Here is a 287,424-nt window from a genome sequence, read left to right on the forward strand (position 1 = left end):
GCCAAGTGGTTTGTTTTAAGTTCTGACCTTGTACACACGGGTGTGTGTTTTCTCCTGCTGTTTTCATCTGCTCTCTGGGGCCCAACCAAACCCTGATGGAAAAAATTCTGGTGGAAAGGAAGGCAGGTCCGTTGTGCCCTCTGGTGGCCAGCGTCGCGAGGTGGCCCGGTCAGCACTCTAGGCCAAGGTCAGAAAGGGTTTCCCAGGACAGGCCGTGCCCTACTAGCCCTTGGGGGGCGGGGGCTCATCTTCCAAGTGCTTGAGTCTGGAGCAAAGCTGATAGTGCCTTGGCCCCACGCTCTTGTGGGAAGCTGAGGCTTCTCATTCTCAGCCAGGACCCGGGAACTCAATACCTGGCTTTTGAGGTCCTGTGTACACCCCTTCCTTGCTGGCAAGTGACCACACCCCCTAGAGTCTAAGCTTCCTGGTTAAATTCTCCTCCAGTGGGGTATTGTGCTTCTTGGAGGGATTGTTGCAGGACTGAATGAGATGAATGGAAGCAAAGCACTGAGCCCGTGTTGACCAGCGTGCCAAGGGAAGCGTGGTCATCGCGAACCATCGCCCACTTTTCCTGGTCTTGTCGCTCTCTGGCTACCTGCCTGTCTCTACCCGGCCCCCTTGGTCTGTGGTCTTCTTTTTTTTTTTTTTTTTTTTTTATGATAGTCACAGAGAGAGAGAGAGAGAGAGGCAGAGACACAGGCAGAGGGAGAAGCGGGCTCCATGCACCGGGAGCCCGATGTGGGATTCGATCCCGGGTCTCCAGGATCGTGCCCTGGGCCAAAGGCAGGCGCCAAACCGCTGCGCCACCCAGGGATCCCCGGTCTGTGGTCTTCTGATGGCAGAGAACTTGTCTGGCCAAGCCCCAGCCTCCGGGGGCCCTTGGCGAGTATTTATCAAATGAAATGTATGTAAGCCTAAAGTATATTGGTTTTGCCCACTATCCCATGAGGCGGACCAGTTAGGAATCGTTTTCCACTTTGCAGAGAAGCTCCATGTCTGGATCCAGGTCTAGGACTCTCAGGGCATGTGGGGGACCGTGATCCAACCCAGCCTTCTTCATGGGGGCGCCTCCAGTGGGGAGAAAGCTTCCAGCCATCTGCAGGTCTACACCCACCAGGCAGAGCGCTCTGTTTTGGATAAAGGTTCAGCAAAGCCAGTCCAAAGGTTAGAAAACATGGAGAGGGAGGAGTTCTCAGGTGTCATGAGTAGCCACAGGAAGGGGGACCTGGACCTGGGTGGCTCTGCAGACGCCCTCAGGGCACTCTGCTTTCTGCAGCAATAGTTCATACAACCAGTAGGCACCCCTTCTGGAAGGCCTGAGAAAAGATGTTCTCAGGTGATAGCACTCACAGCCCCTGGCTTTGGTCTTCTGTGCTCCAGGAAGCGTACCAGGCACAGGCGGGGAGCTCCCCGGCCCTGTCAAGAGGGAGGCTCACTGCCCTGACACGGGAGGCATGCCTGAGGGTCCTGAGGACACTGTGAGCATCCCAGCCTCTGGTTGCTTTTCTCTGGCTCCCAGCAGCAGCATCCAGGGTGAGGACCATGCCCTTAGGGGTCCACACTGATGTTTCTGGACTTTATTCCCTACCCCCTCATTGTCGCCAGACCTTTCTCTAGCTGCACCTGCCATTGGGCTACCCCATTGCCCTTTTGTCTGTGCCCTGGCACCTGCCATCTTGCTGCCTACTTTCCCTCATTCCTGGTGGACTTCGCAAATTCGTTGTGTGTTTCTACCCAATTTGTGCCTCTACTCCAGTGACTTTAGTGTCCCTGTAGAGCTCATATATAGAACCTGCCCCCATGGGCCTGGACCTCTACTCTCCCCCCACTTCCTCCCTCCACCTTCAGCCTCTCCATCACCTGGTACTGCTCCATCCTGAAGGCCACCTCATGCCTCATTTCTCCCTAAAGTCATCTTGGCCTCGGGGGCACTACACCTCCCCGGGGAACTGTGGCCTCTCTGCTCACTGTTTCTAACCCTCCTTGTGCTGTCCCCCCTCCTAAGACTGTGCCTGCTCACTTCCTGCAATTTCTCATCCAGACCCGCAGCCCCCATGGTCTCTAACCTGGCAGGGTCCATGTCTCTGTGTCCAAGTGGTGGGAGTCTTAGGGCCACAATCCTGCCTTTCTGTAACAAGCTCTGAGCTAACAGAGAGATTGATTTGAGAGCCTGTTGTCACTTGTAGTTTGGGTCAGGCTGAATCTGAGGATGTGACTTAGAATTGCAGCAAAAGATCCAGTTGGCTTTTGCTTATCTCACCCAGTTGAATCGACTTTTCTATCCCTGGATGTGGCCTCCTGTCTGCAACAGGCAGGCCAGTCTGGAATAAGCCCCTTAGAGGCCCAGAAACTAGAGATGTTGGGGACCACTGTACTTTCCAGAGCCAACAGGGTGTGGCATCCTGAGCTCCTTTGTTGCTGTGTTCACATGGTGGTGGTGGTGATGGTGATGGTGGTGGTGATGGTGATGGTGGTGATGGTGGTTGTGGTAGTGGTGGTGATGAAGGTGGTGGTTGTGATGAAGGTGGTGGTGATGATGAAGGTGGTGGTTGTGATGAAGGTGATAGTTGTGATGATGGTGGTGATGGTGGTGATGGTGGTGGTGATGAAGGTGGTGGTTGTGATGATGGTGGTGGTTGTGATGATGGTGGTGGTTGTGATGATGGTGGTGATGGTGGTGGTGGTGGTGATGAAGGTGGTGGTGGTGGAGATGAAGGTGGTGGTTGTGATGATGCTGCTGGTGGTGGTGGTGATGGAGAAGGACAGTTTCTGTTGTCTCTTCTTACAAGGCCACTGATCTCTTCATGGGCCTCTATCCTCATGACCTGCTCTAAACCGGATCACCTCCCAAAGGCCCCCTTCCAAGTAGAATCACACTGGGGGGTTAGGGTTTCAATATATGACTCCAGGGAACACAATTCAGTCCACAGCAGTGGGTCGGAGTTGAACACAGACAGTCTCTGAATCATTCCGTGTGTTCATAGCACGTTAGGTGTGGTGGGTGGCCAGCATTTCTGAGAAGCAGTTTCCTGGGATTCACCCATCCTGTGAGAACCCAGTGTTTCAGCTGAAGGTGACCAAGAGGGCTTTACCTTGTTCTATGGGGCTCCAGGGCTTGGGCATGTCCAGGGTGGGCCTTAGAGGGAGCAGAGCCACAAGAGCACTTGAACACATTGGCATCATCCTACAGATGGATATTGTGACGTAGGGGTGTCAGGACCTGCGCCCCGGAGGTGCCTCTACTTGGTAGGTTTTGAGTCAGTGAACAAAGTAGAAGCAGAGGGACACCTGGGTGGCTCAGTGGTTGAGCATCTGCCTTCGGCTCAGGGTGTGATTCCCAGGGTCCTGGGATCGAGTCCCACATTGGGTTTCCTGCAGGGAGCCTGCTTCTCTCTCTGCCTGTGTCTCTGCCTCTCTCTTTGTGTCTCTCATGAATAAATTAAAAAAAAAAAAAAAGTAGAGGCAGAGAGGCAGGTCCTTCCCCAGCAGCACAGAGGGACCCTTGACTCAGTCTAGGTTTCCACCAGGGTACAGGGGTCCCGGGCCTCATACAACCTCTTCTCTTGGGAGGGGATGTGATCTAACATACGGAAGGTTTCTTTAGTGACAGAAGAAGAAGGTTAAAGAAGGTTTTCTTTAGGGGGGATGCATAGCATGGAGGGGGCTCCAGCTCTTGCCTCTGTGTCTGGGCAGGTGCCAGGGGGGTCCTCAAGAAATGTCCTTAGGTCCTCAGGGCTCTCTGTGGAGGGTTTTGACTAATTCCATTCCCTTCCCTGGCCTCCTTCCCGCCTGGAAAGCGGGTGGGGAATGAGCTCCCCGCTGGTTGAGCAATACGGATGGGTCCTGCCTGCATGTGTCACCACCTGGTGGCTGCTTTCCCACATTGCAGCTGGAACCTGAGCTCTCCCAGGAAGGAACTTGTTAGAAGCTGGGTCTCTAAATGGGGAAGGGGGGGGGGCCGTGTTAACAATACTCCCCGCCCCAGAGAGCACAGCAGCCCTGATGGGGTGAGGATAACAGAGTGATGGGGGAATAAGGAAGGGGAATGCTAAGAGTTGGAGAAGCCACTTGGAAAGGAATCAAGGGTGATCAGAGCCCCCAGCAGTGGCTGCAGGAGCCTGGGAAGAGGTGCAAGAAGGAAGGGGAGGGGGCAAATCAGCCTGGGTGCCCAGGGAGGGGGGCTCACAGTCTGGCTGGCATGTCCTTCTCCACGCACGACCTTGATTTCATAACAGGAAGCATCTATCGGAGGCTTCAGGGGCACGTGTTTCTTAGCCTTCGGTGTGTAACTCATTGAATCCTCAAGCAGGTTTCTAAGGTAGGTACCCCGGCACCCCGGCTTTACCCACAAGGAGCTCAGGCACAGAGAGGTTAAGGACCTTGTTCGAACTCACACAGCTAATAAGAAGGCCCTGGAGTCAGGCCGCCTGCGTTCCTCTCTGTGCCCTTCTGCTCCGACGCTGCCTTCAGAGGGTCTCCGCAAACTTCCCAAATGAACCTGGGAGACGTCCTTGTGGGGGGCTACAGAGTGACAGACAGGGAGCCCTCGGTCTGCTTGCTTTGAAGCCCACCTCTAATCCCATCTGGCTTTGCCCACGTGGAAACCCGGCAACCGCTCACCAGCCCCACAGGGCTGCTTGGAGAACTCAGGATCGTGCCCAGGGAGGCCTTGTGCCAACTGTGACGTGCCACGCAGATTGGGAGCTACTACGGCTGACGCCAGTTTTGCATTACAGAACCCCAATCCTGGATTTCTGGATCTGTTCACAACAAGACTTGGGCCGACTCTGGATCAAACTTGGATGCATCCGCAGATGTACCCATTCATCGGGAAAAGAATGAACCCTCATTAGGCCCGCATGGGGCCCTGGCCAAGGCTGTGTCACTCAGCAGATGCTTGGAGCAGCTGGCACAGAGGTCACACCCCCTCTGACGGCCAGTATGGTCATGTCCATTCAACAGAGGGGGCAGCTGAGATTCAGAGAGGCTAGGTGACTCATCACTGTCACACAGCAGCGAGAGGCACAGTGGCATTTGAGAGGCTCATGCTCTGAACCCCTGGGCACTTGGTCGGGGACGACCCTAGACCAAGGAGCCGCTGGGCCTCTTGCAGGACGGAGAACAACCCCTGACCGGATGACGCAGAAACAGGACGACCATCCCCGAACGATAAAATAGCTTTGTTTTAATTCACTTTGATTTGGATCATTGGAAATATTCAACAATAAATAAAACAGAGCAGAGGCCGAGGAAGGCAGGCTCTTGCAAAGGTCATTCAAAAAAGCATCCAGGTTAGCGCTCGGCTACAAAACACACACAGGAGCGAGGCCAGAGGGAGAGGGAAGCAAAATTTTAAAACACCAACAATGAACCCAACATGATTGCAAAGAACAAAAAAGTGCTCGAGAAACTTTGGCTTGGACGCGAAGCCGGTGAGGGGCCGGCCCCGTGGGGCAGCCGCGTTCGTCCTGGGGGCGGCCCCTCCAGACCCGGGCCCCGGGGTGAAGCGGGCGTCGGGCGCAGGGCTGTCCGCAGGTGGCCACCAAGGCCAGGCCCGTCCTTGAGGGAAGCGCAGCAATGGGGTCAAGGGCAAGGGCAGGGCAGATGTCTGCTGGGCGGAGAGGAAAAGTAGGGGCCAAGAGGATGCGAATGCTGAGGCTGGGACGCGGGGACTGTCGCTTCACCTGTCTCTGCTCTTCCTCCCTGGTCCCCTGCTCTTCCCTGCATGGAGGCATCACGGGGCACCCCACAGGCCGGGGCGCTGGTGTCTTCAGGACAGGCCGGAGCAAGGCAGCGGACTTGGTCTCAAACCGGTCAGCCCAGACCACAGGGGACGATGACCAGCCAGTGGCCTGTGGGAACGTTTGCTTCCGACCAGATGCCCGTGGTGGACACGATGACGACCCCGAGCTCTCCGGAGGGGCATGGGCGGTGGCCGGTTCCCGATGGCACGAGGCCGGCTTTGGCCAGACGGCGGCCACTCAGGGCTTGCGCCTCCCTGGAGAAAGCTGTTTTGGTCCTACCCACGCAAGGGATGGTGAGTTCTTTTCTGTTTCCGATTTTGCTTTGTGTCCAGGCTGCCTTGAAGAGGACCATTACTGCAAACATCACAGTCCTAAATATTCCCCGTTGACTCCACTCTACTCTGGACCTGGAGAGGGTCCGTCCTTCTGGCCTCAGCACTTGTAAGAATCACACCCGGACACCCCCCCCCCCCACCTTCTCGTCTGGCTTCCCCGTTTTAAGTCCCATTTTCTTGAATCTGGCTTCTCCCACTAAGCACAGGCCCCTAAAAGCATCTCTTTAAGAACTTTCTTTTTTGCCTGATGGCTCTGGGAGCCAGACGCTACAAACCCACCCTAACAAGGGGGTGAGGACAGGGGCGGAGGGGGGCACGTGGAACCAGGCCTTGCATTTGCGGCAGGTGACTCCAGCTCCTGGCTCCCCAGGGCCGGGGAGGGTGTTAAAATCTCTCTCTCCCTCCTCGGCCCTGGTCTTCCTGGCTTCGGGCTCAGCACTGAGAGAGGCAGGGATGCCTCTGCTCCCTGCCCAGGGGTCCAGGACTGGCCTCCAAGGGAGCTCTGTGCTTGAGGAGCAAGCAGGGCCCTAGGCTGGGAGCCCAACACTGGGGTGGGCATTCAGGAGCCTCCTCCGAGTGGGGGGGCGGGTGGTTCTCGTTAACCTGCCCACAGCCACGAGCTCTGGGGGAAATACTCTGGTTGGATTCTCAGCCACCCTTACCCCAGGTACAGATGCCAGGGGGCTGAAGCCCGTTGGTGCATTCGGGTCAGACCCCTTTGCTAAGCCAACGAACACAAAGACAAGTTTGCTGGGGCTGAGGGAAGAGCAAGGGTGTCTCCCTCACTGGAGGGATGGGGGGAAAAGGCAGACACCGGAGCTTGTGGGGGCCACCACGTGCAGCCTGAGGAGCCCACCTGTGCCTGGTCACAGTCCTTGGGGAGGCTGGATGGAAGCCGGCTGGGAAAGCCCACCTCGAGGTGTGTTCAACATGCAGCGATCGTGCTCTATCTTTGCTCAAAGGGTCTGACTTGCGTTGTCCAGCACCACGGGTTCACTTTGCAAGCCACTTCCCTTCTCCAGGCCTCGCTTTTCTCAAGTGTTACATGGGAAGGCAGGTGGGAAGTCCTCTCAACAGCCTGGACGGCCCAGTGGGGTGGGGAGGGAGAGAGACCCCCCCCCTCCTTACTCTGGGGACCTGTCCTGACTCAGCACAGCCCCAACGCAGGCTGAGCGCTCTGGATCCATCAGCTCTGACTGGACTCGGCTCTTCCAGGACTCGGGGAGGAGCTCGGAGGCCGCTCCGCACCCACTTCTCTCAGCGGATTCATCAGCCAACCCACAGATGCCTGCTATATAGTCTTTGGGATTTATGATCAGCTTGCTGACCTCGTAGTGATTTATGAGCCTTTAGGGGTCAAGAGAGTCTAAGTGTTGGAGGATTTTAAAGCTCGAACGGGTTTTTGTTTGCTTGCTGTCGTTTCGTGTTTTTGTAAACCATTGTCTGGGTTCTGAACCTCTGACAATTGAATGAACGCTACGGCACCGCTCCCCAGGAATATATGCTCATACACACAGGCTTGGGGTAAAACACGGGCGTGGCGTGCTCTCTCTGGGGACACTTGTGAACCCCCTGAAACCACCTGTGGCCCCCTGAGCTCCCCAAATGCCTCCCTCTCCGTTTGCAGAGGCAGAGACTGAAGCCAGGAGAGCAGAACTTGCCGGAGTGCTGCTGCAAGGAGCACAGGAGACGGGCCCCCGTGACAGCCGGGACGCTGTCACACCTCCTCGAAGTAGCAGTGGCCTGTTAGGAAATGCTCTCAATAGGAAACGTGGATTTTCTGATTCAGTGTCAGCAACCGGAGCCAACCATCGCTGCCCTGCCTGTGTGACTCCACTCCCCACCTGGCCCCAAGGCCGTCTCACTGGGTTTTGCAGATTCTTAGCCTGAGAATGATCCCAACCCGCAATGATGGAGAAGGGAGGCAGAGCTGAGGGGAAGGAGGTACAGAGCACTCGGAGAACCTACCAACCTGAAACCCTGGCATTTGCCCACCGACGAGCCCCCAAGCCCTAGATATGCATCCCCCTCCCAAGTCTGAGGACTCCTGCAAACCTTGACTTAAGCCCCCCATGCCCCGGCTGCCAGGTGAAGCGAGAGCAAGCTTAATTAAAACATCAGGACCAGCCACGGAGCCACAAAGTGCACGCAATGTCAGCTGAATTAAAAAAAAATCAATAAATAATCATGAGGAGGAATCAGAGCAGCCCAGAAGTGAGAGGATGAGGTATGTCTTCTCCCGCTCCGAGGGTCATGTTCCTGGGATGGCCCCACAAACCCCAGGACACTGTGCAGGTGGCCCGGAGGGACTTGGCCTGGAGGGTGGGCTCCTGGGGCAAAGTGCTGGCTGGTGGAGGTTCTGTGTGTGGCCTTGGAAGGTCACGGGCCCCAAATCCATCAGTCTGTGAACCTAAGAATGACGTGCCGCGGCTGACGCACCTCTGGACGCCGTTGAGCATCATCCTAGCTTCATTCCAGCTCCGGCACCGCCTCAGGAAACTAGTAAAGATGTTACCCAGCTCCAGAGCAAGGGGGTGGCATTGCTGGGGGCGGGGAGAGGGGGGAGCTCCCCACTCCCGAGTTAAGGCTTTTGCCTTATTTCAGCCAATGCGCACAGCTCTCCCCCAGACACAAAGGCACGTGGAAGTAGTCAGATCTGCTCTCAGCCATCATTTATGGCCACAAAGATCGATCACTCAAGGGAGCCTCAGCTTGCGAAGAAGACACCTGCTGGAGTCTGAAACACTTGGCCAAGCGTCTGTGAGGACCCTCGGCGCAGGGCGCCTCTCCTGGCCGCCACGGAGGAGCTTCGGGAAGACCGCAGAGGCGGTGAGGGAGGGGCCGGGCATCGTGCAGAGGAAGGTGCCTTCTCACCCCCAGCGTCCACGTGGCCCGATGTGGCTCTGTCCCGAGGTCGTCCTCACCCAGCAAGCATCAGAGTCAGAGAGTCAGCCCGGGACCCCTCTGCCCAGGGCCAGTGTCCTTCACTTTAGAACACAGAGTCTTCGATATCTCCCCCTCTGCCCCCCAAAGCCGAAATGACTTGAGCGTTTGGAGACCGGACCTCCTCCCGCGTCTCCCCACCTGCCCCCTGCTCCAGGACAGCAGTGGCGGTGCAGGGAGGTGGAGGGGGGGTGTCCCCATCCAAGACCAGTTCTGACACTCGCTCTGCAGACCCAGCGGGGCTCTGGGGCCTTGCTGAGTCGATGCTGCCAAATGTCGGGGTGCGAGGGGGCACGAGGGGCACCTGAACACGCCCCCGAGGCTGGCCCTCAAAGCCCCCAGCACAGATCGGCTCCAGCAGAGGCTGGGGCTGGCCAAAGAGGCGGGCTCCGGTGCTCCTCGGCAGCGTCATCTCCCCTTAAATATCCGGATCTTATTGATGGACGCCAAGGTGGCCGTCACGTTGGACTCAAAGTCTCCGTCGTGCACCCCGGTCTTGCGGAAAGCCCCCGCCGATGGATTGTTCTCCCAGTAGTGATGCCAGTTCCCCTTACTGTCTGCCCCGAAGCCGTACAAGTCCACCTGTGTGTGTGTGGGGGGGGCAAAGCAAAGGTCAGAACCAGACAGCAGGGCTACAGGAAGAAGCTCGAAGGACGGGCGCCCACAGGGAACCCCCAACTCCGTCAACACCACCTCCGAAGAGCCGCATGAAGCCTTCTCCCCATGAACCCTTCCAGCTCCTTGCTGGGTCTCCCAGGGGCTGAGAGGAGCAAAAGCACGAGAGGTCAAAGTCAAGTCTCCGGCCCAGGGGTGGCCCACAGGGTGCTGGGCAGGAGGGCCCCTTCCCCAGGGCCTGCGGGGAGAGCGGGGTTGAGGGCAGGGCCACCTGCTGCTGGAGCCTGCGAGTGCCAAGCCCACTGCTCTGAGCCTCACGTCCCCCAGCTGGAAACTGGGGCCAAGAGGGAATGAGCACATGGAGGCAGGTGGTAGGTGCTGTTCTTTTCCTTCCCTTAGGCTAATGTCCAAGTGGTCCGGGGGCCTCCAGGGACCAGGACCCTTGCCCACATGTGACAAGCATTTACTGAGCATTTCCTTGATGTCGGGCACTGCGCTACATACGTCAGACTTCAGGGAGGCCTTCGTCAGGGCCCCCTGGGTGGGCGCTGGGGAAATCAGGGACGCGGGAGCCTCAGGGTCTCAGACCTGGAGCTTGTGACTGGCCAAGGGCACCAGTGAGGGACAGGAGCTAACCTCAGGCCTCCCATAGCACGGAGGGCAGGGCCCAGAAGGAATCTAGGGATCTGCGGGCACAGGTGACATCTGAACTGGGTCTCGGGACAGGAGTGGAAGACGTCCGGGAGGGAATAATCGAGGGCCTTCCAGGGAGAGGAAGCGCTGTCTGGGCAGATCTGGGGATGGGGCCCCACCCAGGGCCAGGGACAGGAATGCCAGCAGGGCCACAGCAGGAGGGAAGAGGAGGGAGTAGCACTTCTGAGGGAGCCAGCTGGAGAGAAGGAGGAGATGCAGCTTCTGGGAGAGACACCCAGGGTCTTGATGGCACAGCGGGGCTGGGGTGGGGGTGGGGGTGACGAAACCACCCCTGCCCCCTCCCTGCCTGGGATTCCACCCAGGAGCCAGGTGGGGCAGGGGCGGGGATGGCTGCATGGGACCAGAAGGCACGTCTGATCGCGCTGCCGGACGCAGGGTCCAGGAGGAAGTGGGGGGTGGGTGCTGTGGTCCCTCCCGCTCCTCTGGCCAGGGCTGCAGCAAGTACCCCACAGCGTCGATGGAGATGCGGGCAGGGCCTGGTGGACGGTCAGGACAGTCCACGAAGGAAAACACAAAGCACGCTTGGCAATCACGGGTTCTCCACCTCGGGGAAGAGCGGAACCCCTGGGTGCCTGGTCCCCACTTTCGGACATTCTGGTGAACATGGGCCTGGGCACGGTCTGGGTGCTGGGATTTAGCTCCAGGGACGATTCATTCTCTTTCTTTCTTTCTTTTTTTTCTTTCTTTCTTTCTTTCTTTCTTTCTTTCTTTCTTTCTTTCTTTCTTTCTTTCTTTATTTCTTTCTTCTTTTCTCTTTGATTTTATTTACTTATTCATGACACACACAGAGAGAGAGGCAGAGACACAGGCAGAGGGAGAAGCAAGCTCCATGCAGGGAGCCTGCTGCAAGACTCAATCCCAGGACCCCAGGATCACGCCCTGAGCCAAAGGCAGACGCTCAACCACTGAGCCACCCAGGTGTCCTCCAGGGACAATTCTAATAAGAGGCCGAGATTCAAACCACAGGTCTCCCTATTACGATCGGCTCCGTTACTCTGCCCTCCACGTCTGAGCTTCCACCCACAGGCTCTGCCTCTGCCTCGGGAGCCCGCACAGAGGGAGCCAGGACCCTTGCTCCTGAGAACGTGCTCCTCCGAGAACAGCGCTACTCCCTGAAACCCACTGTGACAGCAGCGCTGCAAGCTCCAGCGGGGAGAGAAGGAATCAGAGCTTCTGGAAGAAGAACTACATTGGAACCTGCGGCGAGAAAGGAGGAGAGCCTGAAGGCAGGTGCTCTCAGTGACGCTCCTGGAAAGGTGGGAGGGGGAGCCCTCGTTCCCCAGGGGGTGGGGCGTACCTCGTCGCAGATGTGCAGCGAGAAGATGACGGAGAGGATGCCGGTGGACGGGTACCGCCCGTGGCCCTGCAGCCAGCTGTCGAAGACGTACTTGATGAAGGCCGGGTGGTAGATGAGGATCTGCGAGGGGAGGACAGAGGCCTTCGTGAGCCACTGCACAGGACGCCAAGCACCCGTCAGGTGCCCCCCGCTGCTGGGGCCTCGGGGGACAGAGCCGTGAACGGAACCGGGAGCCCTGCACTCGTGGGCCTTACGTCTAGTGGGAAGGACGGGCAGTAGCCTGACCCCGGGGCCAAAGGGTGCTAAGACCCAACTACAGAAATGTGGAGAGAAATTAAGCAGAGGAGACAAGAAAGCACTGGAGGGGAGGAGGCTCCCTGAGAAGGAGACTTCCGAGGAACATCCAAAATCAGGCCAGCGAGGTTCCGGGAAACAGCATGAGGTGGGGACGGGATCGCTCCGGTCACACTGCAGGAAACACATGCACCGAGACACTTGTCCTGCCGGCGATGGGCCTGAACAGTCTCCACGCCCTGACATGGCCCCATGTGCTCGCCTTCCCTCTGCTCGTGTGACAGATGAGGAAACGGAGCTCAGAGAGGCTAAGCCGTGGGCCCGGCGTCACACAGCTAGGCTGGCCATGTCGGGAGGTGTCTGCTATCAGACCTGCCCTTGCCTCCACCTTCACAGCTGCCATGAGGACAGCGAAGGGGACTTCTCAGGCAAGAGAGGGTGAGCATGCACGTCTAGGAAGCCTGACGCCAGCCCCCAGGAAGAGACTGGAGCTGAGGACCACGCGGGTGTTTGGTGAACGGTTCATTGCTCAACCCAGCCTCAAGCGACTGCCGTCTGGGAGGCTCCCCCTTCCACCCACTCAGCCCTACAGGGATTCCCATGTGGCTTCTCCCCCAGGCGGTGCACTCCAGTGTGAACAGCAGGTGCTGGGGGCACAGGGAGCGCTCCAGTTCCAGCCACACCATGAACTGCCTGTGGGGTCCTGAGCACGTTACTTGACCTCTCTGACCCTCATCTCGACATCTAAAAAAGCACAGTGTGTGCAACGGACACGTGTGGTGGACACGTCGTGACTTTCATCCTCCGGCCCCTTGCCCAGGTCTTGGCCTACCCCCTTCTGGGGAGGAGGAGCCAGGGAGGCAGGAGGTGAGGTCTGGCTTTGAAAAGCTCACCCCTGTGCAGCTCTGATTCTAAATGCAGCCACATCAGCACCCCTGGAGGGCCAGTTAAAGCCCAGGTCACTGGGCCGTCCCCTCCCTGTAGAGTTTCTGATGCAGTTGGTTTGGGGTAGGTCTGAGTATGTGCATTTGCAACAGTATATCCCGGTGACACCGCTGGTCGGGGGCCCCCACTTGGGAGAGGCTTTGTCAGGGTTTGTCTGTCGAGCCGGGAAGCTGCGTGGAGGCCTCCGCCCGCCCAGGGGCCCAAGGGCTCTCTGCAGCCAGGTGCTGGCAGAGGGGAGAGGTGGTGCTCTCTGTCACCAAACTGAGCCTGAGCTCACAGGACGAGGGACCTCAGCCTCAACTTACCTTATCCTTTTTCACTTTGATCTTTGCAGGAACAGGAACATAGGTGCTGCAGGCAGAGAAAGAGCAGGTGGTTAATGTGGGAGGGGGTGGAGGGGGCTGAGGGGGCCAGGCCGCAGCGCTTGGGGCTGACCCTGGAGAGGGAGGCAGAGACGCCACTTCCCGCCCCGGCCTGTCCTCCTGCAGCAGTGGCCCATTAAGGACACCAGAGGGCGCTCGTGGCTCACTCAAGAATTTTCTATATATATAAAAAATATGTATATATACATAAAATGTATATACAATATACATATGTATATTGTACATATATGTATATATAATATATATGCTTTTTTTATTGAAGTTCGACTTGCCAACACATAGTATAACACCCAGTGCTCATCCCAAGAATTTTTTTTTTAAATGCCATATTTTCCCCCAGAAAGGTGAAGACCAGGGGACTGGCTCCAAGCAAGCCTGAAGGAGCCTGATGGAGCACAGCTCAAAGGATGAAGGATGAGCCTCACAAAGGCCCCCTCCCATCTGCAACGTTACGTGTGCCCCAAGGTGCAGATGTAAACGCCTCACGTGGGATCTACTGGGGCAATTCATGCTCCTGACCTCATGGGACGGGGTGGGAGGAGAGGGCAGCTGAGCTCAGGCTTGGCCCGCTCCTCCCCTGCCTGAGCCTGCGTCCCTCACTGCCCTCCTGAGGGGGTGGCCCCAGACTCCTGCACCCCAGGCCATCAGGCTTGGCCGGGCCCCGGACCAGGAGGCTGCTGGCCATCTGGACAGGGAAGCTGCTTCTTTTCAGGAAGAGTAAGGGACCTAGGGCTCAGACCGAGGCCCAGCCTGGCTCTCAAGCTTGGGCAGCATGGTTGGGCAGGCCTCCATGGGGGGTCCTCCCCGGGAGGAGGGAGGCGAGAGGCACAAACCGCGGAGGAATGCAAGGAGACGGCAAGTGCCCAGTACCCAGTGGGGTGCCTGGAACAGAAGAACCGCTCAGGTGAGCCCCCCACTCTCGGGACAGCTCACGACGACTCAGGCTGCAGCTGCCAGCGGGCGCTGGGCCTCCCTGCCTGCCCCCAGTGCTCTCTGGGGCTATTTTTAGAGCTCCCAAGGTGGGGGGCTGTCAGCCTCGGGATGCATGGCAGAAACAAAGCAGATCTGTCATGTGCAGAGTCCTTTCTGGGGGGGGAGGTCCCTCCTCCCGAGGAGTTTCCAGTAAGCCCTAGAGCCTATTCTGGAGTCGTGAGGAGGGGGGAAGGTCAAAGCTTGCAGGGTGTTAGCAGCAGAGGAAGGGACCAGGAGTCGCTGCAGGCTGGGTGGCAGCCTGCAGACTGCGGGGCTGGTGCATTCCAGAAGGAAGTCCAGCGGGGGAGGCATCCTGGTGCGAGCACCACATGGTGGGGGCACGGAGGACCAGTGAGGGCGTGGGGGCTCTCCACCCCGGGGACTCACTGAGAGATGGTGCCTGTGGTGGTGGCACTGACCACCCACTCCAGGTCGGTGGTCTTGAAGGGCACCAGGACCATGCTGACATTCTCCGCCAGCTCCCTGAAGCTCTCGGGGTACACCAGGTGGTGGGTGGTCTTGCTCCCCACATCCATCTCGAAGCCCGCCGTGGGGGCCTTGTTCATCCTGGGAGGGAAGGGACAGCGGGACACGCATCGCATCACGTCGCAAGGGGGCGGCTTCGATGGAGACGATCAGGACACAGCTCAAATGCTCTTGCTGCTTTCCATCTCTTACGCGCTCTGGAGCGAGCCTGACCGTGGCCACTCCTGCTGACCTACTGTGCGCAAGGCCCCGTCCTGGCCAAGAGGCGCGCCTCATTACATCCGAATGATGACTGCACCCGGGAGGTATTCTCTGGTCCTATTCTATGATGGGAGAAATCTGAACGCCAAGAATTAGTCCCAGGACACGGAGCTGGCAAGTGTGCAGCCTTGAACTCAGGTCTGTCTGACCTGGGACCCGATGCTTTCCCTCCCCCACGGATGTTCCTGCCGCACGCCGGGCACACGGAGGCTCCGAGAAGCCGGGTGAGAGCAGTCTAAGGACATAAACGCAGAGATCGCAGAGACAGGAGACTATTCTAGAAGGTGCCTGGGGAGCAGCGGCCTCACTGCCGAGTGAACAACGTGGAGATTATAAGAAACCCAGAATACATCTCTTCCCAGGGAAACTATTCTCCTTGGTGACAGGTAAATGCATTTACATTAAAAGCACATAGTTTTATTACAGCCTAGGTTGCAAAATGGGGCTGAATTTTAAAGATCAGACAAGGGTCTGCAACTGCCTCTTGCCCTCCCTCCAGGCCTCTCTGTGCAAAGCTCCCGACCTGCTGGCTTCCTCCCGTTTATGGTCTCCCATCGGGGTCCAGAGAGGCACTGCTGGTCTACCTCCTTCCTATAATGCACAGATGGGGAAACTGAGGCCCACAGGGAGCCCCCAAGGTCCGAAGGGGAGTCTAGGCCTGCTAGGACTGGGTCTTGCCCTCCTGGCCCTGAGCCCAGGCGCCTCCCGCGGCTCCGAGGGGCTCCAGGCGCTCACCTGAGCACGAAGTCGTGGCTGTCGATCTGAGGCCCGTACCAGGACTCTCGGAGGTTGCCAGAGTTGCCCACGACTGCGCAGCGCCGGCAGCCCACCGACCTCTTCTCCAGCAGGGGGTCCACGTTCCCGGGCACCACCTGGAACAGCTCCCTGATGGTATCGTTCAAGTTGTTGGGTTGCTTCTCCCGCTGGAGCCTCTGCGGGCGGAGGGTGGAAGGAGAAAGGTCAGCCGGGCTGTGCTGCCTCTGGCCGGGGCCCCTGAGCCCCCTCCCTGGGCCCCCTTCTCCGGTACCTTCCCTTCTGCAAGGCGCCGGAGGCCCCAGGAGGCTCAGCCAGCCACCTCCCCACTGGTCCAGAAGCCCAGGGCCCACTCCAGGAGACGGGAGAGAGCTCCCTCACTCATTCTGCAAAGGCTTATTGAGCACCTACTATGTGCTAGCTCCTCCATCAGCCGGAGGCAATGACATCGGGTGATAGGAGAAGGGTCAGGTGACCTCTGAGCCCACCTCCCTGCTTCTGCTCCCTCCATCCTCCTGCCCCCGCCACTCCTCCCAGGGGACCACTGGGCTCCAGCAAGACCAAAAAACCAGCCCTTTGCTGGATGCACAAGGCCTCCGATGTCTGCCTGGCAAACTGTTTTCATCCTTGAAGACCTAGCTCCAGACTTCCCACCTCCTCACTCACGGTAAAACCTGGAGACATTTCCTAAGCAGTTATCACCTCTGACCCCGTCGCCGTGCCGCAACATCTATACCACACCACATCTGAACTGTGGACGAGGAGGATGCTCTGGGGCCCGGGCTGGCTGAACCACAGGTCCCAAATCCCAAACCAGGATTTGAACCCAGGCTTTTAGAAACCCACCTCAAAGTCTCTCCCACAATACTGCCCCCATCTCAGACCCTTGGAACCTTGACCTTTCAGAAAGCCCAGTCCATGGGGTTGTAGGGGCCGGGGTGGGGGGTCACGGGTGGGGAGGGTGGCTGTGGGGTGAGTCTCACTAGCCTCTCCCAGCCCCCTGGCCCAGGGCTGAGTGGCTGAGAAAAGAAAGGAGAGCCTAGGGCCTGCTTTGACCACCGTCCAGGAGATTCGTGATGGGGTCTATGGGGAGATCCAGAGGCAGGCAGCACCCCCGGCCCCGAGATGGAAGGAATCAGGTCTCCGAGGGAGAGGCCCACCAGGAGTTCCAGGTGGCTCCTCTAGTTAAAACCTCCAGCATCTCCTCCGTACATGTCATGAGAGAGCCACAGGCGACAAGAGCTGGACCTCTCACCACCACCCCCAGGAGGCTTATCATAAATTAAAAAGAGAGAGAGAGAGAGAGAAATAACGAGTGTTGGGGGAGGATGTAGAGATCCTGGAACCTCATGCATTGCTGGTGGGCACATCAGATGGTGTGGCCGCCGTGGAAAACACACACAAGTACATCCTCGGAAGGACGGAAAACAGGGTTCTCGTACGCCCGTGTTCACAGCAGCAGGGTCCGCCGCAGCCAAGAGGCGGAAGCGACCCAGTACCTGTCTACTGGCAGGTGAACAGATAAGACAAGTGCGGAACATCATTCCATCTTAAAAAAGGGAATTTCAGGGGCCCCTGTATTGGCTCCATTGGTAAAGCGTCTGCCTTCGGCTCAGGACACGACCCCCCGAGTCCTGGGATGGGGCCCTGTCGGGCTCCCTGCTCAGCAGGGAGTCTGCTTCTCCCTCTTCCTCTGCGCCTCCCCATCCCCACCCCCAAGCTCCTGATTTCTCTCTCTAATAAATAAATGAATAAAATCCTTAAAAAAAGGAGGGGGGGAATTCTGATCCATGCTACAGCATGGATGGGCCTTGGAAACATGTTTAGTGACAGCAGCCAGACACAGGAGGACAAATGTTGTAGGATTCCACTATATGGGGTCCCCTAGAGGAGTCGAATCCACAGAGGGTAGGCGGCTGCCAGGGCCCGAGGGAGGGCTAAGGGGAGGGAGTTAGGGTTTAACAGGGCAGGGTTTGGGGCACCCGATGCTGGCTCTAGAGGGTGGTGTTGGTTACACAACCCTGTGAATATCCTTCCTGCCACCGAATTGTACACTTAACAAATGGTCAAGATGGTAAATATTAGGTTATGTACATTTTAACACAATAAAACAGAACAATCCCCAGATTAAACACCTGCTTCCGATAAGATCTCCTGGGCCGGCTCCAAGCTCCTGGGTGGGCAGTCACCCAGGAACTCGTCTACTCAAAGAGCCTGACCCCGGAGCGCTGGGCTGAGCCCAAGATCCTGCGCTTCCAACGGGCTCCCCGGGGGCGATGCTGCTGCTGGTGTGGGTAGGGAGGGGGCCGCGGCCACGGTCCTGCAGGAACCCAGGACGGGGCCCTGTGCGCCCAGCACCGTGAGGACACGCTCAGGGCTGGGGTCCTCACCCCTGCGTCTTTACCTCATGGGAGTCTGGCACTGTCCCTGGGATTAAGGAGGGACACGGCATCCTCTGGCCGGTGCTCAGCAGTATTTACTGAGCACCTAGTACATCGCCGAGGCCCCGGGGTCTGAAGTCTTGAGGGGCGCCCAGGGGACGTGACTGGGGAGCACAAGCACAGCGGTGTCTTCGCCCGGCTATTACTGACTCACTCATCTTTAATGGCTCATTTCAGAAAAAAAAAAAATCAGTTCATTTTACTAGGAAATCTCCCATCCTGACCACAAGTGGAAAGTGAGGATTACTTGGCAGAAGCAAAAAAAAAAAAAAAAAGTAATCGCACGAAACAATGAGAACAAGACGACGTTGCTGGATTCCCGCTCGCGCTGTTGCTCGCCGAGCAAGCTGCCCACTCTTTGCTGGAAGGAAGACCGGCAGGTGCGGGAGGGGCGCGGAACGAAACGTCGGGTCGAATTAACGTCCTTGCGACTGCAAACACAGCAAGAGAATGGAGAGCGGACTCCCTTTCACGCCCTGGGACGCGAGCGTCTTCTCAACGCCCGGCCCTGGCCTCGCCGAGCATCACGCTGCCGGCCACACCCGCGGCTTCGGCTCTGCGGTCTGCGGTCGTGCCTCGCCGGCAGGGGTGGACACGGGGCTCAGCGAGTCTGGGAAGGGCTGGGCCGCCGGGCGCGTTTGCATCCACACAGGAACTGGGGTGGGAAAGCCCAGCTGAGGTTCTGCAGCTCTGAATCCTCAACCCCCCACCTGCTCACTGCTGCGTCCCCGGCCCTGTGCCCGGGGAAGGGGCGTTCCCATTGCCCTGACTTTTGCAAGTGACGGTAAAAGCATCACCAGGCTGCTAACTCCCGCACGCCAGAGGATGCTGAGAAGTTCAAAAACACCGTCCCCCTCCCTCCCCCTGTCACTCTTGCAGGGGAGTGTCCAAGTATCCCCCTTTGTATACAGTCGGCGCTCCATAAGTGCCTGCCAACTGGGGGCTGGGGGCTCCTTGAGGCTGTCCTGTGACTTAGGGCAGGGCGGGGAAGCAGGTGCGGGGTCTGCTCCACCGGGCTGGGGCCAGGGGGGTGCACATCGCGGGCACCCTCACTCGGGGCACAGACACCGAATGCTTCGCTCACGCTCACCGCCCCTGCACTTCGCCTGACGGCACGGGGGAGCCGGCGGGTGTGAACTGCGGCACAGACCACCCAGCCTGGAGGCACGACGTCCGGCCTCCTGACACCCCTGGAAAGAGGTACCCTCTCCCGCCTCCTACCCTTCCTCTCTTCTTCGCCCAGGGAACCTTGCTCCTCCTTCCAAATCCAGCTTGCCCTGCGGCTCCCGTCTCCGGAGGCTTCGCAACTCCCAAGGCATCTCAGTCCCTTAGACTCCAGCTCCCCACAGCTCCGGCTCTGACCCGCACCCCCTCCCGGCCTCCCTTCTGGGGTCCAGGGGAAGGGAGGCCAGTGTGCTGGGTCCCAGGCCCGGCTCCTCACAGGTGGCTGAGTGGCCTGTCTTCCCTGGGCTGGGTGTCCCCTTGCACAGATGGCAGGAGCACCCGACTCTAGTCGTCTGGGGCAGAGTGAGTCCAGGGAGTCGGGGCCTCCCTCCCCTGTCACGAGGCACCAGCCACCTTCAGCTGGTTCTCCTCCAGCTGAGCCCCCGGCAGCCGCCCCCACCCCCCAGCCTCTGAGCATCTGAAAGGCAAGGGCTCCACGTTTGGGGTCTGGGGTCCTGGGTCCAGATCTGTCTACGAGATGGTCCCGGCTGCGAGGGGGCCTGCACCCAGCGCTGTGATGCATCCTGGAGTGCACAGGGTGGTGTTGACCTCAAATACCCTGTGCTCCAACCAGAGAACAGGAATACTTGTCCAATACGGGGTCCTGATTCTTTCCTCAAGACACGTGGGCAGGGGGCGCCTGGGTGGCTCAGTCGGTGAAGCCTCTGCCTTCAGCTCGGGCCATGATCCCACACTCCCCAGGATCGAGCCCCACATCGGGCTCCCGTTCAGCAAGGAGTCTGCTTCTCCCTCTCCCTCTGCCCCTCCCCCTGCTCCTTCTCTCTCTCTCTTTCTCAAATAAATAAATAAAATAAAAAAAAAAAAACAAAAAACCTGTGGCCTCTGTGTTGTCCAGGAACCTAAGAAGCCGCCGTACAGCCCTGCTCCTTTCTATTGATTTCTACTGGTGAGGGCTCTCTCCCCGCCACCACCCATCCCTTCCAAGTGGCCACGAAGGGCTGAGCTGCAGGGAAGAAGGGGTGCAGCTAAGGGCTGCAGGTGGGGACACGGGAGGGCAATTTGATAACATCCCAACAGTCGCTTAGAAAAATGTTCAGGGGCAGCCCGGGTGGCTCAGCAGTTTAGCACCACCTTCCGCCCAGGGCGTGATCCTGGAGACCAGGGATGGAGTCCCACGTCGGGCTCCCTGCATGGAGCCTGTGTCTCTGCCTCTGTGTGTGTGTGTGTGTGTGTGTGTGTGTGTGTGTGTGTGTGTCTCCCATGAATAAATAAATAAAATCTTTAAAAAAAAAAAAAAGAAAAGAAGAACGTTCAGCCTTGGATAAGCGCTGTTTGGGGGGCGGGGCGCGGGGGAAAGAAATTCATTCAGACTTGCCCATTCAGCCGGCAAATATAAATACAAGTGTTAAAAACTAACGCTTGCAAACAAACAAACAAACAAACAAAAACTAACGCTTGCAGGGGTGCAGAGAAGCGGGTGGCTGGCGGGCAGCTGTGATGGCCTCAATCTGAGACTCAGCCAGATGAAGAGGTTCCTCAAAAGCAAGACCTAGAAAGTCAGGAGCAAAACCCAGGCACCGTGATGCACGGTGATGCCAAGTCCTAATTCCTGAGCCTAGAAGGCACAGAGCGTGTCCTATGAAGACGCAGGTATAGCAAGAAACGGAATTTTTTTTTTTTTTCTTAGACCTTTTTATCCATCCTGGGCCAAGCCAGCCTGAGAGGTTTAGGAACTGCCCTCCCCGAAGACCTTTGGGAAGGAAGCCGGTGAGTACTGTCCTGCTACCCATTCTAGAAGTTTCTCATCATCACTTCTAGGTACTGAGGGCGAGATCGGGTGTGCTGCTAAGAGCAAATCACTTTTCTTAACCGAGTTTTCGCTCCTCTATCCCAGTGGTTATGGAGGCAATTCCGCGACCCCTCGTCCCCCTGCCAGGGTCACCTGGCATTATCTGGAGACATTCTGGTTCTCACAGCTGGGGGGTGAGGAGAGGGTGCCGGCATTTGAGGGGTAGAGACCAGGGATGCTGCTAATACACATCCTACAACGTGCAGGACGGTCCCAGACACAGAAGATGACTCCGAGGGTCAAGAGCACGAGGTTGAAACCCTGCCCTAATCCTGGTCAAGCATGGGCCACTTCAGCAGACACTGGAATCTTCCAGGGGGTGAAGGCCTGGCCTGTTGTGGCCCGTCACCCCAGGAATCGCACGCTGAGGTGCTCAGCACGGCCCTAGTGAACCAAGACTCAGCCCGGGCATTCCGATTCACTTCTCCTGAGTCGCTGTAGACTCTTCTCAGCTGTTCCAAGAGACCGTAAGCTCCCAGAGCGCAAGAGATGCTTAGAGAATCGTGGACTGGGAAAGCCGGCCTCTTGCAGGAAGGCCTCCCTGGTTTTCTCAGCCTACGGGCAACTCTCTGTACTTCTTAACATGATATATGAAGAACTTCATGAGCCACGACAACGGCCTCATGGCTCGCACCCCGCTCCTCGCTCCCATTCGGAGGTTAGCCGGGACGCCCTACCTCTCCAGCAACCACGCAGGCCTTTCTCACGCCTCCAGGCCGATACACAAACTGGCCCCTCCACCTGGAGACCCCCCGTCTGCTCCCCACCTGGACCACCTCTCTGAGTCCCTTATGATGAGCTGCGCCACTATCTCCCCCGGGAAGCCCTCTCCGAGAGCCCCGGCCCCAGCCCCAGGGTTGGGTCCTGGGCCTCTGCACCTGCTGTGCCGCTTCCCGAGCAGCACCTATCACCCTGGCGTGTGGCTGGCTGTCTCCTCCCCTCTCACCGCCCCCTGCAACCCCTAAGAAAGGGAAGGAAGATTGCCTTTTCGGTCTCAGTCTATTGGTGTTTGGCATATAGTAGGTGCTCAATAAATCTGAGAGGCATAAATTATGTCCTACTCCCCTCCGCTCCCTTTTGGGGTTCAGCAACCAGAATAACCTCTCAAACCACTAGATCAGATCACAGGACTCCCTTCAGACTCACAGTGGCTTGCTGTCGCACACAGAACAGACCCAATGCCCCACCGTGGGTGCTGCCCACTGCCAGGTCCCCTGCTCCTCCAATACACCCCAGCAGGGGCCACCCCGGGCCTCCTAGGCTGGATGCCACCATGACCTGTAGCACATTCTCCGGATCCTCCCACGGCCGATGCCTCCTCTACCTCTGGGTTTTAGTTCAAGTCTTGTCTCCTCAGAGACCTTCCCTGATGGCCCCATGTTCAGAGGTCCCCAACCCCAGCTTCTCTCTATCACAAACCTCATCTGACCTTCCCCAAGGCATTTCCACCTGAGCCTGTCTTCTTGGTTTCTTAACTCTCTCTCTCAGCCAGTTCCATGAGGGTAAGGACCTTGTTTCTTTTTTGCATCTCAACATCTGCAGCGAGTGGAGCCAGTAGCCTCCACAAAGGTAGGTCCAAGCCCCAACTCCCGGAACCTGTGAATGGGACCTTGTGGGAAAGGCACTTTACAGAGATTGTTGAGTTAAGGATCTGAAGATGGGGGCACCTCGGTGACTCAGTAGTTGAGCATCTGTCGGCCTTTGGCTCAAGGAGTGATCTTGGGGTCCTGGGATCCCCCGCAGGGAGCCTGCTTCTCCCTCTGCCTGTGTCTCTGCCTCTCTCTCCTTCTGTGTCTCTCATGGATAAATAAATAAAATCTTTAAAAAAAATAAAAGGATCTCGAGATGAGATCACCTGGAATTTAGGGCGCCCTGAACGGAGTAACCGGTGGCCTTGCACAGAAAGGCAGAGAGAGACCAGAGATGCAGAGAGACCCAGAAGAGAGGGTCAGGTGGAGATGGAGGCAGGCAGATGCGTCTGTTGTTTCAAGGCACCCAGTTTGCGGCAGTCGGCTCCAGCAGACCCCACAAACGAATACGGAGCGCTCTGCACTGATTTACATGTAGCAGATCCTCGATAAATCATTGTTGAACGAATGAATGCACTCCAATATCCCAAATCTGGCTAAGCGCCCGGCAGGGCCCCAGGTGCACCCCTCCCCGCACTCGGCACGCCCGCCCCGCTGGGCCCCAGCCCCACACCCAGCCCCGGCTCTCACCAGCCACCAGCTGTAGGTGTCCTCCTCCAAGAGGGCGTTCTGGGCGGTCAGCAGCGGCTGCATGGACCGGTTGAACCTCTCATCGAACCAGGCCGAGACCCTCTGCTGCCCGATGCAGCGGGCACAGGTGCAAGGCCTGTGAGTGTATTTCATGAACTTCTTAAAGTTCTCTGAGAGCTCGACAACCATCTGCTTGGGAAACCAGGTGGTGGTCACCATGGTGTGGGAGTAATTCAGGAAGAAGGAGGTGAGGAAGATGAAGAGGACGAGGAGGGTGAGCACTTTGAGAGTCCTCTTTCTCATGGTCACCATCTCTGCTCTCTGGATGGGCGCCTCCCAGGGCTGGTGGGGCTGGAGGAAATCACACCTGGTAGACGGGGAATTTGGAACAAAATTCCCAGAGACGAGAGGCTCAGTCACAGGGTGAGGCAGGGACTTGCAGGGGGGCCTCCAGACCTGCTACGGCCGACCTCACTCCCGCCAGGTGATGGCCACACCGGTGCGCTGGACATCACCCTGTGGTGGTCGGAGGCTAAGTGGACCCCTCGGGGAGTGGGGCTGACGCTTCTTGCATATAATTGGTCTTTTCAGGAAACAAGCAGGCTGCTTTGTCAGCAGTCCTGAAACATCCGGCAATGTCTCTTGAAGCTTTAATCAAACTTAATAAAATGACTGCCTTTGCCATCCAAAGGGGTTGAGGGGTAATTAATCTTGGTGACAGGGCAAGGACTCTCGGGGGTGAGGGGAGGACCTCGGAGGAAGGTTCACAGTGCAGGATAGAGGGGAGCTGTCTTTGCCTCTCTTCCTCCGGAAAAGGGTGATGTGTGATGACGCTTAATTAGAAGCGGTCTTTCCCATGCTGTCACCAGGGATGTGCAGGTAAGCAGCCCGCCCGATGAAGGCACTGAGGGTTGTCTGTCATCTGTACAGAAAAGGAGGAAGAAAACAGGATGAAATTCTATTAGTTTGCTCTAAAACACCATTTCCCTCTCACCACCTCCTCCAGGATGAGCTCTGTCAGCTTGTTCTGGGGTCAGGCCAATGCGGTGGGTGGCAATGGACCATCTCTTTACCCTCTTGGGCCTTGGTGTGTGCGTGTCTATACTGGGATGTCTACGCCCATTCTGCAAGGTTGCTAAGGGACACAGGAGTCGCCCCACCATCTTTCCCCCAACCAGAACCAGGTACATTTAAGCATTCAAACGAAGTCTGTGGAATGAGTCAAGCGTGCACGTAGGGTGCAATGCACACAGCGATGGCTCAGCACAGGCCAAGGACATGCTACTTTCTTTCTCCGTCACTCCCTTTTGGGGTTTGAATTCCATCAAGGACTGTACGCTTCTGCCCACCTCAGCCCTCAAACTCTGCCAATTAGCCTCGGGCCTCCAGAGTAGGCTTGAGATGGCGCAGGTGCAGGTTCCGGTTTACCAGATGTATGGTCTTGGGAAGTCAGGTCAATCTTCCTCTGTAAAATGGGAAAACAACACCTCCACTTACAAATGGTTATAAAGATAAGATAAGATGCTACATGCCGAGCTTCTGGGATCTATTGGGCAATTGCTAAGCTTTTCCTCTATCAATGCATGGATAAATATTCTTGGGTGATCCACTAAAAACCAGATGCGATGGTAAAAACCATTCATATACAGCAACTTCCTGCAACCGTCCTCCTTGCATACTGCCAGCCTGATTGGGGTTCCCCATTTTGTGCTCAGAATAAACTGACATTCAAGGAGGTGAAATGACTTGCCCAAGGTCATGGGGAAAGGGGGAAGCAGGACCTGAATCCCAATTCACGGGCCTCTGATTCCCCGTGCCTGGAGGGGCTCTGCTCTGGAAGCGACACCCTGTCTGTCACGGGTCTACAGTAGGAAGAAGATACAGAAGTGGGGGTGGGAGGGTATATTTTCATCAAAGAAAGCAAACAGGGACTCTTCAGATGCCCGCCACACAAGCCCCCCACCCCCTAGACTGCACTGGCTTTGTGGTGGTCACATCTCTTCACATGAGCATGACGACTCTGGTCTTTGCTCAGAATGTGTCCCTCGTCCCCGACCTAATCACCGCCCTGTCAATTTGTTCCCATCCTTGATATGTAGATGTCCACGAGCAGGATCCATTTTTTTTTTCTAGGAAAGTGACAGTTGAAGGGTTATTGATTGCCTTTTGGTAGGAAAGTGGGGGGGGGGCAGGGCGTGGGGAGGGGATGCTTAAAAATCAGGTTAAATCCATTGTGCCCTCTGGAGACATCCAATATGTAGCAACATGCTACAGCCTCTCCCAGCTTCCTCAACTCTTCAGCTCAGTTGGCAAGGGCATCTTGATTCGCCTACTGCTCCATTTCACTGTTCAAGACAACCTGACTCGTGTTTATAACCTAACGTGTTCAGAGTTGTCCCTTCCAGCCACCCCCTGCTCCTCCAGGAAGAAGCAGCTCTGGCTCCGGAGTGAGATCAACCTGCTGATCCTCAAGGGCGGGCTCTGATTTAACGTGGCTGGCAGAGATTCCCCGCCCTCTCGGACCTGGGATGGGTATGTGCGCTAATTCATCCAATCACACTTCTGAAACCCCTGACTTGCAGGGAGGGCAGAGACTTTATTCGCTCAGGCTGTTTGGTCTGGTATACAAAAGTCAGGCCATTTCAGCAGCTCATGTGGAAGAGGGTACAGCTGAACAGAGCTGAGACAAGTGGTGCTGAATCCCTGATCTAGCCATACCTGCAGCCCACGCGACACCTCAACTTTTCAATAACATGAGATAGTAATACATCTCTTTTATTGTGTAAAGCAGATTACTCATAACTTAAAGCAATGTGACTGACCCCAGGCTGACCCCACTGTGCAGAAAGCCCATCCCACCCTGCTTGACTCTTGCTCATTCTTCAGGGATCAGCGGGTGCTCACGTCTGGAGGAAGGCCTGCCCACTCCTGGCAGGAGCAGAGTCCCTTCCTGGCTTCCACAGTATCGTGGTTCTGCTCCACCTGCACTGTTTACACTTATCTATCTCCTCCCTGGGCTGGGAGCTCCGTGAGGATAGGAACTCCATCTCAGTTATGTTTGGGCCCCTGTCCCCTGGCGCATGGGTGGCATGAAGGAATGAGGAAAGGCAAGGACCAACAGGTCAGAGGAGCAATCCGAGCAGAAAAGCAAAGCCCAAGAGTCAGAAGACTCTGATTCTCAGGCTGTCCCACCCATTCTCTGTGTGACTGTGAACAAGTCACCTGCTCTCTTTGAACCATTTCTTCACCTGGAAAATGGGGGTGATAACACAGGTTTTGTCCACTTTTCTGGGCCATCAACCAGGCAAAGTCTGTCGGATCATCTGATTCACTCACTACGTTATTTCCTAGGGCCCGGTGATGTGCCAGGCTCTGGGACAGGGGGTTGGGACACATTGTGAAAGAGTCTAAGGTGGGAGCTTCCTAGGCACCTGCAACGCCCTGGTGGCTTTGGGAGAAAGGAGGCTGGTACCCCTGGATCGACGTGAAGGAGAGAAGCAGGCATGTGTGGGGTGGAGTGGAAGCCATTGGCAAGACTAAGTTTGCTCTGAATGACATGGGGACCCGCTGCAGGGTCTGAGCAGAGGAGCGACACATTCTCACTGCATTTGTCTTGGTGACGAGCACGGCCCAGGACGCTCACTGACTCTGTACCCGGTGCCAAGGGCAGAGCCAAGGTCGCTTAAATAGAGCTGTTGAACCACGCGGACCAAATAAAATCCTGAATGAGAGGTCAGGTGCCCGGCGACGGCCTGGCTCCATGAGGGAGGTCCTCGTGGTCTACGCTGATGCTGGGGTGGGCTGAGAGGGCAAGGCTGGGCTGCAGAAGCAGGGGAACCCCGACACCCTCCTCCCGTCCATGCAGCGCGTCCCGGCAGGCACGTCTCGGAGGCCAGAGCACGTGTTTGGATCCCACCTCCCGGCAGAGGCTTCCGTGCTGGTATCAATTAGTGCTTTCCGAAGCCCTGGCATAAGCTGCAGTGGAAAAGCGAGAACACCCTTCCACCCCCTTCCCTGGCCCCAGGGAAGAAACAAGGAATGCATGACTTTGCTGTGCTCCAGTAAGCGAAGCAGCCTGCGACACATGGGGGCGTGCCAGCCCGGCTCCCGGACATGGGACCTAAAGCCAAGATGCCAAGTGTGCAGTGAGGGAGGCCGGCCAACCCCCTCCTGGAAAAAAAAAAAAAAAACAGGGTGTGGGGAGGACGCAGCTCCCCGTCCCACCTGCAGAGTGGCTGTCCTCTGCAGCCACACACTAGGGACAAGCCATTCCCTGTTTCTCGTGCTCTGCGGACACTGCACTTGTTACAGATGGAAGGTTCCACGGCCAGCCTGCATCGTGCAAGTCTATGGGTGCCAGCCTGCCAACAGCACTTGCTCACTTCGCATCTCCGTGCGACACTTTGGTAATTCTCCTGATACTTTTGACTTTTTCATTACTACATTTGCTAAGTAGTTTGCTAAGATGATCTGTGACCGGTGATTATGATGGGCTGAAAGCTCAGATGATGGTTAGCACTCTTCCGCAAAGAGGTATTTTCAAATTAAGGTATCTATCTTGATTCTTTTTTTTTTTTTTTAAGATTTCATTCATTTATTCATGAGAGACACAGAGAGAGAGGCAGAGACACAGGCAGAGGGAGGAGCAGGCTCCTTGCAGGAAGCCCGATGTGGGACTCGATCCCGGGACCCCGGGGTCATGCCCTGAGCCGAAGGCAGATGCTCAACCGCTGAGCCACCCAGGCATCCCTCCATCATGATTCTTAAAGATATAAAATGCTATTGCACATTGAATAGACTCCTATGGTATACATGCAACTCAGCACTGGGAAACCAGGAAATTCATTTGACTCACTGCGTTACCACCGCCACCTTCACCGCGGCGGTCTGGGACCCGGCCCACGCTATCTCCAAGGTACGCCTCTCCTGGAGGAGGCACCAGAGAATGCCAGTGACACACTAGCGGGGTGACCCACACGGTGTCGAAGCACGTTCGTGCCCTTTCAAGGACCCAGAACGTCAAGATTTCTCTAAAAGTGGGTCCCTAACAAAGATAAACCCACCTGGCAATGGGGAGACGCTGCTAATGACCAGCCACTGACAGATGAGGCGTTTGAAATGCTTGGAACACCAGGTGGGTGAACAGTACGGGTTTCTGAAAGTGTAGTTCATGCCTGTCCAAGTGCACGCTTCTCCCCAGGCTGGGATGCCCTCCTCGGCCTCTGCACGAGGGTTGCTGGTAACATCAGCACGTCTAATGAAGAGGGGCTGCAACCGTCCTCCGTGTGATCCTCACACCGACGGGGCAAAATGGATAATTATGCTTATTTCTCTGACGTAGGAAACTGCGGCTCAGAGAAGGCAAGTGACTTCTCTAAGGTCACACAGCAAGATGGTGACAGAGCCAGCACTCTGACCCAGGCTTCTGATTCCCTCTTCCAGATCTTTTTTTTTTTTTTAAGGATTTTATTTATTTGAGACAGAGAGCAAGAGAGAGAGAGCACAGCAACAGAGGGAGGGGCACAGGGAGAGGGAGAAGCAGACTCCCCACTGAGCAGGGAGCCCAATGTGTGATCCCGGGACCATGACCTGAGTCAAAGACAGACACCCAACCGACTGAGCCACCCAGGCTGTCTCTCCTGGATCTTTCTAGGTGCCGACACCCAACATGCTATTTCATTAATATCTGCTCTCATCTTCATTATCTTGTCATTTTCCTGTCATTCCTTTGGGCTTGAAATCTGTCATCTTAACAATTTCTTGAGGTGGATACTGCCCTGTTCACATCCTCCTTCGCTGTGTGAATTAAGGTATTACATTCATTTGAATTATTGTATTTTTCAGTTCTAGAATTTCCATATGAGCAAAATTTTTATAAGCGCTAGGTCATTGCAGCTGACATTCCCCATCTTGTCCATCTTCCTGCAAGTATTCATCACAGTTAAAGACGATGTCTGCACCTTGTGACGTTTGGATAACCTGTGGGTCTATTTCTATTGTCTATTTTCTCTCTTTATCTCTCTTGGATCACTTGGTTCTGTCTCCTGGCACGCCTGGTAATGGTGCATACTGTGTGTGCCAAAAGCACAGAGGCTCTGGAGCGAGCCGTCCTTACTCAGAGGGGAACGCGTGCCTCCTGGTGGGCAGGTAGGGCACAGGCACGTTACTTTGATCCAGGTGGTGACCGGGATTGACTGGGGCCACGCTTCAGTGTTCACAGTGACTGGTTCTTTCTGGCTTGCCCCCACTTACAGCCCTTCTCAAAGGGTAGCTGGGATGCCCACCAAGGCGCCTCCTCCTTGCATGCTCTCAGCTCCCGATTCCTGCCTCCCCTGCACCGTGAGGTTATCAAAAGCTGGGTCTGGCCTCTTCATCTCTCAGCTGCTATTCGCAGCTCGGTTTCTCAGGCTCTGCTCCCAAGCACCTGGAATACTGGCGAATGCTTCAGAAGGAAGAAGGGGTGCAGAATCATCCCTGTTTTCTCTGTGGTTCCCTTTGCTCTAGGTTCTTGGTTGCTTAGATTTGGGCTGACCTGGAGATCTTGAGTTCTATTTTTTTTTAAAGATTTTACCTATTTATTTGAGAGAGAGAGAGAGAGAGAGCACAAGCATGGAGAGGAGGAGAAGGAAAGGGAGAAGCAGACTCTTCGCTGAGCAGAGAGCTGGACACAGGGCTCAATCCCAGGACCCTGAGATCATGACATGAGCTGAAGGCAGATGCTTAACCACCTGAGCCACCTAGCTGCCCCCTGAGTTCTATTTTTAATTTTTATTTAATTTGCTTTATTCCCAGCCATGTGAGATGGCCCCACACCAAGCTGCTGTTCTCTGCTTGCTTCTGGAGCCTCCTACGAGTCAGCACATCCTTCAAGCAGGAAGGCAGCAGGAGTACCGGGGTCAGCCCATCCATCTCCCTCCTCCCAGGGATCTTCACCTCTCAAGTGCTAGCTGCCTTGGCTGTTCTCTTAATGCCTCCAAAGAGCTGGATTTCTAGCTCATTCAGCTTTAATAGTCCTTGCTAGGAGAAATGGTCCACAAGCCTCTGCCACTGCTGGAAGTGGAGGCCACAGTGCATTTCCTCTGCCTCTCTAGATGCCTGGTGCCTGGCACAGAGTCCTGGGTGTGTTAGGAGCTTGGAAAAATCTGGAGAAGAGGGCGGGGCCCAGAGAAGCCCCAGAGGTGCCATGCAAATCAAATCTCTTCACACCAAGCCAAGCGAGCAGATGGTGGGAGGGAAGGCAGCAAATCAACAGGCAGAGGGCCGCAGCTGCAGCCCTTGGTCTGCCACCAGCTCCCCGCCCCCGGCTCCATCTGCTTTCACTTTGCCTCAACACACACACCAGCTTCAGGACACACAGCGAGGACGACTTCCCAGCTCAACGTACCCCGAGAACATGATGAGTAGTTACGGGGATTTAGCATCCATGAGCCTTCCTTCCGATCATTGAAAACCGGGTCCCACGATGTCCTGGCTGCTTCACATGGTGGCCCAGGGTGGCACGGAATCAGAACGGACTGGTCAAGGGCTCCAGGCTTTCTAGCAAAGAAGATCCATTCTTCCCTGAACTGCTCTCCAGCCCTGGCCTGTTCACCGGACACCTGGAACCCACCTAATCTGCTTCTATGAGGCACCTGCTAGTGGGTCACGGTCAACAGTTGTCAGAAGACCCGGGTTCAAGTCCCAATTCCTCCCATTTCTGGCTCTGTGCTCATGGGAAAGGTGCTTCATTGCTCTGATACTGGCTCCTGAATCCAAGAAGTGGGACTACTAGGGTCCACACGGAGGGTTGTGGTGGGTTAAAAAGATCTGCACAGAAGCGACCGGCCAATCTTTGGCACAGAGTTGGCCCATTATAAATGTCAATTCTCTGTCCTCTCCAAGGTCCAGGCCCTCATTAAAAAAAAAAATCCAGCAGAACCCCTGACTTGCCTTCCTAGTAATTATTTAAAAGAACAAATGAGGGGCATCTAGGTGGCTCCGTCGGTTGAGGGTCTGCCTTCAACTTGGGTCACCATCCCACAGTCCTTGGATGGAGTCCCACATCGGGCTCCCTGCTCAGCGGGGAGTCTGCTTCTCCCTCTGCCTCTGTCCCCCCACCCCCTACCACCTGTGCTCTCCCTCTAGCTCTGCTTTCTCTCAAATACATAAATAAAATCTTAAAAAAAAAAGAACACATGAAATCAGACATGAAAGAACCACCGAGGGGTGTTATGAAAATGATGATCCCAACTTGTTCCATTACCTGCTTCCATCCCTTGAGGGACTGGACTGCTTCTGGTACTACTGGCCATGACCTCTGAGAGCCTGCAGGTCAAGTGGCCCAAATTCTCTGTGCAAAGGTTAGTGCTCAGAGTATCAACCTTGCCTGCACATGAGCGCAGTAGGGCATCCTCCTGTTTCTTGCTGCTTCCAAGGCCTCCTGGGCTGGATAGTCTACTGGAGCGAGGACTCTTCCCTCCCTCTTCTGTGACTTCTCCTCTACGTTAGGGTCTAAAAGTCTGGAATCCACATGTCCCAGCTTCCCCTGCCCTTAGGGCTCTGGAGCCAATAATCGATGGACAGCCAAAAGGGAGGCAGGGCTGTCCTTCCCACGGCGGTGGAGGCGGTGGCATGGTCAGAGCATCAGACCCAGAACCACCCGCCTCCCTCACCTTTGGGCTGGCTTTTGCACTTGGCTTCCTGTAATTTCCTGGCCTCTGGACCTCGGCCTCCAGCAGTAGGATAAGGACTCCCCTCCTGCCACCTTTCCAACAACTTTGCAAGCACCAGATGCCCTGAATCCAATCCTGCTGCTTAAAGTTTCTGCCTCAGTTTCTTTGTCCACAGCATGTGGATAAGAAGGGGACCTACCTCCCTGGGTTGGAGCAAGAAAAACATGAGGCCATGGAAGTCAAGTGTGTGGAGCAGAACTTGGCACATCCCAAGTGCTCCCTAAGCATTATTACTGCAGTGGGTTCTGTTTTCTCACATGGAGCCCAACACCTTCACCCTTACCTTTCAGCCCTATTTCTTTTTCTTTCTTTCTTTCTTTTTTTTTTTTTTTTTTTTTTTTTTAGAATTTATTTATTTATTCATGAGAGACCCAGAGAGAGAAGCAGAGACATAGGCAGAGGGAGAAGCAGGCTCCATGCTGGGAGCCTGATGTGGGACCCAGGACCCCAGAATCACAACCTGAGCCAAAGGTGGACACTCAATCCCTGAGCCACCCAGGGGCCCCTCAGCCCCATTTCTTCTGGCAGATGTAGAGGTTGAGCTCAGAGAGGGGAAATGACTTGTTCATTGACAAGAGATGGGGCGCCAGCGTTGAGAGGAGGCCCAGGCCTCAGATTCCAAGACGTGCCTGGCTCTGTTCACGCAGCTGCCCCTGGCGTGGCTATTTGCACGCTCGCTTCCCATGGAAGGAGCTCAGGAGGCGTCTGAGCCTACACAGAGCAAGAGCCAGCAGAGGCCGAGGTGGAGAGGTCTGGGAGCTGGTCCAGCTGCTGCAGCCAGGGGTGAGGCCCTGCAGAACAATCCGAGGGCCGGGAGCCCCTGGCAGTGTGATCCCGGGGATGGTACGTGGGCCGCCTGAGCCTCGAGTCCCTGGTCTGTATAAATATGGGGTCGAAACCACCCTTGCCCCTGAGGTGGCTGTAAGGCTGTAGTTACTCCATTAACAGTAAGTAGTAGGGTGTTCTCTCTGGCAGGCCCTATTCTAAGCAGTCGATCCAGTTGCCAGAGCCCCACGACAGGTACCGGGGATCACCTCCATCTTTCAGAGGCAGGAACAGAGGCCCCATCGAGTTCCCTGTCCGAGACCCTCTGCTGGCAGGTTATGAAGAGGGGTTGCAGGTGAGACAGAGGCCAGAGAGTGGTGTCCAGGGGCCCGCCCTGCCCTGAGCCTGGCATCTGAACTGCAGGAGAGGTGAGGAGCCCCACTGGCCAGTACTGATGGGATCAGCAGGGGCCCCAGCTCAGGCCCTCCCTGCTTGTCTGGCTCGGTCCCCGGTGGGCTCCCTCCAGCTCAGCTCCACCCACTCTGAGTCAGCCACAAAGCTGGCAGCCGTATCCCCATGGCCCAGCCCAGACCTGGACGCCCTCAGTGCCTCACTGCTCCCCAGGAGTGGGGGTGGGGAGACAGGCCAGCCATGCTGCAATTGGACCCTGTTCCCAGACCAAAACATCACCCAAGAGAAACCCAGCCACGGTGAGGTGAGGCCTGAGAGGAGGTCCCCAGGCCGTAGGGTAAATAGGGGTGACAGGCTCCCCTGACACTGCAGAGTGGGGAGCAGCAGCTTCTCTCCTCCCAGAGTAAATATTGGGTTTCTGATTAACCCAGCCAGCAGGTGTGCTGACCCTGGGGCCTCGCTCCTTCCTGAGCCTCCCAGGGGACAGGGGACGAAGGACACAGCCCCCACGCGGGGGCGGCAACGCCGCGATTGGCAGTGACACGGAGCCACCTCAGGACTTTAGGTCAGTCCGCATCTCTGGGCCTCCTCTACAATGAGACGACAATGCCAGCCTGTGCTCACCCTAGACTCAGTTACGAGGAAAAAATTTGGGACGCCTGGGTGGCCCAGCAGCTGAGCGTCTGCCTTTGGTTCAGGGCGTGACCCCAGGGTCCTGGGATTGAGTCCTACATCGGGCTCCCTGCAAGAAGCGTTTCTCCCTCTGCCTGTGTCTCTGCCTCTCTGTGTGTGTCTCTTGTTAATAAATAAATAAAAACTTAAAAAAAGAGAGAGAGAGAGAGAAAAAAAATTAATGCATACGTGGTTAGCACGGACGGTCACTTTCCAAACAGACTATAACATGTAGCCTCCACGTTATAAAAATGTCACCTAGAATACTGAATATATATAATATGCATGAGAATCAGTGCTGAGGGTTTGTGGATATAGAAAGTGTCCAGAACGATCCTGACCTTCAGGAAATGAGAGCTGTTATCGACATTAATATTGGGGAAATTTCACCTCGCCCCGGCCTCAGCGTACATCTGAGAAACTAGGAAGCATGTGTATGCATTGGGGGGTAGGGGCAGGGTTCAGAATGAAGGCGAGGCCTGTGCGAAGCAGAACACTTGTCAGGCACAGTTACCGTGCACCAGATGGACACCTCACTCTGATTTGCACCCCGCCACTCCCGCCACGGATTCTCTCTCCCTTTGATTCTCTTACACAACGATTACGGGGCACCTGCTGTGCAGCAGCCGCTCTGTCAAGCGCTGCACAAAACAACAGTTAGAGAAAGTAGATGACCTTCACCCTTGCCCTCAGGAAACTTAACCTAACAGAGTGGGGGCAGAGGCTGAGATGATTCAGGAATCACACGAAGAATTAAGAAAGGCTGAGATGGATCACATCCATGAGTCGACTCAGCTCGGCCATGGCACCCGGATGCTTGGTCAAACGCTAGTCTAGGTGTGGCCGTGAAGGCATTTTTATAGATGTGGTTGCCATGAAGTAAAGGAGATTATCCTCCAAAATGTGGGTGGGCCTCATCTAATCAGTTGAAGGCCCTAGGTGCGAAGGAAACAGAGGCTTCCAGGAGAGGGAATTTCATCTCAGCACCGTAACAGAGAAATCTAATCCTGCCTGAGTTTACAGCCTGCCATCCAGCCCTATGGATTTTGAAGTTGCCAGTCCCACAACACTTAAGCCAATTCCTGAATATGTGTACGCCTATTCTGTAGGGTCTGTTTCCCTCAAGAACCCTGACTGATAACGGCCACCTGCAGTGCCACAGGGAAGTGGGCATGGGCTGCAGCTGGCAAGTGTCCCCAGGAAGTGGTAATGGCCTGAGGTCTGCACGACAGATGGGTCACGGGGCAGAAAAGATGAGCCTCCGGGCCAGCTGCTGGTGCAAAAAAGGTCTGTGGGGGAAGAGTGGGTGAGTCCGAAGGAACTGAAAGAGAGAAGGCCAAGCCCAGCAGAACCCCAGAGAGAAAGATGCAAAATGGAGCTGGAGGGCGGGCTGGGCCACACCCTGGGGGCCACAGCAAGCCCCTGGCAGGGTATGACATGGTGAGGTTTCCAAGTCAGGCTAAGGGAGGTCATGGCCTGCCTGGGCCACGCTGCTGGGATGCATAGTCAGGGCCCCCAGAAGGGCACCTCCCACGGCGCCACCTCTCCTGGCCCTGCTGTCGAGGAGCCCTGAACGTGTGCACCCGAGCCTTCCTGGGGGGGCGGGGGTGTTCAGGCGGGGAGCTGGGCATCTGGGCTTTCCCTCTGTCTTTCCCGCCTTGCTCCGTGTCCCGGGCTGACCCTAGGGCCTGCATCAATGGGCTCCCACCCCGGGGGGCTTGCGGTGGGTGTGGCCCATGGGAACGCAGGTGGGAGACTGGAGAGAAAGGGGACAGAGGCTGGGGGCTCCCACCTGTCCCTGCATACACTGGTCAGTCCCAGGGTCTTAGTGACATCTCTGACCTCATCCTCTCACCTAATTAGCCCTAGGGCTAGAGACACTCACGATTTCCATCCCCAGGGATGGGCTGGTCCCCACAGTTTCTCTACCCCACCCTCAGGCCCACCTGGAGCACACCACCTGCATCCTGCCGAGGGGCATAGGTGGCCTGTGGGCCCCTCCTGTTGCAGGCAGCAGGCCTGGAGGTGTGCCCTGTACCTCTAGGAACAGCCCTGGCAGGCTCCTGCGATTCCCATGAAGAGCTGGTCCGGGCCAGCTGGATGCCCAGAGCCCTGGCTCCCCTCCCACCTCGGGGAGCTGATCTTTCTGGAATCTTCCCAACTGCTGCCCAGGAACTCACCCCTCAGGAGGTCTTCCACTGGGATGGTCTATGGCAGGGACAGAGCCAGAGGCTCCCCCCCTGGGCTCCCCTGGGGGTCCGGGCTCACCACCTTCCAGGTCCCAATAGGAGGCACTCTAATGAGCCCGAGCCCCGGACTCCCCGGGTGACAACCTCCAGCCGCCTCCCTGGCGCTGCCTCCTACAGGCCGTGCAGCTGATGCAGGCGAGCCACCGGGCAAGGCCCCTGCAGCCCGTGGCTGCTCCAGGGGGTGACTGGGGCTGGCCCCCCACCCACTCCGGAGCCCCTCTCTGCCGCGGTTTCACCTGCCTCTCCCGTTACCGGCCCTCTGACTCCTGCTAGGCTTCGATATCAAGCTGTCAGAGACAATCCTTGTGGTTTTGCCAGCAGACAAAGGCGCATAGAGTATCTCTAACCAGCTCTGTGGCCACAGGTGGGGGCACTTCCGTATCTGGGGATGGCTTTGCAGCCTCAACCGCCTCCCCATCTTATCCGTGCGGAGTCGGCCCATCCGGCAGTGTCAGTATCTGGGACGTTCTTGCGCAAGGTGCCCAGGGGATCTTCGGGGCAGGTACCCTTCATTCTGCTCTGAGGGGGGCGAGGTAGCTGGGCTCTGAGAGGAGGCTACACGGCTTCTTAGGGACTAGCCAGGGCGTGCAAGAGACGGTTCCAGGTCCTATGGGGAAGGTAATACTACCCATCCCATTCTATAGATGAGGCCCTAGGATACCCTCTCTAGGTCCCCACACCCAGGTTGTACTGAGAGATCGAGAGCCCCCTCCTTGCGCTCGACAATCTTCCTCTCCTTACCCTGGTACCTCTTGCCTGCTTGCTTGCTTGCTGGAGGAGAAAGCAAAGATCCCCTGCAGCACCAGTAGTGAGGTTCAGACCAGGCGGCTTGGAGAAGCGCCCCCAACAAACATGATTAACCAGGATTAGGGTCATATGAGAAGCAGTGGATATATTTTCATATTTTGAGCTGCACAAAAGGAATTTTAATCCGCAAATCTTCTTATGTGTGTAGATTGAGCGGTGCTAGATTCAGAGTCTGAAGACAACCACCCGACACTCAAGGCGTGCAATGTGGTCAGGACTACATATGCACGTCTAGGCTGACACCTGCCCCCACCAGAAAATAAAGGGGGACATTTCCCCAATTTGGGTGGTGCCGACGTCCTGGCAAAGGAAAGACCGTTCAGAGATCTGAGGCCCCACCCCAGCCCTGCCTTAGGGGTCTGTGGCTGGTTCTAAAGAGCTCCCGGGGAAGTGACAGGCTGGAGTCCTGGCTGGTCTGGAGTGAAGGTTTAGAAAGTTGGGGTAAGGTCTTCCCAGTCCCCCGACTTCCAAGGAGAGACTTTTTTTTTAACCCTAACCATTTATAGGGGCATCCAGAAGGCTCCTGAAGGCTCCCTGGTGACATCCAGCATGGGAATTCAGATTGCAGGATAAATGCAGAGGCTGACCCAGCTGCAGGAGCCCGGCAACCCCCAGAGTTTGGAGATGGGCAGGAGCCCCAGGCGACAAGCACGAGTCTGGCACAAATGATCCCAGAAACCAAGGGTTGAAGGGGTGTCGTGATGTCCAGTGGGGTCACTGGGGTACAGCTGTCCTGGCCTCGCCCCCCGGGAGCCCCTTCTCGGGAGAAGCAGAGGGCAGCTATCATCAGAAAGAGCCACCTGTTTACCTCCCAGCACACCTGAGCTCACCCTGGGGAGAGGAGGGACATCATGCCTCATTGACAAGGGACTTCCGAGCAGCTCTCTAGGAGGACCGGGAATGTAGGTGCCTGAAGCAGATGGGCAAGACTCATGTCACAGGCCAGGCTGCTTCAGAGCAGTCAAAACGGGGCAGCCCTGTGTGGCTCAGGGCAGGAAACACAAAAGCCCAGGGCAACTCGGGATAGTGGGGGGCCCAGCGAGGAGGGGCCAGAGGCCAGTGGTGACCCAACACGTGGGGCGAGGGTGTGGGAGGTGTCCCCAGAGCTGGGAGCAGCCAAGGGGACAGAATGAGATTCTAGTCTTGGCATCCAGAGCTGGGGAGTCCTGGAGAAATCCATGCCCAAGCGTGTGGGGAGAGGGCAGGGACATCTGTCCCCTAACATCCACAGCTGTGTGCCAGCACCCGGAGGGATGCTGCTTCTCCTGGGGGCTCATTCAATCATCACATCAGCTTTGCGAGGGGATGACACTTCATCTTGCATAGCGGCAGCCAAGGGCACACGCTCAAGGGCGCACAGCGAGGGATCCGGATCCCACCTCGGGTCAAAGCCTGTGCTGCGTGTGCTGTACCTTAAGTGGCGCCTATCCCCTGCGCCGTCGGTATTTGAAAGCAAATAGGGAGATGCTGGGACCTGGGAACGGCCAGCCAGCTCTGTCCCCTCGGCATCACTTCCTGCCCCATGTCGTTAGCCATCATGAAGACAGGCTCATCGTCTAGCACCTACTGGCCACATGGGCTCAGACAGGTTAGAGGACCTGCTCAGGGTCACTCGCCTGGTTAACAGCAGACAAATGCAGTCACCTCAGGCCTAGAGGCCATATGGTAAAGTGCAGAGCCACCGGGGGGGGGGGGCAGCTCCAAAGGCTCATCAGCTCTGTGACCCTGGACTGCCCCCTGACCACACTGAGCCATCCCGGCCCCTTGCGCAAAACCGGAAAAGTCACAGCACGTGCCTTAGGAGTTCCGAGAGGGCAGCAGCAGGGAAGAGCTCTGGCCTCTGCAGGGGTCATCAGCCCATCCGATCCCTCCTCTGTATTTCTTTTTTAAGATTTTATTTATTTATTCATGAGAGACACAGAGAGAGAGAGAGAGAGGCAGAGACACAGGCAGAGGAAGAAGCAGGCTCCATGCAGGGAGCCTGATGTGGGACTCGAACCCGGGTCCCCAGGATCAGGCCCTGGGCTGAAGGCTGCGCTAAACCGCTGAGCCACCCGGGATGTCCCTTCTCTAGCAGGCATTTCCCGTCACTGGCTTCACGCCCAGTCAGCTCTATTCCTGTTAACTCGTTGAATCCATTAATCTGCCCATTTTACGGATGGGAAAATGGAGGTCCGGGGAGGTTAAGCCACTTGGCCCAGGGTCTTACATTTTACAAGTGTAAAGCTCAAAGGTGATCCATGCAAGCGTACCCACAAAACCAGAGCATTTCATGCCAAGTATCTGCCCTTCAGGTGGTGGAGCCCATGGTCTCCCCTGGGGGTACGTCCACACCGGCAGGGGGACTGTCCCCACTCAACCCCACTCCCCCTGACCCCTGCAAGGTGCACACAATGGCTACTCACCCTCTATCCATGGAGAGGGCAGGGAGAGCTGGAGAGAGCAAAGGAGTGAGCCTTGCTGACCTGCAGGACAGGTGAATGCTCTGGAGGCTGGGGTGCCCCTGCTCCAGCAGAGCTGGTCCCCCAGTCGACAGTCAACACTGGGAGGCTTCCGCCCACCCCACGTGCGTCTCTGCTGAGCCCTGGGGGCAGGGGACTGCACGGCTTGTCCCTTGTCCCCGGCTCCCCATCAAAGGGCCTCCCACGTGGGGCCCACAGCGCCTTTAGGGCACTTTCTTGTTCTGCCCACTTTGCTTTAAAACAGGTGGCCTCTTACCTCCTACAGCATGGCATGGCGGGGAGGGGTGGGCTTTGGAGAGGCTGGCTGCTATCCCTGGGGTCACAGAGAGACCAAGGCTAGACCAGGTGGCCTCGGGATGATGCTGGGTGGAGCACAGCATACTCAGGGACCGCGATCCGAGTGCCTGCCCTTACATTTTGCCAGCTGGGGGACCTCACCGGGGCTTCCCTGTCTCTGAGAGTTGTGGGCTGACGCCGGGACCTCCCGAGCATGTGTGTGAGGGATGCTGAGAGGAGCCACTGCTCCCACCAGCTGTATGGCCCCGGGTGGGACGAGGGACCAGATCTGGAGAGGGGATGTCCCACATGCTTCCTTTCACTGTTTTCTTGAGCCTTCTGGGGTCCTGACCCTTTGTGCCTTCTCCTCCCCTGCCCTAGTGAGTGACCAACAGCGTCCTTTACCAGGGGAGACGCTGGCGGGTAAATTCTGCATCGGTGGCTGTGCGTGTGCATTGTGCACCAGAGCTACGTATCAAACATTGCTATGTTCTGCAAGGAAAAGGAATAATCAAAAACCTAGAACGATGACCCATCGGGATGAGTTCGCCTCCTCTTGGCTGTGCATTGCTTTGTTACGATTTCAACTGCACTTCTTTAGGATTTTGGCAGAGTTGTTTTGACCTCGGGGTGAGCTGGCTTCCCTCGAGGAGGCTGTGTCGGGATGGGTCAGGATGTCGCCATCGACATCTGTCGTCCAGAAGCACTCGGACCCCAGCGGCTGGTGGGGGTCCCGAGTGCTGGGGACTTGGCAGTAAGAGCCTAAGGAGCAGCAGCTACGACACTGGACATTTGAACTTTAAATACCAAGAATGGTGAGGAGTTACTGGATGTTTTGTCCGGGCAGGTCTCCCCTTTGCTGACCTAAATCACTCTCCAGAGATCTTGAGACCCTCGCTCCGGCCTTGGCCAGGCCGTTCCCAGGTGGCAGTGGCATTAAACCCCTCAGCAGTCTCCGGTGGAGAAGGACACCGGTTTCGGCCTTGGCGAGGCTCGACCCTGTGGGCAGTGGTGCAGGCCGCGTGACAGTCCCCAGGGCACTAACCTTCGGAGCAGCCCGCCTCACTTGGCAAAGCCCGCTGGCTAGGCAGGTGCCCCAGCATCCAGGGACCTAAGCCGGCAGCTTCTACTTAGAAAGGACCAACTAAAAAAAAAAAAAAAAAAAGACCAAATCTGCAGATAAGCAGCTCATAGAAAGGTACACAGACCTTGACTACATTTGGGCTTTCCTCCTTTCATCACCCTTCTACCTGGAAGCGTAATCGATCATCGGCTCGGAGCACGTTATTCCTTTACTGGCTTATTAAAAGACATTATTCTATAGACTACTGGGTTGCGAAATATTACTATTATAAATTATCATTCCCGCCGTGAACCTGTGCTAAATTATTGGCAAAGACCATCTCAGTCTCTGAGCGTAATTTGCCTCGAATAAAATGTTCTTGCTAATGCAGATAAGAAGCACACGGTCTTCAGATTCAACTTCCATTCACGAGGCTCACAGAGTACGCCCGGCTGCTCATTTTCTCCCCATCTGACAGGTAGGCCGAGAGAGAGATGAGGCCTTCAGATAAGCCGTGACCTGACCCGGCCCCAGGAACCTTCCCTCCTTGCTGTTTCCAGAGCTCAGGATCTGCAACTGTCGTCTTGCCCCAAATTTACATTTTACAAGTGTAAAGCTCAAAGGTGATCCACGCAAGCGCACCCACAACAGTCCCTTGTCTACACCCAGGAGCCTCACCGAGTCAGCCGGGATCCTCAAAACAGGCTAGCTTCTCAGTTAGCAAGAGGGGGACTGGATAAACTCAAAGCCCGGACCGTACATGCCCTCCAGACCCTCCACGCCCCTCTCTGCTCATGCCTCTCACTGCCCAAAAGTCTCCACCGAGCATAAAATCCAAGGCTCTTGCCACAGCCTGCAGGATCCTACTAGAGCTGGTCCTTGCCTACTTTCCGACTCCACTCTCCACGCCTTTTGTTTGCTCACTTGACCTACCAGCCCGTGCCCTCCCGCAAGATGGCAAGCACGGGACCTGTGCCCAGGCTGTGTGCCCTGCCCAGTGCTCCTCCCAGATAGGAGGCTATCCATCACTTAAGTCAGGATGCTGGGTCCCACGTCAGCTCCCGGGAGAGACTATCCCTCCACCCTCTGCATCCCTGAATCATGATGTCTATCACACTAAGCATTTCACCTGCCTTTTCCCAAGGTTATATCCTTATAGACAGCTGAAAAGATTCTCCATGCACCTAGGTCCCTTGAGCTCAGACTCTATTTTGTTCCCTACCGTGTTTCTAGAACAGTGATCTTACATAATCTCGAATAATCGCCTGAAAGGTGGGTACTAACCCACCTTACAGGTAGTAAAACTGAGGCTAAATGCCGTTGAGCAATTGCAATTTGCCTGATCTCACGATTCACAGGTGATAGACCTAGGATTCAAATCTAGACATTTTTAGTGCCTCCCTATTGTCGAGAGACACCATTCCATGGGTCTCTTGCATTCCTACGTGTCTTATTTGGCACTAAGAAATCTAAGACCTTGACTGTCTTTTATCTGGATCATTCTTTTTTTTTTTAAGATTTTATTTATTTATTCATGAGACACACACACACACACACACACACACACACACACAGAGAGAGAGGCAGAGACACAGGCAGAGGGAGAAGCAGGCTCCATGCAGGGAGCCTGATGTGGGACTCGATCCCGGGACTCCAGGATCACTCCCCAGGCCGAAGGCAGGCGCAAACCACTGAGCAACCCAGGGATCCCAATCTGGATCATTCTTCAGAGCTGCATCTACAGCCACCGGTCGCAAGGCACGAGGTCACGTCTTCCTCTGGGACTAAAAGAGGGCTCGTTTACTGTTTGCTACCAAAGGCTGAATTTTATCATCAGCAAAATGTCCTTGGGGATGGAGTGACGTTCTGGCTCCCATGTCCCCCAGCTGATGAAGTCCAAGTCTCCAGTGCCACCTGCCCAGGAACACTTCCCTGGTTCCCTCCCCTTCCTGCTCCCCCACTCCTCCACCCCCCACCACCCAAATTCATGTGAGACAAGGATGTACTAGAAGGAAGGCAGTAAAAGAAAATTCGATTGGATCAAAGAAGGCCAAGCCAATGACCCTGGGGCAGACATCACAGAAAGGAGAAAACACGAGAGAGGCGAAATGTCGGAACGTCTACATTTTGGCAACCTTGAGAGTCCACTGGGCCGTGAACTCTCTGGAGTTCGAGCCAATGAAGCAAGTGGTCAGACTGAACCTGACCTGCCACTGGGAGCACAGACCGCGTCTCGTTTAGTTCAAGGTCTCTGGGACTGTGCCCGCATGGGGACCCGCCTCGTGGGGAGACGGACGGAGGCTGAGCCGATGATGCTGACTCACGGTGGGCCTGCTGGTCGACCCCCACGCTACTCACTCGGGGGGTGGCAGGAGGGCCCGGGCTGCCTCCTCCAGGGGGGCTCTTCGGAGTGTTCCTTTTGGGAAACATTCAAGGGGTTCACAGGCCAGTGACCAAGCAGAACTGCTTTCTGATTATTCTTTTTCCAGCTGAATGAGATTCAGTTCATGGAACCCTTCTGGGCCCCAAGGAAAGGGGGACATTCCTCCGCTCCTGGAAATGAATTGCTGGCTCCACCGCCACAAGAACCCAGATCAGGGAGGAGAGGCTGAGAGAGGAGGACTGCTGGAGGCTCTTAACTGAGAGCCTGAGGCAGGACCGCAGAGGTCGCGCCCCCCCCTATCCCTCTGCTGAGAGACCCCCGGGCCTACAAAATCAAAGGGGAGCTGCCTGAAGGCTCTGTCCCAGCACCTGGCTGCTGCCTGCCTCCGAGGCAGAGGCTGGTGGCATTTCAGGATCACAGAGGAACGCGGGGAGGACCATACGTCTCTGCTTCCTCTTCCAGGCAGGGAAATCAAGGCTCAGGGAGGGGATGCGACCTGCCCAAGGTTGTGCATGAGTCTGTGGGGGCGCGCAAGCCTAGAACCTGGGGTCCAGAACTCTCCAGACACGTCCCTTCCAGCACACCTGGCCCATGAACGGCCCCAGCAGGTGCCAGACAGGCATCAGTATCAACACAGACGGCACAAGTGGCCCCCCGCCCCCGCCTGCCCCCTCAGGGCAGGACATGTGACTACCTCTGCCCCTCCCCCACCCTCACCTCCCCACCTCCACCCCTACCTCCAGCAGGTGCTACTTGCTGGACTTCCCCCTCCCGAGGTCAGTGCAAGGTCAGTGGTACAGCGCCAGCCCCAGTTCTTGCTCTATTTCTGTAGTTCTGGAATCCAGGCTCTGCCCGGCTTGGAAGGACAAGCCTGAAGTAATGGACCAGAGTCCTGGTTTGAGAAAAAATACATAGCAATAGGGAACTACTTCAAATGCAGAGGATTAAGGAACAAGACAAGTAGCTTCCTATTCGACACACACCTGCCTTCTGCCCCATTCAGTTCTGTTCCATTTTCCTTGCCACACAGCCAAGACCACCTGTCTCACCCCTGCAGACACTGGGAGGGTGACAGATGGAGGAGGCAGCAGAGACTGGTAGCTATGCCGGCCCCAGGCCTTTGCACACGCCGTGCCCCCTGCCTAGAATGTTCTTACCCTAGAATCCACACGGCGTGTTCCCTGGCTGTATTCAGGGCTCTGCCCAAATGCCCTCTTTGGAGGGGCCTTCCCCGATCACCCTAAAATAGCATCACTGCCCCCTTTGCCCAGCTGCATTTCCCACAACAGACTTAATCGTGAAATGACACTTCACCATGCACAGAACTCCTTTGTTTGTCTGTCTCCCCGCACCAGGTGAGCAGGGACTTTTCACCCGGGTCCCTTACTGCCATGTCCCCCGTGCTGGGAACAACAGTGGTTCTCAACAACATGTGCGGGCCGGAGGCAGGGTGAAAAGTGCTCAGAGCTCAGAAAGCAGAGGTTCGTCTGGGTTTGTGCCTTGTGTGTCTGTCGGGGCGGAGGGAGGTCCTTGGTCGTTCCTGGGCCTCAATGTCCTCATATGGAAAATGGGAGGGGGCAGCCCTGGTGGCGCAGCGGTTTAGCGCCGCCTGCAGCCAAGGGCGTGATCCTGGAGACCCTGGATCGAGTCCCACATCAGGCTCTCTGCGTGGAGCCTCCTTCTCCCTCTGCCTGTGTTTCTGCCCCTCTCTCTCTCTGCATCTCTATAAAAAAATAAAGTTTAAAAAAAAAAAAGAAAATGGGAGGGTGACAGTGACCACCTCAAAGCAGCCCTGTCCACGGGCGACCCAGGGCAGTGTCCAGCTCCGGGCAGGTGCCCTCCCAACCCGGGGCCGTGTGCTGGAGGCCTGCCTGCCCCTGAGCGAGCACACCCTCTGGAGGGGAAGATAGGGCTCGGCCTACAGACTTCCTTTGGCTTTTGCAAAAACGACAAAACCAAAAATACTACAAAACCACACGGTGCATTTGTGCAGCCACGGAGGGCGGTGGCAAGGAAGCAGAGTCCTGCCTCCTGGGGTCCTCTGTGGCTGAGGCAGGATGTGGGGCCTACAGCACATGACGGGGGCACCTGGCTCTGCTGTGGGGCCCGCAGGCCTGCTTCCCAGAGGACCGGGAGCCTCGGAGTGACCTCTAGGGAATCGTGGAATGTCAGCCATGGGGGCGGAGGGGCTCATCCCTCACTCCCCATCCCCCCCAGCCCCCCAGAGGTGTGTGTGTGCAGCTCTGGGTTTGTCCCGACCAGACCAGCGTGGGATCGTTTATCAAATACCACCCTTCTCGGTTCCCCACCCTGATGCCTTTTCTTTGTCAACTCAGGAGCAGGAGCAACTGTATGACATTCATCAAATCATCAAAATCTCACTGCTGCTCTGGCCTGGAAACCACAGCTGAGGATCCCACTGTATGTATGGACGGACAAACTGAGGCTCAGCAAGGGAAGGCACTTACCTCCCCCCACCAAAAAAAAAAAATTCACACACTAGCTAGAAACTAGCTAGTTAAACAGCTTTTCCGGGTGAGTGGGGGTGGGAACCCCCTAGTCCAGCTGCTGGATCCCCTCACTCCCTCAAAGAGGGTTTGCAAATCAAAGTCACGCCCACTTCCACCCCCACTCCAGAGTTTTCTCTGAGGACTCAGGAGACCAAATCAGGCAGTTCATCTGCGGTCATGTTACTAAGTGGGGCTTGTTCATTCTCAAAGCTTTTTCAGAAACAGGTTCTAGGAAATCTTCTAAAAACAAGAGAGTGGGTTTCAAGGAAGAGAGGAGGAGACGGGCACCCCTAGTGATGGGAGGGAGGGGACGTGAGAAGCAGCGGGACCAGGAGAGAACAGATCCGGTCAGAGCCACAGTGAGGACCTGGAAAAGGCTTGGAGGGGGAGAGGGTGAGCCCCTGGCGGGGCCCTAACAGGATGTGGGACATCGGGGGCCCTAACAGGATGTGGGCATCGGGGGCCTGCTTGGTGTCAGCCCAGGCTGGACGCCCCCTCCACCCCCCACCCCCCGCGCCCTCCTTCCCACCACGAAGTCCAGTGTCCTACTTTCTGAATCACAAAGACACAACCACCGTCGAAATAATCTATCTGGATGGTCTGCACAGAAGCGGAATGTTAGACATGCTTTAGGGTCAGGCACGGAACGCACTCCCTGTGCTGTCTGTGCCAGTGACCTGTTGATGCCCTTGAATATAGCAAAAAGGGAAAACACTGGGTTAACCAGAACTTTCTGATGATTAGAGGAACCTCTCATTTCCTGAACACTGCCCGGCAGCATGGGGTTTAGAAAGGACAGCTCTCAGGACACCTGGGTGGCTCAGTAGGTTAAGCGTCTGCATTTGGCTCAGGTCATGATGGCAGGGTCCTGGGATGGAGTTCCGAGTCGGGCCCCCTGCTCCGTGAGGAGTCTGCTTCTCCCTCTGTCCCTCCCTCCACTCATGCTCTCTCTCTCTCTCAAATAAATAGATAAAATCTAAAAAAAAAAAAAAAAAAAAAAGAAAGGACCACCTTGGAAACATCCTGTATGTCTGGAAAGCCTACTGTGTCCTGAGTCCTGCAGGAGGCACAGCGAGAGACACAATAACCGGGTCACAGGCCTCCCACACTGGGGCGGTGGAGGAACAACCATTCCGATACAGCTGAAGGCAGAGAAAGGCAAGCAATTAAAAGCACAGGTTCCGGAGCCACAGAGAGCAGGGTTCAAATCCCAGCTTTGCCACTTACCAGTGGTGCAACCTCGGGGGAGTTCCTTAACCTCTCTGAGACTCAGTTTCTTCATCTGAAAAATTAAAAAAATAATAATAATTCAGACTCACCGCAGGGAAAAGGCATGAGGGTCTCTCCAGAGAGTGCTGGCGACATCCTCAGCTCACAGGCACAGAGTGAATGTGAAGTGCTATTTTGATGGCAGGGCCCTGTTGGGCCCCCGGCGTCGGGAGAGGACAGCGGTCGCCTTCAGAGCGCGGGGCCGGCGGCAGGGGAACACAGTGGCAGGGCTCAGTGCTCCAAACCGTTAAGTGAAAGCATGCACCATCCTGCCTCCTCTCCGAGACCACTTCCTGCCTTAGATCAAGGCCCAGGGGTTGGCGTGCACTCATCCGGTGACCTCTTGGGCACCTGGCAGGGTTAGTCACTCTACACATACACCGTTGACGGCTGCCCCAGCCTCCCATCGCAACAGGAAGGAAACTGAGGCTCATGCAGGGTGGCCTGGTGGGGCCACAGGAGTGGTGGGCACAGAGCAGAGCTGGAAACCATCCTTCCCCCACAACAGAGGACAGAGGACTTTTCGGGTGCTCCTGCAATGGACCTGGTGGCAAGTCCCAGATCACATGGAGGTGGGGGGGGGTCTGATTCTGGAATATTCTAACTGGCAGGAATCTGACAGCTGGGCATTTTGGGAAGGGAGAGGTGACTTGAATCTGAGATTTAGGGAGGTGTTATTATTGTTTGAGCTTTTTTTTTCTAGATGCTGACACAGGGGCGGGCCCTTCCTAAACAGTCATAAGGACGGAAGAAAACACCCCCACTCTGCTGTGGGATGAATAATAATCCCCCGCTTGCAGCCGATGCAGCCACATGCCTGTTGTCTTGGCTCTTGTCACCTGTGAGGCATGCAAAATGCTTTCCCTCTGGGAGTGGGGATGAAGAGAACTTTCTGTAGCGTTCCAATTTTAGTTATGTGCACTGCCAAGGCAAGCAAGAAGAGAACTTTCTGAATAGTCGAGACCACCTGGGCTCCTTTCTCTCCCCCTCACCTGAGCACACCTGCTCCCATGGACCTGAGCCCGCTGACCTCTGCACGTCAATAATGGATGACCCAGAGGCCCATGGATGTTAATATTACATAGCGGCCGCCCCAGCCAGCAGGAGGGAGTGGGTGCCTAGGACAGGCTGGCTTGCCTCTTACTCTCCATGGAAGTAACACAAAAGGAGAAATTTTTTAAAAGTATAAGAAGGTTTAATTAAAAGTAATTACTTTCCAGAATAAGCGGCATGTGTTGCTGGCACCCTCTGTCCCACCACATGCAGGGGAGCTTTGAGGGGAATGTGGTCCTGTGTAACTAACACTGGGTGAGCCTCAAGGCCGTTGAGGCAATGGCTGGAGACCACCAGCCTGTCACTCCTGGCTGTGTATCCTTCAGTGAGCCACTTACTGCACCCTGCCTCAGTTTCCTCATCTGTAAAGTAGGGAGAATGATAGTGCCTAGCTCCCCAGTTGCTGAGAAGATTAAGAAGGCCAACATATATAAAGTGTTTAAGGCATGCCTGGCAGGTACTATTGCTCTCTAAGGGGTAAGGTGCCACCATCACCATCACTACCACCACCACCAGCAGCTTCAGAATCATCTCCATCTCCATCAACACTATCACCATAGCCATTATCATCATCTCCATCACCAACCTCACCATCCTCACCATCCCCATCATCATTATATCATCATCATCACCATCATCATCTCTTATCACCATCACCACCACCACCATCATATCATCATCTCCATCAATATCATCTCCATTACCATCATCATCACATCACCATCACAATCATTACCATCATCATTGTCATTATCATTATCATCACGTCTTCATCATCATCATCATCATCCCATCATCACCTTCTTCACCACCATCATCATCTCCATCACCATCACCATCATCATCTCCATCTCCATCAACATTATCATCATATTATCACCATCATTATCATCTATCATCATCATCACCATCACTGTCATCATCACCATCATCATTGTCTGCTCTGGGCCAAGTACCACACATCTTATGGAAAGTCTCATTGCTCCCATTTCCCGGAGGAGGAAATCGAGCCTGTGAGAGTCAAAATGCACTAAATTATTCATCATGCCAATAATTAATTATCAGTGACCTGGGAAGAGGCTCAGAACTTGCACATGGTGCCATCTACCCTGACGCTGCTGAGCTGAGCTGAGTTGAACCACATTAGACTTTGAAAGAAGGGCTGTCCCCATGTCCCTTGATCTTTTTCTCCTTAGCTAGTAGATCCTAAGCAAGGCCAGATGCAAATTAGGAAGAAGAAACGTAGAGTTTGGGTTGTCACCACTGAATCCCAAGAGGTAGCTCTGAGCCTGGTGGTTCTGTCTCTGGCTACTCGAGATAAATACCCAGACTCATGAATAAGTCCCAAAAACGTTCCTGGATATAGGGCAGTAAGAGCGAGTTCTCCTAATGTCCTTCCACACCCAGCCCTGTCATGCAGGGTCATTGTGGTGCTTTATTGGTGGGAGACAGTATTTCTGGGAGGGGTTCGGAGAATTACAACTGCCACTTTGAAGTTTACAACAGCATCTTTGTAAAAAAGAATCCGAGTCTATTTTGGTCCTGAAGATTGCCCAGTTACCCTGGTGTAGCCACAAAAGGCTGTACGAAAATGCAATCTGATGAGATTTTGCTGGCAAAATCTTTGGCCTTTTTCTTTAAAAAAAAAAAAAATTCAGTGTAGTTAATATACAGTGTTACATTAGTTTCAGGTGCACAATGTAGTAATTCAAGAATTCTATAGGTTACCTAGTGTAGCATTATTGACAATAGCCAAATTATGGAAGCAGTCCAAATTTTCCATCAATAAATGAATGGAGAAAGATGTGGTTGTAGAAATACAATGGAATACTATTCAGCCATAAAAAGAATGAAATCTTGCCATTTGCAAAACCCTTGTCTTGCAAGGTGGAGCCTGGAGACAGTGACATGCCTTAAGTCTTGGCAGGTTAGCAATGCTCAGGGCTCCCCAAATCTGGTTGGCTGCCATTAACTGCCTCCTGGTTCACTGTAGGATTCCAAAAATGTGTTTTCTGAGCACCTGGTCTGTGCCAAGGGATAAGTGCCAAGGACATAAAGATAGATGGAATTGAGGAATCACTGCTGCAGGGAAATGCCCAATCAGTATAATGTGGGACAAGCCCCAGCCAAGCACTAATAGAGACCTAGCTTTTGTTCAGCACCTCAATGTGACTGTATTTTGGAGATCGGGCCTATGGGGAGGTAACTGAGGTTCGATGAGGTCATAAGAGTACGGCCCTAATCATCCTTATAAGAAAAGGAAGAGACACCGAAGAGCCCTCGCAGTGCACCCAGACAAGAAGGGCCCATGAGGATGCAGCAGAATGGTGCCAGTCTGCAGGCCAGGAAGAGAAGTCTCACGAGACACCAATTTTGATGGCACCCTGATCTTGATTCTAGAATTACAAAAAAATACGCTTCTGTTGTTTAAGTCACCCAGTTGTAGAACTTTGTGGTGGCAGCCCCAGGAGACTCACACAGGGCTGTAATCATCATCCCCATTTTACAGATGAAGAAGCTGAGCCTAAGGAGGAGAAGTACCTTCTGGAAGGCCACACAAATAGTAATAGTTGAGCCCAGTGGTCAGACATAGGAATCTGGCTGCAGGGCCCAGCATTTGATGGCCAATTGTATATGCAAATATTTATTCCCCCACCCACCCCCTCCCCTGTCACTGTGAGAGGGTGATTCTTCCCCACTCCATTGATGTTGGGCTTGGCCACGTCTCTTGCTTTTGCCCAGTGAGATGTGAACAGTTAACATGTGTACCATCTCCAAGCAGGAGATGTAATTTGGATAATGTGTTTTTTACTTTTATTTATTTATTTATTTATTTATTTATTTATTTATTTATTTATTTATTGTTGTGGAGTCTTCAGTTCTGGCATGAGCATGGCATGTCCTAGATAATGACTACCTGTAGCCCAGGCCTTAGAAAGACCTCAAGGAACATCGCTGGGTTGCAATTGATCCTCAGTCAACTTGTAATGTGAACAAGAAAGAAACATTTGTTGTAAGTCACTGAGATTTGGGGATTGTTTGTTATGCAGCAAAGCTGACATATGTAGGGCTCCTTTTGTAATTATCCTACTTCCAACCAATCGTCAATGTGTAAGGATGGAGTAGGTGCTCGGGACATCTGATGTCCAGCACAAGCCCTGTTATGCACCAGCTCTGTGGCTTTCACTTATCTGTGCCTCAGTTTCTTCTCTGCAAAATAAGGGTAAAATGACACCTGTACCTTGGAGTTCTTGCAAGGATTCTGCAAGAGATGATATGAAGTTCTCAGCATCGTGCCTAACATAGTAAAGACCCACTGGGACTGGGGTTGCCAAATGGGATGATGGGGTGATGTGTCAAAGTCAAATAAACATGCCTGGGTCAAATCAAGTGCTCCCTTTTCAGCACATCTAACAGCCAGTGCTCCCCTGGCCAGCCAGTGTGCAGGTCTACGTCCCTACAGGAGGAAGGCCAGAGGCTGGTCCTGCTCAGGGAAGCAGCAGGGAGTAGATGAGGGAGGAGGAGCCGGGAGGCACTTGGTTCTGGTGACGTAGAAGATGGGCTCTCCCAGGCCCAGAGATGGTAAAGAAGGGTGGGAAGGTACTGTTAGGGGCTGGTTCCTCTTCCATTCCAGTCCCACTTCATAGATGAGACACTGAGGCCCAGGAAGGGGAGTGTCTTCCCCAAGGTCACACAGCTGGTGAACATCAGAACTTGGACCAAAACTTTGGTCTCCAGAGACCTGCCCAGGCATCATTCAGCTGCCTCCTGCTCAGTTAGGAAGAAATGAGACTCATGCTTCATGTTGGCTTGGAAGGCAAATGTCAAGTTTCTCTATCCTCGTGGGCGGATTTACCAAAACTCCACAATTCTACAAGCTTTCCTTTGAGTCACTTCAAAACACTCCCTCCCTTTCCGGGAAACTCAGTCCTATTCACACACACTGGCTCCTGGACTGGGCAGTGGGCTAATCCGCTGTGAATACAGTTCAGAGCATAAAATAGGAGTTGGCAGTTGCTAGATGTTTGGTTTTTCTTTTTGGGGGGGGGTCCCCGCTTGTTGGTCTGCTTCCCCCCAAGCCTTGGAGCAGGCACTACGCAGGGAAAGTTTGCACAGGAAGGAAGGCACTGCTCTCCAGAGCTGCCAGTCAAGAGAATGAGACTGGATGCCTTATGTTAGAGAAGAAACAGACCAGTGCTGGACAGGGAGGGCTTCATGGAGGAGGCAAGCCTGGCCCTGGATCTAGAAAAGATGGGAAGAACTCGACAAGACAGAAGAGAAAAAGAATTCCAGGGGGACGCCTGGGTGGCTCCGCGGTGGAGCATCTGCCTTCAGCCCAGGGCATGATCCTGGAGTCCAGGGATCGAGTTCCACATCGGGCTCCCTGTGTGGAGTCTGCTTCTCCCTCTGCCTGTGTCTCTGCCTCTCTCTGTGTCTCTCATGAATAAATAAAAATAAAACCTTAAAAAAATAAGAAAAAGGAATTCCAGAGTCTTGTAGGGTAAAGCTTTGAAAGGGAGCAAGGAGGACAGAGGCCTAGAGCTTTTGTGTTCGTTTTTATCTTGCAGGGAGCGGGGCGGAGTTGACAATGAGTCATAGGTAGAGGAGTCCACGGTTTCAACTTTCAGGGAGCGTAACTGAAGCGAGCTTCATGTTTATTCATCTGAAAACTGGGGGAAACTGAGGCCCACCCCACAGACTCCTGGAGGGTAGCAAATGGTGGAAGACACGTGGAGCATCTCTGAGTGGACACCATAGATGGCCCAGAGCTGCCACGGCCCAACATAGCAGCCACCATTGAGAGACAACTCCTTCTGGTCTCTTGCACGTCCAGGTGTCTTACGAGCAGAAGCACTGGAAGCTTCTGTTCTGGGCTATCTCTTCAAGGATGTCTGGAGAATGGCAGGAAGAGGTAACGGGTCCCTCTGGAGCAGAGCTCAGATTTGCTTACTATCCAGTACCATTATAATGTCTCCCTCCAGGGGGCAAGTTGGGGAGGTTTGCTTGCAGCCCATTATAAAAGCTCAAGCATGGTCCCTCATCTGTGAAGCAAAGCCACTGGACTTGGGGAACAAGTGGAAATGATGCAAACATGAAGCTCAGGCTGCCCTGCTGTGCTGTGAGCAAGAAAGTCCTTTGTCTCGGATCCGGGGAACTCGTGTCTTCCTCCAGCATCTGCCATCAGGCTCATGTCTTAGCAAGCGAGTAGAGCAACACCTCAAGATTTCCACAGGTTTCGGACACCTGGATGGCTCAGTGGTTGAGCATCTGCCCTTGGCTCAGGTCATGATCCCAGGATCCTGGGATCGAGTCCCACATCGGGCTCCCTGCATGGAGCCTGCTTCTCCCGCTGCCTATGTCTCTGCCTCTCTCTCTCTCTACTAAATAAATAAAATCTTAAAAAGTCTTAAATAAATAAAAAATAAATAAAATCTTAAAAAAAATGGATTTTCACAGGTCTGCACAGCCACTGGTCACACACGGCAACTTTTAATTAACGTTCAATAAAATGTAAAATCTAGTTCCTCCACTACATTAACAAAATTTCTAGTACTTAATGGCCGTATGTGGTTGGTAGCTCCTGGACTGGAAGGATGGGAACATGGACCATTCCCATCACTGGGAAAGTCATCTTGGTGAGCCCTGGACTGGTAGGTAAGGGCACAGGGGTTGGGGTTCGATCCTTCCTCCTCCTACTTACTGGCTGTGAGAATGTGAGCATGTTACTTCCCCTCTTTGAATCCCTCTTTCTCATCTCAAAGGCCAGAAAAATAGGGCTAGCCATGTGGGTTCTTGTGAGGATTCCCCAAGAAAACACACACAAAGTATACCTCGCCTGGACCTAGGGTGAGGGCTCCCCACGCAAGAGCTGATGTTCTGAGGCATTGAGCAAATGCTAGTTCCCCCTTCGCACCACAGGGAGGGTGGCGGCAGGCAACACGAAGGATGCAACAGAGCAGGAAGGAAGGTGGCATAACACAGAGGGGCCTGGGAAGCCAGGCCCAGAGCTTTGGCCTTATCCCAAAGGAAAGTAGTAGCCCTCGAAGACTGTAGGCAGAGGGAGGCCTCTGCTCCCCCCACCTGAGCTCAGTGTGGTGAGAAGATCGATCACAGCCTTCGGCCCAGAGGACGTGGATGAGATTTTCCCACTGTCGCCCTCGAGCTGTGAGGCCCTGAGCCAGAGGTGTAGGACCTCAAAGGCCAGGGCTTATGCCTGGCAGACCGTCTGGCATCCATCAGAGCTGCCTCGCGGGGTTATGGAGAGGGTTAAAGTGTGGCAACACATGCAAAGCTCCCAGAATAGTTGCTGGCACATAGTAGGGACACTATGAAAAGAAAATTTGCTACTTTTTTCCTCTCCGGAAAGGAAGGCTGGCCTACGGGACAAGCAGGAAACCTGAGTGGCCCAGTAGGGCAAGGGGTTGGTAACCAAGAGCGCCGGGCTTTCCTGAGGTAGCAGATTACTCCCTGTGACCTCTGCAGTCCCTTCACCTGGCAAAGCAGGTTTCAGGTTTTCATTTTCTTAGCTGGGGTCAGGCTACTTGGAAGGCTCCAGGTCCCCGCGGAGCAGATGCTGTGGGCGCCCAGCCTGAACGGCCATCCCCCCTTAGCTGCTGTGGCCGGTGGCTCCAGAGGATCGCCCCGGCTGGACAGGAGTGCCCTGCCTGGGAGGTGCCCTTGGCCTGGCCCCCTTCACCCTGGGCAGCCCCCAGGATGACTGAGGTGCCTGGGATTACACGACGCTGGCATCCTTGGCCTGGGTGTGGAGCCAACCCTGTTGTGGGCATGCTTTGTTCTCAGGGTTCCCTTGGGCTCAGCTGAGGCTTGTCCCTGCTCGGCATCTCTCCCCCTGCCCTCCCCTGTCTCCCTCACCCCCTCGCCCCCGGTCCTGGAGCACCTCATTAGTAATCCCCATACACCCGAATGCCTGCCTCAGGCTCTGCTAGGAGGGAACTCAGATCCCTGCAGGAGGCTGGTCTGAGCAGTGACTGCCAGTAAGAGGGAGCCTTGGGCCCAAAATGCTTTCAAGTTCAGAGAATATTTCGAGAGCAAGGAATCTCCCCAGCAACCATCTGGTCCAAACCCTTGGCTTTATAATGAGCAACTGGGAGTCGTCGGTCAGTTAGCAAGGACTCGTCGGGGCCCAGAACGTGCCAGGCCCCAGTCTGGATACTGCTGATACACTGGTGAACGAGGCAAAGCCCCTGTCCTCTTGGAGCTTATGCATCAAATCAAACAGCAGACCCCAGTGAATGCTTCTGCGGAGAATGAAAGCGGGAGGCATGACGGTGGACGACAGGAGCCCTGCAGTGAATACTCGGCTGGGCCTCCGAATGAGTCGGCCTGTCAAGGCAGGGGTGAAGGAAGCAGAGCCCAGGCAGAGGGGAGAGGGGGAGGGAGATCACAGGGCAGAAACAAGCTGGTCGTCCTCAGTGTGGAGGCCAGTGCGGCACGAGCGTGCCCGGGGTGGGGGTGGGGACAGGTGATTCTATAGGACAAGCTTGGATGGGGAAGCGGGACCCGATCACATCAGCCCAGGAGCACAGTGACCTGTCACCCAACAGATGGGCCAAGGTGACTCCTCCTAGTTCCCCTTCCCAGGCACTTCCTCTGGGTTGGCTCTGTCCTTGGGAAACCAGGCGATGCACCTGTTCCCACCGGACCTCTCAGGCCAGGACCATCTCTCACAATGAGTGTTTCGATACCAGAGGTTAAGCCTCGTGGATAAACCAATTAGAGGCCTTTGAGCACCAGCTCCACTTTCCAAACTGCTTCTCTCCATGCCAAGGCGCCCGTCAGTCGCGAGGCCGATCAATATTTCATCGTCCCTCGTTTCATCCCACATCAAATGAGACCCGGCTGCAGGAGGCGCAGGGGAGACCTGCCGCAGGTAACCAGAGACGGGCTGAGGCCGAGCGTGGGCTTTCGGAGGGGCTCGCTGCTCTCAGAAGGCAGCTGCACGTCCTGCCGCTTGCTTGCCAGGCAACCTGAAACCACTGCCTGGGAAGCATCAGAGCCTCAGTCTCCTCATCTGGAAAACGGGCACAGCAGTAGCCGTGACACAGTGGAGTGAAGGTGGCTCATGGACCCGGCACGCAGGGCACAGGTGTCTGGCCTTGTCACCGCTGACGGCGTCACATGCCTGGGCCTGGCTGTCCTCCTCTGCCCAGGGACGCCCACCGTGACTGGGAGCAGCCTGGGGACCCAAGGCGAAATCCCTCGTGAGGGAGGAGCGGGGAGTCTGAGGAGGCCTGCCCCCAGCTCTCCCCTCCTAGGTCCTTACACTCCACAATTCTCAATAATAACCGGTGACCTCTTCAAGGAGGATTTTAAGTGATCAACAGAGGTGCTCGTGGCCACAGCAGAGAGAGGGCAGAGGGGGAAGTTCTTGCCATCCTCCCTCCTCTGGTCTCCAGCATTACTGTCCTTTGCCCGGATTAAATCCTTTTGAGAGACTTGTACCTTTTGGCAGTAAATACTCATCTCGGGTTTTTGTTTTTTTTTAAGATGTTATTTATTTATGAAAGACACAGTGAGAGAGGCAGAGACACAGGCAAGGGAGAAGCAGGCTCCATGCAGGGAGCCCGACGTGGGACTCGATCCTGGCACTCCGGGATCACTCCCTGAGTCAAAGACAGACGCTCAACCGCTGAGCCACCCAGGCGTCCCGATCTCGGGGGTTTTAAAAGATCAGCAAACGCACTGTGGAAATTCTCATCAAGCCAAAGCCGGCTAAGGACGGGGAAGCAAGGTTATCCAGGCTCGGGGCTGTCATTAGTGGTACAAGGGGAGGTTAGATAAGCCGGGGATCTCTAAGTCCTGGGGGAAGTGGGGGAGATGCATATAATGGAAACATTGTGGTGCATCGAACAAGGGAGAAGGGTGTCTTAGTGAACAGCTACTACGTGCCCAGCACTTCAGCTGACCTCACACCAGCAGGTTACAAACACTTCATGCAGATTAAGCCACTTCATCTTCCAAACAACCCAGGGGCACTAGCGGCCCAGGGACCACTCGTTTTAGGGACCTAGTGGCACTCCTTATTTAGGCAAGCACAGAGAGGTGAGGTCACCGGTCCAAAGTCACACGGCCAGTAGGTGGCAGTGTCAGTAGCTTGAATCCAGATCCCCAAGCCCTGGGGCTGCTGCTGCTGTGACATGAGGTCAGGGAGTCTCCCTCCCCCTTGGCTACAGACCTGGAGAGTTCCACAGGATCACTTCCATTCATAAGGAGCGCACCCACTGAGGTGCAGAAAGGTGAGGGGTCCCTCTGCGAGTGGACTCGGAGACTGGACCCCAAGCCTCAGGTCTGCAGGGGACCCTGAGGCTGACCAAGCCAAGGAGGGGGTGGGAGTGGAAGAGAAGGAGGGAGAAAAGCCCGCAAAACCAGAGAAGCAGATCCATCTCCCCATTCGCCCTTTGCAAAACCAGGTGGGGTATTTGCGTTTTTAATTAAAATTTTGACGGGCAGGCCGCATCCTACATGCAGCACTGGGTGTAAGAACACCTGCTAAAAAGGATCAGAAGAGAAGGCTGGAGGAGTGTCTTCTGGCTTGGTGTGAAGTTCATGTGCGATTCTTGAGTATCGGACTGACGACCAGTGCATAGAAGGGTCCCGATTTGGGGGGAAGAGAAGGGTACAGGGGACTGGTGGCTTCTGTGGAAGTTGGGGGTCCTCACTTGGGGTCCCATTGGAGCTGCTCAGGACGAGCTGATTGGCTGGACAGGGCTCGCAAATCTCCCCTGAGAGCACACTTCCCAGGGTCAGTGGCAAGAGCAAAGGTCAGAGGGGAGGGCACAGGGCAGAGGACTCCCCTCTGGAGGGCCATGCTCCACTCTGGGCCATCCTGCTCGGGGTCCCAATGCCTCTGGCCTTGACCCAGTCCTGGGCTTCTCCCTGCAGCAGCGCCCTCGCCCTCCCTTTCCCCCCCAGCAGCAGCAGCCCTCCCCTCCCCGACCTGCAGCAGCACCTCCTCCACCCCCACCCCCCACCCCCACAGTGGGGGCCCCACCCCTCCCTCCCTTCTCCTGCTGGGGACTTACACAAAGGAAGAGACAGAATGGGCACTGAGGGGGGCACTTGACACTTGGGATGAGCACCAGGTGTTATACTATATGTAGGCAAATCGAACTTCAATAAAAACAAAATATTTATAAAATACAAAATATAAAAACTTATATAAAATATAAATATAAAAAATATATTTATAAAATATAAAATATTTATAAAATATATAAAATATTTTATATAAAATATAAAATATATAAAAATATTATATATAAATATATATGTTTATATATAAAATATAAAAATATTTGTATATAAAAATATAAATATTTTATTTTATATAAAATAAAAACGAGGACACCTGGGTGGCTCAGCGGTTGAGCGTCTGCCCTTGGCTCAGGGCATGACCCCGGGTCCCAGGATCGAGTCCCACATCGGACTCCTTGTGGGGAGCCTGCTTCTCTCTCTGCCTGTGTCTCTGCCTCTCTCTGTGTCTCTCATGAATAAATAAATTAGAAATAAATAAAGAAAGAAAGAAAGAAAGAAAGTAAAATCAGGTCCTTGATGACTGCAGCTAAAAAAAAGAAAATGTTAACTTTTCCAAGGTAGGAGCTGGGAAACCACAGTCTGGCCCTCTATTTTTTTTTTTTTTAAGTATAGTTTTATTGGAACACAGTGACGCACATTTCTTTCTGTATTGCTTGTGGTGGCTTCTGTGCTACGAGGACAGGCAAGTAGCACTGACAGAAAGGTATGGCTCTCGAAGCCTAAACTACCTACAGTCTGGCCCTCTAAAGGAAAAGGTGTCTGGCTCCCGCTCTAGGGGATCAAATGCCCGGAGCCACAGTGGAAAATAAGGGCGAAGTAGGAAGCGCATGCCAGCTCCCCCCCACCCGGGCTAATGTTCATAATATGTAAAGAGCGCTCACAAAATAAGGACACACACACCCACATGCTTCATTTCTAAATATGAGGAAAAGCCAAAAAAAGGCAAGCCGACTCAGGAGAAATGCAAGTGACTGATAGACTATAGTGGATCCACTTCACTAATAGTCCAAGTGATACACACGACAGAGTGATGTCGTTTCTCATCTACTGGAATCTCCAGGATTCCAGAACGAACCGCAGGACTGAGTAATCGCTGCTTCTGCGTCTCTCCCAGTGACAACATGCTCCCAGGCAATGGGGGGGGGGGGGGCGCTTCGCGGTGGTTTCAGGGTCACCAAGCAGCACGGAGTGCCCCAGAGCCACACATGCCGCCTCTCCGTCGAGTTGCCAGCATGGTGCACAGAGGGGACACCCCTGCCACGCTGTGGAAGGGAGGCAAATGGCCTGGGGTCAGCAAAGGGGGGCTGCCTGTGGCTGCCCTGCGCCTTCTGGCGAGCTCTCCCTTCCCCTGCGTGTCCCTCCCCTCCCACCCCTGCGTCCCCACTCTGTGGGACGGTCACTACACGGGCAGAAAGGGTGGGGGAGAGTGTCCCAGGAGGCTCCTCAGAAGTCTGCGTTCTCAGGCTGTGACCTTGCAGCAAATGCTGTGACCTTGCAGCAAATGAGTGAGGCTGGAAGGGATGGGGCGGTGGGGGAGTCCTGCATTCTCGGGGCGCAGGTAGACAAGTGGGGTCCAGGCGTGACACGTGTGTGCCTGTTAAGATCCTTGAGGTCCCCTGGGTTCCTGGTCGCTGTCCTTTCCATCCTGGCGCCGCAGCTAACCCCAGGCCCTGCCTGGGAAGCCCATCTACCTCTCACCATCCAGCCAAACCTTGCTCACGCCTCACAGCCCAGGTGATCCACCTCCCTTCCTCTTCCTCAATGTCTTTTGGGGTGACCCCCCTTCCTCACCCTACCATCTTCTCCAATTTTTGGACCTCTCTATTCTCCTGTCCCACCCTCAGAACAAAAGGTGGGCCTCAGAAGGTGAGCTCCTCACTGCCGTCTTGAAGGGACAACAGCATCCCATGAGATGCGGGCCAGCCAGCCGGCCCTCCCTCCAGAGACTGCACCCTGCACCCTGCCACCTCTTTCCGCTTTTGCATCTCACATTCTCCATTGTCCTCTCTCTTCCAGTCCTTTTTTTTTTTTTATTTTATTTTTTATTGGTGTTCAATTTACTAACATACAGAATAACACCCAGTGCCCATCACCCACTCACTCCCACCCCCCGCCCTCCTCCCCTTCTACCACCCCTAGTTCGTTTCCCAGAGTTAGCAGTCTTTACGTTCTGTCTCCCTTTCTGATATTTCCCACACATTTCTTCTCCCTTCCCTTATTTTCCCTTTCACTATTATTTATATTCCCCAAATGAATGAGAACATATAATGTTTGTCCTTCTCCGACTGACTTACTTCACTCAGCATAATACCCTCCAGTTCCATCCACGTTGAAGCAAATGGTGGGTATTTGTCATTTCTAATAGCTGAGTAATATTCCATTGTATACATAAACCACATCTTCTTTATCCATTCATCTTTCGTTGGACACCGAGGCTCCTTCCACAGTTTGGCTATAGTGGCCATTGCTGCTAGAAACATCGGGGTGCAGGTGTCCCGGCGTTTCATTGCATTTGTATCTTTGGGGTAAATCCCCAACAGTGCAATTGCTGGGTCGTAGGGCAGGTATAAGAAGCAAAGGATACAGTCAACAAAACTCAAAGACAACCTACAGAATGGGAGAAGATATTTGCAAATGACATATCAGATAAAGGGCTAGTTTCCAAGATCTATAAAGAACTTCTTAAACTCAACACCAAAGAAACAAACAATCCAATCATGAAATGGGCAAAAGACATGAACAGAAATCTCACAGAGGAAGACATAGACATGGCCAACATGCATATGAGAAAATGCTCTGCATCACTTGCCATCAGGGAAATACAAATGAAAACTACAATGAGATACCACCTCACACCAGTGAGAATGGGGAAAATTAACAAGGCAGGAAACAACAAATGTTGGAGAGGATGCGGAGAAAAGGGAACCCTCTTACACTGTTGGTGGGAATGTGAACTGGTGCAGCCACTCTCTTCCAGTCCTGCTCATTCTCTGTCCATTCTTAAATTCTCCACGCTCATTCCTGCCCTGGGGCCTTTGTACCTGCTGAATGCTCAGACTCTTCCCTGTCATTCCCACCCCAGTTCAGAAGGAACCTAAGGTCAAAAATAACCTCCGTTTCTCTAGCATGTTCTTTGGCAATCTGGATCCACCCGCCAGACCACAGTCTCACAATAAATAGCTCTGTGATGTCAGCAGGGCAACAATTACTGAAACGGCCAGCCAGTGTCACAGCTAGGACATCCTGAACTGGCACTGCCTCATAACTCTCGTAATTCCAGGCCCAGGTTCATGTTCCTAGGCCATGAGGCTGACCACAAAGAAGTATGAACATCCCCCACTCAGTCTGGGATGTCCCTGGCAGGCTCTTTTAAGAATGCCAGCTCAAGGGCAAGGACACGTCCTTTCATCAGACTTGAGGCACTGGGTTGGAGGGACCCTGCAGAAAGAGGCCACAAGTGATCTCTGTACTGTCAGGGCTGACACGGTGAGCTCAGCGAGCCTACAAGCTGCCCACCAACTGCTCTCCCGGCGGCAGCAGGGCCTGGCCAGGACTGCCCACTGGTGGGCCGGCCGCTTCCTGTTGACGGGCAGCCGCTCAGAATGTGCCCTGTGCTAGGCTCTCGGCCAGGCGTTTGCTGAAACCCTTCCAGGGCCATTTCTGGCAGCACGGTGGCTGGCCGGTCCCACGCAGGAGGCTCCGAAGCCCCAGCCCGACTCCGGACCCTGCCATCCCAAAGCCGTGCGACTTAGAGAGACAGTCCTTACCCCTCTCTGGGGACCCCCCCCATCCCTTCAGCTCCGGCCTTGGAGAAAGGTAGCACTGAGGGCCCATCAGGCTGGTGGGCAACAGGCCTCCACGAAGCCACAGAAGACTGTGATCTACATCCCTTGGGTCACCCCTCACCGGGGTGGGGGGTAGGGGGACCTTTGGCAAGTTCCCAAACTCCGAGCCTCCGTTTCCCAATCTGCCAAATCTTGTGCTACGTCAGAGGGTATTGAGACTGCTGCCTCAGGGGCATGTTTTATCTGTGCCATATGGCAACAGACAAAACTTTAAATTAGCTAAAGCTTTTAAAATATCAGAAAACTGGGATGCCTGGGTGGTTCAGCGATCGAGACCTCCCTTCAGCCCAGGGCATGATCCCGGGGTCCCGGGAGCCCCATAGGGAGCCTGCTTCTCCTTCTGCCTGTGTCTCTGCCTCTCTCTGTGTCTCTCAGGAATAAATAAATAAAATTTTAAAAAAAATCAGGAAACTTCCAATTAAAAAAAAAAAAAGTAAGCCTTTGACTTCCTTGGCTAAAGGAAGAGAAGATCTGGGAGCTCGGGGGCTCACATTCCCCCAAGGGCTAAGCAAGAGCCATCTCCTTTGGTGGGAACCTGGTCCGTCGGCCAGTCCGTCACAGACCCCACTACTCCCTACCGCTCACCCAGGCCTCCTTACCGGTCTGTACTCCCCACACGGCCCCTGTGGGCCCAGGAGACTGGGGACCCCTGAACCCCTGTGCTCTGGCTTCCCATGACTTTTCTGACATCCACCCGCCACTAGATGCTGCCCTGCCATCCCCTGGGGTAGCGAGTCGAGCGGAGGGCTGGCAGCTTGAGAAGGGCTCTGTGAAGGGAGAGGCCCTGTGTGTGCCAGGATCCCGATCCCCGGGGCCGCAGAAAGATGAGAGCTCCTGAAATGTAGGGAGCAGCCGCCGGGCCATGCGGAGCTCCTGCCGCCGCCGCCGCGGCCTCTGTAATGACCTGCAGCCTGTAATCAAGCCCCATGAGAAACCTTAGGAAGGAGGGGTTTTTTTTCCCCCGGGGCAATTTCCTGATCATAGAATTTGAGGGTTGGAAGGGACTTTAAAATGGCATCTAGACCAACCCATCATTACTGTCTTGCTGTCTGCCCAGCACTGCTGGGAGCTGAAAAATATAAGATGCAGCAAAAGCAGCCCCACCCCGGAGTCCTCCCCAGCTGCAGAGGCCCGGAAAGTAAACAGGTAATGACAACGCAGGATTACCAGGGCTCCGGTCCCCAACAGCTATTGGGTACTCGGCTCTGGGGGGCGGCGGGGGGGCAAACTGCACGTCAGTAATCCCTCCTAATTCTCAAGAAAACTCTCCCAGGAGGTGCTGGTTTGCAAGTGAGGACTCACAGGCTCAGAGAGGCTGAGGCCCTTGGGGGAGGTTGCACAGCCCACAGGGTGCTCGAGCAGACTTTGATCCCAGCGATGTCAGACTCCAGAACCTGATTTGTAAGCGGTACCTTATCCTGCTCTTCTGGAAGGGCAGCGTGGGGAGCAGAAAGGGGAGGCTTGGGACCAGAGCCTGCGGAAGGGGCAAATGTCTACACTTCTCTTGAAAGACAAGCAGAAGAGAGAGCAAGCCTGGGGTGAGTGAGCAGCCAGGTTGAAGGCAGCGCAGGCACAGAAGTCCAGGCCCTCGTTAGCAATCCAAGAAATGCAAATACAAACAGGATGAAGCATCACTTGATACCTATTAGCCCGGCAAAAATTAGCAGGCCGCTGTGATGCCAAGTGTCTGTGGGGCGTGTGTAGACACAGAACCTCCTGCTGGGCTAATGGGAAGGTAGTCTTGTCTGCCGTTCTAGGGACCAGTGGCAGTACCGGGGCAAGTTACACATAGGCACCCTCTGTGCCTCAGCAGGAATAGTCCAGGGTGAACATCAGAGCTGCCCAAAGTATCCAGGAGAGTATGAAGCACATTCCAGAATGTTCTTATCTACGTGAGAGGAAGAAAAATTCTGGTTCACAGATATTAAAAAAAAATTGAGGGAAATGTTTCTGTTATAATGTCAAGGTGGCAGGAGCCAGGATACACCTAGGATGATCACAGAGCCACCTTGTAGGATGGCCTGAGGGGTGTCCGGGATTGGATGCTGGGCACACATTACGAACTCGACAGATGATGACAGGCAGGGACTGTTATGTCTAACAATCATGCTTTGGGACCTGCGAGGAGGTCCCCCATTCACCACCCCCCCATTCAATACACATCACCTGCTATGTGCCAGGGAAGGAACGAGCCGGGTGTTAGGGCTGCAGCAGGGAGCGAAGGGATGAAGCAGCTTACATCTCCTAGGGGCTGCAGAGAGTCAGCAAGGAAGGAAATGCATTCCTGGTCAGACGTGCAGAGGTCAGCACCAAGAAGAGGAGGGCCCAGCAGGGGCACCGGGCACAGGGCTGGGGGCAGGGGGAGGTGTCATTCTGTGCATTATTCTTTGGCACACTCCATCTCGCTGGAGGCAGACCTCTTCCAGCATCACAGAACCTTCAGTATCCTGACCCTTTTGTCTTCCCAGTGCTGGCGGTCGTCCCAGCTTCAAGGGGGCACTGACCCTAGACCACTAGGGTGCCTTCCCTGGGAATCGGGAGCTCACAGATTCAGATCCCACTTCACAGACAACACGAACCCCCCTCCCCAAGGACGAGGCCTTGCTCCCGTCGGCTCTGCTGGACCACAGTCTTTCTGTCTAGAACCAAAGTGCCTTCGTGTGGGGCATGGAAGACCTCAAACATTCTCTTGCTTCCCATCTTCCCCTCCGAAATCCCCCACCCCCCAGGGATCTCTATTCCAGGAAACAGTTTGACCTGCAGGCCTGTGCCCAAAGGGGTCGATCACCATGTTATTGTTAAGAGCCAGAGAGCTCCTAGGAGCCCCATCTTAAGGAGAGCATTAAGAGCAGCCTGGTAGGTTCAAATACCCTTTCTGTGATGGAAAAGTCTCCATCATTAACAATGCTCATGAAGAATTCAAAACGACAGGAGGAAACATCTGCTATACTGCTGAATTGGGGAGGAGGGGCGGGGAAACACAAAAGAAACAATACCAGAACCAGAATCACAGTCTTAACAAAACAGGGTACAAAGGTGCAGAGAGAGGAAATACCCTAAAAAACGCTAAAACGGGTATATTCTGGGACGGTTTTGTTTTGTTTTGTTTTGTTTTGTTTCTTCCTCCAGGGCCGTTAAACTTTTCCCCAAGTCCAAGGTTTTCTTCAGGGGTCATGGCTACTCTCCCTGGTTGTAAAACAAGACTACCGAAACCCAAAACAGAACAAACCCACCCCTAGACAAATAATAGCACGTTTAAAATCGTCTCTAGCGACCCCAGTGCTGGGCTGGTGTCTCCCCAGGACCTTGCCCTAGCCAGCTCCCAAGGGAAAGCCTCCCAGGATTTGGGATTTCATTTCCAGAGGCTCAGGCCCAGAGCAAAGAAGGAAAAAGAGGCAGCAATAAAGAATACCTGCCAGGGCAGGAGGTAAGGGATGTGTGACCAGGCAGATCCAGCAACATTTTACAAATTAAAAAAACAGAAACAACCAATGGCTCCCAGGAATGAGGGCTTGGAAGGAACGCCCTGGACCCCAGGCTCCCGGGGGGGCCCCCTCAGCCCCAGACTCGCCGACTGTGAAGTCTGTGGGGTGGAAGCACTGTCGGGAACGCAGACAGGCTCTCCCTAGACTTTGAAAGCTCACTGTGGTTGCATCTCCTCCCACCCTCCCGCTGGGGACGTATCACAATGTCATGGATTGTAGGTCACAGCTCAGATAGGTCATCCCACCTGCCAGGGCCACACAGCTGGTCAGGGAAAGAGCAGGAAATGGGACTCCGGCATCCTGATGCGACCCTGCAGTGCTCCACCCCCTGGCACAGCCGGCCCAGGAGCCACGCGCTGGCATCCCGAAGCCTGGGTTCAAGTCCGCCCCGGAGGCCGTGGGTCTTGCCAGTTAGCCCCTCAGGAGATCAGGTTTGCTTTGCAAATTGGGGGCTCCCCAGGACCAGCGTAGACGGGGTGCCGGGGAAAATGGGCCTTAGAGCATAGACACCAGGATGGAATCTCAGGAGGAGAGCTGGCCCTGCTGAGACACTTGGCAAAATGTTTCCACGCTGCTTTTGGCCTAATAGAGCCGGTTTCTGGCCAACTGTGCTCAATGCCTAATTCCAAACAGATGGGTCTGTGCCCTGCCCCCACTCGTCTCCCGTGGCCTCCTTGCTCCAGGGGCCTCGGGCGAGACGGGGGTGTGGGGGAGCAGCTTTCTGAGGACCTGCTGGGTCTTCCCAACCCCACGGAGGCAGAGACTGGGAGTCTAGACCTGCATTAGCCAAGGGATTAACAAACTCCATCCTCCTCTGTCACAGCACTAGGTAGGGCCAAGGTGCTGGAGTCTGATTCTGGCTCCACCAAATCTTTGCTGGGACCACTGGGCAAGTATCTTCCCATCTCTGTGCCTTTCCCTCCTCTGAGAAGCAGGCACGGTTGTGCTGAAATAAAGCTGCGTTTGCAGGGCACTTGACGGGATGAGCACTGGGTGTTATGCTAAATGTTGGCAAATTGAACTCCAATAATGAATAAATAAATACATACATACATAAATATAAAAGCAAAAAATAAAATAAAATAAAATGAAATGAAATGAAATAAAATGAAATAAAATAAAATAATAAAATAAAATAATAAAATAAAATAAAATAAAATAAAATAAAATAAAATAAAATAAAATAATAAATAAAGCTGCGTTTCAATCAGCCAGAGAGTGTATGCCAAGCGCTCAGAAGAGGCATCCCATAGGGCCGGGGGGATCGGCCCAGCCAGTCACGTCTCCTGCCCTGTGTCCGAAGTGCAGGCCACTCTCATGGGATTCCCACGACCCCCCTGCCCCAGGCCTGCAGTGGGGTCAGCACTCTCCCCACGTAATGGATTTCGGACCGCTTGCTCGCAAAATACCTGTGTTTAACGAGGGTTGGAAAGTTGTCATCATCCCAGTTGCTGAGGTGAAAATCGGAAACACAAAGAAATTAAGACCTGGTCCAAGGTCACCCAGCCTGGAAGCGGTGCAGCCAGGACACAAACCCCGGCGGATCCCCCTGGCACAGAGCTCCTAACCACCACGCAACACCACCGCCTGCAGCGGACATCACCTTCTGCAGGGGAGTGCATCCTGCTGCTTCTCCCAAAGGTAGTGCTGAGCCAAAGGCCGGCCTGTCTGCACTCTGGCAAAGCCCCTGAGCTGAGAATCTTTTCTTGCTGAAGACAGAACAACTCTCCCCAGCCCTGGAGTCTCCCAGACCCTGAACACCCTCACCCCTGCTGCTCACTGTCCCATCATCCACTCGCCAGCCAGCACCCCAGGGTCTGGGCTCCTGCGGATTATTCTCTTTCAGGAGGAAGAAGACAGGGGCACCTGGGTGGCTCAGTGGTTGAGCTTCTGCCTTCAGCTCAGGGCGTGATCCCAGGGTCCTGGGATTGAGTCCTGCATCGGGCTTCCCACAGGGAGCCTGCTTCTCCCTCTCCCTGTGTCTCTCATGAATAAATAAATAAATAAAATCTTAAAAAAAAAAAAAAGGAGGAAGAAGACAGAGACGATGAAGACTTTAAGGGTTCCCACACCCAGAGCCAGCTAATCCATGTGGCCTTCTTTTTTTTTTTTTTTTTTTGATTCATCTATTTATTCATGAGAGACACACAGAGAGGGAGGCAGAGACACAGGCAGAGGGAGAAGCAGGCTCCATGCACGGAGCCGGATGTGGGACTCGATCCCGGATCCTGGGATCACGCCCTGAGCCAAAGGCAGATGCTCAACCACTGAGCCACCCAAGTGCCCCTCCACATGGCCTTCTCATTCAAGGGTCATCTCTAATCATAGTTTGCTTCAACCAGCTAATCTCTTCCCTTTTTACCCAGACATCTGTCTCCATAGAAAAATGCCTCCACGGAGGGGCCAGGGCCTCACTGCTGTGGGTTCCCGAGATAGGATTACATGGCAGAGAGAAATGGAGAGAGAGCACCGGGACTTTGGGGCAACAGGGAAACCACTGTAAAACCCTGCCAATTATAGGGCTGAACAATAAAACGGAGCTGCCGCGGCCTCCAGGGTGGAAAGCCCGACGTGGTGTCTTGGACTTGCACCACTGCCCGGGATGAGGTCAGAGTGGTGGCTCACGGCGGGGGGCGGGGGTGTCACTCTGCAGCTGAGTGTCCTGGGTGGGACGTGCTGCAGCTGCCTGGTGCAGAGCAGGGGAGGCAACTTCAGGAAGCAGGGACAAGAGGCCACATTTGCTGAGAACCAAGGGCGGGGTGACAGCTGGACACTCAGGTACATCGCTGTACTCGATTCTCAGGACACCTCAGGCAAGGCGGGCCTTGCAGCCCCAGGAGCCAGATGAGAAAACAGAGGGTCAGAGAGGCAAGTGGACCTGCCCCAGCCCCCTGAGTACTGATTCTTGAACCCAGATGGGGCTGATCCCAGGACACCCCCCAGCCATGCTGACTAAGTGCATGTGTGCACCGTCACCCTGAGAAGACGGGGCTGTTTATTTTTTTAGCAAAGGAGGAGGTGAGAGGTTGTTTTACTCTAGATGGAAGGAGGGACCTGGCTTCTGTTTATTGACAGGTCAAAAGTCAAAGAAAGGATTTGAGTCTGTAGGTAAAGCACTGGATGAGGAAGTCAATCACCCTGCTTTTTTTTTTTTTAAGATTTTTATTTATTTATTCATGAGAGACACAGAGAGAGAGGCAGAGACACAGGCAGAGGGAGAAGCAGGCTACACGCAGGGAGCCCAATGTGGGACTTGATCCCAGGACCCCAGGATCACGGCCTGAGCCAAAGGCAGACGCTCAACCACTGACCCACCCAGGTGTCCCATATCTTGCCTCTACTACGAGGGGCGCCTGGGTGGCTCAGTTGGTTAATAAAAGCATCCGCCTTCGGCTCAGGTCATGATCTCAGGGTCCTGGGATCGAGCCCCAGGTCAGACTCCCTGCTCAGCTGGGGGCCTGCTTCTCCCTCTGCCTCTGCCCCTCACTCGTGCGTGCTCTCTTTCTTGCTCCCCTCTCTTAAATGAATAAAATCTTTAAGAAAAAATCTTGCCTCTACTGCAAATGCTGTGTGATCTCGAGCGGATGACTCCGGTTCTCTGTGCAGTGACGTCCTCACCTGGAGAAGAGGGGGTTGGAGTGGTAGCTTGCTTGATCCACATGCTTCCCTCCAGCTCCGGATCCTATCTATTGCACATCAGCTTGGTGCGGAGGGGTGTGGGGGGTTACGAGCAAAGACCCCGGCGTCGGATTGCTAGGTTCAAGTCCTGACTCTGCCTCCCCACCCCCACACCCCTGCATTATGTGAGCTCAGGCAAGTCACTTTTCTGTGACTCAGTCTGCCCTGTATCAAATGAGGGTAATGACACCCAGGGCAGAGGCTGCTATGACAATTAGGTAAGATAATGTGTGCGGAGCACAGGGGGCTGTGCCTCTGTGTGTGTCAGGACTCAAGCCAGGGCCACACAGAGCTCAGCACAATCTGATGTAGGAAGGAAACCGCTAGCCTACTGCGAGGGCGGGGGGGGCGGCGGTGTCTCATATTGTAATGCCTTCTTCTGGGGGACCCACAGCAAACAGGACCCTCACCCCAGCTCCGCAGACAGGTCAATCCAGGTCGGCCCTGGTCAAGGCTGGGTGCTTAGAAATCTGGGTTTGTCCACTGGCTTCCAGAAGGGAGGCATTCCCAGGATGTCAGCGTCTAGAGGGCCGAGCCGAAACCCTCCCAGGGTGACCTCCAGGGGACTGTACTCATCCCCACTCAGAGCTCTTTAAATTCATTCCAGAAATGGTGTACCTGAATGAAGCGATTTAGTCTCTTACCCCGGGGTGGGGGTGGCCCAGCTTAGGTGTCTGCAAGGAAGGGACGGGTCTAGCCCAGATGACCAGGCTCAGGAGCTGTGGAAAGGTCATTCCCAGGTCCCCTGACCCATTCCCATACCCTGGCTGCCTGCCTGTGCCCTATGCCCCATGCCAGGCACCGTGCCGGTCACCCCGGGCTCAAAGCTGAGTGCAGCACTACCTGTAGTCCCCAGGAGGCCCTGCCTAGTGAGGGGTCATGTGAATTAGCAGATGGTGCACAAAAGGGCTAATCCAGCTCTTTCCCTCTACACCTACATAGAGTCAAGACCAAAGGTCAGGAAAGCACAGCCCATGGCTCAGACCTGGCCTGCCTCCTATTTTTGTAAACAAAGATTTAGGGGAACACACCTCCGCCAATTCACTTAAGCATTGCTCGTGGTTGTGTGTGCATCTGGCCTGCCAGGACCAAAAATGTTTAGGCTCAAGTTTGCGGCCCTGCAAGCATGCAGCCACCCGAGTCTGGCTACTACATAAGGCCTTCTCAGTCCGCTGTAGTGAGATGAGAACATTCCACTGGGACAGGGGAAGTGGCGGGGGCCAGGACAGCAGATGGGGTATCAGCGACAGCTGCCCAAGGAGGTGGCCCTACTGCTGAGGTGGTAAGGGCTGGGCAGACGCACCTGCTGGGTGAAGAATTAGGGGTGGGCCCTCTGGGCAGAGGGATGGCACGCATCAGGACACAAGGAGTGTGCAAGTGCTGAGCTGGTCCTTCCTACGGTGCAGGCGGGCAGGCAGTGCAGGACAGCTGATGCTCAGGAACCAGGTGCCAAGGCCTGTGGGGCAAACCCGGTCCCCATCCTAACAGCAGAGCAGCCACAGAAGGACCTGCTGGCCCTGTAGCCGTAATGCAGGTGACACACACAGAGTTCAGGCCACTGTTTCAGAGGTATACCCAGTGCTTGCACCTTGGAATTTAGCATCTAGCAGAGGAATCTGACAGGCCAATGCCAGGCAGGATGTGCTGAGGGCCTGGGAGGGGTACAGAGAGAATGTGAGCGAGGGTCTGAGGGAGAAGGACACGGGGTCCATTGGGAAGAGGACGAAAAGGATCCCAGAGGAGAGTCAGCATTTGCGGAGGGACCTAGGAGCTCAGATGTGGGGGGTGGGGGTTGTTTAGAAAAAAGGTAAGAGGTCATGAAACTGGACCAGCAGGCTGTCCCACTTGGCGGGTAGAAAACCGAAAGGCCAAGCTAACAGGGAGACAGAGGGGCAGGCCGATTAACTTGCATCTGAAGTTGGGGACAGGAGGCTTGAGAGGCCTATGAGGGATGTCATGGGGCACCCATAGGAGGGGGCCAGGCCCAGTGATGGGTGCAGGCATGGTTTCCTAGAGGAGGTGATGTTATGATTTGAGGAGCTTTAGGGAATTAGCTGTAGGATGTCACTGGGGTCCATTGAGAGGCACAGTGTCACTCTTGGTGATGCCGGTCACCCAAAGGCCAAGGAGGCCACTGCAGTGCCGGGCCTTTCTCCTTCCTCCCTGACCATCTGCCAGCCCCTCACTTGCTCTGCAGGGGCCCCCGGGGGTCTGGGGCTCAGATTTCCCAGGAACGCTCCTGCTCCCTTAGGGTTTGGTGACGGCCGTTCCCCAGGTACCACGTGGACAGGGCTCTCACCTCCTCCATGCCTCCTGAGAGTTGCCAGCCCTAGCCACCCTCCACTGGCAGCTCTGACCCTCTCCCAGCATGTCTCACTCTCCTAATGCTAGACTCTATTTGCTAACTTTGGAGTTTATCAGAAGACCCCCCCACAGGATGTACATTTCACAAGGGATTGCTTGTTAGTTTGCTGAGGCATCCCCAGCTCTCCGAAGCCCTCCTGGCATGAAGAAGTATTCCGTCAATACTTGTTAACTGAATTAATGAATAAGCCAGAGTGGGGAGCCATAGTCTGCACCAGACGCAGGTGGAAGAGGAGCCAGCACTTGAGTGTGAAATCTCCCAGATTCCTTCACGCAGGCCCCATGCTATGATGACATAATCTGAGCCAAACTTTTATCTTTTTTTTTTTTTTAACTTCTGTGTATTTTCAAAGGCTGAGAGGATGCATGTGCCTCTGTTAAGCTCAGACTACGAGCTTCCAGACAAAAGTATTTTAGGACAAGACTCCCAGCATGAGATGTGCCCCTGATGGAGCACAGCACTGCCCATCGGGTGCAGCCGGGAGTTTAAGGAAATCCCTGGGACCAGGCACTGTGGGCTCCTTCTTTGATTTTGGCCCTGCCCAATGGCCAGATGTTCTCAATCGGGTGGCTAAATGAAGATGGTCACGTCACCAGCAAACAGAGGAAGAGAAAAGGAGGAGCGGAGTCAAAAGTTGGGACCAAGCCCTTGATTTGGTTTCTAGGGAAGCAAAGAGGAGGGAAGCAGTCCGCTGGCCCCCCGGGACCTGCACAGCTGACCTCTTATCTGGGTCTCGCACTTTTGGTTCTACTCTATAAGCCACTCCCTGCACATGACCTTGGTTGTATTCAGAGGGTCCCTTACCCTGGTAAGGGGACAGAAACACAACCTTAAGAAATGGCTGTGTTGGAAATTCAGATTGTTAGAAATGATGTGAAATGGGTGACTTTTACTGTCATGACCTTAAAAAATACCTTATTGGCATTAGTCTATGTATAGTATGTTATATATAGGACATAAACACATAATTGTATGCATATTCGCATGTAATATATACATATATACACATATAGAGCATGCATACGCACACGTGTGCATAGATATATAGCACGCATAGCATTTAATATGTGCCCAGCACTGTTCTACTAAGTGTGCTATATGTATCCACTCTTTTAATTCCCACAGTAATCCTATGATGTGGATCCTATTATCCCATTTTACAGATGATGGAAGGGAGGCACAGAACAGTTAAATACCTTGTCTCAGGTCCCTCAATCGGTTGCAGGTGGACCTGGGACGTGAGCCCCTGTCCCCCCAGGCAGCCTGCTCGAAAAGCCATATTCTCAACCACTGCACCTACACTTCTGAAATTATGTTCCCGGGACCCCTGAGGGTCACGGAGGCCCTTCCAAGGAGTTCATGATGCAAACCATTTTCATACTAATACTAAGACATCATTTCCTTTGCCCCTGTCTTACAAATGTACAGGGGAGCCTCCCAGAGGCAAGCGACAAGGGATTTCAGCACAGATTGAATGCAGAAGCAGACAGGAAAACCCAGCTGTCTTCGTTTAAGCCAGACATTGGAGAGATTTGTAAAACGGTACCAGTCTTCTCACTAATGTTCTCTTTAGGCATGAAGTTGTTTCTCGTTATACGTATGTTACCATGTGATTGGTTTATTATTATTATTTTCCAAGGAAGGAACAAATCTGAAAAGCACTTCTCAATTTTAATAATTGACAGGACACATGTTAACAGGAGAGGGCCCCCATAAGGAAAAGCTACTTGGGATCATCAGTAATGTTTAAGACTGAACATAAGCAGCTCGAGAACCACTGCAGGACACCAGCTATGCTGTTCCACGCCACGTCCTGCAGGGTCTTGGGAAGGGCACACTTGGCAATTTGGACAGGACTCCATCTCCTGCCCGTGCAGGACTGACCATACTGCAGTATGCAGAGCATCCCAGGCCCCTGCCTGCAAAATGCCCGAAGACTCCCCAGGTGCATGACAGCGGATAGGATTCTCCCCAGTGTGTGTGTGTGTGTGTGTGTGTGTGTGTGTGCGTGCGTGTGTGTGTGTGTGTGTGTGGCTGAGAAGCACAGCTCTGAAAGGGTATTTTCCCTCACTCCCTCCCTCATTCCCCTATCCATTCACCCAAACCACCTAGGAACTAATTAGGAGCTGGGTAAGAGCTGGCGCAGCCGCTGTAAATTAATTTGTCGTTCTTGACTATTTTTATTTCAGAGGAATGACTTCAGAGCCCTAGCTCTCTGGGTTCCCACGGGATGTTGGAATTCTGGGAGCTCCCGAGTTTCCACGGAAGGCGGGCATTCTGTGCCTCTCATGGTCCAATGGCACCCTGAGTTCCAAGGAGACCCATGGAGCCTTCGAACTCCAGACTTCCGCAAAGTCCCTGAAGCTTATCGGGTCCAGGACCCAGAGCAAAGGATCCCCAGATGTTGCAGACACCCAGCATGTCAGCATCCCTGTTCATGCTGCAGGAGTGTATTTTTCCCTGGTAATTACCAACAGTGCAGTTTTACAGATGAACATGAGGGGCACCTCTGGCTCCAGTTCCACCTGCACAATCCCAGAGAATCCTCCCTCCCCCATCACGGCACACGCTGCTCCCAAGAAAGGAAGGGCCTGAGGACCAACTCCCTCTCCCAACAGAAGCAGGTTTCTCTGTGCCAACTTCCCGTCCCTTCACGAGCATCCCTATCTCTCCCCCATTCCTCGTGGACCTGGACGCAGGGCCCAGCTGAACGCAGACCCCCTTGTCAACACCAGACCCCACTGTCTCTCCCCCAGTCCCAGCAGGGATGGTCTTGCAGCTCTTGTGTCCAGTCTGCCTTCCTCTCTCTGTTCCAGAACAAAGTCACAACTGGTAACAGGGCAGCAAGAACATCTTCGGGAATCTCTCTCCTGCGAACTTATCTCAAGAACACAGTTCAAATGAAGGAAAATGCTAAAAGGATAAAGATGTTCAACGAAGTGCTGTTTATGACGATGATGCTATATCTACGCAACATAAGCTATAACATGCCCAGTGACACAAATGGTGAGGTCACTCGGGTACTACCACTCGGTGAAGCATTACACAGCCACAGAATGCGACGATCTTTCATGTCACCGCCCGAAGCACTCTCTGAGAGACCCCAACTCCATGCAGGTACTGAGGACACAAATGGGGAAGGACATGGCTCCTGCCTTCAGGGAGGTTCCAGTTGAGTGACTGTCCATCTGCTGTTCCTTTAAAGCGCAGAGAGCCAATTCCATTCTACTCAACCAACAGAAAACAAATCCATGCCTCCTGCCCCCAAAGCCTTGCCTCCCTTCTCTTTTTTGATGGCTGATCCCCCAATACAGAGGGTATTTCCAGCACCTATGAGGAAGTGTTCACATGGAGGCCATTGAGCAATATGGTGACATGGCCCTGGGACGGTACTATGCAAGACAAAGCTTCCCAAGTGGATTTCAGACAGGCAGGCTCTGGTTCCCTTCCACTTCCTTCTTCCTCCTCCCCGTTATCCAGATCAGAAAGGGCACCTGGCCATTTGGGCAGGTGTGCTGGCTTGACCTAACCTGAGGCAGGCACGTCATCAACGGCAGCTATTCCAGCAAGCGTAGAGGCAGAGCTGTGAGCAGCACAGAAATAGTGGCTAGTCCCAAAGTTATAGGACCATGTGCTCCCAGATGTGGGATTCCCCCATTTCCAGTTCTCCAGAAGCTGGAGACAGAAGTCACAAGAAGCAACTGACTGGTCGATGCCCCCAGGGAACAGAAGAAGAGAGAAATAATCCCCCAGGGGGCCCACGCCTGCAACTAGCTGGACGTCATGCTTATCAACCCAGCCGCCACCGGGGCTGGGTCTGTGTGGCCGAGACAAGGAGTCAACTGTGCCCGCCTGCATATACCCATTCTCGGCCCTGCAGATGCAGATGTACCTGGCACAGGCAGGTGACCCAGGTGAAGAGTGAATCACACTCCTGCTCCCCAAGGAGCTGCCAGTCTAATGAGGAAAACACACACAGGCACTGCACGACGGACGGTGTGGTCGAGACACACACAGGGGTGCCCAGGTCTGGGGGGAGGTCAGCAGACAAGTTGCAGGGAAGGATTCCCAGAAGAGGCGACACTTGAGCTGAGTGTTGGAGAGGGAGGATTTCAACAGGAAGGTACAACGAGAAGGGTGTTCTAGGTGGAGGGATGAGCACGTGCAAACCACACGCTCTGAGTCCCGGAGACATGAAAGTTCCTTCGTTTAGAATGAATGTTCTCTGTGATAAACACAGGCTAGATCTAGACCCACAGCTGCACCTCTGTAGCCACATCTGTAGCTCAAGTACCTGACAATGAGCTTTTTTGGCTGTGATAGAAGTAAGCCCCTGACATTAAACTTTGGATTGCCAAAACATTCACTTTAAAGACATCTATCTCGCTCTCTCTGGCTAGATGGGTGCTGGGGATTAAGGATTAAGGGGATCAACACCTGTTGTGCTGAGCACCGGGTGTTGAACGTAAGTGATGAATGATGTGTTGAACGTGAACGTGATGAATCACTGAGTTCGACTCCAGAAACCAATATGGCGCTAAGTAAAACTTAGGAATTTAAATTAAATTAAAACTTTAAATAAATAAATACACAAATAAGTAAAAATAAAGACATCTATCTCAAAGACCTGCATCACCCGCTACACAACTAGATGAACAAGCAGGCCGCCCCACCCACGGAGATCCCCTCTTGGAAAGCCAATGGTGACTCTAACGGACAGTTTGAGTGACCCCGCTTTTCCCTTCCCACACCCTCACTCCTGCTTTTAGGTTTTGAATTCACCAATCGAGAGTAATCCTGCAAAAATCTGGCACCCCAGCCCTTGACCCCAACAAAGGCAGTACCCCAGTCCCCTGGTGGGCAATGCCCTGGGGGCTGACCACAAAGAGGAGGCCCAGGGGAGTATCTCTGGCAGTCAGAGGGTTAAGACGCCCCCTCCCCCCCCGGCCAGAACAGTACCTGATGCACAGCGTCCAGAAGGGCCCCAAGCATTTTTACATATATTAACACACTTGATCCTCACAACACCCCTATGGGGCTACACTACTGTCTCATCTATTGGGTCCATTTTGCAGAAGAAGAAACGCAGATCAAGACAGGTTCAGTGGCTTGCCCAACGTGGTACCGCAGGCCACAGGAGTGTGATTTGAACTCGAGCCTTCTGTCTTAACAGTTTACACTCTTGACACTACTCTTAAAATTACTGTGTGTTCACAGAAGGTGAGGTGAGGCTGGAGAACGGTGATAAGGCCGGGGTCCTGGGTGGGGGCCCAGGTCAAAGCGAGGCTTGTCCGTCCTATTGTGGAATTTGGACTCTGTCCCAGGGCTAGAGGGGACATGGACACCGAAAAGAGGAAGGACATGACTGGATGCCCTTTGAGAACAAAGGTTATTGGTACATATCCAAGTGCTTATCATCCAGGCATGACTGGAATAAAAATAAGTCATTCACAGCCATCTCAATCTGTGGGCTTGGCCTCCAGAAGCACAAAGGAAATTTCCATGCTTCTGGTGTCTGGTGGTACCACTGCACCCCCCAACTTCTTGTGGCACAAGTGGTGTCAAGGCCTCCAGGCCTGGCCACCATGGTTACCCCAGAGTGTCCATCCTCCCATGAAAGGTGTGTCTCAGCTGCAGCCAAGACACCTGCCCTGAGCCGAGCCGGTGGAGAGGGAAGCTGCATGCACGACAGCTCGCCCACAGCCCAGCAGCGTGGGTCAGCTACGAATAACACGGGTGACGTGTTGGCACTGACGACGGGCCAGGCACCAGGCCGGCTTGGTGCACAGCGTCTCACCCCGCTAGGCCCTCACCGGGAACTGGGGCTGTCTTCCTTACAGACGAGGATCCGGGTGACAGAGCTGGACAGACACAGATGGAGGAGCCTCCAGGCCCGTCTCAGGCCGAGATTTCTTCGGGTGAACCCTCAGAACTTGCATATCCCTGTGGGGTCCATGTCACCAACAGGTGGGACCGGCTCCATCTTACCAGGGGAACGAGGCTCAGCAGGTTAAGGACCCACGGGGACAAGTGGAGTCACAGTGAGCTTGTGGTGAGGCTTGTTGCTTGTTGCCTTTCCCCCTTCCAGCCCTGGCTGACCACCAGGGCTGGATCTTTGAGCCCCCAGGGAGGGCACTCACTGTTGCCACCTGCCCCAGTCTCAGGTGTGGGTGCTAATGATGCAACATGCCTGCAAAGCCTTCTGGGACCACAGTGGAGAGCATGTGCTCTGAAATCCAGAGTCTGTTGGTCCCCAGCTCTGTTTTACAAATGAGGTGACAGGTCCGGGAGGGGGTAGGGATCAATGAGACCTGCTGGTGGTGGGAGAAGGCCAACCACATGGCTTGAAGGCCCATCGCCGCCACTTACTGACAGCTGTGCATCTGTGGCTAAGGTACTTAACCAGTCTGGGCTGATTTCCATCACCGGTGGAACAAGCAGAATGACAGCGGCCAGCTCCCAGGGGGGCTGTGGGGGTTAAATGTGTCAATGCTTGGGGCTCTTAGAAGAGCAAGAGACCCACGGGGAGACCTTCTGAGGGTTGGCAAACACTCTACCAGCACTTACACCCCAGGAAGTTCAGGTGATTCCTCTGAACACAGTCCCAGAAGTGGGATCGTAAGTTAGATCCCTTGCATAATGGCCAGGAAAGTGCCTTTCTGCACTTAAGTGCCGGCATCACTTAAGAAGAAAAAAAGTCGGGATGCCTGGGTGGCTCAGCGGTTGAGTGCCTCCCTTTGGCCCAGGGCATGATCCTGGGGTCCCAGGATCGCGTCCCACATCAGGCTCCCTGCATGGAGCCTGCTTCTCTCTCTGCCTGTGTCTCTGCCTCTCTGTGTCTCTCATGAATAAATAAATAAAATGTTTAAAAAAGAAAAAGAAGAAAAAAAGTCTTTAGCTCTAATTGATTAGCCCAAGAACAAGGGCCTGAAGCATCTAGAAGGTAAGTCCCCCCTACTACAGACCCCAGGATCCCCACCATCAGCCTTTCTGCTAAGTCTCCATCCAGCCTCCTGCTGCAAGGAGCCCCTCGTGCCCCGTGACCCCTGCGGCCCAGGTACCCCAGGAGAGAGAGCATTCTCGCCCACCCCCAGGAGGCCTGGCCCACGCCAGGGAAGCTTCAGCCCCACCCCTGGCTGCACCCCCACTTAGCTCGGGCTTGCCTTCCATTCTCAATTCATACCTGGTATCCTGACTTCTTCAAGAGAACTCCCAAATTATATTAGCTTCAGGCCTCCCCAAACTCAGAATTGCAGCTGTGCCTATCACTGTGCTGTTAAGGTGCCTGTTTCTCCCACTGAATTCTTAATATCTCGAGGACAGAGCTCCGGTCTTACTGTTTTATCCCGGGTGCTTGGCACAGGGCCCGGGACCCACGGGTGTCTGCTGCCCAAACGAACAAACGAATGGATGGATGAGAAGGACAGAAAGAAAAACGGCCTCCCTGCCGGCAACAGTTGCTCTTTTCTTAAAGGTTATCAGCAACAGAATCCCACCCACATCTCGCTGCTGCCCATTTTCATATCCGTGACCACCAAGCTTGCCTCTTATCTGGTCAGAATGCCTTGGCCTCTGGTTCGCCTCTGGACCAGCTGATAACATTTAATTTTTTTTTTTTTCTTTTTGGAGGAAATATTTGAGTTCTGAGAAAGAGTGCCCATGTGCGTGACTCTTCAGGCTTGAAAAGATGCACCAGAGACGCCAGTCCTGGCTTTCCAGGGCGAAGGCCCGTGGCCCCTCGGGGAGAGTAATGAGTCCCACACCTGTCCTCTGATCACCAGCCGGAGCTCCTCGTCATCGTCACTGTGTGCTCTCTCCTCCGGCACACTACACTGTGCTCTAACCCGCCACCCCCGCCCAGTCCCGCCTGTCCCCACCCTACCGCACCTATACTTACATCCCTGCTTACCATTGATCTTTCCCTCTTCCCCATCCCCTCAGCTGGCACCTGAGCTCTCTGGGTCTCTGTCGGCCCGGGACAGTGCCTGGCACATAGAATGAGCTCAGAAATAGTTGTTGATGCACAAAGACACTGGCATTTATCAAGTTCACATCCCACAAACACTCCGCTGGGAGCCAGGGATCCAAATGTGTTTTAAGTTAAAGCCTCTGCGAAGAAGCAGCTCAGCTGGAGATAACACCCCGCTCCAAGGGAGGAAATGCCCTCTCCCTGGGGGGAGGCCCACTTCTGCATTCATGCCCTCAACCCGATCAAGGGCTTTGCAATCGGGACGCCTGGGGGGCTCAGTGGTTGAGCGTCTGCCTTCAGCTCAGTGCCTGATCCTGGGGTCCTGGGATCGAGTCCCACATCAGGTTCCCTGCAGGGAGCCTGCTTCTCCCTCTGCCTGTGTCTCTGCCTCTCTCTCTGTGTCTCTCATAAATAAACTAGATTTTTTTTTAAAAAGGGAGGGGGCTTTGCAAGCACAGGACAGCAGCCACCACCATCCCTCCCCTCCATGGTAATGCTCATGCACACACGTGGCCCTGCACAGATGTGTGGCCCTGCAATGCCACATGCATCTCTGCACAGCCTCGGACTCCATCAGACGTGCAGACTGTAAGCACCTCCTGGTTGTGAAGGAACGGGGTGTCTGCCAACACACTGTCGCCTTCCTCAGTGGTCTCTGGCCCATGGGGACAAACACTTCCCTCACCTTCCCCTCCGCTCAGGTTTTCTGGACCAGGGGTGTCACCCCAGGCCATCCAATCAAATGCCAACAGACAAACAGGCACTCACTGTAACCTTGCCACATTTACTAGTTGCACAACTTTGCACAAGTTATTTATCTCTTCGGAGTCTTGTTTCCTCATGTGTTCTTGGGCCACCGAGTTGTTAGGAGCTGTAACAATAAGCGAAGGGTCTGGAACAGGGCCTGAACCATAGTTTAATAAATGTGTTGGCCTGCTGTATTGGCAGTGGGCCTGGGGGACTGGTCAGCATCACTGAGACAGACGTGGATTTCAAGAATGCTGTAGCCTCACCCAGGTGCACTCGTGGTGGTTTTAACATATACATAGTTTGATTTAGAAATGATCTAGATGACGTGCCCATATATGCACATTCACACACATGTATGATGTGTATGCACATATATGTGGATGCGTACACACATGTCTATGACTATGAATGAGTATATATGCACACACGTGTGCACATGCACACAAACACACACACCTGCCTCCCGGGTCTATCTGCTCAGAGGGCCTAGAGGCCACGCTATCTCAGTAGCAACAGACATAACCTATGACCAGATGGTATTTCTAGATACCACTCTCCACTGAAAAGAGCAAGAGCTCCTCGACAAACTGCTGATTCCGTCATTAACCAAGTGATAAAGCCAACATCGCAGTCAAGGGACAGAGCAGCACTCACCCTCCAAACACGAGACACGGGAGACACGATGTGAGTGCTGCGGGATGCCTGGCAGGAGCATCCGATCTAAATCTACTCACCAGGGAGCATCAGACAAACGGCGACTATGGGACACTCTGAAAAGTAATTGGCTTAAACGCGTCAAATCCATTAATGTCACGAAACACAAGACTAAGGAAGTTTTCCAAGAAGGCCGCGTGCCAAATGGATTTTCTTTTGCGAGGAAGGACTTGATGGGGGAGTGGGGGAAGAGCACTTGGTAAAATCAGAACAAGGTCTTAGGCTCAGGTCAGTAGCAAATCAATGCTAAGTTTCTGACCGGGTTGCACTGAGGTTATAAGAATCCTCTGATTTCAGGAACAAACAGAGAGAGGAAAGGATAGAACGAATCCAGTAAAATGTTACCCCTTAAGGAATCCGAGGGAAAGGTATCCAGGAATTTTTTTTGGCTCGTCTTGCAACTTATCTGTAAATTTGCAATTATATCAAAATCAAGCAATTGGGGGAAAAATGTAATTGGGAAGTATACTCTGGGTTCATGTGCTGAGAAAATGTGACTTTAGCACTTAGCACAATAATTTAAAGCTTTTATGATAATTATTATTATGACCAGACGGTGCACGTAGCACATCATCAGCTTGAGATGGACAGAGGATGTTATCACTGTTAATGTCACCATCACCACCACCACTGTGGTGCCTGATGGGCTTGATACTAAGTACTAAAAAAAAAAAAAAAAAAAAAAAAAAAAAAACCTTTTCTTATTATTACTTCTAATTACTTCATATCGGCATTAAGCTCCACTGTTTGAAGTCCAGTTATGGAAACACCTGTTTCAAGTGCTTCCAGCACTCACCTGCAAACATGAAGAGCTTAAAAACCAACCAAGAGAAGAGAGGAGGGGCCCATTTCAGATCTAGATGTATAGATACGCATTGATTCCATTGATTCAATCCTTTTCCGTCATCTGAATCTCTTTGTTCTTGCTACTTCCTGGGTAACCCAAAGTCGGGAAAGTCCAGCTTTTAAAGACAGAACCTGGGGCCTTTGCCTATAGGCCTCCCGGCCACCTAGGGTTCCTTCTCTGTTCCCTCCTGGAACTCACCCATAAATGCTGTGCATTTATGAATAAGAGAGCGACTGGCCCTCTTATTCTGCACCGCACACCAACTAATTCAACAAATAGAAACTCCTATTATGCCCCAAGTCCTGACCCATCCAAGATGGCGGCACTATTGCCAAATCCAAGCTTCTCCCCATGGATCTGTGGCATAGAACTGGCTGTGCTCAGCTCGGTTCTGAGACGTGATAAGGTCCCAATCATCACTGCTTTGTCTAACACGTTCTTTGAAGGTAAATCCATGGTCCCATCCCTATCATCTTCTGTCTCCATCATTGCTCATTCTTCCAAGACTCACAGGCACCATATCTTTAGCTCATTTTCTTCCTCTCTTGGTTTCTTATCTCTCTTCAACCCCTGTGGACACTATAGTCATTGCTTCTTCCCCTTTACAGGAGGCCTCACACTGCATCTGACCTTCCTATGACCATGGAAAGGCTCATATTTGTATCAACCTATTTGTATAGGTAAAAATGATAAATTCTAATGTCCAAGTGGTTTAGTGTTTACATGGACTCATACACAGTGACCACAGGTTGGCTGTCCAAAGACATTTTAGAAGCAATTCTGGTTTTACAGGTAAGAAGGTAGATGTCCTCACCAATAATCATATATAACAGCTACACACACACACATACATGTACCAACCTTCCTTCTTCCACGGTGGCTGCAATTATATCCAAGCTCAGTTAGACACTGGCGGAGCAAAGGGAAACATCCCCAAGTGACCACAGTTTTCCCAAGCCAGCTTTCCTCGCTGATGGAAGCATTCTCAATGTGCATTGTCCACAATGGTAGCCACGAGTCACACGTGGCTATTGACCACTTGAAACGTGGTGAGTGTGATTGAGGGCTGAATTCTTAATTGTGATTAATCTTAATGAATTAAAATTTAAATAGCCACACTTGCAGGGGCTCTGCATGTGGATAGCTTCTCTCTAGACCAGGGGCTGGCACCCTTTTTCCACGAAGGACCAGACCGTAAATATTTTAGACTCTCAGGCCACACGGCCTCTGTCACCACTGCTATTGTCGTGTGACAGCACCACAGACATATCTGAAGGAAGGAATGGGACTGGGTACCGATAAAGCTTTATTTATAAAAAATGACCAGGCTAGTTTTGTCCTATGGGCCCTAGTTGTTTGCTGACATGCACACCAGTACAGGTCACTCCAGACCTTCTTGGGAATGGCAGGCACTGGCCATATGAGGCCGTTCCTAATCCAGTTTGTACAGAAGGCTTTCCTTTTACGAAAAAAAAGGCTGCTTTATATTCTAATGGTCCTGCATTTTTCCCTGAAGGTAGAAAGCTTTACCTCTTAATGGAATATCCCCAGGAGAACAGGCCAAATGACAAAGAGACCACAAGACACAGGGAAACATCTCTCCTCCCCTACTCAAGTTAATCTATGGAAGAAACCAGAAGAGACAATACCTCTCACTGGTGGGGGGGTAGGGGGCGAGGGTAGGCATTTACCTCAGTAGGCTGAGGGATTGTCCATCTCTGGTCCTCAAATGAAACTGCCCTGGCCACAGAGCTCCAAGCATTTGCTCACCACAGCCCCTGGCGATGATGATTACTTCTATTGGCATTTCCAGGTCAGAAAGGTTGAGTCTGAAAATGGTCCCGGCTGCAAGGGAAGAGGAGAAAAGCTCAAGTCAGTTTTGACATTTAGCTCCTCCACCGTCTTTTGAAGATGACTCGAGACAATTCAAAGGCATTTCCCCATCGCTCCACTCTCTCACCCAATGATTTATACAAATGGTTTTGTTTTGTTTTGTTTAAATAGAACTTATCCTGTGCCATGCACACAGCCAAGTACCAGAGACAGAAAGGTGAGGAGACCGTTGTTCAAACCCCTGGGAAGCTCAGCTGGTGGAGAAAGCAGACAGATAAACAAATAACTCAGGGCAATGCGGTACAAGCATGTGAGGGATGTATTTGGGGATCTAAGGGAGAAATGACCAACTCAGCATGAGAAAAGCAGGTGGGTTGTTTGTTGCTCCTTGCTCAAGTGAGATGCCGTTTGGCAAAAGGAAGGAAAGAGGAAGGAAGGAAGGAAGGAAGGAAGGAAGGAAGGAAGGAAGGAAGGAAGGAAGGAAGGAAGGAAGGAGGGAGGATGTGGGGAAAGTGTCTCTGAGGAAGCAGATCGGGAAAAATGAATGTGTGAGTTTGGGGTGGGGATGCACCAGGCTGAGGCCCGGTGGGAGGCTTTGGAAGGCCTCCCCTGAGAGTAAGAACCCTCAGTTTTGACTTCTTACTGTGTCTCAAGCACCGAGAGATGAACAGGCCACACATTTTCTCACTGAGTCCCTGATGAAGGGGGGTCCTCTATGATTATCCCCATTTTATGGATGGGCAGCGGGGCCTGGAGAGCTATGAGCTCTTTGACCTGATGACAAAGGCAGTAAGCGGTAGAGCACAGCCCCCAACAGGACGCCCCCATGATGCGTGAGAACTCCAGTGGCACAGCCCTCATCTTCGCCACTGGGACAGGTGCCCTGAGCAACGGCCCCCACCTGCCCGGGTCACCCGGTACACATGCTCCTTGAGGGCAGCTTTGCTCCCCCTCCCCACATAAATTGAGGTCCATTTCGCCACACTCTGGATCTGCACTTGGCCATGTAACCTTGCTTTGGCCAATGGGCCAGTAATAAAAGACACAAATAAAAGCTTAAACGGTGCTTATGCACAGAACACCTCCCTTTCTGGCCACCGCGAGGCGTCATTCGGAGGCCACATTACCCCACCTGAGCTGGTCACTACAGGCATGGGAGGGGCCCCAGGCATCCCAGCTCAGCCGGGCTGAGCCCCCAGGTCCATGGACCACCCCAGTGAGTCCCAGCCACGCTGCCCAAACCACAAGAAATGGCCAATCAACCCACAGAATCGGGAGAAATGACCGTTTGTTGGTTAAGGCACTAAGGTTTGGAGCTGTTCCTTATGCAGAGAAAGCTCACTGATACAATCACCAGGTCATCTTTACGCTGCCAGCAATGGCGATAAAACATAATAAACCTGAAGCTTAGAAAGAAAGATCCCGGGTCAGTGATGTGGAGGGCCAGACGTGCGGCCGGGTGGCGGTGGCACCGAGGAGAGATGGAAGATCACGAGCTATGCTAGACGTAAAGTCAACAGGATCCAGTTACATAATGACCCAAGATTGGTCTAGAGGCGCCCGGTGCTGACAATAAATAGATTCTATTCGGGGTGCGCTGAGGGGGCGGGATGTTTGCACGGAAGACACACGAAGTGGCCTGAGCCAGGGCACTCAGGGTTTAGCGTCACAGAAAATACGAGCTCCCAGAATGAAACTTTCTAGTCTCAGCCATTAGAAACAACAAATACCCACCATTTGCTTCGACGTGGATGGAACTGGAGTGAAGTAAGTCAATCGGAGAAGGACAAACATTATATGGTCTCATTCATTTGGGGAATATAAATAATAGTGAAAGGGAATAGAGGGGAAAGGAGAAAAAATAAGTGGGAAATAGCAGAAAGGGAGACAGAACATGAGAGACTCCTAACTCTGGGAAACGAACTAGGGGTGGTGGAAGGGGAGGAGGGCAGGAGGTGGGGGTGACTGGGTGACGGGCACTGAGGTGGGCACTTGACGGGATGAGCACTGAGTGTTATTCTGTATGTTGACAAATTGAACACCAATAAAAAATAAATTTATTTAAAAAAAAGAAGAAGAAGAAGAAAAAGAAACTTTCTAGTCCTTGTTGTTTGAAAGGAGAGCTGAGATGGGGGGGGGGGGGTGGTTCACTGCCCCGGCCTCCTGACCAGACCTGCCACCGCCACCTCCTCTGATGCCAGTCCCTGTCCGCAGCAGCCTGCAGAGGGACCTTCCTCCCTCGCGTCACCAGCTCACACCTCCCGCCGTGTACTGCTACTCACTGCTATTTCACCACCAATGGCCTTTCCCAGGGAAGGGGCAGCTGGCTGTCTGGACAAGGCCAGGCACTGGCACCGCCCAGGGCTCCCCGCACTCCCAGAGAGCATGTGCCCCTAGCCTGATTAACGCCACGGGGGTGCCAGGGGTGCCCGTCCCACACGCCACTCTTGCCACGCGGGAGAAAGTCAGTTCCTGTTCCTTGAGTGAGAGAATGAACAAAACCATTCATTCCTGGGTCACACGTCCAAGATGTTTTGTTGTTGTTTTTTTTTTTTTTTTAACATACTCCCGCACTCAAAAGCTGGGTTAGCCACCTTACATCCGGGTACCTGTGGCTTCCCGTGCTTATCTTCACCCCTTTGCACTGGATTCCCAACCCCGACTGGCACGTTGGCAACTGTGGGACTTTTATAAACTAGAACCGTTCCCCAGGTGTCCCCCACCTTCCAAGCCCTCGGTGTCTCAGCTCCTAACACAGCACAGGGATGCTAAGTACACAGAGAAGGTCACTATCCCACTCTGAACCTGTTCATCCCCAGGTGCAACCTAAATATCTACTGAGACTCTCTTTGCCTTCTGCTTTTTTTTTTATTTGTTTTTTATCGAAGTTCGATTTGCCAACATGTAGTGTAACACCCAGTGCTCATCCCATCAAGCGCCCTCCTCAGTGCCCGTCGCCCAGTTACCCCAACCCCACCCACCTGCCCTTCTGCAGCCCTTTGTTCATCTCCCAGAGTTAGGAGTCTCTCATGGTTTGTCTCCCTCTCTAATTGTTCCCACTCAGTTCCCTCCTTTCCCTTATAATCCCTTTCACTATCTCTTATATTCCCCATATGAGTGAAACCATATGATGATTGTCCTTCTCTGTGCCTTTTGCTTTTTTTAACACGCAGCCCCGAAACCTCTTCCGGAATGCCACGTCGTGGCTCTCTTCCCATGCTTTGCCACCCTGCATCTCCCCATGCCCACCTGCCTTCCTACCCCTCCTCTCCCAGGCCATTCGCTCCTTTGCTTCTATCCATACAACCTGCAACCACCAGGTACCGGCCCAGGCCCTCGGCTGCCAACCACTGGGCTTAACCCGGGACACTCAGGAGCGAGAAACATGTCCTCCAACATCTATCTGCCACACAGGAGATGAGGGCCCATAAATCATTCCTTCTTTGGCCCTAATAGAACATCACCATGGGCCGGCCCTCACCCTATAGCACCATCACGCACTAGACCATGATCGATCTCATGAGAGATTCTGTTCTCCGATTTTTGTTTCTTTGGGGAGCAGAGCAGGGGACCAGAAGCGAAATTCTACATCACTCCCAGAGGAGGACAGCCAGTTGGCTTAATAAATCACAGCTTTTTCCTCCACGTGAAAAATGATAATCTGGAAAATTGTGAACGCTGAGCCCAGCTGAACAACAGCTTTCAATTGCACAGACACCTTTTCTCAGATGCCCGTGGTCATGTCCTATTCCAAAACGGGGTGCCCTGCCGCTGGGTGTCCCGACCCGGGGAGGCTGGTCAGGCCAGGCTGTGTGACTACAGACAAATGGCCCTTCTCGGCATCTTAGTTTGCTCCTTGGTAACACGGACGCAGTTCCTGCTTCAACTACTTCGCAAGACTATACTGAAAAGCAAGTGGATAAAAACCAACGTGAAATAGTAAAGTGAAACTAGTAGTAGGAATTGTGGCAGATACACTGTGAAGGGCTTAACGGCACTTTCCCAAACCAAGCCCCGTGTTCTCAAAAGCTCTGCTAATCTCCACGGTGATGTGACATCAACTGTTATGTGCGTCATTTTGCGGACAAGTAAGTGGAGGCTGGAAGAGGGTAAGCAACTCTCCAAAAGTCAGAGCCGTGGCCAGAGCCCGAATGATACACCGAGGCCCACATGGACGAGCGCGGTGCTCGCGGAGCCTCTGTGCACCGTGCAAGTTCCCTGCTCCTCCCTGGCAGGGGCCACAGCACACTGTCGGGCTCTGCCGGTGAGGAGGGGTGGGGGGCACACAAGCCAGCAGCAGCCTCACCACCGTGCACCCCAGGGGCAGCCGGTCAGCACACAAGTGGGCGGTTTTTCAGTCTGAACTCCTGTCCAGAACACACTGACCAGGGAGACAGAGGTCAACATGGAGACTGTCTGGCCAATCCGTCTGCAGAGGGACAGGTGCCCCAGATGTAGGCAGGTGCAGGGGCAGATCAGAAGCCGGCGGGGAGGCAACCCAGAAACGCCTGGAGTAGGAGCTAGGATGCCCGGAGCAGGGGTGCTGGCCGGGCTCGGTGATGGGAGCAGGGTGCAGGGCGGGGGAGCCAGGGGTGCCAGGGGCTGACTCGAGGGTGGAGGAGCTGGCCGGCCCCTTCCTGATGCTGCTGCACCTCCCTGCTCGTGGCCCCGGAGCGCTGATATGAGATGCACGGAACCGGGCGGGAAGCACATGCACTTGTTGGCGGGAAAGCTGCCTCCCATGTGTACCCTACCGCTCTGGAAGGGCTTCACCTGGGGGCAGTCCTCAGAGTAAGCGGGTTTCTGAACCCAGATGCTAGGTGCTTCTCCAGGGGAGGCATTATCACCAAGAGCGAATGGACGAGTGTGGACAATGAGGCCGGCACCGGGCTCAGCATCTCGTGGGAATTAGTTCATTCAGTCTTCACAGCCGTCCCTGGGGAAAGCGGGGGGAGCAAGCTGACCTCCATTTCACAGGTGTGCAAGCTGAGGCTCTGAAAGGCCATGAGGTGGGAAACCAGCAGAGGCGCAGCTCAAAGCCAGGGCCTCCTCCTACACAGGCCCTTCTCACCTTCTAGCCCATCAGGGCTCTAGAAGGTTGTCCCCTCCACTTCACTCTAGAAGGTTGTCCCCCCCCCCCACTTCACACCCCACCAATCCTCGAGCAGGGGGGTGGTGCGGCTCACTGGCTCACCCCTGCTCTGGGTTCCATAACATCATCTGTGGCTCCCAGCTCTCTCCAAGAGGCTTCAACTTTGGGTTGCCCACAAGGAGCACAATCAGCTCGAAGATCCTAGACAGATGAAGGCACAGGTGCTCCTCCCAGCACCAACACGGTGGTGATCGCTCCCATGTGCACCAGCTGGGGGGCTCAGGCTGCTCCCTGCCTGCCTCTACCTGCCGGGGCTCCCCAGGTGCACCAGCCAGGGGGCTCAGGCCACTCCCTCCCTGCCTCCACCTGCCGGGGTTCCTCCGTGGGGCTGATTGAACCTCTCCAAAGTGCAGGAAAGGAAACCTCGTCCACACCTCATTACCGAAAGAATGCAGGTCACTCAGGACCCCCAAGCGTCTCTTACACCCCCTTCCTACAAGCACGTGACAGGGAGATGCCCCACTTCCCTCTTGGGGTTCCTCTGTGGGGTCCCACGGGCACTGGCCCTCTCTACCCTCACTGCCACTGTTACCAGGTCCCACTGTCTTCGAGCTGGTCTGCTCTCTGGGGCTCTCCTCCATCCTCTCCTGTTATTTCTCTCAACCATGGGCCAGAAAGCTGGGTGGTGCTACCGCAGGGCACAGGTGGAGAGACTGAGGCTGGGACACGGGGAAGCCCCACAGCTGCCCCAGAACCCCCAGGGTTCTCCAGGTGTTGGCTGTCCGTCCCCTGTCTCCTGCCCCCAGGCCTCTTGGACAGAAGATGCCCCCTCCCTTCCCTCCCCTCCCCTGCTGGGGCCACTGAACCTGCCTTCAGAGCAGGAGGACAGGGTTCCTCTGTGCCACCCAGAGCCACAACACCTGTGTCTGTTTTGCAGGCCGGCACAGCCTCAGTCGGGAGGCCTAACTCCGGATTTTGGAACACAATTTTGTGGGTGGGGGGGAAGAAGGAAGGGAAGAAGAGAACTTGCTGACCACGGACACCTTGAGCCGGAGGACGGGCCTGGCCATCACATAAAGCCTGTCCGTGTGGAAGGTGACCTGGAGTGCCACCAATTACCGTCCTATTTATATCCCTTTGAAATATGGCTAGGGAAGTGGGGGGGGGGGGCTTTGTTCTTTTGGCCTCTTATCTGATTCTCGGGAACAAAGTGAAGGGAGGTGGGAGGGAGGTTGGCGGCGGGGCCCCTGGCGTGGGCGGTGAGAAGACCAGACCCACTGGCCCCAAGAACCTTCTGGCACATGGGCACGTTGGAGGGAGCCCTGCTGGTGCAGGAGGAGGGTTACAGCTCCCCCGCTCCCCGGCTCAACCCAGTAGTCTGGGGGGACCTGGGGTCAAACACCCAATGCAACAAACTTCAGTTTTCCCAACTGTCAAAACACCGATAAGGAGAATGACCATGGAGGCGTGTTCAGGAGGTTGCGGGAGTTCAAACCGTTCAGAACATGGTATTTCCTGGGCAGGAACTCAGGAAGGATAACAGGGCAGACAGCCGCCAGGACTCACAAAACCCAACCCCGACGTGTGCTCGGAGGGAGGTCCCCAGGAGCCCGAGGGCCCGGGTGGTCTGGGAGGCTGTGGCGTGCGGGGTGAGGGGGACACCCGGAGCCGGGCGACCTGGTAGCTGGCCCCCGGGAGGGCAGGGGACGCCCACTCTCTAGGACACCCTGAGCGTCCCAGGTCGGGCGGCAACCCAGCGGGCAGGGCAGGACTTGGCAGCTGCCAACTGCGGGCTGGCTGCGGGCCCTGGCTCCGGCGGCCGGCAGGCCGAGGAGCTGCACGGGGCGGGCTTCGAGCTGAGCCGGCTGCTGGAGCTGTGACACAGGGGACAGAGAATATCCAAAACGTGTCGTCTGACCCATCCTCACCTGCCGCTAGGGCTCAGCGGCCACACCACAGCCCCAACCACTCTCCCGGCCTCAAGTTCAGAGAGGTACCCTCCCACCTCCTCCGGGAAGCCCTCCAGGGAAGCAGCTCTCCGGGACTTCCTCGTCCACGGAGGCGTCCGGAGGACAAAGGGCCGCTGTGTGGGCCACGGAGCTCGCGATCACCGGCAGCGCGCCAGCGGACACAGAATAACCGCGTGGGAGGGTGGACGCGAGGAACCAGTTCCTGGGAGCCTGGGCCAGGCGTTTCTGAACTTGAACCATGACGATGGGTTGGTCCCAAGGACCAACTCGTGTAGGGCTTCCTGAGTATACCTGGCGGGAGCTTAGGAATTCTTTCTCACTTTCTACAGATAAGGAAAATTGGGGGCACAGAGAGGTACAGCGACTTGCTCAAGGTCACACAGCCAAGAAGCAGCAGAGCTGGTATTTTTTTATTGAGCCAATCAATGAATGACTCAGGAGATGAATAATTGAAATCTTGGACTCGGAAAGGTTGAACAAGGGCATCGCTAAGCCTCTGTGCAAACGCTCGGATTTTACGATTCTCGTTTCGTGCTCTGTAAACGTGCAACCCCTGTCATTTGTTATCTTTCAATCTACTCACACACACCTTCCCCGCCCCACCCCCCATGCCCCCCCGGTAACGGTGACAGCTTATGACACCACCGCTCAGGCTCAGAGAGAAGAGAGGCCTCCTTTACGTCAATCCCAGGGGCAGAGTCCCAGTGACGCAGACATATTCCAATATCCAAAACGGGTGTCTGGCACAGTGTAGACATCGGTTCAGGTTTTCTAATCCCGGAGGGCGAGGATCGGTGTTGCATCGTTCGCTTTGCTCCCAGTCACAGGCAGAGACAGGAAAACAACGGCAGATCTGTGGGAACCAGTGCTTCCAACCACCACCCCAAAAGGTGCATCTTTCTTTTAAAATTTCTAGTAGGTGGTGGTGCGCGATCTTGTCGGCCTCTAAACTCCCCCCTTTTCTTTTCTTTTCTTTTTTTTTTTTTTTTTTGGCAAACGGCTGAGGTTTGAAATTTCAGATTTTGCTTTAGGAACAACCAGGGATGCCCCCACCCCCTTCCCAGCAAGAACGTTCTTGTTTGCGCAGCTCGCAGGTCTCCCAAGCAACCGGGTCTTTCTTCATCACACTCTCCACCAGGTGGTAGGATTAACAGTGTTTTCGAGGCAGGAGAACAACGAACAGACCTTTCTCGCCATTGTGAAGATGTCATTAAAAGGCAATTTTCCAATGTTGCAAGAGCAACTTTTATTAATCATTTTACTCGGGCCAGGGCGGCTCGAGAGGCACCTGCCCTGGGAGCTGGGTGGGTTCACGCACCTGGTGATGAAGTTTTTACTGAGCTTTTCTGCTCGGGGTCCTGCCTCCTCGGTGGGCTCCCAGTCCTTCCTGAGCCCCCAGAGACTACCACGGTTACCAGCTCAGTAAACCCCTCTAAGCAGCACCAACTGGGGAATCAGGGAAAAGGCCTGGAGCCCCCCACCCCCAATCCATTGGGAAAGAGCATGTGGAGAAAAATCAGGGCCTCCGTCCAAAGACCAGGCCACAGAGCCTGGTCCATCTGCCAGGCCCTCTGGGTGAGACGGCACGCAGCGCGCCCTGGGCTTGGGGACAGGTAGCTGCTGTGATGTGTTCCCCACATGCACCTCTTAGGGAGGCCGCCCCGCCCTCCCCGGTCCCCCTGATGCAGGCAAATGGGATGATCCCGGGAATGACCCAGCATGGTGCCTGAGATTTGGGGCTTTGGGCAGAAACCAAGGCAGTCTGCAATTCTGGCTCTGCCACTCTCTGGCTCTGTGACTTTGGGCAAGTGGCTTAACTTCTCTGAGACTCAGTTTCCACATCTGTAAAACGAGAACAGGGAACATGTGCAAGCGGTGACTATAGGGCTGTTACAGACACTAGGAGAGTAATACTAAGGGAAGGGTCAAGGCTGCCGACGGCACGTGCATCCTGGCCCCACTGACGGGAGCGATATCCTTTGACCCCCTTCTCAGGGACACAGGGCACACGACAGCCTCTCTGCGCTCTGATGGCAAATCAGCCACCCCCCTCCCCAGGTGTGGTCCTGGAGGCCCAGGATCGAGTCCTGCGTCGGGCTCCCTGCAGGGAACCTGTTTCTCCCTCTGCCTGTGTCTCTGCCTCTGTGTGTGTGTGTGTGTGTGTGCCTCATGAACAAATAAACAAAATCTTAAAAAAAAAATCCTGTTCATGCCTTTGTCCTCGGACTTAGAATCCATGTACCAGCTCCCTTCCTCCCCTTGACCACCAGATTATTTATGTGCACAATAACAGCATGGTGGGGAAATCACCCAACTAAATGTCCCAGTTATTTGTTGACAGCTTCCTTCTGGGGGGTCCACTGGGATCTGGCTCCCTGGACCCCGCCCACAGAACCTTACTAGGGCCCCTCTCCTAGGAACCACCCCCACCCCAACCCCACCCGGGGGATGGAGCACCTTGGCTTCCTAAACCCCAAGCTGGTTCTCGGCCAGGTTGGCTTCTGGCTCAGGGTTCACCGGTCCCTACCCTACACGATCTCTAAGTGGTAGCCATGGCTGTTGTCTTACGTCCTGCGCTGTGATGTCGTCCTGGGCTGTGTTGCATTATCACCACGACAAAGCCTGGGCTCCTTAAGTTGACTCTCGAAGATCTCATTAGGATACTGAGACTCAGTTTGGGTTCCCTTGCCACCGTTTTCAGACTCCCCCAACCAGTTGTTGGGGAGCAGAGGGTGAGGTGGAGACAGCTAGACCCTCGCGGGGCGAGGATAGAGGGTCAGAGGCCTGGATTTGCCTTCTCCACAAGCACAGGCCCTTGTGTGGACCAGGTCACCCCACTCAACTGGACAGCTGGAGCTGGAGAGGCGGGTGCTGGGAGGGGTGAGCTGAGGGAGATGTGCGGCGGGGCAGCTAGGCCATGGGAAGCATGGCAATGTTGGGTGCGCGGAAGGAAGATCCGCGTGCAGAGACCATGTGGCCTTGGATAAGTCACTTCCTCTGCAACACGGGGCTGGACCCTCCTCCCAGGACGGCACCTCCTGGAGCTGGAGCGGAGTCCAAACAGGGTCAGGGCTGCAGACGCCAATGGCTGTGGACACAGAGGTCGGGAGGCTTGAGCAGGGAGGGGTTTGAGCTCTCAGACCGCTGGCGCTGGTGGCTCTCTGAGGCAATTACAGCAACAGCGCAGTAAAGAAAGGGAGGGGGGATCGCAGCCCTTCGTTACTGGGCCAAGCGAATCGGGGGGTTTATTTTGGGCTCCCGTCTAGTCTTCCAAGGAAAGAGGTTTTCTTTTCTCTTTCCCTTTTCTTCTCTTTCTGCTGAGCCTTTTATTTCTGAAAAGGTAAATGCCCAATTAGATGGATTTTCGTCTTTCATGTGGAGTTGTTTTAGGCTCTTTGAGCATGAAACAATATTTTGGAGTCATTTCACCCTCTCAGAGAAGAAGCTGGGTTTGCTTTGGTTGTGGTTTTTCTTTTTTCTTTTTTCTTTTTTCTTTTTCTTCTTTTTGTTTTTGTTTTTTGTTTTTTTGTGGGTTTTTTTTTTTTTTTTTTTTTTTTTGGTTGGGTTTTTCTCCAGAGCCCTCTGCTAAGTAAATATTCATGAAGGGGATTTTTAGCCACTCTGCTCCGTTAGTTCAACGTGGATTCAAATGGATTTTCTTTCTTTCTTTCTTTTTTTAATGTAGCAAAGTTGATGACAATGATATCTATTTGGGTTTCAATTCTTTGAAGGTAGCTGGTGAAGGAAGGATTTTCTTTGCATACCCATAGGTGGACCTATACCAAAAGTCATCTGCAACGCCCCCTGCCCCGCTTTTTAATTCCACCAATAATGTAGAATGAATGTTCTTTCCTTCAACTTCCCTGAATTACTGAGATTTTTAATTTGTATTTTATATTCTCTCAAGGGCTCCAGAGTCAGACCTGGTTAGATAAATTTTTCATATTTTAGAGGAGGAAAAAATATACAGACACAAACGTACACACACACAGACACACACACAGTCAGAAGAAATGGTCCAAACATCCCCAGATGTTTTTGGAAGAAACAACTTTTAAGACAAAAATATTGAAACAGGGGCACCTGGGTGGCTGTCGGTGAAGCATCTGCCTTTGGCTCAGGTCATGATCTCAGGATCCTGGGATCGAGTCCTGCATCAGACTCCCTGTTCAGCAGGGAGTCTGCTTCTCCATCTGTCCCTCCCCCCTGTTTATATGCTCGCTCTCTCTCTCTCATAAATAAGTAAATAAATAAAATCTTAAAAATATTGAACAGAATTACCTGAGTATGGAAGAGGCTCTAAGGACACAGGGAAGCACAACCACCCCCAGCAGCACACATCTGAGCTTTGGTCCTCTTGGGAATAAAAGCTGATATCTGTTGAAGGACTTGTTTATTTTTCACATCAGCTGTACTGAGTATCATCCCCATGACAAAAGAGGAAACTGAGACCCACGAAAGGTAAATAATGTGATCCCCGAGGAACAAGGGAAAGCCTCAGACCCCCGAAGCCTTAATACTGAGGCTGTTCTGTTTCTCAAAGACGCTATTGAAAACATAAAAGTCTTCTTTTTTTCTTTTTTTTTTTTTTTTTTAAGATTTTTAGGGACGCCTGGGTGGCTCAGCGTTGAGCATCTGTCTTCGGCTCAGGGCGTGATCCTGGAGTCCTGGGGTCAAGTCCTACATTGGGCTCCCCACAGGAAATCTGCTTCTCCCTCTGCCTATACTTCTGCCTCTCTCTCTCATGAAAATAAATAAATTAAATCTTTTAAAAATAAAGATTTTAAAATTTTTATTTGAGAAAGAGCAAATGCACTATGGGGTTGGGGAGGGGCAGAGGGAGAAGAAGACTCCCTGCTGAGCAGGAACCCTAACACGAGGCTGGATCCCAAGACCCTGAGATCATGACCTGAGCCAAAGGCAGATGCTTCACCGACTGAGCCACCCAGGCGTCCCGAAAACATAAAGTTCTTAGTAATATCTTACTCTTGATTCTTGTGTCTACTAGGACAACCGAGCACAATGGTTAAAACTTGGGCTGCCACCAGCGACATGGACATGGCTCCCTTCCTGCCTCCAGGTCTGTCTTTTGTGGATCCTGTGACCTCACAGGCCCCTGGCTGCTGCAACATCAAAGGAGATGACAAGTGAGTGCAAGATCACCCCCCAGGTCTGTCCAGGCCCTGAGAGGCTCCGACAAGGAACTCCCTGACCTCTGGCCGCTGGGCGGGCTCAGCTCTCAGTGACACCAGGGTCGTGAAAAGCAGGCAGGACGGGGCATTATCCTCCTGGCTCTTTCCTGTCCCTATTGCCACACTCCTGGGTTCCCTCACCCATCCATCCATCTGCCTTGGGGGGCGGGGATAGGAGGATGGTGGGGAGTGGTAACTGGGCTCAGGTCCTGTTCATCCCTGGTGGACTTCTCTAAACACCGCTCCCCACTCTATACACAGTCCCTTTATTAAACTCTGCTCTGTTCGCGAGGGCATGTTTCCTACTGGCACCCGGATGGATCTGATGTTTAAAACACTTGCCACTGTTCTAGGCATACCCTAAATGCTTATTAAAAAGTAGAAACTACGGTATTTATTATCAATAAGGCAGGTTCATGGCCTCATCCTGCACCCCCCCTTCCCCCCTGCCCAAAACGCTCCCGAGCAGAGTGGGAGTTCCAAAGTGCCATCCACCTGCTGAAGGGATGGGAGACTTAAGAAGCTCAGTGATGCACCCAAGGTCCTCAGCCAGGAGCTGGTGAAATGGGATCGGGACCAGGAGCGAGGAGTTCTGAGTCCCAGGCCAGTGGTTGCCCTGCCTGGACCCACCTGACTCAGTAGGAAATACCCTGACACTAGAGGCCTGTCTCTGACACTCGTCCCAGGGTAAACCGTGACAGACCCAGTCCCCTCCGGGTGCCTTTGACATTGACACAGGTCACACCAGTTGCTGAGCCAGTCGGGCCACACCTGGGAGGGGCTCAGGGCCAGCAGCACCTTCACTGTACACTCCCCTCCGCCCCCAGCGATCCCTGCTCCTGGTAATTCCCAGTGTCGAGCCCTAGGGATAGAGAAATTCAGTTTTACGCAATCCGCAGGAATGAGAAAAGCAAGCTGTTGCTCTCACCCGCTGATTCGGCCTCCCTCCTTCCAGTGGGAGTTACTAACAGACCATTTAACATTAACACCAGCCTTGCACATCAAGTGTTTTTCCGTGAGCTTTCTAGAACTTTCTGCCTTTCAGTCAACTCTTCCATTTCCCACATGCTCTGTTTGGATACCTTGCCTCCAGCCATCAGCACTTACCGATCTAACCCTCCTGCTCAGGTTCTTACTCGCACCCCCCACCCAACCACACAGTCCTGTGCAGGTGCAAGGACCGCAACCCCTCACCTTGCGTCCAGAGATAATCACCCACCTGCCCTTCAGCCCAGCCCCCCAAGTGCAGGCAGGGCTTGCTCGAGCTCACACCATCCTGTGCCTGAAAACCTGGGCACGGTGCGCACCCCCATCCCACACCCCAAGCTGCCTGCCAGGCTTTTAACCCCGTCTCCCCGTCTCCCCACCTAGGCAGCCATTCAAATCTGAGATCAAGTAGAAGGACAAGGATTAAAGATAAAGCACTGAGTTTTATTTTCTTAAAGGGAAAGCAAAGCAGCTACCCTATCTCACATGCTATCACTGCAACGCCCGTAACCCTTGGAAGATCACAATTCTGGATCCCGCGCTCGGGCTGAGCAGCAATAAATCCCACCAGAGCAAGCCAGGGATCGGCACATGCCACAGGACTGGGGCCAAATCCCTGACACCACCCCTCCCCAGATCCCAGTTCCCTCGCTCCTGCACCATGCAGAACAGACCTACGCCTGGGCTCTTACTTTACTTTCTTTTTCTTGGGCGCGCAGGGTGCACAGCACACTAGACACCAGCTCTCTGCATTCTAGAATATACCTTTGCTTCCCCGCAGTCTGATCCCCCTAATTATTCAGGCCTGGTCTCCCTTCGGTGGGTCTCACAAGGCAGAGGAATCCATTCCCTTCTCGGTTCCGGCCCTCCCGCAGCACACGCGTGTGTCCCTGTGCAACCCACACCGCAACATACTCTTCACGCACCCATGCACCTCCGCACCACACTGTGACCTCTGGGGGTGGGTGGGAGCAGGGAAAGGAAGCAGGATCGATCTCATATTCTTCCAACCCTATTATTTCCAGCATCTTGCTTGGTGACTAGAACATAGTTGAGTTCCTAATAAATGTTGGTGCAGCCGAAATCAAAACAACGCGACCCACAACAAGACCCAAGAAACAATAAAGCCCCAGGCTTCCCAAGGAACGCTGGTTTCAAATAAGGAAATGGAGACTTCGGTGTATGGAAAAGAATACAGATGTGGGGAAGGGCAAACAGAGGACTCACCTATTTGGAGTTTAGGAGAGCAGCGAGTGTTCTAGGTCAGCTCTGTCACCCAGCCTTCTGTGATTTCCATCCCCCCTCCCTAGGCCTCAGTTTTGTTTTTGTTTTTTTCATTAGTATGAAAGATTGAACAAAATGATTTCTATGAATATTCTCAGCTTCTGGAGTGGGAGCAGAATTGGTTCTGGTGAAGTCACCACAGTTCTTACCGGCTATACGCACCACTGAGAGTCTCCACAAATGTCACCTGGGCTCTGCCCACTTTCAGACCCAGCGCCTGAGACTTCTGGGGTCTGAAACCTCTCAATGTCCAGTGCGAAGAATTGCTGGCAAATGACTTCACCAAGTGGGTGTGGGCTCTGAGAGTCTGGAGCAGGCTCTATGAGTAAGGGAAGGGGCGGGGGGGTGGGGCGCCACTGCCCGGTTGGCCCTGTTATCTGACGTGCCAGGACTTTCTGGAAGGTTCTGAGGATGGACCTGGAGCAGAAGCAGGAAGGGTGCAGGCTGTCTTCATGAAGAAAGGTTTTAACGGCCCCGAGGCCATGTCAGCGGAACTCCGAGCCTCTCATTTTGCAGAGAGTGAAACTGAGACCAGAGCCTGGAACAGTGTGGGTGCCAAGTTACCAAGCAATTGAGCGTTGGCCCTGGGAGTAGAACAGGCTTCCTCTGGGGCCCAAGGTTGGGCGCCTGTGCCCAAATTAGAGCAGAGAGCTCTCAGATCCTCCGGTCTGCAAGGAGGGGGGCGGTGTATGAAGTTTCCATGTGTTCCACAACTGAACAAAGTGCCTGTGAGCCTTATTCTAGACTTTTCTGTGACCTGGCCAGCAATTCCACTGGCCAGTGGTGTTCGTCCTTGGTGCATACAGGCTTTACTAGGAAGCAGGATAAGGAGATGACTGGTGGATACATATATATATATATCTCAGACCTGCCTGGCACAAAGCCACACAAACACCCGAGACTCCAGGAAAGGATTGCTCACCGCCAGGCCCACAGATGGATCCCCCCACCATACCTAGGGGACAGCTCCAGACAGCCAATATGTGCAGGTCCCCACCATCAGCAGGGGTGCTGGTAACCCCGGCTGGGGGGGGGCGGGGGGCGGGTGGGGGGGGAATGCCCAGCCTGTGCCGTGAAGTGCCAACACAGCCCTGAGGTCAGCAAGAAGGCTGCTCAGAAGTCAGCTTCCGCAACTGGGGCAGAGCCTGGAGGAGCAGAATCCACGCCCCCTAAAGAAACCCTCTGCCATCACTTCTGGCAACACTTCCTGTTTTTGTTCTCAGGGCAGCGTTCAAGAGGAGGCCTGGGGCCTGCCAACCCCAGGAGGTGAGGGGAAGACCCTGCTTCTGCCCAGGCCCTGGCCGTGTCCCCACCCTACAGCCTGCACAGCAAACACTGGGGTAGCAGAACGTAGGGGCCGCTCATTCCCAGGCTTGCGGGGCTATTCAAAGGCGGAAGAGGAAGGAGCCCCCTCCCCTTTCTGTTATTTATCTATTCCGCAAAAGTATTTTTCTTTCTGGGATCCCGGGGTGGCGCAGCGGTTTGGCGCCTGCCTGTGGCCCAGGGCGCGATCCTGGAGACCCGGGATCGAATCCCACATCGGGCTCCCGGTGCATGGAGCCTGCTTCTCCCTCTGCCTGTGTCTCTGCCCCTCTCTCTCTCTCTGTAACTATCATAAATAAATAAAATAAAAAAAAAATATTTTTCTTTCTAAGATTCCTTTCCCGGATCCGAAGTCACAGGTAGTCAGTCACAGGTGAACGCGTATATCCCCACGTGCACGCACATTCGCACAATGATACGTGACGCTCCGCGCAGCACATCTGTAAGGGAACAGTCATGACCCCATTTCACAGATAGGGAAACTGAGATTTGGGGAGTTCAAGGCTCACTCCTGAACCTCACAGAAGGAGAGGATGGAAGACCGGGAGCCTGGGCGAGCGCGGGGGAGGCGGGAATGGGGAACTCCAATGGGTCTTTTCAGCCAACCACGGGATTTCAGAAACCGGCCGCGCCGGGGGCCGGGGTGTTTGGGGCAGGAAGGGGAGGTGCAGGGGGCACCTTGAGGGAGGTGCAGGGGGCACCCCACCCCCACCCTGTGGCCCGAGCCCCTTCCCCACCTCGGGGCCGGGCGGCAGGTTCCAGCGCGGCCGGCAGGGGGCAGTGCACCTTGCCTTTTGCGGGCGTCCCGCGCGCCCTTACGCAGCTCCGGGCAAAGAACACCAGGCGGCTCCGCCCTCGGCTTCTAAGAACAGCTCAGCTTCGAACCCGGCACGTAGTAGGTGCTCAAGGCACGGCCGGGAGCCTAAAGGGCCGGACTGGGTGGATGAACGCGGATCGTGTAGTGGAAATGGGGAGGAGGAGGGGGAGGGAAGGGGCCTCCCCGGCCCCGCCAGCGCATTTCCACCGGGGGGGGGCCTTTGCAAACAGCCTTTTTCCCCTACTGTGTGTTAGGCTGGGGACAAGCTCCCTCCCTGCGCATCTCGTTCTCCCCGCGCTCACCCCACCCCGCACCCGTCCCCAGCACACACACCTCAGAGTGCGGGGGGGGGGGCGCTCGCTGTGTCCCCTGGGGGACCATCCGGGCCCAAATCCGCGGGGCGAGGAGCCCCTCCTGGAGGTGGGCACGTGAACGCCGGGCGGGACGCCTGCAGCCCTCCTGCGCCCCGAGGCCGTCTCCCGCTGCGGGACACGCAGGGCCCCCCTCCCCGCGCGCCCCGGAGACGCAGTGACCCGCCCAGCCCCCACGGCTCGCGCACTTTGGGGCGCGCACGTGTCCACCCGCCGAGCACCCCCGGGAGCCCCGCGATGGCCGGCTGGTGGGACCCGGGGCTCCAGCCGCGGAGCGGACCCCGGCGACGCTGCCGACGCCCCGCACCCCTCCCTGCACGCCCTCCGGGACAGCGGGCCGCGCGGGGCAGGGAGAAGCCAGCCCCGGCGCAGCCTCAACCCCCATCTCAAGTTGAGCCGCGCTTCCTCCCGCAAGGTCACGCTCAAACACACTCACGCTCAGCGAAAGGAGGAGCTCAAAGTTGCGCCACGGTCCCGATTCCGAATGCAGCCGTGGCCCCCTGCGCGCGCGGCCCGGGGTCGCCGCCCGCCGCCGCCCGCCCGCCCCGCTGCGCCCCCCCAGGGAGCGGCCCGTGCCCCGCGCCGGTCACACACCCCGGCAACGCGGGCAAGTTGCTAACTTTTGTCAGATCGCTGCGCTGCGGCGGCGGCGGCGGCGGCGGCGGCGGCGGCGGCGGCGGCGCCTAACGGGCTTGGGGCGGGCTCCGGAGTCCCGCCACCCCCGCCGCGCTCCCGGCGCCCACCCCATCCCTCCCTGCCCACCGCGCCACGTCCCGGGCGCCAACTTCTGCACCGTCCCCGGGGGCGCCCGCCACCTCCCGGAGGTGCTCCTCGCGCTCGCTGGGGCTGGAGGAGGCTCGGTGCAACCCCGTCCCGCCGCCGCCGGACCGAATCGCCCGCAGCCCCGGCGCGCGCCCCCGCGCCCCCGCCCCGCGCCCCGCGCCCCGCGCCCCGCGCCCCAGCCAGCCGCCCGGAGCCGGGACCCCTCCTACCGCGGCCCCGCCGGCCGCTTCGCCCTCTGGCGGCCCCGACCCGGGAGGCTCCAGCCTGGCGCCGGTGCAATGTCACTGGGGCCACTCCGGGGACCGCTGCCCCGGACCCGCCGCGGGCTCCCCGCGCGGGTCCCAGCGCCCGGCTCCTGGGATCACAGCCTCCTCCTGCACCTCCGCCCTCTCCCGGCGACCCGGGTGACGCCGTGGCCGGGGCCGGGGCCGGGGGTCTCCCTACGGGTGTCTCCCCGCAGGCGCCCGGGGAGGAGGGCGGGGGGGGGGGCTTTGGTCCCACTTGCGCCGTCACTCGTTCCTAGACCCCTCCCGACCGCTTCCGCCCCCGGCCGCGGGCAGGTCCCCGCTCGGCTCGGAGGACACACTCGCAAACTGCCCGAGCCCCAACTCCGGCGGACGCAGCCCCCGCGCACCCGGGCGGCGCGCTCGCTCACCGCATCTGGAGGCGCGCTGGAGTTTCCGCGGCTTGGGGCACCGGCAGGGGGCGGCTCCGCCGAGAACGGAGGGGGGGTCCCGAACACTCGCCCCTTCCCCGCTCACATCGCTCCGTCCTCCTCCCCCCCTCCTCCTCTTCCTCCCCTACCTCCTCCCTCTGGTCTTTGTCTTTGCAAAGTGTCGAAACTGTCTGGCATAGTGGAGCTCCGCCGGCGGAGGCTGGGGCCGGGGAAGCGGGGAGGCGGGGTGAGGATGGGAGCGGCCTCGGGAGCACCTTCCCCCGGGTGTAACGGGAGGGGCCGCTTCCCTGGCCGGCCGGGGCCGAGCGGGGCGCGCCGGAGCGGGGCGGGCGCCTCGGCGGCGCGCGGCCCTCCCCTTCCTCCGCCCAGCGCCCGCCCCCCGCGCGCGCTCCCCACCCCGCGCCCCCCGCGCCCCCGCCGCCCGCTCCCGGCTCGGCTTTCCGCTCGCTCGGGGCTTCCTGCGAGCTCCGGAGCCACGTGCACGGGAGGCCGAGCCGGGGAGCCGCGGGAGGCGCCGCGGGGCCCGGATCGCCGCCCCGAGAGGGCTCCGCGGGGACGGCCGCCGCCCACGAGCTCGCAGGGCCGGAGCAGGGCCGCGGGGGCGCTCGTGGGGTCCGCCCCGGCGGGGAGGCGACCGCCCCCCCCCCCGTCCCCACCCCGAGAAGCCGCGGGGATGCCCCGAAGAGCCCGAGATGGGCGCGCACCGCAGCGAGAAGGGGCCGATCCCTGCCGGTGACCGGGCAAAGCCATCGACCTCCTCCTAAGGGCGCGGGACTCGAGGTGGGACTCGGGGAGGAGGGGGCGGGGAGGAGCGGGAGGGGCCGGGGCCCCCGGGAGGCCCGAGCGGCGCAGCGGCCACCGCGGCCGGCCCCCGCCCTGGGTCGCCTCCCCGCCGCCTGTTCTTTTCCTCCCAGATGCGGAGGCTGCGCCGCGGGGCCGAGCAGGGCCAGCGCCAGGCAGCGGGACTCCACGCAGGGCCCGCGTCCAGGGCGGCCTGGGGCGGGGGCCTCGGGGACCCGGCTCCCTTTGGGGCTCAGGTTTGCGGGGGGAGGGAGGGAGGGGGAGGAAGGCTGCCCTTTCTCCTTTATGGGGAAGTGGGGGCATGGAAGACAGAATGCCAGTCTTGGAGGCTAAAATGCTGGACACAAGGTTTAAGAAGCATTAACAAAACGTGACTGTACAGCTTTTATCCCCTTGCGGGGACTGCACCCTCTTTTGAAACTTCTTTGAGCTGATGCTAAGAAAAGGAGGCACAGTGTGGCCTAGGGGGCACGTAATTCTTCTAGCTTCCATCGCTTCCCTTGGAGAGGTCAGCCTTTTGCAGTGGAAAAGTGGATAGCTCCCTAGCACATCGCTCATTAGAGGGAGGCTGTGGTGTGTGCTCCAGACCAGGGCCCGCTGGATGGGACTTCCTGCTTCGGATCCTGCCTTGCCCTCATTGGATGTGTGACCTTAGTTAGGCTGGTTAGAGAATCCTGGCTTAGGTAGCCCCATGCCTCAGTTTCCTCTTCTGTGAAAATAGGCCTAATAACTGTCTAGCCCATCGGGTTTTGTAATAATCAAGTATATTCGTACATGTTGAACCCTTAAAACTATGCTGGTCATATAGGAAGTGCCCAGTGAAAGTCCTGTTTAGATGATGGGCCTCCCCCTGCAAAAAGGAGGTGGCCTGCCCCAGGGAATGGGTGAAGGCTGGTTCAGGAGACTTCGCAGCCTTGGGAGGGGAAACGGGAGCTTTTCAGAACAGAGAGAGGTAGAGAAGGAGCAGACTGGAAAAGAGGAGGAGAGTGAGAGAATGCACCACTAGAAAGTAAACTACTTAGGGATTAGAACTGTACCGTCTTATCCTAGCAGAGCCTGGAGAGAAGACCAGACTGGGCAAGTAAGTGGCCCCCGATCATCCAGCTGTTTGTTCCACTTTGCAGCCAAGAACCAAAGTCAGCTCTTAATTTCAGCCTCGGGTTCTTGGCAGTTCCCCCAGGTGACTCCACAGTGAGATGGGAATTCCTAATTAAGTGACTCTATGGTGAAACATGCATAAATCATCACCTTATCTATAAAAAGATGTGCATCAGATGCACCTTTTCCTAGTCTCGCTGGGTTAACCTGGCAAGGCCTTTTCTGGCCCACATACTTTTTGTTTCAGTGTATTTCTTACCAGGTAACAGAGAGGGCCTCTCCCACCCCCCCACCCCACCCCCACCCCTCGCTCCTGTTTGTTCTAGTGTTGTGATATGCTGCAGAGATAGCACTTCTGAGGCCCCTGGACCTTTCCCAGGAGCCCACATCCGGGGCTGTGTGTCAGGGGTGTGTGTGAGGGCATCCCTCATTGTCACCCTGAGTGTGTCTCCCGGCGGCGTGCCCTGCCCAGGAATAGCAGCCATAGTCATTACTGGGAGTGTCTGCGCAGTAAATCCCCCCAGGGAGCCCTGACATTGATTTAATGGTCACACACACCCCCCACCCCCACCCCCACGCCCACGTGTTCAGAGCTACTGCAAAGCTCTGGGTAATAATGGTGAAGGTAATTGATTTCGTCCTCCCCCCACCCCCTTTCTTCACACAACAGAATGGAAGGAGCCTAATGGGCCCTGATGCCATCTGGGTGATTGGGCAGAAAAGGCTGCCTGGCTCGTCAGTGGGGAGTTCAGAGCTGCTGCGCGTGTGGCAGTTGGTTTGGAGCAGTGCTTTACTTACCGTGGTTTGGGGGGCCCGGCTTTCCCTAGAGAAAAAGAAATAACCGAGGGATGTAATGACAGAAGCTGGAAGGAGAGAGACAGCCAGTCTTTCTGGCTCTGGCTCCAGCCCCGTGTCTCTCCTTCCCTGAGAGAGAAGCCCGCCCTTCCTCTCCCTCCTCTTGCCCCGTCTCTGCTCTGTTCTCTCCCTGCCCACAGTCTTCTTCTGTTAAGTCCTGGGGGCTGCCGTCTGATTTTCCTGGTGTTTGTGGCCTTGGCCCCTCTATGTCACGACAACTGTCAAAACACTCCCTCCAGTTTCACTTTCCACTACTCATCTATTCTGGGTTTTAGTTTTTCCAGAAAGAGGAATCGGATTGGCAGGCCTCGCTGGGTCACGGGTCAGCAATCCAGCCGTGAATGGGCTGCCCGGGCAGCATGTACCCACCCCAAGAGTGAACATGTGGAAGGAGAGCTGTACACTTTGCATCACAGGGAATGCAGGATGCATGACCCTTCAACCCCCTTCCAACCCTGGGAGTCTTCAGGGCCTTTGAGCCAGCAGACCTAACACAGAATCACACACTCTACACTAACATATGTTACACCCAGTATCCATGTGAAGGCAGCTGCTTAATCTTGTCCAATCATGACCATCCTAATCTCTTTGCCAGATTTTGGCTCGGGGAAACTGTAGATTTAATCTCTGTTTGGGTCAATAAGATAAAAAGAGAAAGATACTTGTGTCTTCTAGGAAAGGAGGCCTCAAGAGTCCTGGGAAGCTTCTCTTTATTTCCAACTGTACATGAACATGAAAGTATTTTGATCTCAGTTACTCAGTTCCCTCTGAAAGACATCTTATGCCCATGAGGGGAGCCAAATTGAAGCTTAGAAGACCCAGAGCCTTGATCACACCATCCCTGAAAGCTTAATTCTAGACTTTCTGTTGTATTTATCAGTGCAGTTCTTTTGTTTAAGCCACGTTAGGTCATGGTGCTGTTACTTGCTGCCAGATGCAAGTAACTGATAGATCTATAGCCAGATTAGTTTTTTTCCAAAGCTGCAAGGCATTCCAAAGCTCAAAATCCTTAAAACATCAGTGGTTCCCATTGTCTAAGGATACAAGTCCAAACTTCTGAGCCTAGCAGTGGAGGTCCTCCTTGATGTGGTCCCAACGTGGATTTCTCCCTCATTTTCTCCCATTATTTCTCTTAATGAGCCCTGTGTACCAGATACGATTCAGTCCAGAAGCTCTGGTTAAATGACATGTTGTTATGTCCTTGGAATCAATATGGGTCTCCATCTTCCTGGGCCGGTGAAGATGTCACTAACAGCCATCATGGGGCTCCCCAACCCCTGCAGTAAATAAAGATCTTGAGATCTCGTGTGAGACCTGGTGTGCAAGAACTCTGATTCCTAGCAGTCCTCACTTAGTTTCCGCAGAGCCTTTGCTGTTCTAGGCTGCAGGACTGGACCCATAAAGGATGACTATTGCTCCTAAGCTTTTGTCCTTGGATCCAGCCCTCCTGGATGTGTTCATTTCCTAGTGCTGCTGTAACAAATCACCACAAACTGGGTGGCCCCTCAAAACAGCAGAAATTCATTTTTCCACTACGCAGGAGGCCAGAAGTCTGAAATCACGGTGCCACCAGGTTTGGCTCCCTTGGGGAGCCCTGAGAGAGGATCAGTCCCGTACCTGTCTCCCAGCCTCTGGTGGCTCCTGGCAGTCCTTGGCCTTCTTTGGCTTGTAGAGGATCCCTTGGGTCTCTGCTGCTTCTTCACGTGGCTGTGTGTGTGTGTATACGTGTCTGTGTGTGTTCTCCTCCTCTGCCCAGAACAACAGTCATTGGATACTTAGGGCCGACCCTGACCCATCAGACACTGTGCTAAGTACTGGGGTCATGGAGGTGGACACAACACAGTCCCCACCCTCCAGGAGCTCACAGATTGGCAGCGGGGACTGAAGTCCTGGTAATTTCAGCACACTGGGGCAGTGTTGTGATAGGCCAGCAGCTGGGCACTTAGAGGGTGTTGGTTTGCAGGCTCAGGAACATTTGGGGTAAAATCCAAAACTGGCCCAACTCACAGAAGACAGGGAGAGACGGACAAAAGAGATGGTGAGTGGCAGGTTTAATAAGCAAGAGAACTTAATAAGTCTTATCTTGGGTGCCTCAAGATGAGTAGATCTCTGAACCTGCCTTCTAGACTGTTAAAAGTTTATAGAGAGGCCTTAATGAGGTCCCGTCCTATACACTGTCCAGGAGGTCTCAGCGACCCCTGGCTTTTTCAAGGCTGTGTCCCTGAAAACGGCTCCCACTGGGGGAACAGGGTGCAGGAGAGGTGGTGTGTGTATTCCAAGGACAAGGGAGGGGGTGAAGATCCTCCACCTGCCCCGGGCCAGCTCTCCTTTCAGCTGGCGGTCACGTCCTCTCGATGACCTCCTCCACCACGGGGTAGCTCCTGGGGACAGGTGGCCCGGGATCTCAGGATGAGATAGGTGAGAGCAGAGGGGCGTGTGCAGTGTGTGTAGGACGCATGAGCTCATCCAGTTCACCCATAGCCTCGCAGGTCTGGGCTTTACCCTGAGAGCCGTTAGGAGCTCAGGGACTTCACATCTGAGCAGAGGCGATGGGGGGACATGTGGACCCTCGCATGCTGGCCAGGCCACTCAGGCAGCCTTGTGAGGCGGCGGGGGAAGGAGGGTGTCCAGACTGGAGGCAGTGATCATAACAATAATCCAGGTGTCAGGGGTCTGACCTGAGGAAGGCGCAGAAGCCTGGGCAGAGGCAGATGCATTTCAGAGGAGAGGAAACCAGCAGAACCCACCCACGTGGGTCAGGGGTGGTGAGAGGAGGGGAACACCCCGATCCCTATCTCCTCCTCCTTCCTCGCCCAGAGCTACAAGTTTAACACCCACAGACACACCCAGATGGGCACGAGGCATCTGAAGAGGCAACAGCCATCTCTCATGGCAAGACGAGTGTTGGCACGATTGGGTTGAAAGCTAGAAAAATCTCGGATCCCTGAAGGCAGTGCTGAGCTGTGGATTCAGCGCTTGGCAACATCTTCCCCTCGGATCCCTGGCTTTGTGGGACGAAACACGCGGCAACTCAGCCTTCTTTCTTGAAGGTACCAAAGTGAGATTTGTTTTACGTGGAACCCCAGGGCGACGGCAACGAACGCTGGGTGGATGGTGGCCATCTCCAAACACAGAACCTCGGGAAGGAGAAAGTACCGTTGGCCCACATCACATTTCACTTTTTTTTTTTTTTTTTTTTTTTTTTTTTTTGCGGGACATTTGGTTGCAGTTTGTTCTAGTTCCTGATCCTTGCATAACAATACATCCCCCAGGGGTCCCAGGGGTCCCAGGGGCACCTGGGTGGCCCAGTTGGTTAAGCATCTGCCTTAGGCTCAGGTCATGATCCTAGGGTCCTGGGATTGGGCTCCCTGCTCGGTGGGGAGTCTGCTTCCCATTCACCCTCTGCCCCTCCCCCTTACTTGTGTTCTTTTTCGCTTTCTCTCTCTCAAATAAAGAAGTACATATTTTTTTTTAATCCCCAAAAACGAGAGGCATGAGATAGTAGCTGTTGCATTTGATCAAGGATTCTGGGGCTCAGGAATTTGGATAGAACCTCCCAGGGTGGGCTTATCTTATGGCCCACATGTCAGGGAAGCTGCAGTTAAGTTCAGTGGCTGAGGCTGGGGTCCTATGAGGCTTCTTCCCTCCTAGGTGTAGGGATGGGGATGGGTTGACTTGAAGACTACATTCCCCGGGCTCTGTCCACCGGAGCATGTCCAGGTGGCTTAGGCTGCTTGAGGCAGAGGCTGGATTTTGAGACAGAGCATCCCACCCAGGAGGACCAAGTGGAAGCCACATAACCTTCATGACCTGGCTCCTAAAGTAACGTAGCGTCGTCCTCATGTTCTATTCTGCGAGCACTCACAAGCCAGTCCATACACAAGGGAGTGGATGGAGTGACCGAAGAGTGTCAGGCCACAGGTAGTTGTGTGTTTAGGACTGGGCTACAGGACTAGATTCCCAGACAAGCGTGGTGGTAGAGACCAAGTGTGAGTGAGATCACATGGGGAATTTTTTTTTTTTAAGATTTTATTTATGCATTCATGAAAGAAGCAGAGAGAGAGGCAGAGACAGAGGGAGGAGCAGGCTCCCTGCGGGGAGCCCGATGCAGAACTTGATCCTGGGACCCCCAGATCACACCCTGAGCCAAAGGCAGACGCTCAACCACTGAGCCACCCAGGCGTCCCTACATGAGGATGTCATGGAAAATGAAGAGGAACAAGGTTGGAACCCTGAGGACATGGTAATTGTCAGTAAATAGTTATAGAAGAAATCAGTCAAGAACATGACCTTCTACATAGCCTGCCAGGTAGGCCTGTGGCTCTTCATTCTGGCCCCAAGCAGGAGAAGGAACGCAGCTACATCGCCAGTTATCCTGGGGCCAGACTAGGAACCCTTGGAGAGTCCACTTCTCCAACTTCGGCATGTGCAAGGATGACTCCAGGAGGCTTATTCTAAGCACAGAGTCCTGCATCCCACTGCCAAGGGAGTCACAATTCACTAGCCCCAGATCAGGGTCCAGGACTCTGCAGTTTTGAACAACTTCCTTTTGTAACACAGCTGCAGGGGCGGGGTGGACACATCCTACTCGGCCCTTCAACCATAAATCCCAACAGGGCCATGGACAAAGTCTCTCTGATGAGGTGTTCTAACCCCAAGGCCTGGCTCTGCCACTGTGTAGCCACCTGACTTGTCAGTGGCTGTGAGCATCCTTTTTCTGACCTCTGCTTTCTTGTCTTGAGGAGGTTGAGTTAGAGCGAGGTTTTCAAACTATGCTCCGTCAGACCCGAGGGGATTGCACATGGGTACCCACGTCCATTAATCCATTTGGCAAGTATGTATTGAGTGCGTGGATCCTGGAGATATTCTAGTATCCATGATTAATTATCATTATGGAAGTTACTTGCAAAGAGAACCACACGAAGGGGTAAGAGAGGGAGCTGACAAAGACGGCTTCAATTGTGCGTGCGCTTCCACTTGGGTTGCCGTTTGGACAGAGTGTTCCCAGGATGGAAACCACAGGCTTAGATAATCTTAAGGGTCCTTGCAACCGAAACCTTTCACTCTACGATGTCTTCCAAGGATTCCGCTTCTGAGTAAAGTCGAAACAAGCAGAATGCAATTGCTGCATTTGAGATATGTCAAGGAGCCCAAGGTTAACACTTTGCTTCTTGAAAAGAAATTGCGGGCTCTTTAGGGATGGAAGATGGTCTGTATCATGGTTTTCTGACATTTAAGAACCAGCGCCCTAAAAAAAAAAAAAAAAAAAAAAAGAACCAGCGCCTTCACCTGGGGAATTAAAGGAAAGAGCACAGGCGGCGAAGTCCAAGGGCAGCCCCACCTGCTTGCTGGAGGGAGGCCTGGGGCTCCGGACCCGTGTGCCTGCCCATGACTTAAACTTTCTGAGCCTTCCAGGTTTTGTCTTGTTTTTTTAAATAAAGATTTTATTTATTTATTCATGAGAGACACAGAAAGAGGCAGAGACACAGGCAGAGGGAGGAGAAGCAGGCTCCATGGATCAGGCCCTGAGCCAAAGGTAGACACTCAACCACTGATCCTCCCAGGCAACCCCTTTCCAGGTTTTGTCTGCAGAATGGGCCGATGGTACCTACCTCTCAGAGTCGTTTTAAGGGGGAAAGATTACATATGAAAAGTTATTAGCTCAGTGCCAGGTACTTAGTAAGCATTCAATAAATGATGGCCATTATTAATTTAAGTATCTTTCTTATGCATGGTATACTTGTCGACATTCCTGCAAATGTTTTATAGATGAGAATGGAAAAGTACTCCGTGTGGGAGTTGCCAAATATCAGGGCTCCGCCAGGCCAAGGGCATCTCTCTGAGAAAAGAAAGCCTTATAATTGCCTCTTTTTGAAACTACGTGCCCATGGTGCTGGTCTTACAATTTTCCAATTGCCTCCGCCCCTCCCCTCCCCACCCCCAACCCCCCCCACACAAAGAAGAACAAGTTACTTTTGCTCAGCAGAAACCAAGCCTATATCCAAATTCGGGGTAGGGTTAGAAGGTTTCCATATTTAAAAGGAATAAAGATGACAGCCTTATATGGTGCTGAGAAATGGCAAAGAAGCCCTGAAATAATTTCCTTTTTTTTTTTTTTTTTTTTTTTACTTGAATAGGCTAACATCCCTTGAGATGGAACCTGCAAGCATCTTTTTGTTTTCTTCTCTCTTGATCATTAAAATCGTGAGGAGGACAGCCCGGGTGGCTCAACAGTTTAGCGCCACCCTCAGCCCAGGGCCTGATCCTGGAGACCTGGGATCTAGTCCCACATCGGGCTCCCTGCATGGAACCTGTTTCTCCCTCTGCCTATGTCTCTGCCTCTCTCTGTCTCTGTCTCTGTCTCTGCGTCTCTCATGAATAAATAAAAATCTTAAAAAAAAAAAAAAAGCTTAAAACCGTGGGGAGACCGCACACAGGCAGGAGTACCTCTAACACTTCGTGCTGTTTGCGGGGTGCGGCTGCATGTCTGAGCTTGGGCTGAACCCGTGGCTGCAGCTTCCTTACATCTAAAATGAGGATAAAGACACACTTCACCCACTAGGATGTTGGAAAGGTTAAAGACAGTGGCTCACAAAGCCATGCACGTAGTAAGCGCACAGTAAGCTATTACTGTTTTCGTGTGTATTGATTTACTAGACATTCTGGTGTTAAGCTATATATTTTGAACTGCAGACTCATAAAATATGAATTAATGTTAGATGCTTTCATTTAATGATCTGCCTTTAATGATTCTGGAGGCAGCTGAATCTACCTCGACGTCGTGTTGGGAGCTCTAGCCTCAGTTTTAAGAGATGTGACATCTGCTACTGATTTGGGGTGTCAGTTAGGCAAAATCCTGTAAGTCGTCGGGGTGCCTTAGGACTGTCGTCTATGACCAGACATGGAAGAAGGCGGAATTGCATCAGGCCGCAAAATAGCTGACTGGCAGAGAATCCTGTTGTCGGGGGAAGAATTTGGGATTTCACCTATGTAAGTCAGGTGGTAGTGTTGGTAGCAGTTAGGATGAGATTTGACAGCAGAAAACGCAACATCGCACTGGCTTAATCAGACAGGAGCTAATCTTTCCTTTCTCTGAGTCCTGGTACATGAGGTTGGCGTGGCATTCTACAGGGTTAGGGACCCAGGCTCCATCCAGCCAGTTGTTTCACAGTAGGGCGCACCATCCATCCCCAAGTGACTCCCTGGTCTGGGTTGGCTGCTTGGGCTCCAGCCATCAACTCTTCATCCCAGTCATTCAGAAGATTAGAACATGCCCTTTACCTTTAAGGACATTCTCCTACAGATTTGCCCACACCACTTCCTCTTACATCTCATTCCCAAGGCCATTCCCAGCCACCTAGCTGCAAGGGACACTGGTAAGGGTAGTCCTTATCCCAGGAATACGTGCTGTGGGAAATGGGTATCTGGGGGCAAGTAGCAATCCTTACTGCCAGGTTAAGAAGGGGTTAGATCACTGGGCCTAGATGCAGAGGCAGGAGTGTAGAAGCTGATCCCAGGTGCACAGTGTGGCCTTGGAGCTGCGTGTTGCCATAGTAACTAGAAAAAGCCTGAATCAGCGCCAACTGTCTTGAAGGAGAAAAAAAAAATTGTCCTTGCCCCTCAGACCTTGTGTTCTGGCCAGTAATCTCTGGTCGATAAGTTCGTGAGGTTAGGTCGGTACTTGCTTGTGAAGTTGAAACAACTTGGTTATTCTCCTAGCCTGACCCCTCTCCACCCAGGCAAAGTTTAGAATGAGTTTTACCGAGTGAAGGGAAAGTAAATCCCAAAAGTAACGTCGGTGGGGAAGTCGGCATATGTTTGGTATTTGAAGTATGTGGTGTAATAAAAAGAAAAGGAAAATGTTTTGATAGCGTCCGATCAGCCTGATAATGCCCATTTGAAACGTCACTGAGCAGTGGTGTAATCCAGACTTGTGAATTTTCATTGGAAAAGACTAAAAAAAAAAAATTAGAAAGTTAACCACATTTGATTGTTTAGAAGAACCCACAAGTCTTCAAACTTAGTTGTAAGTGGAGTGATCCCATCAGTCGGTGTTTTAAACACCTTTTGTCACAGCCCTTTAAACAAGGGAGGGGATTTAATGAATCCAGCTGTTAGCTGGACCAGTTGTTTGAAGTTATTTAGGGTCCTTTAAACACTGAACAAGAGACTCCTTGCAAGTAATTGCTAAACGATAGTCTAGGTTAAAAGAGATTTGTAAGTTGAATTCAGAGACCTCAGGAAAAGTGCTTTTTTTTTTTTTTTTAAGTTTATTTAAGTAATCTCTACACCCAACATGGGGCTGGAACTCATGACCTCAAGATCCAGAGCCACGTATTCTTCTGACTGAGCCAGCCAGGTGCCCCAAAAGTAGATTTTTTTTTTTTTAGTGATTTTCGTATTAAAACATTTTCAATGTGCAAAAGCCTCACAACAAAAATAATATAAAAATAAAAACTCACAATGCCAACATTAGCTTTTTCCCTATTTTTACTTATTCATATACAAAATAAGAGGACTCTGGGGATACTTTTTTTCCCCCCCTTTTGCAGTGGAACCCTTTTCTCTTTGTTTATTGCTTCACAGTAAATCTTGTGTGGAACCCCCTATCGGCCTTTGCTTTGAGAAATGGCTCTTCCCCATTCCAAGTAGTTTGAGGAGACTCCCAGCCACCGGACCCCTGCCTCCTCAGTTACAAGGTGGCAGGGGTCCCACCCTGGGGCCCACCATGCAGGCCACTTCCTGAAGCGACCATTCTTTATTCCTTTCCCCCTAAAGCACTGCACTAGACCTTACCTTCCTGCTTCTGGCTTTTCAGTATAGTGGTAAAAAACATTGATTCAGAAACCAGATTGTGTGTGTTCACATCAAGGCTCCGATGCTACCTAGCTGTGTGACCTTGGGTTTGTTATGTAACCTCTCTGAATCTCAGTTTTCTGAGCTATAAAATCAGCACCATAATAGTGTCCACTTTAGTATTTAGTATTTTTATAAAGATTAAGTACGTTGATAAGCGTAAAGTTCTTGAATAGTGACAGACAGTAGATACTCAATACACGTTTATTAGTAGTAGTAGCTAGTTGTTGAGCTTTCCTTGCATTTACGTAGAAGGAACCCATTCTTTTCCACCGAATGCCTTTTGCCCTCCTTACTTTTTAACTGTGGACTATTTCTGTTCCTGACAAGCAACATTTTCCGGTGGAGACAACCCTGGTATAAAAAATAAATATATCCTCAGTGCAGGGGAAGGGGGCCCTTGGACCTCCTTTACCTGCTACAGCAGCGTTAAGATCCCCTCCGTGGATCGTGGACACAGCTTGAGATCCACCAGCTCCAGTCACATCAAGGGCTCCTCGATCTGTGTGCTCTGGTGTTTTTTTTCAGGTTACACCTGCAGTGCTGGCCCTAAGGATTATGTGCTGAGTAATGACCTCAAACTCTGAACAGGTGTGCAAACAAGGTCTGTGATGTTTACGAGAGGCTCTTCTTGGTAAGACAAAGGAATAAACTCGTGATTTTATACTATATTCAGTAAGGGTCCATTGAGAAAGGAGAAAGGGCGAGGAGGAAGGACAGGAGGGGGAGGAGAGGGAAGAGCAGAAGGGGGAGGAGGAGAAGAAGAGAGGAATAGGAGTAGGGGAGGAGGAGAGAGGAGCAGGAGAGGAAGAAAGGGAGAGGGGGGGATCCCTGGGTGGCGCAGCGGTTTGGCGCCTGCCTTTGGCCCAGGGCGCGATCCTGGAGACCCGGGCTCCCGGTGCATGGAGCCTGCTTCTCCCTCTGCCTGTGTCTCTGCCTCTCTCTCTCTCTCTGTGTGTGACTATCATAAATAAATAAAAAAAAATTAAAAAAAAAAAAAAAAGAAAGGGAGAGGGAAGATCAGAAAGGGGGAGGAGGTGGAGGAAGAGAGGGAGGAGGAGAGGGAGGAGCAGAAGGAGAGAGGAGGAGGGGAAGGAGGAGAACACCAACACCACCATGGGGTCAGGACTACCTGGACACCCCACTGACCCATTCACTGTGCTGTTGTGTGATCTCCGTCATCTGCAAGACGTGACACCTCATTGGCAGGGCACGCAGATCTCCTGCACTGCCCGTGGCTGCCTGTCTGTCCCCAGTCCTGCTCCTTCTTCCCTCCTCGTAATTTGTTTCCTACGTACCAGAGCCCTGTTGTGTCCTGTGTATCTTATGCTCTCTCTTGCCTCCGCATTTTTGCCTACTGCTTCCTGGCATCTTGTCCAGCCGGCGCTGACTGCTTGGCCTGCAGCCTCAGGTGGCGCACTGTCTGCCCTGACACAGCCCCTGGCTCTCCCAGGCGTGTTCTTGAACCCCTTCCCCTAGTGTCCAGGGTACCTTACACATAACCTCACTCTTGCGCTCAACAGGCCTGTGTCTTTTGCAGGCCAGGTGTGTGTCACTCCATCGTTCTGTGCTCCCCTTGCCTAGTCGCTGACCCAGAGCTGGTGAACTTGAACATTTACTAAATGTGGTCTTCCCCAGACCACGCTCTCCTTCTCGGATGCCCCCTCTCCAGTGCCTGGCTGTTAGGGTGTAATCCCAGCTGGAAGTTGGTTGTTGGGCGGGAGAGGGGGCCCTAGTCCACTTTGTGCATTTCCTTCATTTATCTATTTATTTATTTATTTATTTATTTATTTATTTATTTATTTATGAGAGACACAGGCAGAGGGAGAAGCAGACTCAATGCTTCTGATGCGGGAAGCAGGCAGCCTGATGCGGGACTCGACCACGGGACCACAGGATCACACCCTGAGCTGAAAGCAGATGCTCAACCCCTGAGCCACCCAGGTGTCCCAAAGATACACGAATTAAACAGAACAATAAACCCATCCTCTTTTCTATCTGCATCCCTCTCGATCCAAGACTATGCCCTTAAAGGAGGCGATCTCCACCGAACAGCAGGGTTGTCGCCATCCCATAAGAGGCCATCTGAGCTTCCCCAGGAAGCAGAAATGCATTCCTCAGAATCTGTAGGTGCCAGGGTTGGGTGTCAAAATGATGTCATTCCAATACCCATGAGCAACGAATCTGGTCCTGTGATACCAGGACGAAAAGAAAACATGTCAGTGCCACTCTTTGGGGACAGGGTGACAAAGTCCAAATAAACTTACAGCAAATGCTGTTAGCTCGGAGTAAAGGAAGAATATTGGGACTTCTGTAGAAACGAGACCCCGGGCAGGGAGAGGGTGCACGGGTGCCTGGCTCGCATCCTCACCCCCCCGCCACCTGACACCCTGATTATGTCCCAGCCTGACCGCCGCCCCCCCACCCCCACTCCACCGGGAACCCACAGAGGACGACAGAGGCTCTGAGTTTCTCCCACTTCCATTCTTCTAGGAAGGTGACAAAAGAAATCTTACCTTGTTCGTTTATGTGATGGTTTAATATGGTGTGAAGTGTTTTATGGTCAGGTGACTGGCAATGTCTTGAGAAAGAATTTTAAAAACCCAGACTAGGGACGTCTGGGTGGCTCAGCAGTTGAGCGTCTGCCTTTGGCTCACGGCATGATCCCAGGGTCCTGGGATCAAGTCCTGTATCCGTCTCCCCGCAGGGAGCCTGCTTCTCCCTCTGCCCTATGTCTCTGCCTCTCTCTGTGTCTCTCCAGCATAAATAAATAAAATATAATAAAAAAAAAACCCAGACTGAACACGTATGTATCCAGAATTTTCTGGGGAAGTTGAGGTGGCTGCGTGCAAACATCTGCTGGGCACCCACCACGTGCCCAGTCCACTGTGGCCCAGCAGACAGCCAAGCAAACACGGGAGCTCCCATCCAGATGTGCTCGTTTCCTCCTGGAGCCTAGGTGTCACGGCATCCAGCCCTCCCACAGCGGCCCAGACAGCTGGGCAGCTGCCGCCCTACAATCTGGGAGCCACCAAGCCCTCAGGAGGACCCCCTATAAGTTGCCAGGGATGCATCCAGCCCTGCAGTCCCATCCTGAGCCCCTGAGCTGGGGTGTCTGCAGGAATACCTTGTCCCCAGGACTGGGCTGCATCGTGGGGCGACCAGTGAACCAGATTCCAGTCTGCTCTGATCCCATAGCTGACTCTGCAACCCTGTACAAGTCACTGAACCTCTCTGAGCTTCCCTTTCTCTTCCATAAAATACAGGGAACTCCCCACAACCACACAGGCCTCTTGTGAAGATTAATTAGGGCCTGGTTTATGTAAATCTTAAGGCCATTTATATATGATCTATGACCATCCCTGACCCGCAACGGTGCTGGATTCACATTAGAGCCCGGGGAGGCGTGGGGTGGGGGGGTCAGGGGTCTCTTTAGAAAACAGAGGCTCAAAACTGGTCAAGTCCTTTATTAATTCAAACCTTTCATTTTGTTGCTAAAGAAACTGTGGCCCAGAGAAGCTCACTAACTTCCTCAGAGTCCTGCAAACAGGCAAAGTCCAGGGAGAGTCCTGTGTTGACTTGTATGTTTAACAAGCAAATAAATAATACCTACGATGTATCAGACACTGTGCTAGGCGTTTGAGAAATTATCAGTACACTTGATATTTTCAGAAACCCCATGACAGAGGAATCATTGTCATCTGCCCTTTCCAGATGAGGAAACAGAAAGTTCAATGCTTTGCCCAGTGACAGGCTTGTAACTAAGCGAAGAGGGATGCAAACCCGGCCGTCGGCCGCAGTCGGCCGTCCAGTTTGTGCACTGAACCACCACTGCACTGCTGTCAGTTGCTGAAATGCTCAGGATGCTTCTTTACTACCCACCTATGGCCAGTGGCACCCCCTCTCTCCTTCTCAGTCCTGCTCTGACTCCTCTTCCTCCTGCCTTTTAGCTATCCTAATTAATAATAATGAGAGGGAAATTACTTACTCTTAGAATCCCACTGAGCAAAAGCTGAGGAAAAGCTTCCTTGCTATTATTTTACCAGAGAGAAGGATTCCAAAGAAGCTGGAGAGAAAAGGCGAGGCAGGCAGGACAGGTAGGGGAACACACTGGAGGGTGTGAACCCCAGGGGCTCTACTTGGTATGGCCCTATCACAGCAAGGGTCCCCAAGAGGCACAGAAAGTACTGCACCGGGGAGAAGGGAGGGAGCAGGTTCCTGGGCTCCTACTCCCCACCCATCCTAGATCTGGCCTCCTGGGTCCTTCACTCTCCAGCACATCCCAGGACCCAGATGCTGGTCATGCCCAGGCTCCAGGAATCACACCTGAGGAGCAGCAGAACCATCTCCCTCCCCCCTGGGGGTGGGGGTGGGAGGAGCCTGTCAGGGTGGGAGGGGCTGGAGCCCTGCAGATGGGGTGAGAGGAAGTCACCAAGGTCAAGGTGGGACCACCCCCCCCACCCCCCACCCCCCGGGAGGAGGGTTGCCCAGCAGAGCTGTTGAATCATCTTGAAGTCCAGATCCCCCCCTCCTCCCCGGGAGCTCCCACCTTATCTCGTTTTCCTCGTTCCTAGTTTATCCTTGGGCTAATTGTCTCTGTAATTTGGGGGCAGGTCTCTTTCTATCGCCTTTCCATTTATTAAATGGGATATTATGAAGATCAGATCAGCTAATGACCAGGGAGGGAACGCGTCCAAGATTACACAATGGACTGGTGGTAAGGCCAAAAGAAATATCCAGCTTTTGCGGTGACATCGGGGTCCTTTTCAAGCAAGGCTCTCAGGGAAGAAAGGCTTAACCCTCTCCAGGCCAGTCAAGGAGAGGCAGCCTCGGGCAGGCTTCAGAAGAGTGGGCTGCCAAGGGCTGTGTGTCCCCTCACTCAGGGCCACGCAGCCCCAGAAATGGAAACTCTTGCAGAGACAAGAAAGTGGATGGGGTGACGGGGTGACGGGCACTGAGGGGGGCACTTGGGATGAGCACTGGGTGTTATACTATATATTGGCAAATTGAACTCCAATAAAAAAATATACCAAAAAAAAAAAAAAAGAGAGAGAGAGAAGACAAAAAAGAACCTTATTAGGAATGAAAAGAGAAGCAATGGACAGATCTGCAGATTTTTTAAACCATAAAACACCATGCCATACTGGGGAAAAAAAAAAAGAGAAAGTGAATTCTTATTCCCTGACTTCTCAGTAGTCAAAAAAAAAAAAAAAAAGACTTTATTCTCAATTTATAAGCAATGCCCCTGCCTCAAGATGGCATCAGTAGCTGACAAATACTCCCTTCTTTACCTGATCCTGGCACAGGTCCATGAGGCATTGAAGGTATTGGATAATTTTGATAAAACATGAGATAAAAATAATGATTATGGAGCACCTGGGGGGCTCAGTCGGTTAAGCATCTGCCTTCAGCTCAGGTCATGATCCTGGAGTCCGGGGATGGAGCCCTGCATCGGGCTCCCCGCTGGGCCGGGAGTCTGCTTCTCCCTCTGCTCCATCTCTCTCTCTCTCTCTCTCTCTCTCATTCTCTTTCTCTTTTGCTCACACTCTCTCTCTCAAATAAAGAAATAAAATCTTAAAAAAAAAAAAACACCATAGTTTATGAAGCACCTCTTAGGTACCAGAAACTGTGCTAGATGCTGTATACCCAGTAGAATTGCTCACGTATATTATTGTGTTCCTTGCCATTCTGGGCACTGCTCAAGGCAGGGGAAGGTGTGTGCAACTCACGCAGTCCCTGGGGCGGCCCTGGGAGACCGGTACTGGTGTGAATCATCTCTGTTTCACAGATGAGAAAAGCGAGGCTCGGAGAAGTTAAGTAACTCACCGCATGGCACACAGCTGTGACGGGATTGAGATCACGGTCCAGGCCTAGAGTGCGTGCTGCACACTTCTGCTCGCTCCTAGGTAACACTCAGCACGACTCATATTTGCCTCCCCAACCCCCAACCCAGCAGCTGCCAAACTGCAAACTTGCCCACGGGACAAAGTGTAAAGTCTTGGTGGAATGTGTGCTCCAGCCGACCTCCCCACACCCTACAGACCTCTTCCCACCCTGTGCCCCTCTGCAGGTGCAGGGGGAAATTGCCCTGCAAACCCTGATCGACATTTCTAGTTCTATGACCTTGACCACGTGCCCTTCACCTCTGGATGTCCATGTCCTTATCCACAGACTGAGGGAAAGAAATTCTTCCTCCACGAGGGTCTTATGAAGAATGCTAATCATTGTGTGGGACACACGTCCATGCCAGAACATAGAGGGGCCAGGGATGGCCCACCCTCTTCCCTTCCGCCTTCTGCACTTCTGAACCTCAGCCCAGATTAGTTTGCAACATGAGCAGGTGCCGCCCAGCCCCTGTGTCCCTCCCACACTTTGCAGGAGCCTCTGGAGTGAGCACGCTGTGTTATATTTATCACAGTATGTGTCTCTCCTCCTCCGAGGTCATGGGAAGGGGAAGCTTCTGGGCTCACCTCTTCCCAACTGCCCCAGCGCCACTCAGGGTGGCTGATGAGTACCGGAGCTCCGTGGCTAAATGGCCTGTTGCGTAAGCGAGCAAACAAGGCAAGTGTATTTTGGGGTACAGAACGGGTGTGTCATAGTGACTCGCCGACTTGGGATCTGACTTGCTTAGACCTGTGTGTGCCTGGCCGGGTCTCCAGGCGAACGTGAGGGACAGGGATGATCCTTTTGCTTTTCTGGGTTCAGCTCAGTCCAGCCGGCCTTTCGCTAGCACCCACAAGGAGCCCCAAGTGGGGAGAGGCAACGGCTTGCCTCTCAGGAGGAGTGCACAGCTCTGCCCTAATTTCTGGGCTCATCAGGCCAGTTCTGCCAAAGCCCCGCACAAATCAGCCACTAGAGAAGCATTTTTAATGAGCACACGTTTGTCCGCATCCTTTGCCCAGGCTCACAACACAGGAGAAAAAGGAAGCAGGCGGGCTCCAAGAGAAAAGACATTTGAGGTGCTTATGTTCTCTATTCCCTCCCTCTCTTTCTCTCTCTCTTTCATCCGCACATGCACATACAAGCATGCTACATTTTCCAGGTTTAAGAGGAAGCAATCTCAAGTAGCATGGAAACAGTGGGCCTGCCCCTCCTTCCAGCAGGGGTTTAAAATAGTTTTATGACTGCTTCACCCGGGTTTGCAATGGAACATTTCACACCACTGGGAGGGACGAGCCCAAGCTCCCCCCACACCGCCCCCCCGCCTGCCGAGGAGGCGGCCAGCACAGGACAAGTGGGGCCCTGGGGCTCTCCAGATGGAGTCCACGCTGCCGTGTCCCCACAGCAGGCCTGTGGTTCGATTCATCAGCCTACAGAGGCATCCACCTCAATTAGCGTGATGCTCAGGCTAAGCAGGGCCGGGCCCCGACTGGGACGTGCCACGCCACCTCCGCGGTGACCCACGGTTCACAGTCCATCCCATGTAACCCGATTTAGCACAAACCCTTCACCCCTCACAGGTGAAGAAGGGACACGTCCTTCAAGTGTGAATTTGTGCTGCCAAGTGGCAGAGTGGAGCCCCCTGCCCATAATCACCCTTCACAGGAGGGGCAGGAGGGTGAAGCCAGAAGAGGCCTGTGGATGGCCCATGGTGGAGAGACATGGCAAAGGGACACTTGCCCTTTCTGTAGGGAATGACTTCTGCAGAGCGCACTGACCTTCAGGGTAGTGCTTGGTGACCTTGTACGCACCGGACACCTGCACACACTTCTGTGCCCCCACCACCCATTCTCGGCATTCTTGTAAACATCTCATTCCCCTCTGCCAGGACATACGTTACCCCTAGTTCTCAATTGACACAGATGAAAAAGGACCCTTGAAATGGAGCACGCCCTTGGAAAAGAGACATTACCTAGGAAATCGCCCCAATTTATTACTACATTTGCTGCGATTTTTTTTCCACCGGGCGTGTACTGAATATCGTCATCAATAACACGATGACCACTATAAAGAATTTGAGAACCGCCTTACCACGGGAAATTGCTTTGCCAAGCAGTTATAAAGACATGGCACCATCCTGTAGCCCCCTCCCCAGCTACCCTTGTCCTACTTTTCGCTTTTTGAGAGATGCCCCCAGAGATCGCCAAACCGGTGGGTCGGTTCTACGCCAAATCATGCCGCTAACAAGTCACCCGGCGCTGGGCAAGTCGGTCTGCCTTCTGGAGCCTGAGACTCCCCATCTGTGATGTTTGCTTTTTCTTTGTGCTTTAAAGATGAAGACTCTTCTATTCCCAAGACCACTTGGGCCTGGCTCCCACCAAATCCTCAGATACATCTGGGACGTTGCTCACCTACATGGAGTCTCTACGCAATTAGGGAGAGGTGCACCTGCTGGGTGGGTGCAGCCCCATAGCCCAGGGAACAAGGGTGATCTCTTAGTGAAATGAAAATTCCCACTTGCTTTGGACAGATGCAGTCTTGCCCCAAGGAACTCACTTGACCAAACGAGGGTGGGTTGGATTTCAGCCTCTGCCCATCATCTTTGTGCAGTGCACAATCTGCAGAACTGTATGTGGTGGCAGCCTAACAGGTCTCTGCTATGTCCACCCAGGCCTTTTTCACTCCTGACCTAGTTGACTTCAGCCTCCCTGATGGGGCCTCCAGCATGGATCTCCCCCACTCTGGGCCATTGAGTGGATCCTTGGCATTTGAGGATTTTCCTTTCTTCATTTTGACTCTTGTCAGATCAATTTGGAAGGTTCACAGTAAAATGATTAGTTTAGAGCAGTGGCACTCAATTCAGCCATAGCCACTCATTAGCCTTGTGACCCTGGTCCAGTTCTTTGTATTTTCCAAGCCTCCATTTTTTTTTCATTTGTAAAACAGGACAATGATGGGTGTCTCATTGGGTTTATTCATTGGGAAAAGTCAACAGGGTGACTTGGGAAGGCCACTGGACACATAGTATACACTCAAGGGGGTTGTTCCCAGGACTGTTCTCTGATCCAGGTCACCACACTTTTCTCAGATTCTTTTCAAAATATATAAAATTTAAAAATATAAAATTTATCCTTGGTCTGTGGGCCATAAAACATTGGCCAATTGGTAGATTTGGCCCGTAGGTCACTAAGTGTTGCATTAAGTATATGAAGAGTCATTTATCTTTTCATTTTTTTAGTTATACTTTTTGAATTTTATGCAGAAAAGTATGATTGTGTATGTGTGTGTTTGTTTTAAAAATTGGAAGATCCATGACATTTTTGGGGAGCCTTCCCCAAATGACTTACTTTGTAAGTCCTTCAATGACTTACTTTGTACTCAAAATAGAAGCCCCCTTTCATGAAGTGTCTGCAAGTGGCAGGCCTGCCATCCTGTATTTACATATATTTAATTTAATCTCCAGAGGTTGGGATCATCTCCATTTTATACATGAGGCCAAGGAAATTCAGAGTGGGTAAGTAATTGACCCAAAGTCACCCAGCAAATAAGAAGCAGAGTCAGAGCCTCTCTTGGCTCTGGCTGCTCCAAGAGCCCAGGGTTTCCAGCGCTGTCCTCTCATGACCTCTACCTTCCCATCTGACCTCTTGGGTCCCATCCTGGGCCCTGAGCTGCCAGTTTTCCCCAGCCCCAACCCCATCATAGAGAGGGGAGGAAGCTCTGTTTAGTACTACTTGCATGTATTCTGAGCCAGGTGCCTCTTGTCTCCTAGCAGTCTCTAAGTCCAGCAAAGTCAGAAAAGAAGGTCTGAAAAGGAACTTAGTTAAGTCTGGAAAATCCTCAAAAAACAGAAGACAGTAAGGACTCAGCCAGTGCTGGATCCTGGAATCGCCTAGAGAACCGGAGGTGGGGCCCAGCTGTCTTATCTCTGAGAGAGGGCAGGAGCCAAGGCCACCACGGGGGGGGGTGGGGGGGGGGACCTGGGGACCTGGAGGGAGAGACATCTGGGTGGCTGTGTCAGTGTGCTCTAGGATCAAGGCACGTCAGAAATTCAAATAAACCAATGACAATGGAAGCAAGAGGAGCAGTTTTACATAATATATGTCAGAAACGGTAACGAGATAAGTACATCACCAGAAATGTAATACTGATCTCATTGGGGGAGTGGAACATTTTGTCTTGCCAAAGGTTCTGAGGTCAGCCGTTGGCTGATAAGCAAAGCAGTTATGAGCTTTTCTGGTCAGATGATGTGTTTTGAAAAGTTTGGAGCTAGCTGTCTGTGGTTGGACCAGGAGGCTGAGCCTCATTGTGACGACTCCAGTTAGCCTTATTGCTAGTAGTTAAAAATTCTTCTTGAGCATCTGAAATGATCCCCCCAGACAGATGTTTCCCAAACTGTTACATGCACACAGATCCCCTGAGGGGCTTGTGAAAAATGTAGATTCTAATCCAGCAAGTCTGGGGTAGGGCCTGAGACTCTGCATTTCTAACCAGCTCTCAGGGGCTGCACCTCCAAGTAGTGAGGCTCCATGCCCCACATCCTACATGCACAGCTGGCCCTGACTTCGAGGGACCTCCACGACTCACAGAAGGTCCCTTGGTGAATTTGTTTGTAGCTGAGTCATAACAGAAAGAGCCACCACACTAGGGATCAGGACACAGAAGTCCAAATTCGGTCGATACCTTGTCTGTAATGGGGTCTTTGGCAAAATACTCTAGCTCTGAGAATCCTAGTTTCATCGCGTATGAAGTCAAAAAAATAAATATCCCACAGACAGGCTGGAAGCAGTAAACGAGATAATGTATGTAAAGCCACTCAGCACGCGCGTACATGTATCTGAGTCTAAGGTTATTTGCTCGTTCAGCCCTCCCTCCAGGATCCCTCGGGGCACCTCTGGAGGCCACAGGCCAGGGCCCTGAGTGTGCCTGTGATGGAGTGTCAGTTCCATGCATCAGAGTTCGGAAAAGCAGATCTTTTTCCAGCATCTGTTCTCATGCTGTCCCCAGCCTGGGTGGCCCTCTTTTCCCTTCTTCTTCTCATGACCCTCCCCATCCTCCTTGCTGTCACCAACTCCCTACTTGTTTGCCCTGCCCCCTGCTCTGTTTGAAGGTCCCCACCTGTCAATGTGGGACCTTTCTATGACCCTCCTGCTGCCCATCCCCTCGGGGAGCTAGAACTAAGACCCACCAGCCAACCAGGCCAGTGGGGTGGACAGAGAGGAAACTGCCACGGGACTCTTACCCCTGACCTTGAATGGTCCTTCACACAGCTTGGCTCACTTGTGCTTTCCCACTGCCTCCTGACCCGGTTCATCTTACCTCAAGTACAAGCTCCTCTCACTGTCCCCCCAAAAGCCGCCATGTGTAGCAGGAGAGACCTTGACTCTTTGCTAGGAGATCAGGGCTAAGTTATCAGTCTTGATGACACCACAAGCACCAGCCACAAAAGAAAGCAGAGACATTGGAACTCTTCCAAATGCAAAACTTCTGTGCATGGGAGGAAATTATTCACAAAGTGAAAAGACATCACACAGGATGGGGGAGATACTTGCAACCACATATCTGATAAGGGTCTAACATACAAAATATGGAAAGAGTTTTTACAATGCAAAACACAAAAGAAGACAAACAACTCAATTAGAAAATAAGCAAAGGATATGAATAGTGCATGAAAAGGTGCTCAGTGTTATCAGGCAAGTCAAAATCACAGTGGAGGGATGCCTGGGTGACTTAGCAGTTGAGCATCTGCCTTTGGCTCAGGTGGTGATCCCAGGGTCCTAGGATCGAGTCCCACGTTGGGCTCCCTGAATAACTAAATAAAATCTAAAAAAAAAAACCCAAAAACAATAAACAAAATCACAGTGGAATACCACTTCATAACTGATGGAATACCTACCACTCAGGATGATGATAAAAATGTAGGAAGAGGAAAGTAGCAGGTGTTGGCATGAATGTGAAGAATCTGGAACCCTCGGACATTGCTGCTGGGAATGGAAGATGGCTTGGCCGTTGTGGAAAACAGTTTGGGAGATCCTCAAAGAGTTAAATGTGGAATTGGTATAGGACCCAGCAATTCTGCTCTCAGGCATATACCCCAAACCAATTCTTCTACATGAATATGTATAGTAGCCTTATTCACAAGAACCAAATGATAGAAACCACTCAGATATCTGCCAGTGGATGAATGGATAACACATATTGGCAGAGGCACACAATGGAGTATCAGTCGGCCACCTGCTACAACATGGATGAATCTTAAAACCAGTAAGTGAAAGTTTGATCCCATTTATAAGACACACCTAGAACAGGTAAATCCATACCTACAGAACCCAGACTGGTAGTTGCCAGGAACAAGGGAAGGTATGAGTAACCGCTTACTGGGTAAGAGATTTTAGTTGTTTTTTTTTTTTTTTTTTTGAGATTTTAGGTTGGATGATAAAGATGTTTTGGGGCTAGTCAGAGGTGGTGGTTGTGTAAAGTTGTGAATATAGTAAATGTCACTGAATTGTACATTTTAAGTAAAATTGTTACTTTTTATATTATGTGAATTTCACCTCAATGGAAAAGAATGTATTAGAAGAACTAAAATAAACTAATAAATGTTCCGTCTTCCCCCCCCCCCCCAAAAAAAAACCCACAAAAAAACAAAACCTAGATCCTCTATGTGACTCTGGGAAAGTCCCGTGTCCCTGAAAGTACCGGTGCTCTCTGTTCTGTAGAATGGGAAGGATGTTGGCTTCCCAAGTGAACTACTTTGACAATCAGATGAGAATGCATCTAATATTAATGGATGTGGAATTTTAAAATTATTTTTATTTTTTAAAATTATTTTTTTTAAAAGATTTTATTTGTTTATTCATGAGAGACACACAGAGAGAGGCAGAGACATAGGAGGAGGGAGAAGCAGGCTCCCCTCAGGGGGAGGATGCAGGACTCGATCCCAAGATCTTGGGATCACGCCCTGAGCCGAAGGCAGATGCTCAACCCCTGAGCAATGCAGGTGCCCTGAATGTGAGATTTTTTAAAATAAGAAAATGAAAAGATGTCCCATGCACGTCTCATTTCAGTCTGAAGTCCACCCTTGACTTTTCCTCTCTTATACAATCTGTACTGCTGGCCACCTCACATGAAGCCACTCAGTCACTCCTCCCCTGACATCTGTTCATTCAGTCCTCCCCAACTGGATGTCTTATCTCTTTATCATAAACCCCAAGAAGGAGGAGCCCATGTCCATATTTACCCCTCTCGGCTCCTCAGTGCCTGGCCCGTCCCCAACCAGCTGCCACTGTGCAGTGCTTCTAGGAAGCTGGTTTGTAGGCTAAGCACTTTACCCACTTGGTATTTTATTAAATGCTTGCGGCAGTTCTACGAGGTAAGTATGACATACCCATTTTGCAGATGAGAAGGCAGGTGCAGGAGGAGGGTGGCATCTCCATGGGGACACAGCTGGTGGGTGACAGGGCAGGGATGTGTGTGAAGATCTGTTCTGACTGGACCAGGGTGCTTGGTCCCTAGACCACATCCCATTGAAAAGACTTGCTGGACTGAGTTGGATTTACTTCACGATTGGGTGTCAACTTTGAGAGAATGTTGGTAGGAAAGGAACATGGTGGGCTGGCCATCAAAAAGCATTCCTCTGATGGCCCGGAGACTCGTCCTCTGTCCACACCTTGCTATTTTTCTCCCTGGGCCTTGGTTTTCCCATCTGTTCAGTGGGAGGGCTGGATTGGCCCTTCAGTTACCGTAATGCTCTGAGCTCCCCTGAAAGACTCATGAGCCTAGAATGAGAACCTCAGGCTTCCTTGGTTTCCCTAGGAGCGCCTCCTATTTTCCTCCAAGGAGGAGCTGTTAGAGTGTCATTTCACTGTTGGAGAAATGAGATCTTCCTCGGGTTGACTTACAGGACTAACAGGTTATCAGACAGGAAGAGTACGACAAGATCCCCTCTATGGAAAGTGGGGGGGTTTGCAGTGTGTCTGCCTCCATGCTCTGCCCCACACGCCCCAGAGCACTGGATGGGGCACTCTGTTGCCAGCTTTCCAGGACTTCTCTTGGGGACACTCATCACTCAGCTCATGGCTAAATCCTTCCCCAGGAACTGCCCTTGCTTGAAGGGCTCTGACTCCCCCAAGGTCACATTCCTACCTCCAGGTTGCCTGTACCTAGTGAGCAGCCTGTGTGGGGACACAAAGCCAGGCCCCCACACCCCGACTCCGCTCCCCACCTCGGGGCCACCCAGTGTGGAGCTCCCAGAGGAGAGGGCTCAGCCAAGGCCTCTGCTGGGACCACACTACAGTCCAGCTCCTCCATCTGCCCCATCCTGCTTCCTTCCCATCCACCCAGTGGACGGGGCCTCTTCCTGGTGTACCTCCTGCACCCCATCCATTCACAGGGACCCTGAATTGGGACAGTGGAATTATGGTTGTTTGTTTTTTCAGAGGCGAAACAGAGGGGCCGAGGGGACTTGCTCCAAGTCCCAGCCCGTGAGGCCACTATCCATGAGGGGCAGGGCTGCCGGCTAATTTAGGGAAGAAGGGGGTCTGAGGTCTGTCTGCATGGCTGCCTGTCCCTCCATAGGCAGCCTGGTTTACTCTCCTGGTGCAGCAGCCCTGCTATTACTGGTGCTCAAGCCTAATATCCTTGACTCTCTTCTTTCCTGCTTTTTTCATCTGCCCTGCCTGCAGAAGCAGTGTCAAGTTCTGGTGCATGGGGGCTAATCCAGGGGGCCGACCTGGCGAGGCCTCAAATGTCACCAAAGCGCCTCCCTAGGCCTCCAGGAGGCTGACAGCAAGGGTTGGTATTCTCTGCTATTATAACCGAGTGTGGACAGGGGAGGCCTCTGGCATGTCCTGAGCGCCTGCCACATGACACGCGTCAGGGCACGTGAGCTGGGCCATCATCCCAGGGGGCGGGGACTATGTGTTCATGTGACAGCTGAGACAGCTGTGGCTCAGAGGGGTGAGGTGACCCTCCCAAACTAACTTCTAAGAAGACCCAGATTTTCCAGAATCCCTTATCCGCGGCAGTTTGCGGTTGGGCAGCACCAGCTGCATGATGGTGCTGGGGTGGGGGTGGGGCAGGGGCACAATGGGGGGACATGGCTCTAGAGTGGGTTGTCGGGGGTACAGGAGGGCTTCCTTGTCCCCACCTCCTTCTGCTGACCCCCTGTAACGAGTCTCCTCCCAGGATGCCCTCGGCTGCAGCCAGGGAGTGGGGATGAGGGGAGAGGGCTAATCCCTCCTGGGCTCATGGGCATTTTTGCTGAGACACAACCCCTGCAGTTGTGACTATTGGGTAACAGAGCAATTGGAGCAGAGGGGGAAATGTGGCATGCGGGCGATCCGAAAGTTGAGAAGCAGAGGAAACCAGGAAATCAGCAGGAGAGTATTTGACCCCATGCAGGGGACATGATGTGATGGGACAGGAAGTCGGCCTTGCGCCTTTCCAAACAAACTGGGTAAACATAACTTTGTTTTTTATCAAAAAGTGACAAAAGACAGAGAAGAAATGCGTGCCAACTTGTAGAGACGTGTACCACCCCGGCGACGGCTGGCATGTGTCCCCTCCGCTCGTCCACTCACATTCGGACTCTGTCTACATTGCACTGGACACGGGACTGGGAAGGCTCGCTTTTGCACATTGTTGTTGAAAGTTGGTGGCTTTCAAAGGTCTCTGTCCACCGAAATCATCTGGGGGCTGACCCCCAGGCCCTACCCTGGACCGACTCAGTCTGCATCTGAGCGCTGGTATTTTGTTTGCTCCCCACGGGTGGGTCTGCAGTGCAGCCGGACTTCGAGACCCGCTGGTTTCGTATCAGTTGACTTTGACAAAAGCTTCCAAGGACAGATTTTCTTCTTCTCATTTTGAGACGTCTGTCTGCATCAAGCGTTGATGCTCTCGAGGCCTGGCTTGCCTGTGGAGGTGGGTTCGGGGCGTGTGGAGGACCCTGGGAGGCACAGTGGCCGAGTGGCTGGAGAAATGGAGTCACCTCGGGGCCAGCAGCCAGCTGGGCAAGGTCACGGCAAGTACCAGGCAGGCCCAGAGCTCCTGCGCGGGCCCAGCGGGCAACCTGCTAGCTGCCGGGGACAGGGAGAGGGATGCAAGCTTGGCTTCTGCTTGAGGAGACCTTGGGTCACTTGCTTCACATCCTTGCTCCTGGATTGCACCGGGGAATTGGCTAGAAGTACAAATTGCTGCCCCCCCCACCCCCCCGAGCTACTGACTCAGAATCCTGGGCTGGAGGGTACAGCAAGCTGTGATTTGACAGGCCTCGGGGGGATGCTGAGGCCTACTCCAGTCTGAGAGCTACTAGGCGAGGTCTCTGACCTGGGTTGTAGGACACAAGCCTCCAGAGCATCAGTTTCTTTATCCATAGGATGAGGTGGCGAATCCATATTCCATAGGATGAAAGAAGAGGATGGGTATAAGGCTTGCAGAATTACCTGGACAGCAGTAACTACAACAACAACACGTTTAGTATGTTGTTTTGTTTTTTTGTTTTTTTTTGCCACCTGCCTCCTTGCTACCTGCTCTATCTAGATAATCTGAGTTAATGCCCACATGAGGGCTACTGTCGGCCTCTTTGTGCAGGTGAGGAAGTGAGGTACAGAGGCCCAAGGGCACCGCCAGAGCACTCCAGGGCCGGGGCTCTGCACTGACCCCCTCCCTCCCACCGCAGCACCTGGGTCCACTGGAGAAAGGCGAGACTGAGCCATAAGCACAACCCACGAGAGGGTAAGGTACTGAATCTCCCAGTCCACCACCTCCCCTCTCCCAGTAAGACGGATAAAGAGGGAACAGGATTTCTATCCCATCTACAGGACCCCTTTATCTGGAAGACCAGAGTCTTGGAACAAGACCAAGTGAGAGAGGGAAATGCGAGAAGCGGGCTGGAAGGGGGAGCTGAAGGTCTGGCGCATCTCCATCCCTGGACGAAAACCGTGGAAGATTTATGTAAAAATATATCAGTGCTGTGCCCCGACAGGAACCAGAACAAACAAGCCGATGAAAGGCTCCTCAGAGCATGGGAACCGCACCAGCAGAGAGGCAGCTGAGACCTGAGGATGAGCTGGGGTGCGGAGATAGACAGATGGGGGTGGGGTGGGGCAGGGACTTCCCCTCTGCCCCTTGCTGCTGTGCGACCCTGCGCCGGTGCCCTGGCCTCTCTGAGCCTCAGGGCCTCAACTCTGCAGTGTGTGAAGTGTTTTTCAGCTGTTATCGTACTGAATTCTTATAATTACTGGGATACAAGCTCCACTTGCAACACAGCCTGGCTCAACCATCACTGGGGTATGTACATGCATGCGTGTGTGTGTGTGCCCATGTGTACGTGCGTGCGCTCGCGTGTGCATCCTATGTGCATGTGTTCCAATTGGTGCAGCTGGTGGTGGCATTTGGGAGGGAGAATTAGAGGTAATGCATCCTCACCACCCCATTTTCTATATGGGGGAATGACATGCAGAGGAAACATTTTGTAGCATCTCCATGAGCAGGACAAGAATGCAGACCTTGTGCAATGTTTTTTTTTTTTTTTTTTTTTTTTTTTTTTTTTTTTTTTTGCCCCAGTTAAGGGCAAGAGAAAAGGAGCCAGACAGGTTCAGATCTCATGCTTCCACGTCCTAGCTGTGGGATCGTGGGCAAACGACTGACCTTCTCTGTGCTTCACCTAGTTAGCAGAGCATAGCAGTGCCTAACGAGTGTGGTGGTTGCCAGTCTAACCGCTGCATTTACACACCCAGGGACAGACACTGCCAATGCGTAGGGACATGTAGAATGCATCTGCCGACCCAAGCACACGAGGATGGCACACCATGGCCACGGACTTGTTAAAGCAGAGTCTTTGGAGTCAGGCTGACGCAGGTTCAAGTTCCAGTTGTGCAATCTTGGTCTAGACCTCTGTCTGACCCCCCAGTTCCCTCACCTGTGAGCCTCCCTGATTTATGAGTGCTTGAGATGAGTAAAAGGCAAGCTACCTGTCAAGCCCCGATGCAGTTAATTAGCCAGTGCTTCTTACTGCTACTTAGCTCTTTGCATAGAAGTCCGTGGCTTGTCATGGCCATTCTGATGGATGCATGTGGCTTTCCTGCAGGCAAGGGCATCTTAGCATCATTTTTGTTCCTTTTGTGTGTGCATGTGTGTGTGTTGCTTTTTGATTTGACATATATATTTAAAACCCACAAAGCATGACAATGATTGCTTTGTGTAGTCCTCATTCACTTCTGTTTGCCCTCATCAGTGTCCTCACACCTCCGTGTTTCTCCCCGGGACCTTTTGCCTCTTGTCCCCACTTGTCCAAAGAACGGTCATTGTTTGGTGTTTCTTTCTCTTCTGGCTTGCCTGAAAACATATCACTCTTATTTTTCAAAAGTGATTTCAGGGGCTTCCGAGTGGCACAGTCGGTTAAGCATCCACTCTTGGTTTCAGCTCACATCATGATCTCAGGGTCTGGAGATTGAGTTCTGTGTGGGACTCTGCACTCAGCATTGGAGTCTGCTTGAGAGTCTCTCTCCCTCTGCCCCTCCTCCCTGCTCATTCTCTCTCTCTTTCAAATAAATAAATAAATAAATAAATAAATAAATAAATAAATAAATAAGAAAAAGTTCATTTTCACTGCCTATGTAGAATTCTAGTTGGCATTTTCTTCTGCAATTTGAGGATGTCATTCCATTTTCTCCTGGCTTGCGTCATTGTTGTTGAAAAGTCAGCTGTCAGCCATACTGCTGTTCCTTTGAAAGAAATGTTTGTCCTTCCTTGCTTGCTTCCTTCCTTCTTTCCATCCATTCTTCTATTTTCCCTCCCTTCTTCCCTTCCTTCTTTTTTTAAATAATAAAGTATCACAAACATACAGAAAATACATTCAACATGTGTATGTCCATAGGACTCAATGAACTCTCGCAGATTGCATGAACCCTCACACCTCCACAGAATCTGCAAACAGGTAAAGAGGAAGAGTGCAATCAGCTCATGGTTACTTACTTCTCCCAGAAGATTTCCTGTCATGTCTTTTCCACTAACGATGGCCCAACACCCACTTCTAATGGCACCACTGCAGATTAGTCTTTCCTATTTCTGGATTTCATAGAGATGGAAGCACACATGCTAATGCCTGCCCTTTTCTCTGGCTTCCTTCTCAACACGGTGTTGGTGAGATTCATTCATGCCTTCATGTGTAGTCATAGAGGCTGTGTTCTCAGTGTTGTGTAATATTGCACGGGGGTAGGGGGAGATGCCACAGTTAATTTACTTGTTCATTCTATAGTGGTTGAGATCTGAGTGATTCTCAGCCATGAACAGTGTTTCTCCAGGTATTCTGGGACATATCTGGGCAAACATATCCAGGGGCGGAATTGCTAGTCAGAGGGTAGGCATGTATTCAGCTTTTGTAGATGTTGCCCCACAGACTTAGTGGCCCAGCTGTTCCATAACACCTGGACACTTAGTAACTTTGCCTTTTGTACTGTAGCTATTCTGGAGGGAGCCGCACCATGTTTTGAGCTCAGCATTGGTGCACTTAGTGAACTGCTAACAGACTATTATAGAGAGGTGAGGACATAAACAGAGGCAGAAAGGAAGCACCTAATAGTTATCAATCCTGAGGTCAGATCAAGCATTATTATTATTTCCATTTTACAGATGAATAAAATAAGGCCCAGAATGCTGAAGTGACTTGCTGCAGGTCACAGAGCTAGTAGAAGGCAGAAATTGTATTTGACGGAGATTTATCTGACTCCTAGTTCCTGGACATACAAGGATGGACACCTGGCTTTCCCCATCTGCTTCTGGGGCACCTGAATTCTCCTGCCTGCTTTCACGATCTTGTCTCCAGACCTCCCTTTTCCACATAACATTATCAGGGAAAGTGAGAAAGTAACTGGAATGTGGGCTTCTATTTGTTCTTATTCTGATTTGAAGACCAGTAGACTAAGGCTCAGAGAGGTGAAGTGACTTCCCTGGGTTCTGAAAGCTAACAGGTGGCCGAGTAGACCCCTGGCCTGACAAGCTGCCTGCCACCCCACCTCATTGCCTCTGTGGCCTCCAGGGCAGTGCTGAAAAAAGAAGACACATTTCTATTTTGTTTTCTTGGCATGAAACTGTGTTTGTGTCATGTCGTAAGGTGAAAACTGTTTCCAAATGGTGTATGTGTGCACATGTGCACATGCATATGCACACGTGTGCTCATACAGGCTCACAGGAAAGGGCTTCAATGCCCCTGTCCTGAGGGTGAATAGTGTAAATATCAAAGAATAAAAGTTTTCTTTGCTCAGGGTGCGGCCTGAATTCTGGGAATATGAGGAAATGTGTTTCATAGTTTAGTCTTGGATCCTGGATAGGACCCAGAGGCAGAGGCACCTGGCTTGTGATGGGTCACATCTGTTCAGCAAACATTTATTGAGCACCTAATATTCACCAGACATTGAGCTGGGTGCAGGGGTGTGAAACATCAATACTCACACTGACCATTCTTCATGAGAAGTGCTCCGATCGTACACAGAAGGTGGAGACGCTGTGAGGACAGGGCCTTGCCTTTCCTGTCCCCACTGTGTCCCTTATACCTGGTACAGTTGCAGATCAGTAGGTCCTCCTGGACGCACCATATCGTGAGTGTGAGGGTGGGACTGACTCTACTCAGGAAATCACGGGGGTAGAAGTGTAGCTAATATTAGAAGCTGGGTACCTATGCACTTACTCATTCATTGTTTTTCATTCTTCATCTCAAGTGTTAACTGAGCCATTTGCTCTTGTGATGGTCATAGTACAGGAGGAAGGAAGGAAGGATGAGTAACAGCTAAATTGCAACATACTTGGAACGTGGTGCACCAGGGTCAAAACTGGGCTCCAGAAGAGGAAGGGCCAGATAGAGCAAGGGAGGACGCAGGGTTTCCCAGAGATGGTAGCACTTGAACTGGCCTTTAAGGGCAAATGGAAATTTCCAGAAGTTCAAGGGGGATGGAGTGAGGATGTTAGCAAGACTGTGGGGCCATTACAAGGCAACTTCCCAAATCTTGAAGACCCGGATTGTAGTAGAACTGACACTACTTTACAGTGCAGCCATATGTATGAATGTGCTTTACAAACTGTGAAGCACCCTGTGAATGATGCCTGGGAAGACTAAGCAAAGGAGAAGTAACTTGTATGTTGGTACATTTTGGCACTATAAGTCCATGGGAGGTGTTGGCTTTGGGTGGACACATTAATACTCTTGATGCCATTGTTGTACAAAGAATGGTCAATCATACTTTCAACTAGTGTACTTGGGAGCAAGGAGGCCTTTGAGACTCCATAATAATTGGGTTTTATACTCATTCTTTTGCTGACTTATTCATTCATTCATAAGTAGCAGTGGATATCTTTCTTCATAAGAACTTCATGAAGGCTTCATACTTAGGCCAACCAAAGTAGAGTTACTTTGGTGGAAGTTAGAAGGGGAAACTTGGCCAGAGCCCCACCTACTTTATCTACCTGGAGTCCCAATGCAGCCTCCTTGGTTCTTCAGGACTTCCAAGGAGCACAGTTGGAAAATGTCCCCTGGAATGTAGATCTAAAGAGAGCAAGTGACTTGTCTATTAACTGAGCGAGACTCTTTCCATGAAAACCCTCAGGAAACCAAGCCTCAGAACAGGCAAGGATAGAAACTGTAGGCTTGAGAGGCCAAAGGAGGCCCTCCACTCCTCACTTAGGATGGCAGACTGCCCTGGACGCTTGCTCCTTGACCCCCAGCCCCGCTCAGATACAGTTGGCAGAAAGGGTGCAGCCACAGGGAGCAGGGCAATGAGCCTTTTTAACCTTTAACCTTGCTCTTGATCTGTAATAATCACACAATCTTGAGAAGAAGCATATTTGCCTCTCTGAGGCTCAATGTTCTCATCTGGAAAATGGAAGTATATTGAGAGGATTCAATAAAACAATGAGTGTCAAGCACAGATCCCATGGCTGGTGCAGAGCTGGTATTTGATGAAGTGGGTCTTTGGTAAATGTGATTTCTTTCCTACTTATCACACCACAATTTTCACTGGAGATATTTTCACTTGACCCTGCAGTTTTGGACTTGTCAAAAAAAAAATTAGTCATAGGCATCTCTGTGGCCACAGAGCAACATTCTTCTTTCTCAAATCATCAAACTCTAAAACAAACCAAAATGACTCTGGCTGCTGTCCTTCTCTCCTGCCTCCAGATACTGTGAGGGGAGGGTTCCAAAGTACCTGAAACAAGAATAAGAAGATGGGCCAGGAAGAAGCATTAGGAAGGCTGCCAGCAAACCCATTGCCCTTTCAGCTGGAACTGTGTTCTGGAACAACGAGTGGGCCTAGAGAACAATGCATACCTTTTTTTTACTGGTAAAGAACTAGTAGAGCAGGAGCGGAAGGTTTTAGAAATTCTAGAGAGACTCTGGGTTAACAATTTGGTTTTGTCCTGCTCGTGACCCATCGCTGAGAACCTCCTCTGAGCTAGCGCTGGTCTTGACTTGGGGACACTGAGCTAGATTAGAACCATGTTGTCCAAAGGAAGCAGGGATTGCCTGCTAAAGATGTTGGCACCACAGCCCAGAAGTCCTGGTGGCAAGGTCTGAAGACATTTAGAAAAGCTGTGTGGAATTTAGAGTCACTTCTGATGGGTGAGACAGACGGGGAGGGACCTCCCAGGCCTCAGGGAAGCTCCCTGTGGAGTGATGCCAAGCTGAATCTTGAAGGTCAGAGAGGAGCTGGCAAGTGAAGTGTGAGCCTGTGCCGAGTGTGGGCAGGGAGTTCTGAGAAGAGGAAGAGCAGAGGTGGAGACATGCAGTTCAGCATCGCCTTGCGCAGGGGTGGTGGGGAGATGGGGCCGGAAGTGGAGGGACGGCCACATCACAGCAGGTCTTGGAAGCTCTAGTGGCCCTTTACTTTTGGCTCTTGGGAGCCGGGGGAAGGCTTTGGCAGGGGCATGATGACACTTGACATGCATTTTGGAATGAACACCATGGAGATCGTGGAGAATGTGCTTCCAAGGGCAAACCAGGGGCAAGGCAGTTGCTGAGGGGATGTCAGGAAGAGGCTGAGAGAGAGGAGAGGGGGAGTTGGGTCTTCCCAGGAGCAGTAGGAATGGACCCATAGAGTTGGGCAAGAGTGGGAGGGTTCATTTCATTTGGGCGGAATGAGGGAGGCATGGGGCAGACACTGGCAGGTCTCTGCCTGCGTGGTCCAGGGAACACGGGGCCATTCTCTGAAGGACACAGAAGGTGGGAGCAGGCGCATGGTGATGTGTTCTATTTGGTCTTCAAACCCCTCTTGACTTGGATGGAAGCACTGAAATGAAATCCCAGAGGGTTGGCTTCACCCAGCATGTGTTTCAGACTTTGTTTAGAAACATCAACTCCCAATGTGTCAGACTTGACCCTCAGAGACCATCATAACGAAAGAATCAAGAAGAGTGTCTTCACATGTTCAGAAGTTGCACCTCATAGACTAGCCCCCAGAGTCATGTCTGTCGCTTCATTCCTTGTGACACTGGGCTTGCTACTCAACAAACCCTCCTGTTTCATCATTTGTAAAATTAGGAGGCTCCCCCCAGTCAGCAGGCTGGTCATGAAGATTAGACAAGATGGCGAACGCAAAGTGTTTAAGGCTGTGGTGGGCTCCTCTGAGCTCAGGAAAGATTTCTTTTTCTAATTAACTCTTGTGTGATTAGATTTCTCCCCCAGCCCCTTCTCACTGGGGAAACCCAGAGGGAAAAGGAAGTGGCTTTTTCAAAGTCAAATAGCCACTCTGTGGAAGAGTGAGCTCTCACTCTTAGGCTATCCTGCTCCCAATGCTAGTTCCTACCCCTTGGTGTGGGGCCCCTTTGTCTACCCTTCTTGGCACCAGGTTCCTTCTTCCTGACCTTAAGTGTTGAAAGGGCCCCAGAGCAGCTCAGTGGGCCGAGGAAAATCCTCAGGTGGCTTCCAGGATTTGTGCAGTTGAGTTTCTTCGTGGAAATTCAGAGCAATGACTACAAGCCAACAACACACACAACTGGCCTGGCCAAGAGGCTGTCGAGGTGGTGCAGGGCCTGGCTTTACAAGACCCTTCTACAAACATGGCCACTCAACGAAAGAAGAAGCTGTGTTTAATTGCTTGTCTCATCCACACGGTGGTAATGACCACTTCCGTCCATGTTCCCTCATTAGTCAACACACTTCAGGGGTTTGGTTCTGATTCAGCCAGTTTAGCTAGTGTTTTTTGAGCATCTACCTTGAGTGGAAGGAGCACTAGGTGCTTTCCCATGTTTGTCCTCACTGAGACCTCATGACGGGGTGATGACCATTTTAGAGTTGAGGGACTTGGAGCTGCAGAATAGTTTTAGAGCTGAGAGAACACGTGGCATGGCCAGGATGGGAAGGCAACTGCTTTGGTTCCGTGTCTGGTGTCCTTTCCACCACCGGAAAGCTCCCTTGACAGCAGAACTGACCAGTCATTCAAGCTCGGTTGATTTTACCCCAAGCAGGCAAACCTTTCCAGCACAGTGACACGATTAACACAGTGACCATTTAGTTGAATTGGGGTCTGACTGGTTGTGCCTGGGCAGACATTGATGACCTCGTTCCTCCCAGGACCCATAGGGAACTGCATCTCGAGGCAAGGGCCAAAACGCCCTCTGCCCACATCCGAACCTTCAGGGATGTGCCAGTTGGGTTCTCCAGGAGGGCAAGAGAAGAAGACAAAGGCGATATGAATTAGGATATATTATGGTGAGTCGTTAGCAGATGCCAAGTCCTGTGGGGCAACAACGTTCAGTGGGTTCCATGGGCCTGAGCTGGATTCGGATCCCACTTCTGACACCTTCTAAGTGAGTGAGTTCTGATACCTGTGTTAGTTTACTATCACCCGGTCTCTGCTTTCACTTCTTTTTTTTTTTTTTTAAAGATTTTATTTATATATTCATGAGACACGGAGAGAGAGAGAAGCAGAGACACAGGCAGAGGGAGAAGCAGGCTTTATGCAGGGAGCCCAATGTGGAACTCGATCCCTGAACTCCAGCATCCCACCCTGGGCCGAAGGCAGATGCTCAACCACTGAGCCACCCAGGCGTCCCTCTGCTTCCACTTCTGAACAAACCTTTCAGAGATCATGGTGAAGATTAGAAATAACACCTCTACTGGAAACCATATTCATGCTCAACTCCCAACCTCAGACACCAGGCACAGAACTCTGTGGGTTGAAAGCATGGATTACTGAGCCAGACTGCTTGGGGTCAGGTCGAGGCAGTAACCTTGAAGCGCTTCATTTGATGGAAGTCTCAGTGTTTGTTTGTTTGTGTGTTTGTTTGTTTATTTATTTATTTATTAATAAAATTTAATTTATTAAAGAGAAAGAGAAAGAATGAATGGAGGGGGGAGGGAGAAACAGGCTCCACGCTCAGTGCAGGGCTCGATCCCAGGACCCTGGGATCATGACCTGAGCCGAAGGCAGATGCTTCACCGACTGAGCCACCCGGGGTCCTTCTTAATCTCAGGGTTTTTACCCAAAGATAGAAAGAGTAACACACATGCTCAGTAACCAAGAATTAAATGCAAAACGCAGCTCAGCCTGAGAGCAGAAGCTGCGACACCTGGTAGAAGGAGGTGCAGTATGAGGTGGTCCAGAATTTTAAGACTGGAATGGAGTCCTATTCACCAAAACACCAGCGTCACAGAGATCTGGCTTAATTCCTGGTGCACAGGGGTTGCTGTGAAAGTGAGAATTTGTGCACGAGGCGCACCTGGGTGGCTCAGTCGGTGAAGCGTCTGCCTTGGGCTCAGGTCATGGTCCTGGGGTCCTGGGATCGAGCCCCACGTTGGGCTCTCTGCTCAGCAGAGCATCTTCTCCTTCTTCCTCTGTCCATCCCTTCACTTGTGCCCTTCTCTCTCTCTCTCTCTTACTCTCTCTTTCTCTCTGTCAAATAAACAAATAAAACCTTGAAAAATAAAGAATTTGTGAAAGAGAAAACACTTCAACTGTGAGAAGCTCAATGCACGTGATGTAAGATCAGAGCTCGTGGTCGCGCCCCTGGGCACGGCTGCTGTATCCTGCAGCACTGTGTCCGTGTCTCCTGGTCTCGAAGACTGTCCTGGCCCATAGGGAAGCCACGTTCCCCCGGAGCTGGGCTCAGCATGTGGCACACAGATGGGGTTCCTGGGTGTTTGTGGAGTTGCGTTAAGTGTCTGGCAGGGGGGGCTGATTTCCTAAGACTCTGGGCCCTGCACACTTGACGCAGAGTGCAACTCTAGTGCATTGTAGCTGCCGCTGCTTGTGCTAATGATATGCACACGTAGATGCTGCCTTGACAACTGTAGCACTTCTCCAATGTTCACCAATATTATTATCTGCCAAGGGAACCCCCAGTGCCATCTACCCTTTTCTGGGACAGCAAAGAAAAAAACGTTATCTGTTTATAATATTTTTAGTCTGGATTTTTAAAAATATTTCATTTTTCTATTCATGAGAGACACACAGAGAGAGGCAAAAACACAGGCAGAGGGAGAAGCAGGCCCCCCATGGGGAGCCCGATGTGGGACTCGATCCCAGGACCCCGGGATTGTGCCCTGAACTGAAGGCAGATGCTCAACCGCTGAGCCACCCAGGTGTCCCTCATCTAGAACTTTTAATGTGGAGCTTGCCATGCTTTTAAGAAGATGTGGAAATTAAACCATCTCCAAAATTTTTTTTCCTCTGACTCTCTAAGTTTTTCCCTTTTTTTCTGCATTGGCAGGACGCCCTTCAGGGTAATCTGAAAGCAAACTATGTTCCCCTTGAGTGGTCATTTTGAGATCAGCACCTTTTCTGGGAGAAAAGATGAGAAGGAGGGGTTGGTTCTGCAAGACTTTCACCCCCACAGAGACACCCTTGACCGTCAACAGCGTCGGGTCTGGGGCCTGGTGTACAGCCTCGGCCACACTCGGCCCCTGTCCTGTGCCCTCCTCGTGGTGGCTCCGACCCAGACCCAGTCTCTTCCTCTAAATATTCTAGCTTTGCAGGTGCAGGTCCCTGGGGCATGCTGCCCTTGGCTATCTGATCTTGTTCTAGGCCATTCCTTCTGTCAGAGACTCTCTCTCCCACAGGTCCACTCACACACCTGACGCGGACACTGAACAGAGCATGTCTTATCCTGGCTCCCAGGGACCCACCCTCTGGTCCCCGATCAGAGCATCTGACCCCCCAGCACACTGTGTCCCCCCCATGGTGGTCCCTTGGGCTGCTGTCACCCTCGGCATCAAATCCACGTCCTTGCCGTGGTTTCCAAGGTGCTGAGTGCTCTCCCCTCCACCTCCTCTAAGGGGCTCTTCTCCCTCCCTTGCCGAGGTCAAGGGGACCCCTGCTGCCCCTCAGGGCTGCCAAGTCCCTTCCAGCCTCAGAGGCTCAGAGACACTCTTCCCTCCAACCCCAGACACTCCTTTGTCTCAACTTTCAGCCACTTCAGCTTCTGTAGTGTCGTCTCCTCCCCTGGGGATCTTCCCCGACAACCCCTTAAATGTGGCCCCTGGAGCCCCTTCCCCAACCACCCCACCCCAGCCTTGGTTTATTTGGCTCCCTGAGCATCTTACTTACTGCACCTGCCCGTGTGTTTTACCCATTTGCGAGCTTACCGGGGGCAGGAAGGCCTGTCCCTTGGGTCCCCATGCTGCCTCAGTTGGCAGGGCAGGGCCGGGCTCCCCATGCTCCTTTAGGGACATGGTTTGGAGAAGGCCCGTGTGCCCCACTCCGTGTTCCCCTTGCGCCAGGGATGGCATGCTTCCTCTGCCCGCCCAGCCTGCACCTCTACCCCGCTGGAAGCAGGGACTGGCCAAGGGAGTCAGCCAGCCCGGGCGCTGCGGGGAGGAAGCTCTGCTTTTCTCCAGACTTGCTGAACGGATAACCTATAGGATCTCCTTACCATTACTTAGGGGGATGTGCCCAAGGAGGGGCTCCCAAGAGCAAAGCCAAGCCAAGAAGTGGTGAGAATCTTGCCCCAGGGCCTTTGAACTGACTTTTCTCTCGGCTAACTCTCCTGGGTCCCCCGAACCTGGATCTCTACCTTAGGGCCAGGGAACTCCCTCTTTGTTTTAGGCCAGTGGGAGTTGGGATGAGGTCCCCTGCAGCGAGGAGAGGGTGCTGAGTAGCTTTAGCTGAAATGCTTCCTCCTGGGGCAGCCCTCCTGCTCCTCCTGGAGGGCCAGCTTCGCTCTTCCTCCTCTCTTGTCCTGCACACTGCGTGTCTCTCCACGAGGGCCCTCGTGTCACGTTGTCATGGATTATCCGCCTCTCTGATTCCCCCACCAGTTTGGCCATTCCTTAAGAGCAGGACCCTAGGCGAGTTCTTAGACACTCTGTACCAAAACAATCAGGTGAGCATTTGTTGAATAAACTGTTGGATGAACAAAACAGCTTGCGTGGCCTTTGCCTGGGCGACGTTCACGTAGGTGTTCACGTGTTTCCAGATGCATCTGACCTGGGTGCCTTGGGCCTCTGCAGACCTCTCGGATGTTGACGTCTTGACGTCTTTCCATGTGCGTGTGTGACTTCTCAAATGGCCCACCCAGGGCGGGCCGAAGGGGGTCCGGGGGCTGCTTTAGCCTGTACCTGACACCCGCCTGTGTCGCTCAGGGAAGTGGCATCTCAGATTGAGTGCAGCAAACTGAACCTGGCAGCGAATTAGAAATGCCTTTGGATTAAAAAACAATACCTTTTATTTCAAACACAGAGAGGCAAAGAGTTTATGCCTTTTTTAAAAAAATTTTTATTAAAAATGATAAATAAAAATTTCTTTTTTTTATAAATTTATTTTTTACTGGTGTTCAATTTGCCAACATATAAGATAACACCCAGTGCTCATCCTGTCAAGAGTTTATGCTTTTAACCACTGTTTCATATGCTGAATCGGATTTGATTTTCTCAGTGTGGAATGGAAGGAAAACGAGGTGGGGAAGGACGTAGTGCTATTTGTCCACCTGGTCAAAGTGCTCATGGGTGAAGGGTGTTTGGGGGTGGGTGGGTGGGAGGAGAATAGTACCAACTGGAGATTCAGGAGGTGCTTCAAGCCCCTAAGTCACAGGTCAGGGAGCAAGCAGAGCAACGGGAGAGGCGCTCTGAGTTTGGACGGCAGAGTGATGGGCAGCTTCTGGCTTGGAAGCCGCCGGGGCAGGTGCATTTTCCCAGGGATCTGTGTGCGGAGACCCCCATCTCTGGGACCAGACATCTCAGTGCCCGGCCTGGCCCAGCAGGGACACAAGAACATCAACAGCCTCCAGCAGAGCTTGAAATTTAGTCTTGCCCCACTAGCAGCTCTCAGAGTGGGGGCGTCCTGTACTCCCTGCCGAATTGTGCCTCTGAGGGAGGAAGGTGAGAAGCACCATCATCTGCCCCTTCCTCCTGGGGAGGGAGCGTCGCCCTCAGCCCCCGGGCCTCCATCCCCAGTGGTCCTGTGCCTAGAAAATCTAAAGTGTGGTTTCTAAGACTCCCAGACAGACCACGGGCGCAGGGGCTGGTGGAAAGGCTCTGGGACCCCCACACTGGGATCTGAAGACTGGGACCCCTGTGGGCTCTGTCGCTTGCCTTATGCGTTCTTGGAAAAGTCATGAGACCCTTTGACCCTGGTCAGTGAAAGGTGCACTGGCGACTTGGGTGACCTCCAAGACCCCTCCCAGGACTTATCCCTCCACATCCTGATGTCATCCTGCCCTGTGGGATTTCTCTCTATCGTGAACGACCTGTATAAAAAAATTAAGAGTGTTTGTCAGCCATCGGGAGATGCAACTCCTGATTAGCTAAACTTGTAGCAAGAGGAACTGGCTGGTCCGGCCTGTCTCTGGGGGCACCTCTGACCTGTTCAACTGTAAACATGGTGAGCACTGACCTGGTGTGTCCCCAGCCCCAGGGACTGTGGCCTGACTCACCCACATTAGCTCCCAGACCTGCTAACCTAACTGGTTCCTTAGCAGCCACCAATCGTTTGTTCCAAATCCTTCCTAGCCACTGCTGTTGCGGGCTGGAGTCCTGGGGGACTGGACTTACCAACACCTCCGTAGCTGGTGGAATCCCGCCTCCAACCCTGCTTCATCGCTAGCCACAGTCTCCACATCCTTTTCCAGCACACATCATGCTCATTCAAGCATCTGACCTTGCACCCACTGGTCTCTTGGCTTGGGGCACACTTTCTCCTCTTCTGTGGTTGACGAACTCCTACTCATCCCGCAAGGGCTAGCTCAAATATCCCCTTCTCTTGGAGGCCCTTTCTGATTTTTCCAGACACAGTGAATATGATTGACTTATATTTTTTCCAGCACCCTTGCCGATAGCCATCCCTCTCTCTCACCTAACACCCTTTTGAACCTCTCCCCATCTCCAAATGATCCCTAATCTCTGGCAATATTTACTGAAAAGAGCTCGACATTGAGGTAAAAATAGGCTCAAAAAAAAAAAAATTGATCAACTCCCCCTTCAAGAGCAATAAGCAAAATTGGTGGTCGCAACACGGTACAGCCAGGTCTTTGGTAGAGGAAATCTCCAGAGTCAGCGGGAGCACAGAATACCGGACTCACCCGGCTGCAAATGCATGCTTAAACATCCCCAGTCTCCCCACTGGACTTGAGCTCCTGTGGCGAGGGGCCTGGCTAATCCTCTTAGCACCTCAGGTCTTGTCAGCCGGTGAGGACACTCAGGCTCTCAAGTGTTCTACAAGAGTTGCCAAAGACCACACACAGCGGCCCAGGCAATCAGTCAAAGGAAATGGTTTCTCTTAATAACTACGGGGCTCCAAATTCAATTACCAAAGATTAGTGTTACAGGTATTTGATATCTGACTCTTTTTTTTTTTTTTAAGATTTTATTTATTTATTCATTAGAGACACAGAGGGAGAGAGGCAGAGACACAGGCAGAGGGAGAAGCAGGCTCCACGCAGGGAGCCCGACATGGGACTCGATCCTGGGACTCCAGGATCACGCCCTGGGCCAAAGGCAGGCATCAAACCGCTAAGTCACCCAGGGATCTCCTGATATTTGACTCTTGATACAGTTTTGTCGCTGAGCTTGTTGAGTTATTATGGTTGGTGATGCACACTTCTTTATGCAATCGGTTGGTTGGTGTCACTCCTCCTCACCAATGGGACTGGGGCGCGTCGTTTTACTGTTCAAGTTTCTCCCCTGTGTCTGTCCCAGTGCTCGTCACAGAACCTTGCACGTAGCAGGTCTTCCCAAGCACTTGCCAGGTGACAGATGGAAGGAAAGGGGTGCTCAGGGTTGGGGCACCAATTGCCTGCACCTACCTGGCTTGTGCTCCGCTCACGTGTTCCGCTCACGCACAGCAGCCACTTACTGGAACGAGCTGATGGAGGTGACACAGACTTCTTCAGCTTCTTGACAAACACTCAGGCCATGGGCCATGAGGGCAAAAGTAGGGGTAGGGTTGAGGTAGGAGGGGGGTCCCCACTGAGGCTAATTTTCACCTTACTTGAGGCCATGCCACTTGTGCGCAGGGTTTAGAGTCAAATCGTTTGTATCCAGGTGCTCTCAGTATATACATAGAAACAATGCACTGATGCATGTTTCTGTAATTTATTTCTACTAACTAGACATAGAGGATTTGCATCTGCTGGAAAAAATATGAATTATCTGTTTTCTTAAATTATAGATGGTGTATTTATAACAAGCACATGTAAATCGTGAGTGCACACCATAAATATATAATTTTGTCTGCTACATCGAGGGCTGTGTGCTGTGTGCCGAGCTCTGTGCCAGGCACTTTATGTTCCTTATTTCATTTCATCTCCATAGTTACCCATGAAGCAGGTACGATGCAGTGGGTTTTTTTTTTTTTTTTTTTGATGCAGTGGTTTTTAACTTGCTCTTTTTTTAAACAGAGCCCTTAAAATGCAAAAAAAAAAAAAAAAAGATTTCTTTATTTGAGAGAGTGTGTGTGTGTGTGTGTGTGTGTGTGTGTGCAAGACAGAGGGAGCATGAGAAGGAGGGCAAGAAGGGGGAGGGTCAGAGAGGAGAGGGAGAAGCAGACTCCTCGCTGAGCAGGGAGCCTGATGTGGGGCTTGATCCCTGGACCCTGAGATCATGACCTGAGCCAAAGGCAGATGCTTCACCGACTGAGCCACCCAAGTCTCTAAACAGAACCTTTAAAAAAAAAAAAATTAAGCAGTGCGTGAAAACTCCAATACACAGAACAGATGGAGGTTTGCTCCACAGTTGCCGCAGACCTGGTGACCTTCTCAGCCTTCCTACCGGCCTGAGCACACCCGCTCCATGTGCAGGAGGCAGGCACAAAGGTAGTGGCCATTCAGGCTAGAAGCTCCCCACTTACCAGCTGCATGATTTGGAGTCAGTGGCTTAGATCTCAGAGTCCCAGCTTCCTTACCTCTAATATCTCCAGAAAGTTCCTTGTAAGAATTAAATGAGATAATATATTAAAAAACAAACAAACAAACAAACCCAACCCCAACTCATTGCCTGGCACAGAGTAGGTGCTAATCTTGGGTTGGGGGTCTCTAGAAGTAGACCCTGGCATAGTTCACATGGAAGTGGTGTCTTTGGAAGTGTTTGCACCAAATCACTGGTGTGGTTGTAAGGAGGAAGGTTTGGGGAGAGGAAGAGGTCAAGCAAGGCTATGAGCTTATAAGGCAAAATCCCAAAGAGGGTGACCTTTGCTCAACCCTGCTGGGGAGTTGTGGGGACAGGGCAAGTCAGAACTTCAGAGTTGTCCTATCCAGGGGCCAAGCGAGCTGGGGCTATTGAAATTCCTGCGTCAATCAACTGGAGGCTGCTCTTAGGCCTTCCCCCCTTCCCTGCACCCAGGGCAAAGTGGGCTCCTGCTGCTTCAGGGCGGCCCTTTAATGAAGTGATGGACTGACAAAGGGGCTGTTGGGAGCAAAAATGCCTAGAGGCCAGACTCTTTGAAATGGCAAAGCTTCCCCAGGGGTGTAGGCAGGGAACCCTCGGGTGAGCAGTGGTGGTTGCAGACTCCTAATCTGTGGTGGTCAGTAAGAGACCCTGGTGCAGGTCAGAAGAGGGTTTTATTCATCACCTGTTCCTTGGCTGGACCAAGTCAAAGGGCACAGTCCAATCAGCCCGTGCAGCCCTTGGGCCTTCCCCTTAGTGCCTGGAATTTCTCTTCTTCTTTTTTTTTTTTCTTTTCTTTCTTTTCTTTTTTAGGATTTTATTTATTTATTCATGAAAGACACAGAGAGAGAGGTAGAAACATAGGCAGAGGGAGAGGCAGCACTCGATCCCAGGAACCCGGGATCATGACCTGAGCCGAAGGCAGATGGTCAACCAGTGAGCCCCCCAGGTGCCCTGGTGTCTGGAATTTCTTTCCCAGACAAGCTCCCCCTGCGCAGAGATGGAAAGCCTTGTGTTCCTGCAGAACCGAGCTCCTCAGGGTACTGGAGACACACCTGTGCCTTCAGCTCCAGCTTAGAACCAGGAGGGGGCACATTTTTAAAGCAGGTGCACCCAGAAGACAGCGCTGGAACCACCCTGGAGAGCCATGCCCCCAGAGACAAGGCCTCCCCGAGGACTACTCCACGCTGGGTCCTTATGTAACTCCCAGCTCCATGTGACAACTTGCCCTTCTTGTTCCCATACGTGGAGACCTTGAGGCTCAGAGAGGTTTTGTAACTTACCCGAGGTCTCAGAGCCTCTCAGAGCCAGAACAGGAGTTCCAGGGCTGATCCTTTGGATTTCGCTTCACCGTTCTGCCCTTCAATTAACCTAAGAGATCCGGGAGCCCGGAGGGAGACTTTAACACTGCTAATTGGAAAGAGGCAGCAGCGCTATTGCCCAACCTGGAAAATGCACTCTGGGATCTCCAGGTGCTGCCCCCAGACCTTGTCCAGCTGCCACTCCTGGAAGCAAATGAAACTTCAGGGAGGGACAGTCTCTTTTGTCCACTGAATTAACTTATGTCAACGTATTTCCCACTAAATTCCAAGCTGTGGTATAGAAACTCTAATTAACACTCAGAAGCAAGGACATGTCCAATGGGAATGTTCCAAGAACATGTGCAGATAAGCTTGTCCTCCAAACCCATCCCTAATACTAATGAGCCCCTCACATTCTCCAAGGGGCTCGTCTGCTAATTTGGACCCCGGTGACGAGCTCTGTCTCTGCCTAGGCTCAGCGATCAAGGACACGCATCTTTTCATCTCCATCATTAGTGTCACGCCAATGGCCAAAGGGGACCTCACAACTGTCAGTGGCTCCCTGTGTACCAGGTGCAAGTCCTTCACAAAGTGACTCTGATAGCTCCCTCCTGCTCAACTCCGATGTGATGGGATTAGTTCTGGGGGCCGCCAGCCCCCCTCCCCACCCCCGTGGATGGCACTGCCACAGTCTAGGTAGTGCCCGTGACCTCAGATGGAAATGCACATTCTGGAGGCTGGTGCACAGCGACGGGGACTCACTTCACAGGCATGTGGGGTTGGCAGTTGGGAAGCCAAAGATCTCCTTCCAGCCATACGTCAGTTTTCGCTGTGGGATTTGTTGCTGGTTCTCTGTACCTCAGTTTCCATAGTTGTAAAATGGGGACTTAATCCTCACAATGACCTTATCTCATGGATGAACTAAATGAGTTAAGGCCTATAAAATGCTTAGGAGAGGGCCTGACACATGTAAGTGTGAAAAAAATAAAGATAATGTCACCGTTGTTGTTGACATTTCCCCACCTTTGCCTGTGATTCCATCTCCCCCTGAGCCTCCTGCAGGGACTGTGCCCCCTACACCTACACACCCGGGCGTATGAAGAGTCTCAGCTCTCGGGCCATGGTGGTCACCTCAGTTGTCTCCGGTGTCATCTGTTGCCTATTTTATAATGCACTCTTGCCCTCTGGCCACTGCGATATCTTTAAAAAATAAATCTAATAATGTCACTCCTATTACTTAGAGTTTCATCCCAGGTCCTCACCTGCTGGTTAGACCTACCTCCGACTACCTCTCCCCCCTCATTTGTAACTGTATTTCCTTTGGTTCATGATTATGCAGTAATCCGTACCCCTTGCCGATCCTAGACACACACAAGCATGCCCCTGTCTCAGGATCTTTGCATTTGTCTCCCCCTCCTCCTAGAACCTTCTTCACTCAGTTTGTTCAGCTCTAGTTGAAAGTTTACTTCATGAGAGAGACCTAATGACCTGTGACCACAGGAGGGGGCAGGGTGACGAGGAGATTCAAAACTATGGCTTAAGGGAGCAGCGAAAGAGCCGGGACAATTTAACCCAGGGAACAGGCAACTGGGGGTGGTGAGAGGGACAAAAATGGAATCGTTCAGCTTCTTGGTGGCTGTCATGTGGATTTTTCCACAGATTGGGTTTGGATGAAGGATGAAGGATGAAGGACTGAAAACCACAGGGAGACACACCTTTCAGCATCACCTCAGGAAGAACAGTCTTCTGCCTCAGTTTATAAATTGATGTCATAACCTGAGGACAGGGAGAAATAGGGAAAGGGGTAGGCCACTCCAGATGGGTAGGTGGTAGGTTTAATAAAACAAATGAGGCTCATGTTGGACAGCTACTAGATGAAGAGGTCTCCCCACCCACCTCCCAGAGTCGTCTTAAAAGTTTATAGAGAGACCTTAACAGGCTTCAGCCACGTGTACCATCCAGATGGTGTCCACAACACCTTATGTCTTACGGCCGTGTCCTTGGAACAGAGCCCACTGTGGGAACAGAGGGCAGAGTGGACATTCCAATGACAGGGCAGGGGGAGGAGCCTCTGATTGCCCAGGGCCAGTGTGCAGGTCAGCCTTCTCAAGGACTTCCCGACACCCCTTCAGAACTGTCCAGAGCTGGGTGAGCAATCTCAGGAGCTTTGCAGACGGAGACTAAAGGGCCCCTAAGCAAGAGAATCCAGTCATTTCAACTGGAGAGGGGTGGTAGTGTTGACTTCAGAAAAATTCTAAATGGGAGCTTCTAATTTTCCTGTCCTTGTTCCTGGCTGTTATGTCTCTAGAAGCCCCGGGTGAGAACATAAGTGACTTTGGAGGGGAGCAGGTTCATTAGCCCACGATCAGACATCTCATCTTTGCATGCTACTGAGACCAGGGGAGTGTGAATGCAGACTCCTTTGTTGTCTAAAACCCTCGGTCCTTCTACACTCATTAAACTGAAGTAGAAAAATTTGGCTTCAGGGTTTTGGGAACATTTCATGACACAGAAAAAATTCTGATGTAGGGTGTCATGTTGACCAGTCCTCCTCTGCCATGAGCTCCCTGGTGTTTTGCGCAGAGGTTTATCCTGGCAGTTGGCACAAGAAATTGTGTGGATGTGCTTGGCTTCTCCAAGAAATGAGTTTCTTATGTATAGAGTTCAGGTCTTATTTATTTCTGTATCTCTAGCTGAGTTTAGTATGCACGGGGTGGGGGTAGGGAGAAGCTGGGGTAAAAGGTACCACCCAGCCCAGGTCAACAGGACATGGACTCTCATGGACTCAAATCACTATTGCCAAAATAGGTTCTTAACCAATCCTTTCTTATCTTCCACTGGACCTTGAATCCTTCCAAATGCAGAATTCAGAGTAGTGGGACAGGTTTTTCTTCATTTCTCTTACAAATTCTGCAGATGCATGTCTTTGTGTGAGCTTTTTGTATCCTTGCTTTGGTGTCCTGTTCAAGATATCCAGTATCTTCCTGAAACAGCATTCAAACTAAAGCAAGAAGAAACTCATTGTGACAGCCTCATGAGTATAGGGTATGGCATGTGCTAGGTGCTGGATACGGAACAGGGCTGGAAAGGGAAATGATGCAAGAGTTATGCTCTGAAGTTGTACCTAGTAGTCTGGTGGGTCAGAAAGAGAGAGGGAAAAGGAGAGGTTTGGTCAGCCAACATTAACTGGGTGTCTGCAAGATGTCAGGCATGATGCTAGGTTTTCTGCATGCTCAGGTGATGAAAACTGTGTCAGGGACACAGTCCCTGACATAAGGGATAACATCTTGGGGACCAGGAGTGTGGTGGAGAGTAGGCAAGCTGAGGTCAGAGAGGTAATGTGGGAGTGGGGAGCAGATCATTTATGCTCCCATAAATGATTGTTAGGACTTTGGGGTACCTGGTGGTTTAGTGGTTGGGTGTTTGCCTTTGGCTCAAGTCATGATCCCAGGGTCCTGGGATTGGGTCTGGCGTCAGGCTCCCCACAGGGATCCTGCTTCTCCCTTTGCCTATGTCTCTGTCTCTCTGTATGTCTCTGTCATGAATAAATAAATTTAAAAAAAATTTTTAAAAAAGGACTTTGGCTTTAACTTTGATAGAGAGCTATTGGAGGTTTAAAGGTATAACATGATCTGATTTGTATTTCAAAAACATCAGTGGCAGCTGTCCTGAGGGGGCACAGGACAGAAGCAGTGACATCAGTCTGTTGGCTACTGAAATAATGCTGTGGAGCAGTAGGCAAGCAATAGAGATGTTGGGAAGTGGTTAGCTTCGGGAGAGATTTGCAGGTAAAGACAACGTTTGGTGATGGATTCAATGTGGAGGATGACTTCAGGACTTTGGGCTGAGATCCCAAAATAACTCAAATTACTATTAACTGAGATGGGGACAAGTATGAGAGGAGAAAGTTTGGAAAGGGTCTGGGAATTAGGAACTGGTTGATAAGTACAGTTTGAGATGCCTAGAAGACCTTCCAGTGGAGATGTATGAGTTCAGGATAGAAGTCAGAGTTCTGTACAGTAAAACATGGGGAGTCATCAAGGCATAGGTGGTATTTAAGCCATGAGTCTTGGGATGCTGACCTAGCAAGTGCATGTTGAAAGGGAAGAGATCTGAGGAGTAGACTCGGAGTCACCCTGTTGTTGGTTGTTGGTTGTTGGTCAGCATGGGGACAGATGAGCAAAGGAGAAGCAGAGGTCAATGGGACCATAGCAACCCAAAGTGGTGCTGTGGTCCGGATATTTGTGTCCCCCACTCAAGCTTACGTGTTGAAATCCTAACCTCAATGTAATGGCAATAGGAGATAGTCCTTTGGGAGGTGTTTAGGTCATAAAAGTGGAGATCTCATGAATGGGATTCATGTTCTAACAAAATGAACTCCAGAGATCCCTAGCTCCCTCCACCATGAGAGGACACTGTGAGAAGGCACTGGCAGCTGTGAATCAGGACGAGGGCCCTGTACCCAATGTGACCATGTTGACACCTTGCTCTTGGACTTCCCAGCTTCTAGAACTGTGAGACATAAATGTCTGTTGTTTAAAAGCTATCCTGTCTGTGGTATTTTGTTATAACAGCCCAGATTGACTAAGACCAGTGATTCCTAGAAGCCAACTGAAGAGAGAGTGTCACCAAGGAAGCAATGATTAACATCCAATGAGGTTGTTAGATTGAAATAAAACAAGACTGCGGAGCAGCAGTTGGGTACAGCAATGTGCAGGCCACTGATGCCATGACAATGGTTCTTTGGTGAATTGGTGGAGAGGAAATTCTGACAGATTGGAGGTAAGTAGAGAATGGGAAAGAGGTGAATATAGATAATTATTTGCAAGTGAGGGGAGGGAAATGTGTGGTTAAGGGAGAATATTTGAAAGATAAAATACAATAGGGCATAGTTGCCTGCTAGTTAAATGCTTCCATAGAAAGGGAAAATTTGATAATGCAAGAAAGATAAGAATGGTGGTGAGCATGAATGAGATGGGGCAGGAAGAATGGCCTTGGATAAGGAAATAGACCATCTCAGTAGTAATAGGACAGAAGTACAGGAGGAGGTGGGTAGGTAGATACGGAGATGATATGATGTGACGTTTCTCTTCTAATTGCTTCATTTTCTCAGCAAAGTAGCACTACGAGGGTAAGAGTGGAGAGGATGTTTGGAAGTTTGAGGAATTGACATGATCTAGGAAACTGGGAGATGAATTGATGTGGGGATTTCTACGCAGTCATAAAGACTCACCTGAGAATCACCTTTGGGTTTTCCTCCAGTGAAAGACAGCTGTCTGGGTTAAGGGGGAGAGTGGAAGTGACGAGGATTAAACCAGGACTGGAGTTATTCCAGGTAAGTTACAGTGACAGGAAAAAAAGGTTGAGGAGATAGGGATTAATGAAAGAGAGAACTACAATGATGTTTTGTGAAGTGTCAGTTCGGTTGGAGGGAAGTAGGAGCATGAAAGGGGTGAGGGGCAATAAAGTATTGGTAGAATCAGTGGGTTGTAGGTTGTGTTGGGGCCAAAGAACTGTTGGAGTTAGTGTACTATAGAGAATGAACTGGAAATAAAAAGTGGCGCATGAGAGTGGGATGCTGATGGGCCGTAGTCATGGGTGATGACAATATCTAGGAGTATGTTGCTGAGATGGGAGAGGAAGTCTCATTCAGAGGCGTGACCACTGCCCAGGGAGAGGTGATAGTGGCTTGGATTGAAATGGTGAAGAAAAGATGGGGAGACGCATATGGTAATGCACAGGCCAATGTGATCATGATGGTCCATGTTGCATAGGGGTTACCAGACCGTGACTCTGGAGTAGATCACCTGGGGTGATCCACACTTGACTCCATTATTTACCAGCTCAGAAATCTTAGGTAAAGTATTTCCAAATGCGGTATAGGTTAGTATAGCACCTACATTCTGCCCTTGATACAAGGATTACACGAATTTATACCAGTAAAGCACATGGCATTTCGTAAAATGTCAATAACTGTTAATATTATATAACTCCTTGGACCCCAGCAGAGATTGTACACAGAGGTACTTGCTCTAAGAGCCTCTGGAGGATTTTAAGTAAGAAAATAGCATGATAGATTTAGGTTTTATAAAGGTCATTCCTTTCACTACGGGGAGAAGGCTTTATTTTGAATTTTTAATAACATTAAGGAAAGGCTCAAGATTTTGATATTTATGAAGTGGGGCAAGCATTGTAAAGTATATAGAAACAAAGACCTATAGGAAGGTGAAGATGCTCTTCGCCGTGGTACTGAGGAGCCTTCAGGATTTACCCCTCTTCCTGGAAGCTGAGGCTCTAACTCCTGCAGGTTCTCAGCTTTAGGCATAGAATTTCTGGAGCTAAACCTCACATCTTGCCTTAGAGGATGCCTTTCCTCAGAGATGTGTCCCCCACTCCTATCTCAACCCTTTCTTTGGCCAGACCCCTATTCATCCTTTAAAAGTCACAACTCACCTGTGAAGATTTCTCTGGTGTCCAAAGCCTGAGTGATTGCCAACTGCCCCTCTTTGTTAGGACCTCTGACCTGGTCATATGACCCTAATATCTATAGAAGAATATCCCATAAGATTTAAGATTTGTTTCTTTCAGTGATAAAGTTGACCTTTAAAAACTCACTGGCTATTCTACTCTTTAGACTTGGAGGAGTCAAGTCGCCATCTTTGTTCAGGGGCCAAGCCATTACTTTGGTTTCTTTGGGTGTATCTGCTTGATGGTTTTTTGGAGATCATGGGAGGAAAGAGCATGGGGATCTTCTGGGAGAATGACTTTGTTCAGTCCCTGGAGGATGGAGGACAGTCAATGGTACAATGACAGGACCCCTCCCTCTAGAAACCTCTATCATTTTCCTCACAGAGGCCTGAGGTTCTGTTTCACAGATGGATGTCTTGATGTTTTCCTCTCATGAGTAAAGTTGGAAATAGTTCATCGTGATTGCTGGCTCTTGCTCTCAATATCTGTGGACATCTTTTCTCAAAAAGGAAAAAAAGCGCATCACATTATTTCAACAAAGGGAACATGCAGCGTTGATGAAGATTTTGAGACTTTCAGTAAAATCTTGTGTCAACTTGCTGCCTGTGTCTCCTAGAGAGGAAGAAGGGTGCCACGTGCTGCCTCCTCAGTGTTTGCAGTGATTGGGATTGGGCTTCCCTAGGTCCGTGCTCCAAAACCACTTGCAAGCAGATGCCCACTTGTAGGCAAAACTCTTGGGGTCTTTCCTCCTTAAAGAGAGGTGTTGGGACACGTCGGGGGCTCCGTGGTTGAGCATCTGCCTTAAGCTCGGGTTGTGACCCCAGGGTCCTGGGATCTAGTCCCACATGCAACACCTCTCAGGGAGCCTTCTTCTCCCTCTGCCTGTGTCTCTGCCTCTCTCTCTCTCTCTCTGTGTCTCATGAATAAATGAACAAAATCTTTTAAAAATATTTTTTAAAAAACCCAGAGACCTTGATGGCTTTAGATTTATTAGAACTTTTGAAACCAAAGGACCTTCCTTAAGCAGAGGACTGAACCAGTAAGGACATGGAGCGCTGTTCTGTGAGAGGATAAAAGGCTTCTGGGGGACAAGCTTCAGGGGGTCCCTGAGGCACTTCCTCCTTCATTCTTTCTTTTTTCCCCATTCTCATAAATAATTTGATTCATAGTAAAAGACACACAACATCAAGGTTGCCATCCTCACTATTCTTAAGTGCACAGCTCAGTGGCTTTATGCGCATTCACATGGCTGGGCAGCTATCCCTGGTGGCCACCTCCAGGACTCTTGTCATCTTGCAGAACCAAAACTCTGTCCGGATGCACTGTGCATCCCCCCCATCCCCTGCCCCTGGCCGCCACCATCCTAGTTTCTTTCTGAATCTGACCACTCATGAAGTGGAATCATAGAGTCCTTTCGGGCCTGGCTTATTTCAGCTGGCCGAATGTCCTCAGGGTCATTGCCTTACCATGTGTCAGAGCTCCTCTCCTCTTTGGGGCTGAATAATGCTCCACCATACGTGAGCCCCACATTCTGTCCTCCTGTGCAGTCGTCCATGGACACTTGAATTGCTTCCACCTTTTGGTGACTATGCAGCTCCTGCTGCTGCTGTAAATATGGGTGTTCTTCACTCTTATTTTAAAAGAAGAAAAAAGAGGCTTTGCTTCTAGAGAGGGACACTGACTTTGGCAAGTGTCTGAACTGTCTCCAGAGAATGACTCCCCGTGCAGGGATGGGTGGCTCTGAATGGCCTGCGGGTGACTCTGGGAGCTTGCTGCCTCAGGGAGCCTGTGTGTGTTTGGGGTGAGGAGTTCTGGAGAGCAGGACCCCCCCAAAGAGCTATAATAATACTGTGATTTTCCCATAACAAAGCATGACATCCTGAAGAAAGGGAACTTCTCCCCCTGCATGTGGAGGAGCTGCTGCCCCTGCCCCCCACCAGGGCATCAGTGGGCATCCTGGGGCATCACACTCTGTGCCAAGGGGCAGAGAAGGGTGCCCGCGGTGGCTTGAGCAGGATCCAGATTGAAGAGGGTGGGTGAGCCAGACAACACCACACAAGTGTTGGTGTCCTGGCTCCAGGGCAGCTTACTCCTTGTCTGGCCATCAGAGACCTTACCTGTAGAACAGGGATGAGGATGGCAGGAGCCAGCTCACCGGTGGTTGCCAGGATGACTGTGACCACCTATCCAAAGCTTGGATGTCACCTCACAAAAGATTTACCGTCATTATTATTAGGATTATTTCTTGCTTTTTTTTGAGAGACTATAGAAACCACACCTGACTGTGTCCATTCGACAGATCAATCACTGCAGGTTATTAGACATATTCTAGGAGGTGAGAGAGCAGAAAAGTGTGTTGGTTTTTCATGAAAAACTTAGAATTATGGGATGGCTACATAAACCCTAAGCAGAGGACTGAACCAGTAGGGACATGGAACGCTGTTCTATGCAGTAAACCTACTGCAAGGCCATGAAGGGGGTACATTTTCTACTCATAAGCTCATATCTCCTCCTTGGCAATGGCCCCTTGAAGCCAGGAGCTGGGTCTCATTCACCCTGCACCCTTCCTGCCCAGTATAGATCTGCCGCAGAATGGATCCCAGCCACGCCAAAGGGCGTCTGGGCCTGGGCCCTCCCCTAAATGCTGATCCTAAATGATTTTGACCTTGCTATAAAGCAGCAAGCCCTGCAGTAACCAGCAGGGATTTTTCCTGAGAGAAGCTTCTCAGATGCAGGCACTCTGAGGGCTGAACAAATACACATCCGTTGAAGGCTGGAGATTTGGGGCCACAGGGAGAATTTGGTAAAGTTGCTGGGGATTTTGAAGCTTTCTGGGGATCAAGTCATCCAATGGGGATTCTTGGCGACCAGCGTATCTGGAGCGGGGCCTAGATCGCGAACATCCTATCAGGAAGGAGCTTTGCAAACACCTGTCCCATTCATTCCGAGCTCAGGGATTTCTGTGTCTCCACATAGAGAATCAGGGCTGCTTTCCAGCCAGGTTGCTCCTGACACCTGTGTGTTTCCCCAGCAGTGAGGATGGGCAGTTTTTCTTCTGGCAAGCCAGGGGGGGTGGGTGCCCTGTGTGGAAAGTCAGATTTTCCTGAGGCCTGGCTCACTATCGGGCACCATGTGCCCCCTCTGCCCACCATGCATGGCATGCTGGGAAGCACACAGGCCTTAAGGTTTCCGATCCCAGCTTTGCTATCATCACAAGTCAATTAACCTCTCTAAACCTCATCTGAAAGGAATGGACTGCAGTGGACCAAGGACCCAGGCAGCGCCATTCCCATCTTTTTCTCACTACCCAGGACTGCAAGACGGGCCCCACCACACCAGCAGCTCTTTTATCCTCTTCCTTGACTCGACCTGCTCCTGAGGCTTGCACACTCTTCCATCTCCCCTTAGAGAAATCTTCCTGAGACTCGAAGTCCCAACCCCTTTGTGAAGCCTTCATACCTGCCCAGCTTGAGCAGAATCATGGCTCCCTTCTTTGTGGCCCTAGGTTCCTTTGCGAATCCCACAGGAGGGCATTTTTCCTGGAGTGCCCAGCACCTGGCATTGTCTGTGTTGCTAGCATTTCTAGAGTTGAGGCATTTTTGACTACAATCCAGCCCAGTGGTATGACAGGGTTCTCTAGCTCATTAGATTTTTGCACACCCATGTAGGTGCACAAATGCAATTTAACATTTAATTTAATTCGACATTTCCATTATTACCAAAACAGATCTTATAAATGTCAAACACTCACCATTCCTGCTGATGAGAGGCCATCCCTATCATCTGTAGGAATTGCAGACACTGAGCCTGTGACATCATGGACCTTTGTTGGTGGCTTAGCAGAACACACCATCATTATGTGCCCCTCGTCAAAGCAAATTTCCTGTCTGTTTTGTTCCCTGATATCACAGAAATGTGATTTATAACAAAAGAGGCTCTTTTCAGAATTTGGATGCAACCCCAGAATTGAGGACAAAGGATAAGCCTGACCCCTCACATTCAAAAGAGAAGTGTGAGTCCATCCGTGGAGGGAAGAAGGACCCGTCCAGCGACCTAGCGATTTATGGGGGAGGGTCAGTGGGTAAGAGAGCTGGGCTCCAGGAAACCATGTGTAGAGACAAGGGAGGCATGTGTTAAGGACAGGAGGGAGGCAGCTGACCATCCAGACAGATGCTTGGGAAGCTCAGTGGCTTGCAGAGTACAAAAACTCACAAGTTCCATTTTCTTACTTCTGGTTTCCAAGTCAGCCCTGATGGATGGCACTGGTGTGGGATGGATGTTTAACTATTATCTGAGACCATAATTATTCCTGAAAGTGACCTTAGAGCTAATGGCTCTACCTGAGATGGAATTCAGGGGTGGGGAAAGGAGGGATGATAGACTATGTCTGAGGCAGGCTATATGGTAATTGTACCCTACCAAATTTAGCAGTTCAATAAGCAGATTAATTACCCCAAAAAGTGACCATCTGAGACCATGCCCCCAGAGTGGTTCTCTCTATACTTCCAACCTTAGACTCCGGGTTACTCAATCTTCCAGCGTATTTCTATATGGCGTGCATCATTTTGCAAAGTATGCAAAGTTTTTGGCTCTATCCTAAACTATGACTACAGTACCCACTGTTGCTACCGGCCGCCTTAGGCTCCGAGGATGCCCAGATGAAATGGATTGTCCCAGTGAGCTCAGGCCAGCATGGGAGAAATATGACCCAACAGTGGCAGAAGCACCTGGGCAACAGAGTGTTTTGAGACAAGTCCTGAACCAAACCTAGAACGGGCAGGAAAAGTATTTTTCTAAGCTCATTCCCTTTCAACAAGTAGGAATTGTCAGGGAAGAGAACAGAGTGCATGCGCTGACCTGGAGGCAGGGAAGTCGTAGAGTTTTGGGGGGAAGGGGAACTGCGCCATATGGCTGGGACCAGAAGTGCAAGGGGAAGAAATGAGAAGGTATAGGATGGTGGGTTGTCCCTAGATGCCATGTCTTCCCTTAGGGTTTGCTCCAATTGCCTTCTCGTGGAGGTCGGTTAGTCCCACCTACTCTAGACAGAACTAGGGAGGTGCTTGGCATGTGAGATGGCTTTGCTGAAGAATGTGCTAGCAGCCCCGTGGAGACCAGCTGGTGTGGGCTGGGAAGAAGAGCAAGGATGCTAACCTAGAGCTTGGGAAAGTAGACGGGCTGCAGCTGCGTTCATCCCAAGGGAGACAGGACTGACTTGTGGCATGGGATGGATAGGGTCCACAAGCAGGCACTACTGATCCCATTCAGAGGACAAGAGGGGTTTTTCAGAGTATAGGAAATGTATTCATGGGCTCAAAATTAAGTAAAATCATTTAATTCTTACTCCTGTGGCCTTTGAACAGGAGCAGGTGAGGAAGTGGTCCAAAGAAGCAGAAGAGCATAGAACTGGAAGGAAAACTAAATATAATTTCATCCGCATGAGCAGGAGCTGATTCGTCAGTGAACCCACACATTTAACTGAGAACCTTCCTTGTGTTTAAGAATAAAGTAGAGGAGACTTGTGCATGTGAAACTGGACCCCGTCTTTGGTTATTTCCATTGGTGACTCAACCTTTCCAATTCTCTATGATTTGACCATTATTTTCCTGTTATCGGATTTCTATCCTAATAAAGAATGGCAATATGGCCTGTGCAGTCCTAGTGTGAATGTGTTACCTGCACACATGGGTCATCTCTCTCCCCGATGGTCTTCAAATTATCCTGAATTGTAGAATCTCAATGATACTCCCTTGACCCCACAAATAAGGTTTTTTTTTTTTTTCCCTTCTTCTTCTAGAAAGTTGTGCATTCAGAAATGAGCTTCGGTAGCAGCGAGCCGGGTGTCAAGAGGGGAAAATCCACTGTTCATTTTGCTAGTCATTACTTTTTAATCTCAGTATACTTGCACCTCTAATTGGCATCATAAAATGTCTCTTGAGAGAGAGAAGCCCAAAACACTTAATAGCTATAATGGTCCTGGATAAAAATAATGAGCTGAAAAAAAAAAAAAAAAGCCCTGAGTTTAAAAAATATGTTTTTCCTTAAATGGTAAAATCCATTAGAAATAAATGGAAAGGAGCTCACATTCAATGCACACTTTTTCTGGGCCAGATGAATTGCATGGTTCACTCTCAAAATAATTGTCAAAGCAGGATTCTAAAGTAGATAATATTTGTAAAAGGGCCAAATCGAAGCTTGAGACATTTTAGTGGCATGCCCAGGGTTAAGCTGCTGTAATGCAGACCTGTGTGTCTCCATGGCAAATGCTCTTTCCATGACCTGGATTGATTCCAGGCAGGGCCGTGGTGACATGGCAGGTTTCTAGTTTGCGGGTTTAGCTGCAGTGGAAAAATTTAGGATGAATGCAAGGAAGAACTTCCTGATTATTAAATTGTGGGATGGATACAAAAACCATAGGTGGCTTTTCTTATGATTTTGGTTATGTCTGTAGGGGTTTTTGCTAGAGCCAGTTCCTTATACCATGGTTTGTGCCCTTACACTGTGGTAACAGGGGAACCATATTATACTAGTTACTAATTATGGGTTAGGCATCGTCATATTAGATATTTTCCGAGATGACTCTGCTCTTACAGACTCTATGAAGTAGGTGTTATAATTTCCATTTACATAATAAGGAGCTTGAATCTCAGAGACACCAGCAGACTTGCTCAAGATCAGCTCATTTGAATACCCACTGTCTGCCCTAAGCATTTGTATCCTTTGTAGTCAGGAGGGTCTGACTATGCACTTTTCTCCCACTATGACAGAAAGACGAATGGAATGAGCTCACCAGTTGTCCCTCAGATCTTTGCTTTCTAAGACCAAGATGGCATCAGTTCAATGACAGTTTCCAAATACTAAGACAATGTCAGGAGATGCGACGTTGACCTATTTACCAAAGCAGACCTGGGTAAGATGCTGGTGTTGGGAGTGAGGGTTCAAGGAAGGACCTTCTGATTTGTTTGCATCCAAGGATGACACCTACAGCTTTCTCATGGGACGTGTACTCTTCAGTAGGTCAGAAGGGTGTCCATTACCTTGGTGCTGGCCCAAGGTGGGTGTACACTAGAAGCCTCTCTTCCCACCTCCTGGACTCACCTATTGGGTCCTAGTTAATCATTTCTCTTTTCCCTAGTCCTCTGCCACCAGGATCTCTCCACTGGAATTCGTCCTCTATTCTGCTGCCAGGCTAATCTCTCTCTCTATATATATATAAAAGAATAAGAAATATATGCATATTTCTTATTTAATAAATGCATCCTCCTTCTGGAAAAGCTGGAAGATACAAAAAAATTATCTCAGAGGAAAACCAAAATTAGATTTTAGTCTACCTCCTTCTAATTTTCATGATGTGAACATTTTCTATGATATCTGGAATTAAATATCAGTTGTTACTAGGGCTGCTGGTGTCCAATGAGATAAACACCAGAGGACAGAGCCAACATTGTTCCTCCCACGTCCCCTACCCAGAGGGAATTGGGACCTGAGACATTAAAGTTAAGTGTCTTCCCACATGTCCTGCCTGAGAGTCCCTAAATCAGGTGGAAAAAGACTATTATTTGTTCAAACTATTTTCTTGAATTCATCCATGCAAGAAAATTGTATTTCCCTCTGATAGAAGATTTAGCAATCTATTTGTTTTGGCCAATAAAAATGTAAGTAGAAGTGGTGTGCACCAACTCTATGGAATGGTGTAAGATGTTTTCTTATCCCTCTTTTGCCTCTCTTATCAGTGGGGTTTGTCCTGAATAGGGGCTTCATTCCTTAGTTCCGGAATGAAGATGTGTGGAGCACAGGTGTACTCCATTTGCAGCTTGATGTGAACATAACTCGTGAGCAAGAAATAAATCTTTGCTGTTGTACTCCACCAAAATTTGGGGAGAGTGATTGTTCCCTTAGCCCAAGCCTACGCTGATGGCTGCTCTTCTGTTGTGTCATGCAAGATGGACACACATGCTCTGGGCAGCGCATGTGGCTCAAGGAGACATGGTAGTTGCGAGGATGCAATGGTTGGGCGTGTTCTTGTTAAAGTGGAAATCAGGGGACAACCAAGAAGATGAGATACATTATTGACAATGTGAGCTATCATTTATCTAGGGCTTGTTGTGGGCCAGGAACCCTGCTGAAAGAGATTTCAGGCATGAAGTCATCAGATCTCCCCTCAAGTTCTAGAAGGCAGATGTCCATTCTTTGCCACATTTTTGATGAGGACCCTGAGGGTAAGGAAGTTAGTAACTTCCACACTCACTAGTCCAGACAGAGTAGAGGTGTGATTCAGACACAGGCTTCTCAAACCGACTCTGCCCATGCCAACTCATAGGGTGGACTCCTGACCAGGTTACCCCCGTGGCTGCCCATTCAAAGGTGGCTCCCAACTGAGACTGAGTGGGGAAGGACGTGATGGTGGCGAGGTTTGTTATAGCACATGGCTCCACTGGTAGACCAGAAAGCACTGACCTTCCTTCTTTCATTCTAAGGGAAATCCCTCTAAGAAATGTACGGTGGGTTTGTGACAGCTGCATAAATGCAGATCTGAAGTTCTAGGTGAGGCTGGAACATGCAGAAATTTGAATTATATATAATCATATCCTCGAGATTTTTTTCTGAATTTAAAAGGAAAGCAACTCCTATTAATTCTAATTAGCTGGAGTGCAGCTGGAAGGAATCCAACTGGATCTAGCGTAGGCAAGAGAGACAATTACTGAGATGATCCTGGGGTAGTTCCCAGAACCAGGAGACGGGAACACGGTGGGGCTTCACGAATGTTGGACGCCAGAGCCTGAAACACAGCAGGAATCTTTCTAGCCTGCTCCTGGCTCTGTTTCTCTTTGGGAAACAGTTCTTTCTTCTCTCTTTCAACCTCCTCCAGCTGCCGTCAGTTCTCAAGCTCCCATACCTTCTGTTTCAGCCACCTGGAGAGAGACGGCTTAGTTTCATTTCCAAAACGCTGGGGAAGGACTTTGATTTGGTGCATTTTACCCAAGTGTCCACATCGATCAACTGTAGCCTGGACTGTGGTCATGCTACACTGACAAAGGAGCTTTTGTGCTACTGGATCGATTACATGGGAGGTTCCAGAGGAAGGTCTCAGGGGCAGAGGAGGCAACCCCAGAAAGTCATGGTACACATGCGAGCTAGAGGAAATGTGGACAAAACACAAAATTGTAATGAACTTGGAGAATATAAAGGATCCTGCCTCTCAGAGGCAACCAGCTGAACTATCCTAAGTATAGTTCTCTATTATATTTTTTCAAATTTTTTTCAAATACGTGTTCTACTACCTGGCTGAAACCGGTCACATAGACTAAGTGGGAGCAAAGTTAAGAGAGACAGATTCTAGGTCTTAGGTGGAAGATGATACAAAGAGATGTTTAAGGTCAAATAATACTCAGCTTCGATGAGTTCATGGGTTTTTCCAATTAAAAACCCAAGCCCAAAGCAAAACACAGAAATTCAGAACATTGTGTATGAATTTAAAAGTTGTGATGCATATACTTACACCAAAGAATCTCTTTAACACGCTAAACTTAACATACCACCCCCTTGGTCAACATTTTGTGACCTCTGGAATAAAACCCAAACCCTGACACAGCACACACGGTCTTCTAACAGCTGGCCTCTGCCCTTTTGCCCTGCTTCCATCTGAAACTTTGAGGTGGATTCTTCACTGGTTCATTTATTTACTTACTCATTCATCACACATTTACTAAGACACACACTGGGGGTACAGAAATGAGCAACACACCTTCTTTTTGCTCCGGGAGCTTACAGCCTAGCAGCACAGGAGAATGAGTAATCCAGAAAGATCTACAGGACGGTAAAAGCCATGATAAAGAGAAACCCCAAATGCCTGCGGTACAACCTTTACAACCTTGTGGACTTTTTTTTTTTTTAAGATTTTATTTATTTATTCATGATAGAGAGAGAGAAAGAGAGAGAGAGACAGAGACAAGACAGAGACACAGGCAGAGGGAGAAGCAGGCTCCATGCAGGGAGCCTGATATGGGACTCGATCCCAGGACTTCCAGGATCACACCCTGAGCCGAAGGCAGACGCTTAACTGTTCAGCCACCGAGGCATTGCCTTGTGGGCTTTTATAGGGCAAAAGTGGGGAAAGCCAGGTTGCAACTCAATTTGGGTCACAGAACCAAGAGCTGCTAAACTCCAGCCTCTTCCTATTCCATTTTTTTTTTCTAGGAAATCAGCACCTGAGACGTTATACCACCTCCACTGGGGCTCTTGGCTCCTTTTTGCTGCCCGTTACTTTAGACTCCTCTGGCTCCAGAAGAGAAAGTGCCATAGAAGGAGTAGAGCCTCTGTCTCATGGCCCCTTCCGCCCTCCCAACCCCCGCACCTGTTCCAGCTCACGCTGGCCATGGCATGGCACCCACTCCCCATTTCTTCCGACCCCTCTGCTCCGTGTTCCTCGCCCACTAAATATCACTAGGTTTAACGAGACAGACCTGTCTGCAAATGCTTCTGGGCCATTATGTGATTGTCAAACTGACATTTCACTTTTCCAGCTGTTGAGCTACCTTCTGCGTGTGTAATTGCAAAAAGGATCTTTTTTTTTTTTCCTTTTGGGTCCACTGCTTATTTAATAATGGAGCCACAATAGGAAAATGGGTCTAGTCAGTGAAATTAATTCTGGAGAGCGCTTAATACCTCTGTCGAGAGGTGTCTGCACCCAGGCCGCCCTGACTGTGGCAGATAGAAGAGACTCCTGATCCTCAGAAGGACAGGGGGCTGGGCAATCAGGTCGGGAGTCGGGCGGGTCCCTGGAATCTGGCATCGGGTGTGTGTGTGTGTGTGTGTGTGCACACGTGTGCATGCCTGTCTGGATGTGTGCTCCTCTGTGTATCCGTGTGCGTGTGCAGATATGTTTACATAGATACTCGTGGGACTGAGGATGTGCGTGCGTGGAGGTAGTTGTGCATCACAGATGTTTTAGGCTGAGAAGAATTCATTCATCCATATGTTTATTCATCAACAGCAAAGCATATCGGATTCTGATGCTGTGCCAGGTTCTGAGCTAGGCCTGGGGATTTCAAAACAAGTAAGGTAGAGATTTCTACGCTCAAGCGATACACAGAGTCAAGAGCAAGGTTTCTCAACCTTGTCACCATTGGCATTTTGTTGGAGGGTGGGGGTGTTTTGAACATGTATCAGATGTTTAGTAGCCTTCTTGGCCTCACCCAGTAGGTGCTCGTATCAACCCCCAACTCCCAGCTGAGACCATGAAAAATGTCCCCTGGCCAATGTCAAATGTCAGCTAGGAGGCACAATCACCCCCGGCTGAGAAGCCCTGTTCTAAAAAATGTTGAAGCAGGTGCTTTTGCCAGCGTAAAGGGAGTGCTAGGATTGAGATTTACGCTGATGCTTTGGAGCGGAGGAGAACATGAGGTGCTCTGTTCTTGTCCATGAGGGGGTGAGTAAGCATGAGGGGGAGCATAGGCAGGTGATCCCTGGTGACTTTGACTTCCTGGCATGCCATGCTCAGCACTCAGACTCTTCCCAGAAGGCTGCGCTGGGTGCTCAGGGTGCGGAGAGCCTGCGTACAAACCCAGATCCCAGTTAGCTCACTACTTGGGGCAAAGTGCGGGGACTATCTCATGAGTGAGTGGAAGAACCAGTGTTTCCCTCTGGGGGGGAGTCTAGGGTAGGGGTACAGAGCACAGAGGATACAGAGCCCAATGCAACATCACTGGGGTCCTGGGAGAGGGAAAAAGGGAGTAAGATCAGGGAGGGGATCCTGAAATGGATTCAGATATGGATGACTTCTTGGGAAGGCGAGGGCTGCTTGGGACCATCCTCTGGGCAGTTTTTTTCCAGAAAGCCGACTCTCCAAACACACCTTCCCGTTTGTCACAGACAAGTGGACAACACATGGTTCCTAGCAGGTGGCCGTGAACTTGAAGGAGGGCTGCGTAAATCCCAGCCCTCCCATCCAGCCCAGGTCTGGTGGGGGCTCTCCACTTCCTGACGGGCCCTGAGATAAACTCGTGTAGCGACGGCGCACTGGAGAGCCACCACACCTGCCCTCCATCCTGTTTCAGGCTCTCTGTCTGCTTCACAACCTGTTTCTGCCATTAGGGCTGAGAGAGCCCTTCCCCTTTGCTTCGGTGACTCCTCTTTCTGAATACTCTGGCGATGATGTCACTTCATGAAAGTTTGGCTCTCAGGGCCTGCGAGCGGCAAGGCCACCGACGGAGGGCAGGGGGCAAGTGTGACCCTTGAGTCCTGGAGGGGGGACAGATGGGTCCTCATGAAGGAACTTCTTAGGGAGAATGGACTAGACTTTCTGTTTTCGTCCTCATTTTTATGACATAGAGATGTCAAGTTCCCAAAAGAAGATGGAGTAAGGATCACTCCCTGTGTCCCTTATTGCAAATGGGTTCCTGTCTAATTCAAGTATAGCACTTAGGTTTTATATATGGTAGATGGATAGGGTGGGTGACAGTGGATTGCTCAAGGAGATCCTTGGCCTGGATGAGAGGTTCCCATTTCCCCTGTGGGGACGCCATGGACACTGTCAGCCCGTCCCCTGGGAGGGGAGGGGACTGCCCCCTTTGGAGCTTCTGAGAGCCATACAGCTCACTTGGGTCTGAGCAAGGATGGGGAGACCCCACAGGCCTGAGAGAGCTGAGCTATGCATAGGGAGACCACATGGCTTCATGTCTGTGCCTCCCCCCAGGGACCAACACCCTCGGGCACACACCAGGTGCTCAGATAACACTGCCCTAAACGGAACAAGCTCCTCTAGTCCAATCCACGCCACTAACTCCCTCTGTGATTTTGGGAACACCCCACCACTCCCATCTGTGAAGTGGGGATCTTAATATCGACCTTGGAGTATTTTAAAGATTCAAACTTTAAAAGGACACACAGACGAAAGAAGGAAAGGGTAGGAAGCTGCCTCTCTGTTGCCACTTCTCGAATATTCCAAATGTGAATTTAGAGGCTCAAAGTGCCAGTTTTCCCACGGGCATTGTTCAGTTCTAATAGTGAGCTATGCTGTACAAACATACATTATCCCTCTGGGGCTCAGCAAAGCTATTTGCATCTTGAGTGAAAAAAAGAAAATGTAGCTTGTAAATATTTTAATTTTTCCTGAACTGGCTTTTGTGTCAATAAAGGTTGTTCAGAACTCTCCGGGATGATGGGACTCAGAGACAGTGCTTGGAGAGAGGGCAAGAGGTCATGGAGCAGAACTTTGTCCTCTTCAGGTCAGAAGTTGCTGACCTCTGGTTCTCCATCCCTGGCCTCCCTGCCTCTGGGGATCTTTCTCAGGGACCAGGCCCCTCTCATTCCACCCACCTGGGCAGAGGTAAGGCACAGGCCATGGGATGAACCCTCTGAGGTCTCTAATTTAGAATCTTGGGACTGGCTGCTCTCATTCTCGATCCCTACCAGGCCCTTGGCAGTTCCCCATTTACTCATTTATTCATATATTTAGTTAATGAATTTTTTTCAGGTGCCTATTCTGTACCAGGCCTTGTTCTAGTAGGTAGGGTCCATTAGTGAAAAGAACAGTTGAATAATAAATGTCTGTGCAACAAAAGCACATATTGGTGACAGGCCATCCTGGAAAGTCCTTCATTCTCCATTATTTCTTTGCAGCTGGGGCCATGTATCCTCTCCTGTGCAAACCCAGCTCCCTCCCTTCTAGTCCACCCACAGAACCAGCAGAAAGCTCCTTCTCAAACACTGATCTGACCCTACCAGGCCTTGCAGCCCATATTCCAACAGCGCCCTGTGGAGGATGGTACAGAGTCTGCATTCCTGGCTTGCCATTCAAGGTCAACCGTCACTGGATCTCCGGGTCTGTCCTGGTGTCTCCTCAGTCCTGGTTCCCTCCTCTACATTCCCATGACACCTCGTATGTGTCTCTGTTACTGGGTCCCTCTTCCTGCAGCGACACAAGGACTCCCAACCACTGATCTCTAAAAGGGGCTTCAGGACTGATACCAGTACCTTTGGTGACTTCTGGAGGCAGAGATCTACTAACCCAGCTGCTGGGCTGCGGGAGGGTCGCTGGGGTCCTGGTACTACATCAAGGGCCAGGTTTGCTAGTAGGAAATAACTAATACAGTGGGGTCAGGAGGCAGCATGACCTAATATGTAGACCAGATCCCACTGCTAACTAGCTCTGGAGTGACTGTGAATAAGCCACTTCAATCCCTTCATCTGGGAAGAGGGACTGATGATCCCCACCTGGAATGGATTTCACGGACATGGAATCCAGTGACTTTTCCAGATGGTGGGCAAAAGGGTTCAGTTTCTTCCTCTCCGCAATGGAAAACTCAGTAGAGTTTTGGGGATGAATAGAGCTAATATGTAGTCTTTAGCTCATGGAAGGTGCTCTATGAACAAGAATTACTATTGCATAATTTTGTGTGTTGGCTTGATGAACATTTCACATTTTGCCATTTGTCTGAACCTCCATAAGCCACAGGATCCTTTAGGAAAGTCCTTAGCACTTCTTTTGGGGTCTCCCCAACGGGTCCAGCATTCACAAGAGCTACCCTGATTGTGTCTGAAGTAACAGGACAATTCTTGTTACTTATTTACTACAAGCCACCCTGGGTCTGAGCTAGGACTAGTTCTATTCATGTGTATCTTCTTCCATTCTGCAAATTTTGGGTGGAGGGATGGATTTCTTTTCCTGGCTGCGTCTAAACCACCACTTGGCACCTAAAATTTGCTCCATCCGAGCTCATTAGGTCAACACACTCATTCTCAAGTTCCATTTCGATCTGAATTCGGCTGTGACTCACACCCGCCAGGGCTCTCTGGTAGACTTTGCATGCCCGTGTGTGGGTTTGGCGGTCACGACCACCTGCAGGTCAGATGTTCTTAGCCTTCATCTGATGGAGGAGGAAATGCATCTGAGGAGAAAGGCTCCTTCCACCAGGCCCTGCTCTTCCAGAGAGGAGGCAGGGCAGACAGGAGTGGTGGGAACCGGTGGGACAAGGCATCTCTGGTGCCTGCATCTCTACCCTGGGCCCTGTCCTTGGTTTGCAAGCCAGGAACGCACAGGAGGCTGGATCAGGAGCCAAGTTGAGTATATTTTCTGGGTAGGAATGATTTGGGTCTCTTCATTTCTGTAACCGAATAAAATGCATTGGTTTTCTCACCCTGGTGATCACAGTTTTCATTTTTTCTTTGAAAATGCTTCTGGAGCAGTAGCCACTTGAGAAGATTTATTGCTAAAATGAAAACTCCAAGAAGGTGAAATTAGAAACCGTCTGTTGGGGTGGAATGTCATTTCTTGTTGGGGAGCAGGTCTGCTGCTGGGGAATGCCGTGGCTTGGGGGTGGAAATGAGGGAAGGGGTGAGGGGGAGACCCCAGCTCCAATGACCACAGTGATTGGCAGAGTCGTGAGGCTTTCTTGGCACCCCCACTCCCCCCTGCACACACACACAAGAAGGTTATATGTTGTCCTACCCCTGTCCTCAGGCTTTTGTCTTGGGAGAGAATGGAAGACTCGTACAAAGCCAGCAGCTGTCTGGAAATAGATATGTGATATGATCCCGAAAAGAGAGACAGTGGTTGGCCTTTAGGAGAAAGGTAGGAGGCATGAGCAGAGAGGAGCTTCTGGAAAGTGGACAGGTGGATTGGTAAGTAGGAGACAAGGATGGGCGATAGGCTCTGGAACCAAGCTGTCCTCTGGGAGTGCTCTCCACTCCTGCCCAGAGGCATGGCCTCAGGAATGTCACTTGCTTGGTCAAACCTCTGTTGACACACCTGTAAAATGGGGAGCCCATATGGCACCAATTCACCAAGCTATTATGAGGACTCAGGAAGATTCTGTTATGGCAAGTGTTCAAAAAATATTCACTGTTATTTTAAGTGAACTAAGATATCTAAGAAAGGTTGACAAGATTTAAGAATGTTCTAGTCCAGAATGGCTTGTCATCTGCATGTGGTCCCATGATGACTATTTTAAGGAATGTTTACTGTGTATCTCAAATTCTGGGAGGTCATAGGAGGATGTTAGGAGGAAAGACTTATGTCTGCTTGAAAGGTGGGAGGATGTAGTATTATATTTTTGAAAAGTACTCTGAATGGACACAAAATAGGGCCCAAATCATGCCATTTAGTAAGAGTGTCATTGAAATGTGGCCAGAAGCAGCCTTTGCCAGCCTTTAATCCAACCCGTGTCTTGCTTTCTGGCTACAGTTGAAGAAACTGTCCCAGAGATACTGTGTGGACACAAAGCCAGCGAGTGGTCAGCACAGGACCAGGCCCTTGGCGTCTACCCCTCCCGGAGTTTGGAGAGTGGGGAAGCTCTTCTAACCGCCTAATTACAAACATCAGGGAAATGAAAGGATACTACTGGCTGGAAACCACAAGTGAATCTGGCTCCTGGTGTCTGTCGTCCCTGGGTAATTAGTGACATGCATTCAGGTACTGAACAAGAGAAAGACAAACAGAAATCATTTTTTTTTTCTTTTTCTGTGAAGGTCTTTCCTGCTCCAACTCTTGAATTTGGTCCTGAGTCATCCGCAGGGGGCTTCTGAGGGGAGGCGTTTCTGTGGTCACACTGGAGAAAGATGGGGCAGGGGGTGGGGAGGTGATGCTGTCCTGCCCCCATGAGAGGGCCAGTGTCTGGGGTGGGTTCCAGGGAGGCATCCTGGGGTGGAGCCCCCCACCCCCTACATAAGCAGAGCCCCAGATTTCACCCCCACTTCCCCACAGGGAATTTGGTGGCCCTGCCATCAGTGTGTGCAGAGGGAAGACCACCTGAGCCCTGAGGCCCACGTTCCCGGGCACCAGCTGGGGAGGGTAAGGACAGTTGCGCCGGGGACAGCTCTGTGGCTCCCAGCAAAGTGTTCTCTTGGCCACTCTTCCCTCTCCCTGGTCTGGATGAAGCCCTACTTGCCTATTTAATTTCCTATTCTCACCCCCTCTGAGCCTTTGTTTTGCCTTTAGAAGTGACACTTGTCATAACAGCAGGCCTGTGGCTTTGGGCTCCTGTGATGGAAAACACAGTGGTCCTTTCTAAACACCAAGGAAGCAGTCACAAAGTCACTCAAAAGGGGCAAGTGTGTGATTAGAGCATGTGAGCCTTTATAGGAAGAAAACCCAGAGCAAAAAAGCAAGGATGGCTGGAGTCCTTGAGTAAAAAGATGAATGCTTTGATATGTAAATTAAATTAACCAAATGAAAATAAATTTAAAAAATATATACACACACATCTATAACTAAAATATTACTAAGTACATCACAGCACCCACACGTAGCATGTGTGAACCAGATAAGATGGGCCAGATCATAAATAACCAAAATGTTGATGGTATTTATTATACCTGAAAATTGAAAAAAAAAAAAATCAGTCACACAATTACTATCCATTTAGTGCCCCCTGTCTCCTGGGGATAGCTGGGGAGCTTCCTTTTCTGAGGCCTGGAGGAGACGTGCTTAAGTGCTGTTTTGTGGAAATTTGCATTCTTTTTTTTTTTTTTTTTGGTGGTGGTGGTGAACATCTATCTTTTATTTATTTATTTATTTATTTATTTATTTATTTATTTATTTATTTTTTATTTAAAAATGTTTTTATTGGAGTTCAATTTGCCAACATATAGCATAACACTCAGAGCTCATCCCGCCACGTGCCCCCCTCAGTGCCCATCACCCAGTCACCCCAACCCCCCACCCACCTCCCCTTCCACAAACATCATATGGTATCATTCATTTGGGGAATATAAAAATTAGTGAAAGGGAATAAAGGGAAAGGAAAGAAATTGAGAGACATTGAGGGTGACAAAACATGAGAGACACCTAACTCTGGGAAAGGAAATTTGCATTCTTGACGGGTCTTTTTTCCAACTCTCTAGCCTCTGGCAAGGCTGCATTCCTAACTTCTTTGATGCGACCATGGGACTGGCCTTGGTCAAGGACATGTGAGCAGGGGGCGCTACGCCCCAACTGGGTGGAAGGATCCCGTGCAAGGAGTCATGTTTCCTTCCCACGGCCAATCCTGGGTGACAGTGGCTGCTCCACGCGCCTGGCCCTGGTGTGGAGATGCTGTGGAGCCCCAGGCCCACCCTCGAGGGACATCTGGCATAAGAGAGAAGCAAAGCGTGGGAGTTTTGAACTACCAAGTCTGTGCATTGTTACACAACACCATCTCGTCTGTTCTGAGGGACACACGGGTACCAGGTTGTGTGTCTGGCTCTTGATCATGTCTTTATTGGCCTTGAGGATTGTCTCTCTCCTTCCCTCTCTCCCAGGAACAATCCCAGTGGGCCTTAAGGCACTTTCTGCTCCTTTTCCTCCTGTCCCCATCCTAGAAGCTGAGGGGAAGCCTGACCCTAAGCCTGGGGTGTGTCTTTTCCTTACCAAAGTCATTGCAAATATCTCTACTTTGTTCCTGCCAGCCCAGACCTCAATCTCTGCATTGTCCCTGTTGCCAGTTTTATAGGTATTGTAAGCACTGCAAGGCTATCTGTGGCAATACACTTGACCTCCAGCATTGTTGAAAACAGAGAAAGGGCCTAGATTATAATGTCCTCGCATAGGAGGTTGAGTTTGTAAAGGGATTTCCGTGGTTTCTCCGTGGAGACGTGAATTTTCCAGGGACGTGTTGTGTTTCCATAGTCAAGTGTATTTCATGCATCTTTTTCACCATTAAGGTTGCTCTGGTTGAGTCTGGGACCCAGAGAATTAGCACCACCAGCTCCAGAAGGGTTGGGCCAACACTGGGGACTTTTTTTTTTTTTTTTAAAGATTTTATTTATTTCTTTCATGAGAGACACACACAGGGAGGCAGAGACACAGAGGGAGAAGCAGGCTCCTGCAGGGAACCTGATGTGGGACTTGATCCCAGGACCCCGGGATCATGATCTGAGCCGAAGGCAGATGCTCAACTGCTGAGCCACCCAGACATCCCAACACTGGGCACATTTAATGTGAGGGCACCGTTGGTTCCAGAGACACTGTCCTGGTTAGGATCCCCCTGAAAGCAGAAGGAGCTGGGACAGGGACATATATTTATGGGGTTTATTTGGAAGGTGATCACAAGGAGCCCTCAAGGAGTGAGGACCCAGGGAGAAGGAGACAGGTCAGAAGGAAAAGCCACTGTGAGAGGTGTCAGGAGGTTGCAGCTGTGGGCAAAGGGGCTTCATTCCTCCAGGACCTTTTTTTTTTTTTTATTTTTTTATTTATTTATTTATGATAGTCACACAGAGAGAGAGAGAGAGAGAGAAAGAGGCAGAGACACAGGCAGAGGGAGAAGCAGGCTCCATGCACCGGGAGCCCGACGTGGGATTCGATCCCGGGTCTCCAGGATCGCACCCTGGGCCAAAGGCAGGTGCTAAACCGCTGTGCCACCCAGGGAATCCCCCTCCTCCAGGACCTTTTGAGAAACAAAAGAATCATCAGTGGTGAGGGCAGGACGCTCTTGGCTGCCACCCAGCCCCTTCCTTGATGGGCCCTTCAGGGCTACTCACATGTCCTGCACACTGGCCAGGCGAGTATTCCCAGAGGAGGGGCTGTAGCTACCAAGTGGGGACTCTGCTGCACCAGCCAAGCGAGTGTCCCCACAGGAGGGGATGCACCTACCAAGTGGGGACTCTGTGCACCGGCCAGGTGAGTGTCCCCGGAGGAGGGGGTGCAGCTACCAAGTGGGGACTCCCTGTGTAAGCTCAAGGCCAGATTCTGTTACACGGAGTGAACCGTCGGCAAGACTGGGCTCGACAGTTGGGGTGACAGCCGCATCTGCCACAAGCTGGGTCACGATTTGCAACAAAAACGTATATGCCCAGTATTTATTTCAGCGCCGTCTTCCCCGAAAGACGGGCTCCCTGCCAGCCCTGCCACTGCCGTGGGTGAACGTGCGTGAAGCCGTGGTACGTGTCCTCTATAAGGTGGCAAGTCATCAGATCCCCACGGCTCTCCATGCCAGGGACCTGGGGACCACGCCATGTGGCAGGCTCATGGTGCACCGTATCCCTGGCATCGTGGTCCTTCTGCGCTGCAGCCCCCTGGGCCCCACGCCAGCTCCCTGTTTCATCTGGGCCTGGGTGGCCTTGCTCCCGCACGACCCCCGCAGGGTGCGCCCGGCCCCGCACAGGCCCCGAGCGACCGGCCGGCCGAGGGATGCGGTGTCCCCTCTGCTCCGGAGCCCAGGCCCCCGGGCGCCCCGAAATGGCACACGATCGCCCCACGTGCGCTTGAGCCGCGCAGACGAGTGATGGGGATTGCCGCTGGCGGGGCTGCTGCTGTGCTCTCGTTTCTCTTTGCAATATACCATCTGTAGGAGAGAAATTGATTTTTAAAATAAACAGGCTTTGTGTAAAATGTATACATATGGATGGTGGCGTTATTAGGCTTTGCAAATGGCTTTCTCCCCTCGAGAGCGGTCTCTGCTGCTGAGATGCGGAGGCTCATGACCGGGGTTCCACATGAAGGGTGCCACCCCCCTCTCAAACTTCCTGGGCTCCTCCACCTCAGGGACGGCATAGCTCTGGATGACCGGCCTCCTGGAGAGCCATCGAGTGGGGGCTTTTCTAGGAAGGGAGAGGCTGCGGGTGCTTTTCTGCCCTGGGGTGAAGGCGGGAGTAACGTCAGACGTGCCTCTGGGGGTGTGCACTTGTGCTGCAAATAGCAACAGTGCCCGGAACCCACCTGGTTGACCTGACCACAACTGCAACGTGGTCATCAGTGTGTCAGCTGCTCACAAAAGTGGAGTGGATGGAGTTCTAAGTCAACCCCCGTGACGTTAGTTTTATGTGTCCTCTTGGCGAGGCCATAGGCCCCAGGTATGTAGCTGAACCCGATCTAGGTGTTGCTGTCAAGGTATTTTGCATGTGAGGTTAACATCTCCAATCAGATGACCTGAAGTGAAAGACAACACTCTTAATAGTGTGGGTGGGCCTCATCCAATCAGTCGAAGGCTGTAAGGGCAAAACCAGGTTTCCCAAGGAGAAAAACGTCTGCCTCAAGACTGCAGGCAACTCAACCCTTGGCTGAGTTTCCAGCCTGCAGGCCTGACCTACAGATCTCAGACGTGCCAGCCTCTGCAACTGGGAGCCATTTTCTTTCTTTTTTTTTTTTAATATAAATTTATTTTTTTATTGATGTTCAATTTGCCAACATACAGAATAACACCCAGTGCTCATCCCGTCAAGTGCCCCGCTCAGTGCCCGTCACCCCCACCCCCCACCCACCTCCCCTTCCACCCCCCCTAGTTCATTTCCCAGAGTTAGGAGTCTCTCATGTCCTGTCTGGGAGCCATTTTCTTTACAAAATCTGAACATTTATATATGTGTATACATCTAGGTATATCTCTATCTCTCTCTATGTATATTCGTATCATTCTCTATCACATCTCTATCATTCATATCAATCTCCCTCTATTCTCTTTCTCTGGAGAACTTTGATTGATACGACACAAGAACCCTTGCCCTTGTATATTCTCCTACTCCTTGAATTTGGGTGGCACCTGGGGCCAGGATGATACATCACTCTTAGGATTATGGCACACGGCTTTTGCAGACGTAATTAGGGCTCCAGATTAGATGACTTCATCATAGGGAGATTACTGGGTGGGCCTGACTTAACCCCATGAGCTCTTTAGATCTTAGTCTGAAGGTCAGACACAGGAAGTCTGAGATTTGAGAAGGATTTGGTGTACCATTGCTGGCTTGAAGAAGGAAGGGAGTCACATGGCAAGGGCGGTGGGTGGCCTCTTGAAGATGAGAACAACCCCTGGCTGACAGCTGGCAAGAGAGTGGGACCTTAGTCCTACAAATGCAAGGTACTGGGTTCCACCTCCAAGATGGGATTTAGAAGCAGATTTTCCCCCAGGTCCTCTAGATAAGCATTCAGTCTGACCGACACCCTCATCTTAGCCTTGTGATGCCCTGAGCAGAGAACCCAGACACACTGGGCCTACTTGTGACCTACAGAACTGTGACCTCATTCATGGGCGTTGGTCTAAGCTCCGAGGTTGCGGTTATTCATCACACAGCAACAGAAAGCTAATACCAGAGCCGATACCATTTTGGGCTGTCTCAGTAGAAGCAGGCACCAAATCAAGAGTGATGAGAGCCACCTGGAAATGTGGTTTCAACTCCTGGGGCCACAGTTTTGGAGGGTCACGTCCAGATTAGAGAGTGAAGAGGAAGGGCATGGTTGGAAAGCATGTTCTGGGACAGACCGGCTGGGGCATGGTGACCGTTAATGGTTGAGAGGGAGGTACTCAGGGGCACGTCCACTGGCTCTCTACATACGTACACATACAGAATGATGAAGTGCAGGAGCCACTCCAGCTTGTGTGTCTGGACAAACAGCAGCCGGGAGGAAGATATCTCTGGGCCAGAGCATAATATAGCAAGTTTCTTCATGCCTGACCCAAAGGCAACCCTTGATTACGCAGGACTGCAGCCCTTATAAAGTGGTCCCACGTACTTCTGGAAGCTTCTGGGAATCTCACAAACCATTCTGTTGCCCATATGTTGCCATTGTTTGGGAATCTCTAGATAAATGTCCTCTGACTGTGGAATCTATGCCCACGAGGCACTGCCATTTCTGGGGTGCCAACATTCTCACTGTGGTGGAGTGGACCAAGGAATGGACGGATCTTCATGCCCCCTTCCTCTCTGAATCTCCTCTCTCCTCACATCCTTCCCCCTCTTCATCTCCTTCTTTCATGGGTACGTGGCACTGCAGTATGTTGTCTCCTTACCCTCCAACCTTGTACAATGTCTGCCTTAAACAATTTAGCTCAAATCAATACAGACGCTGAGCCCCTGGCCACCATTGTTGAGTCTCACATGTATCGGGCATGTGCTAAGCAGGTGACCTGCATCGTTGGATCAAATCCACAGTACTCCTTTGAAGTGGGCATTATCATTTACAGATGAGCAAATGAGTCATGTGCAATTCAGTGTGTGCAAGGCAGTGTGGAGGAAGAGAAGAAAAGATTTAATGCATGGTTGACTGCTCTCAAAGACACATAACCCAACGAGAGTTAAAAAAAATCCCAATGTGGCAAAGGAGGCTCTAAGGACAGGGACCACATGCCTTCAGCACATCTCCTGCTGTTCCCTCTCCATCCTACCTCCTCTCTGGTTTCTCCTTACAGACCTTATGGGTCTTGAAACTTTGACTGCTAGAGTCCAAAGAAACCTCCAGCACCCACCCTGCCCCCCTGCAGATACTTCTGGGAACACAATTGGCTTTCTATCCAGTTTTATTTAGTCCCCACAAAGCTTTTGGAAAGAGGGGGCCAACAGAAATTGCCAAATGATTGAAACAGTCATTCTGGCATCCAGTGGCCAAGCATGACACCCGAGCCATTAAGAAGTGCTCTGAGGCAGAGGAAAAGGCTGGGCCAGAGGCCAGAGGTCCATGCCTGATGCTTCCCAAGGTGGAAGCATGACAGGTCATTTCATGTTTATAAAAGAGGCCTGGTACTATGTTTCTGTGGGCTGGCTGGAGGATTGGAGACATGGTATTGGTATGTGGTTAGTTTTCACATAACTAGTGTCCCTGTCACGGTCATTGTGTTACTAGTTTTCACTGAGTCTTGCTGTTCTGGAAAATCTCAGGGAACCAAAGCTCAATGGTAAGTTAAGGAAACCATGATCATGTTGTAACATTTCCCCCCATTTCCAGCAAACACCCCATTGAGGGTGAACTGACTCTGAGCAGAAAGAAAAAGCAGTCTTCGTCCTTGCCTGGTGGGTTCTTTTTCCACACAGCAGACAGACAAACGAAATTAGTAATTAGCATCGGACACCTCCGCGCTGCCGAGGATGGCTTTCAATTAGCAGGCAGCTGCTACACCCCTCATTGGCTAATGTCACTGTTTCTGCATTTTGCTGAGTGATAATTGCAGTATGTACTGATGCATATTTTTAACTATTCCCCCCCCTCTTTTTTTTTTCAAATGGAAAGAATGTCATTCTTTTTCTACAATAGCTCAGCTGCAGTATTGTTGCCCCTATAAAGAAAAAAAAAAAAAAAAACAACCTGGGACAATTCTACTCTAACAGGTGGCTGCATGAAACCCCAGGCTCTCAGTCTGAAAAGAGAATGCTGTTGTGTGTTTGGAACCAGTTTTAGCAGCATGCGGGGTGTGTGTGTGTGTGTGTGTGTGTGTGTGTGTATGTGTGTGTGGTGTGTGTAGGGGATGGTATTTGCGAGGGCACAAATATTCCAGGGGTAGCAGTTGTAAATTGATTACAGTGAAGCGTTCCCCAAATATTCTTCTAGGCCCCTCTTATTGTGGAGATCATAAGCTATAAGGGAATGTCCACAAAGTAGGCAGCTTGGACTTAGGAAACCTACCTATTTTTGTTTATATTTTATTTTATGTTTTAAAAACATACTTTATATTTTTATTTTATTTTATAAACATTTTGTTTATATTTTTTATTTTATTTTATTTTAAACTATTTACCTGCGGATATTTTGAGTTTGCAAAAACGTTGCAAAGATACTGAAGTGTGCTCCCTTGTGCTCTTCACTCAGCTGTCCCTAAGGTACATACGCCTATGGTACCTGCAACGGAGGTATATGTAACTATAGTGCAATTATCAGAACTAACAAATTGATACAGGTGCAGTGAAAATGACTGAAAATGTCATTCAGATGTTACCTGTTTTTCCACTCATGTCCTTTTGCTGCTCTGGGAGCCAATGCAGAAGCCTGCATAGTATTTAGTTGTCTTAGCTCTTTAGGCCCTTCTGATCTGAGACAGGTTCCTAAGTTTTTCCTTTCGTGTCCTGGACAGTTTTGAAGAATTTGAAGGGAGCATTCTGTAGAATGTCCCTCCATTTAAATTCATCTGATTACCTTGGGGTTGTAGATTTTGAGGAAGCTATCACAGAGGGGAAGTGTCCTTCAGGCTGCATGGTATCAGGGGAATGTGGTATCGACATACGCACCGGCGATGGGGACTTTGGTTGGAATGCTGTCTGCCAGTTTTTTCCAACATAAAGATATGATACCCCCCTTCCCATATCTTACTCTTTGGAAATACATCACTCAATAAAGCCCTAAATCAAGGGGAGAGGAACTAAGTCAGGAAGGGGCAGGTGATACATTGGAATTCTTCTGGAGCAAAAATTTGGGGAGCGTGGGTTTTTTTTTTTAAGATTTTATTTATTCATTCATGAGAGACACACACAGAGAGGCAGACACACAGGCAGAGGGAGAAGCAGGCTCCCCATACAGAGAGCCCGAGATGGGACTTGATCCCGGGACTCCAGGATCACGCCCTAGGCTGAAGGCAGGTGCTAAACGCTGAGCCACCCGGGCTGCCGGGAAGTGTGGGTTTAAGGGCAGATCTGTCACTGTGTGATCTTGGTCCACCAACTCAGATTTGCCTTCCATGAAAGGAGAAGCTGCGCAAGGCCCTCTGAAGGGTTAGTTCCAGCTCCACCACTGGCTACCAATAAGGCCTTAGAACAATTTCTTCAACTCCATAACCTTCAGCTGTCCTGTCTATAAAATGGAGTGGTCGGGACACTGAGAGAACAGCCGGAAGGTATTTAGCACAGAGTTTGTGTGTGGGGACACGCAATGAATTTCAGCTATTATTTTGAGCAGATGGAGGCTCAGTAACAGGCTAGTCAAATTTACTCAATAATGGTATCAAAAGGGTTCATAGAATTATTTCCCTGCCACATGCCTGAAAAACTGTTTCCCATCCTTTCCAGCTTTGTTGAAACATGAGACCTATAGGAGCAGCTTGAGCACTTTGCACACATCCAGCCTTGCCATTTAGTCATTCACGATTACAGTTTTGGTGAAGAAAATAGAGCCCACATTGAATGTCGGGTGGAAAACAGCTCTGGATCAGCTCTCCCACTATGTAGTAAGCCATCTAACAATTGTGCCTCAGTTTCCCTGTTAAAATAAGCATGACCACTGCATCTCCTAGCACCATGATCACCGTATGGCAAACAGCCAGTTCCTCAGCTATGTGGCTGGCTTACCCACCATAAATTGCTTGTTGTAAAAGAATAGATGGGCATACTTAACTCTTAAGGTGCTAACCACTAAGTTAAGCGATTACCTCTTAAGAGGCATAAAGTGTCATGACATCCAAAGTGAGTAGCAGAGATTATAGTAGTGGTTTGATTTCAGGTGATAGAATCAGTGTCCATACTAGCAATAACAAATGGAGGTTTTAAAAGGTGATTAGCATTTCCTTGTAAAAATTAAATAAATGTACAAGGGTGAAGACTGGTAGGGAAGCTCATTATGTAGGTATATATTATGTAGATATATCATTTGGTATTGGTAAAGTGGTGGTGAAACTGGTGTATTCTTTTTTAAAAATTTTAATTCCAGGGCAACCCTGGTGACTTAGCGGTTTAGCACTGCTTGTAGCCCGGGGTGTGATCCTGGAGACCCGGGATCGACTCCCATGTTGGGCTCCCTGCATGGAGCCTGCTTCTCCCTCTGCCTGTGTCTGCCTCTCTCTCTGTGTCTCTATAAATAAATAAATAAAATCTTTTTTAAAAATAAAAATTTTAATTTTAATGTACAGTGTTCTATTAGTTTCAGGTGTACACCGTAGTGATTCAACTCTTCCCTACATTCATTCTATGCATGCTCATCACGATAAGTGCACTCCTTAATCTCCATCACCTATTTTCTCCATCCCCCACACACCTCCCCTCTGATCCTCTGATGACCATCAATTTGTTCTCTACAGTTAAGAGTCTTTTTTTTTTTTTTTTTGGTTATCTCTCTCCTTTTTTTCTTTGTTCACTATTTTATTTCTTGGATCTCATATATGAGTGAAATCATATGGTATTTGTCTTTCTCTGACTTATTTCACATAGTGTTATACTCTCTGGATCCATACGTGTTGCTGCAAATGACAAGATTTTATTCTTTTTTTATGGCCGAATAATATTTCATTATTATTTCAATATTATTTCATAATATTTCATTATATATATATCACATCTTCTTTGTCCATTCATCTATTGATGGGCATTTGGGTTGCTTCCATAGTTTGACTACTGTAAAAAAAATGCTGCAATAAACATAAGGATGCATATATCCCTTCAAATTAATATTTTCAAATTCTTTGGGTAAATATCCAGTAGTGAGATTACTGGATCTTAGGGTAGTTCTATTTTTAATTTTTTGAGGAATATCCATGCTGTCTTCCACTGGCTAAAACTGGTGCACTCTTACACAACGGTGTGTTGTATGACTGAGCTCTGTTTAGAAAAAAAAATGCACACATACAGAAGTCAAGAGACTGTTCATAGACTTTGATCTGGTGAGTCTGTTCATGGGGCTCAAATCTAAAATAGTTTAACTGAAGAAAAGAGCAACATGTACGGAAACTTTTATTGTTGCCTTCTAGATAGCTATGAGAAAAAAAGGACATAATCTAGTGGGAATGGGTAAAAACTGCTATTCCATAAATCACTCAGTAACAAGATGCTAATTACAAGAAGTGGAGCGACATATAAAGTACTTAAGCTACATTGTTTAGTGAAAATAATAGTAAGAACGTGACACACACGACACATTGGAACTATGGAAATACAGGAGCACGTGGACAGATTCTAGAAAGAAAGGTGCAAAAGTGAAAACATGTTCCTGTGACAAGAAAAAAGTAATTAGGTAAGAGTTTAACAAACATTCTTTGATTTTAGGTGTTCAAGCAAATCTTTCAAGTTAAGAAAAACAGACAGAGGTGCTCAAATTTCTCAAAGGTTTGAAATAAGTATCCGAGGGTTCCCATGAACACCTTCTGTTGCACATAAATACTTTCCTAGCTTCTCTTTTCCTTTATGTGCCCCTTAAAGCTCCTAAATAAAATTAATATAGTCAACAGAACCATTTTTAAAGGATGATGAGAAACAATCTCAGGACTCTATATAAGGAGGGAAAGAAAGAGCTTTTTTCTCTTCATTCTTCAGTGGCTTGTTAGAGTCTTTCTGAGCTTGCGTTATTGAAACCCGAGGGTGACAGGCATTAAGGTGAATCTATTGCTGAGCCTGGGTCTTTAATGAGTGCATTGATCAGAGAAGAGACGCAAGAAAGCACAGTCCGGTGGCACCTGAATGAATATAAATTTAGCCCCGACTGAAGATCTTCCACAGTCGGCCTGTTCCCTGCTGACAGTGTGAGCAGGAGGAGAGAAAAGCAATTTTGGTCTTCAGTCTTGATTCTCTTCACTCAGTTGGCAGTTTTTAAGAAGAACAAGTTATGACTATTTTACCTCTAAAAGCAACGGGAACTTGTCAAAGATTCCCTCCCTGGAAGTGACAATCGAGAATGACTCTACTCCGTACCAAATCAATCCGTTTGCCTGGAGGAGGAAGTACTTTTAAGCCATTAGATTCGTCCAGAAATTGGATGGGCTGCCTCAGCAGTGAATGAGTGCCCCGTCACCTGAAGAATGCCAAAGAGGGGGCTGGCAAGATGCTTCAGAGGGGCTCGGGCATGGAAGAAAGACCTAGGGAGCAGAGGAGGGCTTGATACTGGGTCACCTTTCGGATTAATCCAGCCTTGGCTTCCTATCCTTCTAGAAAACAGGCCAGCGGAATGATAAGGATCACAGGGTTTGGGAACCAGACAGATGGAGTTTTGGACTCTGGCTTTGCTATTTATCGTACAATGTCGGACTATTCCTTGTTCTGGTTTGTATATTCCTCAGTCTCTGTGTTAGTCAAGTGGGGATTCGAATGTGACCTACCTCACAGGTTTGTCATGAGTTGTTAGATAATGAGTGAATATAAGCATGTTCACCACAGTGGCCAGAGTGTAATATGTTCTCAATAAATGTTATCATGATTATGATTATTCAGTGATTTTGCAATGCATTCAGTGATCGTACATCAAACCTTTCTTAGCAGTTTGGTCTTTTTGCCCATGTAATCTCACCTAAACTTCTGATACGGGGTGAATTATGTCCCCCAAATTCCTGAGTTGAAGGCCTAACCTCTAGGACCTCAGGATGTGACTGTGTCTGGAGACTGAGCCTTTCAAGAGATAAATTAAAGTAAAATGAGGTCGTGGGGTGAGCTGTAATCCAAGGTGAGTGGTGTCCCAAAAAGAGATTAGGGGTCATCAAGACAGTGTGGTACTGGCACAAAAAACAGGCACATAGATCAATGGAACAGAACAGAGAATCCAGAAGTGGACCCTCAACTTTATGGTCAACTAATATTCGACAAAGCAGGAAAGACTATCCACTGGAGAAAAGACAGTCTCTTCAATAAAAGGTGCTGGGAAAATTGAACAGCCACATGCAGAAGAATGAAACTAGACCATTCTCTTACACCATACACAAAGATAAACTCAAAATGGATGAAAGATCTAAATGTGAGACAAGAGTCCATCAAAATTTTAGAGGAGAACACAGGCAACACCCTTTTTGAACTTGGCCACAGCAGCTTCTTGCAAGATACATCCATGAAGGCAAGAGAAACAAAACAAAAAAATGAACTATTGGGACTTCATCAAGATAAGAAGCTTCTGCACAGCAAAAGAAACAGTCAACAAAACTAAAAGACAACCTACAGAATGGGAGAAGATATTTGCAATGACCTATTAGATAAAGGGCTAGTATCCAAGATCTATAAAGAATTTATTAAACTCAACAGCAAAGAAACAAACAATCCAATCTTGAAATGGGCCAAAGACTGGGTGGTGGGCACTTAGGGGGGCATTTGATGGAATGAGCACTGGGTGTTATTCTGTATGTTGGCAAATAGAACACCAATAAAAAATAAATTTATTATTAAAAAAAAAAAGAAATGGGCCAAAGACATGAAGAGAAATCTCACAGAGGAAGACATAGACATGGCCAACAAGCACATGAGAAAATGCTCCGCATCCCTGGCCATCAGGGAAATACAAATCAAAACCACAATGAGAAACCACCTCACACCAGTGAGAATGGGGAAAATTAACAAGGCAGGAAACCACAAATGTTGGAGAGGATGCGGAGAAAGGGGAAACTCCTGCACTGTTGGTGGGAATGTGAACTGGTGCTGCCACTCTGGAAAACTGTGTGGAGGTTCCTCAAAGAGTTAAAAATAGATCTGCCGTATGACCCAGCCATTGCACTGCTGGGGATTTACCCCAGAGATACAGATGCAATGAAACGCCGGGACACCTGCACCCCAATGTTTATAGCAGCAATGTCCACAATAGCCAAACTGTGGAAGGAGCCTCAGTGTCCATCAAAAGATGAATGGATAAAGAAGCTGTGGTCTATGTATACAATGGAATATTCCTCAGCCATTAGAAACGACAAATACCCCCCATTTGCTTCGACATGGATGGACCTGGAGGGTATTATGCTGAGTGAAATAAGTCAATCGGAAAAGGACAAACATTATATGGTCTCATTCATTTGGGGAATATAAAAATTAGTGAAAGGGAATAAAGGGAAAGGAGAGAAAATGAGTGAAAATAATCAGTGAGGGTGACAGAACACGAGAGACACCTAACTGGGAAATGAACAAGGGGTAATGGAAGGGGAGGTGGGCGGGGGATTTGAGTGACTGGGTGATGGGCACTGAGAGGGGCACTTGGCGGGATGAGCACTGGGTGTTATGCTATATGTTGGCAAACAGAACTCCAATAAAAAAAAAAAAAAAAATCTCAGGATCCCGGGATCATGACCTGAGCTGAAGGCAGACATTTAGCCGACTGAGACACTCAGGCACCTGGAAAATTGAATTTAAATTTAAAACATAAATAAATAAATAAATAAATAAATAAATAAATAAATAAAGTAAACAATAAACAAAAAATATTTTGTTACAGTTTAAAAAAAAAAAAAAAAGAAGAGATTAGGGGGCAGCCCCGGTGGTTCGCGGTTTAGCGCTGCCTTCAGCCCAGGACCTGATCCGGGAGACCTGGGATCAAGTCCCACATCAGGCTCCCTGCATGAAGCCTGCTTCTTCTCCCTCTGCCTGTGTCTCTGCCTCTCTCTCCTTCTGTATCTTTCATGAATAAATAAATAAAATCTTTTTTTTTTTTTTAAAAAGAAGAGATTAGGACACACACGTGGCGGGTAGAACTTGTAAAGATAGGGGGAGACGGGCATCTACAAGCTAAGGAGAGAGACCCCAAGAGAAACCATGCATGACACCTTGCTCTTGGACTTCTACCCTCTAGAACTGTGGGAAAATTATTGTCTATTGTTGAAGCCACCCACCCTCTGGCACTCTGTCATGGCACACGTGGCAAATAAATATACTCTTCCACCACCCTGGAAGGTATGGATGATTACCTTCATTTTCCAGAAGAAGACAGTGAGGTTCACAGAGGGGCAGTGACATCTTCAAGGTTACACAGCTCCTTAAGGAGCTGTAGTTTTTAGAGTGTCACATGTGAGGTGACGAGTTCGGTAAGTAGCACATACTAGAAGCTCAATAAAAGTGAAGGCCTCCCTCATGACTGAGCGGAGACTCACGCTGCCTCCATGACTCCCCTTCTTCCTGCCATCAGCCCCTCTTCCATCCTGCTCTGAAGTGCTCTCTTGCTCACCTGCTGCCCCTACGTGTTAAGACTACCGACTTCTCTCTCTCCCCTTTCTCTCCCTCTAGACTTTGGCACATCAGCACCTTTTTGATTTCTGCAGCCTCTTCAGAAGTATTTTTGACACAAACAATAGTCCTGGTTTTTGCCTTTTCAAGAGGCATCAGCACAATCGGAGCAGACACTGGTGACTCATTTTGATCATTGCCTTAAAGCAATTCTTTCTGTGAGCCTGGACCTGACAGGCCTCACTGTGCTGTGAAATCTTATACTATTTTTATGCCTTTTAATCTATCTTTTAACAGCCTCCTTGTTTAGAACTCCAGGACCTGGATTCACAGAAAGCACGTTTTCCAGGGCAGGGAGAACAAACTTGGCCTGTCTTAATCAAAGGCTCAGGGAGCCCCAGTCTGGGGTCCTTATCCAATCCTCAGCTTTTCTAGTATGTTCCCCCACAGCTTCCTTTAAAATGGCCTCAGCGGGGACTCCCTGCCTGCTTGGTTGGGCTGCTGGTTGCCTTCTTCTATCTTAATAACTGCTAAGATTCTCTAAGGCAGGAGGATGTCAAAATGTTTCTAAAGGGCTTGAGTTGCTCAACTGAGTCACTGTTATTGAAAGGTCATCATGAAAGTGATATGTCAGGGCAAATGTCAGGAATGGAGTCAGTCATTCCCTTTGGAAGGCCTCCCAGATACCTTTAGGCCAGGGAGAGCTCTGGGATTTTCCCTGGGTTTCTTGCAAACTTGGTACATCTCTTTGTTTTGTGTTCCACTTAATGTAACAAGCACTTGTGCAGGATTGATGGATGCGTGCCATTGTATTCACATTGATGTCTTTCTATCGGACTACAGAGTGAGTCCCTGTGTCTTATTGGGAGTTTGAGGTGGGGACACAGTACTCTGACCCTAAGTCTCTCTTCTGCCCTCTGAAGATCCACACCAAGAGAATTGCATATGGAAGAATAATAGCCTAGTGGAAGATAGATCAATTTTATTCTTAGAATAGGTGTGCAAGCAATTTGTATCCTTTATTGCCAGGTCACTGGGAGAATTGAGCTGAAGAAAGGGATGGGGACCCCCTAGTACTCTACTCTAGAAACAAAATGCTTTATCCAGGCCTCAAGATGGGCCCTGAGACCTTAACACCACCAGCAGAATGGACGAAGCTTCAACAAGACCCCACAGGACAATCCTATCCAAAATGGCTACTACATAGGAGAGAATATGAAGGAGAGACAAGTCTTGGATCTGGGACCTGATGGACTTGCGATTGTGGCCTATCAGCTGAGCATTAACGTCTCCCAGTAATTTGGATATGGGAAGTAATATGGGAAGAATGGGAAGAGATAGTTCCTCTTCCCAAATATAGTAGGAATAGGAAAAACTTAGGCCGAGAATATACAAGGGCTCAAAACCCATCACAGACACCACAGCTGGATGGATCTTCCAAGGGCATCAGGTCCCTTAACAGGATGTACCCACAATTTTTGGTTAAACCAATAAACAATGTTGATAGACTTATGATTATCAGTCCTCACCAGGCAGAGTAGTATACAATTAGGTAGACTACAACTTTTTTTTTTAACCTGGAGTTAGTAATTGCCTTGGTTTTCTATTTTTTATTTTCTGTGTACCTATTGCTTTCTTTTTCACTGTTCTCACCTTCTGTCATAAGCTTGACAGTAGTTCTCCAAAAACTTAAATATAGTTATACACTCTTAATTTTGTTTTTATGTTTACTGGAAACCCGTTTCCTGTATCACTATAGCTTTTCCTTTCGATCTGAATGGATCACTTTCTCAGGCTGGCACACAATGACCATTCTGGGACTTCCATTTGATGGTTTTACTCTCTTGAGTTGGATTCTCTGTCCCTTGGATTCTGGTCTTCCTTTTCTATTTTTTAAATTTTATCTTACTGAGTGCCTCTTCCAGTATTATTTCTAGGAAAGGACATGTAGAGGGACATTTTAAATTAATAATAATAATAATATATTATTATTATTATTAATTTTTTGTCGTGGTGAAAAATTTGTCTTGGCAAGCCTGAAGTTGTTTTCATTTTATTTCAAAGTTGATTGATAATATATTTCTAGGTTTGGAAACATACTGTGGGCTGACTCAACCAACAGCCATTTCATTCTCCTTTTGCTATGCTTTCCCTATAAATCAGTATGTGGAAAATTAGAAATACATTGCACAAACTTCCAGCCATGATGCAATAACTGGTATTGGATTATCTCTCCTGCTGCAAGCAAGCATAAACATGGAAAAGATATAAAATAACTGCTCTCAGGCAGTGGGCAATCAGCAAAGCAACCCCTGAGAGAAAAGAAATTCATGAGGTGCATCCCATGATCATCCAGCTTTATGCCTCGAACATTCTCTTGACTGTGCCACAATGAAATGGAATCTAACTCTAGAGTATGTGGCCCTACTGAGTTAAAGAAATAGAGATCAGAGTCCAGAGCTTGAGGCAGATGGAAGCCCTAGGAAGCAGATGGAAGCCCTAGCAGATGGTTTTGGAGAGGAGAAGTCTGTGTAGAAAAGGAGACCTGTAAGTTGATGTAGGAGACCCCAAGACCTGTGGCTGAGGTTTGGCTGTATGTATGCTGGGCAAGCCCCCCAAGCCTTATCACCAAGCAGCTGTTATGGCATTGAGAACAGAGCAGAGCTACTAGAGGTCAAGCAATGCTAGAGAAATTGGAGTTCTTGCCTGCAGAGCAGAAAAATCCCCTTAAGCCCCCTAGCATCTAGCTGAGACATCAGAAGGATCGTGCTTTAAGAGTTAGGACCATGCCATGGACCTGCCATGTTTGAGTCTGACCAAGTTAGACAGGCTTGGAAAATAACTTGAGCTTTCCACAGATCTGAATGAACAAGTCTTTGCCAGTTCAAATGATCAATCAAGAATTGAATGGTTTGCCATTTTAGAGGGTGACAACTGAAGCCAGGCTTTCTACAATGTCCTTTTCACAATGTTCACTATTCAATAAAGTTTTCGCTTAGACATACAGAAAAATAGGAAAATGTAAGCATAGCAAAAAAAAAAAAAAAAAGGAAGGCAGTTCATAGAGGCCAAATCCAAGACAGTGCACCTGTTACACTTAGCAAAGACTTTAAAATGATCCTTGTAAATATGTTCATGTAGAGGAAAATTTGATTTTAATGAGTGAGAAGGCAAAACGTTTTAAAAGAAAAATGTAAACTATGAAGAACTGAATGGCAATTCTAGACCTGAAAAGAATTCATTGAAGCGAAAAGTTCACTGAATAGATTTAATAGCAGATCAGGGCAGAGGAAAGAATCCGTGAACTTGAAGATAGGTTAATTTCGACTCACCCAGTAGAAGGACACAGAGAAAGAGAGTGAATGCTTAGGGCTCTGGTCGTCTGTGTGTGGGCAAGTGTGTAGGCACCTGCATGACTATGCGGAAGCAGATGGGGCACATGGGGCATAAGGCAGGTGGGGCCCATCTCTGTATACAGACCCCACTCCAAGCCCAACCTCCAGCCTTGCTCTTATTTCACAGGTACACGGTGCTTCACGTGCGGCACCTTTTGGGGATTCTACAGGGTAACTTGACTCATTTCTTGGTGTTCTGCTCCACTGCTGGCATACCTGTCTTTCTGCTATTCATCTCATTTTCTCCTCTATAACCTGAAGTTAGCAATAATCTTCCTTCACAGGAGCCCTGGAAGGATTAAGTGAGGTGGAGCTGGTAAGGGGCCTGGCAGGTGGCGTAGTGCTTGGCACACAGATCACTGGTGCTAAATGGTGTCTACTTGTGCTCTCTCCCACCTCCCCACCCTGTCTTTCTCTTCCTTCTCTCTTCTCTTCCTGAGCATTATGCATTCCTATGTTTCAGCCACCTCAGGCTGCTTTGGGGACAGCGGTTTGTAATTACTGCAGCATGGTGTATAGTGTCTGTGGCAAATTTATTTCCTCTCATCTTTCTTGTAAGTGTTACTGATGCAGAATGAATGCCTCAAATCACTTGGAGGCAGACAGAGACAGAATGAGACAGAAAACCCGCCAGTGATAAGGCTGCATTGGGAGGCCTGTATATATTTTTTTGAAGGATTCTCTACTTTGTCTTAAACTGTGTGGCCACGGAGAGTCACACCTGGGGAGATGACTCTCTGGCCCTCTCCTGGAGGCTGCTTTCTGGCCAATAGGCCTGGCCCTAAGCTCAGAGGGAAGATGGGGGGCAGGGGGATTACAGCCTGACCTTAGTCAGCACAATGGCCTTTGTGCCCAGAGTGCATCAGAGGTGAAGAGGACTTAAGATGATCTAGGCCAGCCCGTCCCAGGGAGGGAAGCTACGATCCAGACCAGGGTGTGCAGCTGATTTCTGGGACTGGTCCCGGAAATCTTCTTCTTCTTTCCAGTCCACCAGGTTCAAAAAAACATCCATTCCTCTTCCCTCCCCTTCCTGCTTCTGTCCATGACTGTCTTGAGCACACAGCCAGTTGGCGCTGATTCTGTTTTTATTTTTAATTAACTAACACAACAAATATGTGTGGTCCTGGTCCCTGGAATGGAACCAGGCACTAGAGACACAGATGAATAAGCCTCTGTCCCTCCCTGCAAAGTGTCGCCAGGTAGCCAGGAAGATAGACACTGAATGGGCTCTTTCCATTCTGTGTGGCTGGTGGTGGAACTCAGGGAAGTTTGGGGACAGCAGAGAAAATGGCCCTCAAGCCTGCTTGGGGGTGAGGATGGGGGTCTTTGTGAGTTTCTGGGTGAAGAGCTGCTCGAACTGAATTTTCAAAAGAGGAGGATACAGAACTCATCAAAGAAGAATCAAAGATGAGGAGATAGAAGGAGCTGATCCAGGTGGGGAAAGAACCTAGGGTTGATGGTGGAACTCAGATTTGAACTCAAGTTGGCTTGGGTCCAAGAGGTGAGCTAGTGTTTTACTTGGTGTAAGATACAGCTGGACAGCTCACACTTCAAGTCCCAAGCCCCTTGCCCCTTATGATTGCACACGTGCAAAGACCAGACACAAGCACAAAACCGATGACTCTCCCAGCAGCAACATAGGCTGTGTCATGGGTCATTCACACAGAGCCCAGGGTCCATGCTTCCTGCCTCCCCATTGCTGGGTTTCCTCAGGGAGATCATGCCGGGGTGATGACCGGGGCAGTGGCATCCAGAGTGCAGGGCTTCCAGAGCTTGCAAAGTACTTGCACACCCCTGACATCCTCTCCAGGAAATCACACACAGGCCAATCACAGCCTCTTGGGTGGACACGCACCCGGAGCCAGGCGATGGGCAAAGCTCTTTATAGCTCATGTTCCCATTGACCGAATCCTCGGGGCATGCTCCAAACCAGTGGGTTTTTGCCACTTATTTTTACTCATTTTTAAGTTGAGGAAATTGAGGTTCAGGAAGTCTCAGAAATCTTCCCGAGGTCACACAGCTGGCAAACTGCAACCAAGATGTAAAGCCAGCTCTGTCTGACTCCAGAGTCCTGATCCTGCAGAGTCCTGACTCATGCACCATCGCGGGGGCGTGGGCATTCTCTTTAGAAATCCCAAACCGGTTCTCCAGCCTTGATCTATAACCCCAAAGAAAAGAAAACAAACTTTTTGTCCCTGGGATTTCACAGGGATGAGCGGAAAACCCCACAGGCAGGCTTAAAAAATGTATCATCTTCATAATAGCCCGGAGAGACCTGGCTCCGAGACGAATCAGATGGTCACTATCTGAGGCTTTGTTTGCCACCGGAGGCTGTGACACAAGCCACTGCGGCCATACTTGGAGCCATCGGTGAAGGGGCCCATCGAGCCAATGGGAATTGCACTGAGCTGGGCTCTGCTCAGTCCCTATCCATGGAGACTGCCGCTTTAGAGATCTCTGATGATGGAACAGACTGCCTGTGAGCAAGCGAGTCCCCCATCGCCGGGTGTGTGCAAGCATCGGCAAAGAGTGTTTGCTAGGGAAACTGTGCAGGAAGTGGCTGGGTGGGTAAAGCGAAGCCCAGGGGGAGGAAGAGACTGTCCAAAGGGCTTGCAGTGCTTTGAGGTCAGGGCCAGGGTTAGGTGTCTATGTGCAGAGTCCTAGCGGCATCAGGATCGTGGAGAGAGAGGTGGATGTGAGGATGCTTAGGGCCTGAAGGGCGCCAGGAAGAGCCACCAAGAACCCTCACTGTTGTACCCGGTATGATCCAGCCCAGGGTTTAGGGTGCGTAGGGTTGACATGGCTAGGCCGCAGGCCCTGAGATGCCCTTCTGCAGGCTGGGCTGCAGAAGCTTCAAGCATTTGCCTTAGAAAACCTGCATCTGGGGACAACGAACCCTGAGCTTAGAAGCACATGGACACAAGACCCCCAGCTCCCTCTGTCTGCTTCTTCTCTGGGATTGCACAAGATTCTGGAATCTGCCGCTGGGGTTGGCCTTGACTGTTGGACAGAGCAGCGATAAGAGGTGCATTCCTGGGGGGGGGAGGAACATGCACAGCCTGTCTGGCCTGGGTGGAGGGCACTGCCAGCCAGGGGACTCAGATATGAACCAGGCCCTGCACGCACAGCAAGGCTCAGCAGATAAGTGGATAAAGACACCTCCGTGTCCATGTGGAGAGGGGGCGAAGATTGGCCGGGCCAAACTCCAGGGAAGGAAGGGCCACTCTGAAGGGTCAGGAGTTGTAACCAGGTTTCTCCACTTTGTTGCAGTGATATATATATATATATATATATATTTTTTTTTTTTTTTAACAGTCGCTTTAGCTGACAGCAAATAGGATTCCTTTTTTGGAAAACATTTCCCTACCCGGGGAAGGGGTGAGGTTGGAGACCATACATTATAATGCTTCCCCTACCCCTGCAGAGGGTGGGCTCATACCTGAAGCTAGCCCTATGGGGTCATGACTCGGGGCCACATCTTAGAGAGTCAGACGGCATCTAACTCAGCCAACAAGGAGCAGATCAACAATAGTCAGTCGCATTCAGTCTCAAAGCACTCATCTGCCACCCCCGAGCTGGTCTGGGCTGCACGAAACAGAAAATGCACCTCCCAGCTGGCTTGAAAAGTAGGAAGTGTATTGGCTCAAAATCACTGGAGAGTCCAGGCATAGATCATGATTATTGGGGTTTGGCTTGTGGCAAGCTTGACTCATATTAATTAAGAATATGGGATTTTAATCTTTTATATGAATAACCACTCCGTTTCATTCATAGATAGTCTCTGATTCTGAGTTCTCCTTCTCACAGCTCTTCATCTGCCTTGCACGTGAACACACACACACACACACACACACACACACACGTGCACATGCACATTCCTCATTTATGTGGCATCCAGTGAAGCAGAAGGTAGCTTCTTGCTGTTCAGTCCATAAACACTCATCAAGTACCAGATACGTGGTGGTCTTTGTTCCAAACCTCAGGGAATGGAGGTGGACAAAGTAGACGAAATCAGTACCCACGGGGGCTCATTTTCTAGTACCTTTCTCTCCTTGGTACTATTCTGCTCATCTTTGGAGACCCACCTTGGAAACCGCATCATTAGTGCATGCAGCGTGCACACAGTCATCCATTCCACCAGCATTTCTCAAATATCTAGCGTGCGAGCCACCCAACTTTGAGGAGGCACGAGAAAGGATCCTTTACCCCAAGGAGCTCACAGTGTGGACAAGAAGAGGTGATCGGTAAACAGGCTGTGATCACGGTGCAGGGCAGACGGTTCAGGAGCACAGAAAGGCTCCTCATGTGGATTGAGGGTGAGGGGGCCTGCAGAGGGGTGCTCCCTGGGAGAGGAATGGTGGAGAGGCGTCCGGGCCTGGGCGATGGTGCATCTCTGCTCCCATTCCACGGCAGCCCTCTCCAGCTTTGTCTGGCTCCTCTTCCCAACTGTAAGCTGTGAGCTCTTGAGACCGTGTCTCTATTGTGATGCCTGGAACGGGTAGGAGCTCTTCATGTATTTGTTCCGCGACTATAAGTGAAGGATGAGGATGCAAACACGCCTGGCAGAGACCTTCTCTGGTGCTACTAGCTACAGTCTCGTCCAGGAAAGGACAGGGCAGGGTTGTCTCTGGGACTCTGGCCTTTGCTTCAGAGCTTCGACTCAACTAGGAATTCAATGTAGACCTTAGCATTATGGAATCAGTGGGCAATCAATGACTAAATCAAAGAGGGATAAATATATGAATGGATTTTGTTCCCCCTCCCGCTTGCAATTGCCGATCTGATCCTCCTCTGCAGCTTTCACCCTCCTCTTTGTGGGAAAACTCTTCAACCCAGGGCTGCCATGTACAGTGGTTCAATCTGCACATTGTACAAGGCTGTCAGTTCCAAAGGGGGCATCACTCACATTGGAGACATGTAGGAATTTCTATGAGGGTATATGCAGGGGTAGAGCTTGTAGGTCTCACCATGGAGTCCTAGAGCAATGGAGAGGGGACTCTGTATACTCAGCCGGATACATGCTTGGGCCACATCCTGGTTTTTTTTTTTTAAGATTTTATTTATTTATTCATGAGAAACAGAGAAAGAGAAAGAGAGAGGGGCAGAGACACAGGCAGAAGGAGAAGCAGGCTCCACGCAGGGAGCCCGATGTGGGACTCGATCTAGGGACTCCAGGATCACTCCCTGGGCCGAAGGCAGGTGCCAAACTGCCGAGCCACTCAGGGATCCCCACATCCTGTTTTGATCATGTTCTGGGATTCCCTTGAGGTCCCTGCTCTCACCGAGGCCCAGATCTCACCCTTGTCTATCACTGGTGCTGACAGGGTGACCTCATCAGGGAGGCAGTGGGAAATGCTGCAAGTGGGGTTGCAGTGGGTGTGATCTGATGTGTCTGCTACAGCCTTGTCAGCTGCCTCCAATGGCCTTCGGGTCTCCTCCTCCACTCCCAGAGCTGGGCTGAAGCCAGAGAGGGTCTTTTCTACTGATAAGTACCCTGGGCAAACACTGTCCCAGCCCTTGCAACTTTACATGTGAGTCATGTTTGGGGTTACCCGCTATGGCCCGAAAGGGCATCTACTCACATTCCCGCTTTGCCCCAAGGCCAGCGTGCACCATCTTATGCTAACTTCCCAAAATGTATTTTAAAAAACGGCTGCCTTGAAAAAACATTTAGTGCCAACCAGTGAAGATCTGTGTCAGTCTCAAGGAGCTGATCTGAGAGGGAGACAAAACATGAGAGACTCCTAACTCTGGGAAACGAACAAGGGGTAGTGGAAGGGGAGGTGGGTGGGAGGATGGGGTGACTGGGTGACGGGCACTGAGGGGGCACTTGATAGGATGAGCACTGGGTGTCATGCTATATGTTGGCAAATTGAATTCATATATATATATATATTTTTTTTAATTAAAAAAAGGAGCTAAAAAAAAAAAAAAGGAGCTGATCTCAAGGAACTAACCATCTGCAGCCCCTTTCTGGGATCCTGCATGGAATTAAGAAAGATCACACAGAGCACCTGTTGGGGCCAGTGGCATTGCCAAGGTCACCCCAGCTTTATCCCCCATGGTGGCTCCTGGTGTGTGTGTGTGTGTGTGTGTGTGTGTGTGTGTGTGTGTGACCCTTTTCTATACAAGACCACGCAGTTAGAAAGTGGTCGAGTGGGAACCAGGGGATCAAGGGGTGATGGCTGAGGTCACTGACAAGCTGCCTGCCACAGTTACCCCCATAAGGATAATGGTCACGGTTTAACCACAGAAAAGTCCCCACCAACCCCCACTTATCCCAGGAAGAGCTGCCTCAGGAACCTGCTGCCTCCGACATTCAGCAATCCTGCCTCACCTGGAATCACCCCAACTGCTTGCTGGCTGCTTGCAGGTAGGGGCTGCCAACTCTACCTGCAGACCCCCCAGAAAGCCTCCCACATCAGGGACCCGGCTGGAAGGGAGTGCTTGTCAATCTGAGAGTGGCTCAGTATTTCTAATGCTTCCTCTGTAAAACGACTCCTTTTCTAGCACGTTATCCCCGATGAAATAGAAATGCAAACAGGTGGGTTCCCCTCTGCAGGTTTATGAATAAACAGCCTGCATTCAGTAGGATTTTATATGTACCTATTGATTTCATTCACAAAAAAAAAAGTCCTAGGAAGTAGGACTATGATGCAGGTCCCATCATCTTCATCATCACCATCCGATACATATATGAACTAAGATACAGACGGGCTGATGAACTTCCTCCGAATCACACAGCTGGGATGTGAATCCAGGCAGTCTGGCCCCAAATTCTGTTGAGGAGGGGTCTTTGTTCACATTTCTGAGATCAAGGGGGACTGGTGGCATTTTTTTGAGTAGGCAAATGAGTGATGTGAGAAAAAAAATCAGGCTCTGATGGTTTTCTGGGCATTCTTGAGGTGGTCAAGGTGGGGACCATGGGAAGGGGCGGCCTGTACACTGAGCCCAGGCAGGTGTCTCTGGACCAGGCAGTGGCGGCTGGAATGGAAACAAGTGTTAGCCTCGAGAGACCTCCCGAAGCCTGCGGTCACCTCGCTAGGCCTGAGCCTTTTATTCCAGCCCTAGTTCTTGCAGGCTGGTTGGGAAGACACCTTGCATAGGAGGCGGAGATGCCAGGTTGAGGGAAGGAATGTCACTTCCCTGGAGGCTCTCAACAACCAGAGGCAGAGCCAGGTTTCAGGAAGGCTGGATGGCACTCGCTTGTGGCGAGTAGGTGGATGTCACCCCCAGCACGAAGCTGGGATCCCAGGAGCCCACTCCCCTGCCTGAAGTGTTAGAACAGCCCGTGTTTTGTGCCACCCGTGGTTCATCCTGCTAGATCCCGAAAGGGACACGCTCATTAGGGTCTGAGAGGCACATGCATGCACTGCATCCCATTGTCCTCAGGACACAGTGAGCCAGAGTTGTCATCTCCATTTTGCAGCCGTGGTTCAGGAGGTTAGGTGATTCGCCCAAGGTGACGCAGCAGGTGGGTTGACGAGCCGGCTTGTGGCCCGCAAGGCTACAGTAGAAAGCCAGCACAAGCCGCCTCCATCACCCCAGCACCTCGCAGGAATCTAAGCAAGACAATGAAATCGACCCTATGCACCTGTCTGTTGTCTTAAAAAAGAAATTAAGGGATAAGCGTAGAGGATCAGAATGTTCTGGAACATGGAGGCGAACCCTAACACGGCCTTCCCGCTCTTCCGAGAGGTCACATTAAAGCTTGTCTGTCCTGCTTCCAGGCTCTTTGAGGCACTGGCTCGTGCTGACCAGCTGCCCTCGAGTTTATGATGATGACAGGGTTATGAGCATCCAAAGTCCGTCGTTGGCCATTGTTGGGTAGAGTGGAATCTGAAATGTGTGGAAAATGCCTTTTCTCCTGGGAGAAGGTGACGTCTCCTCTGAGTGTCTCGGGACCCCGCGGGATGTTATCTGCAGAGAACAGAAGAAATCGCACTGGCCAGGTCATCAGTCTTCAGCTAATTTATTTCAGAGTGTCCCCACCCTTGATGACCTCCGATGGGGGTCACTCTGCGGAAAAGGCTGGGGAGTTCACTTTACCAAAGATACAGAAGTGCAAGGAAATGCACTGTTATTCAATGCGTGTTTGTGTGTTTACACCATCTGTGTGCACGTTTGCGTGTGTGTACACACGTGTATTTGGACGCGTGCATGAATGTACACCCGTGTGCTGGTCCAGCACTCCTGGGGTCTAAAGGAGAAGCGGATCAAGACAATTCCTTAGAAACAGCCACTCCCAAGGACTTAGAGAAGCTGCCCTGCTTTGGGAAGCCCTGAGCATCAGACTGTGGAGCAAAATGTTATATTATGGTCTTAGAAAGGGATGGGAAGGAAAGAATTATTGTAGGGAAGCAGGGAAGGTAAACCCGGCTCTGTCCCCAGCCTGCTGTGATACCAGAAAACCCACTGCCCTCTCTGAGCTTTATTTTCCACACGCAGAAAGCTGTGAGACCCAAACTCCTTACTGAGGCCTGAGCGGATGCTGGGGTGTCTGGCCCTTCTTCGGAACCAGGCCACTTGTCTCCCAGCTGCTGGGAGGGCCAGCAGCTTGTGGCTTTCCAGAAATTAATGGAGTCCCGTCAGCCGTGGTCACGCTCCCTGCCCTGGGATCAGCTGACCGCTGGCAACTGCTCGACGCAGGGTATCAGCCCTGGCCCCGTGGCCTTGAGACACGACCACTCTGCAGGTGCATCCCAGCTCCAGACCCCCCTAGGGGCCAGCTGTGGCCTCTTGTGATTTAGGCCTCGCTCCTAAAATCCTGTTTCCCTGGCAAGCTATGATCCCAGTAATCCTCCTGCGTGCTAATCCCCATCTCAGCGTTTGTCTCTCAGCGAATGCAGACTAGGGCCCAGGGATCTGCCCCTCTGTGATGTATCCCCACCCTCTCCCCTCGCTCTCCACTCCAGCCGTGCAGGCTTCTCCTCGTGACACTTACCAAGCCTGTCCCAGCCTCAGGGCCTTTGCACGTTCCTTTGGTAGGAAAATGCTTCCTTCCATCATTGTTGTTGGTTTCTTATCATTTAAATCTCAGCTAAATAGTGATTTTGTCAGCAAGGCCTCCCGGACCACCCAAGCTAGAGCCTCTCCTGCAGTTACTCCCTCATACATCACTCTGTTTTATTTTATTTTATTTTTTTTGTTTTGTTTTTTTTTGTTTGTTTTATTTTTTTCAAGGCCTTTATACTCGCTGAAATTATGTTTATTAAATATTCAATTGTGCCACAGTAACTTCTTGCAAGATACATCCGTGAAGGCAAGAGAAACAAAAGCAAAAATGAACTATTGGGACTTCACCAAGATAAGAAGCTTCTGCACAGCAAAGGATACAGTCAACAAAACTCAAAGACAACCTACAGAATGGGAGAAGATATTTGCAAATGACATATCAGATAAAGGGCTAGTTTCCAAGATCTATAAAGAACTTATCAAACTCAACACCAAAGAAACAAACAATCCAATCATGAAATGGGCAAAAGACATGAACAGAAATCTCACAGAGGAAGACATAGACATGGCCAACATGCACATGAGAAAATGCTCTGCATCACTTGCCATCAGGGAAATACAAATCAAAACCACAATGAGATACCACCTCACACCAGTGAGAATGGGGAAAATTAACAAGGCAGGAAACAACAAATGTTGGAGAGGATGTGGAGAAAAGGGAACCCTCATACACTGTTGGTGGGAATGTGAACTGGTGCAGCCACTCTGGAAAACTGTGTGGAGGTTCCTGAAGAGTTAAAAATAGACCTGCCCTACGACCCAGCAATTGCACTGCTGGGGATTTACCCCAGAGATACAGATGCAGTGAAACGCCGGGACACCTGCACCCCGATGTTTCTAGCAGCAATGGCCACGGTAGCCAAACTGTGGAAGGAGCCTCAGTGTCCATCGAAAGATGAATGGATAAAGAAGATGTGGTCGAGCACTGGATGTTATTCTGTATGTTGGCAAATTGAACTCCAATAAAAAATAAATTTATTATTAAAAAAAAAGATGTGGTCTATGTATACAATGAAATATTACTCAGCCATTAGAAATGACAAATACCCACTATTTGCTTCGACGTGGATGGAACTGGAGGGTATTATGCTGAGTGAAGTAAGTCAATCAGAGAAGGACAAACATTATTTGGTCTCATTCATTTGGGGAATATAAAAATTAGTGAAAGGGAATAAAGGGAAAGGAGAGAAAATTAGTGAAAATATCAGTGAGGGTGACAAAACATGAGAGACACCTAACTCTGGGCCTGTGTCTCTGCCTCTCTCTCTGTGTCTCTCATGAATAAATAAATAAAATATTTTTAAGAAAAAGGTGGTCCTTCCCAGACCCCCTTGTTATAGAATGTATTGACAGAGGAGACCACCTGTTAGTATTTTACCAACTTGCTATTTTGATACATGTATTGCAATATAATTGGCATCTCCCTAATCCTGCACATTTTATCCTATGGGAAAGGGTCTACAAGGGGTTCCAGACAGTGGAGGGGTTCCATGGCACACAAAGAGGCCTCAAGCCTCTGGATGAATGGTTTCTGAGGTGTCTTTTATCTTTGACCTTTACAGGTTGGCTGTAGTTTTTGGTCATGAGTGTGAGAGCATCAGAGGCAAGAAAATGAGCTCCTCGGAGGTTCTGGGACCCAAGAACAGAGAGCAGAGCTTGCAAAAAAAAAAAAAAAAGAAAAATACCCAGGCCATGCTTTGCATTTCTCCGTCACTGCATGGTCTTGGTGGAGGGGAGGGCAAGCGGCTGGTGTGGGGAGAGCTCAGGACTTTGACATCCTCCAGAAGAGGACGATTGAATTCTATATTAGAGCCCTGAGTGCACAGCTGGCCAGTGAATGTCCACAACACGAGTGGACACGTCAAGGATGGTCCATTTGATGGGCTGACGTTGGCAGAGCTCCAGTTCAGGAAAAACCCCACAGTGGACAACTTGTCTGCTCTCTGAAAAGCTTCTGCACATATTCCAGGTGCAAGTCAAGGCTGAAGCAACTCTTCAGACACAGAATTACTCTCTATGGAGCCTAATCACTGTGGGCCATTCCAGGGTCCTGGGGTTCCCTGGACCCAGCAGCTGTGGTTCATTCAAGCCAAAGATGAATAATCTGTCCTCCGAGCTGGAGGGAGCCATTGGCTCATGCTTGATCCCCCAGCTTCCCTGCAGCGGGGATGGGTCTCTCCATGGACACATTAATGCAGATTATGTTGGGACACCTGGGTGGCTCAGCAGTTGAGCATCTGCCTTCGGCTCAGGCCGTGATCCTGGGGTCCTGGGATTGAGTCCCACATCGGGCTCCCTGCAAGGAGCCTGCTTCTCCCTCTGCCTGTGTCTCTGCCTCTCTCTGTATGTCTCTCATGAATAAACAAAGAAAATCTTAAAAAAAAAAAAAAGAATGGAGATTATGTCAAAGCCACCTAGACCAAGCTAGCATTATTATCCTGCTACAGAACAGATTAGATGAGTCTCAAGACCTATGCCCATCTCCCCAGAGCTCATCGTTCACCCTGAGATCGTTTGAGGACAATTGATGTTAAGGTTCACAGTGGAGCTGAGCACAGTTTTGAATAAGAGTCAGACACCGTTGCCCTTGGGGATGCACATGAACCCACCTTGCAAGGCCTTGTGTCCTGAGTGTGCCTGCGTGGCTGACGCTGCCTCCATAGAGCTTCCCGCTGGGCTTGCAGGGAGCTGCCTCCAGCTGGATAGGACCCCATTACCATCTCCCTGCACTCAGCTTCGTCATGTGAGATGGGCGAAAAGAATCCCTGGTTCTTTCCACCTCACAGGGTCCTGAGGGGCTGGAAGGGGACCGTGACCGTGACCTCCCACGTGACGTTAAAGAGCTGCGGATGTGGAGCGATGATTTCATCAGCGCTTCTCAAGGATCTGGGCTCATGAGCTCCATAGTAACAGGAGAGCAGCGTTGCGGTTTCCGCAGCAGCCACCACTGCCCTGGGCAGAGCCAGTTGGATGGTGTCCTCGGGCCGCGGCTGTCACTATGCCCATTTTACAGGAAACGAACCCAAGGTTCCGAAAATTAATTCGGGTGCCCAAATGCCCACATTCTGATTGGAAATCGGCAAAGGCAGGGCTTAACCTCTGGAATTCTCCTGGTCTAACTGCTCCAAAAGGAGTCGTGCAGATGGGGGCAACTATTTGGGGTTTGCTCCAGTTCTTGGATTATTCTGGTGCAAGAAAGAAACATCAACCCAGATGTCAAGGGCCTGAGATTGAGTCCCCAGGTGGGGGCAGGAGGGCTGTCATGGCTCTGGACGATTCTCTTCTCTCATTCTGGTTTTCTTTTTCTTCCGTCTTTTCTTTCTTTCTTTCTTTCTTTCTTTCTTTCTTTCTTTCTTTCTTTCTTTCTTTCTTTCTTTCTTTCTTCTTTCTTTCTTTCTTTTCTTCTTCTTCTTCTTCTTCTTCTTCTTCTTTCTTTCTTTCTTTCTTCTTTCTTTCTTCTTTCTTTCCTTCTTCTTTCTTTCTTTTTCTTTCTCTTTCTGTCTTTTTTTTTTAATCTCTAAAAGGGATAATAGTACATGACCTTCCTGCAACTGATTATCAAGGGACATAACAAATGTGAAATTGCTCGGGTTATAGAAGATGCCCAATAATTATTTTTGACTTGCTCAGTGGTACCTGGCTGGCGAGTGTTGGGACTGGAAATCGATCCCGTGGAATCAGACTACTCGCCCCTGACGCTGTCTTGAGGCCTCCCCTCCGACTGGACGAAGCCAGTGTAAGGTGCAGACAGTAGTGTGGCAGGTTCGAGAACCAGCACTCCGTCAATGTCCGTTTACCTTCTAGGGGGAGAGCACAATGATCACAGAAACAGGCCCCGGGGCCGGGTTCCCTGGGTCCTACCTCAGCTCCATCGCTAGCTACCTCGTGCAAAATCTTGGACAAGAGCCTCATTTCCCTGAGCAGTGAAAGAAGAACAATGAGAGGGCTTCTGCAAGTAGATGCAAGGTAAAGTGGTGGAACAGGAACTGGATTATTTTAAGTGCCTGACAAGCATGGGCTTTTATGATAAAACCTTTCCACCGCTTTCTACCCGTGTCCTCGTTATGAGTACACACGTTCCAGATCTTCGATCAGACTGTGATCCGGGAGGATAGGGGAGATGTTTTATTCACCAGTGCCTCCCTGCAGCCCACAGCCTGACACTCAGCACAGTCGGCTTGGGGTGTTCGTTAGAAATAGGTTAATTTGAATATATGCAGGGCCAGGGATGCTCTGGGTGGTGTTATCTCTGTGGTACAAGAAGTTCAGAGGACCTATGCATTAATAACAGCCTGTCTAAGCAATTCACTTACACAACAGGCTCCGGTGCAACAGATACATGCCAAGCTGTTGGGTGTGAGCAGGCACGGGGGCTCGGTGGAGAAGTTGACCCAGTGCTCTTTTCAATCATTTTTAGCCCTGACATGGAAACATTTGTTATTCGTCCTTCCATTCATTCAATCACCCATAGCTGGGTGTGTCCATTTCTATTTCTTTCCTCGAGAGAGAGAGGCAAAGCTGCACATCTAATTACTCCTTCCTTTCTTCCTCTCCCAAAGCAGAGAACCTCAGTCTTGTGGGCATGGAACGCAGGAGCATCCGCCATCCATTGCAGGAGAAGCCAAACTGCACACCATGTCCCCTCTCCGCTTTTCAGTAGCTTCTTGCACTTTAACCCCCAAATGTTTCTCTAAAGCACCGCTGAACCTCCTGCACCCGCGCTGCCTAAGTGGGCACGCACACTGCCTTCACGGAGGCACTTCCTCTCCCTGCCCCATCACCTGCACTCTGGCCTCTTCTAATCTACCCTCCATCCTGTGGACAGAGCCACTTTCCTAAATGTGATCAGTTCTCTTTCCTGCTGGAGATGCTTTGGTGGCTTCTCCCGGCTGCGTGCCAGGCCTTGTAAAGAAAGCACCGAGCACACGATTGTGACCATTGTCACCAGGCGTCTGTGGGACTTTGAGCATGGACACAAGGAGGGGAGGTGGGAAAGCAGGCCGCCTCGGGTATTGGCATGTGAGATGAGTGCTGGCGATGAGGAATTCCCAGGCTCTGCGGGCACACTAGGGAGTGGAAAGAGCATGCGCTGCAAGGGGATGGGCATATCGTTGCCCTGGAAGATGGTCTCTTGCTTATTTGTGGCATCTGTCTCCCCACTGTTTCCAGAGCTCCCGGGGGGCAGAGGCCTTGTCTTACTTTCAGTATCCCCAGTGTTTAGTTCATGGGATGAATATTGTTGGGAGCAGCTAACTAAATGAACAAACAGACTGCCTCTTGCTCTTTCACATCTTACGATGTACATGCAACTCTCCTCCCTTCCTGGGTGGTGCCTTCCCTGCTCAGAGATGGGCTGAGCCCTTTCTTCTTCTCCCCTGGTCCACGACCCATCTGTTCTGAGGCAGCTACCAGAATTCAGGGGGGAGCATCTGTGGGTGAGTACAGAGGCCTGCAAATGACGCTGCTTAAACACGAGATGCCTACCCTCCCTGTCCCATCTACCTCGCAAAGAGAATGTGAGAGTGTTCTGTGAAGCAGCAGGTGTGTGTGTGTGCAAATGTGTGTGTGCACGGTGTGTGCCTCTGTGATGTGTGGCGTGTGTGGTGTGGTGTGATGTGTGTGGGGTGTGTGCATGTGATGTGTGCTGTGTACGCGTATGTACTGTATGGTGTGGATGCGTATGTATTGTATGGTGTGTGGTATGTGTGTGTGCATGTTATACTGTGTGTGTGGTTATATTGCACCCACGGGATTGAGGCTGGGGGTTCTAATTATCCACATTGTCATTTATTGCTGTGGGGTCACTTGACCTCTCAGATCCTCAGCTCCTTTATCAATAAAATGGCCATGAATGTCCCCTCAGAAAGGTTGTGAGGATCAGAGATACCGCATTTAAAGCACCTGGAAGCTAAGGTTCTGATAAATTCTGAACTCACTTGCTGCAATTCTCAGGGGTCCACCCCATCCCGATGAAGGGTGCTGCAGGCATCATTGTTGAGCCCGTAAGTCAGACCTGTCCAGGGAATTTTCGAGCCAACACAAGGGACCAGAGCTAAGGGCTATCGATCCAGCAACGTCCTAGCAAAGATAGATTATCCATCCTGATTTTTTTGTTGCAGGCCTTGGGGAGGGCCTAGCAGAATTTGGCCTTAATAGTAAGTCACAGTGAGTTGTTGAATCCACTTGTCTTCACTGGGTCCTGTGTCTGGAGTCATCCGTCTAGCGCTGAGGTTTCTATAGCTGAAGACGTGAAGGAGCCCCACAGGAGCCTGGAAGGTCTTCTCTGTTTAAACACACACTTCCCTCCAGCCCGACTAGCATCCTGGGGAAGAATAAAAGTCAAAAGAGCCTGCTCTCTATTGTGTGTCTATTATGTCCCAGATGTTGGAGCAGACATGGGCTGCTTGGAGGCACTGGTTCTCAGCAGGGGGTGATTTCCACCCCACCTCCATTTGTCAACATCTGGAAACTTTTTGATTGACATAAACCACATAATCCGGGCGCCTGGGTGGCTCAGTCATCTAAGCATCTGCCTTCGGCTCAGGTCGTGATCTCGGAATCCTGGGATAGGGTCTCTCATCGGGGCCCCCTGCTCAGGGGGGAGCCTGCTTCTTCCTTTCCCTCCACCCCTCCTCCCCGCTCAACCTCTCTCTTTCTCAAATAAATAGGATCTTTAAAGCAACAACAACAACAACACATAATCATTTTAATAAATACAGAACAAAAGTATTTAGCCAAATCCCAAAACCTTTCATTATAAAAACACTCAACAAACTAGAAATAGAACTTTCTCAACCCGATAAAAGATATCTACAAAAACCCCACAGCTAATATCATACTTAATGGTGAAAGGTTGAGAGCTTTCCCCTTAAGATCAGAACAAGACAAGGATGTCTGTTTGCACCACTTCTATTCAACATAGTATTAGAGGTTCTAGTAAGGATAATGAAAGAAAGAAAGAAAGAAAGAAAGAAAGAAGAGAGGAAGGAAGGAAAGAAAGAATATCCACATTATAAAGGAAGATAGAAAACCATCTCTATTGACAGATGGCATGATCTTGTATATAAAAGTCCTAATTAATCTACTAAAAAACTGTAAGCACTAATAAATGACTTTAGGTTTGTATAATAGATTAATTTTAAAGATTCATTGTACAGGTATCCCTCGCTTTTCAAAAGTTCGCATTACACCATTTGTTTTTATGGAAGACCTACATTGGCACTGGTTTTGGTAATGGGGAGAAACCTGAAGAGGATTTTTACTTTTGCACAAAGGTCCCAAGCCGTTATGGAGGCCCCATCCCCCTAACAGTGAGAGCAGAGCCCCCAGCGCCTTCCCCAGGAAGTACACTCAGCATCTCAGGGTCAAGCCCTAAGCTTCTACCTACGTCTGTGAGCATCTGTGTTTCAGCTCCATTTACTTTGTGTATCCATTAGCAAGAGATGTCCTAAGGGATCAGAAAAACCCAAGAGAGGTTATTTTTTGAGTCTGGGAATGCTCAAAAGGTTTTCTGTATAAATTAATGGTAATCGCTTCTTTGCTTTACACCGTTTAGGCTTACTGAAGGTTTTCATGGGAACCCTCTGTTTTCAGATAGTGAGGAAAACTGCATTTCTCTGCACTAGTGATGAGCATTCCAGAAACGAAATTAAGAAAGTAATTCCACTTACAATAACACCAAAAAAGAATAAACGACCTAGGGATAAATTTGACAAAAGCAGCATAAAACTTATGCTCTGAAAACTACAAAACATCCTTGAAAGGAGTTAAAGAAAATCTTAATAAATGAAAAGGTGACCTATTGTCATGAATCAGAAGAGTTAATACTGTAAACATGGCTGTACACCTCAGATCGATCTATACATTCAACACAATCCCAGCTGACTTTACTGCAGAAATTGATAATCTAAAGCTAAAATTTATATGGAAATTCAAAGGGTCCAATACAGCCCAAGCAAAGTAGAAAAAAGAGAAGCTAAAAGACAACCTACAGAATGGGAGAAGATATTTGCAAATGACGTATCAGATAAAGGACTAGTATCCAAGATCTATAAAGAACATAGTAAACTCAACAGCAAAGAAACAAACAATCCAATCATGAAATGGGCAAAAGACATGAACAGAAATCTCACAGAGGAAGACATAGACATGGCCAACAAGCACATGAGAAAATGCTCCGCATCACTGGCCATCAGGGAAATACAAATCAAAACCACAATGAGATCCCACCTCACACCAGTGAGAATGGGGAAAATTAACAAGGCAGGAAACCACAGATACTGGAGAGGATGCGGAGAAAAGGGAACCCTCTTACACTGTTGGTGGGAATGTGAACTGGTGCAGCCACTCTGGAAAATTGTGTGGAGGTTCCTCAAAGAGTTAAAAATAGACCTGCCCTATGACCCAGCAATTGCACTGCTGGGGATTTACCCCAAAGATACAGATGTAGTGAAACGCCAGGACACCTGCACCCCGATGTTTCTAGCAGCAATGTCCACAGTAGCCAAACTGTGGAAGGAGCCTTGGTGTCCATCAAAAGATGAATGGATAGAGAAGCTGTGGTCTATGTATACGTGGAATATTCCTCAGCCATTAGAAACGACAAGTACCCACCATTTGCTTCCATGTGGATGGAACTGGAGGGTATGATGCTGAAGTGAAATAAGTCAATCGGAGAAGGACAAACACTATATGGTCTCATTCATTTGGGGAATATAAATAGTAGTGAAAGGGAATAAAGGGGAAAGGAGAAAAAATGAGTGGGAAATATCAGAAAGGGAGACAGAACATGGAAGACTCCTAACTCTGGGAAACGAACTAGGGGTGGTGGAAGGGGAGGAGGGCGGGGGGTGGGGGTGACTGGGTGGTGGGCACTGAGGGGGCACTTGACAGGATGAGCACTGGGTGTTATTCTGTATGTTGGCAAATTGAACACCAATAAAAAATAAATTTATTATTTTAAAAAAAGATTCAAAAATAATTAAAAAAAGATTTTATAAAACCTAAAAAAAAAAAGAGAAGCGAAGTTAGATAATTCACATTTCCAGATTTCAAATATTGCTGCTATTGAAAGATATATTGGGGTTCATGAAAAATTTCAAGAGTTTCTTTGAGCAAACACTGATTCAGATTGGGCAGTACCAAACCAAAGGTGGTTGGACGGGAGGTAGGGGAGAGGTTTTTTTTGTTTTGTTTTGTTTTTTAGAGGGAGAGGTTTTTATAGACGAGACATGTAAGAAAAGAAAGCAAATTATTTGACTGGCAATAGCTTGAGCACCTGCCTGGCTTGGGAAAGCCTAGTTGAGAGTGATTGCTTGTTCTTCAGTTACATTGTCTTGATCTTAAGTGCACTGGTTCTGGCATAGGTTTTGGTTTGCATACGTAGGCCACCAAGGCATTCGAGACACCTCAGTCTACTGGGCTTCCTCTTGTCCAATCAACACAACAGACCTGCAGAATTTAAGACAGTGAGGTAACTGGCCCAAGGATAGGGAAAACCATGGATAAAAGTGAGAGTCTACCGTTAAATCTCACGTTTGGGGTCAACTGATTTTCAACAAGGGTTCTAAGACCATTCAGTGAAGAAAGAATATTCTTTTCAACAAGAGATACTGGGGCGAGTGGCTGTTCACATGCAAATGGAGGAAGCTGTACTCCTTCTTCACATCCTCTACAAGAATTGTCTCAAAATAGATGATAGGCTTAAATGTAAGTGGTGGAACTCTAAAAGTCTTAGACTGAAATATAGGAGTAAATCTTCATGACCTGAACTTAGGTAAAGCTTTCTTAGGTATGAAACCAAAAGCATTTTGACTTCTTCAAAATTAAAAACTTTGGTGATTGTAGAATATAATTAAGAAAGTGAAGACATCCTATGGAATGGAAGAATAGATTTGCAAGTTGTGTATCTTCTAAAGTACTTAGTATCTAGAATATATAAAGAACTCTTACAAGTCAATAATAAAAAGACAACTGCCTATTGGAAATGGGCAAAGGATCTGAATAGATATTTCTCCAAATGAGATATGCAAATGGCCAAGAAGCACATGAAAAGATGTCAACATCCTTCATCACTAGGGAAATATAAGGCAAGACCTCTATGAGATACTTTTTCACATCCACTCAGATCAAGATAATAGAGAATGCATACAATGACAGATGTTGGCCAAGATAAGGAGAAATTGGAATCGTTGTACTTGGCTGGTGCATGCAGCCACTGTGGAAAACAGTGTGGTAGTTCCTCAAAAGGTAAAACAGAGTTACCACATGACTCAGCAATCCCACTCCCAGTATACACCCCAGAGAAATGAAATTTGTGCCCACATGAAACCCTGTTCTCGAATGTTTATAACAGCATTCTTCATAATAGTCAAAATGTAAAAGTCTCTTAAATGTCCATCAACTGGTGATGCGTCAATAAAATATGGTGCATCCATGCTATGGAATTTATTTAGACGTGAAAAGGAATGGGGTGCTGACCCATCCTACAACTGTGTGCATCGTACGTGCATGGAGGACCCTTGAACACACTGCTGGGTGACAAAGCCAGTCACCAAGGACCACATAGTATATGAATCAATTCTTGTGAATTGTCCAGAATGGACAAATAAATAAGGACAGGAAATAGACCAGCAGTTGCCTAGGTGTGTGTGTGTGTGGCAGGGGAGAGGGGGAAGGGTGGGTGGGGGGTGCAGTGATAGCTTAGAGCATACCAGTTACTTTTAGGGGTGACAAAAATGTTCTAAAGTTGATCGTGGTGATGATTGCACTACTCCGAATACACTAAATTCTGCTGCATCATATACTTCACATGGATCAAGTGTATGATGTAAAAATTGTCTCAGTAAAGCTGTCAAAACTAAAATTCAGCATCTCGATTTTAGGGCACATTCAGGGTGGGCATCTGGGGACAGGGGCTCTGGGTTAAGGGCCACTGTGGCAATGACATCTCTGGGTTGTCCTCGTGTGTCCTGTCTCACTGAGATCAGCCTCCTGAATTCATTTATGGTCAAATTCAGATTTTTTTCTGAAAGGCTGGGGCTTCAATACTTATTCTGTGTGCAAAGCATGGCGTTTTGCACCCAGTGATGGGGTTTGGAGCAACATAAAATTGCAGCTTTGAGTTCAGCTCAGCTCTGTGGAAGCTCATGTCATTGGCTTCTGTGGGATTTGATCACTTCTTCTGGAAGTCAGGAGAAAAAAGGTACAGTTTCCAGCAAGTTTGAGAGGGTTGAATAGGTGGGGCTTTATAGATGGAATTTCTTGCTTCTATAAATATTGGGGTGCAGGTGTTCCTTCATTTCACTACATCTGTATCTTTGGGGTAAATACCCACTAGTGCAATTGCTGGGTCATAGGGGAGCTCTATTTTTAACTTTCTGAGGAATTTCCATACTGTTTTCCAGAGTGGCTGCACCAGTTTTCATTCCCACCAACAGTGTAAGAGGGTTTCCCTTTCTCCACATCCTTGCCAACATCTATTGTTTCCTTGACTTGTAAAACTATGGAAAGAGCCCATATTCCCAGATATCCATTGACAGACCAACGGGTAAAGAAGATATGGTCTATATATGTAATGGAATGTTACTCAGCCATCAAAAAATTGAAACCTTACCATTTGCAATGATATGGGTGGAACTAGAGGGTATTACACTAAGCAAAATTAGTCAAAGAAAGACATTCATCATATCATCTCCCTCTTATGTGGAATTTAAGAAACAAAACAGAGGATCACAAGGGAAGGGAGGGAAAAACAAAGGAAGATGAAATCAGAGAAGGAAACAAACCATAAGAGACTCTTACTTATAGGAAACAAACTGAAGGTCGCTGAGGGGTGGTGGGTGGGGGGATGGGGTAACTAAGGGATGGGTATGAAGGAAGGCACGTGATATAATGATGCAACTGATGAATCTCTGGACTCTACCTCTGAAACTAATAATACACTATATGTTAATTAATTGAATTTATTTTATTTTTAAATATTTTATTTATTTATTAATGAGAGACAGAGAAAGGCAGAGACACAGACAGAGGGAGAAGCAGGCTCCATGCGGGGAGCCCGATGTGGGACTCGATCCTGGGACTCCAAGATCACGCTCTGGGCTGAAGGTAGGAGCTAAACCACTGAGCCACCCAGGGATCCCAATTAATTGAATTTAAATAAAATTTAAAAGATAGAGTCTGGTGTCTGGTCCAGAGTGAGCGCCTAGTACTTTTCTCCTCATCCTCTCCAAAATAGTGGAAATGCTGGCACAAATCTGGAGAGATCATATTGAACACTGAAACAAGCTCATCTATTCTCTTATAATAGTGATAATAATGAAAAAAAAAAAACAGCCTCTTTTTGAGGTCTTTCTTGTTTTCCAGAAGGTTTGCACATCTAACTCACTCAGCACTGGCTCAGTCCCTTGCAAGGAGCCTGGGATGAGAAGGCAGGAGGTGTCAGGGGCCTTTGGAGGACTTTTGCGACAGCTGAGCTGGCCTGAGCCAGCCCAAGGCCTTGGTGCTGGCTGGACTTGGCCCAGGCAGAGCTCCACGTCCTCATTTTGCTCCCCAACCTCCCGCTAAGTCCAGGCTGCCTCCCCATCTTCCTTGGCACATCCTTCTGGCTGGAATACACAGCTCTGGGAAGTCCAATTGATGCTCAGTGTCCTTGGGAGGTCAAGGAACCTAGGGCCCAAGTGTCATCTGTCCAGTGATGGAAGCCAGATGCTGTGGAGGAAGCAGGCCAAAGGGAAGACAAGTTCAGGGGAAGGGCCAGGAGCCCAGATCCCTCCTCCATCCCTGGGTGGCAGGCGGAGGAAATGCTCTCAGCCCTGCTTGGACCCACTGCATCTCCATCACTTCCTTTAGGTATGCATTCTGAGGAGGACCCTCAGTTAGTGCTAAGCACCTACTGCATGCATCCCAGCTGTGCCCCGGAAGGGGCAGGCAGAGGGAAAGGACTAGGGGATCTACAGATCCCCTATCTTGTTGCAGAGTTTGGGGGTGAGTGGTGGTCCATGGGCCCCCCTGAGGAATACTTTTCTCAACCATCACTGCCCCCATACACGAAGCAGGAGGATGTTGTGGTGACAGCTTATGGCACCTCTCATGTATTAGGTTCTGCTACATGTCAGATACTGACCTAGTGTTTTCTATACATGATCTTATTTAATCCTCCAGCCAAAGAAATATTTTTGTTTGTTTGTTTGTTTGTTTGTTTGCAAAGAGGAAATTGAGGTTCTATGGGGCAAGTGACCTGTTAGCTAGCCACACAACAAGTCAGTGTGATCACACAGCTTTTGATCCTTATTTTGTCTTTCGCCCATGGTAGCTGCTAATTGTCTCATGGTGACGAAGACAGGTCCTCTGCGTGGAGTAGGGCCAAAGGGTCAGCTTAGTAGCTCAAGTCCTGGAGGCTGAGCTCAGGCCCTCAGGGTTAACCAGGGCAGGGAGGAGGGAGCAGTGGGCAGTCATAGGAGTCAGTGTAGCTGGGGACCCAGGGCCTGTTCTGGGAGGTCTGTGCCAGCCTTCCCTTTGTCCAGCATCTGGTGTGGCACAAGCGAGCTGAGGGTCGCTCTGAGTGTCATTAAAGGAGAGCAAGAGCAGGTGTAGGGCTGCCCATGATGGAAGCATGAATAAGGAAGGGTTCTTGGGGGAGAAGGCAAGTAAGAGGAATCTAAATATTCATGTTTGTTTACCAGGAAGACAGAGATAAATAAGGTGTGGAAATTATTATAGTTGTTCATTCAAATATTGCTGGATCTCTGCTCTCTGGCTGCATTCCCAGACTTCCTTTGGCCAATGGGATGTAAGCTGAATGGAAAGTTTCAGGAGACAACACAAGGTCTGCATGCACTCTTCCTGCTGCTATGCTTGTGGAAGCACAAGTTTAGGCTGCAGACTGATGACAATGAGCAGGTGTTCCCCACCCCGCTTCCTGAGATAACTGTAATTATGCAGAACGAGACTTAGGGGATGTTTGTTGCTGCAGCGAAACCTCGCTCACCCTGACTGATGTATACAGGCATCAGTCACCACCAGTGGCAAGAACAGTGCAGGCAGGTGCCATTTCTCAAGATGCTTGAGAAATAGCATCTTGTATCGGGTGAACCCCAAGAGTTGAGTATGGCTGCTATATAAAGTATGATACAGAAGCTAAGAGAGGATGGGCAAGCTAAATCCTGAAGGCTCTCCTGAGCTTTATGCAGAGCCACTAAGAGTTGCTTTTTAAAAATGAATACTAACTATAATGTGGAGAATGGGTTTGAGGGAGATCCACTTTGATGCTGTGACACCAGGAAGGAGCCTGTTTGACTAGTACAGGTGAAAGGTGAGGTGGGCCTAGGTAGGCCATGGCATGGGGTGGGGAGAGAGAATTCATCCCAGAGGAATCTGTAAAATGTGATTGTGGCTGAGCCTGGGATGAGGGAAGAGAGGGCAGTCTCACCCAGAGCTCTGCTCTTCCCTCCTCTTGGCTCATTGCCTTTTGATCAACGTTTTTGTATTTGTCATCTGTTTTGATCCTCAAAATTGTCTTCGAAATTCAGCTGGGCAAATAATATTTCCACTTGACAGATGAAGAAACTGAGTCTCGGAGAAGTGGTGAGATGGCTGCTTAAAAATCCAAGGGTTTGAACTCAGGTCTCCTGCTAGCTGATCTAGTCTCCTTTCTCCAAATCTCCGTGACCCCACTTGCTTGGATGTTTCAAGGGTGGAAGTAGCTGTATGGGGGCAGGGGTGGGGAGCACTTAGGTGAGAGGAAACTAATAGTAGGTGGAGCTGTTGCTTTCCAGCCATACTTACCCAGCTGATTTATCTGTGAATGTTCAAGCATATGCTACATACATAAAAAGCAATATGCTCGAAGGAAACCCCATATACCCAGTCTGGATTTATAAGACTCAAATGAGTGATTTTTATTCCATTGTTAAAGGCTTTTTTTTTTTCTTCTTGCTCTATCAAACTATTCCTTATAGGGTTTCTTAAAAGAGCAATCTCAGTCTCCCATGATGCTTTTAAAATGCAATTTATTGCACATATTTTATTAGCATTCCACTGCTTAGGAATGCAGCCCATGATCAAAACGACACACATCCACTCCTAGAGTTATGCCCGCTTGGGATGTCATTAGTTTGGTATTTCCAGTTGTGTTCATGGTTGTTTCGGACAGGGTTACAGGCAGCCCAGTCAATTATGTGTTTTAAAATGGCTTAATTTCTCCAAGTCAGACTCTGGGTAAAATATTCTGTCGAACTTCATGGGCAGAGAGAAAGGGTGGGCTTTTGAGAGATGGCAGCTGGGAGCAGCAGCTCCTGCTACGGTTCTTGACATCAAGCACGAAGCCAACACTGAGACCCAGGCCTTCTCTGAATCTCACTCTCCTCTTCTGTGAGGCGAAAAGGATGGGAGAGGCCAGTGGCTTGGCAGTTCAGTATTGATTCCTTTAATTATTTGTTTGCTTAATCTTTTTCATCTGCTGACAAATCTCCCCAAAACAAAGTATTATGCAGAAGCCCAAAATGTAAATCAAATAAAAGCAAGCAGCTTTTGGAGTCCTGCCTCCTGGTCATTGTATTCCCATGGGAGACCTTGTGAAAGTGAGCTATGGGGGATTTTTAGGGTGAGATGATCACTCAGGTAGGTTCTAGTTTGGTGTATGCCTGGAAGGTTCTCCAAACTACTTCAGCTACTCTCTAGCTCTGAGAGCTTGAGTTGGTCTCACAACAGCTTCAGGTGTCTGTCTCCTCATCTGTAAAGTAGGGCATTCATACTGCATTTGAAGGGGTCCAACATAAGAAAAATTCAGCACCTCGTTCAGACACACACACATTTTGTGTGCATGCGTGTGTGTGTGTGTGTGTGTGTGTGTGTACATGTGAATGCTGATTATTCCTGAGCACTGAATCCATGCTTGGACTCACAAAACCATTTTCATTAACTCATTTCATTCTTGCAACGCTACAAACAAGGTACTTCTATTCCCCCTCAGTTTACAGATGCAGAAACTGAATCTCAGACAAAGTGAGTAACTTGCTCAAGGTCAAAAAGCTAGTAAGTGGTAGAGAAGGACCTGGCAGTTTTGTACATATATTTGGTGCAGATCTTGTCTGAAAACCCAGTCCAATCTTTTACTAACCAGGAAATTCAATCTTACACTTGCTGTTCCTAAAGTCTGACACGGTGGCTGGCTAATGTAGTGGGCAGATTTTAGAGTGGCCCCTGGGACCTCTGCCTGCTGATTTTTCACTCCCAGGGTGGCCGGGACCCATGGCTTCTTTCGAATGATGGAAAGGTGACAGGATGCATGTGATTACATGACACAAGATTTTAGCTCCTGTCCTGCTGGAGTCTCCCTCTCACTGGCTTGATGAAGCAAGCAGCTCTATGGGATGCCCATGTGGCAAGGAACTGAGGGCATCTGAGGGTAGTCTTGGGTTCCAGCTGACAGCTAGGGAGAAACAGGGCTGTGTCCCACCGCTGCCAAGAGCCTAAAGCCAATAACCATGTGAGCTTGGATGTTGGTCCTTCCTCAGTTTGGTTACAGATGAGAACATAGTCTTGACCAACCCCTTGTTGACAAAGGATCCAGGTAAGCTGCATCTGGACTCCTGATCTGCAGATGCCGTGAAAGAATAAGGATGTGCTGTGTTAAGCTGATCAGTTTGCGGTGATCTTATTACATAGCAATAGATAATGAACACAGTTAAGCTTTTTGTGTTTTGCCTTTTTGTTTTCATAATAGTAGCTATTATCCAAAACATCCTTCTATCAAGCTAGCCGGTTTTCTAGGCAATGATTAAAGATGCAAAACATTAAGAAAAAATTAGAGACAATGGATTTTCAGAAGGGATATTACTTGATGTCCTGAATTCAGGTGGGGCATGCCCAGTGCCTTCAGACCTCTCTTGCAAGCATTGGCTTCCTGCTATCTCATGGACGCAGCCTCTTCCCAGCCCCTCGCTGCCTATGTCCAGCTGAAAAGGCTGTGACAGAGGAGAATGCACGCTCTACAGCATGGGTGCTTTCCTGCTGGTCCATAATCGTCCCTCTCCTGTGGACTGTAGCACTAATTTCTTTGAGGACCACCCCCATTCTCTGCTCCTGTAAATTACATGGGTTCTAGGAGGAGTCAGCACAAAATCCTCATCATGCTGCATGTCCTATTTTCCCAGCCAAGGGACAGGTTCAGTGATGAACACATGATGTGAGCATGCCATGGGATTCGTTTCCAGAACTCCCACAGGGCCTTCTAGGAAAGTGACATCTGCTCTTTCCAGAAGGACCACTGGCCTCTGTGAGGTTCCTGTCAGTGTAGGTAGGGTCTTGGCATTTCCCCCCCACTTTGCAGATGAGGACATTAAAGCATACAGAGAAATTTAGTAATTTACTTCAAGTTTCCAGCTGGTGGTTATGGAGCTGACATTTGAGCTCAGGTCTCTTTGGTTCTAAAGCCAGCTCGGAGCTACTGCTGGCAACACTGACAGTAACAAAACTGTCTAGTCATTGCTGGGATTACTCAGCAGAAGGCATAAATAGTACCTACTGGGCACCACTAAGTGTTCCCGATGGCGGAGGTAGAGGGCTGAGACAGCACAGGCTCCCTGGGGGGCCTCCTGTCTAGTGGCGAAGATGCAGAGTCACATGGAAAAAAATTAGTGTTAAATAGGGACCTTTGGAGTTACCTAGAGGCCCACCTCATTTTACAGGAAACTGAGGCCCTGAAGGAGCTACCTAAGATCTGCAGATGGTGGGCCCCAGAAGGGTCACGTTATAACCAGGGCTGGGTTAAGACTCAGGCTACCAAGTGTAAGAAGACTTTCAAAGTCGGGGCACCTGGGTGGCTCAGTCAGTTAAGTGCCTTCAGCTCAGGTCATGATCTCGGGGTCCTGAGATCAAGCCTTGCGCTGGGCTCCCTGCTCAGCAAGGAGTCTGCTTCTCCTTCCCCCTCCTCCAGCTCATACTCTCTGTCTTTCTCAAACAAATAAATCTTTAAGAATGAATGAATGAATGAAGGCTTTCAAACTCAGATGCAACTGTGCCCCTTCCTGTTTTCTCCCCTAGGCCTCTCACTCCTGCCTCATGCCAGTCCTGGCCTGTCTACCAGCCAGGCCTCTGACCTCAGGATTATTCCACCAGAAAGCCTGTCTTGGTGCCTTCCTACAGAATGTTGGGCTTGTCCACTGTTTATTCCTTTTTATAATTTTTCCCCAATAGGCTTTTATAGGAATTTTTTCAGGGGAGCTACCTTCTGCCTTCTGAGGTTTAAAAATCAGCTCCCCAGCAGCTCAGAAGCTCTAGGACAGGGGGCTCTACCTACCTGATTATCTGGGGCACAGCTTCTTTCAGATCATATTTTAATCTATCTGAGACCAGGGATTTTAAGACTTAACCTATTTTCAGAGGCATTAAACTGCTTGTTTTCTTTAAAGCCTGTTGTAGACTCAGTGAACTAGAGTAAGGATGATGGGCTCAATGCCTCAAATAAGCCCCTTTTGCAGATGGGACAACTGAGTCTCAGTGAGTCTGTGTCATTCATGGTCATACATCCAGTTAGTAGCCCAGACCATGAAACCCAGCCTTTTGCCTCCCACCCTGTGCTTCTCTCCTGGATCCTACCAGACCCTAGAATCATGACCCTTCCCCATTGTGCTTTATACCATAAGTAAATCCCTTTCTGTTGGGCCAATCAGGAATCCTTCTTTGTGTGGTGGGATTGGAGTAAGGGCAGGATGGATAGATTTATTCTGCACACAGCCACTTCTATGAAACAAAAGTTTATGCTCACCTTCCATTTTGACAACCTTGGAGCTTTATAAGAAAGAAGGGGCACAGAAATACATAAATGACTCTACTTTTTTTGGGGGGGGGCTCTGTCTTGCTTTCATTATTTTCCTTCCCTTGGGGACTGTGTGGTTGTGTGTCACCAGGGGGTCTGAGGCTGTGGAAGAAAGCACAGCCAGGACCCTTTCAGATCCTCAGGCCCAGCCACACAACGGTGCCTGGGCAGGGCACAGGCCGCTTTGCTCTCAGCCATGCCTCAGTGGCCCCTACCCTAGATTTGTAGGATGACCCCAAAATAAACAAAGGGAAGCATTACATGTGTTCTTAGGAGATACATTTTCATAAGTCAGCAAAAATCAAATAATTTGTACAAATATTTGGCGAAGGACTCATTCCTGTCTTTAGAAGTGAAAGAAGTCAAAAATCAGAGATGTTTGGTGATTTTTACTCTAAACTATCCAAATATTATCTATGTACTCCAGTTGAGGAGGGGAGAGAGGTACATAGATGCTCCTTCCTCTAGCTTCATGATTACCATGTAGGGTGCAATGGGTGTTAGAAGTAAGAACAGTCTCTCCCAATGGAATGTTCTGGTTGATGTGGTAACAAGTGAAGGAAAGGGAATTCAAAGCCAAGAAAGCAGAGATGAGAGCATTTGTACATAGAGAGACATGCAATTTCTAGAACATTCATGTCAATTAATTGTTTACTAAGAAATGTCACATGTCCTCCATCTGGTCATACTTAAACAGAAATTAGCATTGCTGTCTCCCTATATTGCAGATGAGAAACCCGAGACTCATGTGAGTGTGGGAGCTCCCATAGCTAGCAAGTAGTGGAGTGAGCCTGCAGACACGCACCACAGAACCGAACAGAGCTCAACCTTCCCAATACGGTGATGTGAGCTCCCCTTCGGTATCCATTTCCTTTCTCTCTGCTTATCAAACTTTGATTTTGTTCAGCGTGGCAAGGTACCCAGCCTCAGGCACTGAATCATGATTGACTGAAACTAATTATGATCATTCTATTAATCATACTTGGTGTTCCCCTTTTTCTAACCTCCCTTTCAGATGGAAGGGCTCTTTGGTAATGGATGCAATAGCTGGACTGACAGCAGCCATTTTGTAAGCATGAAGCAACTGGTGAGAATGGCAGAGAAAACAACTAGCAAGAGTTTTGGTCTCTCCTATCATGGCCAGGAAGCTCTCTACCTCCAGGCCTCTCATGCCCAGCCCCTGAAAACAAACAAACAAACAAACAAACCTATTTTTAAAAAAGATTTATTTCTTTATTTTAGAGAGAGAAAAAAAGAGAGAGAAAGAGAGAGCACTAGGAGGGGGAAGGGCAGAGGGAGAGGGAGAGATACTCAAGCACACTTTGCACTGACATGGAGCTTGATGTGGGGCTCCATCCCATGAACCTGAGATCACACCAAAGTCAAAACAAAGAGTTGGACGTTCAACAAATTGCACCTCCCAGGTGCCTCCAAACCTCTATATTTTCAAGCCACCATTAGCCTAGTTTTCTACTATTTGCCTTTGAACATATTCCTAACTAACACAACCTTCTAAAAATGAGGATGGTAGTTGTATGGATTCAACGGTGTCTATGTGAGAAGAGTGTAGAGCTCGCACTCAGCACTCAACAATGGTGGCCATTATTATCTTACTGTGTGGCTCTGACTGAAGTCTGAGAAGCTTTTCCCACTTCTTGGGCATATGACATTCTCCATGAGTCTCTTCCAGTCAGTTTATCCCAAGCCAATTGGCTCTCAGCATTTTTATTTGTTTATTTGGAAAGAGAGAGTGCCCATGTGCATGAGTGGGGTAGAGGGAAGACAGAAAGATAGAGAGAGATAGAGAGAATCTCAAGCAGACTTCATGCCCAGTACAGAGCCCATCACAAGGGTTCCATCCCATGACACTGAGATCATGACCTGAATCGAAATCAAGAGTCGGATGTTTAACCAACTGAGCCACCCAGACACCCTAGCCCTCAGCGTTTGAACTCATCTCTTTCTCTTTATTTTTTTTTATTTTTAATTTTTTTTATTGGAGTTCAATTTACCAACATGTAGTATAACACCCAGTGCTCATCCCATCAAGTGCCAAAGGAGGAAAGACTATCCACTGGAAAAAGGACAGTCTCTTCAATAAATGGTGCTGGGAAAATTGGACAGCCACATGCAGAAGAATGAAACTGGACCATTCCCTTACCCCATACACAAAGATAAACTCAAAATGAATGAATTAACTCATCTCTTTCTTGTCTGACATGCACCGTCTTGTCAGCCATCCCAAAGGCCCTGCCAGATGAGGGTGGGAATGTTCTAGAGAGTTTCCCAGATAGTGCATAATGGATGCCTCCTTCTCTCACAGCCCACCCTGGTGCCTCTGAAAGGTCTGCTCCTGGTGAATCTCAGACCCAGGATCCATTTCTAGAGTGAAATGGATGTCAACCCAGGCTTTGTCCTTTGGGTGTGGAGGAGAAGTAAGGAAGCAGGGTCTCACGTGGGTAGATCTAGACAGAGCTCTCCACTTTGGTGCCACCAGCTAGAATACTAGTTGGTAATTTGTTCCTCTAAATATCTGATAACTGCTTGTTTCTGAAACCTCATTTGTACTCCAGACATGTTTACTATATGATTGAGGAAATGAAGGAATGAATCTTTGACTGCTTTTTCAATTATCCATAAAAATCTCCCCATAGAACCTTCAAAATCTTTTCACACACACCATGCCCAGATTCCACCTCATTATCCTCTTCCTTAAACTGCAGGCATTGGAAGAGAATGTTCTTCCTTGGGCTATAACATTGCACAGGTTAGTACAGTGGCCAATTAAGAACAGTAGTGGTAACCGTAAGTGTAACAGCTTGATTAATGGACCCCGCTGCACTTAAATTTCTAAATATTGAGCCATTGTGAACAAACAGAAACAGCTATCTCTGCCACGTACATGTCGCCCCTTATATGAAGAAATCAACTAGTCCTTCGAGGATCTTTGGGGTATATAAAAGCACAAAAAATAGCAGAGAATCAGAAAGGTAAAAAGAGAAAAAGAAGCCAGACTAGAGAGAGACTGAACAGTTTCTACAGTTGTACCTGACTAATGGTGTCACCACCTCCCTAATGAGAAGAGATTTGGGTGAAGAAAAATAAAATTGCAAAAGACATTACGTGCTAAATTATGCTACAAGATTCAAGTTAACTATGTATGCTTTATTTTTTGGTACAGCTAATTCAATCTCAACTCACCTTTTGATGTCTTTATAAAACCCTGTGTAAAGGGAGCCTCTAGGTGGTAGATATGAATTGATTAACCTGACACTGAATGATGCCTTCAACATTTTACTGCCTGTCTTGGGAGAACCAGCTAATAAATCCATGCTACCCAAAAGTGCCTGAGCAAAGTGTCTTCAGGCAGGGGTATACTGCACTATGCCGACCGTCTCCACTTTTTCTGTTGGGCCACATGCAGAGCACAGTGGTTGGGAAGTGGGATAAAGCTCAATCCTTGTTTTCAATGAGATTACAATTTGGGAGGGTGAGGCAGACAGACATCCTAGCATTAGCCACATGACATAAATATCATGGAAACTTTGTGCCTGACTCTCTGGGTCAAGCAGATGATGACATTTTCTAAAATCCCCATAGAGAGTGGGAAATATCAGAAAGGGAGACAGGACATAAAGACTCCTAACTCTGGGAAATGAACTAGGGGTAGTGGAAGGGGAGGTGGGCAGGGGGTGGGGGTGACTGGGTGATGGGCACTGAGGTGGACACTTGACGGGATGAGCACTGGGTATTATTCTATATGTTGGCAAATTGAACACCAATAAAAAATAAATTTAAATTAAAAAAAAAGAAAATCCCCATAGAGTTGGGGCCTTTTCAATGGAGTCTGGAAGGAACGCTAGTGGAATGACAGTGGGACATGGTGGGAGCCACTCTGTAGTCTTTGAGGGAGAATGAGCCTGTCAAGGTAGTAGTTTACCAGGGTGCCAAGTGCATGGAACATCATAGGTGGGACATTAGAGGTTCTGCCCTTGGAGAGTTGAGTTTTCTTGGAGTGCAGGAGAATGATAGAAGGTGGTGGCTGACGAGGTTAGAAGGGGGTTTATACTGGCTCCTGAAAGGTCCTGTATGGCTCACCAAGGGACCTTCCCTTGCTTCTAAAGGCTGTCAGTTATGACAGCAACATGGCAAAATTTATATTTGGATCATGGGGGTTGGAGTGGAATGAGAAGACCGGGGAGGCAGTGACTCTCTGATTGCCTCAGGGTTGAAGAGCTTGTGGTCTATGACATGGGGCTCTGATTCTCTAGGGTTGCCAGTCTGGTAGGTGGGATCAAGAAGATCTTTTCTGTTTTAGCCTTATAGGAAAGGTTGGGCAACAGCCTCTACTGCAGGGTGCTGTTCAGCTGGTCATTCTTCGACAACGTGTACAATGTGAGTGCATCTCTGTGCCAGGAGCCTCAGTTCAGATCCTTGAGAAAGGGCAAGGGAAAACCAAAGCTCAGGGGTCACAGGTGGGAATGAAGAGCCATAGCATAAATCAGGGCTTCTGACCTTGATGCTCCATGCTCTTTCCATAGATAGACATGGCTTGTTAAGTTTTTCTTTCCTTCTTTCTCTCTTTCTCCTTCCCTCCCTCTCCCCCTCCATTTTTTTCATTCATTCATCACACATTTCCTTTTTTTATAATAAATTTATTTTTTATTGGTGTTCAATTTACCAACATACAGAATAACACCCAGTGCTCATCCCGTCAAGTGCCCCCCTCAGTGCCCGTCACCCATTCACCCCCACCCCCTGCCCTCCTCCCCTTCCACCACCCCTAGTTCATTTCCCAGAGTTAGCAGACATTTCCTGAACCACATGAGCCCCTACTTCAGTCCCCTAGGGTATCAAATACCTGATGTAAATCTTCTAGGCTCTGAGTTGAGTTCAGCAAACATTTCTTGGGCAGCTTCTATGTACCTGGCATTGTATAAGCCCTGGGGATCTCATGATTGATGAGGTTTTGGTCCTGCTCCCTGGATCTCTGTCTAATGCAAGAAATAGATGTACAAACCAGAAATTACAGTACACTGAGATGTGTGTTAAAATGAGCTGTGTGCATACCCCCTGGGGACTTCGTTTCCCCCATATAGTAAAGTAGATCATTTATTTCCACACTATTTCCAGCTCTGACACCCCCTATGTGCTGTGCTGTCAGAACAAAGTGTCAGAACTAGCTGGACCAGGTTAGCTAGCCTGCATTAATGCCCAGGTCGGGCACTCCCATTCTTCACCATCTGCCTTTCAGAATTCCTCATTAAATAAGGGGGAAAAACTGTGAAAAGTCTATATTTTAGGTCTCAAAGCCATATGAAAAAATAATGGACCCCGCACAGAAAATTTCATTTGGAATTATGGAGCTCTCTGTATCCATGTATCAAAGGATGCTTCCCGGATGTGCTCGGTACCTCACAGGAGTGAAAAATAAAACATTTCAGGAGAGGTGGTGAATATTTACATGAGATAGTAAAAGTTTGATTCACTCATAAAGGAATTTGAGGAAGAGGAAATTTAAAAGTATTGACATATGCACAGGAAAAAATAAAATAAACATTAAGGACATGATATGGAATGTTATAGCGGGTGTCTCTGGGAGGGGGAGTTGTACCTGGTATTTATTTCCTTTTCCATATTTTTATGTATCTTGCAAAAATTCTGCAATGAACATGCATTGCCTATATTTTTAGAAGGTACAAATTACTTTTTAAAAAAACTCTTGGTGATTTGAGGATTGAATTCTGTTACTGGGCTTCCATCTGCCCAGACCTTTCCTGGAGGGGAATCTGAATTACCTACGTGTGAAGCTCTTTTGTTTCTATAGTGAAACTTAAATAGGTTTGAAATAAATTTATGAGCTGCCCTCCTAAGTAGGCAGAGATACTCTTACCTGTGCCAGGTGAGTGGAGGGGCTGAAATGCCAGGCTTCTGTAGAAGAGCCTGTACCTAGGACCTGAGGTCCGCTAGCGGTGTGACCCTTCATGAGGACTCTGCATCTGCTTGAACAAAATAGGCCGGAAGTCCATCCACACCTGCTATCACAGATCATAACAATGAACAACTACAAACGTCTATTCCTTCCCAGTGCTTTCTCCACGCCCCCCTCTCTTCTGTGACCCTCACGTGTTAATTTATTTTGATTATGGTCAGCAGAATGAACCAAGGGATCAGGTTCAGAAACAGTTGGGTCTAGTCATTTCAATTCTCTGGGCTCAGTTCTTTATTCTGTAAAAGACACAGACTGCTGTGCTCTGTGATGAGTTCATCAGAGGCTAAAGCTTAATGTGGGTGAACCGAACTCATTCATAGACTCATTCGTTCACACCTCAAACATTACCCTATATTTAATTTAATCCTCATTTTAAAGAGCATCTGATACTCTTCTTCGGGGGTGGTGGTGACCTGCAGTTCCCCATTTCATGGTGATCCTGCAAAGATTCCCCTGACAGATGTGTCCCAAGTCCAATCCATCAGAAACTTCTGGAAAGATCTGCGGATGAGGGTCTCTTCGTCTGGGACCTCAGATGTATGTATGTGGCTTGCCAATCCAGTGTCTGAGAAGCAGGCACAGAAGGCTGGCGATGCTGAGCTAGGGAAAGAGGAGCCGGGGCCTTGGCACTGCGGGGCCAGGAGGGCTTGCACGTCCGTCCTCCATCCCTGGAGCCCTCGGGGCATTTGGTTTTGAGATCTGACCCTTGTAACCACAAAGAACTATTTTATGATGTGAAATGAAAGCTGGAAGGAAAGACACCAAAGTAGTAGTATTGAAGACAAGGTGATTTTTATTTCCTCCTCCTCCTCCTCCTCCTTCTTTTATTTTCTTCTTTCTTTGCATTTTAAAAGGTGTTTAATAAAGATCATGTTCTGCTTTTATGGTCAGAAGGAATAAAATGTCAGTGCTTTCAGGAAGGCATTATGAGCGCTGCCTTAGGCACTACCATGCCTTGGTACCGCCAGCACCAAAGGATAAGAAATCGGGTCTTTGCTCCCTGGCTGGGTGCTGCCCTGGCTTTGGGATGCTGGTATGGCTCTTACTCCCTCCCAGTCCCACTTAGAGACTTGAGCTCTGCCCATTGCGTTCTCAAACCCCACTTGACTGTCTTCCACAGCCACGTCTATACTGCCTTCCCACTTGGAACTAATCGGGTGCCTTGTGTTTTACCTGTTTGTTTGTGCCTCTCTTGCCTGAAAGCTCCCGGGGTCCCCAGCCCAGGGCCTGGGCCATCAGAAGCCATCAGCCCCCTGTTTATTGAATGTAGGAGGGGCAGACGCCGCAGTCTGGCACACATGCCACCATTCCAACCACCTTTCCACGTGCCTTCTCTTGTACAGGCTGGAAAGTTAACTCTTTTTCCCAGCTTCCTGTGAAGCTAGGAGGGACCAGGCAACACAGCTCTCACCAGTCAGATGTCAGCGAAGCTGCTGGGAAAGGTTGCATTCCCAGGTAAAAAGAGCAAAACCTTAAGAGGAGGAAAAATAAAACATTTCAAGAGAGGTGGTGAATACTGACATGAGATAGTAAAAGTTTGATTCACTCATAAAAGAATTTGAGGAAGAGGAAATTTGCCCCTCTGCTCTGCCCTTGCCTCTCTGCCAGTGTTGCTGACATTTGCCTGCAGTGCACCTGCAGCTGTCATCTTGCATCCACGAGACCCCCAGTACAAGGAGAAGAGCCAGCACGCTGGGACAGCAGGGCACTCATGGAGGAGACTGGGTCCCCGCTGGCCTCACCGAGAGCTCATCCTGGCCTCTGCTGCCTACCACTGGGCTTCTGGTGTTGGGAGAGACAGAAATCCTATTTGTTTTCACCACTGTGGTCAGATTTCTGTTAGTAGGCAGCACATCTCCTATCTGATGCTATGAATGGATGAGGGACCCTAAGTGAACAGATGGAGTTGCAGACAGGGCATTGCAAGGGCATCAGCACTGAGTCTGGTCCAATGTCCCAGGTCAAAGCCAACATTCCTGGTGTCCCTGGACTCACTCCATGACAAGACCAGCTGGGGCTTCCTGTCAGTTCAGTGTCTGACCTTTGGTCTACAAGAAGTTTTTGTTTCCATGTCAGCAAAAAGGATGCTAAGAGTAAATTTTGTTATCACCCTTATTGATGAATGAAACGTTGGTACCCCGAATTGTAGAAAGGAGTCACATTCACTTGATCAAGATCATCCTGACTGTAGCAGTGAGGAACCTGTAACCCAGAGAGGGAGCATTTACTTGGGGTCACACAGCAACTCCTAGTGGAGAGAAGCAGGGGTCCTGATGTTCCAACACCAAAGGCCCTCCGTCCCTATCCCTGCTGTAACGGTCCACTAGTAGTCAAGAGGGGCCAAGAATGAATTAAGGAAACGAAGTGTTTACCAAAAAGATAATCTTTAGCTTTACCAAAGACGAGTCTTTGTACCTCTGTCAGTCCCTCTAGGAATGGGAGGAAAGAAAGATAGCCATTTGGGTCGCAAAGGATCTTGAGGGTTTCCTAAGTGCTGCCCTACTGCATATTTCACTTGGTCCTCATGCAGTCAGGAGCACGGCTAAAGTGAATTAGCTCTCCGACTTCACAGGTGGAGAAATCAGTGCTTGGAGGGCCACTGATCCAGGATCCCTTGTCACTGAGCCATCCTGCTGGGAAGAGCCTTGAGAAAGGTGTCATAAGTCCTAGGATCTAACACAGGAACGACGGACAGACCCAATGGCTTTTGAATGATGGTATATTCTGAAAAGTGCATGGTTAGAGGTGGACCTAGATGGCTCAGTTGGTTGAGTGCCCAATTTTGGTTTAGGCTCAGGTCATGATCTCAGGGTCATGGTATCCAGCCCCGTGTCGGGCTCCGTGCTAGATGCAGCATCTGCTTGAGATTCTCTCCCCTCCCTCTGCCCTTCAAGCTCTGCCTCTCTCAATCTCTTTCTCTCTCTCAAAAAAAGTGTATGATTAGATGTTTTTAAATCAAAATCTTCAGGGCACCTGGGTGGCTCAGTGGTTGGGTGTCTGCCTATGGCTTAGGTCATGATTCTGGATCCTGGGATCGAGTCCCACATGGGGTTCCCCACAGGGAACCTGCTTCTCCCTCTGCCTATGTCTCTGCCTCTCTCTCCGTGTCTCTCATGAATACATAAATAAAACCTTAAAAAAATTAAAATCAAAATCTTACCGTCTTCAGTCATGGTTTAATTTCAGAGTGGCTCTGTCTTCATCTCCAGTTGAACCTGCTGGACTTGAGCTCTGCACTTCTATTGTTCCTGATATTTGTCCACCTCCTCCTTCTTTTCCTCTCTCACCAAGGATAATATACTAACAGCCAGTTGTTTAAGGGAAACTACAAAAACTTGAATCCTTTTGCTAAAATGCACAGAACGTTTTGTGAACTCCTCAACGGCCAGGCCAAGGTGTGCTTGTGTCTAAATCTGAAGCTACAGAGGCTGAAGAGGGAGAAACAGATGATGTCAATTGGGTGCTGGCAACACCCATAGGGTTCACCACTATTCGCCACAACATCTCCATGATGTTATGAATCTGCCACAATGTGCTGGGCATGTAGCACGTATTCACTTCCTTCCCTGCTTAAATAATTAGTGCAGAAATAAAATAAGCATTGCTCTATTGGGAAGTTGCCTTTCTTTTTCTCCAGATGGCCACCACATGATCCAGCATACCCCGAGACACTTGATACAGATGCAACATATTCCCTTTCTTGTCTGTCTAATCCTCGCATTTCCTGGACATCACCAGGGTTATTGATTCTCGGACCAGTGCAAATGTTGATGAGATGTGTCACACTCTAAGGAAATGTCATTTGGAGGAAACAAATCAATATGGCTGATTAATCACATTACAGAGAAACCCAGGATAGCGTGCTGGGATAACTGGGTGTCGAGAATGGGTGACCACAGGGAGGCGATGCCGTGGGGAGAGTCCCAGGCTTCTTCTGTACCACTATTTGCGGGGACCTCTCCACTCTTTTCAGGTGATAGAAACAGGAGTAGTATGTATGGGAACAGGATAAGTAACAATGACGATGACGATGATGATGATGATGTCAATTGAACCTTATAGAGGTGACTTGTGAACTATTTGAAATGAGGTTTTTTGTTTTGTTTTGTTTTGTTCTTAAAACAAACACACACAGGGTGACCACTCTTGTTATGGAAATAAATGTTAGCTGTTATGACTCTGGTTATGGAAAACTCTCCAACAGCAAGAAAGAGCAAGTGCTTAGAAGAATAGTTCAATGTGATATGGGAAGACTTTTGTCCCTGGAGCATGAGCAAGGCAGCACTTGGCAAAGAGTACTGGGCTTGGAAACTTCTTGTCTATAAAGCCAGACCTAGGATCTGTTCACCTTTGCTCCCTTGGGCTGTCTCCTTAGTACTTGGTGTTGCCTTTGAGTCATCCTGTTATGGTCAGGGGAAGCTCTTCTTTTCCCCAGGGACATGCAGAGGACATGTTGACATTACGGTTCTCTAAAGGCCCAGGAGCCAAGGAGTATTTTGTATCAAATGGACAGAGGGCAAATAGCATTGAAATATACCTTCATTCCACCCTTGGTCAAGAGGCCACTGAGAGCAATGACAATTTGACCGTCACTGTCACAGGGGCAGGAACCATGCAAGAAAGGCTCCATAAATATTTATGGAAGAAGGGAAGGGAGGAAGGAGCCATGGAGCAAAGGAACCTCAGGTGGTTGGGACAGGACATGACTGAGACCCCTAGTCCCTTTAACTATGTGACCTTGGCCAAGTCTCCTCCCTACTCAGAATGCTGCCACTTTGGAATTGGCTCTGAGCCATAAAAAGAACCAAAGTAGATGTGATGAATAAGCTCATTTTCTGTTCCAGGTACAAATGTCCCCAGTGTGATCTCACAATAATATCTACATTTTTCACCTTATGTGGCCTCCAGTATTGACAAAAGTTGATGTGGCAAAAGGGCCTTTTTTCTTTTTCTTTTCAAGAAACATTCTAGGCCTAGAGGTGTCCCAATCTTCCCTGATTATCTTCCTCTGTAAGGAACATCAATGAAAGGCCTCAGACCAAAGCTATTCCAGTTTGGGGAAGCAGAACGTAAATAAGAGTGGGACGTAAGCGTGGGGTCCCTCGAGCTGAGTGTCCTGGGAATGTGAGAAAATCCCACTTGGTCTAAGGATTTGAGCGTAGATCATGAGAAGTCAGGGCTTGGTCTGATCCAGATCCTTCTGGCTCTGGAGCCCCTAGTATGTGCCCAGTCTGGAAACCCCAAAGGCGCACACATTTTCGGGGAGGTGGAGGGTGAGCTGCCCCCTGCAGCCAGAGAACACCCAGCATCCTGGTTGCAGGATGGGAGCGAAGCTGCCTGGGCTTTGGCTAGGACACATCCAAAGTCCAATCCTAGCCCTCAGCCCCTTAATGACTCAGAGACCCTGAGCACCCCATGTGGCCCATGTGAGCCTCTGCTCTCTCTTTTGTGAAGTGGGATTTTTAAAAAAAGTGCTTAACCGGAGCAGCTGTAGGCTTGGGCAGGATAAAGTGGGAACGGTTCTTGGCAAGACCACCTGCAAAGAGTCAGAACTAACAGTAGCTCCTCTTCTAATGAAGCCCCCTGCCTGTGCTAGAAGTTACGATTAGGCAGTCGGATGCCAGAGGAGCAATGTGGGAGCTGGACGTCACCTCGTCTGTTAGCAGATGAGAGGACCGAAGTCCAGCAGGGGTGCCACTCGCTCTAGCTCACACTGCCCCTTAGGGCCTGAGTCTGGACGGCACCACCTCGCTGCTGGCTCAGCCCGCTGCCCCTCCCGCCTCTCCTGATAGTACTGCCCAGTGTCCCCACCTGATCCTCAGGCCCTGCCTGCACCTTCCTGAAGGACCCAGCCCCCTCCCAGGGCTGTGATGTCCCTCTATTTAGGGTTTTTCTCTCCCACCTGAGGGCAAGTTCTGTGGGGTGAGGGACCACACCTGCTGATGCCTGCTGTGCCCCCAGAGCCCAGCGCAGTGACTGGTGCACAGTGAGGGCTTTTTGCTTTTTTTTTTTTTTTGTATATACACATGAGTGTGCATATGCATGCATAAAGGCCTGCATGCGTGAATGAATAAGTAACACTTTGGGACATGCTTCAGGCCAGCAGGAAAGGTAAGATTAGGAAGCAGGGAGGATCAGGAAATAAGGAAGAGCGGAATGGAGATGGAGGAAGGATAGGGAAGCTTCCTTGGGACTGGCATGCCTGGCCGCGGAGGCTGCGGTTGGTACTGAAGAGAGCAGGGTCCCAGGCGGGGGTGGGGGGTAGGGGGGGTGGCCAGCCAAAGCAGAGGATATCTTGACAACGTCTTTGCTTCGCTGTTGAGAAACCCTTTACATTGCTCCAGCATGATGTCTGTGGGCCAGAGTCCAGGAACTGCCGAGTGGGACAGAGAAGTATATTCAGTTGTGGTGGGATCGGCAGGAAGACGGAGCAAAGCCCAGGGTGCGGCCAGACCAGCAGTGGGACCCCCGACCCACTGGCGCAAAGGTCAGGGAAGCGTGTCAGAAGAGGGACACTGAGCTCAGTGTGGAGGGGAGCTAGAATCCTCTTTAAAAAAAAAAAAAAAAGATTTTATTTATTTATTCATGAGAGACAGAGAGAGAGGCCAAGATGCAAGCAGAGGGGAGCCCGACGTGGGCCTCGATCCCGGGACTCCAGGATCACACCCTGGGCTGAAGGCAAATGTTCAGCCGCTGAGTCACCCGGGCTGCCCTGGAACCCTCTTTATACAGAAGAAGGGACCCAGACTCAGGCTGGCTCAGGGCACAGAGCGGCCAGAGCGCTGCTCACGCCGCAGTCACCCCACGGAGCCCAAGCGGCCCGGGCCGTGCTGTTTCTGCTCCGTCCCAGGAAGCCCAGCCTGCTTTCCCCGCACGGCATGAGCGCTCCGAGCGAGCGTGGTGGGGTATTGGTCTTTCGAGCCTTGGAGCCGGACAGCTCCTGGATGCAATCTTGCCTATGCCAGCACCGGCTGTATACCTGCACATGACTTTGGCTCTCTGCACTCGGTGTTTTCATTTGCTTGCAAAAACACAAGTCCTGGCAGGTTTTTTCATGTGCAATGAGCTAACACACGGGAGTGCTATCATTTTGGCTGTTGTTGTTATTTTGGCTTTATTATAATTTTATACTCTCTGTGCTTATGCCTCAGGCAAGTGTTGGACGTCTTTCTTCTTCTCCGTGCGCGGTGCATACTTGCAGCTTTTTATTTCTCAGTTTGCAGAGCAGAAACTGAACAGATGAGGTTCCTTCTCTGTGAGGCCTCAGTGAGGCCGTCTGAGTTGCCATCCTCGCCAGCTTCGTGCCTGGGCGGCACCAGCTTCCAGCAGGACTGTGTCGTGGGGCCCTGGGCCCCGTGAATCCACACCAGCTGGTGATTATCAGCAGGAAGCATGTCCTCATTTTCAGCAGGAAGCCTGAAGCAGGACCCAGGCCTGGCCTGTCGGCTTGTACATTGATATGGCAGGTCGCATCTTCCACCTCCTAGCCACCCCACTGCACCCAGAAGCCTCCCGGACACCTGCTCTGGCCAGGGGCCAGAGTACCTGGGGTCTGAGGCTGGAGGAAGAGGAGCTGGGGAGCTGGGGGTGTCTGGGGGGCCTATGCAAACTCAGATGGGCCTTGGCGGAAGGGGAACTGGCAGGGAATGGGGTAAGGAGTGCTGAAAACCTGTGGAGTTTTCTCTCACACGCTTTATTGGAAGCCAAGGCCCTGCCACCTGGGCGCAAAGCTGTGCAGGTCCCGTTTCTTCCCTGAGTCGTGGCTTTTTATCTATGAAAAGGAACCTCCGCCAGAGTTGTTGCAATGTACGTGCTTGCAAATGATGTTCATGAGTGCGATTCGTGAGCTCCCGGGTCCAATGCAACAGGGGTGGGCAGTGAACAGGAGTGACACTCATTATGTCCCATCCCAGCCTCCTGAATCCATGTCGGCGAAGATAACCACAGGGCAACAATTCTCTGTGCCTCGGTTTATCCATCTACAAAACAGGGGGAGTGACATCCCCTTCCACAGGTCCTGCAGAATGCCACAGCATGCACAATCCTTCTAGCACATTCTCTGATGTCTGAAAGGTACTTAGTTACTGCTTCTCTCACTCTGCATCTCTAACTAAGCCTTGATTTTCCTCATTTATCAAATAGTGAAATTGAATTATAAGGAAAAGGGAATAAAGAAAGTCACTTTTTCTTACACCTGATTTTATCAAGATGGTGAAGTCCAGAAGAGCTCTCATTTGGCTTCTGCAAGGTTCCCTGGGGGCTGATCTCCAATGGGGACTAGGATGATGTGAGTGATAGCTAACAGTCCTGGAGCACTTTCTAGAATCCAGGCCTCACGCTCTCAGTGTGATACCCAACTTGCTTCTATAAAGGTGAGGCAAGGTAGGTGTTTGATCATCCCATTTCATAGACAAGGAAAGTGAGATGGAGAGATTCACATTCACATCTCTAGGGCGTGACTCAGTTGAAATCTGGTCTTTGGATCTCATGCCCTTATGCTCTGCCCTAAATCGGTTAGTAGAGCTTGGACTGGGGCCATGGTCCTTGTGTCCTTCCATGGGAAGCTGTTATAACTCAGGGACTCTGGAGCACTGACTCTGCCCAGCAGTCTCCAAGCCGAGTACACATTCCTTTGGGAGACTCCGAGATGTTCATGGGCAGGGTGCACTGAAGAAAGCTGCTTCCATCTTCCCGATGTCTTTCATGCTTTTTGAAAAGTTATCCATTTTCAGGTGGGTCACTGGGCTTTGTCACCTTTCTTTTCCCACATCACCTTTATGGCACTTTTGTTCCCACTTCTTGAAAAAAAGCCATCTTCCTCCTTCATCTTGAACCTAGTCTCTGGGGCATCAAATAAAGAGAGGAATTCCGTGAATGCCAAGCAAAGGAGCTTCTGTGAGAAATGTTGAAGGTGGCAGCATTTTATTTCATGGAGGTAGCAAATGCATGCAAAGACTCAGTTCTGTTTCTCTTTTTATCTAATTTTTCTATCATCTATCTATCTATCTATCTATCTATCTATCTATCTATCTATCTATCATCTATCTATCATCTTCATCATCATCATCTATCTACCCATCCAACCATCCATCCATCTATCCATCCATCCATCTATCCATCCATCCATCCATCCACCCATCCACATATCTAGTCTCCCATCTCTCTTAAAATTTAATTTCAGGAATGAGATGGTTAACAGAGCATTAACATATCTATTTGAATTTTAAAATAAAGTCAGACTTTCCCGTCAGATAGTAAGTCAGATGTGGCTGATAGGTTTGACAATGAGGACTAGCTTTGCCAATTAGGCTACATGGCAGGTATTTTCCATAAATTAAATGAGTTAAATCAGAACCCCTAAGGTTTTGACAGGTTAGATTTAATGCACTTGTATGATATTCTGGAATTTACACTGTCTAATTTGGTAGCCACTAGCCGCATGTGGTTACGGAGCACCTGAAATACAGGTAGTCCCAAATTGAGATGTACTTGAGTATAAAATACACACTGAATTTCAAGACTTGGTGTAAGAAAAGGAATGTAAAGCATTTCATTAATGTTCTTTCTACTGACTACTACATGTTTACATGACAATATTTTGAACATACTGAGTTAAAGAAAATATATTGTTAAGATTAATTTCACCTGCTTCTCTTTTAATCGTAGGACCCAGAAAATCTTTTTTTTTATATTTTTATTTATTTATGATAGTCACACACACACGGAGAGAGAGAGAGAGGCAGAGACACAGGCAGAGGGAGAAGCAGGCTCCATGCACCGGGAGCCTGACGTGGGATTCGATCCCGGGTCTCCAGGATCGCGCCCCGGGTCAAAGGCAGGCGCCAAACCGCTGCGCCACCCAGGGATCCTGGACCCAGAAAATCTTAAATGGCATATGAGGTTTTTCTTACATTTCTATTGGGAGCAGAGCTGCTTCAGAAAATACATGCCTTCGAATTATGTTAATATAAAACAAAATTTTTAGATGTCTATCTAAAATGTCAAAATAGTACATGGTTTTCAAATTGTCTTAGAATGTACACGAGTTGAAAACTTAAAAAAAAATTTTTTTTAGCAAGTGGGCACATTTTGACCGAGAGAAAGAAGTCAATTGTCTTGCCCAACTTGGGGACTGTGTGAGAATTCTGTAACGGCCACAGAAGATTCACTTGCAACCTATAGCGTCTTGATTAATACGGGGATATTGACCATAACAAAGTTACTGCAAAGGTGAGGAGAAGGCTTTTCCTTGGAGAGCACCTCTTCCAGGTGTGTTCTGGGACCCTCCAGCATTTGCCGACTGGTACCATTTCCAATTCCTAACTTGCTGAGCGGCCTTGAAAAGTTCCTTCCCTTCTAAATCAGTTAGTTGCTCTGTAGAAGGATAACATTAAGCCCCACCAATCGACAGGACCCCTAAGGACCCTCCCAGTAGTGACTGTCCTAGGGCTTTTGGGAGGGTTGATTTGTCCACACACCATTTGCCTAGAACAGAATGTGGCACATGGCATTGAACCATGTTGCTCTTTCATGAGATCCTATCAAGTCTGTGAAGGTACAACTGTCCCATTTTACAGACAATGGTGTTGAGCTCAGCGTCAGGGAGATGCACATCCACCCAGCATGTTAATCCCCAAACCAGTCAAATTTCAAGCCCAGGACCAAAGATTCCACCCCTACATGATCTTTTTCATATTATTATTAATATAGTAAAATACACACGACATAAACTTTGCCATTTTTACCATTTCTAATGTGCAGTTCAGTGGCAGTAAGTACACTTGTACTGCTGTGCAACCATCGCCGCCATCCATCTCCAGAACTTTCTGTCCTCCTAAACTAAAACTTTGCCCCCATTAAACAATAAAGCCCCATAACCTTCTCCCCCAGCCTCTGGCAACCACCATTCTACTCTGTCTCTGTGAGCCTGGCAACTCCAAGTACCTCATGTAAGTGAAATTTATAATGTGTCTTTTTTGTGTTTGCTTCTTTCACTTAGTATTCTGTCTTCAAGCTTCATCCACGGTGTAGCTGGTGTCAGAATTTCCTTCCTTCTAAGGCTGATTAATATTCCACTGTATGGATGGACCACATTTTTTTTATCCATTCATTTGTTGATGGACACTCAGGTTGTTTCCACCTTCTGGCTACTGTGAATAATGCTGCTAGAACATGGGTGTGCAGATAGCTGTTTAAGTCCTTGCTTTTGGCTCTTTTGTATATAAGCCCAGAAATGGAATTTCTGGATCATAAGGCAATTCTATGTTTAAGCCTTTGAGGAACTGCCACAGTATTTTCCACAAGAGCTATGCCATTTTACTTTGCCATATTTTCCACAAGAGCTTTGCCATTTTGCTTTTCTACCAGGAACACACAAGGGTTCTCATTTCTTCCCATCCTCAACAACACTTGTTCACAGACTCCTTTTTAAACTCAGCCAAGGGCTTATCTATGAGTGCAGAGTAGAAGCACAACAAACTGGCTTCCCAACAAGTGATGGATCATTATGGCCACCGAAAGAGCCTGTCAGCCCCTGTGGTGGCCCATCTAGGCCACTGGGATAACTGGAATCCGTGTGTAACCATCAAGACAGCAAAGTCCTGAATCTTCAGACCCATTTATAGGGTCAAATAAATACCTGCCTCTTTGGTTCACACATAGAGGCTTTGGTCCTTCCTCCAGAAGGCCTTAGAAGCAGAGAATCATAGCTTCAAGGCAACTTGGAAATTCATGACCCTTCCCCAAAGCCTTCCCTTTGTGCTATGGCATCTTATCCAGGAGACTAGGGCAAAAGTTTTTAGAGTCTCCTCACCATGTCTATTTTGCTTACCTTCTGCACCCAATCCATTGACAACCCATCAGTTCCATCTTAAGGGGCTCCCAAGGGTGGTGTGGTTTCTAACCTCCTCCCCTGGCTGCCTGACCCAGGCCACCTTTATTCCTCACCAGATTTTAGCAACCACTTATAACTGTCTCCCTAATTCAGCCCTTCCCCTACCAAGCTAGAGGCTAGAGATTCCCCTAAATTATTGGGCAGCTTACAGCAGCTGTCTACTCAGACTCTCCTCAGCTGCCCATGGCACTGAGATAAATGCCAGAGGAAGCCCTTACCATGGCCCACAGGCATATAGGGTCTTGTCTTGACCTGGAAACTTCCCATAAATCAGCTTCCAATGCTCTCTCTCTTGCCCTCCTCTAGGACCTTTGCAGTGGCTGTTCCCCCCCACAGGAATGGCCTTTTCTGGTTTGGCTCCTCTAGCAATTCTGCTTGAATGTCCCTGGTGGTGAGGACTTCGCCACCTCCCTCTATAAACTAGCACCCCCCTGCTCTGTTCTCTAGCTCTGGTTACCTTACCCTTGAGCTCGGTTCCTGGAGCCCTTGTAACAACCATGAGCTAGGTGACTTGAGAGGAAAGACATTTATTCTCTCAGAGTTCTGGAGGCTAGAAGTCCAAAATAAAGGTGTCATCAGGGGGTTTTCCTACAAAGGGGAGGATCCTTGCTCTCCTCTCCCAGCCTCTGGTGACCTCTGACATTCCTTGGTTTGTGGCCGCACCACAGTAGGCCTTGCCTCCCTGTCCATGTGGCCTCCTCCTCTGTGCCACTGTGTGTCCTCTTCTGTTTCACATAAGGATATGCTTCTTAGAATTGGGGTTCACTTTAATAGAGTAAGACTTCATCTTGACTCTTACCTTAATGACATCTCTAAAGACCCTATTTCCAAATAAGTTTACACCTTGGGTTCCAAGTGGATATGGATTTTGGGGGCACATTTGCAACCACCACATTTTTTTTTTTTTTACTTTCGCTTTAGGGCTATCTAATAGACTCTCCTATTTCAGCATTTGTTTTCTGATTCCCTCTATAAGAATGCAAGCTCCAGGGCTGCCTGGGTGGCTCAGTCGATTAAGCATCTGCCTTCAGCTCGGGTTGTGATCTCAGAGTCCTGGGATCAAGCCCTGCATCGGGCTTCTTGCTCAATGGGGAGTCTGCTTCTCCCTCTCCCTCTGCTCCTCCCTCTTCTTGTTCTCTCTCCCAAATAAATAAATAAAATCTTATATTTAAAAAAAGAATGTAAGCTCCCAAACTACAGGGATTTGAATCTGGTTGTCACTGCTACTGCTCCCAATGGGTCCTGGCACATTATTGGGGCTCGGTAATCATGCGCAGGCTAGAAGATGGAGTGCCAGTGCCCCTCAGGGGCTGCCTCTGTGTCTGTGAGGGTCTCACTGGTGTCAGCAGTGCCCTGTCAGCCTGAGGATTTCCTCAGGCCCTGGAGCCAGAGCCCCTGTCCCTGTGGACATGGTCCCTGGAGAGCAGCTGAGAGAGAACCCCCCGGGGCCACTCCCCCAGCCAGCTCAGCCCAGCTGACTCAGCTTCAGGCAGCACTCCTTCTGCACAGCAGTTTTCAAATGAATGATTTTCTCTATAGTTTGTTTGTTCTGATTAAAAAGGGAAAGCATGGGGTGGATGGACGAGGTGGGTGGACAATTATTAATGCCTTTTGCTGTATTATAGGATTTGTTACTTGTTTTTACATCAGTTTTGGAGTTGAAAGGAGCAAAACAAATCACATGAAAAAGTAATGCATGCTTATCGAGAAGAAGAAGCCAAAGACTGAACAGTGAAATATGAAAAAGGAAAAAAAAGTCATCTATTATCCCACGACCCACAGACAACCATCCTTGGCTTATTCTCTAACAGCTTTCTATGCAGTATGAGTCTTGGTGGAAATCCTACCCTATATTCAATTTTAAATTATGCCTTCTTTCCCTTGAAATTAGACCAGGACCATTTTCCATATCATTAGAAACTAGCAACACTTACATGGTCGTGTGGAGGGCTTCTACTGCTGCGGGGCCAGGCCAAGCGCTCGACCCGATTCACTCCCATTGTCACAGCCGCACGCCGTGGGGTAGAGAGTGGAGTGTGGAGGGATGGGCTCTGGGCCAGCAGGACCTGGGTGTCCATCCCTGCTTGGTGGTCCCTGAACTATGTGATTTGGGGCAAGGTAGGTGTGTTCCTGGGGCTGCAGTAACAAGAGAGCACAAACGATGGCTTAGGACCACAGGCTCATTCTCCTAGCTCTGGCCAGAAGTCCAAAATCGAGGTGTGGGCAGGGCCATGTGTCTTAGCAGGCTCTCAGGAGAGAATCCTTCCTCTTCCCTTCCAACGTCTAGTGGCAGCTGGCAATCCCTGGTTTCTAGATGCAGCGCCCCACTGGCTGCCCCCATCTTCACACAGACGTCTTCCCTCTGTGTTTGTGTCTTTGGGTCTTCACATGGCCTCTTGTAAGGACACCAGTCACCGAATGTAGGGCTCACCTAATGAGATCATCTTAATCACAGTAATCTATCATTTCAACTAATAATATCTGCAAATACTTTATTTCTTAATTAAGTTGCATTCTGAGGTTCTGGCTGGACATGAATTTTGGGGGGACGCTATTTAACCCCCCTCTCATGGCTCTCCCTCCTCATCTGTCAGCAGCAGGGACTGGTGCGATATAAGATGAAGATATACATGAGTACCCAAGGCTTAGAACAGTGCCGCATGCTGCATCTTCTGGGGCTGTGTTTGCCATCACGTTGGAGCTGTTCCTCCATCATTCCACCAGTCCAACAAGGAAGTCGTGCCTCAGAAATGCTACAGGATGCTTGGCGCCCTTCAACCCAGGATGACAGAGCTGGCAAAGCTAGGGTTGCTGCAGAAATTCTGGGAAGGCTGTAGTGGGTTGTGTCCCCCTGAAACCCCCAACAGAGTTACATCTGCAGAGAGGCACATGGCCCAGAGTTAAAGATTATTGGGGAAAACCCCAGGAGGGAAATCAGGATAAGGTGATGAAAATGTAGCCCAGGGAAAAGAATCGAGAGAGCTCGTTGGTCATCATAGCCAAAAGGTGTATGACCTCTGTCCTCGCTAACAAAGATAAGCATCACTACATACATTGCTAAAATGTTCTGCAGACCTGGACTGGGGAAGGAAATGACCACCCAACCACAATCTTGATGAAACCAGACGAACCGGCGCCAGAAACAAGTCAATCTTGAAGTTTTCCCAATCCCTGACTAACCAGAAGAACTCATGGCCCTGAACCCTTTACCCTTGATTTCTGCCCTTAAAAACTCTTACTTGCAAGCCATTAGGGAGTTCAGGACTTTGAGCATTAGTTCCCTGTTCTCCTGGGTGGCTCCACACTGAAAAACACCTTGTCTTTCTTTACTGCAAAAGCCTTGTATCAGCTTTTTATTGGCTTAGTGTGGATGAATGTTTGATTACACCCCCACAAATTGATATGTTGAAATCTAACCCCAAATGTGTTGGTGCTAGAAGGTGGGGCCTTTGGGAGGTGGTCAGGTCATGAAGGTGGAGCCCTTGTTAATGAGATTGGAGCCCTTATAAAAGAGAACCCAGAGAGCCCCTTGTTTCATCTGTCCTGTGAGGACACAGTGAGAAGACAGCTGTCTATGCACCAGGAAGGGGGCGTCACGAGACAGAGTCTGCTGGCACAGTGATCTTGGATTTTCAGCCTCTCAGACCATGAGAAACAATTTTCTGTTGTTTATGAGCCACTCAGTGTATGGCGGTCTGTTACAGCAGTCCAAACAGACTAAGTCAGAGGCATTGCCTTTTTAGGAGATAGTATCAGAGAGCAATCAAGAGGAAAGACTTTCGTGCCAGTCAGGACTTAAGACGCTTGACTGTAGCCACCAGCTGTGTGGCCCTGAGTGAGTCACTGAAGTCTCTCAGGTGCCCTTTCAAGCTCTGACACCAGCCCCAGCCATGTCACAGGGCAGCTGTGATGCCAAAGCAGATTGACGCAGAGTTCCTAGCCCACTAGGAAGCCCCTAGAAAGCCCACAGAAGATGACAGCTGTTTCTCTGTTGAAGTCAAATCCCATCTCCTGATTTGATGTGTCCATTTGTCTGCTTAAAAAATACCCCTCATTGGTTTTCTTTTTACGGAAGTCATATATGTTCATTATAGAATAGTTAAGAGCATATAGATAAGCAAGGAAGGGGTGTTAGTCATCTGTAAAGTCATCATCCAGAAATAAAACCTACTAACTACCCTTGGAGTATTGCATATGTATGTATGTAAATATATACACACATAAAACATACATTTTAATGGGATATTGCTGTCTTATATTCTGTGAACACTGTTTTCACATGAATATATATTTTTTCACTGCATGAAGCAGTTGTATGGCAGGCTACTGACCACATCCTTATTTCTTTTTTTTAATAATACATTTATTTTTTATTGGTGTTCAATTTGCCAACATACAGAATAACACCCAGTGCTCATCCTGCCAAGTGCCCCCCTCAGTGCCCGTCACCCAGTCACCCCCACCCCCCGCCCTCTCCCCTTCCACCACCCCTAGTTCATTTCTCAGAGTTAGGAGTCTTTCATGTTCTGTCTCCCTTTCTGATATTTCCCACACATTTCTTCTCCCTTCCCTTATATTCCCTTTCACTATTATTTATATTCCCCAAATGAATGAGAACATACAATGTTTGTCCTTCTCTGATTGACTTACTTCACTCAGCATAATACCTTCCAGTTCCCTCCACGTTGAAGCAAATGGTAGGTATTTGTCGTTTCTAATGGCTGAGTAATATTCCGTTGTATACACAGACCACATCTTCTTTATCCATTCATTTTTCGATTTTACAGTTTGGCTATTGTGGACATTGCTGCTAGAAACATCGGGGTGCAGGTGTCCCGGCATTTCATTGCATCTGTATCTTTGGGGTAAATCCCCAACAGTGCAATTGCTGGGTCATAGGGCAGATCCTTATGTCAACAGCACCTGGTTTCGTATCTCATGCATGGTTCATTTCCATTAATGCACCTATCTCCACATTAGTGGCCTGGGTCTGTGATACAGCATGAGGAGGCCTCTTCTCCATCCAGCCTAGTGGCCACACAGGAGAACAGGAATGTCATCAAGGATATGCTTGTAAAGGTTGTCATGGTTCCTGGAGCATCTCCATGTGGGTCCTCATCCCGGTGGGTCCTTGCTCTGCCCATTTGGGGTTCCCTTTCATAGGTCAGGGAACTGAAGTCTCTTTTTTTTTTTTTGATTTCACATAGGTAGCATTTTTATTAAAATAATTATATTTTCTGAAACAAAAGATGAGAAGCGTAGCATTATTATATATTTTTGCAAATCTTTTTAATGTCTGACTTAATGAAGATAGTTGAATCTGTTTTTACTGAAGCATATGAAAAATAGCCTGCTTCAGAGACATTACTGGAAAGGGAGAAGCGTTTTCATATCGGAACTGAAGTTTCTGAGAAGCCAAAAAAGTACCCAAGAAAGTTGATGTCAATGGCTGGATCTGAATTCAGAACTTCAGTTTCCCAGTTGAGTTCTACCTTACGGGTATGGGGGCCAAGTGATAGAGTGCCTCTCTTAATTCTCTTTCTCTTTTTAAATATTTTATTTATTTATTTATTTATTTGAAAGAGAAAAAGAGAAAGAGAGAGAGAATAGGAGCAGAAGGAGAGGGACAGAAAGAGAAGCAGACTTCCTGTTGAGCAGGAAGCCTGACGCGGGGCTCCATCCCAGGACCCTGGAATCATGACCTGAGCTGAAGGCAGATGCTCAACCAACTGAGCCACTCAGGCGCCCCCTCTCTTAACTCTTAACTGTGGCTGGCTCCTCTGTCCCTACATCCATCCAAGGGAATAAAGGCATGAAGTCTCATTGTGCTTTTGGGGATCCCATCGTCTTCCACTCATAGGAGAATATGAACGTTTGGAGCAATACCTAGAGAAGATGCTTCTTAACCCTCCTGGGTGCCACAACTATGCAGATTTCAATTACAATAGTTATTTTTTTTAATTTTCATATTATTGTTTACTTTCATGTCTTTTAGTACTTCTTAAAAAGCAAGAATTTTTTCTTACATATGTTTTTACTGAAGTTCGATTTGTCAGCATCTAGTATAACCCCCCTGCTCATCCCATCAAGTGCCCTCCTCAGTGGCCGTCACCCAGTTACCCCGTCCCCCCCACCCATCGCCCCTTCCCCAACCCTTTGTTTCCCAGAGTTAGGAGTCTCTCATGGTTTGTCTCCCTCTCTAATTTCTCCCCCAATCATCATATGGTTTCACTCATAGGTGGAATATAAGAAATAGTGACAGGAATTTTAAGGGAAAGGAGGGGAACTCAGTGGGAACAATTACAATAGTTCTTTTGCTGTCTCTTCCCTTTGTTAATCTCTTGAGTTTCCAAGGTGGGACTTATGTTTTCTTGCACCCCAAATGTCCCTACCACAGAGGGATACAGTAAGAGCCAGACTTGTTGAATCTAGTGAATGGGGGCAGATGAATGGTGGGATCTTGGGCGATAGCTGCTTGCCTGACTAGCACCTCGTAGCCATTGGATATCAAAGATACCTGATACTTATAGGACAGTCTACAGATTACAAAGAGTTTGCTTGAATCCATCATCCTGTAAGGCAAGCTGAGTTTCAATTCCAAAGATGTGGTCTCTCAATAAGAATGATTTTTTTCCTCTGTATTCACTTTCTCCTCAATTTTATACATGACTGGTGGCATCCTAAGTCATACTGTGAATTCTTATTTTTAAATACGAATTTGATGGGAGCACCTTGGTGCTTCTTCACATTAGTTGTTTTTTTTGGCAAGTTTCAAGAGTTTTGGAAAGTGCTTATTTCTGTTCTTTGCTCGTTTATATTTTGTGGTCTTAATATACTACTATTTTTCTTCCAGTTTTCATAAGCACAGTGCAGAGTAAAAAATGTAGTCACTGTAGGCCATAGTTGTGACAATTTTTCCTCCAAACTCACTGCTGTTTTAATTGTAGCTCAGGGTTTATTTTCATAAAGTATAGCATTTTTACATGGCCTTTTCCACTTATATCTCTTGAATATTTTCATTTGAGAGATTTCTTCAAACACTTTAAAGTGTCTTCCCTCTTAAAGAGACTTCGTAAAAAGGTAATCTAATTTAGCACACATACGTTGTTATGTTTTAAATTCTCACAGTTTACTTTTTATCTGGTGGTTGTTTTGATGCTGGTTATGAAGTGAGGTTCCAAGCTCATTTTTCCTCCCAAATATTATCCATCTTTCAATTCCACTTACTGGTTTATCTTTGCCATCTGTGTACAAGCACACACACACACACACACACACACACACACACAGAATCCTTTGTTTCATTTTACAGATAAGAACATTGGGACATAGAGAAGTAAATTAACAATTTTGAACTCAACCAGTTAGTTAGTGGAAGATCTAAGAGGAAAGCTCATTTCTGTGGATTCCCAATTCAGGGCTGTTTCATCTGTCTTACAATGCACTATCCTTATTTCCTTAGACACCATGATTTATGAGATCACTTATTTCCACCATCCCTAGAGCTGCATTATCCAATTGGGTAACTACCAATTACATGTAGCTATTGTGGCTAGTCTCAAATGAGATACATGGCAAACATCAAACACACTGGATTTTATTCTTACTTTATTTTATTTTTAAACACACCGGATTATAAAGACTTGGTGCAAAAAACAAGAATGTAAATATCTCAATACTCTTTATATTGATTACCCATTGAAATGATATTAGATATTTTGGATTGAATAAAATGTAGCACTGACATGAATTCACCTACTTTAAGTCTAATGTGACTATTAAGACAATAAAAATCACATACACATAGGCTTGTATTATGTTCCTAGACAGTGTTGGAAACTAGATTCTCAATTCTATGTGGGATTGTGGTTGTTTTGTTTTGCTTTCTCAGCATTTGATCTTAGCTATTAATGCTGTTCTCAGTAATAATAGATGCTCACTAAACATTGGTTAAATGAATGAATGTGAATATGTGAAGGCACAATGACAACCACACTCCCTTTTGAAAGGATCTGGTTTTCAAACATCATGTTGGCCAAGTTGCTTTCTCTCCTTCAAGCTTGAAGGGATTGGTTAGGCCACATGATAACCATCAAAAAGAGTCCCTTAGTCACTAGGGATGGATAGGGGACAATCCAGGAGGGGATATGAATTGAAGCCACGTGGGCCATCTGAGAACCCTAAGTTTCAAGAGTGAAATAAGCCTGTAGTTCTGATGGCACCTTGACTGATCACAGACAAATCTTAGGTTTCCACTTATGTCAATGCCTCTCCTTCTCTCTCTCTCTCTCTCTCTCTCTCTCTCTCTCCTCTGTTTCTCTCACTCCAAAGCTGGTATCACTCTGCATTCCAGCCCTTCTCCTCAGCTTCTCTCCCTCTCATTTTTTTAAAAAATTTTTTTATTTATTTATTCACAGAGACACAGGCAGAGGGAGAAGCAGGCTCCCTGTGGGAATCCCGATGCAGGACTCAATCCCAGGACCCCAGGATCATGCCCTGAGCCAAAGGCAGCTCAACCACTGAGCCACCCAGATGTCCCTCCTCAGCCTCTCTTTAAGCAAGCCCTGTACAACTGCATGCTCTTCTTCAGCCCCCCACCACACATGAAGGCTGGCAGTACAGTGGTTGGGGTGCAGGCTCAGGAGCTGGAGGACCCAGATGAATCTTATCCTTTCTTTGAATGAATCTTATCCTTTATCAGCTTTTCAATCATGGGAAAGTTTCTCTACCTCTCTCTGCCTCTTCTTCTTCATATATGGAATCAGCACTCTAGTAATTCTATAGTGTTTAGGACACTCTTGGACACAGCCCTTACTTCATAGATATTAGTTAACCCTTCCTGTTAGAAGATAGTAGAGCCACCTAGAACACATTCTAATCTGTAAACCACACTCACCTTTTTTGTTTATCTTTGATCTTCTCTGGGTCCCCTGAGCCACAACAGAGCATTTCATATTCTGTAGATCCCCCTAAATTCCCGGTTGGCACCAGGAAAGTCTAGTGAAGATAAGAAGAAGCACATGGCCACATGTCACCAGACAGGAAGCAGAGTTTGGCTGTGTGGGGGGTGACTGAAAAGACCCTATATGGGGAGGAGCAGACTTGAGATATTGCTAAAGCTCTGCTGCTAACTCACCTACCTGGCATTTCCTCTCTCTGGAAATCGGTTTCCTTATCTCTAAAAAAAAAAGGTGTTGAACCTGGTAAGTGTTTCCCAAAGTGTTTTCTGTAAAACTTGGGTCCAATCAGATGGTCCTTGAAAAATGACTTGTTTTAGTTTGGGTTCCCCCCTCAAAGCTCTGAGAAAAGGTTTTGGTGACAAGAGGATTAATCAGGAGTTGATCCCAAGAAGGACAACAAGGGCGAAGAAGTTGGATGAAGGAAATGGGAAAGCCACAGATGATGAACTATGGAGGGAACTTCCAGTGCAAGGAAGAGGGGCTCCATCTTCCTGGGATCCCTTGAAAGGCCAAAGAAAACACCCCATGGATTGTCCTACCAAGGGATGAAGAATCTGGGATATTTAACATCCGACTCTTGCACATTATTGTTTGAGGATTGTTCCAGGAAGTGTTGACTCTGCTCAGCTGAGAAAAGTCTCACGCAAGGAGAAAGAAGCTTCTTGAGGTCAGAAGCTTGTGGATCATACACAGACTGTCCATTGAGGCCCAGGTCACTCCAGGGGGACCACAGGGACATGCCCTTTCCATTTCCCTCGTGGAGAGGTGGATATGCAGCTTTGGGGGGGAGTCAAGGAAAGGGATAAAGACCTTGAAGTTGGTCAAAACCTTGTCACTCTGTGGCCATGTGACTCAGAGCAAGTTTCTGTTGTGTTAAACATCAGCTCCATAAGCATAAGAGGGTGGAAGTGAGGACTAAAAAGGACAAAAAACATACAGAACCCTCTTCCCAGTGCCTCACATGAGTTAAACACTCAATAAATATTACGTATTTTATTTTATCATTATTTTACCAAAGACTGTGCATTATTCCACAGGAAAGAAATTGGCACAACTGGGTTGAGCACCATGTCCCCAATGTGCTTATCCACAGATCCTTTCTTTTTAAAAAAGATTGAATGATTGATTGATTGATTGATTGATGAGAGAGAGAGATAGAGAGAGAGAGATTGAGAGCCTGAGTTCAGGGAGGGGCAGATGGAGAGGGAGAAACAGAGTTCTTGCTTAGCAGGTAGCCCAGCTCTGGGCTTGATCCCAAGACCCTGGGATTATGGCCTGAGCCAAAGGCAGATGCTTAACCAACTGAGCCACCCAGGAACCCTCCACAGGTCCTTTTTTATGCTACATGAGATGAAGCCTCAATTTCTTCCTGGTCTCTAAAGTATGGAGAAGATCCCTCCACTCCCGACAGGATACTAACCCAGCAATAAATCCAGAAATGGTGTTGGCTGGAAATTTGCTAATTTCTGGGGGAATCTCTCTGATGCCTTTTCATGAGAACACAGCTGTTCAGAGAACCCTAAGTGGGCATATCTCTCTGGCCATGCCAGCAGCTTCACCTGGTTTGGCCAAGGCACATTGAGTCACTGCTGTGCCATCGTTGAGAGAGAAACCTGTCCTTCTACCTGAATTTCTCTGTTTTTTGTTTTTTCTTTTCTTTTCCACGGGCATAGATGAAAATCAGGCAGTTTGGGTTTGTTTGTTGGTTTATGGTTATAATTAGAGAACACCTACCTGTAATGAGACTCACTCTTATGTGTGTCAGTAAAGGCTCCAAATCCATCAGTGTGGCCAACATATACTAATTGCAGGACCAAAGGTAAGTCTCCTAGTTTTGTGAGTCTTGCTGAATGAGAGCAATACCATGTACCTCTCTGAAGTTATTTGAGAGCTAAATAAGACAATAAGGCTCAAACACTTCAATCCTCCATTGTAAACTCTAAAGTTCCAAAGTAAATAAATAATTAAAATACTGGATCCACAAACAGTTTGTCCATGTGTCTAGAAAAACATGAAAGAGGTTGGCAGGAGAATGTGAGAGAGAGCCTTTTGAGGCCTTCTGGGTATATTGTTAGTTTTATTTTTGTTTTTTTTTTAAGATGTATTTATTTATTTTAGAGACAGAGAGGGAGCAGGATGAGGGGCAGAGGGAGAAGGAGTCTCAAGCAAACTCCCCACTGAGCGCAGAGCCCAACATAGAGCTCGATTTCACAACCTTGAGATTACGACCTGAGCCAAAACCAAGGGTCAGATGCTCAACCAACTGTGCCACTCAGACACCCAATATTGTGACCTTAAAAATGTATAGTGTGGAATGGGGGTTGCCAGAGGCATGGACTGAGGAAGAATAGGATGTTAGTGGTTAATGGGTATGGAGTGTCGGGTGTTCCAGTTTGGGAGGATGAAAAGGTTCTGGAGATGGATGGTAGTGATGGTTGCAACAACCTGAAAGTACTTAACGCCACTGAACTGCGCATTGAAAAGTGGTTAAAATGGTATATTATGTTATGTATGTTTTATCACAATTTTTAAAATAAAATTTGCATTTCAAAAAAGAAGCACATACAGTGTGGAATATCTACTATGTCCCTCCAGAGGGTAGGGAGTAAATAGCGACCCAAGACCCACAGGACCCCTGATGGGGCTAGGCTCACCTTCTAGTGGGGAAGACAGGCCCTTGGAAGGAGCTTTATGATCCAGAAGAGAGGTGTTCAAATCCCAGACTCCTGGGGCTATGGATGCAAGGAGAAGGGATTCTGGGAATGATGTTTGTCTGGAAATGCTTCCTGGGCAGCGGCAGGGTCAGAGGGATGGATCTGGTTCTGACAGAGGGCAAAGCAGGTCTGGAAGCCAAGGCAGGACAGAGACGCCAGGGCACAGGCCTGAGCCAGAGACAGGTCCAGGGTGGTGGGCGGCGGGGGGGACATGGTGACAGGTGAGGGGTGAGGGTCTGAAGGATGGGGTTGGAAAGACAGAAGCTCCAAGATGAGGAGGCCCATGAATCATTTCCCCCAGAGGCACTGGGAAGCTCGGGTAGGATTGAGGAAAGGGAATGACACATTCAAATGAGCCTTTCTGACAACTTACTGTGGCAGAGGCCGGAAGGACAGGTGAGAGTGACAGGGAGCAAGCTGGGCCACAGGAAAAGCTGGCAGGAGGGATCACAACACGGTGGTGCTGGGCCCTGCGGGGTGGCAGTGTCCTTGGATCCCAGGGAGCAGAGGCTGGTGTCCCTTCAGGACATGGAGTGAGGAGTCACAAACAGGACACAGATTCCTGGCTTGAACAACTTAGCAGATGGGCAACTTGACAAATATTTGCTGCCTGGCTGTTCAGGTGGGTCGATGGATGGAGAGTGCACTGCTTTTGAACCTTGGTGCATTTGAACACATTGCTCACATTGAATTGTTCTAATCCCCCCTCAGTCCCTGGAAATTCATCTCGAGCCTTCTCTGACCCTCTCCTTCCAAGCTCGCTCATCGGGTGCCCATGGCATCCTGCCATTTCCTCTTTCTAAGCTCCCTTAAACTTGCCGACTCATCCCTCTGCCACTGCAGGCTTCAAGGAGAGGAGGGACTGTCTTTCCTCTGTGCTCCCAGAGTCCACCCCATGGACGACGGTAAATTAGTGCTTGTTGAATGGGCCGCGTGTTCACTTGGACTTCCAATTCACCAGATTATAAACCCCCAAGAGCAGGAGCCACACCTGTCTCGTTCACCATCCTGTTCACCGAGTCTGCCTGCTACAGAGGAAGTGTCTGATGGGGAGTATTTGATCTGGTTTAACTAGTAGGGCTGGCTTCATGCAAGGGTGGAATATGGCTTTTCTTAAAGGCTCCTATATGAAAAAATATATCTGAACAAAGCTTTGCTCCTACAAAACTTCCATAGAACTGTAAAGGGAAAGGAGAGAAAACGAGTGAAAATATCAGTGAGGGTGACAAAACATGAGAGACACCTAACTCTGGTAAACAAACAAGGAGTAGTGGAAAGGGAGGTGGGCAGGGGGTTGGGGTGACTGGGTGATGGGCACTGAGGGGGGCACTTGGAGGGATGAGCACTGGGTGTTATGCTAAAATGTTGGCATATTGAACTCCAATTAAAAATAATAATAATAAAAAAGGACTGTGGTGGGACAGCAAGGGAGAGCATCCTTCTACATCTTTCTTCCATGCACCTGTGAGAGGGAACTTGACCACTCAGGGCTTTGGGACTTAGCATACACACTCAGGCACTTCTTCCCTCCCTCCTTCATTCACTCGCTCATGCATTTATTCTTTCAACAATATCTTTCAATGTGGTCACAGAAGCCTGGGTGTTGGTTTGCTGGTTCCAGACACCGTCCTCCACCAATGCAATGGGATGATGGCAAAGGTGACCATTGTCCCGAGGGTGTGGTTCTCTCCAAGATGTTCATTCAAAAGAGCACATAGGGAGAAGAAATGGGTAGGAAATAAAGGAAATATCAGAAAGGGAGACAGAACATAAAGACTCCTAACTCTGGGAAATGAACTAGGGGTGGTGGAAGGGGAAGAGGGCGGGGGTGTGGGAGTGAATGGGTGACGGGCACTGAGGGGAGCACTTGACGGGATGAGCACTGGGTGTTATTCTGTGTTGGCAAATTGAACACCAATAAAAAATAAATTTATTATTTAAAAAAAAAAACAAAAGAACACATAAGAGATACATCATCTCTTTCTCAGACTTCTAAAGACCTATGTGAGCAGGAATAGTCCTGGAGAGTTATGGGAAGCAGGTGTCAGCCAGGGGGAGGCTCCTCTGTGAGCTCCCCGCCCCACTTCCTGCATGGGAGGAGCTTCCTCGTGTCTGGATGTGGATGTGGACGTGGCCAAAGCATTGCCTGGCCTTCTTCCACGTGGGCTACACATTGGGTTGGGTGAACTCTGAGTTCCATTCTAAGTTCCTAGAATCCTAAAAACAAATCTCTTGCAGGATTACTTTCCTCCAACCTATCCTTTATATTTTTTCAACTAATTTGTTAGCATCGCAAGTGGAGGAGCCACGTCTCATCAAGCCAGGACCATGGTCCAAAGACGTGAGATCTGAATCTTTGCCTGGCTTCTCACCAATCAGCTGTGTGGCCACAAGTTAGTTATAGAACCTCTCTGAGGCTCATTTCCCCTTCTAAAGTGATGGGCCCCACACCTGCCATGAAAATGACCCAAGACGGTATATGTGAAAACTCCCAATACTCCCTCTGGTACAGAATGTGGGGTGAGTATCATGATTTATTGTTGACTCCCTGCTCCAACATTTTTGTCAAGTGACTTTGGAGAAAATAATAGAACCCCCTTTCATGCTTCCATTAATTGATGCATGCAAACCTCTTAGGACAATGTCTGGCACAGGTAAAGCACTAACATGTAAATGCTGGTAATAATTACTACCTGTAGTGTGAGCTTCTAACACTCTGCTCAGCCCCTGGCCTAGTTCTTCTTAGTGCCTCGTCATTACCAATCTTCACCTACCTTGTCCACCACCCGCCATCGTGCCTCCCCGTCTTCCCCAGGCTCCTGCTCCAGCACCCATACAGAGCCTGGGTCGTAGCAAAAGTCCAAGTCATCAATGGAGGGTAATGAAAACAGTGGCCTCTGTCACCCAATGCTTCACTTTACAGCGCTGGGTCCAGCTCGCCAATTGGATTTCCCAGAAGCACTGTGTGATCAAGTCCTGCCTCAGGCCAGAGCCCCCACACAGCTCTAGGGGGGGTGGTTCCCAGGTACTTGGCCGGGGGGGGGGAGGTCTCTGCAGATGTTGTGCAGTCTCAAAGCCCAACCTGTGGTGCAGGCCCCAGGGGGCAGGGAGCTCTGGGCCTCCAGGAACACCTAGGCCTGGTGCACAGTGCCTGGCTACCCAGCTCTTCTCTGTGATAAGTGAGGAATTCCTGGGAAGCCACAATAACCATTTAAACAGAGTTTCCGTGGCAATAAAATTTTCCAGGAAAATGTAAGATGCTGGCAGCCACATCTCGTTTCTGACTCTGCAGCTGGGGAGAGGCTGGTGCGGGCAGAGATAAGACAGGGAATGCTGGGGGAGTGTCTGGAATTCCAATTAGTTTTGGGTTTCTCCCAGGCTGGACTTCACCAACTCAGGGCTGACCTTGATTTGATTTGAAATATTTGGGCAAAGGGGTTTTGACATGAAGCTGTTTGTACTCAGTTTTCCTGTGGGAACCAAGTCCCTTCCATGGGTCTCAGAGGTCTTATTCCCTACCCGTCATGTGGCCTGGTAGGCCAGGCAACTGTGACAGTCTCCCAGGGAGATGCTGTAAAATACACCCAGAAGTGTGTTTGGGGAGCCGGATGTAGGGTGTGGGGGAGAGCCATGTATTTTGAAATGATTTGGATGGTAGGCAACATAAACCGACCCCCATGTGCTTAATAAGCCCTAAGAGATTCATTTATTAGAAGAATCCTGGCTAGGTCAGGGACTAAAGCAAGAGTTGAACGTCAAAGATACCCAGAGGGAGTGGACTCGAGTGGCTTGGGAAACCCTGCACAGCCGTGTCTGGGGCTCTCTCAGAGCAGGGGCTGCCACTGTTCTCCGTGAAGCGCCCCAGCATAAAGATCTTCTGCTCCAGGGCCCCGCTCAACTCCAACCTGGTGGTGCAAAAGCAGCCGTGGACCACAGCATGAATGAAGGAGCATGCCGGAAGACTTTATTTTATTTTTAATTTTTTAAAAATTAGACTAAACTTGGATTATTTATTTATTATTTTTTAAAATTTGTTAGTATTGAAGTTCGATTTGCCAACATATAGTATAACACCCAGTGCTCAACCCATCAAGTGCCCCCCTCAGTGCCCGTCACCCAGTTACTCCAACCCCCCTCTGCAACCCTTTGTTCGTTCCCAGAGTTAGGAGTCTCTCATGGTTTGTCTCCCTCTCTAATTTTTCCCACTCAGTTCTGGAGAGCTTTATTTACAAAAACAGACAATTGGCCAGTTTGGTCCTTGGGCAGGGGGTGCTGCTCTCATGCCCCATTCTGGCCAAGGATGCACTGCCCAGTGTACTTCCCTCACAAGACTCTTCCCCTCCCTACTCTGGGACTTCACCCCAGGTCCTCACAAGGGGGATCCTGATTGGTGAGCACTGGGCAGTGATTTGGTAGCGGGTCTAAGCCAATCAATTCACTGACACACCACTGACCAGGTGGTGATTGGCTCAGGTTTGTCCAATTGATACGGGAGAGCTTGGTTCTTGTCTCACCAAGTGGAAGAATGGATCTCTTGGATACAGGAGAATGAGTAAAGGGCTAGGAGTTTATTGAGTAAAGATACAGAGAAAGCTCTCAGAAGTGAGAGGGATCTGGACAGGGTTGCCACTGAGGGCTTGGAGGGTTGGTCTTTTATTGAGAGCCTAATCAGGGAACCTAAATCCTTTTAACATATCCACTGATATCACCATTGAGTAAGGGCTAGTGATAACATCTTTAGTGGCTTACTTCCTTTTTAGAGTCTGATGATTTTTTGTTGGTCACAGATGACTGTCATCAAAAAGACACCCTCCCTGCCCACACCCAGGGCAGGGTGGTCTGGCTTGTTCCCTTATCTCTGGTTTCCTTACACCTCAGCATTTGGGGGATTTTTGTGAGCCTGCTTCAGAGGCCCCCTACCTAGCCCTGCGTAGCCTCATTTGTCTGTAACTCCATCAAAGTGAAGAAGGGGCTTTGCTTGTGGAAAAGGATGGAAAGGCCTCTTATCTTTCCCTCCCTCCTGCTCCTCTGTCCTTTACCATATTTCTACATTTTCCCCTCTCCCTCTCTTAAGTCTTTGTCTCTTTTGCCTTCCCTCCTTCACCCTCCTTCCCTCCTTCCCTCACCCCTCCCTCACTTGTACAGGTATAAGTTGATATCTTTGAAGGAGCTCTTGGGCTTTGAGGTTTTCATAAACCAGGATCCAGGGCTTGTGTCCACAGCCCTTTCTACTTTGAGTTACTTCAAACTGAGACTGATCTGTGTTCTGAACCTTTACTACCTGCTGAGTGGCAGTGCGTCCAAAGCCTTGGGGGCATAGAGATGAGCAAGCCCCTCCCTACATCCCCAAACAGCTCATGGCTGATGAGAAAGATGGATACACAACCAAGAAAATCACTATACAGTGTGACACAGCAAGCAGTAGGTTTGAAGAGCAGGCCTTGTCTTGGTGTAGACAGGGTGGCCCGAGGCTGCAAGAAGGAGGAGGCCCCAGACCATCTGACTGCAAGGAAGAGACAGTACCGAGTTTGGAGGGAACTGGTGTCGGACAGGAGTGCATGCAGGGACAAGTAAATGTGGTCACAGAGGGTGGGGAACTCTAGCATGTTCAGAGTTAGCTCTTCAGATCCTCCACCCGTTTTGTCCACCTTCTACTCCACCTGACTCAGACACCTGGGCTTCTTTAGAATGATTGATGGAGAGAGGAGCCTCAGCGCTGCTGGAACCATAGGCAGCAGGTGCTGGGAGCAACCCACCCGGGCAGAGCCCAGTGATGGAAGAATAAGCAGTCGGCCCTCCAGGACACATGTCTCTAGGCCTCATGGACAATCCTCAGGTCTTTGCCTGAGGCACTTCCGTGCTGTTCTATAGCCTTCTGGACTCCTTAACGGGCAGTCTGAGGCTAGATTGATGTCAATCAAATAGACTTGCCTTCCAATTCTAACTCAGAGACATCTCCTTCTTGTGACCTTGGACAAGTCACTTTACCTCTCTACATTCATTTAGCTTGTTTAGCCAATGGGGCTAATCTTCAGGCCTATGGGTCTGGAGAGCATGGGTATCGAGTGTCTGGCATACAGGATGTGCTCAGGAGATATAAGATGGTGATATTATCAGCCCAATAAGACAGGCGTCAGGATGAGAAGGGGCCCAATGGAAGCACAGGATTTCTGGGGCAGGTGGATGGGAAGCCCATGTGGAAAGGGGTGGAGACTCCTGTCTACTCCCTTGGGCTGCTCAAGTCATTGGCTAACCCAAACATGCCCTAGATTCTTTGATTTTCTCCTAACATGGCAGGACCAACCCACACACCCACCCCTGGAAAAGCAGGTGCCCTTTGAACCTTGGGCTCCTGACCAGGCCCCACCAAAGTGCCTGAACGCTGGAGCTTCCACCACTTACTGTGTGTATCTGTTTAAAAAGTAGATCTTTTAAAAATCATTAATTATTAATATATGAATTGACGTATCTGTTTTAAAAACTAAGCCCAATACTATTTTTGAAAACAGTTTAGCTGACCTGGAATGTCCTGCACTTTGGAAGAAGGCTCTGCCTTGGTTGGCTTAGTTGGCAGGTTTCACAAAACCTTAATTTTCTTTTCTCCTACTCTCTCCAAATCTTCAGTGAATGGCCTCTGGGCAAAGACATTGTCTTGTGCATCTTGGGCACTTACGGTTTTAAGATCAAGAGCCTATTTGATGTTTGGAGGAGGAGAGCCCCCAGGGAGTGATTTGTTTTTTATCGTTGAGTCTGTCTCCAGTACTCGTGTGTGATGTGTTTTCACAAGCACAGGGTCACCCTGGCCGGCTTCAGCCTCTGCAGATGCAGCATCTGACCAACCCCGAAAGGGAGCAGAGCCTCAGCTGCCCAGATGGCCAGATGGATCCTAGGAGAGAGCAAAGTCTCCATCCAAACTGTTCATTTGTGGCCAGATGTGTGAAAAGGGGTGGGACTCAGGGCGATGGGAATTCAGGTACTGAATGGTGGGATTGGGGCTCCCAAGGGACTGCCTCTTGGAGCAGTTGCCTCCATCCTCACATATTCGTGGTGGGAAGAGCACAAAGCTTGAAGGGAGGATTCCCTGGGATGGGTACACAGCCTCCAAACCTCAGGGTCATGACTGGAGAAGCAAGGGTCAGAGCCTCCATCCTCAGGAGGGCTCCCAGGAATAAGTAGCTAGCATGACTTGGAATAGGGACTTAGGTCAGCCCGCAGCCCTTCTCTCTAAGGTGGCTTTGACTGAGCATGGGGTTCCAGGTGACAACAGCCTGGCTGTTTCCAGGACAGTAAGACAAGGGCCTCCATGGCAACTGAGTGTCTCATGCTGCATCTTTATGGCAGGAGCTCTGGGTGAGAGTTGTGGCATCTCTGGGAAACATGAATGGCTTCAGAGCCCTAGATTCAGAGAGGAACTGGCTCAGGGCTCGGGGCCAGTAGACGACCATCATGGGGAGGCACCCAAACTGCCTTAGGTGACCTTGTAACCAGCCTTTCTTCCCCAGGTATTTATTCAATGAGCAGAGTCCTGGGCAACCCCTGAGAGCTGGGAGGCTCAGAGATGAGCCAGGCATGGCCCCTCCTACAGATATCTCAGGTCACTGGTTGCCTTATATAGCTATTTGGGCATCTGAGAAGTGTTCCCCTCTTCTAAATTGATACGCCATGAGTTGAATCTCCTTGTGCAATGGATTCTGCTTTAGAAACTAGAGACACAGTAAATAAAGCCCACTCCCTGCCCCGGGGGTGCTCCTATTCTGGGAGTACAGGTGGCTGCTGAGCAAGAGGCCTTGTCAAAAAGAAACTCGAGGGGCATCTAGGTGGCTCAGTGGTTTAGTGTCTGCTTTTGGCTCAGGTCATGATCCCAGGGTCCTGGGATTGAATCCAGCATCAGGGTCCCCATGAGGAGCCTGCTTCTCTCTCTGCCTATGTCTCTGCCTATCTTGGTGTCTCTCATGAATAAATAAATAAATAACATCTTAAAAAAAAAGGAAAAAGAAACTCGAAACCCTTTGGCACGATGTTCAAAATCTTTAACAATCTGGCTCAACCTGCTTTTCCCCATCTTTCCTTTTCCAGCCTGCCCAATCCCCCTGACAGGGCCCCACCACCCTCTTGGGCCTGGAATGTTCAGGCCTCAGAGCTCTGCCCTGCTGGTCTCTCTACAGGGAGACTGCTTTCCCCTGGACTCAGTTCACTTAGATCATCCTTACCGTTGAAGGTCAACGGCTGACATCAGCAGCTTATTATACATGTCGAACAGTGGGGCTCAGCCTTTTGGGCACTTGACCATTTATCGGATTTTTGAGCTTCCACCAATGTAGGGGAATACAGACAGTCTGCTCCTCTCCAGCTAGGGAGTTGGCACACACCTGTGTCTCTGATTTAAAATTAGTCTGCAATGTTTCATTGGTGGGTTGGAGGATCAGGAGTGGGAGATAAAAGGAACTCACTTTTACTGATCACAGACTCTCTGCCAGATCCGGCAGGGTCCCCTTCCCTTTGTATGGTCATAGACTGCCCAGGTTAAAATTCAGGCTTTGCCAGCTTCCAGCTGTGTGACCCTGGGCAACACCATACATCCCCGCTCTCCAGTCTTCTCATCTGTAAAATGGGAAGCATAACAGTGTAGATAGACCTTGTGATTTTTACATTAGTTCGTGCATTTTTAGGAATCTTAGATGTGAAATAGGCGCTAGTGGTTATATAATGATCCTCAATGTCACCATCACAACGTCCTTATTTTTTACTCCTCTGAAGATGCTTGGTCTCGTCTCTGTCTTGCAGGTGGTCCAAGGCTCCTAGAGAGCCGGTCACATGTCCAGAGACCAGAGACTTGGGGAAGGCATGGCAGAGTCAGGTTTCAAAGCCAGAGCACTCGGTGCATTGTGACACACACCACTTGGGCTGTCTATTCCCACGGATTCCACCTCCCGCGCTCTCAGGCGGTGTCAGCTCAGGTTCTGGGTTTGCTCTGTGGCTCTTTGCTTCTGTAATGAGGTCTCTGTCAATTACCCACCCCTGCCTCGACTGTCTCCAGGGCAGTGCTGGCCAATTGTGCTGTCAAGCCCGGGTCTGGTCAGGCGTCTCAATTTGGGCAGCTATTCAGTGGTCAATCACAATCTAAAACAGAGACAGCAGGGCAGCCTTATGCCCGGTGATTTCTGGAGACCAGCCAGCCCCAGCTCCCAATAAACACACTCAATCTCTCAGCATGGAGTTTTCCAGCAGACATTTCATGCTAGGCCAGCCTAGTGCTAATTATAATTGGTTCTGGCTAGTTCCCGCAGGAGCTGTTAAATTCTTTATTTGCCCACTTTTTGGGGTTGTTTTCTCTCTTTGAGAAAGAACCCCTTGCATCCCTGGGGAAAAAAAAAAAAGAGTATCTCCCCTGATCCATGCTAGAACATATCCTCTTACCATGGTCCCATCTCATCGCAGCCATCAGCAGTCTCTGTAAGTGGACAGTTTTTTGATCTACTAGAATATCAGTGCTGGTCATTGGTGTGGTAGCCCGATGGCGTGTGCCTGATTTCTTTGATTGACCTCCAGCTTGGGGGTTCCAGACATCAGACTGTCTGTAGGGAATACTCACTGGCAAACCAACCTTCTCTTTGATAAGGACTAGCCAGGGAAGCCCTGCCAAGTTATCCTTGTGGTGTGTACAAGTTTATTCAGAAGGTTATGGGGTTCAACACGTGCCATCACAGGGCTGAAATGTGTTGATTTAGGACTTGCCTTTCAGCTGGCTGTGGCTTCTCATCAGCCAGGATCTTAGACCACATGGGGTAACTAGGCTTTCCTCTACAGTTATAAAACACTGGTCACATCCATTATCTTATTTGGTCCTGGGAGTAAGTCTTTGAAGTAAGGGTTGTTATTTTCTCTGATTACCAGATGAACAAATGGGGTTCAGAGAGTGGTTAAGTAATTTGCCCCTGGCTACACAGTTATGACATGCAAAGGATTAGAACTTGGCATTAATTGGATGTCAAGCCTCTTGCTCTTTCTGTTTTATTTTCACTTGTTTATTCTAAACTGTTTATTGGGAGCCTATCAGACAGTAATCTAGGCACCTGGAAGTCCAGCAGCCATGAACTGGTTTCTCCGTGGCAGGAGATAGCCACCAACAACCTCAACTGGAAAGTGGTCCTGCAGCGGCTGTTGGAAGCATAAACTGGGACAGCTTCCATGGAAGTCAGTTGGGCGATAACTCTCGAAATGTAAAATGCACTTTCCCTTTGATCCAGCACTTTGGCTCCTAGGTAATTTATCCCACAGGCGTACTAGCACATATGCAAAGCCACTGATCTCTGTACGAGCGTATTCATGGCATCGCTGAACTAGGAGAAGAGTGGAAACAGCTGGAATGCCCATCTCGGGGGCTGATTAGGTAAAACATGGCACATCATAGGCATTCAAAAGAGGAAAGCAGTCCAAAAACAGGTGATTGATAGCTAGCTAGCTAGTTATAGAAATAGATGAAATGACATCTAAAGTATTTTGTCAAACGAAAGAAGCAACTCCTAGAAGAGTGCATGCAGGGTGCTACCATTTAATTATGGGGAAGCTTGAAGGAAAGAATGGGTGTTCTTTATGGCATAAAGCACATTGGGAAAGATTCTGAGAAAGTGGGACCCACAATTTCCCACCAGGACAACTGAGATGGCTGGAGAAAGGAGACAGAGAAAAATCTTTCCCTCTTTTTCCTGTGCATGGCCTTTTGTATAACTTGGATGCATGTGCAGTGTGTGTTCCAGAATATATAGTCAGTGAAAGAAAGGCCAATGTGAGAGTGACTGGTGGCAGGCCACGAAATATCTCCTTGTGGATTTGACATTTAAGTGGAAATCCAGATAAGAGAAGGGAGTTGCTGGTGATAGACTGTAAAGGCAGAGGGAGCAGCTAGTGGAAGGCCTGACCTAAGGAGACTGACAGGAGGCCAGTGAGGGGCTGAGGGGCTGAAGGGAGATGATGAGCAGGATGGTGAGTCTAGAGATGTAGGCACACATCAGAATATGCCGGGATTTTGTCAACTAGCGTAAAGAGCTGAGATTTTACCTGAGGATGATAAGAGGTCACTGGACTTGAAGCAGGCAGTGGCCAGGCTGATGATTGCTCAGCTGGAAGAGAGAGTGGGAAGGGGTAGAGCAGAAGCAGGAAAAGCAAAGGGAGGCTGCCTGCGTCCGTTGTCGGGATTGAAGACGGTGGCTTGACCAGGGCGGTGGAGGTGAAGATGAGGACAGATTTGGATTAGGTTTTGGATGAGACCCACTGGACTTGGTGACCATGGAGTGCATCTTCGGGACACAAGTAAATCTCAAAGATAATTTTTAATGTGAAAAATTTGGCTGAAGAACATGGTACCACACACTGTGGTGAGGAATCCTGGGAAAGAGCAGACTTGGAGGGGAATCGGTTGTTCCATTTTGACCTCATGACCCTTGACATTCCTACTGAGATCATGTTGGGATGTCCAATAGACATTTGACTGAGTGGTTTTGGGATCTGGTAGAGGTAAGGGCTGGAAACAACATCTTGAGTGTTAGAAGTAATTGGATGACACTTACACAACCAGATAAGAGAGGGTTTAAGGAAGTAAGAACCCTAGGTGTCTCCAACTTCTCCAAGTGAAGCAGAAGAGCAAGAATGAAGAAATGATACTGAGGGTGGGGGAGGAGCAACCAGTGAATTAGGAGGAGAACTCGGAAACTGTGGTCTCGAAGAAGCCAAAAGAAAGAAGTGATTCAGGAAAGAGACAGTGTTCATCTGGGTCATCTTCAGCTGAGTGGTATTTGGTGACCCTGCAGGGAACACTATTGATGGGGTAACAGGAACAGAAACCCAACCATATGACCTGAGAGGAGAACATGGGGTGATCAAATGGAGCTGGACCTGAAAGACTGTTTCTAATTGTCCTTGGGAAAAGTTAGAGAAGGAGACAAACCATGAGAGACTCCTAACTCTGGGAAATGAACAAAGGGTTGTGGAAGGGAAGGTGTGGGGGGGGTTGGGGTGACTGGATGACAGGCACTGAGGAGGGCTCTTGATGGGATGAGCATTGGGTGCTAAACTATATGTTGGCAAATCGAACTTCAATAAAAATGAAAAAAAGAAAAGGGAACAGATAAATGGGATGAGCTAGATGTAATGTAGGGCCAAGGAGAATTCTTGTTTGTTTTATTTTTAAATTATAAGACATACTAGAGCATTTGGCATGCCAATGGGAGTGATCCAGTAGAGAAGGAGCAATTGGGGAAAACACAAAAAGGAGGATATAATTGCAGGAACAAAGTCCTTGAGTGGATGAGGGTAGATGAGGTCTAGAACACAAGTGGAAGGCTCACTTGTAGGGACCAGAGGCACTTTTCTGTTTTTCATAAAAAGATGAATAGAGAGAGCATGTGGGCAGGTGTTTGGTATGAGTAAAGGAAAGATGAATGAGACTTTAACAATTCTTTCCCTATTCTCCATGAATAAAAAATATATTTTACCTATAAGTGAAAGATCAGATGAAGTAATAATCTGAGAATGGAGTGGAGGGAGGAGGTGGAGTAGGGCTTTAATAAGAGGGAAAATGTGGAAGTGTCACTTTGGAAAGTAGAAAGAGTGATAGAGTAGCAGGCACGTTTTGCATGTTGGTTTTTGAAATATGATGCTTTGAATTTAAAGTGAGATCAGTCAGCAAGGTGGTGTGTTTTTCTTCAGCAATAATCAGCTTCTCTGGCGTAGGCCACTGCATGGGTGAAGAAGTGAGTTAATGAGGTTTGGGCCTTGACTGGGTAAGAATAATGGGGGAGGAAGTGGTGGCAAATGAGCTAGGGTGTTTTCCAGCAAGCGGTTCCAGTAATGAACCATGGTTTCTGACTAAGTAGCATTTTAAAACATAAAATGATAAACTGATTGAGGTTAATGAATTCTTCAACAATTGTTGCAACGGACATACTCGTACTACTAGGAAGTGATAGGGAGCGTGCAAGGCAGCTTGGAATGGATGGCAGGTGGGTGCAGCTATTGGTAAGACAAGGTCAAGACTATGACCACAGAAATGTGTAGAGAAAAACCACAGGAGTGGGGGAGGAGAGAGGAACAGATTATTGGAGGTGAAGTCAAGATTGTTAGTGGCTCATATGCATGGATATCAAATCTGCATGAAAAATGATGAAATTGAAGAAAGGGAAGACAGTGATCCAGGAACTAGTTATTAATGAATAAATGGAATAAGAGAGAGTCAGCAAGGTGACATGGTAACCTACAGCAATATTCAGCTGCTCAGGTATGGGCCAGAGCATACATGAAGCAATAAATTGATGAGGTTTGGGTCTTGATCAGGTAAAAATGATGTTGAGGAGGCAAGAGAGTTATGATTGTTCTCAGGGAAGTGGTTCTGGCAATGAGCTATGGTTCCTGAGTCATGTAAGGAAGAAAGTAGGCATGAGTGACAACAGAGGAGCACCAGAGAACGGTGGATGCTATTGGTGGACTTTGAATGAATCAAGGTTTTTGAAGATGGGGTTTCAAGATATTGAAGAAATAATAGAGTAGGAAGTGGACACCCAACCCCATCACCTCTCAGGTCTGCGCAAAGTGCTAGAGAGCGTGGCAAAATGTCACCTGCCTACTTGGGGCTTATGGTCTAGCTGGTAGGCCTCACATAGATCAGTGACTACCAGAGTCTTGACCACTAAACAGCAGGGTACAGGGCACAGGGCGTCATAAAGGTTTGAACAGGGACACCGGAGCTTGACTCAGTTCTGGCCTTTCGTATTTATTACATGGATGGCTTCTCAGCTTTTTTTTTTTTTAAGCATAATGATTTTATTCACTTATTCATGAGAGGCACAGAGAGAGAGAGACAGAGACATAGACAGAGGGAGAAGCAGGCTCCATGCAGGGGGAGCCCAATGTGGGACTCGATCCCGGGACTCTGGGATCACTCCCTGAGCTAAAGGCAGATGCTCAACTGCTGAGCCTCCCCGGTGTCCCACTTCTCAGCCTTCTATTGCAATCTCTCTCTCATGTCCCCTCCCCTACCACTCGTACTCATTGATTCATTCATATTATCTTTCTTTCTCCAATAGAATAGAAAGGTCTTCAAGGGAAGGGAATGCATGGATGCATAGTTTGCCTTCCCTACAGAGCCAAGAACCACAAAGTCAGGTATGAAGACCTATTTTAAATTGGTCTATCAGCCATGATGTTGGTGGCAAATGACAGAAAGCCATCGGTCTGCCTCAGGGGAGAAATGGAATAACGGCCTCAGAAGACCGGGAATTTTGCAGGATGCATCTGGCTTCAGGCACGTCTCTCTCCTGGGAGCCAGTATGACTTTCACTGGGCATTTGTCTCTGCTGCTCTGTCAGGACTGGCTCAGTGTCAGACAGTTTCTCCTGAGGGGGGCCACCCGCAGCCCCAGGCTTCTGCACCAGTAAAATGGCAGCCCTGTGGGCAGAGAGCCCTCTCCCAGTGGCCACACAGCATTCCTGTGGCTGACACCATTGGTCTTCCTTGGATCTTATGCCTGGGTGTGAACCCAGGCTGGGGGGATGGCTTCTCTGACGGACTGGGTTGTGAGCTCACTTTGAAGCCAGAGAATCAATGGAACCTATCAAGCCTCATGACAAAAAGCCTGGAAGAAGTTTTCTCAAAAGAATATCGAGGTGCTCTTCCTAAAGAGAGCAGAGGCTACCTGCTGGGCAGGCAAAAACACCAGGTGTCCATACACGAGGAGCTACAACAGAAGCTACCAACCAGGCTGTTGGGAGGATTGGATGAGATAGAAATGCAATGGGACCCAGTGCTGAGGAGGGTTAACTACCCATTTTTCTCTTCTGTAACCCCCCTGGTGGATGCTAGGCCCTGACCATGTCTTGCCATGTGACAGTAGATACATCTTTGATCTTTGGGGTCAATGAGTTCTGAGGATGTTTCTGTCTGAGGCTCCCAGGGTAGATGTCAGCACAAATGGCCCCAATACTTCTCCTCCCTGTAACCACAGCCCTGGCCACACGACTGGCAGCTCCCTCCATTGGGAGGAGCAGCCTGTTACCCCACATCTTGAATTGAGACTGGAGCACAGACGTGCTTTGGCCAGTTGCATATGGCAGGAGAGTGTCAGATCCCTGCTAGGCCCCGTGTGTCTCTGCTGTCCCGGGAGCCTGCCCAGCAGCCATGTAAACAGCCTGAGCTAGTCTGCTGATGCTTGGGCCCACAGGGGGGATGGGGCTCTCAGCCACGGCCCCTCTTCACCCAGCCTGGCCCCAGCTGCCCGGCCAGTAAGCGCAGACGCAGGACCCACCCAGCTAAGCTCAGCCGAGCCCAGTCCAGATCTGCAGAACTGCCCACCTGACCCACAGACATGTGCTAAATAAACACTGGTGATTTTAAGACACTAAACCTTGGGGAGGTTTGTTCTGCAGCAATAACACTTGATACATTCTTTTTGTAGCTCAGGGCTCCTGTACCTTCAGTTCTAGTTAAATGCCACTTTCTGCCACTCTCTGAATATATTTGTTGAGATGAAGGCCCTTTGCTCCCCGCAAGGCTGAGCTCCCTGCATATTAAACAGCCTTCCCTCTATAGCTCCAGCTCTGAGGGTTGGGATCTACAAGTGGGCAGCGGTCCCTACAATAAAAGCAGGTTCAAGGATGCTTTTCTTCATCAACTGAGGCATGTTGATTTTTCTGTTTGTTTCCTGGAGACTTGGTGAATGTTTTAATGATGATGCCTTTCCCTTTCACTGGTTTTTCTTTTACATCTTTTACATCTTTTTACATCTTCATTTTCAGTGCATTACCTGACGAGTTTTCGAGCTGGACTTCAGAGGACACTGGCTGTGTCCCCTTGAGCAGGTTTGTCCCCAAGCTTCTCACACCTATAGCACTGGAGACTGTCAGTATTGACCTTCCAGGAGCTCAGAAAGGATGGGATGAAACCGAATGCCAGAAGGTGTTAAGCACAGTCTCTGGCATATAGAAGTAGCCTGATACATGCCGGCACCTTTCCTTCCTAATGATTGTTACCTTCATGAACCTCCTGCCATGCGACAGGTGATGGTTGCTGGGGATGCAGAGATAAATAAGGCATCAAGGAGGTGATGTTTTAATTAGGATTTTTTTTTCATGCTTTAGTAGTGAGTCCAGAGGATCAAAAACCCTTGGAGAGACATGTGTTCTCATCTGCATGGAATCATGGAATGACTGGGGTGGAAAGTCTTAGAACTGCCTGTTGAATAGTGGTTAAGATTGAGGTCAGACATCCTTGATTTCAAACCCTATTCTGTGATTTATAACCCCATGAAAACTAGTTCAACTGCATGAAAGTTCCGATTCTTCACCCTCCAATTTCCAAATCAAATTACTATTCTAGTTTTGAAAGAAAATCGATTTTCTGATTTTTAAAGGATGATGACAGGGACGCCTGGGTGGCTCAGCAGTTGAGTGTCTGCCTTTGGTTCAGGGCCTGATCCCAGGTCCAGTGATCGAGTCCCATAATGGGCACCCTGAGAGGAGCCTGCCTCTCCCTCTGCCTGTCTGCCCCTCTCTTTCTGTGTCTCTCATGAATAAATAAATAAAAATCTAAGATAATAATAGAATAGAATAAAATAAAATAAAATAAAATAAAATAAAATAAAAGGCTGATGACAAACGAAGCAAGTAAACCATGAAAGTCCCCAACTTGCTCCCCAGAAGGATGGATCTGGTGCCTGTGGCGGGCCCACTGTCCTGGTGCACCAGGCGCAGATGGAGAAGAGACATTGCAGACAGGTGGGGAATTCAAGCACCTACAGGGCCTCCAGCACACACAGAAGATGTCAGACAGCCAGGAGCTGTGAGTGGCAGGGTCTAAGACAGGCAGTAAGAAGTAATGATGAAGAGAGAGCGACTTCTATGTCCCCAGGAACTTCCACAGGAAGCTCATCAACCTAGTGCTGGTCAGTCCTGGAAAAGCCAGGCTGAATTAGAAGAAAGGGAGAATTCTGGAACATTACTTCAGAGCCATGTTGCATCATTGCTTCTAGATTAAACACTAAAACACAGACTGGCCTTGATTTAATGATAAAGAGAAGCTCAATGCTTAAAATGTTTTGAAGGAACATTTAATTGGTGGATGGCTGTTCTGCTGGACACAGGAGGCCAAGTCCCTGTCGCCAGTTGTTCAGTCTAGTGGACAACAGGTATGGACACAGAACATAGCAAAGGGCCTCCTTGGAGACCCAGACTCACTCTGGCAGGTGGGGGGGTAGGGCAGTCAGGGAGCTGACCTCAGAGCAGGAATGGGAATTGAGCCGGAGTCCTTAAGAAGGTTAAAGGATGCTCAGGGGAAAGGCCCAGAGGGCTGCAGTGCTGGCAAGAGTGAGGTCAGAGTGTGCGTGGGTTTTGGGTTGGTCCCAGAGAAGGGAGAAAGCTGCACATGTGCCTTTGGATGAACTTATCTAACAGTTCAAAGAGACTGTGCATTATTTGCTTCTGTATCCCTTATAAACTCCATCACGATGCCTCCTCCATATCAAGATATTAGATCTTTGGTAAGAATGAGTGAATGGATGAACGAATGGATGGTGTGCCAACATCTTGAGCAGTATGGCTGGTAGTAGGAGGAAAGGGGGGTACTGAGAGTGGTATCTCCGCTAGTAGTGGGGAGAAGGCCTTCACTGGGGGAGCAGGGAGTTCTGAATGCATGGATGCTCCAGAATAGGATGAACCAAAGACTGAACTTGGCCAACTCATGTGTGTGGTCCTGGCCAAGTTATGGAACCTCTCAGAACCTTCCTCCCTCTTCCTTTCAATCACAAGGATGATAATACCAACCTGATTAATCAGTACTCCATCAGCTGCAAGGGACAGAAATCCCAATTGGAGATGATTTAGGAAAAAGGGGAGATATTGGCTCATGCAACTGAGATACCTGTGTGCTTTGGTCCTGAGGCACAAAGATGGGTATTCAGACCCCATTTTTCTGCCATCCCTTAGCTCAGCTCTCCTCCAGGCTGGCTTTGTTCTCTCAAGCAGCATGCTGGCGGGTGAGCAATTCAGCCTCCATCATAAATGGAGCCTCAGTGCAAATTTTAAAAGATCAAACACCAACTACAAAGCTATCATTACGTTTTACCTCTTGAGGCAAACACTGTGACCCTTCTCCAGGTCTTCATGCTTTACTCCCCTGGACAAATTTTGTGATATCTTTGCAGTGCCTTCGTTTTTTTTTTTTAGTGGATAAATGTGATGACCTCCTTCAAAGGTATGTAAGCAGCACACCTCTCAAGCAGTCTTTTGTGAACACTGTTCCCTTATGTTCTCCTTACGGCATCCCTGGTCTTTCCTTTGTCACCAAGTGCCAAGAGACCCCCTTCCACCCTCCTAACCCCTAGGTGACTCTTAGAGGGGCTGTCTCAGGTTTTATTTATTAGTAAAATAAGGCCAGAGATTGCAGTATATTATGGAACCTTGCTTTCCTCTCCTTTGTTCTTACAGTACAGTTCTCAGAATGGCAAAGTTTCATTTTTAAATGTCATTTCTGAGTCTTATTTTCCATAGCACAAAATTTGGCTGGCAGTTCCAGGCTGTCATTCCTAGATTGAAGTCTGGTACAAAAAAGATCTGCTATTTTTTCTTTAGATATTATACTTGCTAATTTTCTTTGTGGAGTCAGGTTTCATGCCCAGCCTTGAACCAATCCCTGGGGCCAGTGGAAAGGGCTGCAAGAATTGCCGTGTGCCTGGGTCGCATGTGCCCCTGCAGTGGGAGTGAGGTCAGTCACACCAAATGATGTGAATCAAGAGGGATAGTACAGTGATTTGCCCAAAAGCAATTCAGAGTGCTGTTACCATAAACAAGGAATGGCTGCTGGGCCACAGCCAACAAGTTTCCAACATACTTTACTGCTTGGTGATGATATGAGGATGGAATAAGATGAACTATGTGAAGGTCCTGGCATGTGGTATGTACCCAATAGATATGCATGACTTCCTCCTTCAGGCAATTTAGTAGAGTAGAACAGGATGTGAGTTCTGAGGGCAGCCTACTTGAGTTCCAACCCCAGCATTTCCTCTTGTTTTTAGTTTTATTGAGGTATAATTGAGATACCAAAGTTGTACATATTTAATGTATACATTTTATGAGTTTGGATATATATTTACACCTGTGATACCATTCACTATAATTAAGGTACTAAAATATTCATTGCCTCCAAAAATTTCTGTGTTTGTGTGTGTCTGTGTTTTGTAGAAAGAATGCCAACGTGATATCTATCCTCCCAACATTTTTTTTTAAGTGGGCTCCATGCTGGGCATGCTGGGGATGGAGCTCAGTGAGTGGCTTGAACCCACGACCCTAAGATCAAGATCTGAGCTAGGATCAAGAGGCAGATGCTTAACTGATGGAGCCCCCCAGGGGCCCCTATCCTCCTAACATTTAAAAATGCAAAATATTATACTGTTTACTAAAAGTACTTAGCTGAACAGCAGACCTCCAGAACTTATTCATCTTGCATAACTGAAATTTTATACCTACTGAGCAATGATTCCCCTTCCCTCTTTCCCCAGTCTCTGGCAGTCACCATTCTAATCTCTGATTGTATGGTTGTAAATATTTTAGATATCTCATGTGAGTGGAATCATGCAGTATTTGTCTTTCAGGGACTGGCTTATTTCACTTAACATCATGTCCTCCAGGTTCATCCATGTTGTTACAAATGGTAAGATTTCCTTTCTAAGGGTGGATAATATTCCTTTGTAGTATATGCCAAGGTTTCTTCATCCATTCCTCTGTTGATGGCTGTTTGGGTTGTTGCCATATCTTGACTATTGCAAATAATGTTGCAATGAACACAGAAGTGCTGATATCTCTGTAAGATACTGATTTTAATTCTTTTGGATAAATACCCAGAAGTGAGACTGCTGCGTCATATGGTAGTTCCAGTTTTAATTTTTTGAGGAACCTCCATACTATTTTCCATGGTGACTCCACCATTCTGCATTCCCACCAACAGTGTGTAAGAGTTTCAATTTCTCCACATGCTCGCTGTCACTTGTTTTCTTTCTTCTTTTTGTTTTTTTAGCCACCCTAACAAGTGTGAAATGATATTTCACTGAGGATTTGATATACATTTCCCTGATGATTAGTGATGCTGAGCACCTTTTCCTATATCTGGCAGCCATTTGCATGTCTTCTTTGGAGAAATGTTAATTCAAGTGCTTTGCCCGTTTTTATTTTTTTTTGTGATTTAAGTATAAGAAGCTCTTATAGGGATGCCTGGGTGGCTTAGTGGTTGAACTTCTGCCTTTGGCTCAGAGTGTGATCCCGGAGTTCTGGGATCGAGTCCCACATCGAGCCTGTTTCTCAGGGACTCAGGGAAACAGGGAGCCTGTTTCTCTCTCTGCCTGTGTCTCTGCCTCTCTTTGTGTCTCTCATGAATAAATAAATAAAACCTTTAAAAAAAAGAAGTTTTTATATATTTTGAATATCAATCTCTTATCAGACAAATGGCTTGCAAATATTTTCTTCCATTCCATAGGTTGCCTTTTATTCTGTTGATCAAGAACAAGAAAAGCATAGCCATTCTCAGTATCTCTACCCAACATAGCAATGAAATTTCCAGCCAGAGCAATTAGTCAAGAAAAAGAAATAAAAGACATCCAAATTGGAAAGGAAGAAGTAAAATTGTTTCTGTTCACAGATGGCATGATCTTATGTATAGAAAACTCAAAATATTCCACAAAAGAATGAGCAAATTCAACAGAATTGCAGGATAAAAACCAACAAACAGAAATCAGTTGTATTTTTTTTTTAAAGACCAGAACCCATTTATGTTTTGTGTTGAAATGACAGCTTGACCCTCCACCATCTTTGCCTGATGGTCCTGTAGTGTCTTCTTCTGGGTCTAAGAGAGAAATTAAACTTGGGTTATGATGTCTCTCTGTGATAGATAGGATCAACATTCCTGTCCTTGAAGGAATGGGACTATAGGAATTCTGCTACAATAAGGTGGAGTATAAAAGCTTATTTTAAAAAATGATCCTACTGGAGGGCCTGGGTGGCTCAGTCAGTTAAGCATCTGCCTTCAGCTCAGGTCATGATCCTGGGGTCCTGGGAGTCGGCCCACCCTTGGGCTGCCTGCTCAGCAGGGAGTCTGCTCCTGTTTCCCTCTCTGCCCTTACTGGTGCCCTCTCTTTTGTTCTCTCTCTTAAATAAATAAAATAAAATAAACATTAAAAAAATCTTATTTATTTATTCATGAGAGATACAGAGAGAAAGGCAGAGACATAGGCAGAGGGAGAAACAGGCTGTCTCCAGAGAGCCCAATGCAGAACTTGATCATGCCCTGAGCTGAAGGCAGATGCTCAACCACTGAGCCACCCAGTCATCCCCAGTAGTATTTCTATACACTAACAACAAAACTACCTGAAAAAGAAATTAAGAAAAAGATCCATTACAAAAGTGCCAAAAAGAATAAAATGCTTAGGAACAAACTTAAATGAAGAGGTGAAGTTGTAACCATAAAACCATAAAACCATAAAACCATAAAACCATAAAACACTGATGAAAGAAATTAAATCCGATATAGCAAATGGAAAGTCATCCCATGTTTGTAGATTGGAAGAATTAGTGTTGCTAAAATGTTCATACTACCCAAAGTGATTTATAGATTCAGTGCAATTCCAACCAAAAGCCCAAAGATTTTTTTCCAGAAACAAACAACAATTCTAAAATCTATATTGAACCACAAAAGACTTCAAATAGCCAAAGTGATTGTGAGCAAGAACAAAGCTGAAAGCATCACACTTCTTGATTTCAAAATATGGTACAAAGCTACAGTGATTAAAACAGCCTGGTACTGGCATTAAAAACACGTAAGACCAATGGAACAGAATAGAAAGCCCAGTAATTAACCCATGAATGTACAGTCAACTGATCTTTGCCAAGGGAGCCAAGAACACCCAACGGGGGAAAGATATTCTCATCAATAAATGGTGTTGAGGACACTAGATATCCACACACAAAAGAATAAACTTGCACCCCCATCTTTTACCACATGCACAACTCAACTCAGAATGGTTTAAACTCTTAAATGTGACACCTAAAACCATAATACTCATGGAAGAAAACACAGGGAAACAGCTTCTGGATATTGGCCTTGGCAACGGTTTCTTGGCTATGACACCACAAGCACAACCAACAAAAATAAAAATAGACAAGGGTGATTATATTAAATTAAAAATCTTCTGCACAGCAAAGGAAATAGCTAGCATTTCCTCTTGTCGGCTGTGGTCCTTGGTGAGGTAGCATATACTTTCAATGATGCAGAGAATCTACCTCATGTCCTCAGAGTTAGTATATATAAAGTATTTAGAACAGTGTCCAGTGCGTAGGAAGAGTTAAGCATGTGTGGTTATTACCCAGAGAAAGTCTGTGACCAATTATACAGCAAAGAGTTCTGACCTCTGCCCACGGGCAGTTAAACATGCTGAAGGAATGGATTCCAATTACAAGGAACCCTCCCTCGGTGCATGCACAAACAATCCTGGATCCCTAACTAAACAGTGTGGAGGGCCATCTGGAATTCCTCAGGCTAATGTGTGAGAACTGCGGAGACCCATGGCCTCCCTGGATAGTGAACTGTGGTGGTAAGAGACAAACAAGGGCCAGCAGAGGCACAGAGTCTAGGCTGAGATCTCTGATTGAGTCCAGAGCTCTGTCTCCAGACCTATAAGTGTTGGGGCCAAGTCTTTTGAGGAGTTATTGATAACCAGGGGTGTGCCGATAAATACTTAACAACTAGCTTCCTTTAGGAGAAGAAGTAGCCCAATTTATAGTATTTGCCAATCTCTGTGGTGTAAATACTCCTAACCCTGGCTGACGTTAAGCTACCAAGGCTATGTCATTTAACAGGAAGTTGGGAAAGAGAGATATGAAATCGGTTCTCAAAAGCCTGCATGAGTAGGCACCACTGCCAGGCTCCTTTCTTGGAAATTTTCAGCTCTGCCCCCCCTCTCCAAACTAATTTCTGGCTACCATCACCCTCAAATCTGTCCCTTGGGCATACAGTGTGATGTAGAGTTCCCTGAACATACCGTGCCACTTCCCAGTCACCGTTCTTTTCTCTTTGCCTGGCTTCCCCTTGCTTCCCTATGATGACCCATCTCAGAAGGGATGATGTGTAAGGTTGAGGAGGCTGTGTACTGCACACCTCCAGGAAGCCATCAACAAAGATTAGAGTTATGCAGTGTGCAACCTATACAATGGGTTGTGACAGCTCAGTATCCAAGGCTATCCCTTCTCCAAGAGGTCTTCCTTGTCCTTCCAGACTGTGTTGTTGCTGCTTTTCTGAACACCCAGAGCTCCCTGAGCTTCTCTTTATTTCCCCAACTTCTCTAAGCATTTCCCCTAAGTTATTGAAAGAGCCTCATTTAGTGTCTGTCTCCATTTCCGTATGGTAAATGCTTTAAGGAAAGGGACCAGGTCACATTCACTTCTGCATCCCCAGCATCTACTAGAGCACATAATACAGCATAGTGTACCTCTGTCTGGGGAACATTAGCTTAAGGCAAAGAAAACTCAGGGGAGATCATTAGAACTGTATCAGAAGGGACTGCATGTGAAGGGGTAATTGGATTTGTTCTGTGGAATTTCAGTACACTGACACAGGCTTGCTGTATCAGGGGGAGATGGATGACAATTCTGTCTAAGGAATAATATTTTAACTGGCAAAACTCTTCTGGCAGGAGAAGGGCTATGTGGGAGGTGGTGAGCTCCTTGTCCCTAGGAATATGTAAGCCAAGGTTGAGATATATGCAGAAGGCAAGCCAAAAACAGGGATTTCTTTTGTTGAGTAAGGTGGTGGCAGGGTGAGCAGGGCAGCAAGAAGGATTGTACCAAGGCAGCAGGGGTGCACAGAAGACGGGGGATGAACCTGCCGGGTGTTGTGTCTGGGCAGGGGAAGACGATGAGGGTCAGGGATGTGCTGTTTAAGAGAAATACATGAATTGTTATTTCAAAATGTCTTGTGGTAAAATATATTTTTCATAAGATTTACCATCTTAGCCATTTTTAAGCATGCAGTTGAATGATAAGAAGTATGTTCACGTTGGGCAACCATCCTCACCATCCACCTCCAGAAGTCTCTTCATCTTGCAAAACTGAAACTCTATTCCCAACAAACAACAACTCCCCATGCCTCTCCTCAATAGCCCTTGGCAACCACCATTCTACTTCCTGTTTCTATGAATTTGATTACTCTGAGTACCTCATATCAATGGAATCATACAGTATTTGTCTTTTTGTGGCTGGTTTATTCACTCAGCATGATGTCCTCAAAGTTCAACCATGTTGTAGCACATGTCAGGCTTTCTTTTTTTCTAAAGGCTGAATAATGTACCATTGTGTGTATACTTCACATTTTGTTTATCCATTCATCTGTTGATGGACACTTGGGTTGTTTCCACCTTTGGGCTATTGTGAATAGTGCTGCTACAAACATGGGCATGCAAATATCTGTTTGTCTTGCCTTCAGTTCTTTGGTTAGTATATACTCAGAGATGGAAATTCTGGGTCATACAGTAATCCCATGTTTAATATTTTGAGGAGCCTCCATACTGTTTCCCACAGCAGTTGCACCATTTTACGTTCCCACCCGCAGTGCACAAAGGGCTCCCATTTCTCTGTATCCTTACCAACTCCTCTTATCTTGTTATTATTTTTTATAGTGGCCATCCTAATGGGTGTGAGGTTCCAGCTCTGGAGCATGGAGAGAAAGGAGTGAGAAGAGGGCAGAAAAAGATATTTTTGTGCATGGTCTTGTCCCATCCCCCCCTGGGCCTCAACTCTGATGCAGGTGCAAGGAAGCAGAGTAACCTCTACATGCTGTGCAAGGATAAGGGGTAAGAATTATGGAGGCAAGATCTGAGTCAGGATGGTTACTAGAATCCTATGTTCTGGCTTTTTGACCTTCTTCTTACAGATACTTGGATTCACCCCATTACTGGAACCACAATCAGGATCAGGAAACTTTTCATAGGACGTACAACACTGTTCTTGTGCTTTTGTAGCTGCTTTCTTGACACTACCCTGAGTACGAGTAGGACTAGTTAACCCACTGAGAGCCATGTATCGAAGTAAGCAAAGAGCCCAGTCTGAACCCTGCCACACCTCTCTTGGCATTCAGAGCAGAGGGTCAGGCCTCATAGGGTGGAAAGTACCCAGCATAGGCTGTCAAACGACACAACAAATCCTAAGGCTTATTGTCTGTGTTTCCCACCTCTTATGAGGAGCTAGGGAACGAGGTGAATAAGAATCACTCTCTGCCCTCTGTTGACTTGCAATCTAGGCCACATGGACACACAGTCACAAACACACGGTTACTGACAATGCGGTGAGTACTAATGGAGGGCAGATAAGAGCTGCTCTGTACAGCCTGGGGATGAGGTCAGGGAAGGGGAAGGATAGGGACATGGAGTTTGATGAGAAAATCAGAGCAAAGGCATTACAGTCAATTACAGACCACAGTGTCAGCCACATGCTCTGGGCTCGGGAAGACCACCACTGCTGATGGTCATGGCGATGATGCCTACCAGCCCAGAGCTCCTCTGTGCACCCCCCTTCTGCACAGCCCACTTCTTGGATGCTCAATGTTTATTTAAGCAAAACCACTGTTACTCAAAACATGAACAGCCTTGTCTGGACATGCCCTTTAGAACAGTGATGCCCAGTAGAAATAAACTGCGAGTCACATGTGTCATCTTAAGTTTTCTAGCAGTTACATTTAAAAAAAAATTTTAAGCAGGCACAATTAAATTTAATTATGTATTTTACTTAACCCAATGTATCCCAAAATATTATCATTTCAACATGTAATTCATATGAACGCTATTCATGAGACATTCTACATCCTTTCTCTCCCATTAAGTCTGGAGCCCTCATGGTGTGTTGTATATCAGCAGCACATCTCAGGTCAGATGCTCAGTTTCTACTCAAAATTCTTCATTGATGTTGCGATCTCACAAAATTTGCAGTTGAAAAAATAGATGCATATACCCGGTTGCTCCAAATATACTTAAAAGTTTTCCAACAATGACGTATTGATGGAAAAATATGTTACTCTGTTTTAGGTTTTAGATTTGAATTTAAATTATTTAAAATGAGTGGGACTTAAAAATTCAGTTTCTCTCTCATCCTAGCAGTATTTCAAGCATGCACTACCCACACACGGCCAGTAGCTACTTGTTGGACGCCACAGTTTCGGATCCTGGGAACATCCCTCTGAAGGTGCTGGGTGGTGCTTAAATTCTTTCTTGAAGTTGGTTTTAAATGTTTCAAAAAACACCCTGTACTCACTGGGAGCCCTGCCATTTTGGCGGTGAGGGGTTGGGGATCGTGAAGACCAATACAGAGCTTACGTTCTGGCTGGAGACTGGCTATACTCCAGATAGGTTACTTTTCTAGTGTGGCTCCTACCTGGGATTGCCCTTGTAGTCCTAAAACAGATCCAAGTAAGTGTGCCCTAGTGGCCTTCTTTCCAAATCTTCATGCCAGATTCAGGTCACAAGACAGTGAATATGATAGGGCACAGGTATCTCAGCAGTACTCACGAGTGCCACGGCTAGGGAAACTGAAGACAGGCCAAGGGCAAAAACTTGTGAGGGCTGTGAACTCCCTCCCGGCCTGTGCCCTCCCTCAGTGGCCAGACCCCTGGCCAGGCCGTCTACCCAGACTGCATAATGGCTAAGGCAAGGCTAGGCATTTCAGCTAGGGTAGCTCCATCACCTCCCCATGGGTGCCTGTCTTTATATCCCACTTTATCTTTGACTCATTCTGAACCAGGTTTGAAAATGACCTACAAGTAAATAGTGTCTCTGTTAACTAACATAGTAATGGCCTCAGTGGATACACACATTGAACCTCACTGAAAGATTTTTGGCCATTGAACACAAGGAGGTCCCCTATTAGCCCCACAAATTCTCCAGTATGAATGTTTTCTGCCATTGACTTGATCAGATCGTCTGAAGATTACATGGTAGGTCCCAACCCCACCTCACTCATGGAATAGTAGATAGTCCAGGAGCCTTAGTGGGGTTGCTTCCCTCCCTTCTCCTTTTCTTCCATCTCATTCATTTAAGGCAACTTTTTTTTCTTTTTAATGATAGTCTTATTTTGTTATTGTTGCTTATTATTTTTTTTATAAATTTATTTTTTATTGGTGTTCAATTTACCAACATATAGAATAACACCCAGTGCTCATCCCATCAAGTGTTAAGGAACATAAAAACTTCTAACTCTGGGAAATGAACTAGGGGTGGTGGAAGGGGAGGAGGGCGGGGGGTGGGGGTGACTGGGTGACGGGCACTGAGGAGGGCACTTGACGGGATGAGCACTGGCTGTTATTCTGTATGTTGGCAAATTGAACACCAATAAAAAATAAATTTATTAATAAAAAGAAGTGTTAAGGCAACTTTTTAAAAAAGATTTTATTTATTTATTCATGAAAGATACAGAGAGAGAGGCAGAGACATAGGCAGAGGTTGAGAAGCAGGTTCCTGGCTTTCCAGGACCCCAGCATCACGACCAAACCCAAGGCAGACGGCCAACCACTGAGCCAACCAGGTGGCTAAGATTTTTTTTTAACTTTATTTATTTTTTCACGGGAGACACAGAGAGAGAGAGGCAGAGACATAGAGGGAGAAGTGGGCTCCATGCAGGAAGCCTGACGTGGGACTTGATCCTAGAACTCCAGGATCATGCCCTGAGCCAAAGGCAGATACTCAACTGCTGAGCCACCCAGGCATCCCCAAAGATTTTGATTTTAAAAATCTAATCACACACTTTTTTTTTTTTTTTGAAAGAGAGAGATTGAGAGAGAAGAGCTTGGGGGGCAGAAGGAGAGGGAGAGAATTTTAAGTAGATGCTGCATTTGCAAGGAGACTGACACAAGGCTCCATCCCATGACCCTGAGATCATGACCTGAGCCAAAACCAAGAGCTGGACACTTAACCAACTGAGACTTTTAAGATAACTTTTAAAAAACACCCAATCCATGCCAGGCATGAGCTGGGAACTACAGTTTCTGAAGCTAATGAGTCCACTTACATTACTTAATACTGAGTCACCTACTTCAGTAAAGAGAGACAGATACATAAACACATATATGTAATTAAATGTCTTCATAACAGTGACTATTATCTCTATCAGTTCAAATGTTTCTCTCCATTTTCTTTCCCATTTCTCTTCATTTCTCCCCATGATTCAGATAACCCATTGCAGGGGAATGGGGCCTTAGTTTAAAGTGCATGGATCTGCATTTGGAACCCTAACTCTCCCCTATGGTCGTTGTATGTCCTTGGGCAAATCACTCAACTCTTTTGAGCCTCAACTTCCGCATTTCTTCTACCTGCTTACAAGGAGGCTTTGAAGATTCAATGAGATCATGCAGGTGAACATTAGTGTAGAATCTGGAACAAAGCATTTAATAAATACAATGCTAGTGAGCCTTGTTTTTAACCAATCCTTCCAGCAGGTTTAAAATGCTCATTTCTGTTGTGCAGACTGAAGTCTGGAGCGGGATGTTTGCTGTGGGCTCCAGTGTCAGGTGCCAGTTTTGGAATCCCAGTCACCTGAAGCCTTCCCACTGCCTCAGGGTGTCAGGGCAGCGTATTCCAGGGGCACCCAAACCACTGTGGGGCAGGACTTTGTGGAGAAAGTGTCTTCTAAGGGGAGATCTGATCTGAGAAAATCAGCCAGTTGAGGGGAGAAGGAGATGAAATTGTGTTTCAGGCCAAAGGGAAAAGAATAAGCAAAATGCCCAGAGGCAAGGAAAGACAGTATTTGCAAAGGATAGAAAGATTTAGCATGGGTAAAGTGAGTGTGTGTGTATGTGAGTGTGTGAGTGTGTGTATATGTGTGTGTGCACGCACGTCGGGGTTGGTGATCACTGGAGAAGCGGAGTCCTAGCTGGTCAGTGGGAGAGGTAGGTCTGAAACTGAGCTTTACTGTTTCCCAGCTGAGCTCTGCCAACCTCAATTCACTGTTTTCCTGTAGCTTCTAATCTCATGCACATGACTCGCTTATCTAGAAGTCTAACTGCCCTTTATTTAAATTCATTCTCTAAAGTTTATTGGCTATTTGGCTTTTGGAAAGTCCCTTAACTATTTTAAGCTTCTGTTTTCTTATTTCAGCGTTGGATTTGATGATTTCCAGAATGGCTTTGGACTCTAAACTTCCATGTAGGACAGAGGCTGAGAGCTCTGGTTTCTGTCTCTTCTGAGGAATACACGGTGGGGTGGAGGACGGGGCAGGGGGAGGGGGGGATGTCTGACGTTTCCAGAAATGCTTGGGATCTCAAACATGGTTGATCCAACCATGGCCAATGAATAAGACAGTGTGGTCCAAACACGCTCAGTAAAGTGAGGTCTCCGACACTTACTGGTCCATCGTCCCTCATTTGTCTTGACAAGACCACATGGGTGACAGTGCCAGTCCTGAAGAGGAATCCTTCACCCCACAGGGTCATTTAAAAGAGACCTGGGGCCCAGCTGCTGGTCCGATTTCCATCTACCCCAGGACTGGGGTTTCCGAAGGGACTGTGGCAAGCACAGATGAGTGAGTCACCCTCTCTACCATGCGAGCCAAAGGAGCCAGTGATAAAGAAATGGGCGGCTCTCCAACCATTCGAAGGAGAAAACAGTACCAGGAAGAAGAAGCAACAGAGCCTCAGCAAGGGGTGAAGTGGGCCGTGCTTACTCTGCTTGCCTTCCTCCTCTCTTCCGGTAGAGTGCTCTGATTTTCCTGAAATCCTCTTTCCCTGGGCCATTCTCTATGGCTCCGAAGGGATTATCCCATTTGTTAGTGCCCTAGTCCAAAGCCAGTCACCCTGTCAGAGGGATTGGTTTGAAGATGGCCAAAGGCATTTCCTGGAACAGCTGGAAGAAAGTGTCTGTTTTATCTTCTGGGGTTGCTCAGGGGCAGATGCCAGAGATGGAGCTGTCAGACAGGAATCTGACTGAGAAAGGAGAGACATTGAGTCCTGAAGACCCATCCTGGAGCTTGCCCAGCAGATCCTGTCCCCTTCTGACTGAGGATATTTTAATGCAGACAAAGAGCGGGTCTGTCTCTTGCAACAGAAAGGACTCTGACTAATTCAAGGGGGCATCAGATCACCCAAGCTATAGGAATAGGGATAATTACAATTAAGTGGGTAATAACTCTTCTCTGAGTCCTTGATGGCACCTCACAAATATTGACTCTTTATCTCCTACCAATTCACAAGAGAGATGTAATTATCACCATTATATAGCTGTGATTACTGTTTCTGTTATGTTGTGTGACTTGGCCAAGGTCAAATTGCTTGTAAGTAGTGGAGCAGTGATTCAGACCCACTTCTGCTTATACTGAATTCTATGGGCTTGTCCCTCTACCACATGGTCTACTGCTGCAGGGACAGGCTTAATTAACATGGGGAAAGGCAGGCAGGGAACACTGTTTGTTTGGATATCCAAATCACTGAAAGGATTTTCCATCAAAGACACAAACATCTAGCAAAGGGATTATTGTTACAGGAAAGAACAAAGTCGAGAGGCAAAAACAACAACAAAAAACCCAGCGCTTCTTGCAAAGGGCACTCTCCTAAATGGAAGGAAAGGAAGCCAGCTAACTTTTATTTTTCACTTGCCATGTTGTTAGGTCTATTCCATGTTTTGGTGCATGGAATAGGAACAAAATGAACTGAGGTGTTACAAAAATACAATCTCACAGAGCCCCAGGTCCTGAATTTAGCTGATTTCCAGAGAACATTGAGAAGTGGAGGGGACCTCAGGCTCCTAGGTCTTATTTTAACTTCTCTCTGCTTGTCCCTTTTAACCATGTCTGCCTCTACAGGCAGGCCTCCTCTAATCTGCAATGTGTGGGGCAGACCCTGGCTATCCCAGGACTTTGTGGTTGGCATGTTTCACAGCAGCTAACTTTCTATCTCAACTCCCACTTCCGGCCACTTGCAGATTTAGCAGAAGAGAGTAACTGGATGGCTTGGTGGAGTGGGCTGTCCACCGTGGTCACTCAATCCTGGGTCTCTATTCAAAGGAACTGGAGAGCAAGCAACGCCAGGCCTCACAGGTTAGGAGCGCTTGTGGAAGCGCTGCAGGATTGATTGCAGGTTCTTGTCTCACCAAGTCCAGGAATGAATCTAACTCAGGGACACAAAAGTGGGAAGTGCAAGTTTGTGAAGTGCAGGTGAGAGTGGAAAGGAAAGAAGAAAAAAGCTCACTAGAGTGAAAGGGGTCCCGAATTAGTTGTCAATGAAGGTTTTTAGGCTGGTCTTTTATTGAAAACTTGCCCAGGTTGCTGGTGGCCTTGAGATTCTGATGCCATCTTGGTTGAGCAAGGACTATTACTAATACCCTTAATGAGTTATTTCTTTGAGGCTGGGTCATTTTCTGTGATCAGACTGTAGCCACCAAAGAAAAATACTTCCTAATATCCTGGGCCAGGTGTCTGGTCTGTTCTCTTATCTCTTGTTTGCTCTGCCTTAAGGCTTCTGCCTTTCAGGAATAGTTGCAGAGTCTAGTCAGGGGCCCCCTACCTCTCCCTGCCTATACCTTAACCCTTTCCTTACTCAGGAGGGCTCAATCATGTTCTGCCCAGGTGAACCCCATCAGGAATTGAAAACTTATCATTTCAGCTGATATCAACCACCTTCTGACATTGCCTCACCTGTGGTCAGGCCACTTTTATGGGAAAGGGGTCCTCTTGCCCCAGCTGGGACATCGCTGAAGGTCCTTGTGGGCTGCTGAGACCTGTTTGGGCTTATCTCACAGCTGAACTTCTTCTCAATCATGTGTCCTTTGTTTCTATCCTACAAGGAGATCACTCTTGAATAAATTTCCCACATTCCAACTTCCAACTGAATCTACTTCCCAGAGAACCCGTCCCATGACACTTGGTTCTAAGAATTGCCTGAGAAAGAAGCCGCAGGATGAGATTCTGGAGCTGGATACACCCCTGCTTTTCTGGCAGTGAAGACCCCCATCCTTGGGAGCTGGAAAGGCACAGGACCCCCAGTGCTGGGTGGTGGAACATTTATTAATCTTTCACTGCTGGTGGGCTGGGATGGTCAGCAGGTGGAAGGGGACACATTAGCTAGTGTAATGTATCAGATGCTTTAGACAAGAGTAAATATCAGGATAGTGGAAAGGAGTGGCTCTTGCTTAGCACAACTGATACTCTGGGAGATGGAAATAAAACGTGAGAGTGATTAATTGGCAAGTAAGGGCTAAATGTGCAAGCCAAGGACCTCCTGGACAGTATGCAAAGAGGCTCTCAAGTCCTCCAGCAAGAGGGCAGAGAAAGCGGAGGACTTTATCAGAACACTCAAGCTCCAAAGGAAGCCCACATAGGCAGGTGTGCTATGCCAACATCCCCTGACCCTGGCTGGGAAACATCTGGATTGATATGTTCCTAAACCTTGACACTTCAGATTCCTCTGGAGCTCTGGGCCCCTCACCCTTATTAAGGATGAGCATCCCCCCTTTGCTTGAAGAGGATGTGGAGGACTTGACTCTTCAAGGCAACATCAGCCACCCTCAGGATCTACATCCACTTTTCCCCACCCCCTTGCTGTTGTGGGGTTCCCTGAAGCCTTTGCTGCAACCTCACAGTAATGCAACTTTTCCCTTTGCCAAATCCTGCTTTCATCCCCCTCTATTTCTTAGGTGTTAATTATAAAAGCAACTTCCCAGGCACCCTAATTTTTTATTTCAAAGTTTATCGCCAGGACAACCCCTCCTGCAATAAGCATCATCTCTCTTGGTGGAGCAGAGATCTCAGGGTATAGTTGCTGGATACCCGTTCAATAGCATTTCTCTCTATAAGGTAGGAAGAGTAAATGATTTGCCTAAAGCCAATTAGTAGTGCTGCCAAGTTTCAGATTTAGATATGTCTGTCTTCAAAGCCATTATTCTTTCTTTCTTTTTGCATCCTGTTGTGGTTTTCTATTTAATACATATTTTTATAATTGATTTGTTGGCCATGTGTCTAAATTTGCAGGCAGAGAAAAAATGGAGCCAATAGATATAAACTATAAAGTGTAGTTGGAAGCAGTTGGACACTGTGTGTAGGAGGATGAGCTAAGTGTCTGTGAATCGCCCATTTGCTCTTTGATTTATTCATTTAACAAACTTTTATTAAGCTTTTACAGTATTCCAGGCCCTAGGCTAGGTTCTAGGGATACAGCAAGGGATAAAGCTTAAATTCCGATTCCAAAATTTATGGTCTAGCAGATGAAATGACATGTAAATCATTAAACCCAATAAATCATTTAAAGGCAGATAAAGAATGGTTAAAGCTTCCATTTGCAACCTATGAGAATAACTGGGCACCATTTTCTGATGACACAGGCCTGCAGGGCTGCTGTGCACCCCTGAGGTCAGTAAAATTCTGGCATTATCTAGAATGGAACTGGCAATAAAACTGATAACCCTGTTTTTCCCTTGTACAACTGATCCTGGTGTGAATCCAAGGACTGTGAGTAGTCCTGTGTCCAATATTTCAAAAATGCTTTTTGTGTGATAGCACAGACAGGAATGGCTTCCTGGCAGCTCTGGGGCAAAGCAGATGGCATTGGCATCCCTTCCACTTGAGCTTTCTTGTTTGGTCATGCTTTCCCTTGACAAGGAGGATGAGGTACGGGACCCCTCCACTCAAAAATGTAGAGAGTACTATTGTGTTGGATGCTAATAAAATCCGAAGATGTGATGCACAAAGGGCTAAGCCATGAAGAGCAGATCTCCTTTTCTTTTCCTTTTTCCCCCCTTAGCACTGGTTACCATAGTGCCCAGCACTCTATAGAGCTGCCATCCTACTCAGTGGGCACATCCCCACTCTGGGCACATCCCAGAGCTTCCTATGGTAAGAAGTTCACGGGAGAAAGGCGAACCTGGTAGGTTTCAGGTTAACACAGTAGAGAAGAGCAGGATTCTAGATAGAGCAGGAGGGTGAAGAGGGGGGACAGTTAATAATCAGCCAACAGAGGAGCACTGTTGTTTTCCACTAAAAATAGAAATGAGAGCATGCTATTAAGTGGCTTTTGGTGGGAGAACAGATTAATATGGAAAGAAAACTGACAAGAGGGTTTATTATCAAAAGCTGTAATAGTAAGAAGGGGTCTTTTGGGGGTCAGAATCCAAACTTTATGCCTTGCTCTGTCCCCGCACCCACCCGGGGCTTGGCACAGAGTAGGAGCTCATAGTACATGCTTCTAAATAAATAAACTCACTGAACTCACAGACACTTAGCTTATTGCTTATTGCCTGCTCCAGTTGTTTCCAACTACATGTTTAACTTTCATAATGTTTCCCAGCAATTGATATTTATCACCTGGGTTTCCCCTTCCTGCAAATTGAGTCCAACAGATTGATTAGAAAAATATGTATTCAATAGACAATATAGCAGGAGGCAAGAGGAAACACAATTGCTTTGAGGGTAGACATATCTGGGTCTCAAAATTGGTGGCAGCGCCAAGACTAGGTAAGTGATTTGATCTTGTAACTTTATTCCCTACTTCCTACCACTGAAGTTAGGACTAATTTACAATATGCATATGTAGGTTTTCACCTCATTCCAGAGAACCACAGTGGGTGAGGGAGGGCTGATTTTTAAGCGTGTATGGACACATAAAATCATGTGGTTCAGACTTTGGCCATAGCCAAGGACTCTCCTTGCCCACAAAAGTCTAGGAAATTGATCAAAATTCTAGGAAATTCTAGGAAAATGGTCAAAATGATCTCCCACCAGACCATGTATTGCTAGAGGGCAGGAGCTATGTCTTTGTCTCTTTAGACTCCTAGTACCTAGCAGGTAAGAGATTCCCAAGAAATATTTACTTTTTAACTCAATGACTCACTATGTGGCTCAGTTTCTCCATCTATATACTTGCTTATGATGTTCCTGACCTTGTGAGTAATGCAAGTAATGCAAGTCAGGTGTCACGTAGGGCTTCTGGCACCATTTCAGGGTTACAGGGTTCTTGTCTCATGGAATGAATCTCGTGGGCAATAAGGTGAAATGAAGTGAACATTTATGGTGGGAAGGTGTGAACAGAAAGGAAAGCTGTCTAGAGTGACAAGGGTCCCAAATGGGTTGCCACTGAGGGCTTTTATGGCCAGTATTTTATAGAAAACTGACCAGGGAACTTGGTGAATATCTATAACATTTAAGACAAATAAGGTAGATTTGTAAATATTATGAACATATCCATATTTAGAACAAACAAGGTTGATTGTTATGTTCCCGTCTCTCTGGCTAAAATCTTATCTCCGTATCTGGGATTTCTGTGAGCCCGGTTACATAGCCCCCTACCTGTCTCTCCCTACCAAGCCTCACCTGTCCCTTACTCAGCACAATGGAGGGTCCTCATATATTACAACCATGTGTTATGGGCTGAACCATGCTCACTCCTGAACCAAATTCCTATGAATTCATATGAACCAAACTCATATGTTGAAGCCCTAACCCACAGGATTACACTTGGAAAGAGGATTTTTAAAGAGAGGTATTAAGGTAAAATAAGGTCTTCAGGGTGGACCTGAAGTCTAGTCTAGTAGGACTTATGCCCTTATAATAAGAGGAAATCAGAATAGGGAGAGCACCCGCAGACATGTGCATGCAGAGAACACAGAGAAATGGCCATCTGCAAGCCAATGAAGGTGGCCTCAGAAGAAACCAACGTTGCTTGCACCCTAATCTTGTACTTCCAGTTTCCAGAGCTGTGAAAAATAAATCTCTGTTATTTAAGTCACGCAGTCTGTTGTATTTTGCTATTTTAGCCCTGAGATCACTATGGTTATTAACCATAGCTGTGGGAAGAGCATGCCCCAGCTCCTTAAAAGTAGGCTTATATTTCTTATGTTTTTCTAAGGGCTCTGATCTATCTCAGTCTTTTTTCTAAGATTTTATTTATTTATTCATGAGAAACACACAGAGAGAGAGAGAGAGGCAGAGGGAGAAGCAGGCTCCATGCAGGGAGCCCGACGTGGGACTTGATCCCAGGTCTCCAAGATCATACCCTAGGCTGAAGCCGGCGCTAAACCACTGAGCCCCCTGGGCTGCCCCTATCTCATGTTTTTAATGATCGTTTCTGTACCTAGTTTTTTCCTTGTGTAAAGGCTGATTCAGAAATGGGATTAAGACATCATTAAAAACAGTCTGGTTCATAGTGCATAAACACACACATGACAAGTCTATCTTCTTTGCCCTGAAACCCTCTGCCCAGCCAGATGGGCTGAGTCTTGCCGCTTGCAACCAGGACCTGCCAGGTGAGTCCTCACTCTCCTGCTCAGAGGGAATGCGCCGGCAAGAAGGTCAGGATGCGGCCACAACAAGGCAAGAAGACGGGGCACAATGCCACAGTGCACTTCTGGGACACATTCAAACTTGAATGACAAGGAGCTCTCCGACACTTAGATCAGCCGCTGGCCCCAGGGCCCCAACACCTTCCCCTACAAACATTTCCTTATCAGAGGAAAAGTAAGAACCATCTATCAACTAGGTGAAAGAAAAGGTGTAGATTTTAGAGACTTAAGTCAATTTGGAGAACACTACATCCCTAGACTCTCCAATTCGTAGAGTGCTTTCAGAATATTTGTTTGAAACTCACTTTTCTTAGAGTCCATGGGCCCCAGACCCCGCTTCGGGAATCTGGTGAGAGCTGAAGGCCCTTTGCTGGGGAAAAGGCCCTGCACACACACACACACACACACACACACACACACACACACACACTCAGGAATCAGATACAGCTTTAGGGATTCCTGGGCCACAGGAAGCTCAGCTGGGTCACCAGGAATGGCAGATCCCTGGTGGGGGCACTTTTTCCAAATACTCATGATGAGCCGAGGCTCCTGGGAGGGATGAGCTGCTGTATCATGAAGGATCAGGGCAAAGCCAGAAGATAGGGTCCCTCCTCCATGTTCTTCCTCAGGGAGAAACACATCAGGTAAATTCACAAGACCACTCTCACAGATATTTAATGTGTGAATAGGTTTGGGGTCCATTCCATTTTTAAAATAGATTTTTTCAGGTATAATTTGCATGCCATGTAATTCTTCTGATTTAAGCATATTATTGAGAGATTTTTTGGGGGAGGTAGTATATTCACAGAATTGTGCAACCATCATTGAGAACATTCTCAGCATCTCAAAAACAAACTACATGGCCATTAGCAGTCACTCCCCACCCTATCTCCACCTTAGGTAAACACTGACTTCCTGTATCTGTAGACTTCCCTTTCCTGGACATTTCATAGGAATGGAATCATACACTACGTGGTCTTTTATGTTTGACCTCTTTCGCTTAGCATGATCTGGGTTTTTTTTTTAAGATTTTATTTAAAATTCTTTTTTAAATTTAAATTCAATTAGCCAAGATATAGTACATCATTAGTTTCAGATGTAGTGTTCGATAATTTATCAGTTGCATATTACATTCAGTGCTCATCACATCACATGTCCTCCTTAAGGCCCATCACCCAGTTACCCCATCCACCCACCCACTTTCCCTTCAGCAACCTTCAGTTGGTTTCCTATAGTTAAGTCTCTCATGGTTTGTCTCCTTCTCTGATGACTTCCCCTTCAGTTTTCCTTCCCTTCCCCTATGATCCTCTGCACTATTTCTTATATTCCATATGGGGATGAAATCAAATGATAATTATCTTTCTCTGACTTGTTTCACTCAGCATAATATCATCCAGTTCCATCCACATTGATTTAAATGGTAAGTATTCGTCCTTTCAGATGGTTGAGTAATATTCCATTGTATATATATGTATATACCACACCTTCTTTATCCATTCATCTCTCCATGGACATCTCAGCTCCTTCCAAGGTTTGGCTATTGTGGACGTTGCTGCTGTGAACATTGGGGTGTAGGTGCGCCTCACTACATTTGTATCTTTGGTGTAAATACCACTACCTTTTATAGTAGTGCAAAAGGTTTTATTTTTAAGTAATCACTACACTCAACATGGGGCTCAAACTCATGACTCTGAAATCAAGCCCTGCAAGCTCTCCAGACTGAGCCACACAGGCGTTCCTGCATGATGTTTTGAAGCTTATCCACGTTGTAGCACATGTTATAACTTTTCTCCTTTTTATTGAGAATTATATCCCTAGGGTGGTAGACTGTTAAAGTTACAATGTGCAATGTGTGTGTGTGTGTGTGTGTGCATGTGCGTGTTTATTAGGAGTTGGTGCCATACGGGGAAGAAGCTATATCACAAGCTATTTCAGTGTCTATGGCTGAGGTGACCCATATACAGAGTAAGTTAGCTGGGAAAGCAGGGAAGGTAGTTGGTGGCTCTTTCTATCTCAGAGGCAAGGATGGGCCAGAACAGTTTGTTTTCTCCTCCTTCCCAAGTCCTTGGCACATTTCCTCTGACAACAATAGGATTTTTCAGTTGCTCAGATTATAGGACTTTGGGATCCTCTCCACTACCAAGCTGAATTTCTTTTGTGCTTGACCTACCTGAATTCAAAGGCTCAATACCCTCATTCTCAGCTAGATTCTCCAGCAGACTGCCTCTTTATGTTCTATCCCATGACAGAAGGTCTGGAGGTTGAGATGGTAGGGAGTTCAGCAAGGTGCTGCCTTGTGAAGCATTTTCCAAAACCCTCAGGCCCCATGGGTGGCCTTGTGAGAAGTATACATGGAGTCCCTGGTGTCCAGACCTCAGCTGGAGCACCAAGGTGGTGCCCAGAGCTATGCTGGACATCTGGAGCCCATCCCAAAGAGGCCAACCTACAGCCCTAGAGACTACCAGGCAAAATGTTCAGGAACCTTTTTAAAATTTTGAAGAGCTGTCACATGAAAGGATGAATCTGGACTATTCATGAGGGTCCAGAGGGCCAGACAAGGACAAATAAATGTGTTACTGTGTGAGGACAAAACAAAGGGAACTGTGGCAGGAGATGAGTCACCTGGCAGGAGCTTGAGGTCTAGCCAGAGCACCTGTCCCAGTGGGTGATTTAGATCCCAATTAGGATTTTAGATAGAGTCCTGGCCACATCAGCTGGGAAAGCTCACCTGGGCTGGTGCCATAGGCTCACTTCTGATGTAGGCATAACAGGCTGAGGCTGTGGAGAGGCCAGGATTACGCCTGCCTATGGTTAGGACTGTCACAAGTCACAAGTCAGCTGTGCAGATCCTTTGGGAAGAGCTTCTGGATCTGCTCTTAAGCAAACAGAGGGGGGTTGGAGTCAATTTCTTTTTTGTCACCGTAAGCATTGTCCCATTTCCCAAAGCTCTGGGCTTTAGGGTTGAATGACTGGGGTTAGGTAGTAAGAAAAAAGTCAGTCCACGAGTCATGTCCATGTCTTCCAACATCCTTAGATCTATTAGCCCCCAGGAAGTCCCCTTAACATCCCTGATGTTACTGAGCCACAGTCTTGCCTCCTATATTTAAGAGGGCTAGCAGACTTGCCTTACAATCATTTTTATAAGATCCTTTATGAATAGCAACAACGTCCACATTACGATTTCATATTCCACTTTAATAAGGATCGAGTTGCCATGGGCGATTTTGAATGAGTCTTGTCTTGTCTTCAGACTGCCGTAGGTCTTCTAGTAACAGCCTTGCTCTGTTTCCCGACTCTTCACCAGATTAAATTAACTTTCTCTTCAATTCATCTCCTAACCCTCCATGGGCAGCAACCTAGATGGACAGATCAAAGATTTACAGAATTTCTGGCTCTCCAAGGGTCTTAGAAGCTCCTCAACAGAGTACAGAAATCCTGGAAACAGCAAGACAGACCAGGGCATGGTCCAGTCTCTGCTCAATTACTCTCAAGAATGGTTTCCCTGTTTGAGCAGCAGGAAGTTCTTGTGCTGAAGAGCTCTAAGGAAATTCTTCCCTGCACTGAGCAAAGTGGAATGCAGCAGGCAAATTGGTTTTAGAGATCAAGATGTGGGTTCAGTCTGCTTGCAATCGTTAATTTTAACGTCAACTTGACTGGGTTAAGAGATGCCCAAGCAGCTGGAAGACATTATTTCTGGGTGTTTTTCTGAGTGTGTTCTAGAAGAGCTTAGCATTTGAATTGGTAGAGTGAGTATAGAAGATTGTCCTCACCCATGTGGGTGGGTGACATCTAATCCATTGAGGGCGTGAATAGAACAAAAAGGTGGAGGAAGGGTAAATTTGCTCTCTTAAGTTGGGATGTCTTCTCCTGTCCTTGAACATCACTGTTCTTGGTTCTCAGGCCTTTGGACTCAGACTGGAACTACATTACTGGCTTTCCTGGGCCTGTAGCCTGTAGATGGCAGACCAAAGGACTTCTCAGCCTCCATAATTCATAATCCATCATAATATCTTCATATGTATATGGTTCTCCTATTGGTTCTGTTTTTCTGGAAAATCCTGACTAATACACTGACAATGCCAGCTTTTTGATGCATAATATTAATCAGAACTTAATTTCTCTGAGTTTCAGTTTATCATTGGCAAAATGCATGTAATAATATTGATCACACATGGTATGGAGGTTTTACTGTGATAGTAGATGGAAATGTTGGGCATGAAGCAGGTGTTCAACAAGCTAAAATTGTATTTATCAGCAATATTGAAGCCTGGCACATACTAAAGATAGGCTCACTCAAGACCTATTCCAAACCTCTTCAAACTTGCCTTTAAAATAAAGGCTAGAAAGCTCAAATAAAACTAATTAGAATCTACAATCCCTAAATTCTCTTGTATCCAGGTTTCTGCATTGACACAAGGTCTGCAAGGATTTGGGGAAGCCGTGAGGGAGTGGAGGTGGCAGCCCTGTGCAGGGTAATTGGATCTTCCAGGTGGTGGGTATGAGGGTGTCTGGGTCTCCTGGAGCAGTCCTGGTGGGTTTCCTAGCTCTGGTTCCCCAGCATTGTGGGAGTTAAGTGGAACCCCCAGTGGAGGTCTCTCCTGGGGTCTGAGGTAAAGTGGGTATCTCTTTTGGCTATTGTTCCTGGACACATAGATTCCAAGTCTGATTCTCTAACCCTCTGGAGATGTTGAAAGCTAAATCTTTAATAAATTTTACTGTTCAAATTAGTTGGAGTTGATTCTTTTTTTTTTTTACTCTGTAGCCTAGAACCCTGACCAATATAATTGCTTATAGCAGTTCTAGTAGCTGTCCAAAATGTTATTTGGAGAGAACAGAATAAATCTGTGTATAACCAGCAATGGAAGAGCCCATGGAACTCATTAATCTGGGCACCTTATTTTACAGAGAGGGAAACTGAGGATAAGTATGGGGCAGTAACTCCCCCAGAATCTCTCTGCTCATTGTATAGAGCATTGAGTGTTTGCTCCTACTGTGCCAGTCTGTGGACTCAGTACCATATTTGTCATTTCATGTAAATCCTTACAAAAGTCCCAAAGGATAGACATAATCATCATCCCTTTACAGAGGGAAGACCATGTCAGAGAATCCAGCCCCAGAAGACAGGCAATATGTGGCAGTGCCGAGAATTTAGCATAG

At 49.7% G+C, this 287,424-nt stretch overlaps 1 protein-coding gene and 1 long non-coding RNA gene across 23 annotated transcripts; one reads left to right on the forward strand and one right to left on the reverse strand.

The window, feature by feature from the left end:
* Positions 1 to 5,165: 5,165 nt before the first annotated feature.
* Positions 5,166 to 102,426, reverse strand: ST3GAL1 (ST3 beta-galactoside alpha-2,3-sialyltransferase 1). Of its 17 annotated transcripts, XM_049092767.1 has the most exons (12): positions 102,084 to 102,421; positions 83,468 to 83,621; positions 46,973 to 47,027; positions 30,821 to 30,972; positions 28,500 to 28,727; positions 24,786 to 24,901; positions 23,437 to 24,358; positions 15,725 to 15,921; positions 14,630 to 14,809; positions 13,193 to 13,238; positions 11,649 to 11,768; positions 9,611 to 11,571 (listed from the first exon to the last, which is right to left on the reverse strand). In XM_049092767.1, exons 7-12 carry the CDS (start codon positions 23,746 to 23,748, stop codon positions 11,224 to 11,226), a joined length of 1,203 nt encoding a protein of 400 aa, XP_048948724.1. In that variant the 5' UTR covers positions 23,749 to 24,358; positions 24,786 to 24,901; positions 28,500 to 28,727; positions 30,821 to 30,972; positions 46,973 to 47,027; positions 83,468 to 83,621; positions 102,084 to 102,421; the 3' UTR covers positions 9,611 to 11,223. The 17 variants fall into 17 exon arrangements, with proteins under 17 accessions (XP_048948728.1, XP_048948726.1, XP_025306125.1 ...); XM_049092771.1 differs by lacking the exons at positions 9,611 to 11,571; positions 28,500 to 28,727 and adding an exon at positions 5,166 to 9,604 and having other exon boundaries at positions 30,821 to 30,968; positions 102,233 to 102,417; XM_049092769.1 differs by lacking the exons at positions 9,611 to 11,571; positions 28,500 to 28,727 and adding an exon at positions 5,166 to 9,604 and having other exon boundaries at positions 102,084 to 102,417.
* Positions 102,427 to 102,604: 178 nt separating this feature from the next.
* LOC112662041 (uncharacterized) lies at positions 102,605 to 164,237 on the forward strand. 6 transcript variants are annotated; one of them, XR_007401589.1, is made up of 6 exons: positions 102,607 to 102,884; positions 129,079 to 130,325; positions 130,412 to 130,880; positions 151,772 to 151,979; positions 152,460 to 152,532; positions 163,860 to 164,237. It is a non-coding gene; the product is annotated as an uncharacterized LOC112662041 (long non-coding RNA). The 6 variants fall into 6 exon arrangements; XR_007401591.1 differs by lacking the exon at positions 163,860 to 164,237 and adding an exon at positions 159,026 to 159,265 and having other exon boundaries at positions 102,605 to 102,884; positions 129,079 to 130,880; XR_007401593.1 differs by lacking the exon at positions 102,607 to 102,884 and adding an exon at positions 123,580 to 128,384 and having other exon boundaries at positions 129,079 to 130,880.
* Positions 164,238 to 287,424: the final 123,187 nt, after the last annotated feature.

The sequence above is a fragment of the Canis lupus genome, chromosome 13, assembly GCF_003254725.2.
Source record: "Canis lupus dingo isolate Sandy chromosome 13, ASM325472v2, whole genome shotgun sequence".
In the NCBI taxonomy this organism is placed as follows: Eukaryota; Metazoa; Chordata; class Mammalia; order Carnivora; family Canidae; genus Canis; species Canis lupus.

Excerpts from the sequence above, each read along its gene's own strand:
- ST3GAL1 (XM_035716184.2), bottom strand. The coding sequence starts at position 23,748 with ATGGTGACCATGAGAAAGAGGACTCTCAAAGTGCTCACCCTCCTCGTC. Across the intron at positions 11,769-13,192 it reads TCAAAGTGAAAAAGGATAAG|ATCCTCATCTACCACCCGGC; the intron begins GTAAGTTGAGGC and ends CTCCCCTCGCAG. Across the intron at positions 11,572-11,648 it reads CGCTGCACATCTGCGACGAG|GCTCTCCTCCTTTCTCGCCG; the intron begins GTACGCCCCACC and ends ACCTGCCTTCAG.